Here is a 219,138-nt window from a genome sequence, read left to right as displayed (position 1 = left end):
GCAATGAAAGCCCTGGCACCCACCAAGTGCAGCCCCTCTGGGAGGGAATGGCCCCAGGGGCTCCCTTCACAAAGCAGGCAGAAGCCCTCCAAGCTCTTGTCAAGGAGAAACAAACATCATCAATCCTGCTGATTATAATCAATAGTATTATCTATAAAAGCACCAGAGATTCTGCCAGGATGGCGCTGGTTTTCCTGCAACTGGAGTGGGTGAGGGTGGCTCTGTTTTTCCTGCTCGACTCTTCCCGGATCCAGCCCCTCTGAGACCTCTCACAAATCTTCCCATTTTCGGACACCTGCAGGCGGCAATTTCCCTGTGGGCAACTCCCTCTGCCAACAGAGAGTCTCCTGCATGTCCAACAAGTTCAGGTTCGCAGTGCCAAGGCCCTGGGCAGTGTCTGCGATGAACAGAATCTTCATTGTGTCCCCAGTGAACACATGGAGGCCACAACAGCAGTGCTTCTTGTCTGCTCCCTGCCCAGCCAGGCCTTCCAGCCCAGGTGAAATGCCCAGCATGGCCTTCAAGTACAAAGGGATTGCAGAGCAAAAAGCATCTGTGTAGCCACCATGGTCTTCAGCGGCTGCTGCACTGAGGAGGCCACTGCTGCTCTTCTCAGAGCGCTGCTGTGCAGGGATATCCCTTGCCTTGCTGAGTCCCACATCTACCTGTCTTTTTTCTGTGGTCTGAGGTCAGGTGGATGCCATCTGCTCCCAAAAGACCCGGCTGCTCCACGGTAGATGCACAGACACGGAATCCAAAACACTGAGTATCCCCTGAGTAGCCAGGCATTCAGCTGTTCAGCTTGTGTTCTCCTTCCCAAGACCCTGACCCCTTTGCCTGCAAGATTAGTGGAGATTAGAGTGGTGGAGGGAGTACAGCATATTCTCCCTTAAGCTGTTCCCTTATGCATGAGCCCTTTCCACACAGATGCAGAACTTCCTCCCAGGCATCTGCCCTGCAGCGTCCAGCTTCCAGAAGGAATGTGTGCCCTGGCAGATGATTCAGGGGGATCAGTATGTGATACACAACATCCTCCCCACATGGACTCCAACCTTGGAAGGCACTGCCCACCCCAACGGCTTGTTCAGCAGAAGACAGAAAATGTTTGACAAGCTGAGTCCACTTACAAGCGTCAAGTTGTCCATCAGGTCAATTATCATGGCTCATCCTCTGTCCAAGTGGAGAACAGGCCACTTCATTTGCTTTTCTAAAAGCCTTCTGATCTTACTTTCAACATCAGAGTCTTCTTCATCTTCTTAGTTTGCATGATCACTGCCTTCCTTTCCAACATCGTCTTCTTCATTTGAAACAACTCTGCCACTTCCTTCTTCATTTCCAACATTGTTGTTTATTCCTCCACATTCACATCATACATTACTTCTTCACTTCCATTCTCATTGACTTATTTTCCTTCATTTCCAACATTGTTGTCTTCTTTGTTTGCATCAAAATTGCTACTGCCTTCATTTCCAGCAATGTTGTTTTCCTCTGCATCTGCATCATCACATTTCACTTCTTCCTTTGCAACAACATTGTCTTATTTCTTCCTCCTCCTCTTCCTCCTTCTCCTCCTCCTGGCCAAGTTGCTGCTGGAGCTCTCCTCCTGGTCACTGTTGCCTGTGGTGTGTTGGGTGCAAGAGGAACTGGCATGATCGAGATTTTGGAACCGTAGGGTGTTACGGAAGTATAAATTCCCTAAATGCAGTGTTAATATATGTAGCTACCTATATACAGTTAAATATAGATGCAGTTAATTTATATACAGTTCATATATACCATATATATAAAATACAGTATATACTGATATATACTGTTATCAATCAGCTCTGTGCCTTGGGATCCCTCCTGAGCCACCGTGGCAGGGGGGTTCAGGAGGTGCATCACAACCACATGTAAGGTCTAGAGTGGAAAAGCCTACACCCAGCAGGATGCAGGTGAGGACCTCCTGCATTTATGATGCCAGCTGTGCTGCTGGGCCCCCCCTTACACGTGTCCAAAGAACTCTGCCTCTGCCACAGCATTGTCTCAGGACACATTGTGCTCGGCATGTGTCAGAGACTGAAATGTTATATTTGATGACTTAAACTTCACTGGCCATTTGCTTCTGCATTACTTTCACTGTCATCCACTTTTTCTTCATTTTCTTGGACCTCTTCTTTAAGCGAAGCCTTCTCTGCTCTATTCCCATCTTGTGCCTTCTTGCCTCTGCTTCAGGTCTGCATGCTGCTGCTCTCTCCCTTATGGCTGCTCTTCTGCCCCAGAGCCACAGCCCCAAAGGCAGGAGCAGCAGCTCAGCAACAGCCCAGAAGGGGCTGCCCCAAGGCAGACGAGAGCTGAGCTCCCCAGCCAGGGTCAATCGGCTCATGGGTGCCCTGCTCCAGGTCCTCCACATGCTGCTGCCATACAACCTCATCCAACCTTTATATAACATTTTTGTCTAATATTGCAAAACTATATATATAACACAAAGATTTATGTATACATGTTAAAACTTTATATGTATAATGAAGCTGGTTAATTAATACAGGTAATTTATATACAGCTCATATGTACACTATCATCAGGCAGCTCAGCTGCCTTTAGACAGCCCTGTGCCTCAGCATCTCTTTCAAGGGCTGCAGAACAGGAGCCGCTTGAACCCATGTCACAGCCTGGTGTAATCACGGATGGCCTCAGTGTGGGCACCTTGATCATGCACCAGGTGCTGGAAAAGCCTTGGTGGTTCAACCATTCCAAAGTCTGGCCACAAGCCGATCTCCACAGAAAGCCTCTTGTTGCCTACAATGAAGTGGTCAAGGTCTCTCTTCTCCAGGGAGTGGTGCAGGTACTCCAAGATATCCAGCAGGAAATCCCTCCTGAGCCACCGTGGCAGGGGTGCTCAGCAGGTGCATCACAACAGCCATCTTTAAGGTCTAGAGTGGAAAAGCCTACACCCACCAGTATGTGGGTGAGGAGCTCCTGAATTTATGATGCCAGCTGTGCTGTTGGGCCCTCCCTTCCACATGCCCAAAGAACTCTGTCTCTGCCACAGCATTGTCTCAGGACACATTGTGCTCGGCATGTGTCAGAGGCTGAAATGTTATATTTCATGATTTAAAATTAACTTGCCATTTTCTTCTGTGTTACTTTCATTGTCCTCTGTATTTCCTTTAGCTCTTTGAATCCCTTCCTTAAGCAAAGCCTTCTCTGCTCGATTTCCATCTTGCGCCTTCTCACCTCTGCTTCAGGTCTGCATGTTGCTGCTCTCTCCCTTATGGCTGGTCTTCTGCGCCTGAACCACAGCCCTGCCACTGTGCCCACCAGAAGCCCGCTTGGCTTCGCCCGACCAGCTGGCACGGTTGACTGCGGGGGACACTCCCCTGTTCCTCGGGGAGGTGCGGGGAGCGGCTCGGGTTGACACCAACCCGGGGATGGAGGAGAAGCAGCGATGTCCGTGGAGGAAATAAAGGGTCGACTCTTGGCAGGGGTTAAAGTCCGAAGTTTATTACGGGGCTCCGGAGAGCTCCGTACTTCAGGGGAACCAACAGCGATGAGCCCTGAGCAGGGCTGCGCAACTGTATATAAAGCAGGGTGTAAACAGGGGGAAGGGATCACCCACCAACCAATGGGGAACTTGGGGGAGTGCAGGTGGCAAAACAGGCAGATATGCTGTCCAATGACCAAGGTTTAAGGGAGGCACCCCTGGCCCCACCCAACCACTCGACACCCCGGGTGGAAGATTCTAGATAGGTGGGATGGGGAATCGAGTGATGGACAAGGCACCAGGCAGGGCATAAGGGAATGATTCAGCACTTTTCAGGTGATTGACACCGGGGGGAGGAGGGGGTAACCTGGGGCAAAACCATTGCGGGAAGAAGGGGGGTAAAGGAATAAACCATTACAGAAGCAGTACAGAATCGGAACACAAAACCACAATACAACACAGCCCCAAAGGCAGGAGCAGCAGCTCAGCAACAGCCCAGAAGGGGCTGCCCCAAGGCAGACGAGAGCTGAGCTCCCCAGCCAAGGTCCATCGGCTCATGGGTGCCCTGCTCCAGGTCCTCCACATGCTGCTGCCATACAACCTCATCCAACCTTTAGGTAAGAGTTTTGCTTAATATTGCAAATCAATAGATATAACACAAAGTTTTACATATATACATTTCATATATACATATGAAAACTTTATATGTACAATGAAGCTGGTAAAAAATAGATACAGGTAATTTATATACAGCTCATCATCAGGCAGCTCAGCTGCCATCAGACAGCCCTGTGCCTCAGCATCTCTTTCAAGGGCTGCAGAACAGGAGTCGCTTGAACCCATGTCACAGCCTGGTGTAATCACGGATGGCCTCAGTGTGGGCACCTGGATCATGCACCAGGTGCTGGAAAAGCCTTGGTGGTTCAACCATTCCAAAGTCTGGCCACAAGCCGATCTCCACAGAAAGCCTCTTGTTGCCTACCACAAAGTGGTAAAGGTCTCTCTTCTCCAGGGAATGGTGCTGGTGCTCCAAGAGATCCAGCAGTGCCGTCGTGTCCACTCGGTGTCCACCTGAGTGACCCAGCTAGATGGCACGATGATGGCGGAGGGCACTCCCTTCGGTTCCTGCTGGTTTTCCAGGAGTGCCTCCGGAGGAGCGACCGAACAGCAAATCCACAAAATGAAGTGGCAGACTCTTATTGGGGTGAACGTCGAAAAGTTTATTAGAAGCTCTCAAGAGCCCTAACAACCTTCAACAAAACCAACCAACAAGTGCCCCAAGAGGGCCCTGACAACTCTTTATAAACGGGGAGTGGAACGGGCTAACAACCAATGGGGAAGAACTGGGGAGTGGCTCTTGGGATGGTGGATTGGGACAACAACATATCAGGGGAGGTTAGGAGAGGGGTCCCTGGTCCTAATTCAATCACTCGACACCCCTGGTGGAATCTTCTAGATGGTGGGGACAGGATGCCGAGTGATGGACAAGGCACCAGGGAGGGGACACAGGAGTGACTCAGCATTTATGCTGAGCCAAGGGGCTGGCATAGGGAGGAGTGACAGGGGCTGAACCATAAGGGTATGGGGGAGTTACAGGGACAAACCATCTACCAAACATGGGTAATAACATTGATATAAACAAACACAATACAACACAGCAGGAAATCCCTCCTGAGCCACCGTGGCAGGGGTGCTCAGCAGGTGCATCACAACCATCTTTAAGGTCTAGAGTGGAAAAGCCTACACCCAGCAGGATGCAGGTGAGGACCTCGTGAATTTATGATGCCAGCTGTGCTGCTGGGCCCTCCCTTCCACATGCCCAAAGAACTCTGTCTCTGCCACAGCATTGTCTCAGGACACATTGTGCTCGGCATGTGTCAGAGGCTGAAATGTTATATTTCATGATTTAAAATTAACTTGCCATTTTCTTCTGTGTTACTTTCATTGTCCTCTGTATTTCCTTTAGCTCTTTGAATCCCTTCCTTAAGCAAAGCCTTCTCTGCTCGATTTCCATCTTGCGCCTTCTCACCTCTGCTTCAGGTCTGCATGTTGCTGCTCTCTCCCTTATGGCTGGTCTTCTGCGCCTGAACCACAGCCCTGCCACTGTGCCCACCAGAAGCCCGCTTGGCTTCGCCCGACCAGCTGGCACGGTTGACTGCGGGGGACACTCCCCTGTTCCTCGGGGAGGTGCGGGGAGCGGCTCGGGTTGACACCAACCCGGGGATGGAGGAGAAGCAGCGATGTCCGTGGAGGAAATAAAGGGTCGACTCTTGGCAGGGGTTAAAGTCCGAAGTTTATTACGGGGCTCCGGAGAGCTCCGTACTTCAGGGGAACCAACAGCGATGAGCCCTGAGCAGGGCTGCGCAACTGTATATAAAGCAGGGTGTAAACAGGGGGAAGGGATCACCCACCAACCAATGGGGAACTTGGGGGAGTGCAGGTGGCAAAACAGGCAGATATGCTGTCCAATGACCAAGGTTTAAGGGAGGCAACCCTGGCCCTCAGCCAATCGCTCGACACCCAGGGTGGAAGATTCTAGATAGGTGGGATGGGGAATCGAGTGATGGACAAGGCACCAGGCAGGGCATAAGGGAATGATTCAGCACTTTTCAGGGTGATTGACACTGGGGGAGAAGGGGGTAACCTGGGGCAAAACCATTGCGGGAAGAAGGGGGGTAAAGGAATAAACCATTACAGAAGCAGTACAGAATCGGAACACAAAACCACAATACAACACAGCCCCAAAGGCAGGAGCAGCAGCTCAGCAACAGCCCAGAAGGGGCTGCCCCAAGGCAGCCGAGAGCTGAGCTCCCCAGCCAAGGTCCATCGGCTCATGGGTGCCCTGCTCCAGGTCCTCCACATGCTGCTGCCATACAACCTCATCCAACCTTTAGGTAAGAGTTTTGCTTAATATTGCAAATCTATAGATATAACACAAAGTTTTACATATATACATTTCATATACACATATGAAAACTTTATATGTACAATGAAGCTGGTAAAAAATAGATACAGGTAATTTATATACAGCTCATCATCAGGCAGCTCAGCTGCCTTTAGACAGCCCTGTGCTTCAGCATCTCCTTCAAGGGCTGCAGAACAGGAGCCGCTTGAACCCATGTCACAGCCTGGTGTAATCACGGATGGCCTCAGTGTGGGCACCTTGATCATGCACCAGGTGCTGGAAAAGCCTTGGTGGTTCAACCATTCCAAAGTCTGGCCACAAGCCGATCTCCACAGAAAGCCTCTTGTTGCCTACAACAAAGTGGTCAAGGTCTCTCTTCTCCAGGGAGTGGTGCTGGTACTCCAAGATATCCAGCAGGAAATCCCTCCTGAGCCACCGTGGCAGGGGTGCTCAGGAGGTGCATCACAACAGCCTTCTTTTCCACCTCCAAGTTGCTGCTGGACATCTCCACCTGGTCCCTGCTCTTTGCTTCACAGCTCCTTTTGCTGTGGCTACACTACAGCCCCAAGAGCAGGAGCAGTGCTTCAGCAGCTGCCCACAAGTGCCACTGTCACAAGTCAGCCCAGAGCAGGCCTCCCCATGCCCTGGCACTCTGCCCCAGGCTGTGCTGCACCAGCTCCTGAAGCAGCTGAGTCACCTCCACTCCAGGTAATCAAAGCGCTGCTCCGTGCACTGATATGTGACATCCATACCAACTACCCTCCACCAGCTGTGGGGACTGGATAAGGCTGAATAAAGTAAGAGAATTCTTGTGCCTATGTCCTCTGCATTCTCCAATCCCAGATTACCTTTTCTTCATCCTAACCCTTCCAAGAACTCTGTGGAACCCAGAGGAGAGAGGCCTGCTCTGCCATGATTCCCCCTGTGCCTTAAGTCCCTGTGTTCCGGTGGGCACAGAGAGGATGGGGACTCCTGCCTGCCCCACATCCTGTCTGTCTGTCAGGCCTGTCCAGGGCAGCCTGGCTGTGATTCCAGTCCCCTGTCCCCTCAGCCCTGCTGGCCCATAGTCCTGCTCCCTGGGCAGAGCCTTTATGCCTCTGGAGGAAAGTGGCCCTTGTTGCTCCTGGGCTCTTGGCAGAGGTGCTGGCTCCTGGCAGTGCACTCAGGCTCCAGGTGCCCTTTCCAGTCTGTAGAGCACCAGGAGCGCTGTTGCTGTTGTGTGCTTGCACAGAGAGCTCTTGGAGCCAATGGTGGCACTTGGGGCAGGATTCAGCTTTGCCACCCTGCCAGAGGCTGGAGAGCTCAGTGTGCCTCAGCTTTGTCCCTGGCAGCTGCCAGTCACAGCTGCAGTGGCAGTGGCTGTGAGGTGACCCAAAGCGGCGTCCCTGGCAGCACATGGCTCTGCTTTGCTTCCTGCTGGCACTGCAATGGAGGTTAGATGGGTTATGGGCAAGGAATTGTTGCTTGTGAGGGCTGTGAGGCCCTGGCACAGGCTGCACTGAAAAGCTGTGGCTGCCTCACCTCCTGGAAGTGTTCAAGGCCGTGTTAGGCAGGATTTGGAGCATCCTGGCCTGGTGGAAGGTGTTCCAGCCCAGAGCAGTGGGGTAAGAACTGGATAATCTTTGGGGTGCATTCCAACCCAAACCAGACAGTGATTCTGTCATTAGGTGGGCTATCAGGAACAGGTTCTTCCCCCAGAGGATGATCAGGCACTGAACAGGCTCCTGAGGGAATGGTCATGGCCCCAAGGCCAACAGATCTCAGTGAATGTTTGGTCAATGCTCTCAGGTACAGTGTGGGACTTTTTGCGTTTTCTTGTGCAGGGCCAGGAGTTGGGCTCGATGATCCCTGTGGATCCCTTGCATCTCAGGATATTCTGTGATTTTGTGTGAGGCTTCAATAGCTGCTCAGCAAATTCACATTTCTGTGGTGTTTGCTGAAGCCCTTGGTGAAAATCTTATAAATTTGGTGTTTAAATCATTAGTATGATTCACTAGTTGTGTCTGAGATGTGAAGGCTGCATCTGTTCTTTCATTCTGAAGAAAGCAATTATATTCTTAAATCTGTAATGGAATCCCTGAAAGTGCATTTTTCTCTGCTCTAGCAGCATCTAAAATTGTGAGCGGCATGGAAAAGGCCAAATAGTCACTCCAGCATCAGGAGAGCCTCACACCAAGACCCCGTTATGGACAAGCAGTGTGTGCCCAGCTCTGGCTGCTCCTATTTGTGCCTTGTGTGCTGGAGACCCCGCATGACTTCCAGAATTGCACTCCACTTCTACACAGAAGCACAGCGAGCACAACGACTTCTGATTCATCTCATGCTTCAGTTCCAGGGTTTAAACCTTCAGTCCTTGCCCTTTTTAAAGCACATTAAGAGCTGTGAAGCCGAACCCACCCCGTCCCGTGCCGCTTCCCCCAGAGCGAAATGGCGCCTGAGGGCGAGCCCGCGAGTTGCCATGGCAACGGGGAGGGGCGGGGCCTGGGCTGCACGGCAACGGGGAGGGGCGTGGTGCTGCGGCATCACGTGAAACCGCCTTTTCCCGCCCTCGGCGGCCTTGAACCTCCGCGCTGCCCGTAGGCGCGTGACGCCGCCCCGCCCGCCCCGGGGGAGCGCTGTTGGTTGGTCGGCGGGCGAGGGAGGGGGGCGGGGCTTGCGCCACGCAGGCGCGGTGAGGGAGGGGCTCAACCCGGTGAGGAGGAGGCGGCGGCGGCGGCGCGCGAGCGGCGGCGGTTGGTGCGCGCGCCAAGATGGTGAGGGGGGGAGCGCGCGCCGCTCCCTCAGGGGACACCCGGGGGGATCGTGAGGGCGGGGGGTCCGGCCGGGAGAGGGGCTGACCCCGCTGAGATGATGCATAGTTAGCTGATTCAGAAAGGTTCGATAGGGAAATGATAGAATAACCAACAGGAAAACGCGTGCTCTGACCTCTGAGGAGCTGATTATGTGTCTGTGAAACGACTGGTGGCTTGGTCGCACCTGGTTGTTGGTTGTCTTGTAATGCTTCCAGCTAATTCGCTGAAGGACGTCTGATTGCTGCTCATTGAACTCATTCACCCGAGTGGTGAATTTGAACTTGAGCTGTGATTGCTGGTTGGAACAGACCAAGAGAAACAAGGAGTGGTGGATGAATGCTGTGGGGAACTTTGCATTAATTTGGTTAATGGGTAAAGTAATGGTCGTGGAAAAAGGAAGAGTCATGCATGCTGCTTTTAGTAAAGGTTTGGAAAGGTGAATCTCCTCTGGAAGGAGCAGTTGCAAAGCAAATTTGATCAAATCTTGGGCTGTTTTGCTGTGTGTCTCTCTGGAGAGAGTCGTGCTTGAGGCACTTTGGGAAATTCATGTTTACTTGTCAGTCTGAGGGTGAGGGGAGTGGGTGTCCCGGGGGGGATGTGCACAGGAGGGTCCAGGGAGCAGCAGCACCCCTCGGTGGTGCTGGCAGGTGTGCCCCTGTCTGTGCAGCAATCCTGCCTTGGCTTTCTTCAGTTTTTGTTAAGCCAAGCGTTGGTGAGCCGGCTTAGCCCCGATAAACAGCCTGAATCTGATGTTACCAAGTGTTTTCCTTCAGTTCCCCTCGGGGATTTGTGTTTGTGTGGCTGCACAGGTGTGAGCAGGAGCATGGCTTGTCTGCTGGGAGAAGCTGGAGAGCCCAGAGGATTGGGAAAAAAGCTTCCTTCACAAAAGAGCATTTTATATAAAATATAACCTCAGTTTTGAAATGCAGCCCTGAGTCCTGTTGGGTTTTTTAATCGAGACCTCCTGGGTTAGCGAGAGTGGGTACAAGTGACATTTTATATGAAATACGACTTCAACTATGAAATGCAGCCCTGAATTCTGTTGCATTTTAAAGTATTTTTTAGGGTTTTTTTCCCCTCAGTGAGTGAGAGTGGATACTAGGGATATTTCACAGAATCCAGAATGAGTTAGGTTGGAAAAGACCTCTGAGATCATCGAGTTCAACCTGTTTGGGTCAGAGGGACCCACCCGCTGATCAGAGGGAGCCAAGATTTAGGGGAAACAGAAAAATCGGGGACACTGTACCGGCAGTGCCTGAGCTGTGCTGTCACAGCAGAGCCTGATTTCCTCTCCAGCTATCCAGAGGAAGCACAGGGATGAAACTTTGTGCCAGAATTTGATCAAGGTGGAAATCTTTTTAGGAGCAACAACAAACGTGGGGTATTGGAAGTAGGGAAGCAGAGCCACCCGTCTGCTTTTTGAGGGAATCTCACGATGTTGGACATGAGGAGACAGAACTGGGAGCTTAAATAGTGACATTCTGGTTTAAAAGCAGTGATTTATCTCAATGCAAGAGCTCTTTATGAGAACTTTTGATTGGTAATCTTGCACTTTTTTTTTTTTTTTTAATCTGAGGAATTTTTTTAAGGAAACCTTGAAAGACTGTTACTTTGGTACAAAGTTCTTGATGCCTTGGGAGTTGACAAATACATTTTAAGCTGCAGATTTTAAGTAACTTCTTTATCAAGCTGGCATGAACCCCTTGGTGATGGAGGTTGTGTGTATAAAATGTTGCTCAGGAAATGGCAGTGGTTGGCTTGGTGCAGTTCAGAAATTGCTTGTGTAAGGGAAGATAACCTGCCTGGCTGCTTGTGAAACAATAATTTCCTTCCTCATCTTCAGTGTGGTGACTAATATGGTACTTGAGCATCTCTGAGAGCTTGGTGTGCACAGGGGGAAATGGCTGCATGTTTTTGGGTTAAAATGTCTGAAACTCTTTCTGTGTGTGTGAATCTCAATATTTTTGTGGGTAAAAATAAACAAGGATAATGTTCTTAAATACTAATAGTAGCTCTTAACTATGTTAAATGCTTAAATTACTTGATCCCATTTGCTGTTGCTCAAAGGCACTCCCTTATTTCAGGGCTTGGAAAAAGAAGTGTAAAATTTACTTTTTAGGTGTAAAAGAGTAAAATCTACTGCTGAAGTGTAAAGTTTACTTCTAAGAGCTCTGAGAATAATCCCACTTCAGGAGTAGTTAATAAATACTCCCAGTTAACTGTGTGACTTTGAAGAGGGAAATTAAAATGGATAAATGTTCCGTTCATGTGGCTTTTTAAAAAAAAAAAACAATTTGCTTTCACCTACATTTTTTTCTGGTTTATGTGATGCTCTGAAGCTTTGGACAAGCTGCATGCAGCCCCTCTTCAGTATTTATGTGCAGATGTGGGTGATACAGGGATTTTTTTGTTTGTTTCACTTTGTGGAAGGATTTATCTCTCCCTCCCCTCTGCCGTTTCCTTTTCGCAGAGTGAATCTCTGGTGGTTTGCGATGTTGCCGAAGACCTGGTGGAGAAACTGAGAAAATTCCGATTTCGCAAAGAGACCAACAATGCTGCCATTATAAGTAAGTTCCAAATGTGCCTGACAAAAATTGTCAGAAAATCCTCTCTCCTCTTTTCTTCCCTGTCTAAGATTGCTGCTGTATCAGGTAAACATGAGCCAGGGGGGTGTTTGTTCTCTGAGCTGCAGCACTTTCAATTCTGCCTGTAATTTTAACAATAAAACAGTGCTGTTCTTAGGATTCAAGTCTCCATCTGCTCTTAGCAGAATATTTATATTTAATTATGGCTCAGAGTCTACCACTGTTTGTAAAATGATTTTGGGAAATCATGGGATACACTGTAGAAGAAAAACAGAATCACGAGGACTATAATTGTTGAGTGCTAAAAAGCTTCATGCATCCATTGTATAAATCGATTGAAAAAAAAACATTGATCTGTGTTTTATTTTGATTTATAGTGAAAATCGACAAGGATAAGCAGTTGGTGGTGCTGGATGAGGAGCATGAGGTTTGTTAAATGAATTGTAAATAAGAATATCTTCAGCCTGCAATGTATTGTTGTCTCTAAGGTACTGCCTTAGTTTCAAACTGTTATCAAACTCTTAATCTAATTTGGGTCATGAGCTTATTTAAATGCATGGTCACTCTGCATGTAAAGCACAGCACCATTAATAGTGAAACTGTGCAGAAGAAATTGAGTTGACTAATAAATTGCACCCAAAAAAAAGTTATTTTAAAGCTGTTTTAATGATGTAAAAAGCATCTTTGGCACCTGCTGGCTTTTTGAAGAGATTTCTGCTGTGTTTCCACGTAGATCTGCACATTTGTCTCTGAACTGGTCTGCCACCAATTAGAAGCAGGATTGCTAATCCCCTGCAGACTCTAAATTTGATGGGTGGCATAATAAGGTCAGCCCAGTGTGTGGTGTTTCTTAACGGTCCATAGGGCAAAATTAAATCCTTCCCAAGGATTTGAGCATTAACCATAGCTCTTGTTCCCTAGAATGTAGATGTTAATGTAACACTCAAATGTAATGGGGAATCTTTTTTGTTTGCTGAACGAGGAACGACTGAATTTTTCAAACTTTTGATTTATGTAGCTGATTTTAACTTACTTTATGGTGTGTGCTTACTTATTTCTGTTTAGCACTAGGGTTGGCAAAGCATGGTAACTGCCAGCATAGCCAACTAAAGCCAAAAATGTTTGCTCAACTTATGCCTAAAATAGGGATGATTATTCATGCTAACATTAATTCTGTGTTTAGTCATAGGAGTCTGTTGGCACACAAATATTCCTAAATTGCTGTAGTAATCTGGGAGGTCCTTATCAGTTCACCTGTAGATCAGCATCTGCCCTACAGGTGTTTCACTGTCCATTACCCTGCCTTAACCTTCCAGTGTGAGGTACTTGCTCAAATGCTGCTTGTGTTTAATGTCACCAGGGTATTTCTCCTGATGAGCTAAAGGATGAGCTGCCTGAGAGACAACCTCGATATCCTTCCTATGCTGCTGCCATTTGGACTTACTCACTCCTGGAAGCTGTTCAAAATGTTGGACTTCACCTTTTTAGGCCAATGATTGCTGTAGTGTGATCTTGCTGATCCTTTATTTGTGAAATAACCCACGGATCAGTTCTCAGGCTGCAATGAACTGTTGTACCACTTGCTGAAACAATGACTCATTTAAGTCTTTCCTGACATTTTATTTCCTTTTAGACTATATGATGTTTGGGGAAGTAAAGCAAAGCCATGCTGCTGGTAATGTAAAGAAGTGAGTAAAATGTACCAGTCAGTGGCTACTTCTAAATATAGGAATCTGCCTGTGTAACTCTGGATCTGTTTTGTTACTTTCTCAGGATGTGGCTGTTGTTGTTTTGCTGCAGTTACTGATTCTGGGATTGCTGTGGGCATGTGATCCAGGGAGGAATCCCTGTTTTGAAAAAAAAAAAGGAACAAAAGAGGGTCAAGTAAATTACTCTTAACTAGTGAAATAAAAGGGGTACTTAAGTTACATGTGAAAAAAATACCTGCCCTATTAGCCTCAAGAGCTGGCTGGCACCATTCCCTGTGCTGTTCTGAATCTTGCCTTTCATGCCTACAGTGCAGTGGGAGGCTGTAAAACAGAAGTACTGGCTAAAACTGCAGTTCAAATTGAGCAGAACACGTGAAACAACGAAGTTCTTGGTCAGCAAAGAAAGAATTTGGCTTTCATTAAGCCAAAACCACACCGGTGGGTGTGGGAAGTCTTTTTACAAAGTTGGAAGAGGAATATTTGTGATGAGAGGGTGATCTTTAGCTCAGATGTGAAATATTACTACAGAGACAGCCCTCACATTGAGGTGGGGCCAGTTCTGAAAGTCAGATGTGGAAGTGAAAACAAACCAGTGAGGTTATTATTGCCAAATTAAAACATCATCTAAAATGCAACACTGACTTCTGCCTGCATCAAGCTCTGATAACTGAGGGTTATATCCTACTAAAATAATTGATTTCTTAGTTTCTTTAACCTCAGAAAAAACATTTATTGTGTATAGTTACAAGTACCAGCATGAAGATGGAAGAGTTTCCTATCCATTGTGCTTTATCTTCTCCAGTCCAGTTGGTGAGTGAACTCTGTATCTACTGTGTGTTGTAAATTTGGGAATATTCTCTTCTAGGGAAGATAAAACTGAGTGCTCTCAAGGAGGTTTTCCTGCCTTTGAGGTTCACATTTAGGGCACTTCAGATGTATGATAGAGATTCTCTCTTTTCCACTTCTGAAGGCTGAACTAGAGTGTTGGTTTCCTGCTTAGCTGGCCAAAAGGTGTGTCTGCCTAAATGTGCCTGTTCTCAGTGTGCTCAGCAACCCTCCTCTGAAGGGCAGGGCCTGGAGCACTCTGCATCTACTCATGGAGGTTTAACCTAATCTAACCTGTTTCTCCTCAGATCTTGGGGAATCCTCAAAACATGACCCTGTAAGGCTCAGGAAGTGATTGGAGAGAGGGCTGGAAGACACTACTTGTGTTCCTGAGTGATTCTGCTCACCTGTCTTGCTATTCAGACATAAGTGGCTGGGAGGGAAGAAATTCCTCTCATCTCAGAAGGACATGGGAACCCATTTCTTTCTGAGGATCTTAGAATCATATTCCTTTCATTCTACCCATGAAAGGAACAGGACTTAAAGAGGGATAGGATGGGATTTGAGAGGAGTTTTCAGGGGGTCTGGATGTAATGGGCAGCAGTAGAGGATGCTGTGAGGGGATAGTCTAAAGGGCTGTCACAGCTGTGGAGGAGAAGGAGGAAAAGAGGCTCCCTAACCCAGATCTGAGCATGTGAAAGTGCTGGGGGATCGGGCTCTTCCAGGAGAAACAGACTGTAATCCTGGATCATCCCAGGTTTGTAGAGAGCAGTATAGAGTGTCCTCTGCTTGTGTCACAGCAACTGTCATCATCAACTTACCTGGACAGGGCACTGTGCCATTTTAATAGAAGCCAAATAACCTGGGTCTTGGTTTGGGCTTACAGAGCTGAATTACTCCTGGGCTTCCATCTGTGTTCTGAATTGTAGTAGTGTATCTTGCTGGTGTTACTGGATTATCCTTGTTATCCCCTGGAAGAAGATAAACTGATTGCATTGTTTTACCCTTTATTTCTCAGAGCTAGAGTAACTAGGTATGTAAAAGAGTTTAGCAACTACTGAGCATATTCTTCTTTAGTTACCTGAGACTCTTCCTGTGAATGTCTTTGGCTTTCAGTTTGAATTCTTAAAAAAACCCCAAACTTATTTTTGAATTGTTGCAGTCAAAGTAACTAAACAAACTCTTTTTTTCCCCCATAACTTCAGGATGTAAGCCTGAGCAGCAGATGATGTATGCTGGAAGCAAGAATAAGCTTGTACAGACAGCTGAACTCACTAAGGTATAACTGGCTTTTGAAATAACTCTCTCCCCCTTCACTGCAGGTTGTTGTTTTGTGTCTTGCTTGAACCAATGGCAAGAAGGGTTTTGTGAGAGTTTGTGATTACAGTGAACAGAGTCTGGTTTAGGAAGACTGAAGGAGGAGTATGTGTGGAGATTTCTGTACCCTAAAAAAGCAGGAGGAACAGTGTTCTCTAAAACAAAAATATCCCTCAGTAGGATGGACATCTTTGCGGTGGGGGAGGAATTTACTGATGGGAAGAATAGACTGAAGCTTCAGTGTGGTGTGGAACAGATCAGTTTAGCTGGTTCCTGGGTCTGAATGCTTGCAGAACAGCCTGCGGAGTAAGTAACATGTGCCAAGGGATGAACAATTTCTTCCTGTGTTGGTTCTTCCAGTACTGACACCAGAAGAACTCACTGCATTCACTAGGTCTGGCTGTGTGTATATTTTAGAAGAGAAATGTCACCCGTTTTTCATTTTGGAGATCTTTGAAATCTTTGCCTAATTGGCACCTACACTCCTTTTTGCCTTAAGCAGTAAAGCTTAATAGAGTCAGTAGCTGCTTCAGGTTTTTCATACCATGTGAAATGACTTCAGCTCTTCCCACATCACTGTTCCCTTTAGGTTTTCCTTATCATGCTGAGTCCTTTAACATCCCAGTGAAAATGTCTGTTGGGCCAGTAAGATAACTATGAATCATAGAATGGCTTGAGTTGGAAGGGACCTTAATGTTCATTTGTTCAAACACCTCTTGCCTAGACCAGGTTGCTCCAAGCTCTGTCCAACTTCTGCCTCTTCCAGCTGTACCTTGTAAGAAAAAACACCTCTGATTTAAATTAGACCTCAGGGTGACAGGAGTCAATAGGAAGGCAGCAGAAGATGGTGGAAGCAATCAGCACAGCCCCAAGAAATCTTTTTTTAGATCTGTTGAGATTGCATCTTGGAGGCCTGATAACTGTGATAGAAAGGAGAAAGACAGTTTTCAGTAAGCAAGAAGACAGAGTTGGTGAGAAGAAGGTGAAAGCCTGGGAGGTAGCTCACTTGGAGTTCCTGTCACTTCTGAAATGGGAGAAATTTAGCCTGAATGGCTTTTGAATGCAAGTCCAGGACTGGGTATAGAGGTTCATGATCATTCATCTTCCTCCTGAAGGCAGAGAACACAGGCTGTCTCCAGCTGGGATTGCCTGCTTGCTCTTCAAATGTACTTTATTCTTGCCACTTGCTGAGCTGTGTTTCATTTTAACTCCTGCTGTGACTTCCTCCTGGTGTGATTTTTTTCCTCATGATTCAGCTGAGTTCTCTTGTCAGTCTCCAGTGCCTTGCATATTAGCTTGGCTCTTGTTAAGCTGTTCTGTTCTTGTAACACTGATTTTCGGGGTTTCTCCATTTTGAAGGCTTGTGAATTTGTAAAATTACCTGACTTTTGTCTTTGGGCATCTCATGGACTGCAGTAATCAATGCATAATTAATGTAGTTTCTTTTCATGCTATTAAAAACAAAACCCAAACCCTAACCAGTTACTTGCCCACATGGAACGTAAATAGTATATTGGTGTTTTGGGCCTTGTTTTCTGCTTCAAGGCTTCATTAAAGACTTCACAAAGCTTTGGGTTAGTAATTTTAAGATTGTTTTGGGGGTTTTGCCCAGAGACGCTGTGGCTGCCCCATCTCTGGAAGTGTTCCAGGCCAGGCTGGATGGGGCTTGGAGCAGCCTGGGCTAGTGGAAGGTGCCCCTGCCCTTGGCACAGGGTTGGAACTGGATGTTCTTCAAGGTCCCTTGCAACCCAAACCATTTTATGCTTTTAGGATTTTGCTGGGGTTTTTTCCCAAGTTTTCTATTGTGAGATATTTTACAGGTAAAACAATATGCTACTGGCTACTATGAATTTATTTCAGTTTGAAGAAAAAATAACTGTGTGTTGGACTGAGTAAAATTGCTGAACTTCAGGCTTAAATCAACCCAGATACTAAATTATTTGTATTCTTCAAAATACCATCTTGCTGAGATAATGCATGTGAGATGGGGCCACTTCAGGGTTATTTTAAGATGTAATACATGTGCTTTTCTCATATTCTTAAGGGATAAGAGTAAAGCCTAGAAATAGCAATTACAAGATTCTTGTTCATGTTAGTGATGTTTTTTGCCACTTAGTCTTGTGTATTTTCCTCTGATCTTTCAGAGGAAAAGAAAGCACCTGAAAATTGTAGGTTGGTGAGTGGTTTATTGCAGCTCAGACAATGTCTGTGGAAAGGCGCTGCTTGCATTTTGTGCTTGTCCCGTTCCAGTCCCATCCCTCAGGAATTGATGCAATGCCATTTTGTTTAGGTATTCGAAATCAGAAATACAGAAGACCTAACTGAAGAATGGCTGCGTGAGAAGCTGGGCTTTTTCCACTAAGGAAAACCTCTGTTCTAAGTATTTATGTACCATCCTGGTGATACTGGAACCAGACATGAATACTTACATCCAAGCAATGCACTGTATTCACAGCTGTCTCCTGCAGTATCTCTCCTGTGCAGAGTTTGTGCAAAGAATAGCAGGTCTGTCTCCTTGAAGTAACAAATCTTTGCAGGTGTTTCCTTATTGGTACCTGCTAAAAGGGAATACTCCTCTGCAGGGACTCCTTTTGCACTCCTGTGACTAATATTTCTGTAACTAAAATAGTTCAGTTCTGGATTTATAATCGTGTACAAACATCATTTGGAAGCTGACACTAACTTTTTCTGAGCTACAAATGCATCCTTATGACACACATTAGCCATTTATGTGCAGAATTTATGTACTGTCAGTTACCAGATTTTTTGACTTAATGTCTTCTCAGTTTTGAAGCATTTGTTGGAAGCTCCCTGGAAGCATTTGTTTGGTATTAAAAAGTCAAAATCCTTGTACTGCAAATCCATCCATTTATCTTTACATCGAGTCCATGTGAACTGTCTCAAATTCTTGGAACTAATTTTTGTCATTCCAGTAATTCCTCAGTTGCCTGAGTCAATCTCTAAATTTCAGGGCAAAGCTTGGACTGTCCAGTCAGTTCTCATGCTGATACAGTCTCACAGGAACTAGCTGATAACTAAGGGCTGAACTACAACTCTGGTTCCTCTTGTACCAGATTTCTTCTTGCATCTCTGTTCTGACACTGTTGAGAAGTTTACCTCTGCTCATTTCCTGTTATCTGAACACCTGGTGATACTGTGTGCCTTTCATTTGTTAGCTTTAAAAGGACTTGAGAATTTTACACTGCCACTTCTTACAAATTTGGTAAAAACTTTGTTAAAGAATCCAAGTAATATTTGCTCCTAGTGCCTCGTGCTGCAGTTGACATCTGTTAAAACAAAAAGCCAACCTCATTTTCTTTGAAATTCCAATCATCTGCTCCATTTGTAGGAGTCAGGAGGTTAAAGCTTTTCATGATAATGAACGATTTATATCTCTTTTGTTATAAAAGTTGGCCACACGTAGCTTTTGAGTACTTTAATTACAACCTCTAACTTTCTAATGGCTTTTTGGTCAAAATTACATTCCAGATGAAGCTTTTGCATAAGTGATCATTTGATTTTCATCTACTTAACGGTTCATCTCTTTGAAACAGCAAATCTAATGTGAAAATAGTACTTAACTTTTATAAATGACCAGTCTTTTTACAGGTCTGTTTTATATTGAATAGAGTAGTTGTCTGATGTGGGACAGGTTCAGCACGTGCTGTGGCAGGAGGAGCACTCATGGGACACTCTCTCCCTATCTTGCTTGTGAGTGTTTGTTGTGCTACTGAACAAGTGTCTGCGTAAGAGCAGCTTCCTGTTGATAACATACCTTAAAATACAGCTGCCCCAACCAATCTGCTCGCTGGGAAGGAATGCAGTGTTAAATTTGGAGGCCAGTATTTCATGCTGTGAAACCTTTGCTGAAAGTGGGGTTAGTTTTTGTTTGTCAACATAGGTTATGTTAGTGTTAAAACACAAATTCCTGCAAGATCACAAGGAATTCATTTGCAAAGGTCTTCAGTGTTGGTAAATCTCTTCCTAGTTTGATGTTATTGCTCGTTTATTTATATATAAATCTGACTTGAGAGGAGCTTTTCCAAATACGTGTTGGAATGATCCAATTAAATCGATCTTTTGGTGCGGGAAAGAAGTGCTTGTAATTAAATTTCTGTGTTAACGTACTGAACTGGAAAAACAATTTCATTTCCCTGGATGGAAAAAATGTTGATTATGAAACTATTGCTTGATCATTCTGTACTGCAGATCAATAAAAACCATGTCTTTTGTGACAAACATTGTATAAATAAGACTTTGGCTTAAAGATAGTGCCATTCCAAGCATCAGTCTGGAAACAGCAAGAATCTCTTTTGAGGTTTTTTTGGGATTGTACTAAAGGTGAGGTGTGTCAAAGTACAGTGTGGGCGAGAGGGAAGCTGCTGCTTGGAATGTTCAGCTTGATTTGCAGTGGGGAAAAACTGGATTAATCATGTCTGTTGTACTTTGTACACTGGTGGGCTGCCAGCAGCCAACTGCTGCCTGCACAGGTCTGCACAAAAATAACTGTACAAGGGGCCTGTATCAGGAGGGAAGGGAGGAGCTGCTGCATGAAATGATGAAATTTGACCTTTCATCTCTGGATTGCTCCCCCTTCTGCCAAGAAAACATTACTCCTTACAGCTGAATCTTCAGCCGAGTTCTTCCACTTCACATGTTCTTGTGCCTCACTTAAGCACTTTCTGCCTTGGGTGCTGCCCCTCCAGCCTTGCAGGGAGCAGACAGACCCTCCTGAGAGTGTTAAAGCCCAGTTTCTCCTGAAAGGTGCTGTTGATGCTGCTCAGCCCACCAGTATTACTCTTCAGCCAGCCCTGCCTGGCAGCTGTTCCTCCCTCCCTGGCTGAGCTGTGGAAGCAGCTGCAGGTTCTGGGAGAATGTGTGTGTAGAGGGTGTTTGCTGTTCCAGCCTTGTTTGTGTTCTCTTTGGTCTTAATGCAGTGTTTTGACACAACTGGCTGCTGCTAATTGTCCTGGGCTCTTGAGATGCAGGTAGTGCTAACACTTGATTAAACAAAGACATCATTATGTCCAGGTCTTTCCTGCACAAATAATCCTTGTTTTCATAACATCTTTTCCCCACCTTATCTGTAGAACTGTGTGTTCTGTGCTGCTGCCCCCTTAGGCTCAGTGGGAGGCAGATGAGTCCATGTTCAGGCCAGTATGTTCCTGCTGGGCTTTGCTGGTGAGTTGCCCATCTGTAATCACACATTTCTCTTGAATTTTCAGACCTCTAAAGAGACATCTAAAGGACAACATAAATTAGCCTAGGGGAGCCTTTGTAGCTAAAGGTCTGAGAGTCAGCATTTTCCATTGGGAGCTCCTGTTTTTCAGGAGTTAGTAAGTTGGCCATAAAATCCTTGGTCTGGAGTTAAAGGTCTCTCCAATTCTGCCACAATTAATCAGGTTTGTTTTAAATATTGACTAGATGGCTGGGATACAGCTCTTGTAATCCCATTCACTGATGGTAAGCTGATTTAAAGTATGAATTTGCATGTCAGCCCATGAAATAGACTTGTAGTGTTTTGAATATTTTTAACAAAAAAATGTAAATGCTGGTATTTGATGGTTTAAGTGTATTTCTAGTATCATGAATACTGTTCTGATCTATTAAAGGAGGCAATAATGCAGGTGTTGACACCTTTTTCACTTCTCCAAAGGAGCATCTTTGCATTTGTACCAGGATTCCACTTTTGTATGTTTAACTGTAAAATAGCTGGTCCAGAAACGATGTTAAACTGATGACAGGGGTCTGACTCAAACAGGCAGAAGCAAGAGAATTCAACTCCTTACTTCAGTGCATTCCAAAAATAAACATCATGAACGTTTTTTTTATACATACATGTAGTGACTGTGAAGTGGAGCCGTGGTGGGACACGAGAAGGGGCTCAGTGAAACTCTTGTGTTTGTTCTGTGGTCCAGACTTGTCTTAAAAGGTGTGAGAGGTTCATGGCCAGATTTGAGAATTTGGCAGTTCCATGAAAATACCAGTAACCAGTACAACTTCCATACGCTGTTTAGTCTCTGCTACTTCACATTGCATGTTTACTTTAAACCAAATCCTTTTTTTTTTGCTAAGCATGGTGCTTGTATTGGTTTAAATAAAATGTTTCATTAAGAGGTTGTGTTGCCCTGTTTTAATTGCAAAGTGGTCCCTGTGTAACAGGGAAAATCTGGTGATGCTTGGTGTGACCTTCCTCCTTTTCTCAGCTTCCTGGAGTTTGTGTTGGACTTGTCACAGTCCAGTCTCAACTGCTCCCTCATTTGCTGTTGTACCTAAAATAATTCCTGTTTCCATCTGCTGTGATGGGGAGGAGAGGAGCTGTTGGAATACTGCAGGGAACTGCTGTGCTCTGCTGCTTTGCACCTTTGTCTCACAGACCTCCCACTGCCTCCAGATGAGGTGCGAGGCAGCGTGGGGCTTAGCCTGCAATGTCACATAAACTTCCCTGTTCCACCTCTCCCACAGGCTCCTGGCAGAGCCTGGAGCTGTGGGATACAATACAGAGTGCAGGTGCCCCCTGAACAGCGTCAGAGTGGGTGTCAAGGAAACCCCAAAGCTTAAAGGAGATGGAGAACTTAGGGGTTTTTTTACCTTCCCACAATCATGAGCTCATCTCTTTCCTGCCCAAGAGACCACTGCATTGATTTGATTTAAGACCTTCTTTTCTGCATCCTTGCTGTTTCATCCTGTCATGATCTTTGGAGACTTTGATTCCTCTATTGTTGAAAAAACTGCCAAGTATAATCCAAGGAATTCAGCTTCAGTACCTGACACAGATTGTTTCTGTGAACACCAAAGAACAGCATTAATAGGCCACAGATTAGACATGACAGAAATAAACCCCTTTGCTCCCAGGTGAGAGAACTCTATGAAGGAGAAAATGCACAGCTGCTTCAGCACATCTGGCTCCTGAATGGCATGTCAGTCACTGAAAGGCAAAATCTACTGCCAAAAGCTCGGGGAAAAAGAAGCTGCTACGGGAGATGAATGGTTTTCCAGAAAAGGAGAAAAAAAAAAAAAATAGCTCTCCTATGGGAGAAGATCACCTCTGCTGTCCTGTGGCATTCTCTGCTCGTCACTGAGTGTGCTTCACTCAGAAATGGGCAGTAGTTTGTTGGTACTGCCACATCACAGGCAGTAAAACCAGCAGCAGAATAAAGAGAATTGCCAGGAGATCACGGATATGAAGTGAAGAGCAGCTGCTTCTATTCAGGAAAGGTCATTGGCTTCTAATAGTTATGATGAAAAGGTCAGTTGAGTGGTGATTAAAGTCAAAGCAGAGAGGGAGTAGGAATCAAAATGGGGAACCTCTGCACAGCAGGACAAACCTGCAGTGTACCTGCAGCCTGAGCATCTCACAGTGGTGCTTTCCCTTCCAGGTGTGTATTGGCAGCTTGCCCAGAGCTGGGAGTTTGCTAAGGAGATCTGTGGCTTGGCAGGGTGTCTGGGAATAATATGGAGAAGAGGAGAAATGTAGTTTGTTCTGAGGAGCTGAAGGTAGATTGGTTTGGGTTGGAAGGGACCTTAAATACTACCCAGTTCCACCCCTGGGACACCTTCCACTATCCCAGGCTGCTCCAAGACGTGTCCAACGTGGCCTTGGACACTTCCAGGGATGGAAGCTGGGGCAGTTGCTGTCTGTGTGTGACAGTGTGTGAGTATGCCTGTGCCTACTGTTCCATGGGTTGTTGAATTGACTGGAATACAAGCTGGCTCTCCCAAGCTCCTCACAGGTGAAGTTCTTGCAATTTCCTGTTTAGGTACAGGTGAGGGTGGGAAGCCAAGCACAGGCAGGTGAGATTCTGACACAGTGCCATTGAGAGGCAGAACGGACATTGAGCAGCCTTGAGAGGGAGGGGAAGGACATGAGGTACTCTGTGGGTGTAAGAGTGGCTGGAATTTGATCAGCCGCACTCCTGTATGGCAGGGGTGAGGATTTAAGGTGGGCCTCACCCCTTGGAACAAAACTGAAGATGTGGCAGGTGGGTCCATCCCCTGCACTTGTTAGTTGGCACAGTTGTGTCAGCTGCAGCTTTGGTGATGTACTACAAGGTCTAAACAAATTAAGCTCAGCTTCTGGGAAAGCCTCCACAGAGGGGTTTATAAATGCTGGAGATGTTGGATTTGGCTTCTACATGTGTAACTCTAGTTTGGTTACATCGTCTGCAGGGCTTCCCTTATGGTGGGTAACTGCTTCTCTCTGTCAGCAAAGGGAGAGCTGTGGAGATGTCATTTCTTCCCACCTCTTCCAGAAGGGAATTGAGCCCAGGGAATTGGTCCTGTGTGCTGAGCTGGCCTTGAGGCTGGTCTGGGAACACAGTTTAAATGATAACTGCTGGGGAAGAGAGAGTTCTGGGATCTGAGAGGTAGCCCTGGTGTTCTTGAAGAGCAGCCTTGAACTGCCAGACATGCAGGCATATAAGTTCCTACAGTACAGCAGGGAAAAGGAGTTGTAGTTCTTAAAATATGTATCTGGGACCAACATCTTGGGGAATTGGCATCCTCTCTCTGGGCTGCAGAGTAAGGGAGTGCACTGGCTTGGTTTGTGCTGTGTTCAAGGCATTGGGAATGTCAATTCTAGCATTGTTTTAATAAATAGTTCTGAAGTGCAAGGACCCCTGGCTTTAGCTTTTAGCTTTTCAAATTAATACACATTTGTATCTGGCAGGTGTCTATATTGAAAGGTTGAGCATAAGGCTGAGCAACTGCACACCTCAAATTTTCTATTTTCATTTTGTGGGAAGCAGCAAAGAGTGAAATACTAAACAGTGAATATTCTCTGGTGGTGGTTAGGGCACTGCTGGCATGTCTTTGACCTGTTGGAGCGAGTCCACAGGAGGCCAAGTTGATCAGAGGGACAGAGCACCTCTGCTGTGAGGAAAGACTGAGAGAATTGGGATTGTTCAGCCTGGTGAAGAGAAGGCTTCCAGCACCTGAAGGGACCCTACAAGAAAGATAGAGAATATTTACAACAGCCTGGAGTACCAGGACAAGGGGGAATGGCTTCAAACTGGAAGAGATTTTGACTGTCAGGGTGGTGAGGCACTGACACAGATTATCCAGAGAAGCTGTGGCTGCCCTGGACCCCTGGAAGTGTTCCAGGCCAGGCTGGACAGGGCTTGGAGCATCCTGGGACAGTGGAAGGTATGCCTGCCTAGGGCAGGGGGATTGGAACCAGATGATCTTTAAGGTCCCTTCCAACCCAAACCATTCTGGGATTTCATGGTTCTAAGTTCACATCAATGTAAACTTGGGCACTGTTCCCCTCCCAGGTCCTGTAGGCTTTTTGCCATGTCTGCTGTTCCTTTGGGTGCTGTTGAGATGCTGTGATCCTGTGTGGATAACAGGCTATCTGATGCAGTCTGCATCCCGTGCAGCCTTGCTGTGCTCTGCCTAACCTCCCTGTCTTCTCTCTAGCCATGGAGCCAAGGGGATGATTTCGATGCCTTTGCATAGATGTGATTAATCAGAGTGGCCATTGTGTCCCAGCATGGGGGGATCGTCTCCTCTGGACTGTCCTGTCGAGTTTCATTCCTTCAGGGACTCCAAACTCGCTCTGGGTTAACCCTGTTCACCTCTGGAGCAAAGTGAGGTGTCTCCTACAGAACGTGATGGAGCTGGGCTGAAACTCCCCTGACAGCTCTCACAGCTCCTCAGCAGGGGACAGAGGGGAGACAGGAGCAATTATCATCCAGAGGGACTCTGAATGCAGAACAGATGTAAACACTGGGAGAACAGCACGTCTGTCTTTCACGGCAAATTTACTCCTGTGACAGGGAAGTCCTGTCCAGGCTGTTTGAAAGGCACACACTGTCACCCCCATTCCTGCTGCTCCATGCCATGAGACCCATGAATGCAGCTTCTCTTCCCTCTCCTGGAGCCCTTGGCTCAGCAATTAATATAATGCACCCTTGAAATCCCTCTGCCAAACAGCAGCTGGTGTTGTCACCTCATTTCTGTGGAAAAAGGGAAGACAGCAGAAGAAAATGGGGCAAAAAACATTCAGTTGAAAGGGAAAGGGACACCAGCCATCCTATACTTTCACTGAGCCTTAGAGGATGGAAGCAGAGCAAAAATCAGGGGTCATTGTCCCCGTAGAGCTGAAGAAGGAAAAAGAGAGAGCTAACATTTCTTTAAAAAAATGTCTAATTTTAAATATCCACTGTTGGAAAATGCTGCTGGATAATTGGAAGGAGAACGTGCCTGCCTTGCTCACAACTGCAGTCTGCCTGGCCATCTGCTCTGCCAGCAATAAATCCTGGATTGATCTGCGAGTGTGATTAATTCAGCAAGGACGACAGGATCAAGGGATCAGCCAGAGACAATATTTGTACCCTACCTCCAACTGTGAATGTGCAATTGTTTGGTTCAGGAGTACAAAACAAATTGTCTAGCTGTATTACTGGGAGAATAGAAAAATAGAAGCATCCACTCAAGAGCCCTTCTTTCCTTGGATGGCCCCATTCCAAGGTATGTAAGTACAGTTTAATACAAGCCAGTTCCCTGTCTGGGAGGTGAACAAAGCTGTTCTCATCTACAGAGAAGTTCTGCATATTCACTGCTTCTGCCTCATTCCTGTGGTTTAGTCCTAAAACCTTGGAGGTACTGGCTCTGTGCCCTGATGCACACGGGCTGTGGATGTGGAGTGTGAGTCAGCCACTCCACCCAGCTCCCTGTGCCTGAGGTTACTGGTGGGAGCCGCAGCCAGAGCGGAGCTGGACTTTAAATATCAAGAACAACCAGTGGGGTGGATTTCTAGCACTGGTACAGCTTTGAGCTGATTTGATAATACGGATGTAGCTGGAGAGATCAAAAGCAAGATTTGTGAAGGAATTTAGATGTGGATGGAGGCTTTTGAAATCCTATTTAGTGTGATTTAAGTGTGTAAATACACATTGGGCCTGAAGGTGCCATACTCAGGGCCACAAGGGATATCTGTGGGAGAACAGAAAGTCCAAAGTCAGAGCCCTCCACAGCTTATTTTTTTTCTGATACAAAGCTGAAGTTGTGTGTATCTTGCCTCCTTTTGGGCAGAAACAATAAGGATGTTAATCCCTGGAAGTGTTCCAGGCCAGGCTGGATGGGACTTGGAGCAACCTGGTCTACTGGAGGGTGTCCCTGTCTATGGACAATTTTAAGGTTCCTTCTAACCCAAGCCATTCTAGGATTGTAAGAGCTAAGGACTAAAGGTGACATTTTTGGAGCCACCACTGCTACAGCTAGGCTAATGCGGAATGTTTTGGAAAATCCCCTCCGTTGTTGATGAGCAGCCAAATCCTGAAATGCATTATAATTTTTTTTTTTCAAAATACAACTCTTGGTCCCTTTTCCTGTCCACACACTGTTATCATGCTCAGAATTATGTGGAAATCCATTAACAGGAGCTCTACCCAGCTTGAGAAAAACAAATCCTGTTATTATGAGGACAGGTTGAGTATTCAGTATTTAGCCTATTAAATGAAAACTGTTGCCATCTGACCATGAATGTTGGAGGGATTGAGGCCACGGGTGGATTCTGTAATGAGTCCTGGTGAGATGCCTGGCAGCACCCGTGTTCTGAAATTGGGTTTTAAATGAGATTGTTTCTCTTGAGACTGGCTTTCATGTGCAATGGAATTTATAATGTTAATTTGTTTATGTGATCACTACTAAATGGAAGAACCTAAGCAGGATTCTGGAGGTGAGTTAATTAGTGCAATAGGAAAGGGTATTTGCCAGTGTGGAAGGGGAGTTGGGGCACTGTCAAGTGCAGGGATCTGTTTATCCTGCTGATCAAAGACTGAACCAATGTCTGTTAGTGGATAAAGGAGGTAAGTGGGTGAGGAGTTCTGTGCTCTGGCTGCTGCTGATGTGTATTTACAGGTGTGCAGGAAGGTGACCTAGGCTGGACTCTGTTAGAGATACTCAGAGAGTCTCTGCTAAACTCACAGAATCACAGGATGCTTTGTGTTGGGAGGGACCTTAAAGCTCACCTCATTCCATGGCAGGGGCACCTTCCACTATCCCAGGCTGCTCCAAGCCCTGTCCAGCCTGGCCTGGAACACTTCCAAGGATCCAGGGGCAGCCACATCTCCTCTGTGCCAGAGCCTCACCACCCTCATAGGGAAGAATTTCTTACCAATATCCCATCTAACCCTGCCCTCTATCAATTTGAAGCCGTTCCTCCTTGTCCTGTCACTCCATGCCTGTATAAAAAGTCCCTCCCCCTCCTTTTTTGAGCTCCTTAAATTGTAGATATATACTCAGTTTTTCCTCTCCTGAAAACCCAGTAAGTCAAGTCTGTTAAACTCAGTGGGATTTTTATTACCAAGTTCAATAGTATTCGATTTCTCCTTGATATCTATAACTGAAATGACAATTTTTACTGTTGAAGGATGTGGTTAACCTGTGCATAATTCAGAGAAATTGCTCCATAATCTTTCCTCGCAGTTCTCTGCCAAAATCTTCCTCATGAACAGCCTGTAACACATTGAATTATGACTGATTATACGGCTGTTTTCCAATAAGGACAAGTACTTGAGAGGGATTTAAGATGAAGTGAACAGACACTGACATTTCCCCTGGGGATTCCAATCAGGATTAAACTCAGTGTGTCCAGACTAACGGGAAAGTGCATTAAGAGCTGTGGGCCATCTCCAGAGCTCCTCTGTGGCTTCCTGGCATTGTTTTCAGAGTTTAATCAGAGAAGATACTCACTCATTGTTTGATTTGAGATACCAAATGGATGTGAAATGGGAATTGATTAGACCCTTTTCTACAGAATTTACTTTTCATTTCCTTTTGTGTTATCTTTAAAAAAAAATAAAAATCTATGATACAAGAAATCCTTCAGTGCAGAAATCTTTGTTGTGCAAGATTACAGCTGCCTTCCGCTTTTCCTGACAGGATAATTGCAGTTGAATGGTATGCCAGCACCCGAGGGAATAAAACTCTGCATTCCTTGAGGCAGAACCAGGATTAATTGCAAATGTAGCTGACACACCTTTTTACTTCTGAGACTTTACATCCCTGTTGCACAACATTTTCATGTACAAAAAATCATCAAATACAGAAGTATCTACCTTGAATGGATCAAACTGCAATGGAAAACCTGCATTCCCCAGCCCCAAGGTATAACAGGATCTCTGCACACATCCTGTTTTTCTACCTCCCACAGCTCTTGTGAGGTAAACTGGCTTTGGATGGCTTTGGAAAAGCCTGCACCAGGGAGTTTTCCAGCACAGCCCAGTCCAGCATCTGTGGGAATAAGTGTGCCTGTGCAGCTCAAGGGTACTCCAAATAAGAAGTAAACAATTTGCAAATAAATAAGGCTAAAGAAGCATCAAGTGATATGAAGAAAGCTGTTTTTGCAAAGGGATTGCAGAAATTGTTGTTTCTGGCTCCTCAAGAGCGAGGGATGAGGAATGGTTGGAAGGTGGCTGTGATGCACAGCCAGGGCCTCTCTTCCTAACCCATCCTGTCACCCTGAGCTGGAAGGAAACCACAACAGGCTCAGCCCTTCCTGATGTTCTCGCTGCCTGATGGTCTTCTTGTCTATCCTTCTTGCAAGGTGATGGGAAGGCTCCTGGGAGAGAGTTGGGAATGGCTCAGAGCTGCTGCCTGGGCTGTAGTACCCACCCCACTCTCCTGGCCTTCTTATTAATCTCTGAGTCACAGAATCACAGACTGGTTTGGGTTGGAAGAGTCCTCAAACCCCATCTCATTCCAACCCACTGCCACGGGCAAGGACACCTTCCACTACAACAGGTTTTTCAGGACTCATCTTCACTAAAATTTATTTTTAAAATCTGTTTTCTGGGTTTCACATCAAAGTTTCATGGGTCATAATGATACCACAGCACTTTTATTGGGAGTAATTTGTGGATAAGATGAGTGATTTTATACTGAAACATCAGCTTTATCTTTGCAACAGCTGATTTCCTAAAGACAGCTCATTTGCTACAGTTTTTCCTGTATTTTGATGAAGGAAATAAAGTTTCTGCTCATCTCTCATTGTGACGCTCCATTAATTGTGTATAAAGCTTTCCAGCAGATAACACTGGAAAATATTATTTCATTTGGCAGCTGTTGGTTTTATGGAAATCATCCCTCACTCTGCTCCAGAGGAAATGATTGCAGCAATGTCACCCCAGCTTGCCTTTACTGCAAGGTGTTACTGCTTAAACTGAAACCACTTTTATATGACCTTTTGAAAGGAGAGTGGGGTGATCTCCTCAAACTGTTTTCTCATCTTGCTCTTTCCTTTGGGCAGGCTCTAATTTGTATTGATTTGGGATTGTATGACCAGCCCTCCCTTCCCCAGGGCTCACACAGCACAGCCTTCTCCAGCATTTCTTCCTAAATTTGCCATCTCCTGTTTCTCCAGATGTAGCTTGTGCTGAGCAGGGAGTTTTACCTGATCGAGTAGGGGTAGGACACGGGGGAATGGATGTAAACTACAAGAAGGAAGATTTAGATGAGCTATGAGGAAGAAATTCTTCCCTTTGAGGGTGGTGAGGCCCTGGCATGAGCTGCCCCATCCCTGGAAGTGTTCAAGGTTGGACTGGTCTAGTGGAAGGTGTACCTGCCATGGTAAAAATTGATGGTTTTTAAGTTCCCTTTCAACACAAACTCCTGGAAAAGCTGTCAGTCCATGGCTTGGACAGGTTTACCCTAGGCTGGGTTAAGAACTGGCTGGGCCCAAACAGTAGTAGGGAATGATGCTGCACACTAGTGGTGCCCCCAGGGATCAGTGTAGGGCCCAGTCGTGTTTAATGTCTTTACTGATGATCCGGCTGAGGGGGTTGAATCTACCATTAGCAAATTTGCAGACAATGCCAAGCTGGAGGGCAGAAAGGCCCTGGAGAAGGACCAGGACAGGCTGGATCAATGGACTGAGACCAACATTCCAAGGTTGAGTAAGACCTTGGGGCAGAGGGTCTGCAAAGTAGGAAAGGACCTGGGGGTGCTGTTTGACAGTGGCTGGACATGAGCCCAGGTTTGCCAGGTGGGCAAGAGGTCAGTGGCCCTTGGCCTGTGTCAGCAATAGTGTGGCAGCAGGACCAGGGCAGTGACTGTCCCCCTGTGCTGGGCACTGGTGAGGCCACCCCGTGCTGTGTCCAGCTCTGGGCTCCTCAATTCAGGAAGGACATGGAGGGGCTGGAGCGTGTCCGGAGAAGGGAACGGAGCTGGGGAAGGGACTGGAGCTCCAGGAGAGGCTGAGGGAGCTGGGAAGGGGCTGAGCCTGGAGAAAAGGAGGCTCAGGGGGGACCTTGTGGCTCTGCACAGCTCCTGACAGGAGGGGACAGCCAGGGGGGGTCGGGCTCTGCTCCAGGGAACAGGGACAGGACAAGGGCAAATGGCCTCAGAATGCCTCAGGGGAGGTTTTGATTGAGTATTATGGAAAATTTGTCCATGGAAACGGTGGTCAGTCATTGGGAAAAGGCTGCCCAAGGAGGTCTGGAGTCCCCATGCCTTGAGATGTTCAAGGAATGACTGGAAATGACACTCAGTGCTCTGGTGTGTTGACAGTCACAGGAGTCATTGAAGTCGATGATCTTGTAGCTCTTTTCTAAACTAGATTCTGTGATTCCATGATTCTACGCCAACCCTCTCTCACACAGCGCTCCGCAAAAGCGCGATCGCACTCCCTCCTCCCACACTTTAAGGCGAAAAACCCGGTTCTTGCTCCATCCCCTCACAACCCCCCCCTCACGAAATGGCGGCGGCGGGCGGGGCCGGCAGGGGGCGCTGCGGGCGCGGCCATGGCGGCTGCGCGGCGGCTGCTGAGGCGCCCGGCAGCCCCCGCGCGGCCCCGCCGCCATGGCCTTCACGTTCGCCGCCTTCTGCTACATGTTGGCGCTGCTGCTCACGGCCGCCCTCATCTTCTTCGCCATCTGGCATGTGAGTACGGGCACCGTGGAGGGAGGGCACCGCCCGGGGAACGGCCCCGGAGAGCCCCCAGGGCGTCCCCGGACAGCCGCCGATGGAGCGGGGAAACCGCATCCGGAACCGCCCTAGGAGCGGGAAGCGGCCTCTCCGCGGATAAAATGGGTTTCTGTACGGGCACAGGGTGGCAGGACAAGGGGCAGTGGCTTGGAACCGTTGACAGAAGGCAGGGTTAGATGGGATATTGGGAAGGAATTCTCTGTGAGGATGGTGAAGCCCTGGCATAGAATGTCCAGAGAAGCTGTGGCTGCCCCTGGATCCCTGGAAGTGCCCAAGGCCAGGCTGGATGGGGCTTGGAGCAGCCTGGGACAGTGGAAGGTGTCCCTGCCTGGTTTGGAATTGGATAATCTTCCAGGTCCTTTCCAACCGAAACCATTCCGTAATTCTGTGATTTGTTCCTCGAGCCTGGCACTGGGGGAGCAGCCAACAGGACCCTGCCTGAGATGAGGTGCTCTGAGGGAGGATGTGATGCTTGGCAGGACATCTGTGGTGTAAAAGTGCCTTTTGTACTTCATGCCGCATCTTTGTCTTTATTTTTAAGTCAAGAAAAAGACCGGTGTATTTTCTAAAAAAAAATTTTAATGGATCCACCTTTTGGAGGTATAACCTGCTCTGTGTGATCCTGCTTTGGCAGGGAGGTTGGACTGGATGGTCTCCAGAAGTCCCTTCCAGTTCTAAGAATTCTGGGATGTATGTGGGCTCAGCATTTACTTTGACAATGAGGAAAAATATCTGTTGGCTTTTAAGCTTGCTCTTGCTTTTTCTGGATTAAGGAACCCCATGCCAGATTCCTGTTGGTCACCAAGAGAATCCTGGGTGAGGCTGGGGTCTGCACAGCGAGTGGGCTTGAAAACTGATAAAGGGGATGTGGGAAATTCATTGCAGGTGGGAAGATAAAAAGTTGGAGAGTAGTCAGAGGCTTTTGAATGTCTGATGAAACTACTGCTTTCGTATTTGTAAAACCTGTTCCACATCTGTCTTACCTGTGAGTTGATGTAGGCAGAACTTAAGTGAAATGTTACTGAGAACAAAGGTAGCAGCTCTGTGCCAAAATGCTGCTTTTAATGGATAAAATGCACAATTGCTCCTGAGGAATCAAAACTCTTTCCTTTTTTTTTTCCCTCTAGATTATAGCATTTGATGAACTGAAGACTGATTACAAGAACCCCATAGACCAGTGTAATACACTCAATCCTGTAAGTAGCACACCAAACATTTTGTTTTGCTAAATAAATACTCGTAAAGTGCTTATTTTTGGTGTTATCTTGATGCAATCAGCCTGGGCAACAGAATTGCATCTGGGTTGAGAAGCCCTCGCTGTTGGTAGAAGTTCTAGGGAAATTCTTTGTCTGATTCTTTAGTTTCAAGTTGAATATTCTGACTGTTATTAATCTGATGGTGATCTTGTCAGCTGTCATACTAACATTCTTTCAATCTGCTTTCCACATTTTCGGCACAAAGACAGTTGAAAAGGTCAAAAAGATTAAAAGAGTCAAAATTGCATTAAAGGTGTGTACTGCTTTTCAGTTTCATGTTTTTGAACTTCCCTTTCATTTTGTTAGGAACATTTGTAATACTCTTTAGCTGTTTTGTTTAGTCTGCCTGTTCATCTGCTCGTTATTTGTTCGTTGGGGTTTATAACAACCTCATGAATTTCCATATTTTGTGCCAAACCAATTCTGCTTGCTTACCCAGCAACTTGGGGAAAACTGTTACATGCCTGTTAGGTGTCAGAAAATAACTTCAGGCAGAAATAAATTGTATTTTTCAAGTCAGATTTACTGAAATCAGATTAGAGGAGAATACTTTGGGGTTTTTTTTAAGCATTGGCCAAGTCAGTTCTGATCTTTTTTTTTTGAGGATCTGGGTGAGTGGAAGGTGATAGGTGCTATCCTTACTTCTCTGTTCTGTGTTCCAGGATCAGGGGTGTGTCCCAGTGTCCTCTCTCGGATGCAACTCAGACACTCCTTGGCTTAGGAAAAGAATTTGAGGCAAACTATTTGGCTGCATCTCTGACAGGCCAGCAGCATCAGGGAGGCTGTTAAAGAACACAGAGGTTGATCCTGCAGCATTTTGTGCCTTTCTTATGGCTTTTCCTTTGTGTGTGCCCAGGCTGAGGGAGGATGCAGGGGCAGCACAGCAGTGTGGCCTGAACTGTAGCTTTAGTGTGTTTGAAGTAAAATACGCAACAAAAAAATAAATTTGCTGTAATTGGGGGGCTGGGGGAGAGCATGTTACGGGTACAGCACACAAATGAAAGTGAATATTTCAGTGTGAGGAGGGGAGGAGGAGAGGAGGTTTGCTGCTAGGAGAGCTGTGCATCTAACAGTTTCCCTTGCTTGGTCTGTTCCAGTCATCTCTGCTGCAGTGTGGGACAGGCCAACTCTCATTACATTGATGCATTATGACCTTACTGCAACCTTTGTAGTGTAAAAATGTGCATGTTTAACTGAATATTAACCTTCTGCTGCCCCACGTGCATGGAGTGTCCTTTACATGGCAGCTTTGCAACTGAAAGTCTGAAATAACCTCGTATTTGCTGTTCCTGTGGAAGCAGGCTAGTCCCCAAAAGTGAAGTTCAGGCTCTTGAGGGGATCTGGTACATGATGCTGGACAAACACACGGGTGTGTTGTTTTCCCGTACAAAGAACCAAAGATCTTGGTAGGAATTGAGGCACCTCAGTGGAAAGATTAGCCTAAAATAGTAACTCCTTAGTACACTGCTGATTCCTTCTCTTCCCTGCTCCTGTTATAGTCTTGTCTCTTCTCAGCAACCAGATCCATCCTCCCTCACTTCTGTGATAAATATGGTAGGATCTGATGTAATTCATTTTTCTTTAGGACAGGCAGGGAGGATCAAATGAGGGAGATTGGAAAGAGGCAGGGATCTTGGTGTGGGAGTAGGGTATAATAAACAAGAGAAAAGAAAAGCATATTTTGAGATGTGTAGGTAAATAAATACAGATTTTTCAGGCCTGGTGAATCTGTCTGAGCAGGCTGCCAAATGCATCGTGTGTTGGACAGGGGGGGTTGTTCTGCTATAAATAATTGCCATGTGTAAATGGTAAGTATGCAAAGAAGGATCTGGATGAAAATATTTACTTGAAACATTTTGTGTACAACAGCTGAATTTTGGTGGTGTTGATGCAAGTTTGCAATATTCTTCATTTAGAGAATTAGAATTCCCTAGCAAAGTAGGCGGTGAGTGTGTTTGTTGGTAGCTTTTAGAATTCTAGGAAAATATTCTGGGGTTTTAAAAGAAGAAGAAAAAAAATGGAAACCACTGAAACTTTGATGTAATCATCCCATGCAATTTAATCATATTGCACAAAAAGAGGGCAGAGTGTGTTGTGTGTGTACATGCACACATGTAGGCAACTTAAACCTTTGGGTAAAAATGGGGTGTTTTCCATGAGGAGAAGTTTTACAGGGCCTGAGTTGAGAAGGCAGAAGTTTTACAGATCTTCTCTTCTGCTCTGGAGCCAGGCTGGGAGAGCTGGGGGTGCTCACCTGGAGAGGAGAAGCTCCAGGGAGAGCTCAGAGCCCCTTGCAGGGCCTGAAGGGGCTCCAGGAGAGCTGGAGAGGGACTGGGGACAAGGGATGGAGGGACAGGACACAGGGAATGGCTCCCAGTGCCAGAGGGCAGGGCTGGATGGGAGATTGGGAAGGAATTTTTCATAATGAGAGTGTTGAGGCCCTGGCACAGGGTGCCCAGAGAAGCTGTGGCTGTCCATGGATCCCTGGAAGTGTCCAAGGCCAGGTTGGACAGGGCTTGGAGCAACCTGGAGTAGTGGAAGGTGTGGAACTGGATGGGCTTTCAGGTCCCTCCCAACCCAAACCAGTCTGATTTGTGTGATTCCTTCTGAACCTGGTAATAAAGCAGTAAATAGCAACACTTTGGGGTGACTTGTGTGAAACTTAACTCATGTGTTGGGTGTGAGATTTCACAGCTCTTTGCATGTGTTTACTCTCTGTACCTCTCCATGTTGTTCCTATTAACAGCACTAATCTACGCAGCATTCCATGCTTCCTGTGATTCCATAGTACCTGGTACTGAGCTCTGTGGGCTTCTGCTGGAAGCATGATGCTGTAAAGCATGCACAGTGGGAACCTGTGAGGGAGAACTGCCCGATTCCCCCCAGACTGTCTGTGCAGAGCAGCTCCTCTGTGCAGACCTGTGTGTGCCACCGCGTCACTGCTGGTTTCGTTGGGTAAAGCTCTGCCTGGGGTGTTACATTTTGGGAATAATTTGACTTTGGAAAGTTCTGGATCTGTGTGACGGCCACAACAAAGCCATAAAACAGGAAAACACAAACATCTTTTTGCCTATAAACTGTTCTGCAGAGCACGTTTCCTACTGATATTTCTCTGTTGCATGAGCAGAAATATCTCGGTGACCTCTTCTGAGTGTCACGCATAAAGCGTGGAATCTGTTCATTTAATAGAAGCAATAAAAAAATACTGACCTGACCATTAAATCTTACAAATTTTTCTCCTTGGTTCATGAATAGCATGTGAAAACAGCAAGGCACATAGTGCTGGCTGCTGCTTTCACGTTCCACAGTCTTGTTCTTGTTAGTGTTGGTTTTCAATAATATTTTTAAGCAATAGTGTGCCTCCAAAGTAGCTGAAATGCCACGTTTTGCTCTGTGCAATTGAAACTTCTAACTCACCTTTTTCTTTTCCAGCTTGTACTTCCAGAGTACCTCATCCATGCATTCTTCTGTGTCATGTTTCTCTGTGCAGCAGAGTGGCTCACACTGGGTCTCAATATGCCCTTGTTGGCTTATCACATTTGGAGGTAATTTTGGCGAGTCTGTTATGCTCACTGGATTGTTACTCATTCTCCTGTTGCTGTCTTCCTGTCCAGTGTTCTGTGTCTTGGGACAACCAGATGCTTTCTGGGAAAGTTCAGGTCATGGCTGTACAATAAGAACCATCACCTGGCTTTCTTGGGGTTTTTTTTCATTCTCTTGTGCCGTGTGAGAATCAAGTTGTGTGTGTTAAAGTCGCTGACATGTCACAGGTGCACTGAGGCAATTCCCAGTGTGGAATGCCAATCGAAGCAGCAATTCCAATCTCCTCTCCCATTCCTTAAGCCATAGGAATTGAATTGCTTCTCTGTCAAGGGTGTTACTCCTTGTCTCAGTTGTGGCATTCCCTGGTTGGGTGGGGGCAGGACTCTGGTTTCCTGTGGCTGTCACCCCACACCTGCCTGTGCCTCGTTCCAGGTACATGAGCAGACCCGTGATGAGCGGCCCGGGGCTCTACGATCCTACGACCATCATGAATGCAGATATTTTAGCCTATTGCCAGAAAGAAGGATGGTGCAAATTAGCATTCTACCTTCTATCTTTTTTTTACTACCTATATGGGTAAGTTTTCCTCTTCAGTCTGAAACTTTGGCTCAGTGTAGAGAGAAATATGGTCCTTCTTGTGCTGGAAGAGAGCCTGTGGGAGCTGGACAGGGACTTTGGACAAGGGTGTGTAGTGATAGGACATGTGGGAATGGCTTGCCACTGCCAGAGGGCAGGATCAGATGGGATATTGGGAAGGAATTGTGCCCTGTGAGGGTGGGGAGGCCCTGGCACAGGGTGCCCAGAGAAGCCATGGCTGGCCCTGGATCCCTGGAAGTGTCCAAGGCCAGGTTGGACAGGGCTTGGAGCAGCCTGGCCTAGCCAAAAGTCTCCCAGCCTTTTGCAAGGGTTGGAGTGAGATGATCCATAAAGTCCTTCCAATTCAAAACATGCTGGGAATCTGTATGATCATCTACAGTGCCAGCTTTCCTGGAAAAGAATCCACATTCACCCCTGATTCTGCTGTAAAACACAAATCCTAATTTGGTCAGAATTACTATTTTGAATCTCTGTTCCATGACTGTAGACTGAAAAGCTCCAAACTTTTCTTCCATTAAGCATAATACAATAAGTCCCAGGGTATTTTAATTAAGAAGCTGAAACATTGTTTTCAGAGGAAAGTATTTGATGTAAATGTGGTTTTGTTGAAGTCAGAAGAAGAGTCATGTGTCAAATCTTCAGTCACAATCCACGTATCTCACATGGACTTGTTCCTTATAATAAACCCTGTTGTAATTAAATGTGTAACACTAATCAAAATGATGCATCTTAATATTTTTATTTTCTTCTGCAGCATGATTTATGTTCTGGTGAGCTCTTAAGAAGACATTCAGCAAGCTTTGTTCCAGTTAAGTGCATGCAACAGCCACAAAAAACATGGATTCTTTACAACAAGAACCTCTGACCAAGATAAAATCTGGAACCTGATGTTCACAATTGAGTTAGAAAACAATGACTCCCCTATTTTTAAAATATTTCCACATTTTATACTTGTGGAAAGACTGTTTTCTTATATTTTACTGGGACGCTGAAATTAATGAATTATGTGTAACTTAATATAAAGATGACTGGGGTTTGAAAAGTTTTGACTTTGCACTCCATAAGGAACAGCCATAACCATCAAGTAGGTGTTGGTTACTACTAGCCTTAGTACTCTAGGGATTTGCTGTAGGATGGGCTTTGTAGTGGCTCACTTGGACTTGTGTATCCCACTCTTTACTCTAAACCAGCCCTAGCTCCAAGTGCTTGGGAACAACTGGAATGCTGTATGTTTTGCCCATAGGTGACGTTGGTCTTAGGATATTAATTCATGGACACAAAAGCAAAAATAATTCTATTATGGTTTATTTTTTTTATTATCTGGTTAATCTTACCCTCTATGTGCATCCATAGGTCCAGAGCCTTCTGTATCTTCTCCAAACATTAACCCTGCTTTAATCTCGAGCCTGTGCCATTGTGGTAGGAGAAGCTGAATTGTCCATGAAGGAATGAATTTAAATTATGGGTTTTTTTTAATGTCTGTGCTGTCTGATTAACAAATGGACAAACCTCCAATGTTTATCAAGTCCAATGATGAAAACACTCTTGGGTTTAAGAGTAGTAAATACTACAAACTTTTTCAAAGCAGAAGGTGAGATTGTGAAACTGCCCTGCTGTTCCTTAGTGCAATAAATGATAATAAAAAACAAATCTCAAATTCAGCAACACTTCTTTTTATGTGGTGCCTTTTGTCTTGTTTATAAATTCAACGGATCCTCACTGTGTTCATCAGTTGTATTACAGTGGATTATTGCATTCCCTTTAAAAATAGAACACAGAATTGAATTACCTCTGGAAAAGGGAAGCTCTGATTTCCTGCTTTTTTCCCTGAAGTTAAATAGCAGATGGGGCAGGGGAAGATGTTTCAGATAAATACTGCATTGTAAATTGTGACTGTGAACAGCTGCTTAATTTACAAGTAATAATTAGGGATCTTTTTCATTTACCTGTGCTGGAGAACAATGCAGAGTTTCCCTGTTCCAGTAAAACTTTTTTTTGCATAAACTGTGTATTTGTTCACTTTGGGTCTCTTGGGTGTAAGGGGCAGTAAAAATCGTATGAATGGCTGCACTGGGTCCACCAGGAATCCAGATGTTCCAACACTGGTCTGTTGGGCAGTGGCAGTGGCTGAGAAAAGGAATATGAAACAGGGCAGGTGTTGAGTATCTGCATGAGGAGTCAGAAATTTGGAAATCTGTGTGTTACAGATGTCCTGAGTGGGCTTTGGCATTTTAAAAAGACCTGGCTTTTCTGCCATCAGTTCAGCTGCTTTTAGAGCAGTTTTGTAGCCTGGTCTGGAAGATCACAGAATCCCAGAGCAGTTTGTGTTGGAAGGGACATTAAATTAAAGCTCATTTCATTCCAACTCCTGCAGTGGCAGGGACACCTTCCTCTATCCCAGGTTGCTCCAAGCCCTGTCCAACCTGGCCTTGGGCACTGCAGGGTTGGAGCAGCCACAGCTGCTCTGGGCAATCCTGACAGTGAGTTCTGCAATGCAATTGCTGTGTGTAAAACCAGGTATCTCACAGTTCTGTCAGATTTCACTTAGTGACCCTACACTCTTATTTTTTAGGACATGGTGAAAATGTCCCCTTTTCCACTTTCTTTGTGCTGGGTGTGAATGAACAGACTTTACTCATGTCATCTGTCACAGGGGCTAAGTCTGTTTGGTCCCTTCTTGGAAGTCCTTCCACAGGTTTGGGACTGTCCTTTCTCCTCCACAACCCTCCCCTTTTCTAGGCTGTTATCACACAAAGTTTGGGTTCCCATGGGGATGGAGAGTGGTAGTTTCTAGTTTTTGTAAATATACTGAGGTAAGAGAATTCAGGCTGTGATAACTTCAAATTCTCTTTCCTAAGTAATAATAGTCCTGACAGCTTATTGCTTTGTACATAAAATTGTTTTTCTCATGTTTCCTTGCACTGACTGAGCATTTCCCATGCCCCTACTGCTCAAGCCTTCAGCATTCCATGATTGGTTTTTTCCTCGTGCAACCATAACTTTCAGCTTTTCACAGAAGAATTTTTGAAAGGCTTTTTTGGAAACTCTTGAATATTGTTCCTATTGGATCATTTTTATTTTTCTGCTGCTTGGCTCTTCCAAAGATGTAAGAGATGACTTCAGCCTGTGGAAGCAAAGCTCATTAAACCTTATGTTTGTATATTTATTAATCCATTATGGAAACAAGACTGGCTGCTTGTAGCCCCTGGCTCTCCTCAACCTTCTAAACAAATCTCTTGTTCCCTTGGCATTTGGACTGGTTTGAGCCAAATTCCACACTGGAATAAACAATGCAGGCCTGACTGAGCCCAACTGACAGCTGCTCCTGCAGCCCCTGCAGCTGCAAGGGCCCAGCAATATTTACCAAAGTGTTTGCACTGTCCTGCTGATGAGCAGCTTTAACTGGACGTGGGGTGCAGAGGAGCATTTCCAGCTGCCCAGGGTGTGGGTAACACCATCCATGTCCAGCAACGTCAGCCTCGTGTCCCAGGAGTGTTGGAGTAGCCCTTGTGTGATTCCCTGCTGGAGCACCAGGCCTTTGGAATTCAAAATGTGGACCTGATCATTGGTTTTGGAGTTCTAGGAGGCAAAAGATTATGGAGAAGATAAAGAACATTTCTCTTGCCCTCAGCAAGCTTCCTGCTGAGTCATGTGATAAATATTTAATATCTGAAAAACATTAGTTGCAAGGACTAAGTACTGAAGCACATTTGGGGCAGGGCATTTGCTGTAAATTCTGTGCTGTGGGAACTGGAAAAGTTCCTGTTGTTTGCTGTAAGAGAGGGGAAGAGAATGGCAATAAACACTAATTAATCTGCAGAAATCACCTTTGTGCTCCAAGTTCAAATATTAAAAGATAAATTCTGAAGTTCACAAAGCAGGCCCTTGCTCAACTCCAGCCCCCTGGTGCTGTGTGGAGTCTCATCCCAACTTTTGACTTGAGATGGTCCTGAACTTTATCAAAATCCTGAACTTCAGCAAAAGCCAGGAGCTGTTTCATCATAGTGAAACAGGAGGGCTGGGGACTGTCAGAGGACTGTTCCTGTGAGATGCTCCCAGCCCACAGCTGATTGTTTGTTTACTCTCAGTGGTGGCAGCAGGCAGAAGGGCTGTGCCAGCTCACCCACGCAGCTGCCACAGTCACCTAGAACCCCCCTGCTGGGGTTGTCACAGATTGGTGGTGTCACAACACCTCCTGCTTTTGGAGTGAGCAGACTCCTTCCCAAATACCCCTCAACACATCGAGCAGAACTGTGACATTTTAGAATGAGTTGTTACGAGCTCCTAAGGGGTGAGTGCTCCAGCTTGACTTGACTTTGCTTTACAGCAGAGCTGATGGTGTGAGGGTGTTTTTAAACAGCTCCAGAGATGGAATTTCCATCCTGGTCCCTTATCCCAGCAGAACAGCAATGGACACAAACACACTTGTACACGTATTTTTCAGGCAGTGAGTATTAAAGTCACCAAAGAGGTGACTTTGTTCCTATCCATGTTCTCTAGGAGTTCCTTCCCCATCCCAATACTTTACACATAGATTTGGAAGGCAGCACTGAGTCACACAGGCAGTACAGCACTGAGGAAAGGTCAGGAGAGAGGCGTCTTGTCCAGGAGTTTTCCACACAGGCACAGATGCCCACGGCAGGATCGGCTACCGCGATGCCGATCTCAGCACCGGGTCCTTTGTTGCCAGGTGTGCAGCCAGGTTCTCACGGAAGTCATGGAGGAAATTGTATTGCTGGAAATGCACAACCAGGTCTGCAGTGAGTGCTCTGTGCTTTAAGAAGAGGCACCACCTGTGTTAAAAAGCTGTTTGATACCCCTGGATGAAAACTGCACCCTCTGGTCCATTTGTTCTTTGTGTGCTTACTCCACACCTCTGGGATTTTTCACTGTCAGACACAGATTCCATGGATCTTGACTTGGATCCTGTGGTTCCCCATAATGGCCACAGGTGATGCATTACCTCAGGGTAATGCAAAACATGGTCCTCAGAGGTGGGAGTTGTCATGTGGGTATTCTCAGCTCAGTCAGAGAGAAAGAGAAAGGTTTTCTAACCAGGCAAGAGCCTGGGAAACAGTTGGGAAAGAATGTCAATAATTCTCTGATCTATCTTGTTGTTCACATTGTTTATAGGTATGTCCTGCTGCTGTGTGTCATTCACTGCACACCAATGGTGTGGGATGTTTTTACTCTAAGACCAATGAAATTAGTCTGCACGATGTTCTCTATATATAGAGCGGTGCATTTGAAATAAATCAGAGTTCATTTTCTTTGCCTTCTGATCTGGAGTTCTCTGTTCCCGTCCTGCTCAACAGCATCATTGTCAGAATTCAAAGTTGCTTTATTTTGAATCATGGAATCATTTAGGTTGGAAAATCTCTCTAAGATCTTTGAGTCCAACCATTCCCCCAGCACTCTCAGGCCAGCACTACCCCATGTCCCTAAGTGCATCCACATGGCTTTTAAATCTCTCCAGGGATGGGGACTCCACCAGTGCCATGGGCAGCTGTGCCAGGGCTGGACAACCCTTTCAGTGAAGAAATTTTCCCTATTATCCACTTAAACCTTTTCTGGCACAACTTGAGGCCTTTTCCTCTTGTCCAGTCGCCAGTTTCCTGGGAGAAGCTGTTTCTTGAAAGCAGGAAACAGCTCAAACCCCAGAGAGCAGCTATTGGAAGGACAGAGGTACCTCTGGGAAGTGAAGGAGGGGAATGGCTGAGCTCTCACTGGTGTTTGGACCTGTGTATTACCTGCTGCAGCCCCATTACCTTGATAGTCTGTATGGCCCCTGATCCTCTCAGGTTCCTGAGGCTCTCTATCACCTGCTGAGGTGCCAGGGTGTCTGAAAGCTGGAGCAGGAGACATGCAGCCACTGTAAGGGAAAGTGTTTATACCTGAATGTTGCTGAGCACCTCTGACTGCACACAGCCACTGAGTTGTCCCATGAAAACCACCTTGGCAAACCTATCTGGGTCCCAGAGCTCTTGGATCTCTTGTAGAATCCTATTTCTGGGCACTGGCCCATCTGCCTGCTGCTCCTGGCCTAAGCCTATGGGCTTTGGAAATGGGTGAAAACTCTCCCACTATTTTCCCCCTGCCTTCCCAGCAGCATCTGGGATGCAATTCTTAGGCTTTTCAGGAATGAGTGCCAGTACAACCAGTTAATTCTCCTTTGTGTCTTCTGGCCATATCACCACCTCATCCTTCTGGGAACACACCGTAACTAACACTGCTGAAAGCTTCAAGGGGCAACGCTGGGATGAAGCAGATGCAGAGGAATTGGTTCATGTCCTTTCTATTAACCAGGCTGCTCCTGGTAGTGGCAGTTTGGATGCATCCACAGTGAAGCTTCCAGCACAGTTTGGCTCTGTGGGTTTGTGGGATGGGTTAGTCAGGCATGGAGACAAATGCTTACCAAGACATGAGCGTCCGAGGCCCCCGTAACAGCTGGGAGAAAAGAAAACATCTGGTTGTAACGAGCTGTAGCAAACTGCAGCACCCAGGGACCCCCCCCAACACATGGACACAGTTCTTACCTTAATGTAATCAAGAGGAGCAGTGGTACAAAAAAGTCAGAATAAGAATTTCTACGTATTTTCTATATTCTATTTCTATACCTACAAGGATATATCCTCTTTATTCTCTAGATCTTCTGTATCTTTCCATGGAAACTTCAATTTTAAAGTTCCCCTTCATTCCTGCTAATAGTCCCAAAGGCACAGGAGGACAGGAAACAGTAGGAGGATGGACAATCTCAAATTTCTTTAAATCCTATTCCAGATTAAGGGTTTGAGGACAGTTGTGAGGAGAACAGCAGGTTCTGTGTCAGCAGGAAGACCAAGGACTCAGTGGATTTCTGTACAGGAAGCTGTCAGTGGGATCATTCAGGGAACATGGAATTTGGAAAGCTCTACCCCTCTCTCCTGAGCTCAGCTAAATAAATTCCTTTAAACCCATACATGGAAATTAGGAATGAATTTTGCACTCCTGGAAACCCACCGAGTCCCTGATAAATAGTCCAGGGAAGTGTTATAGAATCATAGAGTGGTTTGGGTTGGAAGGGACCTTAGAGTCACTTCCAAATTCCACCCTCTGCCATGGGCAGGGACACCTTCCACTGGATCAGGCTGTTCCAAGTCCCATCCCTGGCCTGGAACACTTCAAGGGATGGGGCAGTCACAAGCTCTGACAAAGAAGTGTTTTAGCTCCCAGCTCGTTCTGTACACTTGATATCCAGGTAGGCTGGGAGCAAGGAGCCCTGTGGTGCCACTCAAAACACACTTTAAAACTCTTGCTGGACAGAGCAAGGGGAAATGGGACATTCTAATCTTGAAACAGGACATTCTGATCTTCAGAAAGGAAGAATTCTCTGCAAATAGCTGCAGGAGGAGGAACAAGCAGAATTCACAGCATGAACTAGTCCTAAAGAGTGCAACTACCTTTTCACAGCATCCTATTTCCCCTGCTCATACATCTGGAGGGAAGCTGGCATCCTTTACAGGAACGTGGGGTGATGGGGAGGCAGCCAGAACCTACTGTATCACTGTCTTCTGCTTATTTTCCAGGCAGGTTCTGAGCTCCTCCAGGATCTTGCAGCAGGTGGCAATGTCAGGAGCATTCCCATCAGGAATGGGGTGGTGGTGCACACACATCCCGTGCTGTTGGTAGGTGTCGATCAGGTTTGGTACTCGGTATTTTGAGAGCTCTCCTCTGGTACAAAGCACAAAGATATCCTGGGTCCCACAGCTCTTTAGTTCTCCTGCCAACGGATTAAAACACTTGCAGATAAACAAAAGCCTATCAAGCTTAAGGCTAAAGAGATAAGCACCTTGGTCCTGAGTCTCTTGTTTAATCTTTGGGGCTAAGACAATAGGAGTGAGCAATTTTGGTTTGAGCACTCTCTTCCACTGAGTCTCTCCCACATTTCCCTTCAGGTAATCCAGGAGAGGAATTTTCTCAGTTCAGAGGGAATCCTGAGAGAAGTCTCACTGGAGAACACAGCAGCACTCAGGACAACCTGTTATCCACTTAAGTATGTTTCTGTTCCATCTGTAGTTAAAATCACAGAATCCCAGGGTGGTTTGGGTAGGAAGGGACCTTAAAGCCCATCTCATCCCATCTCAGGGACACCTTCCACTATCCCAGGCTGCTCCAATCCTGTCCAGTCTGGCCTTGGACACTGCCAGGGATCCAGGGGCAGCCACAGCTGCTCTGTGCCGGGACCTCCCCACCCTCAGAGCCAGGAGTTCCTTCCTAAGCTTGACTTACCCAAACACTGTGGGGATTTGCTATTAGTCTCTGCTCTTTAGTGCTTACAGCTGAATACTCAGCACAAATCTTTGCATAATTCCATCTTCTCTATCCCAATTTCACTTTTCTCTGGGAAAAAGGAAGATTACAAGTTTGTAATTCATCTTGATCCCAGCTGCTCTGAAGATGCCTCATGGGTACTGTGCAACTCCTGCCTGGAATATTCATGGCATTGCCCTTGACACAAAGAAGACTCACCTATATCTTTCTGAAGATTTCTTCTGACATCCTTAAACCTGCAACCTGAAACAAGATATGAACAACAATTACCACTGCAGGTAAGTGACATTTATGGGATGGCTGCTGCAGCAGAAGAACAGAGCCTCCTCCCAAAATCAAAGCAAGGACCAAAGCCACATCCTGAATAAAACATAGTTCTTGTTTTTGCAAGTAGATCCCTGGTGCATAAGACACTTTAAACACCATTATCTGCTTAATACTGTAATGTAATAGGATTAACAAAAGAAATCTGCCCAAGGTTTTCAGGCGCTTTGTGTTTTCCAGATGAAAAGTTTTGGGTATTTTAAATCAGGATAGAGCATAAAATCCCCCCACAAAACACAAAAAATCATCCAACAAATAAAAGGGGTGAATAATGATCACTTAAAAGTTGAGTGGAGATTCACCATGGCTGCAGTTTTGGTAGCTAAAAATGCAGTCAAAGTTTAAATGTTTACTTTTGTGACTTTACAAAATGTGATCTTGCATTAAGATCTTTTCTAGATTAGCTTTGGTGTTTCCAAAATGCTTATTCCAGGGGTAGATTACAAAAGGAGTCACCCACAACACAGAAATTTGGGGTACAAGGTATTACCTCCCTTCAGCTTTCAAATATGCCTGCAAATTTCAGTGAATGCTTCTTACCTGGAAGGGAACATAATCCCAGGAACTCTGAAGAGTAGAGAGGAGACAAAGACAACCTATTAGAAAATAAAAAGTAAGATAAATAAAAAACAGAAGGCAAGATTTTAATTATTTAAATATATAAATATCTTTAGAGGGGGGGTCAAGAGGGTGGGGCCAAACCTTTTCACCAGTGTCTGGTGGGACGATGAGGACCAACAGGCACAAAATGAAACATGGGAAGTGAATATGAGGAAAAATGTTACTTTGAGGGTGACAAAAGGTTTGGGTTGGAGGGGCCCTTAAGGATCATCTTCTTCTAATCCTCTGGCATGGGCAGGGACAATTTCCAGTAGCCCAGGTTGCTCCAAGCCCGGTCCAACCTGGCCTGGAACACTTCCAGGGATCCAGGGGCAGCCACAGCTGCTCTGGGCACCCTGTGCCAGGGCCTGCCCACCCTGTGAAGAACAGAGGCTGGAACGAGCTGCCCAGGGAGGTCGTGGAGTCTCCTTCCCTGGAAACATTTCAAACTCACCTGGATGTGATCCCTGGGCTCCTGCTGTGGGTGAGCCTGCTTGGCCAGGGCGGTTGGACTCGCCGGTCTCCAGAGGCCCCTTCCAACCCCCACCACATCCTCTGACACCTCCCCAGCACCACCGGGCCACCCCCAGCCTGGAAGGTCACCAGAGCCCGGCTCGGGTTTCCCTTGCGAAGAGAAAACCCTCTTGTTTCTCAGGATAGAGAAATTAATACAATTTCCTCAGAGAAATCATCCCGCGGGTGTCGCCTCACCAGGAGATGTGGAGCGGGCTCGGGTCCTCTTCGGCGGCCTCATCGTCTGAGGAGGCAAAGCCGTCGGCTGGCGTCGCAGCGGGCTGAGGGGAGAGCGGGGGGCTCATCGTGGGGCCGGGCCCCTCGGCAGTATCGGGATCGATATCGATATCCCGATCCCGATCCCGATCCCGATCCCGATCCCTCAGCGGTTTCACCATGGCGCCGCTCCCCGCCGCCGCCCGTTCAAATTGGCCACGCCCACCAGCCCATTGCCCAATGGGAAGCTGCGGCTCAGCGGGTGCGTGGAAAGTCCAGTAGGCCTTCCCCCCAGCTTCATGAGAGGAGCTCTCTGATTGGTCAGCAGCGAGGAGGGCGGGCTTTAATATGCAAATAGATGTGGTGATCTCTGCGCTGATTGGGTGAAGCCGCGAGGCGGGAAGGGGCGGTCTCGAGCGCTGGGGGCGGGGCTCCGTGAGGGCTCCGTGAGGGATGGAGGGAGGGGCGTGGGGGGATCCCCTTCCCCTAATTCCATTTTAAATCCCTCTTGGGGTGTGTTTATAACTATCGTGTTCCTGGTAGTCCCAGTGGTTCTTAAAAGTGATAGGGCAAGGGGGAATGAATTCACAAAGATATATGACAGAGTTAGGTGGGATATTGGCAAGAAAACTCTCCCTTGTAAGAGCAGTGAGGCCCTGGCACAGGTTGCCCAGAGAATCTGTGGCTGCTCCATTGCTGGCAATGTTCTAAGATCGGATCTAGTGGAGCTGATCTAGTGGAAGGTGCCTGCTGATGGCAGAGGGTGGAACTAGATGGGCTTTAAATTCCCTTTCAACCCAAAACATTCCGTGATTCCACGATAAAACACGGAGATGGATGTGAGCCTTCACTCACAGAATGTGCAAGAGCAGGGATGATCTTGAGCGGGTGCCTTGTGAAGGTTTTGGGTGGTCAATTCTATGTGCAGGGACCATAGGACTTTCTAACAGTAGAAAATTAACTATTTCTGCTCTTCTAAGCCATGAACTTGAAGTCAGATATTCTTGTCATGGTACTGCTTTCAATCGTGCTGTAAAAATAATTTTTTGAGGTTCTTGCATGGAGTTTTTATCTGAACATAAATAGCATGAAGGATTGCTCCAGGGAGGAAAAAATACTTTTGGCTCCTTCTTTTTAAGAGCTGGGCTGTTGCCTGTGCTTAGGGCGTTCTGGTAGATCTTTTTTTGCAGAATTTCTGGTTTATTCTGTGAGTAACTCTGGCCATTAATCAAGAAGTACATAAATTAACATTGTGGGATTTTGTTTTTTAAAATTGTATTAAGGCACTTCTACAGCCTGTGTTTAGACACGCACAGCGCTATGCTGTGAGGGATCCAGGCACAAACAGGGAATTTTGGCATCAATTTGGAAAGTAACGCAATAGAGATTTCCAAAGGTGTTCCAAGTCAAAGGAATGGCTGGGCACAAGTGGTTTGAGCTTGGCAGGATTCCCAGCAGGACCAATGCAAGATCTCCAGGTGTGGAGATTTTAAATTTTAGTCCTACATTAGTAACAATTCCACAGCTGGAAGTTTTATTGAAATCTGCCTGAGAAGGATTGTAGGAGCAAATTGCTTGAAATGGCAGGGTTTAGGATGGGTTCAGGGAATGAAGAAACAGATGATGAGAGGATCAAGGAGAAGACGAGTTTATTAAAACTCAGAATATGATAGCAGAGGTACAAAAATTACATTACTGAGCATAATGGGGAATTAAAACAATCCAGATGTTGCAGACTATGATGAACTATGGGAAGAAATACATCCTAAGGATTGAGGCAACGTGAGGACAGCCAGCCACTGTAGCTGCAAACATGATTTTAATAACTCAGGAAAGGCACAAAGGAGCAGGTATGTTGTTTGCTTTTGTTTTTACCTCTGGTCCCATTAGATATTAGGTGCAACACTTGTACTCTGATCAAAATGTGAAATTTGCTGTATTTCCCCCCCCCCCTTTTATTGATTTTTGCCTATTCAGGAGAAAGTTATTGCAGACTTGAACTCTGGGGGTTGTAGCTTTATGGAAGCAGCAGCATGAGGCTGATAAATAAATATAAAAACAGCAGCAATGGTAATGCTCCTGGTCATTCTTTGAAAAGATCAAAAGAATTCTCAGGAATTTGGGTGCCTTCATGTAGTGGAAATCCTAATCGGGATCTAAAATGCTGATAATGGCTGTGGCAGAAATAAATAGGGATAGTATGTGTGAAATTTAAACTAGATCTAGGAAAAAGGTTGGGAAAAAATCCAGACTTGGGGAAGTCCTGTGAGTTTCCTTAGTATTTTTTCCTTGGCATCTTTCAGAATTAAATGACAAATATTGTGTTTATTGTGTGATTACCTACCAGGGTGGTCTGTTTATTTCTTAAATTGAGCTGTTGCCCAGCACATCAAATTGTTCGTTGTGTGTTTTGTAGGAAAGATTAGTTTTCTGCCAAAAAGCATCCTTTCGACATATAAAAAGGAGAGCATCAGAATCAAAGCTTTACATTCTGGAAGTCTTTGTCGGTTTCTGGACTGGGGACCTGTGAAGTGGATAAAAATAGTTTCAGATATAGGTTGAAATATGCAATTTGGAAGATTTAGTTAGTGAAAGGTATGATTTGATCAGAATTTTAATTGGGCTTTTAGATAATTGGCTGGAGCTGTGATCAGATGTTCCTCTGGGTACACCTGGCTCTTGTGTCTGCCTGCACCAGCCAAAGTGAACAGCTTTAAATCCCAAGTTCATAACTTCTCATACCAGTAAATTGTCAACATTCCAGACAAGTACAGCTGAGCCTAACCTGGTTTTGCTGTCCCTGGGTCATGGGAAGAGCCCTCATCTCGGGGGACAGTGGAGTGCTGCACACATGTGGCATCTTCTATCTGCCATTCAGCACTCAGGTTTCATGGACTAAATAAATAATTGATTTACATCAGGTAAAAGCTTGGAATGAATGTGAATGTGTGGCAGAGACAGCCAGGGAAGTGGTGTGAAACAAGGCGTGGAGGAGATTGAAGGTACATCCTCTTAGGTAAAGATAAACCTTGAATAAATAAGCTCTATAGATGTGATCTTTCCCTGCAAGGAGATATAAAATCAACTCTGAAGTGCCCAAATCATCAAAATAATTTGAAGAACATTGATAACTGATAACTCCAGACAATCATCTGTGATGCCAAAGAAATGTCACTTCCCATTTCATATCTCAATTTCTGGAAGTATTAGTAAGCCTAATTAATTTAGGTGGTGCTCCAGGTCTCTTTGGGAGCCCTCCACCAGTCATATCACCACAACATCCCACAAGGAATCATTTTACTTTTCCAGGTTGTTGTTTATGGAGGGTAAAAAACAACAGGTGGAACAGATCCCTGGAAGTGGCCACGGCCAGGCTGGACAGGGCTTGGAGCAACCTGGGGTAGTGGAAGGTGTCCCTGCCGTGGCAGGAGCTGGAATGTGATGGGCTTTAAGCTCCAGCCCAAACCAGTTTCTGCCATCCTCACTCGGTTTCCTCTCTCCTAAACAGTAGAGGGCGATCTTGTATTAAAAATTTAGGTTTTACCCCCATCGAAGCCTTTCCCTTACGAATTGTTGTCAGAAGAATGAAGGTTTTTATCTCTAGAAACATACGGGATCAGATGTCTGTATTATTCTGTGTAAATGTTATCTCTGTTAGAGATACTCGCAGTAACTATCAGGTTTTACACCACACAGCAACGTTGCTCTATAGTAAGTGAGAATCACTGAAGTAAAGCCATTATGATAACTAATGGAGCAAATAATGGAACTCACTGTGCAAGAGCACTGTAAAGTCTGGTGTGTTGAGTAATATTCAAGGAGTCTTTTGAAATTATTTTTTTTTCGATTGAAAAACAGTTATCTGGTTTAGTATGTTACATGAAGGTTGAGGAAACAACATGCCAAATGTATTTTGTGTTTATTCCAGTCTGGGAAGTGTCTGCCCTTCATCTGTGCACACGGAGATGCCTGCCTGCAAATGGAGGTGCTGACCCAGTCTCCAGTGCTCAGGTGGGGAGCCCTGTTTGCACAGACTGTTCTGATGAGTGTGGACAGTCTGCCTGAGCTAAAGCTCAAAGATTGCCTCAGTTACTCAAACACAAAAGATACGAAGCACGTGACTGGGTAGAGAATTGATATTGCATTCTTTGGTGGTAGAGTTTAAAAAGAGTTTTTTAACACTTTTATTTTGTGTAACAGTTTGTATTCCTGACATGTCACCTGGAGTGCTAAAGCATTTGGTCCCCGTGAAGGGAGAATCACTGAACTATTGCAGATGGCCTGGCTTGATAAACTTCTTTGTCAATTAATCTGTTGCAAATGCCCTCGGTCTTCTGAATGGGTTTTCCTCTCGCAGCCCTGTGATAGTTCCCTATGGCTCCAGGATGGAACAATCCTGGGCAGTAAAGAGATTGAGATAATGACAGTCCATGGTGACAGCAGGGCTGGCAGAGCCAGCCTGGGGGAAGAAAGACACATACTTGCCAATAGAAATACCTCCATCCTTTGGGAATTGTAGCTTGGGAATCAAAGCTGACCTCATAGACAAGAATGATGGAGAACAAGCTTTTGATTTATGACTGGATGAAGCTCAAAGTCTGCCCTTCTGATCCTTCTTTACAACACACCTTTTGTATTTTATATGAGCTCTTTCACTTTATTCTCAGAATGTTATCTCCTGGGGTATCGTTTTTAAGTCTTTCAGTGTTGTAATAGTTCACTCATCTCCTTCATAGTAGTTAGTTTTTGTTTTTAATGAAGCTAAAATCCCCTTTTAGTATCACAAGTAAACTGTCGTTTATATTTAACATGACTGATCACCTGCTTTGCTTTATTTATTTTTTTTTTCTGAGTTTCATGTAAGCTAAACTCATATTTACCTTCTAGACCACAGCTAGGGAATTTCATTTGCACTCACTAGTGCCTTGGTTGCCTCAAGTACCTATCTGCACTTGAATATTAAAAAAAAAAAGCATTTTTGATACTGGAATTTATGGGTCAGATCCTTGGTAAATGTTGAGCTCTGCTGACTTTAATGAAGCTGTGCTGCTTTTCACCACCCATCTCTAATTAAGGCATCCACTCTAGTGATTGTAACACTATGTCCCTCTCCTGGGAATTCTGCTCTCTGCTACCTGCTCACTTTGCCTTAGAGGCTTTAAGCAAAATTATGAATTCTTTGAAAGTTTTAAAAATATGAATCTGGGTCTAAATCTTCTGAGCTTGCTCTTGTGCAAGTCATCCATTGTTCCTATTTTCCAAATCATTGCTGTGCCCTCTGTGACAAGCCATAGAGAGGGCATAAAAAGCATTTACATGCCTTTTATAGATGGGAAGGACTGTGACAGCACAAGATCAAGTGCAGCTCTCTGCAAAGGAGCGTTCTGTGCATCAGCTCTGTGGTATCTGTGTTTGGGGTGTTTGTATTTCCATATATCTGTCAGTCTGTCTGTCATCTGCCTCCCTGTCCCCCTGACTTATGTGGCTGTTGATAAATACCCTCCTTGGTGATTAAAAGGAAGTGACCTCATCAGTTTGTCTTTGCAACCACAAAGGTTTGGTTGTAACGTGACATTCCATCCTATTACTCTGGTTTACACCAAATTCAACAGCTTGTGGCCTGCAGATACTCAGGATAAAGAGCAGAAAGAGACTGACCTTGACAACCTCATTTCTCATTCCTTTCTTGTTATAGGTAATATAGCTGAAAATGTGGTTTTAATTATAGTACTAATGAAAACTGAAAATCCAGACAGACACTTGACAAACTCTGGTACGCTTTATATTACATTTGTGCTAACTACAAAGTATCCAGCTGGGTGTAACATTATATCTCTTTTCCTTGAGCATCCGCCTGACTTAAGCTGTATAATTAATGTGTACTTTGGCTGCAGGTCAGCTTACAGTTGGTTTTTTAGAATTTTTACATTTTTTAAGATGTTGTAATGAAACGAATATGTTTATTACCTCTGTGCCTGCATTCCCCAGAGGGATTTAATACCTGTGGAGGAGCACTGGCTGGGAGAACTTGAATAAAATGCCTCTGCCAGCTGAGTCTGATGCATCAGAAGCCTGCTTTCAAAAGTGGGTGTAAGAAACAGAATCTAAGAATGTCATGTCCACAGATGTGTTTAACTTTGATTCACCTCCTTTGTATGGTTTGTTGATTTTAAGTTACGACACCAATACACAATTGCCCAAAGTAGAATTTGTGAAGGGATTTATTTCTTTTCTTTTTTCTTTGGAAAGAATTTTGTTTTCAGAACTCACCAATGAGAAACTGATGTTCTCAGCTAGAGCCAGAAACACTAAAAGCAGGTTCCCTGCCAAGCTCCACCAGTGCACCTTCATCCTGACCTGTCTTAACTCTGCTATTCCAGGCAGGCATCTGACTGCACCAGCATGTGCATGTAATCGTGTTAAATAAAATCCCCGTTTTCATGATATGGACAAATGCTCTCTTGGGACTGGACTGAAATTAGCTTTGAAGGAATTTTATTCTGATGTAAGGCAAAGCTGAAATTGGGTTACAAATGATAAAAAACTGAATACTTCCATTATGCTGCTGTTCTCAAGGACCTGCTGTGGAACCTGAAATTTTTCTTAACAAAAGTATTAGTGTGTTTCTCTTGCCAAACTTCCAAAAAGCATTTCTGACATAAAAGGAAATAGTTGCAGCACAACCACACTCACAGCAGGGACCACAAGGTGTTACTTGTAGAAATGAATGCATAATGATTTTCAAATGAACTTCTCTGGCATGTTCCTGTGGCCAGTAATGTGGTTTGATGTTTGTGCGAGTGCACAAAGCTCATATCTCCAAAACCTATCTGCAGCTGTGCTCTAAATTTGTTTGGGGATACAGATCATCTGAGGCAAGTTTGATTTTTCTCTAACAGCCTCAAATTGTTTCTGCTTTCTGCCAAACATGGATGTGAAAAAAAAAAGCTTCTTATGAAAAATTATTCATGTACTTCATGTACAGCTTTGCTAATGTTTAACTGAGTTTTGAAAGGCAAACTGAGTCCAACTGGTCAAAAGGTCTCCCCAAAAAACTGTAGCAACAGGTGATTGTTTTTAAAAACTGCCTTTCAGAAAAGGATTGCTGGGTAGAGTCCCTCAAAGGCTGTAACTTGTTCTGGAAGAAATCTTGGAAGACATAATGCTAAAGAGATACACTTCCTTTGTTCAGAGGAGGGTAGGCATTTTGGAATTAGCCATCTTCTCCTATATTTCTGTTTCAAAAACACTGAGAAGCTTTGCATGGGCTCAAGCTCTGTCAGACTAAGAGCACAGTCAGACACAACTTCTGTTCCAAGGCCCTGTGGTCTGCAGAGGCACCATGGGCCAACCCCAGCCCCAACTTCTCCCACAACTCCACTGGTTTTCACAGGGTCTGCTGAGTGCCCATTTGGCACGAGGGAGATACACTGGCAGCAATTAAAGGCATTTCCCATCTCAAAGAGGAAATAACACCTGGTCTCCAGTTAGCAAACAGCTAAAAAATGAATTAAGCCAGATGTGCTGAGCTCTTGGTATTGACACACATGGCAGTGCAGCCTTTAAAGTGTCCCTCCTGTGGCCTCTAGTTATACTGAGCTCTTATTTCCCTCCTATAAACATCATGGAGAATGATTAAGCAACAGTGCCCCATTTATATCCCACGTTATGCCAAGAAAAGTTCATGGCTGTGTTGTTTGTGGAGTGACAGTGTAATGGGTGGGTAATGTTATAACACTTATTTGTTATTCCATTAACTGTTCTAAACAGACTTATAGGACAGAAGTACCTGGAAGAGTTTTATGTTTAATATTGTGCATTATTATTATTTGGCTTATTTTCTCCCTGTGTTAATTTGGAGTCTATTTCTCCTTCACCTACTGATTAGTCCCATTAACCCCAGTGGAATTTCCATGAGTAATGCTCTGCTAGGTAACACTGGCTAGGGTTGGAGGTACTGCTTTCTTAGCCTTTCCCCCAAGAAGTCAGTGCCTATAAGTGATAAATCCTCATCAGTGGGTGTGTTAAGTGGTTCTGGTGTGGAAAGAAGAAGGAACTGAATTTCCTGGATGGAAATATTGTCCATTGCTCCAATGAAGTCTTCAATCACAAGTGTTCTGCATTTGTGTATTATCATCCAGATATTGTGTATTCATCAAGATAAAGCTCTTCTGGAAACATGGGAAAAAGTATTAAATTTTCTGATTTGCCCACTCATACATAACAGTATTTTGGTATTATGCTTGTCCCATACTATATGTGGTTTGGATTAATTGTGGTTTTTTAAAAGGTGCAAATAGAAGAAGGAGGGTCAGCATGACAGCACCTTTCAGTTTCAATGTTAGTTTGTTGACATTGATGAGGTGTTTGTGCATGGAATCTACCGGGGCAGTTTCTCAGATGGAGCAGTGTTTACCATTTAACATTTCCAAGGAAGGGTTGCAGGAAAGCTGAGAGAGTTTTCTATGATGGGAACAATATCAGAAAACAGTTAGATGTGTCTGGAGTAAAACCAAAAATCTACATTCTGTACCTGTGCCATAGTTGTCTAGGAAATGAGGTGTACCTGTCATGTTCCTGGGTGTTTTGTATTTAGATCTCTGACTTATTTGAGCTTGCAGAGCTGTGTAAGTAGATTTTTAAATCTGCTGCTGTTGGTTTGTTGTTTGATGGGTTTCCTGTCTGTATGGGGCACTGTCTGTTTGCATGCACTGTCATGGGCCTGTCTACACGTGTGTGTGCTCAGCTGAGGTGGGGATGGTGGGGCTGCTGACTGGCAGATGCACTCAGTTGCTCCATCCCCTGACAGCAACTTCACTCTCAAATAACACCCTGCAAAGCTTCATCTGCACATATCATCAGCTACTCACGAATGGACTCACAGAGTGGAGGCTGGATGCAGTTCCAGTTAAATTGGAAAGCACAGTTTGGGCAGCGGGACAGCTCCTTTTGACCACACAACTGAAGGGGATTAAAAATTGGAATTACCCCAGAACTGGAATTACCCCAAAGTTCCTAGCACTGGCTGCATATTCCACTGTACAGAGAAAAACATTAGAGGGAAAATTCCTAAGGAGTTTACAGGGTGGATTACTAAGTGTAGTATTTTATATCAAATGCCATATTAGCTTGAGCCTAGAATTTTCTCTTGATCCAATTTGTGCAGATTGTTCTCTCTTAATTTACAATAATTAATAATCATACAATACTTGAGGGAGGATCACGTGAAGAAGGGCACTGAGCACACTCAGTTCTAGAGCAGTAACTTCAGAGGACAGAAACATAATGTTCCTTAAACAGAATCCTGGTCAAGAAAACATATATATACATACATTATATATGTGTGTACACATACACACACATATGTACTTTGTTTCTGAAGTGGCCCTTTTATGTTTCGGAGCTGGAAGATAACAAAGTTCTCAAAACAGTAATGCTGGAAGTATAGTCATGAATAATGGATCTAAGGATAGGATTTGGCACTAAACACTAACCATGGTTCTAATCAGTTTATAGAAAGCTTTAGAACCAATTCAATCTTTTGAAAATTAGGGAAAAGAGGCACTATAAAGTAATAATCTTCTCTCTGTGAGACCTAGATGACATAAATGGTGAGATCCATTCCTCCACCTGTGAAGTGCAATGTACATCCAGCATGACAGCAATATATTTCTGATGGATTTCTGGAATTCTGCTACATGTGGTGGTCCTGAGTTGTGTGTGGAATAGTTGTGATAGAGCCCATGGGCTGGTTTGTACCTTGGATGCAGAGTTTTTATGATGGCCAATACTCTGAAACTCGTTCAGGCAATAAATTTACTTGCCTTTGAGTTTACAAGGCAATAAACAGTTGAGGCCTTTGACCTCAACATTTACCAAATACATTTGCAGCAGTTGTGTTTATTGACAACTATTTATAGGGAAGTATTTTATATGGAATTTCACATGTGAAAGAGAACAGTTTAATTTTGCAGCTTTTATTCTTTCTGATTTCCATCTTCACTTCCTGTCTCCTTAACTTACTTTAATAGCTGAAGTTGCAGGTTAATGCTGCAAAATACTCAGCTATTGACAAAACAGTTAATTCAAATCTTTGTGACAGATTTTTAGATTTTCCTCTATTTGGATGACTGAGACGAAGGTATATGTGTGTGCTATATTTTGCAAGGCATTATGTAAATTTATTTTAAATTCTCTCAATTATCTCACTAGTTATTTACTAGCTTGAAAACATTTCCCACGGTTAAATGGGAGACTGTTAGGCCTGAAATAATTGGAAAGCAGAAAGGTAACAGCACTTTCATCCCTCCCTGAGACTGTCAGCTGAGCTCAGACCAGATACACCTGAGTAACTGCTCCCAAAACAATCCTGGCTTTTGGAGTTGTCACTTTTAAAATTTCATGGTTGCTGGCCCAAATCCTTGAGTTAATGTTTAATTTCAGGCCCAAAGCATGAGACTTCAGTGTGACTGCTCACAAGCTTAAAGATAAGGACATGCTCAAGTTCCTTGCTGGAAAACAGCCAGCATGCTTTTCATCTCACAGCATCATGCCTATAAGATACTCATTTCAATCTGGTGAACCCTGATTGCTTGAGTTCTTCCAGAAAAAGAATTTCAGATCCTGTGGAATTACAGCCATTCATATCTAAATAGCTCACCAGATTCCTGCCCCTTGTAAGTTGCTTTATGCCAATTTACAGTAGTTCAGGATTTGCTGCAGAGTTGTGATCAGGAATTCTTTGTGCCTTTGTGTAATTGGGCTTTTTTCCTTACTGCTGAGGTTTTTAACATTAGTATCTGCAGGCCAAGCACAGCAACATTTTGAAATCTATTAGAAAAATCTTATTTAACCAGATGGTCAGACTCTCAGGTGGGTTACACAAAATATGTTTAGAAAGTAGTGTCTTAAGCTTCAATAAATCACCATAAATGGGTCCACAGTAGATTGTCATCCAATGTTGATTTTCATTCATATGACAAAAAAAAATGGGCTGATTCTCTGGAGTGGGTCTGTCCACACAGGAAGAAGTTAATAAACAAGATATTTTATGTATTTGGTGTGTTGAGCGTTTAACAGGGTAAGAAATACAATTTATCAGTGCAGCCTCAGCTTGCTTTGTGAATTATGTTTACAGCCCATATCCCAGATTCACACCCTGGAGATCTGTGGAAATAATAGGAAATGTCACTGGCTCACATTGAGGCGGTGACAAGTTGGAGTTCTAGGGTAAGACAGCACTTTCTTGGCACCTCTGTGTCAGCTTGATGAGGTGGCAGTGACACTGGGCTGGAGCTGAAGTGCTCTGAGGGGACAGTGTGGGGGAAAGCCCATTGCTCTGTTGGGCTGGGTTTTGGATGAGCCCCAGAACCCTCTCAAGGAAATCCCTTGAGGGGATGCCTGGGAAGCTGCCGCAGCGTGGAGGTTTGGCTGAGCTTGCTGTGAATGCAGAGGAGGAATAGGGGCCCTCAGTCTGTAGGGATGGAGGTGTGGAGCTTTGTTAAATATGAGTCAAAGAAATCAAATGACGTGGAGGGGACAAGGGGGCACGAGCAGCCTGACTGTGACAGTGTGAAGGGCAGCTCCAGACCTGGCAGCACAACTGTGTGAGGAACAAGCCAAGAGCCTGGATGTTGTTCTTGCTGCTCAAAGACTCCTTTCCACAGATCACTGCTGGGGCCTTCAATGTAACCCCTGCCCCACATGTGGCCAGGGGTGACCTTTTTCCTGCCTAGAGCAGTGAATGTGAAGAAAAGGAGGAATCTTGTGCTTAATTATAAATTAAAACCAAATTAATGTCAGTCAATTTAAAAGTGGGGAGGCACTTTGTACAACTTAATGGTTTACATGTTTAGGTAGCAGAATCTGCCTTCACTGTCTGCATGTGTCTCAGCCATCATCTTCCACAAAAATGCTCATTTGTAAAAAGCTAATTTCTATTTTATTTATAAGAAATAAATATATTAATTTTAAAAGACATTGTACACTTCTCATTAGCTTAACCTAAAATCACTCCTTTATCTGCTTTGTCTTCCTTTGCATTTAAAACAGATTTCCTTTTTTCCTTTGCACATATCTGTCCTAAAGCATTAGACCTTCATATCCTGGGTGGAGGAGTCATACTTGAGAAGAGCCTTGGGAGGCCAGTGAAAAGAAATCCCCACAAATAAAACCACAGAGCCTGAAGGAATTACAGCATCATTCCTAGATCCCATTGGCTGCCCTCTGGGATCATTCCATATTTCTGTGAAAGAAGTCACAAAGGTGCTGTTCTTTGTGGCCCACAAGGATTTACTCAGAAAAACAACAATAAGGAAACTTAAAATGCATCAGAGTATTTGTGATCATAATTTGCTGTTGACTCTTTTCTAATGAAACATGTAGATTTCTGGGTTTTATGTTGAAAATATCTACGTCTGTGAAAATTTTTGACTGAATCACGAAAGATGTTTTATGCTGAATTTTTTTTTTATATTCTTAGGATTTTATTGGTTGAAGTTCATTAGTTTCTACTGGAAATTTGTCAGAAATATCTACCCTTTCTTGACATTTTCAGCAAGGGGAAAAGCACTATTTGGTAATTTTTAATATACTTTTAATATTTTCCAGCTATTCAGTATATTTTGGCTTTTATGTTTTCATTGTGACCCAAAATTTGGGGGATAAGGAAAGAGCTAGGTACTCAAATAGCTGGAAGAGAACAGAAAAAAAGGCACTACTGAGATTTCCTTTGGGAATCTTCCCTTGCTGACAGGAGTTGAACCCCAGCTGCCAGGAATGTCATTGGTGCTCCAGAGAAACTGCATCCCTGGAAAGGTGCCCAGAGGGAAAACCTTTCTGGGCAGTGTCTGCAGCTCACAGATCCTGCCAGCCTGCAAACAGCACCCTTGTGCCATGGGTTTGACACTGATATTCCCTTTCTTTTCCAGGACAACTGGCCACCAGGAGTCACTTCAAGGTCTAACATACCTTTGCCTACTAATCTGTATTACTTATCCTTAAAATCAAGGAACCTTATTCCTAATTTTTAAAATTTTAACTCTCAGTTGGCATCCCCAGAACTGAGATGCTTTGAGTGCATATTGCACTGATCTCTATTACAACTTGTTAACTGTTTTTGATTAGCAACCCTCCTCTTACTCTACTAGAAATGCTTTAATAAAAAGACACTGTGTAAATCAAACAAACAAATAACCCATAAGCAAACCAAAGGTTTGTCCATTCTCATTGTGAGCCCAAGCAGGCTTTGGTCAAACACCTGAAATCTGGCATGAAATTTGTTCTGATATCAAATTGAGATCTTTTGACATCCCTATAAAATTTTTCTCAAATCTGGCCAAGCTCTATGCCTCTCAAAAGATTTTAGTTCACAGATGTTTAGTAGAGGATTTTTAGGTTTTGGCAGCCAAATTCTCTGAAGTTTTCATCTCAAAATGTTTTTTCTTTGCTTCTAGTGCTGTCTCTCAAGTACATAGTCAGGATAAATAATAGGAAGAAGCACTTGAGGAGAATTCCAATGGAGAAAATGGGAGGGAAGTAGAGGTATCAGGAAACGACAAATGATCCGAGTGGAAGATGTTAATTCTGTTCTCCCATATCTGTTGTGAATGCAAGCTTTTTATCCAGTGTGATGTACTTGGACGTTTTGCCAAAAGAGCCCTAGGAATGCCTATGAGGAAATGGATAATTCCATAGGAAATGTGGAGTTTAAGACCATGTACAGGATAAAACCTGGGGCTCAATGTAGAATGGAAGAATAGAAAGAAGTTGAATAACTGCTTGATTTTGAAACCAGTGAGCATCTCTACAGACAGCTCTCTCCTGGACAGCTGTAATTCTTTCCTCACAATGAGTCAAGTGGTGGGTTGGTGGAAAAGAATTGTGCATGATCGCATAATGGACACCTGAATCAAAAAAGGGCTGAATGAAGTTTGTGGCATTTCTTAACTTTTGGATTCTTGGCATTGCATTGTCACTGTTGTTTTTATTTTAAGGCAGTGTTTGGATGTCATAAGTGAAAGCCATGCCTTCAAAGCCTGTATTCTATCCTTAGCCCCAGAGAAGCATTCCTAATCATTGCCTGAATTAGCCTAGAGGGGCTTGTTTGTCAGACTTTCAGTCAGTGACAAATTGTTCACAGCAGCATTTTAGAAAACAAACCTCATGCCAAGTTTACAAATGATCCTCCAAGAGCTTGGGACAGTCACTTCCACACTCAGAAGACATTTGCATGCAGAACTCAGGAGGTGAGATGTACAGTAATGTAGCTGGGATGTCCGTGTGGATTTGAGTGGCTTTCTTCTGGAAACTGCATTTGGATTTAATGCTTGAAATCTTCTGAAAGACCACATCCCATTTCCCTTGTAGTAAAAAGGGCCCAGTCCCTTTGTCAGTGTAGTGGAGCGCTAATGAGGGTCCTGGCTCAGGGCTGCCATCTGTAAAAGAGTTAAGCATATTCTGATCGTTGTTATATCATTAAGGGCATACTTAACCCCACCGACTTAATGAGGAACATGCAGCCTTAAAGGTAATCACATACATAAGTGCTCTGCTGAAAAGGGATTGATTTAAACCTGATACAACTCTGTAACTCATCCTGTTCACCAAGCACCCCTTCAAATTCCTTGCTTAACTACAGGGCGGGTGTACACCTTGTGGACACGGCTTTGAGCAGAAGCAATGTGGAACTGAACTGCTTCTCCCAGAGCTGTAGTAGCAAAATATGGCTGAAAAACACCTGCAGAGGTTCTTGATCACAAGGGTGCTCAGCTGTGATGCACAGACTGCAGTAGTGCTCACCCAGAGAATTAAAGAAGCAGTTTGCAACCTGCTTCTTCTTTCCAGGTAGCAACTCGGGAGCACAGAAAGCGTGCAGTGTTGGCTTCCAGAGTTGTTTGGATAGTGCAAACCCAAGATCAGGACTCCTGTTTTCCTTGTGGGGTTCCTGGACTTGCATTCCATGAGGTGTATGCTGCCAGATGTGAGCTCCAGGGAAGAATATCAGCAAGGTGCAGGTACCATCTCTGGGGCAGTTCCTCTGGCTTGCAGTCTGCATCTTCCCAACTCTCCCTCCAAAAACAAGGCAACAACTGGGGACAACCTCATCAAACAGATCCAGCACACATTTGTGAGTTTTTTTCTCCCCCAAGGGAATGCTGTGATCCTTAGAGGCTTTTCTGCATGCATGGAAAACTGAGAGACTCCAGGAAGTACCATTCCTGCTATTTGTGCACCCTGAATCTTATAGGGGAAGGTCAGGAAAAATGATCCATCCAGCCAGAAAGTCTGAGTACTGTTCACCTAGCTTACTTCCTTGCCATGACGACACTGGCTTTACCTACTTTTTCCTGTCAGTTTTGTGTTTATAGAAGCTTTTTGTATCATTTAGAAATAATTATTGCTCTTTTTAAAATAGTGTCTCAGAACAAAGGTATGAAATTTTCCTCCTCTCTGTTAATCCAAAGGGCAGCAAGCATAGTGTTAGTCTGTGTGTTGTATCACAAGGCAGAGACACATTTGGCCAGCAGACTGTGAATCCTCACGGGAAGTGGCACAAGGGTTTTCCAAACCTCAGAATTTTATGTTGAAAATAATTGTCTGGAAGGTAATAGTCCCCCAGAATGGACTAATAGCCTGTCAGGTTTCACGTTTCCTTGAGTCACTTTTGAATTCATAAAACATTCTGAAATACTCTGATCCAAATTTGGTGCTCAAAAATGTCAGCCTCATGTGGGATGAAGCTTTTCACTGCAGGCTTTTTATCTGAGGAGGATTCCTGTTTACCTTTCTCCCTTGGATTGCTGGAGACAACCAGGTGAGTCACTTTGTGTTTATTGTCAGTACAAACTCTGTGAAAGCCCTAATGAGGCTGTTGGTGCTGTAAGTGTCCAGCTGCTAAAATACAGATGTTGTCCAACTAAACTGGATTGATCCAGATCCAGAATGGTATTTCCCTGGCAAGGTTTAGCATTCTTAATGCAAAGTGAACCCTCATAGCAGGGCCTCTTATACTGTAGGGTTTGTATTTTAATGAGGTAGATATTTAATCAATTTTAGGGTATACTGGTATCTGCCTTTTGCACATGTTTCAAATAACAATGAAATTTATCCGCACATGAAGTAATTGAGGCATAGCCTGATTTCAGAAGGGTGCACAGCCCTTTCTGCAGTGTAATTCTAAGAGATTGGGGATCAATCAAAATGTTTTAAAATTAAGAGTTTTCTGCAGCTGGGACACTCCCAAGTTGAGCTACTTTGGTTTCAGTTTATAGCTCAACTTTTTTTTTCCCCAAGTCAAATGGTTTATTGTACCCAGGATTTTTTAACTGTCACATCTGAAAATGAAAAGTATCTTTAAAAACCCTGATATCCTGTAGAGATCTAAACCCATATTGAGCTGTGTGACCCAAACATACCCTGAACTTTAATGGCAAGAAGTTTAAAATTGAAATCCAGGTCCGTATTTCACATGAGTTCCTATCCTTGTATGTCAGAATTTGAACACCATATTCAGCTAAAATACCTTGGAATTTGCCTTTGCTTAACTGCTCTCACTTGAGTTACAGCTCTGGCAATTGTTTATTGCCTCTAAGCATGATTTTGTTGATTATTTAGAAAATAACCCTTATCCTTGTGGTGGTTCATACCACACCATTTGGTTTATATCTTATCTATAAAGGTTGAAGTATTTGAAATCCAGATATGGATTGTTGGGCCACAACCATGGCCAGATTTTCACAGGGTTGCTTTACAAATCTTATTTTTGTAATGCATTTTCAGACTTTCTCTGTATTACTACGTTTTCCTCTGAGGTCCTGTTTCTGATACATTTTCTTGTGCTAACACCACATTTTTGGACTGGGAACTGTTCATTCTGGGAATAAAACAGGACAACTTTGGCCATCAAGGTCTCATCCAAGACCCATGGAGTACAGTGGAGGTATCTCATTGCTTAGCAGGGCTTTATATATGGTTGAAGAACAGGATAATCAAGTCATCAAGAGTAAAGACGAAGACAAATTGCATTTGACTGTAGTTAAACAGTTCATTTAACTGTGTCTCACAATGATGTAGGTGGTTTCTGTGCTGGATTCTGAACTTTATAGTTGACAATTTATTTGGAATCTTTCTGCTAACAAAGAGTCTCATCTGACTGAATGTTGAGTCTTAAATGCATTGCTCAAATATTCCTAGATGGATTTCATGAGAAAATTCCAGGGGGATTATTACAGGATTGGGTCCTGTAGTATGGATCCTATAACAGCACATACAAATGAAACTATATTGAAAGAACTACATGGAACAGGAAAGCATAGTTTAGTTTTAATGCTATTTTCAATGATTTGGAACAAAACACTTAAAATGTTTCAGTAGTTTTTTGCAAGTTTTTACATGGTTTTGTATTAAAATTTTCTTTCCCATTTGAAAGAATTTACCTGGCATCCTTCTTATTAATTCAAACTGCTCTGAAACTGTGTTTCAGTAGGAATATCTTGACATAAGCCATATTTTTCAGAATTCCATCTCTTTCAGAGCACATTGCTGAGTTGGAGTCATTAGGTGTAGAATACATATTTTCAAAAGTCCTCCAAAAAGTTGTTTGTTTGAGGATGATGTGTGCGATTCAGAGATAAATTATAAATTACACCTTTAGATCTTGATTAGCAGTAAGCATAAATATCAGTTTCTGTAATGGGACATAGCAGCTGGCAGCTAGCATGACACTCAGTGCTTATCACTATTTCTTTCTCTCCCTGGAGTTATTATTTATTTAGTTTTTCTCCCTCACCTGCCTCTTACTCAGCTCACAATGTCCCACACAGGTTACACCACGGAGCAGGTGGGAGCCAGGCTGCCCTGGGGGCTTGGATTCCCTCCCTCTCCCCCTGGTGCTCCTGCACCCTCTCCTGCCTGCTCAGAACAGGATTACTTTTTTGAGCCCTTCTGTGCTGCTAAGGTAGTAAAGAGATGAAATTGGGGTCACTCCTGTCTGGATACATTCACCAAACCTTCCAGTTCCTGATGCACTGGTGGCTGTAGTTTAGAAGGACTTTCCATGAGCAAAATTCTCTCATAGAATGTTATTTGCAGGGTAAATTACGGTGTAGTTAAGTGGAGAAAAACTCCAAGCAAACCACAGCAAATTATTTAGCAAAATAAATATTTGGAAAAGTGACCTCAATTGTTCCCTTTTGTGCAGCATTAATGGAAGGTGAAAACACATTGTCAGATCTCTTCAACTTTAAAAAGGAAGAGGAGAAGTTTTAAAGAGAAGTTTTCCTCATGTGAAATATCTGATTGCAGCTGCTGATCCCCTACACGGGGAACACACGGGTTGGAGATGCAGCATTTCAGAACAGAAGATTCTCTGTGTTTTGTCTTCTCTATCAATAAATGAAAATAGAAGCTTGTGGTTAGAATATGGCTTTAAGTGCATAGATAAGAGCCCAAGTAAATACTAGCACTCCTCCATTCCTGAGGGAAGTTGGTGGCCTGCCCATATAATTTGCTGATAAAGTCCCATCTGTTAAAACAAAGTCCTGCAGCACAAGTAATAAATTTCAGGCAAAGACCATGAGAGGTTATATTTGCATGACAGTCTTTGCTGAGCTTTATTTTAAACCAGAAAAAGCATGTGAAAGTGAAATAAAGATTATAATATTGGCTTTAAATTAACTTTACACTTTTGGAGGGCAAATCAGAAATCCTGTTCCACTTTATTTCCCTGGTAAACAGTGTGGCATGATAAACTGTGAAGAGAATAATGTCATAAGGAAAACTCTGCTTCACAAATGACATACGTAGAAAAACAGCAGATGTCTGATGAAGTAAAGACCCAACTTATTGCCAAGTCTTTGGAAAACAAAATTAATTTCCTTTCGTCTTTGATAATGATGATGTAATGTAGTTAATAGGAAGAGCCTGCCATGCTCATGGAGTTATTAAAGAAGAAATGTTAGACATGCAGAAGGTCAGAAATATGGGTTTACTTACCAGGGCCTTTTCCATGAGAGCATTTATAGATGTAGAGAGGAAAAAAAGATTATAGTGATGTAGAATGTTTCTTTATGTCTTACTTGAAGCATAAGATACATGTAATGAAACAAAACTTGTGAATGTCCTCTTAAGAAGTTCAGAATTCTAGTGATCAATGCAAAGAAGAAAATTATTGTTGTTAGGCAGCTTTTCTTGTTGAGATATTACTGCAAGGAAATATATTTTTCTAGAGTGAAGTTAAAAAATAAATTATTTACCCTCTGATTTTCCCTGATAAGAGTTAAACCAAGTAAAGATGGTGGGTGAGTGGACATGGTGTTGGCTAATTTAATATGTTGAAAATATCTCATCAGCCACAGCAACAAAATAGATTTGATTTTAACAAACCAGTGCAGGAAGTAGATGTGATTGTTTCTTTGCAATATCCTATTTTAGTCGCTAGATGTCCCTGCCTGCTGGGAGGAACCAGGGATGAGGTACCTGGGAAACGAAACAGGTGAAGCTTACGGGTATGGGATCATGGATCCTTTAGGCTGGAAAAGCCCTCTAAAATCGTCGAGTCCAGCTATTAACCCAGCATGTCCAAGGTCCCCACTAACCCATGTCCCTCGGTGCCATTTAGGGAGCTGTCCTGTTTAGGGATATTTTTGATCTTTGTGTGCACTTAAATGGTAGGAGGGGTAGTGCTGGAATGTATTTTTACTGGAGACACAGGATGAAAATTAGATTTGTTCATGAAAACTTTTGAGGAGCTACTTACTGGAATGGTTGAAGCAATCAAGCTTGGTTTGGCACAGCTTTGGTGACTCAATCTCCTCCCCAGTGATTAAAAAAATACAAAGTGTTTTTTACTGTAACCATAAAGGTGCTATTTAAAATTGGAGTTTAATTGCTAAGACATGAGAATAACTACAATGCACATGCATATATATATATATACAGGCATGTGTGTGTATGTGTATATATCTGAGAGATATAAGCATACACCCTGCCATGTTGGGGCTGATGTTTCTTTTAACACTGTCCATGACAACAATCTCAACAATAAATTTTTATATCATACAGCAGATTTTACACTGTGTGACATGACTACGAGTAGCCCCTAATTAACCGGAAAGCTAATGTTGAAGAAGATTTGCATCTATTTCTAATAATTCTCCCTTTCAGTAAAAAAGGCACACTTTGATGGATCTGACTGCTAAACTCCACGCTGGTGTGAACAGACGCGATGCTGGAGGCTCGTTCTCATGCAGGTTGTAGAATTGGCTTTTGTCTTTCCAGTAACAAGCCGTTTGCTACAGATGGAAGCCAGGACTCACTTTGTGGAAGGTCAGCTCCGAGGAGAGCTGGGACAGATGTTGTTCCCTTGTCAGGACAGCTTTGGCCTTTAAATATTTGACAGTTGAGTGCAGATCACAAGTACAGAAAGCAGAGCAAAACACTGCAGAAGTGATTGTGATTTCCAATTAACAAGTGAAAAATAGTGCCAGAGTTGAGTGTAAAATACCAAACATAACTCTCCAGAGAAAAAGCACATGTGACTGAAACAGTTCCCTTCAGCTGAAACGTGGGCATGGGGACTGCTAAATGGCTTTTATTGCAGAATTTTATTTTTTGCATATATGGCTAAAAGTTTATGGGCATATACTTTAGCTTTAGTCTGCCCTATTCCCAATTTGACTTGCCACAGGTTGTTGTAAAAATAAAATTATTTTGGGTTTTTTGAATACCTACAAAATTGTTACGGTTATTAAAACACACAAGCTGATAGACTGCATGTTTATTAAGCTTGGATACTTGTCCCTTTGGAGCCCACCTGCCAGTGAATATTTTGCTCCAAAAGAGTCAGTTAAAGTTCAACAAGTTAATTTTGTAGTGGGTAAGTCATGCAGAGATGAGACCTGCTAAAATACCATCAAAATGTTGAGAGCAATCATAATTTGCTTCACTAAGCTGAGTTTCAGCAGTGAATTTTATTGATGTTGCAGACTCAAGGAAGCATCTTGTCCTGGAAAGCTGCTTTCCTGGCCATGGAATTCCCAATCCTTTTAGCAAATGAAAAGCTGAAGATTCTTTGTCACGTACCTGATGAATTCAAGCCACTCTCTGTCCACCCACCTCTCCTCCCACAAATACGTTGTGGTAAAAGAATTCCAAAGAATAATTCCTATTGTGCTGTTTTTGTTTAGATTAGGGGACCCAGGGTTACCCAGCTGAACAAGGGCTCTTAAAATAAAATGGATCCTTTGAAATTCTTGCATTTAATACATATTTGGTCTAATTTCAGCTAGATAACTAATTTTTTTTATTGTGCTAATGGGCTGTTATGCATATGTGGAAGCCATTTACTGTATGCCCTAGGTGGAAACAGACTCATATTTCATCTCTGAATATTTAACACTTAATAAGGTAACCACCTGCTTTTAAACTTATTCCAACATATTTGAATGGCCTTTACTGCTCATTGTGAACACCAAGATTGTTTTTGATCTCCTGTAATGAAACAAATAACCAAACCAATTAAAGCACTAAATAAAAAAAAAAATCTAGCCCCTCTATTTTTCACTAATTCAAAACACTTTATAATATTCTAAATCACTTAGAAGGAGTTCTGAAACTTTAAAAGCCAAGGCTGCATATAGTGAAAGTTTGTCCTTCTCACCATGACACAGTGAAACCACAGAGTGTGGAGTGGGGTGAGGGCAGGTGCTGAGCTCTGCCTGTTCCCTTCAACCCTCACCAAAGCTGTCTGGAGCATTCCTGTTGAAACCTCAAACCAGGAGAAACAATTCCCTGCATCTGTTCCACTTTGCCCCCAAATTTTGTCATGGCTCATGAACCTGCATCTGGGGAGGATGAAATTGGCAGGGAGGCATTGCAAATGTGGCTGGAAGCCATGTACTTACTCCTCACTTTGGAGCTGGCTGCTCAGGACTTAAACAGCTTGAGAAGTCCCATGTACTGGGACTGGCATGGCTGAGGAACAGGATTCGGTCGGAGTGGTGGTTTGTGTGGGGGAAATGTTACCTTAATTCAGCATTTCCTGCTCCTCTTGGTTTTGCTGTTTGATTTTGATGATGAACTATACAGGACGAGAACATGATTAATACCACATTATCAAGCTCTAAAGTGCCAACTTTCTTTAGGCAGTGTCAGCAAGGCTGGGGATTACTGAGCTAAATTTTCCTTTTGGGAATAGTCATCCTCTTGCCATTCCCTAGTACAGTCAGCTGCCAGGTTAACACTCTGTAGGCTGCTTCAGTGCTTCACTTCTGGTGATTATTTGCAAAAACCCTGTACTTCTTTCCAGTTTCAAAGCATGGCAGTGCATGGATTGTGTACCTGTGGGTAGAAAAAGGAGGGAGGACTATCTTTGGTTTGCTGCTTATTGGATAGGTTGAGCAGTGCATTTTTCCTATGGAAGGGAAGGTTTAAGATTTCCTATCCTATCCTGGGCTTGGATAGGAAGGTGAAAGTGCTTGTGGCTGGCTTGGGTACAGCAGAAAATGTTCTACTGCCTGGCAGCTCTATTTCCAGGGCAGTAATCCTCATTGTAACATCAGCTGTGGCAGTATCCTTGAAATGGGAACTATGGAAGTGGCAGTAGGCTTCTGGACCAGTTTTCTTTAGGCCATTTGGTTCCTTGAAAATAAGGATGAGAACTTCCTTCCAGTCCAGAACTCCCTTTATACCCTTCCAAAACATAAAGAATACTTATGAAAGAGCTGGAGAGGGACTTTGAACAAGGGCCTGGAGTGACAGAACAAGGGGGGAATGGCTTCCTCTTGAAAGAAGGCAGGGTTAGATGAGATACTGGGGAGGAATTATTGGCTGTGAGGGTGCTGAGGCCCTGGCACAGGTTGCACAGGGAAGCTGTGGCTGTTCCTGGATCCCTGGAAGTGTCCAAAGCCAGGCTGGATGGGGCTTGGAGCAACCTGGGCTAGTGAAAAGTGTCCCTGCCCATGACAGAAGTTGGGAACAAGATGGTATTTAAGGTCTCTTCCAACCCAGACCAGTCTGTGATTCCATGAAATTAAGACAGTATTTTGTGGATAGCTAGTGTGATAGCAAAGAAGCAGCCTGCCACAACTGCTGTGGGAAAGAAGTTGTGCTACAGCCCTTGGTACCATCTGGAGGTTCTTTGTTGCCAAGGCTCCAAGTCCAAATGAGCTACAATGCCATAGCCAGCTGGGAAGTGAGGAGAGCATTTATCTCTGAGGCTGGGTCATCACATGGATGTAACACAGCCTTCTGGCTCATCAGAGATGGTAGAAAGTGCTGCTCACAGATGTTGCTGTAAGACAGCTCAGTATCAGTAAGGAGAAAGAAACCTTCCAGAACACGGATTCTCCTGATAATCCATGAGCATGTGTCCTCGCTCTGAAGGAACTGCAACACTCCTTGGAGCCTTTCCCTCTACCCACAAGCCTAACCTCTGTCCTGCTGAGCCTTAGCCCTGGCCAGCTCCTGCTCTTCCACGTGCTAATCTTGGCGAGACACTGGGACAGCGGAGTGTCTGTTGTGTTATCCTGGGCTGTAAACAATAGGCAGAGCCACGTGTCATCTCCAGGCTCTCTAATCCAAACAGTGGCGTGAGCACTGTGCACTGTTGGGAGCAGTTTTGTGGAGTGCTCGGTATGCGAGAGGACAAAGGGTGCTCGGCCTGCCAAATATCCCGAGCACAGACGAGGCTCAGACACGTGTGTTGGACAAAAGCAGAGCAATAGTGGCAGAAGGATCAGTAGAGCAGCTTGAGTAGTTACAGCCACTGGTTTTCCTTCTTTTGATGCAGAGAATAGAGAATAATGTTTTTAGGAGAATGGTTCCCTGTTGGGGGAGCTGGTGGATGTCAGAAAAGGGTGATAGCAGGAAGGGATGGTCAGAGTCATTGATGATGTTAGCAGAAAAAGACTGTTCTTTTGTTCAAACTTCCTCTCTTTGTGTAGAACTCGGGATTTTTGTGAAGAATATAATTTCTGTGATCTCAGAGTTTGCTCTCCACTTCGGGACTTAACCAGGGCTTTTGTGAAGCAGATGAGTTATTTCAACTCCTGGGTCATATTGAGCCTTTTTACCCTTAAAATGAAAAAGATTAAAATCTGGTTTTTGTACAGCAGAGGTTACTAAAACAAGGAGAAAACTCGGTTCTTTTCCTGGGTTTTGAAAGAAATCTGATCTGTAATATTGAGGAATTTATTTCACCGCTGTGCCTTTCTTTAACCATCTGTAAAATGGGAGTGATACTGGCTCTGTTATGTCAGGTGTCTCAGGAAGTGTAGGACAAACGAACCAGGGAACAAGCCAGATGCCAGTTGTATTGGAGGATCTTTCAAAGCCCTGAATCTGACAAATCCTAACAGCACATGGATCTGTCATTTTCCTTCGCTCCCAGTGTCAACCCTGTGCAGAATAATTTGAAGAAGTTCTGGGCTGTGAGGGAGCTGAGACCCTGGCACAGGTTGCCCAGAGAAGCTGTGACATCCCCATCCCTGGAAGTGTTAAAGGCCATGTTGGATGCAGCCTGGTCTAGTGAAAGGTGACCCTGCCCATGGCAGGAGGTTGGAATGTAATGAGCTTTAAAGTTCTGTCCAATGCAAATCATTCTGGGATTCTATGAATCTGAAATTCTGCTTTCATAAGAAATATGTACTTCATTGTAAACTTCCAGTGATGGGCTAAACACAGCTTCACCACTAAGAAGTTTTTTTCTTGGAAGGGGGAAGAATACACAGACTTTGTAACTTTAGCTGCCACTTATTTTAAAGAATTCATCCCTGTCTATAACAGGGAACAAATTATTTTGAGCAGTATGACACTTTGCATATTTTAAGTATATTCATCTTCCCAGAGAAGACAGAGCTAGAACTTTTAAAGCAAAAGCATTCAAAGTGTAGTTGTACTCTTTAACAGTCCTCTTGTGCCCTGGTTTCATGCCCAGTTATCATCTCTCTCTTTCTTTTGTGGGTCACAAAGAAAGCTCAAAGCAATCCTCATGCTGGGCACTGGCAGTGTGTGGGATCAGCATGCAGTGACTTGCTCTGCTGTGGTTACAGCATGGAGCAAAACAGGTGAATTGGTATCTGCTACTTGCCTTTGCTGGGGGGCAGGATTCCTCACAAAACCTATATTCAGCAGGAGTTAACTAGATTCTCTATCGAGTTAGATGTGATGCATCCCAAGACATAGATCACATATTGTCCTTTTCTGCTTCCTCTGCTGTGTCTTCCCCTGCATCCTGTGACTGCTGGAGGAGAGAGTCTTTAGTGATGTGCTGCTAATGCTGTGTGTGTGTTACACAGGCTCTTGGTGCAGGAATGCTGACACAAACAAAAAGGAGATAACTTGGAAATTCTATTGCTCCATTTATGTTATTATTGTAGTTAATGGTCTGTCAGCATTTCCATTATAAATCCCTATTTTCAGGGTTTTATAACTCAGCCGTAAAAATTCTCTCCAGGCTGAATTTGGCATGTGTGTTTTCAGACTGAGAGCACATGTGTTGTTTTTTTTTTTAACAAGTTTTTTTTTTTAAAAAAATAGAACTGCATTCACAATTTTTAAGATATAGAATTGCCAGGAAAAAAAAAAAAAAAAACACCAACAAAAAATAGGTGATTGGTTGCAGATGCTTTCTTTGCACTCATATAACTCAAAAATTGCTGAGTTATTTCAGCTGTAATTGTGGGTATGTGTAAGGTTAAAATGGTGGATTTAGTACTATTCCTTTCTTTATGGTGTTGGTATTTGACAAGCAAATAGAAAACAGACCCCGATACTGTATACACCACGTCTGAACTGACCCGGGTGTAAACTGACCTCCCAAACCTGCCCCACGCTCCCCTCGCCGAGGCCACGTTGTTCCAGTGTCAGCCAGGATGGGGATGCTGCAGGAGGAGAGTGGGGACCCCAGTTCAGATTTTGCTGGGTTTCTTTGCCTTTGCTTCATCACTTCCAATAGGTATGTGCCAGTCTGTGGCTTCAGAATCCAGAATCCCTGTCAGCCAGGTGGTGTTAGGAATAAAGAGCTACAATAGACACGTGTTCCTCACTCTGAGGCCCAGCTTTGTCCACCTTGTTTACAGAGGGCCTGCCCTGTGTCTGAAATCACCCCAGAGAAGTTTACACAAAGATGAGTGTAAACCACATGTTTTACACCAAAGCATCTGAAAAGAAAAGAAACAAGGGGAAAGACCAAAAGATTATGTCTGAATTCTTTGCCGTCTGCAGACACAGATTTTCCTTCTGTTCTCTCCACAGTACCTGTGGCTCTTCACTTGTGTTCATTCACCATGGCTGGAACAGAAAAGGGTGGCCAGCCTTCATAGACATTTAATTTTAGAATCTCCAGTTTTTCCAATTACCCAAATGAATTGATTACTTCAAGAACTGACTCCAAGAGGAGGCTGCAGTAGAGTCCATAGATTTTTAATTTCTCTTGCATGTAGGTTGCTTTCTGCATAATATTTTACTGTGCATAAACCATCTCATATCTTCCCAAGAATGAACAGTTCCTTTCATGCTAAGAAGAAAGAGTGCAATAATTGTAGCAATTCCATGCCATAGTGATTCCTGCCATTACTGTACTTGGCACTGTAAAACCAGTAGTGTCTATAAAAGTGTGTCAAATAATGATTATGGAAATTAATAATCTGATTTTCTTTTTTTTTTTTTATCATATCAGATAAATCTTTTTGTAAGTGTTCAATTCTTTACATTTTTGCTATCCATATTGAATTTTCTCTGTGATGTTTTTAACATCCTGTGATATATAACATCCCATCATATCTTAAACATTCCTTTACATCAGTATGAAAGGTCATGTACTTGGACTGTTTTTCATTTCACGAACATCTGGGCTTATGAGATTAACAGAACAGTATAGCATTGCCTTCTTTTTGGTCTCTTTTATTAATAACTTGTGAATAACACTTGTCTTCTACCATGTGGATTATACTTCTGTTGGGGTAATTTCCTCACTATAGTAATGGCTGCTAGTTAACCCCTTACTCCCAACTGCTGCTGCTACCAGCTCAAATGTATTTCTTTTATGTTCAGATGTATAGTCCTGTGTGTTTCCATTGGGTGGGAACAGGTCATTTCCCTAAACACAGGCATCTCACACCATTTCCACATAAGGAATCCCACCTGGCCTCCAGCTGTCACTCTGGAGAAGGCCTGGGGCTCCTGTAGGTCCTCTGGTGTATCCCCCAGCCCTGTACAGATGTCCCTGAGGCTGAAGGTGTGTTCAGCGGCACTGGGTGCCTGTGTTTATGTCAGAAAGTTATTTTTATATCTGTGGTATTCACAGTCAGGAATTGGGGTCCTCCAACAGTGCAATGGGATGGCCACAAGATGTAATGGTGAGAGGGTTTAGACAAGGGCCTGGAGTGATAGGACAAGAGGGGAATGGCTTCCTAGAGACAGAAGGCAGGATTAGATGAGATATTGGGAAGGAATTCCTGGCTGTGAGGGTGGTGAGGCCCTGGCACAGGTGCCCAGAGGAGCTGTGGCTGCTCCTGGATCCCTGGAAGTGTTCCAGGCCAGTCTGGATGGGTCTTGGAGGAACCTCGAGTAGTGGAAGGTGTCCCTGCCCATGGCAGGGAGTGGAACTGGATGATCTTTAAGGTTGTTTCCTACCCAAACCAGTCTGTGATCCTGTAATTTCTCATTAACAAAACCATGAAACAGGAATGAGAGTAATTAAAATGGGCGACAGTAAAGGCTTTACCTGATTGTGTGGTGATTTCATATTCTACAAAGAACACACAGCCAGTCATTGGGACATGACAGGTGATCTGAAATCATCTAAAAGACCATAAGTAGCTTTTCTATGCATAGAATCACAATATGGTTTTGGTTGGAAGGGGCCATAAATATAATCTCGTCAATTACATCTTAATTACATCTTTTACTGGAGTTTAATTGTCAGAAGTGTGGAGGAATTGGTTCTGCACCTGCAAACAGAAAAACATTTAACAGAGGACTACAGACTTGGAGACCAGAAGTCTCCATAGTGTGTCACCAGTCTTTTAATCCCTTATTTCTTTTTTGTCTGTGTATTTATTGTGCGTTTTGTGGCTATTTTGTATCTCCCGCAGCAATTCCATGAGGTTTGGCCACAAGATGGCATCTGATTTCATAACCTTCTTTTAAAACATCACTTTTTTTTTTTTTTTTCTGCCTTGATGGAGTAATGCCCAGTTTTCCTGCAGCAAATTATAACCTACTTTCCTTCTGCCTTAGGGAATGCCTTCAGGGGAAAATGCAGTAGGATTTTCCATGGCATTCTTGGTTGGAACCACCAGCAGAGATGATGGGTGACAGTTGCTGTGAATCTTCTGCTCAGTAACCCCAATCCTCCACCCTTCCAGGGTGTAACTGCTGCCTCTGTCATGATTGTTGCATGGTAAATGACAACTGACACAAAAACCTCAGCTCATTTCATTTGTGAAATGATCCAGAGTCCCTCAAAGCTGTTGAACAAACTCTCACTGACATAGAGGAAACTTTGCCTGAGCCTCTGCTTACAGAAAAGTATCTTACAGTTTTTTAAATTCTAACTAAGCTGCCCAAAGTTAGGAGTTATGTGTTTCTTGTTTTCTGCTTCAGAACATCTCCCATGTCCTGCATTTGGGGAATGAGGAACAAACAGATTTGAAGGATGAACAGACAATCCAGTCAACTCTTCTAAGCAGACTGGGAATTCTGCTTCTGCAACGGCAGGTAAATGGGTAATTGGGATTTATCAGGGGATCAGACCTGCAGCAAATTTCAAGAGTTGGTTCCTGGAATGGGAGTTGGATTAAGCAGTGTCTTAATTTGCAAAGGGAGATGTAAATTATTCAAAAATTATTCAAACGGGTTTAGCTTAACTGTGAAAGCCAGTGATTCAAGGCAGCTAAGCACTATTTAGATAACATTCTGTTTGGAAACTACTGGATGATGTGAAAGAGGCCATTTTACCTTTTTCTAAGGAACTTCAGCAAATAACAAAATTGTGATTGCTCTGGAATATTTTATCACAGCTGACCTTCCAACGACTTAGAGAAGGCAAAAAGTGAGAACCATAAAGTTCTTGGTGGCTTTTGCAAGTGTTTATTTGTTGCAAACCTGGCTCAGAAGCTCTGCACCCCTTTGATTGCTGGAAGCTGGTGAGGTTCAGACTGAGCTATGCTATATTTGGCCTGTGTCCTGCATTCACAGAATCCCAGAATGGCTGGAAGGGACCTTAAACCCCATCTCACTCCAGCCCCTGCGCAGACAGGGACACCTTCCACCAAGACCAAGTAATTCAGAGTAATTCAGAGCCCCATTCAGCCTAATCTTGAACACTTCAGGGATGGGGAGTCCATCACCTCTCTGAGCACATTCTTCCTCCAGTATCTGCTACTCTCTCCCCTCTTCCCTCCCAGGGACAAGAATGAACTCAGTAGATTTTGGATATGACAAAGTGGGCAGTTTTTGTGTTCTTCCTTGAGCTGCTTTGGCCTGAATCCTAATTGATGTCTGTGATGCTGTTTTGGAGTTTGGAAAGGTGTGTGTACAAAGACTTCCTTTCAGAGCCACAGAGTCCATATCCTCTCCACTGGACAGCCACAGAAACCATTTCCTCTCTGTTTTGCAACAGATTATTGAAATAGGAACTGTAGTACCTGTGTCCTTGGCTGATCAAACAAAGCAATGCTAGAAGTGCCCAATGCACTTTAATTTTTTATAATAACAACTCAGTAGGATTGTTCCAATCCAGCTGGAGAAAGAAGCTTCAGGAGCCTTGCAGAACTAAGTGTCCTCTACAGCTCACCAGGAAGGACTGTAAGGACTCTTCTCAAGTTACAGACTACAAGGTAAGAACCTCTGTGCTGGCCTGGGAGAGCATGCAGGAATTTCAGAGATGGATGGAACTACCCAGGGAATGGGAACTGTAGGTAATGGTTTGTCCTCATGGCTGCTGCTGAACTGATAAATCAAGAAAAAGGGGAGATTTATCTATGCAGTCTGGTAACCCTGTATGAAATGCAGAAGAAAAGGTAAATGAATCATAGAATCATGGAATTGTTAAGGTTGGAAAAGACCATTAAGGTTATCAAGTCCGACCTTTAAGTTTATCAAGTCCAACCTTCCACTCAGCACCGCCACCATGTTCACCACTAAACCATTTCCTCAAAGTGTTCACAAAAGAGAGGTGAGCACCAGGCAAAGTGATAATGCCTGAAGCAGTGAAAAGGATCTTTAAACAAGAGGTTTGGCAAAGAGTGGAACAATCAATCATGGTCCCTGTATTGCTGTGTGCCATTGAATTTTCTGAATGAAGCTTTTCTGTGTTTGGGGCAAAGCTAAAGCCTCTTTGTCCTGTGGATTCCTGGTGCCTGGTGAGGGCTCAGCTTGTCCCACAGGTTTTTGTCAGTGGTGGGACATTGCCAAGCTCTCGCAGAAGAGGTACCTTCTTTTAAAACATTGAATGTCTTTAATTTCTCTGAAACCTCTTCCTCTCAGTCCAGGCACTAATGACTGAAATGTGCAAGTGAGGATGTTTGTGGAGAGGATAGACCCTGTATGATCAGAAAGCTGAGCTAAACCCTCTTTTTAAAAATGACATTTTAATACAAGCTCTGTTAACTTCATTAAATGTCTCTGCTGATACTTACCCTGCTATCTTAGAGACTTTTCTTTATTTCTATTGCATTCCACAGAAGCAAGGAAGGGTTGATGTCTTATTTTTCACTGGGATGACTGGAACAGAGAAATTTTAACTGAGATGACAAAGCTATTTAAGTGTATCATTCTGAGCAGTAACTTAAGGTTCTGAAGGATCTGGATCCAAACAATTTGCTCAAGATCACGTTGAAATTGTCTATCAGAGTGTGAGGTCTGACTTCCCTGCATCTGGACGCCCATTTCTTGCTGAAGACAGGTACTGCCCTGCACAGCAGGTGGGGTGGGAAGGATGTTGGAGCCAACCTGCTGCAGCTGCTCTCCTGCCCTTCTGCCCTGTCACAGCCACCCCAGCTGTCCCAACAAGGTGCTTGTGGGCGTCCCATGCCAGGCTAACAGAGCAGGGCTATTTTAAAGGGTGTAAATAGCAGACCTTTGCTAATTCTGCCTGCTATCCAGTGCTTCCATGAGCAATTTTCCTAGGAAGCTGACAGGACTGAAGGCTGTCCCATTTTCCACAGGTATTGCTGGATCCAGGAGAGGATGTTTGCAGAGTCTGTAACTTTGCACATTTCCATTCTGCCTGAGCCTCCCTTCAGCTCTCTGCGGTTGAGAAGTCAAGAAAAAAGCTGCTGTTGGCAGAATTTGCTCTTGTGCTGAGAATTGGCCTGAGGAGCTCAAGGGTGTGTTTTGGTGAGGTTTGCTTCAGGTAATTATTTGCCTCTTGGTGCACTTGGTGGTACCAAAGCACTATGTGAATGTGAAAGAGTGTATTTTCAAAGAGTTTACAGCTAGTCTAGAGAATATTCCAGCTAACAATTTATTTTTAAAAGAACTGACTCTCTTAGTGAGAGGGGCTGTCTTTGTTTGGCATGGAGGAGTTTCAAACTCTTCCACTCCAGGTCTTAAGGAAAGAGATGACTGCAACACTGAGGAGCTAAGGACAGCTATCCACTGACACCTCCATTTTCAGCTTTCCACATCTGGTTAAGTGCATTATGGCATTTTTGCTTTTACATATGAATCATTAGCTCTTGGCTGCGGCCTGTAGGAAAAAGAGACAGCAATTTTCATGTGCCTGTCCATATTCTTATATAGAAAGGGGATAATATTTTTCTAAAATACACTGTGTGAATGGTGCTGTTACTTCTCTCACCTAAGTATCTCCAAGTTCTCTGCAAATTGTAATCAAACCAGCTGTATGATGAGACAATTCAAAGAATAAGGAGAAATATCAGATCAGCTTCCATTTCTTTTATGAATCCAGGAAGAAACACAAGAAACACATATTCCTTTCCTGCTAAGCAATGGGAAGTTCCTGTTTTATTCGGATGCACTTGAAATGTGAAGTGGGACTATTGTTTATCCATACTCTTGTTTTTCTGCTAATGTGCTCAAACTGGGGTTTACTTAGAAAATGTGCTTTCTTCAGCAGAACTGGAGTCTTCGTCTAAACAGCCTTTCTCAATCTAAGCAGGATAGTAAGTGGAAACGGAGGTTATTCCTCTATTAATCTCCCGTGTGGCTCAGTAAAAGCTCTGGCAACTTCTTGTGTGACTTTCCTGTGTCAAATGGGAAAAATTTTTATACTTTCTAGTCCTCACTTCTGTACTTCAGTCCCAAGCCCAAATTTCCTTTGCTGACAGCTGCCACCTTTGTTCCCTTTGAAGCACCATCATGAAACCTGGGGAGATTTGAGCTGCATTTTTGTGCTTTGTTGTCTCACCTGCTCCAGTTCCGACAGCTTGGAACTGGTGAGCAAGGCAGAGCAGCAGCCTTCTGGAGAAAGGCTCAGACTTGGGAAATCTCTGGTAGCTCCTTGGCAAAGCCACATATCCCCAGTGTCTGAGTGACTTCCAGGCACTCCTAAGGTTCTCTGATCCTGGCTGGCTGCTCAACAGGCTCGCTGTGACAGAGACACTTTCTGCCATCTCTCCTTGATCCACAAAACCACCCCAAAACAGCTGCTGCAGAAAACTGTTGCTTTTTTTTTTCTGTAGCTTTTGTGAAGACAGAGCAACTCTTACCCCTTTATAAGGAAAAGAGGCTTTTTGGGTGTCAGAGAGCAGTTTAAAACCTGGGATAAAACTGTGTCTCAGTTATGAGTCTATTCAAGGGATGGGAATACTGGCTCTATTTCTAGAAGGAGCATTTTCCACTGAACCTGTGATTCCATAGCAGTTTAAGCCAAAATAAATCGGTGTGCTGTGGTCTAGTGCTACCCCTAACCTCAGCTTGCACATTCTCACTCCCATCTCCTTCCCTCTCTGTTCTGTGCCTGCAGCTGTGGATGGGGCAGGGCTGCTCCCTGCATGCTGGTGTTTTGCAGGGTGGCAGGAGGGCAGGGCAGAGGTGCTGTGTTTCTGTAACACCCAAAAGCTAATTCACCACCTGGCCAAAAATTCTGGGAACTTGTGGCCTGCCTTAATCAAATCCACATGTCCAAACAGGAAGCCACTCAGTGCTGTTCTGCAGTTCCATGGGCAGCCTGGGATGGAGAGTGGGGAAGATACTGTGGAGTATTTTTCCTAGTTCTCCCACTAATTTATGCTCTTTCTGACCTTTGGCAAAACAATTTAATTTGCAGATGTCCAAACTGTACAATGGGGCTATCAATACATTTCACCCCATAGGAAACTTGCTCAGTAACACTCTGAGAGCCAAGACATCTGAGATCCCTGGACAGAAAGTGCTTCTGTATAATTGCTATAATTATGATTTTGTTTGTTATTGAATGTTTGTAAACATGGGGCAAGAAGTCTGAGAAAATACCATAAATCAAGGAAAAATGTCCAAAATATATCCTTTGGACATTACTTTTACTCTGGAGTTTGTAAATATTAGAGTACATATTAGAAAAATTGTTTTTCTGCATTCTGTTGTTACTGAAACTGCTGGAAAAACAGAGTGACATCTTGTCCCCATGTAAAAATATTGAGATCAAAATAAAAATGGCTTATAAATAAAAATAAAATGTAAACATTATAAAAATTATAAAAATATAAAAAATATAAAAATATTTTTAAAAAGTAAAAATATTGAGATCAAAATAAAAAATGGTTTATAATTATTTCCACCTTAATTCTTTTCTTCAGAGGAAAAAAAAAGAGTGTTACAGGGAATCCAGAGCATTACCCTATCTGGGCTGTGCTGCACAGGGCTGATTCAAAACTGAATCACACAATCATGGAATGTTTTGGATTGGAAGGGACATTAAAGATCATCTTCTTCTAACCCAAGGTCCTCAAGATCAAGCAGAGAAGAATGAAGTAAGGGGAGCTCAGCCAAGCATCTCTGCTGGTCCCAACTCTTGGAGTTTCTCAGAGTCTAGACTCAAGTCTGGGCTTTGTGACCCTCATGAGAAAGGTAGAACAGGTTACCAATAATGGAAAAATGGTTTTGCTTCCTGTTTAAATGTTTCTGCTCTTGCACATGTGCAGCCAGGGTGTTTCCATGGGCAGCACTGCTGGAAGTCTGCTTCCTCCTCCTGCATCTGGGCTGACAGTCAGGAGTGAATGCGGGAGACCAGGTTGACAAAGAGCTGAGTATTATCCTGAGGATAAATGAGTTAACCCATCGCTGCAAACACTGTGCTGGCGGATTTTAGTGCAATTAGCTCCACAAATACCAAGACATGCAGTCTGCAACCAGACTAAAAGGTCTCCTAAACAATTAGGGGACCACGGCCCCATGGACCCCTGTCATGCACATTAATGTCACCGGCCCTAGCAAGGGGGGAGTGTGTGCTTTGATGCCAGGGGAATCCAGGGTTTGACGGCCCCATAAACTTCATCCCATTTTTGGTCCCACGACTCAGTGGCATTTTATTTACTGCACCTAATAACATTTAGTCAATAAACACGTACAGGTTGGAGAGAAGGTCTAGTGTGAGCTTAATTACCTCAACTCTCTGCCTTCTCTTTTGTTATGTACATCATGGATACTTGACAGCATTAACATTCCTGGAATTGTATCTGCCATCCTTTGTAAAAGGATTGAATACTATGCATTAGTTTGGGCTCGTGGGGCATTTGTGTCTCCAACAACAGCTTAATTATGGACATTGTTTACTAATCAGTATTAAATTGACAGACTATGAGGGCTAATCTGGAGATTAACACAATAGCTTGTTTTCATTTTGTTCTTCTAGCAGTTTATTGAATGCAAGATTTAAAACAAGACCCTTTTGTGAGCTTTACCTTCCCCATCACTGCTGTGTGAGTGGAAAGATCTGTGTATTTCCTTTCTGTAACTTTAGAGTTTGGGTACAAACATTTTGCTCAATATCTAAGAACAACCATAAAAATGTATTTGTTGTATTGGGTGTAAAAGCAATACAGGTGTCCTTTTCTAGGATCAGCAGCTCACAAATCTTTAGGCTCATTTTAAGCCTCCTGTTTGTTCTGTTTCATGAACTACACAGAGTATCATCACTCAAACAAATGCCAACAGACCCCAGGCCCCAAGGAGTAATTTGTGTAGTGAGGAGATCTGATGTCACTGTGTGCAAAGTCATTCAGTGAAAGCTGTGGGCACCTCTGGGCCATCTGTTTTGCCCGTACAAATAATGGAATTCCCTCATAGTTCTGATTTCCCTGTGAAAATTTTCCATTGTTGGCCATGAAGCTGCCCAGAGTTGAGTTTGCTCTGCACAGGCAGGTGCCTGTTTGATCATGAGGAATAAGAGGGTTTCTTTAGGGAAGGACACACATGTGAGAGTGTCTTACACACGTTGTGTGTCTGCTCTTGTCTGACTGCAGCACTGGTGATTTACAGCCATGACACTGATCTGACATGTCAAATTTCCAAAATATTCACATCTGCATCCCACTTGGATTTTCCAAACTGCTGAAGAGACCTCAGGTTTTTTAGTCTGGGAAACTTTGCTTCCAGCAGGATTACTTATCTGATTGAGTATAAATGAATGAAAACTCAGTAATAATGAGATAATATTTTTCTAGATTCTTACTTTCTCCAAGAACAATGTAGAGTGGAAGAAAGTGATGCCACACTGAACTTCACAACACCAGTGGTGGTGGTAGAGTGGATAAAATCCAGGAAAAAGAGGAAAAAGGCTGTTAATTCCCTTTGTCCCACACATGGCAATTCCCCATGGCAAGGTTTATTGACAATGTGGCACTCCAAATTACCTTATGGAGCAACAGTCATTTAATACATGGCAAAAAATATGACAAATACAAGAAAATATCTGACAAATATTTCTGAATTGCCCAGCAGAGTGTCTCCAAAGTCAGAGCTCTTCTTGTCCATGCACTCCTCATGCTGGAAATAATTAGTATAAAAACCCTAATCTTTTTTTTGCATCCGAGCCACGCGGTATAATCCAGCCTTTCAGAAGGATAAGTCAGTATTTCTGAGCTCACTTGGATTTAATGTAAACAATAAAGGGCTAATTCAATAAAATGGCTTTGACCCATCAAAATCTTCTTTCAGGAGCTGTACTGTGGGCTGGGAGCCCACATGGGGTGTTGTGCATGCAGGAGTCTTCAAACCTGCCTCGTTGGAGAATAGCTCAGGGTGCAGATGGACCAGCCCTAAGGAGAGATACCTGTTAGAGATTTTGCATCTCGATTTTTGGATCATTCTTAAAGAATTTGCTTGCCAGATACAATATGAAACTTTTCTGATTTATTCACAGGTCTTTGGAAAAACAAAGGAAGAAAAAAGTGACTGCTTTTTCCCTAATTTTTAAAGTTTTTGATTTTAAGCTTTTTCAGAGGACTTTAGTTTTCAGGAAACTTGGAAGATTTTTACTGTCTGTCTCCTAAAAAAAAAAAAAAAATCACAAGAATGATGCTAAAATTAAGGCGTTTAAGCATTCTTTGGTTTCTGAAAATTGAAGCTAGAGGTCTCCAAACATTTCAGCTCACAGACTCTGACAAGTCTCTCAAAAGAAGTGTAGGCTCCTGCACAGTGAGCTTAAGACCATGGCAAATAAGGCATTTTATGGTTGTGCTGCTGACTCCTTGAAAGTCTGTTAATCATAGGCTGTAAGTGGTGTAAATGATTGGTTATTGTAGCACAGGCAAGTTTTATTTACATTTTACTTTTGCTCTTTGCTGCTTAACTCAAGGTGTTGAGAGGTGTCCCTGCCCATGGCAGGGGACTGGAACTAGATGGATTTTAAAGCCCCTTCCAATCCAAACCATTCTGGGATTATATGGTTGTGTGGTTGTTCTTTTACAGAGGAGCAGCAGGGTTTTACAAACTTATTCATATTGTCTTCATAGCTGTGAATATAAATACATAAGCCATTTTATCTATTGGGATAATGCATTTTATCCCAATAAAATAGGGATTTTATTTATCTATAATAAATAAAAGGCATTTTTATCTATTATGCACACGGATTAACCACTCTGCTCTCTGGATCCACCTTTTTTGCTGTTGCTTATAGTCAGTCCTTTTAAGCAACAGTTTTGAAAGGGTGGGCACTCAAATGTTTTCCTGGGACTCTTGGGAAGCTGATAAAGTTTGCCAGTTAATCCAATAAAGCTAAGTCTGTTGCATCAGACCACATCAGTCAGATCACTTTACATTCTGTCTTTTAAAGCAGGTCTTTGTTTATTTTCTTAAAGAAGTACCTGCTACCTGTACATGTGCTGTCTGGGCAGGAGGGACCACCCCACTGATCATCTGTTTCCAAGCCCTGTTTCTGTAGGCCATGGAATGTTTTTTGGGAGCTGGATTGAAGTGTTGAATTACAACAGTATCTGGTCTTTCTTAAAGGCTAAGTAGAACAAAGACAAATTCTGTACTAATGTGTTCCAATATTTAGTAATGGTTATTACGAAGAAATTATTTTCTGTTTTATTCACCTGTCTTCATGCAGCCACTGGATTTTGTTACACTTCCATTAGATCAAGAAGTTCCTGGCTCTCAGGCCACTTCTCCATGCATTAAGCTCAACAGACTGAACTTCTTAAAACTCTTACTATAAGCTTTCCTTTCTAACATCTGAATATTTTTTGGAGCCTTTTAAATACTTGAGGAATATTCCAACCTCTTTCAAAGCATGAGCATCAGGACAAAGCAGCTGCTCTAAGAGATGTCTAATAGATGTGTACAGAGGCAGTGTTGTATTTGTTTTTATTTCATAGATGTCTTATGATCAAATAAACTGTTGTTTTTTGCCACAGCATCTCAGAGGTTTGTGTCTGTCCATTTCCCCTTGAAGCCTTACTGCTTTCCAAGTCTCTCTCCCATCTGCTGGCAAAACCTACATGTTATATTTCAATATATATTAAAATATATGGTCAAGTCACCCATCCCATGCCACCCATTACCCATGGTAATACAATCTTTCTTTCTATCCACTGCAGACAGAGGCTTGAAAGCAGCTTTTCTCACACCCTGATGACAACTGGATGCACCTTACTCTCCCTTAGACCTTTAGAAGTATTCAGGCTTGTGTGTTTCTGTACAATCTCTTACAACCTAACAGGTAAGTGTCTGCAAAAACCCAAATACTCTCTGGCTCCTCCTTTCCTTGCTGAAGGAGATGTAACCACTGGTTAAGTGACTTATCTCCGAGTTTCAACTGTATAATCCTTTCTTCTTCAGGGAGTGAAGGAAAGAAAAGGAGGTTTCTGACATCTCCTTTTTACTACTTCTGCTATTACAACATAGAGGTTTTTAAATGTAGTCTCTCTCAAACCACAACATCTTAAAATGCCTTTAGACATTGTCTTCTAGGCCTTGCTGTGCCAGCTGAAGATATTACCTCAGGTATTCTTTACCACTGGCATGTAAAGATTCCTTCTTGCCAGCTCACCAAAAAGGAGCCAGATTAAATCAGACTGTGTGCCCATGTAGTTTTAGCTTCTCTAAAGCATAACAGCCTCAGCAACACACTCACCTCTGCTTCTCCTTCTCCTGTCTTCCCACAGACTTCAGTTGCCATCAGATTGTGCAGTGAGGCAGCTTGGAGAAGGCAAACCCATCAATAATTACTCACTTTTTGTTAGGGTTAAGCTACAACTACATTTGGTTTCTTTTATAATGCAGGGAGAAATCTCTAGAGAGTAATCCAGACCACCTAAATTCTAATTTTCTTCCTCTCCTTTTAGGAAAGCCGAGGGTGAAGTTATATGATACAGTTGAGCTGACCTAACATCTTGCCCTGCTGTTGAAAGAGGCAGTTCTGCTCCTCCCCACTTCTCACTCCACAGTATCATGATTATCCCATTCTCAACCTCCATTTACTCAGTTTGGTAAGAGGTTCCCAGCCCATCTTGCAGGAGGTTGTTAACCCTCAGTGTGAGACTAAAAACCCTGTTCACTGTAAAAGTTGTTGCACTGTGCAGCAAAACGAGTTTTCCCCTCCTTCACGGCCTCCTTAATGAGCTAAACTTTCACTTACTGTTCTTGGCCTTGCTGGGGAAGTTTTCTGAGAGCTTCTACTCAAAGAAGTATAGCTGGACTTGGTGATGTTAGAGGTCTTTTCCAACCTCAATGATTTTGGAATGTTATAGTCCTTCCTGAACTTGGAATCTTCCATATTCATTGTAATAATATGTTGCCTTCATTTCTGGAAAACTACTGATTTTCTTTTTTTTCTGTCTTCTGTCTCTTGCAGATCATCCTAATCAGTCTCCTTTATGGGATTCTCAGGCAGGACTGAGAAATTTAGGGTTATGTCTGACCCCTGAAGTCTGTCTGGTTTGAGCCAGTGACAATTTTCAAGCAGTTCCCCCAGCTCATTCTTGCAAGACAATCTCTTCATATGTCTGCAGTGTCAGGTACAATTAAATACACTCAAGGATAAAGATATTGGGCTTCTTCCTTGCTCTGACATGTCTTCAGTCATCTTTTGTTTCCTTGCCTATGCTTTTTATGTGATTCCTCTGGGAGAGAGTGCAGGAGGCCCTGTGCAGTGATTTGGACCTATCAGTTGTGGAAAGATTCTTCTCTCAGCCTCAAATTTTCTCCTCCACCTGAGCTATTACTTTGTACTTCATAAAGGCAAACCCATATCTCTTTTGAAGGAGAAATCAAAATTTGGACATCCAATGTAGTAGCATAAGTTGATGACCCTCTGTCCATCTGTGTTGCTGATGGGAAACTCTGCAAAGCAAAGACTTGAGCTTAGCTCTGGGGATATTCTGGGAATCTCAGAAGTTCCATGTCCAGCCACTTGCCTTTCACACTCTGTACTCCCTCAGCACCATCCCCTGGAAAAGGGTTGCAAATAAGCTTAAGAAATCACAGTTGGAACCTCCAGCACATCCTTGTTCCTGATGCCAGCTACTCAAGAATCCTAAAATCAATCACACAAACCCCAAAAGACCCTGAGGGTGAGCTTTGCACACTCTCCAAAGGTGATGCTGCTGCAGGGGCATCATGGAACTGCCAAGTCACACCAGGACCCCTCAGCTGTGACTGTCTGCTTGTATCACTCACTGTTCACCTTGAGGAACCAGGGGTTGATAACTTTGTTTCAGGCCAATGTTCCTTTGTTTCCTGCTTTTCTCAAAGCTCTGTCTGTGCCCAGATGAAGCCAAACCTGTTAAAATTACTGCCAGTCATAGAGATGCAAATGTCCCTTGGGCTTTTTGTTGGATTTTCCCATCTATAACTCCACCTTTTCCTTGAGCAAAGGAAGCAGTGAGGGAGGAAAGGAGCTGCCCTACGTTAATTAGAGACTCTGCTTTTCCCAGTGACAGACTATCACTAATTACAACGCATCAGTGACCCCCCACTTGACTCAATGCTGCTGCTTGGTGAGCTAATGAGGGGGAGAGGAGGAGCTGGAGCAAGAGGCTGTCCTGAGTGGTTTGAAGTGGTGTAGGGAGTGTTTAACGTCGCTCTAAAATGGAGTTTGGGCTATAAGATTGGGGTTTGCAACAACAATACTGATATGTTCTCATGATTTGATACTAAAGATGCTACTAATGCTTCAATTAATGACTAAACTTTGCAGCACATGCTTGTCTTTGCCTCTGAGTGGAAGGAGGTCTGTCACCATTCCTTGTTTGTGTGCAGATGACCTGCTCCACCTCATTAGCTCTGCAGTGCTGGTTGGTGTGCTGGGAAGGATGATCCTGAAAGATCCACCCATCTGAAAGGGATGAAGAGCGGCAGCCCGGACAAAGCTGCCGTCCCTGCTTCCCCCACGGGAATTGATTCCATGAGGGCACAGGAACAGGGATGCAAAGGAGCAAAAAGCTCCCATTTCCCTTGTGAAATGAATGAGAATGTTCCTGCTCTGATTTTTTAAATCCTGCACATGCATTTAATATTAAACCATATTTTATAATCAACAGTCCAGATCCTGATTTGAGTTAAATAGTCCTCAGCTGGGGAGCTGACCTTCCCATTCCTGTGGCATTTGAAACTGCCAGCTGCTGAGTTATTTTAGGTGTTTTTTCAAGAACACAATGCACAGCTAGATCCGATGATCAGCCCCTGAAGGAAGTGCTGTCCCCTTTAGTTTTGTACAATTATAAATTTAAAAGACTTTTCATCCTTAAAAAAGCACCTCTGTAGCTGGATGAAAAATACACCTTTCCTCCTGAAAGATAATATTAACAGCAAACTAAGCAGTCAACTGTAGATTTACATTTTTCAGAATTCTCTAATTCACATCAGCTCTCAAAACCTGATATTTAAAAAAGATGTTACTACAATTCAAAGCAATTCAGCAAATTTTGCCAGATGATGTGGTTTAAACAATATACCTTATCTCTTCTGACACCAGTGAGATTTGACTATTTACTCATAGGCACTACAATATTTTGCTGAACAGGGATATAATAAAATATGTCATTAAATTAAAATTATTCTTAAGAACCTAAATTAGTTAAATGACAGTATCTGCTAGACTCAGTACCATTAAAAGGGAGAAACACATTTAGGAGGGATCCAGAGAATCAAGTTCAGGATGAAATGAACGTTTCTTGTCTGTAAAGCAGTTGTTGAAATCTCAGGAAGAGAGATTTGTACTGGGAATGTTGTTGGCATAGTGATAACCATCAAACTGAATGGACTCTTGGAAAGAACAACACTTGATAACAGCTGTGTTTGCATTAAACATTTTTAGAGTTCAGTTCAGAGCAGTTTTGCACCATATATGTAGAATTTTTATGCAGAATTTGCATACAGAAAGCATGGAATGCTCTTTACTGGGTAAATTATTTGCTTCTGCTATTTATTACACTCCCCCTCAGGCCCCCCCATCCCCTGGGCACACGTGGCTGCAAGGATTTGAGTTAGTAGAGAAAACAGGTGTGCCTGGTCAGAAGAGCAAAAAAGCAAGTATTCAAGGGAAAAGTAGGATTTTTGTTTGGAAAGAGATGTATAAAGCAGCCCTCCCTCTGGGTCCAGCTAAAGTGACCCTTTGGCAAGAGTGAATCAAGGCACAGATACCACGGGCTGTATTTACCTCAGCTAATGCAGATGCTTTAATTCTCTCCTTATTTGGCCAAGCATTAAAGGACAATCTTAAGTCAGGAATATTGCTGTACCAGGCTTACTGTCTCCTCTCAGGGAAAAAAGTTTCTTCTAGATGCTTCTTCAGGCCATCAATGCAATGGGCCACATTCTCTCACTTTAGATAAACCTCAGAGAATTTGCCTGATAAAACTGAAAGAGTCCAACACCTCATTTCAGGTGACAGGGGCATTCTCACTCCTCTTCCTTGCCCTTCCTCCCAACAATGTGGATCGATTTCCTCTGTTGCAGCTGCTCCCCTACTTGTCTGACTGAGTGCATAGTAAAAGCTGAATCAACTCACAAATCTGTAAGAAAATAATCTTTTTTCTTTGGTCAGGTGTAGCAAAAACATTCCTGCAGGCTGAGGGAATCTCATCTGAGGTCAGGGGAGTGCCAGGGAACACATAAGGAATACTGCAATGTGATGGATTCTTTCCTTCCAGCAGAACTGGCCTCAGAAAATTGTCTCCTGTTTTCCAGAAAGCCAAGGATAAAGTAAACCCAAAAATCTGGCTTCTGCTACCCAAAAGGCCAAGCATCAAGTAATCTGGTCTAGTGGAAGGTGCCCCTGCTTGTGGCAGTGGGATTAGAACTAGATTATCCATAAGGTCCCTTCCAACCCCAACCATTGTGTGATTCTGTGATCACAACCCAATGCTCCACTGCCCACAGGCTTCACCTCATGTTATGCCTGGGTTTGAATTCAGAAGTGGAGATACAGCTTCTTTGGAGATTCAGCTTCTTTGGAGTTACTTCTGGCAGCAGTGTTTTTCCATGAGCCCCAAAACAACTGAAGGTGAAGCTCCAGAGTGGTGCAGGTCCCACCTGACCCCTGCTCCCAGGACAGCATGGCCTGAATGTGTTGGAATTTGGCTGAAACGCTAAAAGTCCTCTTTTTCCCCTGAAATGTATCTTCTGATTTTAATGACCCAAAGTGTTAAGTACCTGAATGCTATTTATCATGTGTAAAATATCATCTCTGTCAGCTACTGCCCTTAACCCTATTTTGGGTCATCTCCTCTTTGGAGGCTGCTGCCTGAGACACTGAGCTGCACCACCTGACCTGCACAGCTCATGACATCTCAAATGTCCTGTGATGCACTGATTTCACCTGTGTCTGAGATAACCAGACCATTTTTCTTTCCTTCTGAGGGAGAGGTCCAATGAGTAATAGCAGGCATCATCAATTCTTTTGGTATTTTTGCTTTTCTAATCATTAAATTAGTGGAAACCATCAGAAACTGGAGGAACGTGCTCCAGTTCAGAGCTCCTTGTGCTCTTAAATTGGAGATTCAGCCCAACTTATTTCTTTAGTCTTCCTTCAGTGCCATGTAGAGGTGGAGGTGACAGTAGATGCCACTTGGGGTCTAATGTCCCCAGAGCTGAGACATTCCCTGTCCCAAAGGGCTGAACACTGGTACATAATCAGATTTCCTTGTGGAACAAGAATAAACTTATCTTCCATGTTCCTCCTCTGTGTGCAATCTGTACAAGGCTTTATTATAAGGATTCTGGGCTAAGGGAGAGCTGTGCACTTTTGGAAACATCTTTTTTTTTTTTTTTTTTTTTTTTTTTTTATTCAGGCTGAGAACAGACTTCATCTCGTAAGGCTGCATTTCATGTGGAGGGAGGCAGGCAGCTGTATTCCCATGGTTTGAAAGGGATGGAGTGTCTATGGGGTAGGACCTCCCCACTCTCAGTGTCCCCTTGTGCTTTCCAAGTGCTTAGAATTCCTTACAAATTACAGTCTTTTGTGGTACAGAAAACTGTGCTATTTTAACCGATTGGAGGAGTGATGATGCTGGAGGGAATATAATAGGCTGAGAAGTATTTTCTTACTGTGCTTGATGGTTTGTTTAGGCTTCTGTCCTGCACCAGGGTCTGAAGGAAGGAACCCTTCTAGGCCCAGTGGGACTCCCTGTCCTCTATCACATCCTGAACTGTGGCTTCACATGTAAAATCCACAATCAGCTGCAGCAGCTCCATGTACTTAAACTGATCAAACAGAATAAAGAAAAGGAGTTACCAGATATAAATCCCAGATAGTTCCTGAGCACTGGGCAGGTGCCAGTGCTCATTTCAGGTGGTAGAATGATTATTAAATCCCAGATCACTTGAATCCAATAGCAACTATGAAAAAAAAAACAACCAACCAAAAAAACCCTAAACCCCACACATGAGGAAATAGTTTCCAAGATGAAAAACATTTAAGTTTACACTAGAGAGACAATAAGCAAATTATTGACTGCAAGAATCCCATTTTCAGGAGGCTGTGAAAAGTGTCAGGAGAAGGGTCCAGAGATCAAAAGAAGCCAAAAATGTTAACAGATCTTCCTGAGAACAAGAATGTGGCAGCAGGAGACTTGTCAGAGCCACCAGGGTGACAGCATGGAGAGCAGAGAGACCTACATACTCTGTGGGGTAATTTAAAGAATTTGGCCCTCCCTGCTGAAAGCCAAAAGAGCTGAGAGCTGGCAGTGAGCACTAGTAAGCCCCGGGGAACTGCTAAGCAGCTGTATTGCATCTATTGTTTTCAGGATTTGTTTTCTCAGAATAGTTTGGTTATAAGACCTGACCAGAGTCTGCAGATCTGGAGTTTTCCCACTGAGAGTGGACAAAAACAAGTAGCATCCTCAAAGCAAAGTATTTTTAGTTAGAGCCTGACTCTGTGTATCATCTGTGAATCAAATGTTTTTCTATCTTAAAAAAAATCTTCACCATCCAGTTTTTCATAATTACAGTGAATTCTCACAGCTTTGCCCATAATTCATGTATCCATCCATCTCTTCATCCACACAAATCCAGCCTAAATCATTAATTCATGCATAAATCCAGGTGAGTGCCATTTGTGTAACACCTTTTGAGTTAAGGTGCAATAGGAGGGCAGTACATGGACTGATGTCAGGAATCTGTCAGGAATAAATATTATTGGTAATAAATCCTGAATATGCACCCAGTATATATTCATAGGAAACAGCATTGCCTTTGTTTCTGCTCTCCTATTATTTCCTTCATTTTCATTCATACTTTGTCCTAACAGATATTGGATTTATTCTGAAAAAATCCCTACAGTGTTCTGTCCTTTAGAGGAAGAGCAAGCTCCTTGGACTGAGGGTAAGAATGTATTAGAGGCAGGAGAAAGTTACTGGAGGAGAAGTAGGTGTTTCCCAAAGGTATGCTGCTAGGGGAGTTGAAAGAGGAAAAGAATTTGCTGCAGTCTTGTGAGAAACAAACACCCCTTGGGATAATCCAAACTAATAAACCCTCTCTTTTACACTAGTAAGAAATTTCTTCCTACATTCTTAATGTACCACATTTCCTGGTGCTAATGATGTGGGTACTTCTTTCCTCAAATGTGTCATTCCCATTACACTTCTACTCCATGAAATCTCATTTCTTCCCTTAAGATACAAAGGAACACAAGCAACAGGAAACAATTCTGTATTTTGGAAGATGTCAAACTCCATTACTGTGTCCTAATTAATAAAATAATAAAGTTTTTCCTCTGGCTTTTGACATGTTTCTTAGTGAAAAATGTCCAATTAGCAACTGTGTTACCAAGATGAATTCAAAACATCCACATGCTCTGTGTTATATCCCAAAATGCAGTGATAAGTAACTTTCTAGTCATGATTCTGCATTATTCTTACTAATCTCCAGGTGTGAAGAGCAAAAGCTCACACAAACAGAGAACAGAACAGCTGCTTTCTTTAAAGATGTGCCCCACAACTGAAAACCCCAGCTGTAATTCTGATATGCAGAGGAGGAAGGTGACAGGGAACAGGAGGAACCAATGGATCCTGCCAACAGGATCCCACCTCATGAAGGTACTGCATTTGAGGAGGTTCTGCTTCCCTGAAGAGCTGTGCAGGTGGGGAAGGATTTCTTTCTTTGCCCTGGACACCTATAGGACACAGCCTATTACTCAGATGGTTGCAAGAAAACATTCTCTTCAAGATCACTTCTGTTGAACCTGACAGGAATTGTGTCACTGCCTTCAGTGGGGCCTGGATCAGGCCCTAATCTGTTAAAGAAATACCAGGGACATGCTTGTTTTCCCTCCTGGGCCCACTTTGGGTTCTTCTGCCCACTCCACTGTTTATACTTCCTCAGGCTGGGCTGCTTTGATTGCAGCAGCACAGACAGGATCCCTCTGACCCAGCACTGTGCTGCAGGTTTTTGCTCAGCCAGCTCCTCCAATTATTAAGGGAATAGCCTCAAAGAATCTAAGGAATCACAGATATTCTGGGGGAAAAAGTCTGCTGGCTGCAAGTGAGTGTGTAGAGAAGGAAAAGAATGATCTAACATCTTGATTCAACATGTCTGTTATATCAATCATTTGCTCTGAGTGGGTAGCAAAGATATGATCTAATAGGTGCAGGATTCCTTATTTCCTGTGACAATCTGAGCATGCCTTTTGGGTGAGATCAGAATGTTTTTATTTTGGTTTATTCACCAAAATTTTTATCAGCTGACTTCAATGGTAATATGGGAAAATGCATAGAAGTCATTATGTTTCAAACCATATAAATCTCTTTAAGATCTTACAGCTCTCTTACAAAGCTTTATGGTATATATTCTCTAAAATTTTCTAGTGATGTGCTAATTTTCTCCCTGTGTTGCCCAAGCTCAGGTTCATCTTTAGATATAAAAGTTATTGTTAGGAAAATGCAACTAATAGTAGTGCAGTCATCCTCTGAGTTTGCTTCTCTCACATTCAAGAAAAGCAGATGAATTAGAATGAAATGGCAATTGCCATCATCTGCTCTGGAAATCAGCAGTGTATTTACAGCGATTAGCAGCTGGATTGACATCCACAATCATATTTAGGCATCTCACTATGCATGGATTTCCCTGGGAATTCAGACACTTAATTAGGATTTGGTTTGATTATCTCTGTGCACCTGGCTCTCTGCCTGGTATGAAGTGTTAGCAGGATCAGCCCCCTCAGCTCATATGCTCATGATCCTTCTGTAGGCAAGGCCATGTGCTCCCCAGTGACTCCAGTGGAGTCAGGAGAGCCTGGAGGCTGCTTCTGTGCAGCTCATTTTGGAATCTGAGTCTAAGTTTTATTACTAATGAGGAGCTTTCCATCTTTTTTTTTTTTTTCCCTTTTATGCCTTTGTGGTAATTTCTTTGCCTTTAAGGTATCACAGAAGCAGAAGGGTAATAGGAGTAGGTTAGCAAAATACAAGATACAGCAAGGAATTCTTCTGGTAATCAACTTTAAAGGACTGGGACACCGAGCTTCCTTCAAGGCTGGTTCCTTTCCCTCCCTGGATAACCATTAGTGCTTTCTATGGGCAGCACAGACAGGGATGGCCAATGCAAACATTTCCACTGGGAAAGGTTTGGAGTGACTTGAAGGCAAGTGCCCAGAAGGCAAAGTTGTAGCTGATATATCCCACGCAGGAACCAAAGAGCTCCCAATGCCAACCAGTCCTGCACTGCCCTTGCCAAGCCATATCCTTGCAGCTGACTGTATTAAAAATGTGTAAATAGACAAAAGAGCTTCAACCACCAAGTAATCCACATCAAATTCATGGACTGACAAACCCTTACTGTTATTCTTTCCTTCACTCAGCTTTGTGCCATCTGCAATCTTTAGTAGCAGCAATGCTGCCTCTTCCTCTGAACTGTGGAGTGTGATTGAATGGCTCTGTCCACAGTGAGATCCCTGTGCTATTACCTGTGCACCCCTGGAAGTTCCCAGACTCTGTTCTTTGCACCTTTGGATTTGGTTTTCTGTATGGATTATTTTTTCTTGACTATGTTCATGCCATTAATTGGGTGTTGAATCAAGTTTTATAAAGTACTATTTGAAAACTGACATTGTGTGAAGTGTGCCTTGCAGATTTTTTTGATTTATTCTCTCAGCTCCACTACTTTTAACCAAAAGAAATATTTACAAACATAGAATTCCAGAATGGTTTGGACTAAAAGGAACCTTAAAACTTATCTAATTCCAGCCCCCTGTCATGAGCAGGGACACCTTCCACTAGACCCAGTTGCTCCAAGACCTGTCCAACCCATTCTGGAACACTTCTAGGGATGGGGCAGCCACAGCTTCTCTGGTTATGAAATAATAAAATAATTTTAAGAATTTAAGACTTGTATTCCATTTCATCAAGAGGATTAATATTATCTAGGTTATGAATTTTTGGCTTTAGAACTGAGTGCATCTCCTCACAACCTTATAATAATCTTACCTGGAATTGATGCCATGTTGATCCTTCTGTAGTTACCCACAATCCCCAAGTTTTATGGAAACATTGGTACATAAATTAATTTCTGCACATTCCTTGCTTTTGCAACAATTCTTAAATAAAAACTGTACTAACTCAGAGTTCCTTGAGCAGCTCTTCAAACTCTTAAGGGTAAAGTATCTCATATCTGAATCCAGGTAACCTTGTGGTAAGTGCAGCATCAGAAAACTGAGGTGAGGATCAGGGAACTGCCTCTGTATGGAACAACCCTGTGTAATCTGCTGCTTTCTGCTTCACATCCAGGACCCAAAATGGCTCCAGCAAAAGATGTAGCCTTGACCAGCTTCTACCAGGCTTCCCTCCTTGTGCCACAGCTTGGAAAGGACTGTGTGTGACTGGTGACATCTACACCAAAAGGGAGCTTCCTTTCCATGTCTTGGAAATCAAAAAATTGCCATAAGGTAAGAGATAGATAGATGGATAGATAGATGGATAGATAGATAGATAGATAGATAGATAGATAGATAGATAGATAGATAATGAGAGAATTCTTTCCTATATTTTCTTCTCCTTTGACATTGTTTACCAGCTCATCTTTGCATTTTGAGACTTCAAAGTTCAACCTTCAAAGGTTAACAATTTCTGCAGACAGTAAGAAATCAAACTGCAACTTCATCTCCAAACAGTTAATGCACATTTCCAGAGGAGACGGCTGAGAGAAAGGTGCATTATCTTTATAAATAAAAAAATGGAGAAGCCCACTCAACAATTACTTTTCAAGACAAACATTTAGGCAATTTGCCAGAAAAACATAAAATGCTGCTCCTCATCTGCAATGTGCATCTTGCTCTTGCAGCTTGTCCCAATGACTGCTTTTAGGCCTTTGAATAGAACCTAGAAAAAGTTGTATTTCAAGGAATAGCCCTGGAAAGCTTTGATTCATTGCTTGTGTTCAGGATTTGTGAGATGAACTGTAATTGCATATGTTATTACTCTTGCAATATTTTGTATTACGTTACTGCACATTTATAGACCAAAACTTTACAGACAGATAGAAAGCAGCCTGAGAAGGAGGGAGACATAAATCAAAGTATAAAACTGCCCTGAATAATATTTTATGTTTTGCTATATTGACCTGGAATTACAGGATAAAGACATTTTCCACTGGTGCTCTGTTCTTTTCTTGCTTTCCCTGTGTGTGTTTCAGGTTTGTTGGAGTTCTCCATTAAATCCAGAATCTGTATCAAATGAGCTGCAGTGTGCTGCAGCACAGGAAGGTTTCAAAGCAACAATTACTCTATTATTTCAGAAGAGATTACCTGTTTGAAAGGAAACCCACACTGAATCCTTTCTGACCTGGTCCTTATTGTGATACTGATAACAAGCCACACTTTCCAGTCTTTATCTTACCTCCTACAGGGTAATCTTTTCTTCTGGAGCTTAATTCTGCTAATAGCACCCTTGACTGGTTGCCAGACAACAAACACAAGCAGGTGAAAACTGAATGGCTCCAGTCTGACCGCTGATAACTTGTAGAGACTTTTTATTCTCAGAATTCCCTCCAAAATATCCAACTTGACCAGTGGATAATCAATTGCATTCCTTGTATGCATCTGCCTCCTTCAGAATGATTATTCTTTGAAAGAAATTGTGATGATCTTTTCTACAGTTTCAGATTCTTTTTTTCCCCCTTCTTCCAAACAACAGTAAATAGTAATTCCAGATGGTAGAAATTACTTTTAAATTAAAGCAGTTAATACAGGGAACGTATGCTTATCTAATTCCCCTGTTTTAGGTGGTAACAATATGATGGAAATGGGAAAAACTGATGTGCACTTAAGGTATGCAAAATAGCTTGAGATTGTAAAATGCTTTTTTCCTCCCCTTTTCTGATTTACTGTCCATGAAAAAGAATTATAGACTCGTGAAGAAAACAGAAGTTTTTATTTGCTGAACTCAATAGGCAGCTTTCTGGGGACTTGAACTCTGCAAAGTGCTGAAAAAAAGATTACTGCATTCCACGGACAATTTCTCTGTTTGAACCAAATGGGAGGGATGACAGGGTGCTGTGCTCTGCCTTTCTGCTTCCCGAGGAAAACCTCAGACTGTTCATTGTGTGTAAAAGCACATCCTTAAAAACTTTGCTGAATTATTTATTTGAGCCTGGGTTTAGCTTTGGTTGTGGATGCCCTATCCCTGGAAGTGTTCAAGGCCAGGGTGGATGGGGCAACCTGATCTAGTGAGTGGTATCCCTACCCGTGGTAGGGGGTTGGAACTGGATGATTTTTAAGGTCCTGTCCAGCCTGAACAATTCCATGATTCTATGCTTGTATAATTTAACCAGTTCCTTTTAAAAGCAATGAGTGTAGAAGATGCTCAGCACCTCGTAGTTTTTCAGACCATGAACCAAAACCATTATCACAAGGAGAATGGTGTCAATGGACCTGAAATCACTGAATGTGCTGTAACTTACACCAGCTGAAGGTTTGGTGGGCATTCAGTTGCTTTTTCCAAAGTGATTTTGTTTTTACTATTTGTGTATATGATTATAAGGTAACTAGCTAGTGCTAAGGGGGAATATGGTTCGCTTCACTGGAAAATATAAAAGTATCCACTGTTCCTTCAGGGAAATAATTTTAATAGATAACAGCATGTTGTACAATGTTTCATCAGTGATATTTAGATCTAAATTAGGAGCAGTTGTGAGATGGGTTGCCGATTTTCTTGTGATAAAAGGGAAATAGTTCAAGAAATATAGACCAGATGTTATCTTAATCCAATCCTCATGTACAAGAGCACACTATGAGACAGTAATAATAGTCCCTTCTACCTGTTTCTAATTTTCCAGCTCTGAAACACCCCCTGTGAAAAATAGATTAAACCAACACATCATTTATGAATCGGCACTAGCGGGTTGGAGCTTGGATGGAATGCAGCATGCGTGGCACCGACCGGAGGGTGCAGCCACCAGATTTTGATCCATGCTTAAAAATGCTCCTTTGACAGTAATGTTTAAGACAGCAGCTCTCAGTGATTTAAAAGGAGAGTAGCCAGTTTGGGTTTGAATCAGGTTTTCGGTTCAGCGTATCCCTACACAGTTTCAAATTTGTCATCAGTGTTTCTGGGCAGTATATGTTATACAATCCTCAGCAGGCCAAAAAACCAGGGGGTTGATCCTCAGCTGCTGTAAATCAACACTGATCCACTGATTTAGATGGAACTACACTGATTTGTACCATCTCATGGTCTGGACAAAGTGTATTAACTTTCCCCATGAAAATCCTCCCCAACAAAAAGCTCCATTCACAGTCCTACTGCATAAGCAGAAACTAATGTGTCTCTGTTCTCGTAATAATGTTTAATACCTGCATCATTTCCTACTTGCTGGGGCAGCCGAAACATTACTCTTTGCATTGACGTAAGAGGCCGAGTGCTGCGCATTTGTAATATTTGGGACAGCTTTTTCCATAGCTCCCTGCCTGAGCTTGAGCATTTTGCTGGAATATTCATGTCTCTTGGCATTTTCATGCCAAGGAGGCTTCTGGGCAGCTCTCTAGCAACTCAGGACACAGGACTTTTATTTTCATTTGAGGAATGCAGTAATATAAAAATAATTATTCCTCAATATTCAGAACTGTCAGAACTATTGGAGGGCGGTTTGTTCACTGGAAATAGCAATAGCTGCAAGGATACCAACAACACTGTTAATTAGACTGCTTTATCTAGGCCAGACACCCTCACATTTTAGAATATTCCAAGCTGTTTAGCAAGCAGAGTAAAATCCTGTTTTCCAGATCGGATATTTTCATATTTCTATGAAGAGAGGAAACCAGGGCAGGCAATGAGACAATTAATCTTCAGAGACAGCCCACACAGCTGGCTGGCTGCTGCAAGGATTCTGCAAGGACAGAACTAAAGTTTTCCTTCTGAAGTGAACTCCTTTGCTACTCTTTTATTTTTAAAAGAATGTATATGTACAAGAAAGCTGGAGAGGGACTTGGGACACGGGATGGAAGGACAGGACAAGAGTGAATGGTTTTCCACTGCCAAGGGGAAGGGTTAGATGGGATATTGGGAAGGAATTGTTCCCTGTGAAGGTGGTGAGGCCCTGGCACAGGGTGCCCAGAGAAGCTGTGGCTGCCCCTGCATCCCTGGAAGTGTTCCAGGCCAGGCTGGACAGGGTTTGGAGCAACCTGGGATAGTGGAAAGTTGGAACTAGATGATCTTTAAACCCCTTTCAGCCCTAACCATTCTGGGATTCTTCTGGTCCTTCAGAGCACATTCTTTCTGGCCCAATTATCTTTAAAGATGTTGAAAAAAGAAACCCCACATCCAAAACACACCAGAGGGGTGAATTCCTTTGCAATGCTATACCATGGAATCCCAGAAGGGTTTGGGTTGGGAGGGACATTAGAGCTCATCTCATTCCAAAATCCTGCCACGGGCAGGGACACCTTCCACTATCCCAGGCTGCTCCAAGCCCTGTCCAATCTGGCCTTGGACATTTCCAGGGATCCAGGGGCAGCCACATCCCTTCCAGGGATCTCTGGCACCCTGTGCCAGGTCCTCACCACCCTCACAGCCAGAAATTCCTTCCCAATATCCCATCTAACCTTGCCCTCTGGCAGTGGGAAGCGACTCCCTATTGTCCTGTCACTACATCTGTTATCCAAAGTCCCTCTCCAGCTCTCCTGGAGCCCCTTTAGGCCCTGCAAGGGGCTCTGAGCTCTCCCTGGTGCCTTCTCCAGGTGAACACCCCCAGTTCTCCCAGCCTGGCTCCAGAGCAGAGGGGCTCCAGAGGTTGTATGCCCTCACTGAAGAGCTGGAATCACCTGGATTCCCCTCCAAGATTCATAATCCAGCTGTGCATCTATAAAGACCCATGGGTGATGTATGAACACATTCGGGATAAAGTGTCCTTATTTCTGTAGGAGAGTATTTTTATTGTATTTTAACCATTAATCCAACAGCTGTCAGTTTATTTATAGTGTCTGTACTTCAAGGCCCTGCTTGGCCTACTTATCTTTTGAGGGGCCAGATTTGTTTGGTTCCATGCAAATCCATTCAGGAAAATTGTCGTGGATCAGCCAGTGTAGTAAGATGAGGCAGGTGGATCAACAGGAACAGGATGTGATGGGATCATAAAGGAACAGGACCAGAAGATGCAAAAATAGAGTCCAAGTTGCCACATGCCCTGAACTGCTCACATCAGTGAGAAAGCTGTAATTTGGGGTAAGAGTGCTTCAGAAGTACAGATGGAAACTTGATGGATTAAAGTAGTTAACAAGAGAATAAGATGAGAAGAAGAAAAATGTGGAGTGGCTGAAAATAGTTATAGGGAAGAAAATCCACCTGTGGATCGGGAAAGTTTGAGAGGCTGCAGCAGCAGAGCTGAATACCCACAAGTGATTAAAAGGCAAAGTGCAGTTTAGAGATCTTGGTGCTAAAAAGCACGGGTGGTGGTGCTGGTAGTGGGGTATGTAGGTTAATACTGAAAGTGTGTTATTAGTAATGACCAAAGACCTTTAGCCTCCTGTCCAAAATCCTTTTTTACTGTATAGAACGGGAAAGTAAACTCGATCATGTTGGGCTATTTAGTAAGCTATTAGTGCATTCATCTTTTCATCATTTGACAGGTGGAAGTAGTAGTCCAGCTTTTAGTTTTAATTATAAGGGATTCCAGATGTAGAATAGGACATAAATTAAAACCAGATCTACTCATATGTCTTTTCAAAGTAAGCCAACTTCAAGGTATCTGCTTTTCATTTCAAAATGTTATTAAAGCTATTACTAAGAAATTCATAGTCTTAGCATGCTCCAATAATTGACACCTTTAAAGTGACTAAACAGATTTAGAGTGTGCAGAAAAGTAAATTTGTCTTAGAGAATGACTCTAATCATCCATTTACATAGAGCGGACAAATCAGTGTTTGTGTTGGGAATGGCTGGGCGAGCAGCCGGTCCCGATGGCTCTTGCTGCCTCCTCCTCCTCCGCCTGGCCTGGCTGCTGGGTGTTAGCTTGTTTCCATGATTCTGCTACTAGGCAAAGGAAGATAAAGAATTAAGGGTTGATCCAAAGCCAGTGAAAGTCAACGGGAGTCTTTTGATGAGCTTTCCGTCATAGTCTCCTCCTCTCATGTTGAGCTATGTTACTTTATGTTGGAAGTAGCATTTTTTTTTTAAAGAAAATTAAATCCAGAACCACATTTTTTGTCACAGTGATAGTGTTCTTAAATCCCTAACTCTGTAAGGAAACCTGCAGATCCTTTTCTAAAATGCCTTGCTTTCCCCAAGACCTATTTATCTGGTGATATGTTACAACCATGCAAATAACGCTGTACATCTGACTTCATAAAAAGTCTGAGGTTTCCAATAATTAGAATGATAGCTGGCAAGTCTGATAAATTAGAGAAATAACTTGTTTGGTGTAAACTGAGCCTGTTTCTGAGGCAGAAATGTTAGGCTTTTATCCTCTGGAGTGTGATTGAAAGGGTGAGAAGTTAATTTGGCAGCTTCGCTTCTATGGTTTCATAATGTTTCTCCTCCCCCCTCCCCTCAGCTTCAGGGAAGGACTGTGATTTCAGTACTTTGCGCCTGCCCTCATACAAGGCAAGAGCATGACCCGAAACGAAACCCCTCTCCCCAGGGCACATCCTGAGCAGTAACAGCTTGGCTCAAGTGTTTCTTATGAACAGCCGTCCAGAGCACTTGATCTAAATCATGCCATTTCCTTCACAGTATGGCACAGTTAACAAGTCAGTGCATCAACACAATCTGCAGATGGCAGTTCAAAAGGTGCACGTTCCCCAGCAAGATAAAGGGCAATGAGTTCCATGGGTTAGCTCATTACTTGGATTCAGGCAGGGGCTCCGTAGGGGTGTGAGGGAGGAAAAGGGGGCAGGCAAACCTTGAGAATGCATGTCTACACAAATAAAGGCAGCGTTGCAAGAAGCATGTTATTGAAGTAAAGTGCAAACAGCTTGCAGAGCATGGCTTCCTTCAGAGGTGGCTTGTTTTGCCTCCGAAAAACAAGAGGAAAAGGGGAGTGAAACCAGTGGCGGCATGCAGCCTTCATTTATCCACAAGGCCTGGCAAATAGGACACCATTCCCTAAGCAAAGCCTCAAAATTCACAAGAGGCCAGCGAGTATCAGCCTCGTGGGGCTCATGGTTGCTCTGCAACGTCAAGGACTCAGGGCTGTGAGCAACCTGGTCCAGTGAAAGTTGCCCTGCCCATGGCAGAGCGGATGGAACTCAATCATCCTTAAGGTCTCCTCCAAACCAAACCATTCTGGGATTCTACGATTCCATCCTGCTGGGGAAGGAACCTGTTTTCTGGAGCATGGCAGAAGGGCTTCTAGAGAGCAGTGTGCACCCCTGCACAAATTACATTAGAGCTAAACATCCAGTGAAGAATCTCTGAGACATATTAGTTCTTTAGACTTCAAAACAAGCTTAAATTGGAACCATATTGCTGGAATACTTCTTAGCTAACATTTATATTACTTCAGTTACCAAATCCAGACTAAGTCCCAGGACTCGGCAGGGGAGAACATAATATATTAGGAAGTAAGATGGGGGTGTGCACTTCTGGCCTCCTATTTTATATAAATGTACAAAAAGTTTCCTCACACTAGCAAGGAAATGACTACAAGGCCCTAAAATGCCGATTTCCAGCGGCAAACGAGGGAAGTCCGCTGCCCCTCCTCCCCTCTCTCCCCTGACCAGTCTGTGTGTGCCATGCCTTGGGGATAGTTTGGATTACTTGGAGTAAGAGTATTGCATAGGAGCTCAGGTATCAGAGCAGATAATTATACACATATAGCGAGATACAGCAAAGGTCTCAGTGAATTGTCAGAGGATGAGATACATCTCGGGAGACCAAACAAGCCTCCCCTATACTGATCTTTGTAAATGAATCTCTTTGGGAACTATCAAGATGGTGCTTTACCACGATTTTCACTGCTGAGGAAAAAGGAACTCTTCCAAGCTGTTTGTTTTCCAGGTTGTATCAAAAGTGGTGAGGGAAGATTTTTTTTTTTCCTTTCTGTGCTTATGTTGGTTTGAATGCCCTGAAAGGCGCTAACGTATGTGCTGAGCTGGGAGTTCCTGCAGCAGGGAAGCTCAGGGCAGGTTTGCCAGGAGAGGAGCTGCAACCCCCTCCTTTCCCCTCCCCATAACTCCAAATCTACAAAGGCTGACTTTCCGGTGAACTCCCTGGTCTCCATCGCAATTCTTTTGGAGAAACAGTGCTAAAACTGGGAAGGGCAAACCCTGAGTGGCTGCTGGCAGAGGTGTGTTGAACTAAGGTCATTCCTTGTGTAATTTGATTGATTTAGTAGAGTTATGCCAGAGAGAAATTTGGCTTTGGGCTTTTGGGTGATATGTCATGTTTTTTTATGTAACTTATCGAACAGGTGCTTAGCAACAGCATCTTCTGCTGGTTTATCCAGAAATCTTCACTTTTCTTTCATTTTCCCTTCTTTAATATCCTTCCAAGCTGTGCTGAGTTAAAAACTGAGCTGAGACTTCAGGCTGTGCCTCGCTGGGACATGTAGGGATGTAGCACATTGCACCAGGCCCTGTAGCCATTTCTTCCTTGCCACGATGCCTGGTCATTGCTGTTTTTCTCCACTCAGTGAGATAAACAAAGGATAAAGAGCTGTGAGTCTCAGAGATTTTTCTGGATTTGGTAAATTCAACCTTAAGGTAAAGGAGCTGAACTTTAGGAATGTTACAGCTGCTTCTGAGACTGGCAGAAAACAAATTATCTTTGTTATTTCAACATGGTGCTGCATAATGCTGTGCTGAGCACTGTGTGTCCCAGGGTTGTAAGAAATGCTGTATTTTCTATCTCTTTTCCAGTTTCTCTTGGGAAGGCATGAAGAAGGAAAGATGAGCAATCCTTGTGCTCAGCCTTTTCTGTGTATAAGCACAAAGCCAGGTGCCCTCTGTGCTCTGTGCTGTTTCTGGTGTGGAGCACAACTGGTGCTGATGGCAGAGGGCCTCATTCATGAGATCCATGGCATCCAAACCCTGCCTAATCTCATCTTTGTGGCTGTACCCTTCACAAGCACTTCTTGCTGCCTTGTAAAATACACCTGTTTGTTTGTCAGGTGTGACTTATGGAGAGGATTATATGACAGTTGTTTGTAACAGCAGGAAGCAGAACATGGTGAATTAAGTTCCTTCCATCCTCATGTTTCTGTGATTTCCCTCTAATGATGGATGTCAGAGAAGAATATGGGTTATTCTGGTAGTTCTTACTGATTGGTGTGCTCATATTTCTTACAATTGCAGTGGAAATCTCTGGTGTTGTGTTGAAACAGAATATCAGACCCTCACAGTGCCTTTGTCCTCCAGAAAACATTTTGCATCTTTATAATGAAATATTTGGGTTATGATAGCACAGAGAAGCCTCAGAAATGAGGGACTCTGGTGTACATGGAGCCATATACTAAGATATGAAATAAGGACATTGATCTCCTGCAGGCAGCCAGCAGCAGGGCACACAGACCTGGCTCTCCTGCCTCCCAGTCCATGCTTTCATCGTGAAATCACTCAGTTCTTTCAGCTGGATCTCCAGGCTCTGTTCTTAGCACTGTAGTTTCTCTGTCCCTCATGGAAACCCCAGGGCTGGGCTTCACAGACTCTCTGCAACTCTATCCCTTTGGACTGTAATTGATTTGGAGTCAGGTGGTGGTGTAACATAACCCGTATGGAATCTGCTGGTGAAGTTTATGGCCATTCAGCTAAAAAAAAAAAAAAAAAGAAAAAAAAAAAAAAAAGAGAGAGGAATATAGAGGGGGAGTAGGAAGTGAATTGAGTTTGAGTTCTGGGATGTGAAGCTGTGCTGTTTCCCAGCCCAAAGAGAAAAGCTCATAGAGGCTTTGGGTGTGGAGGAATCTATGACCAGTTCATGCACCACAGTCCTGCTCAGCTTGTTTATCTATAGAAGAACCTGCAGAGAAATCCCTGTCCCCAGCTGTGGTCAGCCCTTGGACCAGTGTGGAAAAGCAGAGAATTGCAGAGGGAATGCATAGAATACTTAAAGAAATTTTAAAAATTAAAGAATATTTTTTCAATTGTTGGCTCGTACACTGCCTGACTGTGTGGCTGTAGTACATTTCTTGATATCTGTGTCCCCTTACCTAAGTTTCCAGGGCTTTTGTGTAGTGAAGGATATTCCTGTGTGACTCCTAGGTGTCTTAAGGCACTGCAGGCAGCCTCATGTTATCTGCAGTTTTGAACAACAGATTCTAGATTGACAGTCTTGAACTGAACTCGCACAATCTCCATTGACAGCGCTGGATTTTCTGATTTGGCTAATTCATCTAGGATGAGAGATGACAAAGCCAAAAATATTGTTCTTTCTGTGACAAAATAACTCTTATCACAGGGTTTTGTAGAGGTTTCAAGGCATTATTCCAGGTGCAAAAATTCTAGAAAAGATTTGTTACCCAGCTGGGGGACTCCCCCTCTGAGCTACACTGAAAATACCAATAGTCTTACGTGATAAGCATTATGTGACAACATTATGTGGTGAGTATGTGATAAAACAAGGCTGTAAGTTTGTCCAGGTATTCCTGCATTGCTGAAATCACAATAAATAGAGTGAAAAAGGCAGCTGTGAGAGCTCAGATCATGACTGTACATAAAATACTGTGAGACAAATACTCGTAGCTTTGCTGCAGCCGTGGTGATTTACTGATACATGGGAAGCAAAGGCTGTGTTGAGCACTAATATTTGTCAACAGGCCCATTTGTACAGCCACAAAAAAATCCAGGCAGGGCTTTGAACACACAGGCAAGGTATTATTCTTGCTGCTGTCATTGCTGTAATCTAGGATCTTGCTTTCCAGGAGGAAAGGAGGAAGAGGAAAAAGGAACTCTTTCTCACCCCAGGCTGTAGCAGAGTTCCTTTCCCTGGGCTATTGGATCAGTTCTCATCTTGTACAAAATGCTCCCTTACAGGGTGGCCAAGCAGTGACATCCTGCTGCTGCCACAAGTCACGTTGTCACTCTTGTACACAAGTGAGGTGTGAAGGATAGAAAATAGAAGTGGAGGAGAGAGAGGGTTTGCCTTTAAGCACTTTAAACCCTGAGTAATGAGTGGTATCAAAGTTGCATCAGCCACCCAGACATCCCAGGAGACCTTAAGACCTCCTTGATTACTCTCCTGTGGCACATTTTTCTTCCTTTGCCCCTCCTTTCCTCCAGCAGATCCTAACAAGAGGAGGTTTCCTGAGGAAGGGGTAAGATAGTGGCAGATAAGGGGGAATGGCTTCAAACTGATGGAGGACTGGATTAGGTGGGATATAGGGAAGAAATCCTGCCCTGTCAGGGTGGTGAGACCCTGGCCCAGGGTGTCTGGAGAAGCTGTGGCTGCCCCATCCCTGAAGGCCAGGTTGGATGGGGCTTGGAGCAGCCTGGGATAGTGGAAGGTGTCCCTGCCATGGCAGGGGGTTGGAATGAGATGAGCTTTAATGTCCCTCCCAACCCAAACAATCCTATGAATCTGTGCTTCTGTGATGTTTCAGTCCCTCTGCTATAAGCCTGTGCAACCTGTGCTGTGAGTCCAGTGCCCTCCATATGCTTAGTGTCCTGCTGATCCTTTTCCAGGGGCTCTCCTGGTCCCTCTTGTCAGCCCCACTCTGTGGAGTCACTGTCACACATACTGCACACACCAGATCCCTCTGTCCCCTTGGTGTGTGCCCCAAAGCACTCCTGGGCTGCAAGCTCTGTTCTGTGCTCTTACCCCGTTCTACCTCAATGGAACATGAGATGTAACAAGGCTGAACCCAGTCAATCTGTAATGAAAAATAACCTCCTAAAGAAAGGTACAAATCAGTAAATGAAAACTGTAATAGGGACTTCTGAATTACTCTATGACTTTCTTAACAGAGGTTATCATTTCCCATTGCATTTTGTTGGACACTTCTCACATCTGTAGCATGCTGCTCCTTTGCCATTAAGCTCTACCAGATTCTTCCATAGGGGTGATATTTTTTTTAATAGAAAATACTGAAGCCCCATGTGAAAACAGGAAACTCCATGAATTTTTTATAGTGAAATTTTTCCACTAGGGAAACATCCGTATTTTACAGTTTGCAAAATGTGTGGGACCATAAACTGTAAAACCTCATGGAGAACCACAACTCCTTTGTACTTTAAAAATAGACATAAAAGTAATTTCTCCAGAAAGAAGGAGCATATTTTTAAAGGTGAATATTTGTAGGGCTTATAAAAGCTATTGGTCTGTTCTTGGAAACGGAATGATGATGTTTAAAAAAGGAAAAGTCACAGATTGTGGTGAGTTTACTGTGATTGAATCATCCCTGCAGTATGTGCTGAACTGGACCAGCCATAGCACAGCTGCACGAGGACGTGCAAGGTTCCCACCCAGCATGGGAGCCTCTGGTTCCCCACTTCCCCCAGAGATGAGGGGCAGGAGTGATGGTGCAGAGATGAGCAGGGAAGTGATGAAGAGGGTCAGGGAGAAACTCTAGGTATTTCATTTCTCTCACAGTGTGCCAGCCAGTGGAGTTGAGCTGGAATGAAGGAAAAGCAAGATGTTCTGGCCACAGGATTGCCATAGTTCCCCCCACTCTGCAACACGTGGTGAGCAGGGAAGGGGTGATACTTGATTCTCCCAGTTCCTTGGGGGTGGTGCAGGAATGATCACACTGAAGGCTTTGAGCCAAAGCTCAATCTCACCCTGTGGCTGTGTCATTTGCTGTAAATGAGACTGACCCTTCTCTTTGCCTGTTTGGGTCAGCTGGGCTGTAGCCAGGCCTGGGCAGGACCTGACAGGGTTGGTCTTTGGAGCTGCCCAGATGGGACATGGTGCACACATAGCAGAATGGTGGATTTTAGCAGATGCTCTGTGCCCTGCAACAGCACAGGGATGTCATCATGGGATAGCAAGAGACATTTCAGACACCCTGTGTGGGAGTGGGCAAATGGAGAGATGGGGATTCCCCAGCATCTAGTGCTGCCTCTGGTTCTGTGCGTGAGAAGAAACACCAAGGGCAGGATGTGTTCCTTGGCAGACTCCTACATCTGGTCTGGATATTGAATTGGACCACGGGTGTAGTTCTAGGCAAAGCAGTTTTGGAACTGACAGACTCCTGGCCCTGACGCCTGCTCGGTGCATGCCAGACCTCGGGAGAGCCATCTCTTCCACTACTACTTTGATGGAGAAGTTGGGGTGCTTGGAGGAGATGGCCTTTCCCAGCAGCAACAGCAGCTGCTCTTCTGTCCTCTCCTTCTCCCCAGCAGCAGGAGCAGCAAACCTTACTCTTCACAGCTCTTCACCTTTCCCTTCCTCCCCGACTTTCAGCTCCCCCAGTGTGTCCAGGCAAGAAGGGCCAGTTTCGGGCATCACCTCCTCTGTGGGTGACAACATTCACTCTCGTCGTTGTGGCAGAGGACACTTTATCTGACCCATAATTTGATAATGATGTCCTGTTTATCAAAGTTTATCCTGCCATTTCAGATGGATAGGAATGTACTTTTCCATGCACTGCTCAGTCCTAGTGCTATTGAATAGTGTAACATTCTGGTCTGCTGTTTGTTTACAGCTGCCTTTCATCTTCAATTATCCACTATATTTTAGCAGTGGATAACTGACTGATTCCTGTATTCAGGCCAAATCCCACTTGTTTGGTTCATGTGAGTAATCTAAGGAAGTCTGACACTTTGTTCCCTGATCTGTCTGGGAATGCTTGCTCGACAAGGGGTCTGCAGGCATGGGACCCGTGAGCAGGAGTGCAGTCCTGAGGCTGAGACCCATCTTCCCTTCATTCTGTAGGCACTTGGCAAATGCACCAGTCCCTGAGTGTGGCTTTAGCTCTTGAAACTCCTCCTGTTCCTGGCCTGCTGGATACCATAAATTTTTACAGGCAGTTGGTACAGTGTGGGATATACCAGCTGCCTTTTCATTTCCAGGGAGGGGTGAGACAAGGCCTTGGGCCATTCCCGTTGGACAGCACTCCTGAAAAGGGCAACTAGATGGGTTGGAAACATGCAAAATTACAAACATTCCCAGTTCTGTGCAGCTGTCATCGTTAGCACAAACAGGCTGGTGCTGCCAGAGCTGCTGGGCTTACCCACTGCTGAGGCTCCTTTTACACAAAATCACTGCCCTGCTCTGCTGGCAAATGGAATTTTCTTTGGATGCCTTCCTTTAGCTGAGCTGCAGAGTACTGATAGTGCTTTATCTCAGGATGGGGCTGCAACCACTCCATTTTTTCTGCCTTATTTGCTTAAAAAGGTCTGTGATGTGAGCACTACAGAGGTCTGAACATGGACCAGGGCCATGTGTATTTAGAGCTATGTGTATTTAGAACAATTAATTTCTTTTTGTTGCATGCCACCACACTTCCACAGTGGGATCACCACGTGAGAGAGGAGGGCTGGTCCATCATTACAGCATTTCCTGTGGACCTGGGAGATGTGGGTTCAGTTTTCTGCTGTGACAGATTGTCTCTGTGAGCCTCAGTAACTTAGATTCTCTCTGATTAAGTGTCATGTGTAAAATAGTGGGTATAGTCTGACCCTTCATCACTATTGCACATAAAAGAAAGTGAATTAATGTTGAGAGTCAGCCATTAAAATGTTGGGAGCCCAAGGGAAGGAAGTCTCTACCCTGAGGAGATGAACTAATTGGGAAGGACTAAAGTAAATGGATGAGGTAGTTGAGGTTTGGGGTGAAAGGGGTAAAGGTATGGACAAGGTGAGGCAGGGAGATGTGGTTGCTGGAAACATTTGGCAGAAGTGGAAGGAACACGTGGATGTCGGAACTGGAGTCACAAGGAGGGGAATGAATGGGAGAACAGGAAGTTTGAAAAACTCTAGAAGAAACCCCTGGGGTAGGAAATGAAGGACAGGAGTATGTTGGGGGATCAGTCCCTGCCCTCTCTGTGCACTTTGAGGTGGCTGCAGGAAGATTCCCTGCCCTGTTCACCAGGATCACTTGGGTTTGATAACTGAGACCACACTGCCAGTGTCCCAAGCTGAAATGTTTATCCCCAGGGTCTATCTTTGTCTTGTTTATTTGTTGGCTTACTTGCATTTTTATTGAACAAAGCCCTCATTGTCTGCTTTTACAAAAACTAAATAATTTGGAGTGTAAACTGGCAGTGTATGGGTAGAGCAGTGAGTTTAAGGTTTTGGATGTTTACTTTCAAATTTTCCATGCAGAGGGCAAAAGCAAACATGGCAATCAAGATCTCTTGTGCCTGAACTGAGCAGTTTGGCTGAGCTCTGACCATTTCTTTGTGCTGTAAAGACAAGATGTTCTCTGAACAGCTGCTCCGTGGCTCACTTGTGTGAGCCTTATAGCTTCCAGCTTTCCCAGTCTTTTCCAACACTGAGAGGGTCAAATGTAAGACCAGTTTTTCAAAAGACTTTAGCCAGGATTCAGGGAACTCCAGAAGTACAATGCAGGTGTTTGTATGGAGAAATTAGTAAAATGTAATGGATACATGCATAAATATGACTCTCTGGGGAAGAGTCAACATGGCAGGAAAGAGTCAACATGGCACCTGTGAAGGGAAGTCCTACCTTAAAAAGTCTTGGAGCTCTTTGAAAGGATCAATGAGCAAGTGAATAGACTGATCTGATAGATAAAATCCACTTGAGAATTCCAAAAGACTGTACACAAAAATCTCCACAAAATGCTTTTAATGAAACTCAGCATCCATGGGAGAGGAGAGAAGCTCCTTGCATGCGTTAGTAATCAAATAACTCAGTTCTTGCAGCAAGGGAAGTTCACCAGTGGAGCCCTGAGCTGGAGCCTGTGCTGTTCAATGCACTCATAAGTGGTCAGGAGAGGAGAGGAAACAGTGAGAACATCTGGTGATGAGGCAGGATTTAGTCAGGGGAATAAGTTGTTGATGGATAGTGAAAGAATGTGAAAAAGCTTGTCAGGAATGAGTGATTGATAAACAAAATAGAGGGTGAAATTCAGCAGACCTACCTCCAAATGAATGCACACTGGGAGACAGGATCTGGGTTTCACTATAAAGTGAGGAGCTTTAAGCTGACCACTGCCACTTTAAACTGGCCACTACTACTCAGGATAAAAGATGCAATGATCAACAGGATTCTTTGTATTTCTGTGGAAATTCAATGCTTAATAGCAGCCAAAAAGCCCAAATAATATATTAGGAATTATGAGGAAGGGAGTGGAGATTAAAAGAGAAGCTCATTGCACTGTTCTATAAATCAATTTGTTGCCTACTCATTCAGTGTGGTGTGGAGTCCTGGACCCTCATCTTAAAATCCCAGAATAATGGAATAGCCTGAGTTGGAAGGGACTCACAAGGATCATTGGGTCCAACTCCTGGCCCTGCACAGATCCCCCAACAACCCCATCCTGGGCATCCCTGGCAGTGCTGTCCAAGCACTCCTGGAGCTCTGGCAGCCTCGGGGCTGTGCCCATTCCCTGGGGAGCCTGGGCAGTGCCAGCACCCTCTGGGGGAAGAACTTTTCCCTGATATCCAGCCTAAACCTCCCCTGGCACAGCTCCAGCTGATCCCACAGGAACCTTCAGGGAATAATAGGGCTGATAAATGTCTGGGATGGTGGTTGGGATTTGTCAGCCTGGAAAAGCTGTCAAGATTGACTGATGCAGAGAGTATCCATAGAGATAAGCTGTTCATACATCAGTACAAGAGCTGGAGGGCAATGAGAGCTAATTCAGTAAATGGGAGTCTTGTTCAAACCAGACAGAGGAGATGGGTGGTTCATCCCTGCAGCTCCTCATCAGAGGATGTGCAGACGGATGCAAAAATAGTTTCAAGGGAGTCTGTACAAGCAGTTGTAAGAGAAATCTGTGGAGAGTTTCTAAACAGAAGAACCATGAAATCCAGCAGGCTGAGCACAGCTGGAGCTGAACAGTATTCAGACAAGTATCAGGAGTGATTGTCTTGTCCTTGCTCCTTCCTTAGGATCATTACTGGAAAAAAGATCTTGATGCTTGCTCTGCCCCAGTGTGGCAATTCTCCTACTCTCACTTAAATGTGCTGTACAGGCAAACATCCACTGGATTTTCAGATTCACACACAGTTTTGTATTGGAGGAGAGCAAGGTCTAATCTCTGGGGTGAGAAGGCAGCTTAAATTCAATTATACCTTAAGAGATTGTGCTGGTTTGAATTTGAATTCCGATTAGAATTTGAGTTTTCCAACTTTCTAGGGCAGAAGATCACCTAATAGTGATCACCCCATAAAGAAGTTCAAAGCATGTGGTCCCTGAGAAACTACACAATATGGTCAATAATCTTAAAAAAAAGTTTCTAGATGCACCTGTATTTACAGTTAGAGGTAACAGAAAGTTTAACCTTTGTTTCAGGACTAAACTTTAAGCTGAATGTATTCTGGCCTCTTTTAACAAGGAAGGCTGGAAACCTCTCCCTGTAGAGACTGGAAATGCTATCCACATTCCCTCCAGTTCCTCCTAATTCAGGAAGCTGGCACAAGAACGAGCTAAGAAGATTTGGAGAATCTTTGTCAGCCAAAATAATATTGGTTTTCTGACCTGAAAAAAGCGATGATCCATTTAATGCTGGTTCTTTTCACAGAGGATGTGATATCACTTTGTATCCCCATCTGCACTGTTGGCATTCCACAGTTTATCCAGGAAGTTGCTAATTTTGTTGGGGCAAAGTGAGTCTGCTGTTGAAGGGCATAAAACCTCCTCCTCAGCTGGAAAGTTTAGAACAGCATATCTTGAAGATAAAGAAATGAAATTTTCTACCCAGGCCTGTTGTTGTGTGGTGATTTCATCTAAAAGGCAAATTCAAATAGTTTGAGAATACCTGCTGAAATTGTAATGAGCCTTTGGAGAATTGAGGAATGCTCAGTGTTTTCACACCCCTGTTAAAAAGGTCAATAAAAGGCTTCAAGAGGACTTATTTACCTGCAAAGGAATTGTTCTTTTCCAAGCTTTTCTTGAATTTTGACTATGCTCAGGAGACCTTTTTTTTTACTTATCACCCTTCCATTGTTCTTTTTAAATTGTCCAGTAATTCTGATTTCTTTTAAGCAATAGAAGAGAAGAGCAGAGGGAAAACCACTAATGGTAGATCAATTTCATCTTCTTTTTTGTTTCCCAAGGAAGACATTTTTAAAAGATTTTTCCTGAATTCCTGTCCAACAGAGTAACAGGTTTTCACCTTAAGGATTCAAGTAGTAACTACATCAATTATTTTTGGTGGAATTCTGAAACATCAGGGATAGGAGTAAGTTTAATAAGCTATATATATAGAGAGATAAAGTAGACACCATTACTTTAATTAATTGGGTTATGCAGTTTAGATCCTGTTCCTGTGGCCAATTGGAAAATAGGAGATCAAACTTTTTCAGTACTGAGAGTATTGATTTTAGCTTCCATATATCTCTAGGGTTGATGTTACCTGTCAGTCTTCCAAGGAGAATTGCTTCTTGTTTCACCAGGAGGACTTAGGCCATCTGGGGAAAAAAACTCTGGGAGAAAATTCCAATTGTCAATTTTAATACATTCATATGTGTCCTATCATTGTTGAAGCATCCAAGCTGCAACAGACTTGAGAAGAGTATTTTACATCCATTGTAACACTTGTGATGTGCAGAGGGATTTATCTGGGATTGTTAATTTCTGGGAAAAGAAGAAAACAGTTCCTGGCTTGGACAGAAGCTCTTAGAAATGTACTAGACACAATCTCTCCTTAGCTTGCTCCCACATCTCACCACTAAGATCTAAGTTCTACTGTAACTTAGATCCAGAGGAGAGAGCATTTACAATCAGGAGACATTTTTTAATTCCTGCTATATTTTCACCCATAAAAATAAAGATTTACCATCCCCTCCTGGGTTTTGAATATCTCAACAACTTTGCATAGCTTTTCAACACTCCTCCCTAATACCTCATTACAGAGCTGGTGGCAAGATACTGTCTTTCATCTGCTCGTTCATTCACTTTACAGAAAGTACCTGGAGTTATCCTTAAGGATATCTCTGTAGGATTCAAGTATGGATTTTTCTCTTTGACCTTTTCACAGCCCTGAGGCATTCAACAAGTATTCTGTGGTCATGGTAGCTCTTCTGAAGACACAAATCCAGCCATAAAGATGTTTCCATAGGCACTGCTATCCTAAAGACCTCAACTGCCTGTATGGATACATGAGAAGCAAAATTAGAATCCATGTGGACAACACATCTTGAACTATAATTACCATATGGTAAATAGTCATTCTTTATTGTATTGTCAACAGGCAAGGAACATGCTCTGATGTGGAGGCTTGGGGTACTGCTGACAGAGTTAATGGATGAATCCTGGGGGAATACTCTTTTTCCCACTTGACACTCAAGTCACTTTTCTTAATTGTAAAAACATCTGTAAGAAGAACAAAATGAGTTGTAGGCCTTGACAGCTGATCTTCCCATGACTCATCCCACAAGGACAAACTTGTCTTATGCTTGTCCTTTATCTTCATCTGAAGCATTTGCCAAGAGGAGTGTCTGCATTTTGATTAAATTATAATATTCAGTTTCAGATTTTCCATCTGAAGCCTTTGCTCCAGACAGAAGGATGAGAAGGGAAGGTTGATATTGTGGCAGTAATAAGGCTTTAAGAGTTATTTTGGGTAGAGACAGAGTATTTAGGAATGCACTTTGGGCTTTTCTACCTTTTGTATAAGTTAAAGTGGAAAAAAGCTGTTACTCAGTTTCAGGTTGGTATGAATTAGGTTGGTATGAATTGACACAATTTTTACTAGGATGTGAATGGTGACAATGGGCCACATAAAGATGTTAACACAAGTTGTCTACAACTCAGCTACTTGTCTAACTCCCAAAATACTGCCTGAAGAGAATTAAGGTGTATCAGTCTCCCAGACATAATGGCCTAAACCAACTCAGGTTATATGTTCTCTAAATTTTCTATTTCATTTGTTTTCTTGAAAAGCTCAGGGATAGATATCTCCAACGTAGGTATCTTTAATAACCTTTCTCCATTATGGAATTTGGCAGATTTTGTTCCTCAGAGCCTTTTCACTTTCACTGCTGGCAGGTAGCTCTGAGTTTTTCCCAGCAGGTATAAATTAAGCAAGGGCTTCCTAATTTCAATTAGATTATCTTGTCAAAATAAGATTGATAGTAAATTATCTCAGAGTACAAATACCTTCACAGATATAAAATACTTACAGTATTTTTTTTAATTTATTGGAGAAATGCCATTGGAGAAATTTACTGGAGAAACCTGCTAGCCAGAAGCTACATATATTTGAACTGAAAATGAGACCTTTTCTCATGAAAGGGGTATTTAGTAATTAAAGAACCCAAGGATTGTAGCAAAAGGCTCAATAGATTCTCCATCTTTTGATGTCATTTTATCAAGACCGGCCGCCCTTGTGAAAGGCTCGTGTCAGCTACGAGCGACACTCGGTCAAACACAAATTATTGGGTTCAGCACAGGGGTAACCCAGTGAAAGTTAATGACCTGTGATATATAGGAAATCACACTGGATGATCTAATGGTTTCTTCTGGCCTCACACTCTATGAATCCATGAATATGTATCCTCTGAGGTTGCCTGCTGGTTGTGTTCCTAACCAGGGGAACAGACAGAGGCTGCTGTGAAACAAAAATTTATATTTATTTACTGGCATCTGTAGTTCTTTAGCTACATATTCAGATGTACAGGTTCACACCCAGAGTTTTAAGAAAAAATTCCTCAGTGAGAGGATCTGGAGCATTTGGGAAAGCGTGGTTGCTGGTGGCCTCCCCAGTGAGAATTTGGTGCTGTGAGAAGTGATTCACACAGTTCCCAAAAAGCGCTGCCTTCCAGCATGTTACCACATCTTGGCAGCATTTGAAGGGCACCCTGCAAGCATGAAAGGCAGGAGTGGTGACTCAGAGAGACACAGTGAGGGGTAAGAAACCCTTTCTGGTGGAATATGAAAACACAAAAATACATACCCTTGTGTTCAGGGCTATTCAAGGGTGGTACAGCCTCCATAATTGGGCTCATGTGTCTGTCTAGAAATGGCTGTTTTGGCCGCCTCTTTAGGAAAGAAAGGCTTTTCCCCACATTTATTTTCTGGAAAGACAGTGGGAATCCAGAGAACTCTTAGAATCCATGAGCCATCCTTGTGCCATGCTGTGGCTGCCCATGTGTACTTACAACAGCAGCTTCCTGTGGCCCGTTTTGTTTTGTTTTCCAGTTGGGCAGACAAGAAAATGAAAACAACTGACTTAAAATCTCTTTCAAAATAATAATCAAGGAAACAAGGATGTTCTCAGGAGGGAGGGAATAGTGACTGATGAAGAGGTGAGCAATCTGAGGGAAAGAAGTTGCAAGATTTGGGGAATGCTGCGGGGAGAAGATCTCGGGAATGCTGTGGGGGAAGTCGTGTCTGTTTACAGGCTCTGTTTATGCACACCTGTGGGTTAGAAATGCTGTCATCTGAGGAGTGGCCCCATATTACAAGAAGGTCAAGCACCAAGCAGACCTAATTAAAAGCTCATTACAAGAGACAATCTCCATTAGCATGCCAAGTTTCATGCAAATCCATTAGCACCAGGGCTCTCTTCGGAAGCTTTAAATTCCAGTCCTGTGCCCCAGGGACTGGAAACTGTGGCCGGTTAATTTGCCATTCTCAGTCTGTGAACATTAGGCACAGTCCTCTTACTTTCTGGATTATTTCACATTCCAGCAAATTAGTTTTATCCGTTCTGAGAACATTTTAACAAAGAAAGTTCTTTTGGCATCACATGGATAAAATAACAAGGGATAAAAGAATGAGCAGTTCCCCCAATCAGGAACAAATAACTTTAAATCTCTCCTGAAAATGCAGCCTTTCCTGTTATTCCCACCCCCCCTTCCTTTCATTTATCTTTCGGCAGTCGGATTTTTTAATTACGTCTCTGCAGCCAGATTCCCCTCCCTCTCTCTTTATGATGGTTTTCTCAAGAGCCATGTTTTTTCTTTATGCCATTGTAGCAGAACTTGACTAAAGATCTTCAAACTTGTTAAGTATAAAAGTTGGTAAATGATACTATTGTTTGAGTTAAGGTGGGGGGAGAAGGGGGAAGGCAGTTTATCTGTGGTGGCTGTGGGGAGGGGAAAGGTTTAAAAAAAAAAAAAGGGAAAGAAAAAAGGCTCAAATGAACTGAAATGGATCAAAGTAAACAGAGACATCTAAAAGCTTTTGTAAGTTAAAAGTGGCTATCTGTTGCAAGTCCTGCCTCATTAACTACTGATAGAAGCACTGTCTTGGCCTTCCCAGATATCTAACGCTGACCGCCTCTAACGAGATGAACTCCGGGTTATTCCCTCTCGCCGTTCCCTGCACCGCTGCTTAACCTCCGCCTCTCCACAAAGGTTTATCCTCTCCCTAGCACGGGAGATCCCGTCCCTAAACCTCAGTCCTCTCTCTAAGGAAGAAACAAGTTCAGAGAGGAGGAAGGAAGTGGGAGAAAGAGGGAAGCATCCCCAAAAATCAGTGTCTTGCCTGAGTTTCTACACACCTTCTTGGGAGGGTGAATAGTGAGAGACAGGGTTCCGTCTCCACGTTCTGGGTTCCAGTATCCCCCATGGCGTGCCCATTCCGAGGGGGAAGCAGGCTGAAAGGCAGAGGCTTGCCCAGGGAAGCAGGGAGAGTGAGGAGGGCTGGGAGGGGGGAACACGATGGCTCTTTGACTAGGACCAGATAGGTCTCTGTGTAGAGTAATATTACAGCTCGCTCTCTCATAAACAAGCTGCATGCCGGCTTCTAAAGAGCCCATCTGGCATAGCTTTGAGAATGGCAATAATTACAAGCTGATGATGGACATGGAAGAAAAGCCCTGCTGAGCTAACTCATAAGGAAGTACAGGCCAGGACTGTAGGGAAATTACAGGCTAAAACCCTTTCTAGTTTAGGCCTTTTGGTGTTCTTAATCACAGACTTTAAATGTTGTAATAAACACTGTTGCATTTTATTGACCAACTCCCATGACAGGCAAATCTTTTTTATTTTATTTTATTTTTACTATTTGTTAGTTCAGAAAGCAGTTCGAGAACAATCGTTTCTTGAAGACTGGGTCTGTAGATTTACTTCATGAAAAGTGATCCAAACAGCACGAGTCCCTTTTGTTACTTTGCAATTAAAAAAAGAAGGAGGGGAAAAAACGGAAAATAAATATTTTAGAGGTCCACTTGCCCCTATGCAGGACTAGGTCATTGATAATGCCCGCTTTGTTTTGAGATTATCATGGAGGAATAAAAGCTCTAGAATGAGTTATTATGTTTTTAGGTGAAACTCCTGCTGATTTCACTGGCGGTAGGATTTCCCAGGAAATAAAGCATTTTTAGGTATGAGAGGTATGGCCTGATCTTGTGCCCAGTGAAGCTCATGACATTCTCGCTGACTCCAGTGGTCTAAACCGCTGTCGGTGGAAGCCCAGAGGCCTCATCTGTGTCTGGCTTTAAATCCACTCTTACTGTTGTGACCCAGAATCTAAACATAAGGGGAAATTCCAGGTTACTGGGGCTCTGTTCCAGAGTCCCTTACAGCTACCAAACATAATTTTCACAGTGAAAAACATGAAACACATTTTCACAGTGGAACATGGGAAACATGAAACACGGCAATGTTGATGCCCAGTTTAGGGCACCTGCCAGGGCTGTGATTGCCAGGGGAAGGTCTCTCTGGCACCAGGATGCCAAGTCTGGAGTGAAAAACCACTAAATGTTAAGAATGCTGCCACCTCTGTGTCTCTACATGTCTGAGTTTTGTGTGTATGAATTTATTTATCATGTGGTTTTATAGGCATGTGCATGTGGCAGTGCCATCTCTATGGACTAGGGATAGATGTGGACTCTCTCTGTGGATTTAGGAGTGGAGTGCAAGGGACTTGTGTCAGTTAACACCACCTGAAGTTCCGCTTCAGAGAGCCTACCTGTTTTCCCAGACTAATTTCACTCTCCTTTTCCTTCTGTGGAGTCTAGAAGATCAAGAGTTAAACAGCTTTGTGAGTTTTATTTGACTCGAGTGCAATAAATCTCCCAGGGTGACTGATAGACTGATAACTCTCAAAATCCATTCAGTACTTTGTGTGTCAAGGCAGCCGTGAGTATGGAGTGCTGTCAGTTGTTTTAAATAACCCTGTTTTGACAGTATGTTGTTTATTACAATTCAACACGTGTGATTTGTTTTCTTGGAGAAAATCTGCCTTTATTTTACACTGGGCTTTATTTTAGTTTAGGTACATCGGCCACATATTAGAAATGCTGCATAATGCAGCGGGCTGGGTTTACTGATCCAGTTAAATCTTGGAAAAGTATCTGTGTTTTTACAGGACACATTCTCCTATGAGATTCTAAATAGCAGAACATTCTGTTCCTTTAGATAAATGTTTGCCTGCAGGTATAGCTTTGTGTTTCTAAATTGTTCCATGTTGCTCCTATTTCTGCTGCAGTTCTTTCACAGACTTCTCAAAGTTTCTGGTTTACTTGTGGCTGTTTGTATCCCAGCATTTCATAACACAGATGCTCATTTAGGTTTCCCGATTACCATTTGACTATTTGTCCAGGCATCAGATTTTTTCCCCCCTTTTTGTTGCAAAGTTGAAGGAATGTGAGGTCAGCGAATGGAAATTTACCTATCCGAATGCAGCTCTCTTTTCTTTCATAAACTTCCTCTGGCTTCTTAATCTGAAACTTGCTTGTCAATGTGAAATGATTTCTTTATATTTAACTGTCTCTTTCCAATACAGACTGGAATTGTTCCTAACAAAAGAAGCATGAATTGGTGGAAACTATATATTAAATGCAGGACTATTTGTCTAGTTTTCATTAGGTTGCTGAGTGAGAAGCCCAAACTCCTGTCTTTTCCCAAGGTACTCGGATATCCACCAAGTGCCTTCATCCCATAGCCTTGTTTCCTCTCCCAGTAAACCAGCTTTCCAAAAGAATGCTACACTCTCTGCTCTTTATACTGTCAGCAGTGACAGCAACCAGCCACGCTGACATTTCTTATTGTTTACAAAGGATGAGCGCCAACAAGGCATCTCTGATCATTTGATAAACTCTCCTAACCCTCTCCCCCCGCCCAGCCCTCTGCTCCACTGACCAAACTAACCTTTTCACGGTACACTGCCTGTAATTACCAGTGAAAGACGCTAACCAGAAAGGATCAGAACTCCAGCTAAACACAAACAAACCAGCAAAACAGCTCTGAAGATAAACTGCTCACAACTTACGTGGCTCAGCAAACAGGGCAAGCCAGGAGAAACGGAGTAGCTGCAGGCAGGGGGTGGGGAAGGAAGAAATCTAACCCTAAATTCCTTATGTGCATGTATTTTTCATATGAATTTTAAAATTGCTTGAAAAAGCATACTAGAATAGCATTAAAATAACCTTATTGTTTATTATCATAATCCTGTATATTTAATATCCTTTCCCCCCTTCAATTCCCCCACTCCTGCAGAAACTCCCGCCAACACAGTGGTCAAACTGAGTTCACAGTTCCTCATAATGAGCCCAGGAGTAATGCCTATACCAAAAAGAATTTCTTTTCAGTAATGACATGAATTTGGCTCTTACCCACCCCCTCCTCAATTCCTAGTGTGACAAGCAGATTCTTTCCATGCTGTTTTCCTGGAGGTGAGAAGCACCAGCATATGAAGTGTCTTTGCTCATCCTTCTCCAAGAGCCAGTTGGTGAGGAAGGTAGTATTGATGGCCTTTGTTTGCCAGGAATGCTGAGGTGGTGGATGATTATTTAAAGTAGTTTAAATTCCATTAAAAAAAAAATTGCATCTGCTGTTACAGACTCTACCTGAATTAGCTGGATGATGGGCTTGCTCCGTAAGCAGAACTTTTCCACTGAGTTTTTCAGTGTGAAAGAGCCAGACCCAGCTTTCAGGAGGGTGTGCTTTTCTTCCCAGAGGCTAAGCTGCATTGGTTCACTCTTTTCTTTTCCATGTAGGAAAAGAACATACATGAAAAACAAGAACAAGTTTAGATCTCCAGCAGAAATCTAAATATTTAAACTGAAGTTTTATTTTAGGCAAAATAATCTAAAAGATCTTCTGGCTCTGCAAAATTCCTTCCTATTCTTGTAGAAGCCTTTTCTGCTGGGAGCTCAGTCATGCCATGTTATCCCAGCACGGAATTAGTCTTTTCAGCAATAAAATAATTTTCACTTACTTGTGTTACTTCTGCAGATGCCATTGATTAAAACCTCCTAAGGAGCAACCACAAGAGTAGCAGGGCCACTCCTATGACCTTTGGACAGGCTTTGTCATCAGCTCCACACTGAACACCTAAGGGACTTCTCTTCACCTTTCTTCCTTTCAGCGAATTGCTGTTGTGTTGGGATGGATAAAATGGTTTTCACCTTAGCCCTAAACCCCTAATCCTTGGCTGGAAGCTTTAGCTGCAAGTTCAGCACAATCAGTAACCTGTTGCTAAATGGAAAGTGGTTGTGATCTGTCCTTGTCTGACTTTGCAGAGCTTCCATCCTCAGGCAGGATCTCCTGCATGCTGGTCATGTCAACATAATTGGTCAAGGTAGTACGTGGTTGATTTCCTATAATTTCTTTTAGTGTCAATTTTCATGGTTCTCTCTTGAGTTTTTATCTGTTCAGAGGGGATTTTTCAACATTGCCAAACTAGTCAGATATGAAAAGCTGAGCCTATGAAAGCAGATTTGAAAGCCTTGATTTAAGGAGCATGAAAACCTCCTTTAGAAGTACCTTTCATTTACTCTTACTGGCTTTCCTGCCTTCTCTGTCAGTCTGACTTTTTAAAAATCTGCACAAAAGTGGTGATTCATGCAGTTATGACACAAAAAATAAAAAATATCCATAGGTCTGAGATGTCATTATTTTTCTCAGAAGAACTGGGCATATCCCTGTGCATGTGATGTGCAGGAATGCCTTTTGTTTCCTTCCAGATCTTCTTGTCACAGTGGGTATATTCCAGGGAATCGGTTTGCTCCTGTTGTCTGGCAAGAACAAAGCCAAATATTGCATAGCAAATGCACTTTAATGTATTGACAAATAGGAACAGAATTTAAAATTAAATATACTGAAAGAACCCCATAAATATAAGGAATATTTGAAATTTTAGGCCAAACCGTTTATGAGAGAGAAAATACAAACGCTGTTCAAAATGGCACTTCTATTTACCTTTTTACAGATCCATAGGTAGGAAATGCCTTATGCCAGTATTCATTTTGCACAAAGTTCTCACTGGCCAGTTGAATGTGGATGTAAATTTTTTTAAGGAACTTTAAAAAAAAACCAATTTAATGTATTTGGTATGGGGAGACTGCAAATAAGGCTTATCAGAAAAAGACTTCACTGCTGAAAAACTGCTTCGTCCCCATAAATGCAGAGAGAATTCAAAGATCATAGGCTAAAAGGGAAATCAGGGGCTGTGCTGTTCCTAAGATGTTGGCCAATATTGAGTATTTCTGAAATTAGAGACAGAGGAACCTATAGTTTGAGCCATGGCAGGCAGTCCAGGACTCTAATCCACAGTTGGCATTGGACAGAGATGGAACACAGAACACGTGCTCATCTGTGAGTTACACAGTCACTGCAAACCACTTGGGTTTCTTTTTCCTGCTGCTGCTGTAATTAGAGTTCCTGTATTTCCCACTACTGTCCTTTTATCTTACTTCTCTTTCATGTTCCCAAGGCTCACTATCACCTTCATGCTAATGAGACACTCCCTGGCCAGTTAAATGCTTGTGGTTACCTTCCTACAGGTAAGTGAGCACTTTGGGTTTGCAAGTCTTGCCTGTTCTGCATCAATGTGATGTTTAATTTCTGTTTTTTGTGTTAGTGACTTGCTGTATGTTCCCAAAGCTCAGGGTTGAAGGGGATAGAGAAAGGCACTAAAATAAAAACATTTTAAAAACCCCACTTTCCTCTACTCTCATATGCTTGTATTGTATCAATCCCAAGAAGTCCCGTGAATTAAGATGAGGATTTTCACCTCATCCAGCAATCCCTTGCCCTTTTATGTCCACTCCAATGAAGTCATGTCTTGCTGTTTAACTTTCGTGATACAATTAAGATTTTTACTTCCTCATGTGATTCACTGCAGGGGAAGTGGATTCAGAAAAATTTCAAGGGCCAAAAGACACAAGTCAGAGGAGAAAGTAGGCGGAAAAGGAGGTCTTTTTCCAAGTTACTTATTTCCAAGTCAGATTAAAAAGAGCTGTAATAGCAAGTCTTGCTTCCATCAGCATTCAGTGGTTGGGAACAAGAAGGTATTTGAACCAAAATCTCCCTAAGCCAGGAGAAGATGCCAGTTGACTTCGAGGAGGATGTGTATGAGACAAATAAAGGTCAAGCACTTAAAAGCCAATGGGCTAATTGTTGTTTGAGCCCGCAGATTTCTGTCTGGATTTTGGATCCAGTGTTCAAAAATGTGATCTCTAAATTAATGTCATTAATGCACAGAACTATTTTACAGTGAGAACTAAGAGTGTAATGATCATATTTAAGGTCTTTTGTCAGGGAACTGCACATAGATTCTCTATCTAGGATGAAAATGTCTTTGCTAGACAAAGCCACTGAACCCTGAGCTCTGGATGAAGCAGCTTTTCTGCTTTGTAGATTTTTGCTCTATTGCATTTGCAGGTGCCTCATATTTAGTCACAGACAGCAAATAATCAGAATTTATCTGAATAAATTTTCCTGAGTCTTCTGACTGAATGTTCCCACTGTCAGTTCCCAGCCAAACTGCCTTTCCAGTTCTTTCCCCTGCATTTCTGCATAGTTCATTGCCCTCATTCCACCACTGGAGCCTGGCAGTTTTATTTGATGTCTCTCTCTTGTCTGTGCACATCTGTTTGGGCCAGTGGCTTTATCTGTGGTGCAGGATGCAGGAAAAGGAGGTTGCCACAGTTTGCCTCTATAGAATTCCATGGGATGTCACCCGGAAAAACACAGTTATTGTCATCAAGTTCAGATTTGCTAGTACATGGCCTGTACTTCCATGTGAAAGCTTCAATGGACTGGAAATCCACAAAGCATTGCTGCAAGTTGTGTTGTGGAGGAGGAGGAGGAGCATGTCCATGCTGCACAGCTCCTGCCTCATGGACGTGTCCTAGAAGAGCTGCTCTGGGGCACACACGCTCTCTTCCTAAGTAGTACTCTCTCCTGAGCTGGCTGATCTGCATTTTTTCATTTAGAAATTACCAAGGTGGGAGGTTTGCTGCTGTACTAATGGAGCATCTATCCCAGTGGATGTTGTGGGGCACTGGATTTTGGCTATTATACTCTTGGTGGTCCAGGTGAAACAGAAACACCCAGCTAAGCATTTCTATCAGGGAATATCAGCATTAAAACCATGAAAACCAAAAATCCTTTTCAAGCAACCAGCATTTCTTTCTGGGGAAACACTCCAGGAAAGCTTAGCAAGAAATGGGGGGAAAAAAGTCTTTTAAAACAGTGCTCTGGGGAAGTTTGCTCCCAACTTGCTGATCTTGTTGGTATAAGTAAGTGAGAAATGAGGTTAACTGTATTTATATATATTTGTATTTATTGTGGAACAGGATTTTCCTCAGTTAAGAGCTACATTTTAGGGATGACAATAAGTTCTGCCATGGAGCTTGGTGGAAATGGTCCATCCAGTGCTGGCCTGATGTTTTCTATACACCATTGAGGTGACTGGATGCTGGAACAGGCCCAGAGACCCAGTGGAGTCTTCTCCATGGGAGACATTCCAAACCCACCTGGACACTATCCTGAGTGACACACACGAGGGGACGCTGCTTGGGCAGAGAGGTTGGACTCAGTGACCTCCAGTGGTCCCTTCCAACCTTATCCATTCTGGATTCTGTGATTCATTCCACTAGGCCCAGTTCCCTCCCACACTGTGCTCAGGCCTGTGAATTCTCCATTTCTCCACCTCTGTCCTTAGGAAACAGCAGGGGTAGCTCCTTCTCTGAGGCATCAAAATGAACCAGTTACGCCTGTACTTGTGATGTTTGGAACTGCTGTGATTTTAAAGGCTGCTTAATGCTGACTTTACTGGAGCTGTATAAATCTTTGCTTTAAATCCACTGTAAATATGTTACAGAATCTGCCAAACATGCATTAAAATATTTTGCTCCAGATATGCCTATGTCTAACCTTCTGGTTCCTAAGAGCTTTAATCAGTAATCTTCAAGTAGGAAGTTATTCATCTTTATTGCCAGGCACTTCTCAGTGGCGGTCGTGGCAACAATCTTTTCATTGCTTCTGTGTTTAGTTGTTCTTTGACATGATAGAAGTCAGCTGCAGTTCAATGAGCTCACTATTTGTGCAACTTAATTGCTTGCTTCCTTTAATATGTACTCAGTTTTTCCTTTTATGAGCAGGGTTGTTGGAAAAATTAAGCTTAAGGATATGGCTATCCACTGTTAATTAACCTCCTTCCCAAACACATTAGTAAAATAGGTCAAATGGCTGTTGAGTGTTAAGTGTACCATTACTAAAGTATTTCTCAGCTGGAAAATGAACCCTGTATTGGATAAGATGAGTTTCCAAATGAGCTTCAAGGACTTAGGTGAGCATATCACACCGAAATTCAATTAGATCCGAGTGCCTAATTCCCTTAAGCTGTATTTTACAAAAGCTCTCAGGAGCGTATGTTAAGGAGTTTGGGTTTGATGCATGTTGTGCATGTTTAAAAATAGCCTCAGACTGCTTCCTTTTGCTCTTCAGTTGGGTTTAGTGGAATCTTTGGATGCTTGATCCATGCAGGCATCCGGGAATGTGCACAAGAGCAGTCAAAAAAAAAAAAAAAAAGGAATCAGATTCTTCCTTGGGATTTGTATGTTGCACTATTGAGGATACTGCATGTGTTTGTTCTTTCAAGAATGACTAATATTATTATTCAGATTTGAAATTCCTAGAATAGCTCTGTTATGTGAGGATGTATAAATAGCTTTGATGAGTATAAAATACGCTCAGTGAGGGAACTGATCTATCAAAACAGCTTTATACAGTGATAGTGTAATTTCTTTCCATGTCAGAGATATATTCAGATGGAAAAATCACTTTAATTGCAGTGGTGATAGCTTGATGGCAATTCTGCCCATTTGTCACCAAAATTGTACATGAATTTTAAAATCATATTTAAAAATGTGAGTTCAGTTGGGAAGTTGTTAATTTTTTAATATATGTATTTTACAAAGGGGTGGATAAGGTTTAAGAAAAAATGGAATTTGGAAAGTTTCCCACTGGGAGATAAAGGCTGTGTTTTGTTATGATAACATCTCTCAATTGCAGTTCCCAGGCTAAGTTGGGAGACTTCTTCTAGAATGGACTTCCCACATGTGTAAACTCTCCTCATCCAAATATTATCATGTGCTACAGCAGTAGCCAGCCAAGATATTAGAAATATTAGATATTAGGAAAAGGCTCTTCCCCCAGAGGCTGCTGGCACTGCCCAGGCTCCCCAGGGAATGGGCACGGCCCGAGGCTGCCAGAGCTTCAGGAGAGTTTGGACACCACTCCCAGGGATGCCCAGGGTGGGATTGTTGGGGGATCTGTGCAGGGCCAGGAGCTGCACTGGCTGATCCCTGTGGGCCCCTTCCAGCTCAGGGAATTCTGTGATTCAGAGACTCAGTGAAGATCAGAGTTCACTGTGCCAGGCATGGTCCATGTGTGTAGGAGGCAGCCCTTGTCTTGGAGAACTTCTGGGCTGAAGAATCAAATGGAGAAGAAAGAAGGATTCCTGTCTGGTTTAGAGGGCAGGGATAAAATTCCCAAGGTCACATGGTGTTTCTGTGGCCTCCTTGCAACAGCACCAGAAAGAATGTTATTCCTTCTGCAATACCCCTTGGTACTGAGTCTCAAACAGGAGTTTTGCAGACTCCAGAGCAAAGAAAAGTGCATCATCTTCAAGCAGGCCTTTTCCAGGCAGGGATTCCCAGCACCAATCCCCAGGCCTCTTCCAGGTGCTGTAGCTACATATCCCGCACACAGAGAGTGAGCTCCGTCCTTTCCAGCACAAGTCCTGCTTTTGCTCTGGTTTTTTCCCTGTTTTTCTAATATAACATTATAAAGGGCTTGATAGATGCAAGAAGGGGGAAAATAAGTATTAGAGGGGGCTTGGCTCTTCCTTGGAATTGTCCTCCCATCTTGCCAAAGCCAGGGTGAGTGGAAAACTTCTGGCTTCCAGGATGCAAGCTGGAGCTGTGCAATACACTGTCCCTCTTTTATACCAGACCAGGATGCTGTAAAATGGACATAAGACGGGCATAAATGACATTTCTGCCAAAATTAAGGCCCCTTTAGGCACTGCTAGCAGTGTAATGGGGCCTGTAATAAATGAGCATTAAGTGCTCCTTTAGAGAGATGCACTGGAATTGCTGAAATGCTGCCAGTGTGATACAAGCATCAGGAAATCCCATTTGTTCCATGTGGCCAAAACCCACAGAGAAGCTCCATGAAGCACTTCATTTTTTAGTATGGCTGTAAATAATGTAGAGGATAAATACTGAAGTCCAGAGAACAACTTTACAGACATGCTCCTGAAAATAGGTTTTCACCCTCCCATGGCTGATGGTGCTGCACTTCAGGGTATGGATCTGAGGTTCTCCTGGATGGAAATGCACCTGTCAATGGGCAGAAGGTGCAAAGTAGCTGTGGAGCATCTGCCAGCCAGGTGAGAGCCATAAGCATTGGAAATGAATGTAGAGTTGCTGCTGTTTGCAGAGTGGCTGCTCCTTTCAGTACACAGGGAACTGATACTGGAGCATCGTTTGCACACAGATACTTGGAGTAAGAGAAGCAGCCAATTTTGAGATCCTGGGACACAAGGGCCAAAAATGTAAAGAAGATAGAGAGTGATTTTAACATGAACATGTAGTGATAGAACAAGAGGAAATGGCTTTAAGCTAAAAAAGGGGAGATTTAGATGAGGTATTAGGAAAAAAAAATCTTCTCTGTGAGGGTGGTGAGCCCCTGGCACAGGTTGCCCAAAAAAGCTGTGGCTGCCACATCCCTGGAAGTGTCCAAGGCCAGGATTGATGGGGCTTGGAGCAACCTGGTCTAGTGGGAGGTGTCCCTGCCCACAGAGATGTTGGAACTGGATGATCTTTAAGGTCCCTTCCAACCCAAACCACCCTGGAATTCTATGAAAATAGTGCAGGGAATCATCAGTTGCTCCTTTACTTATTCATCTTCCTATGGGGGAAAACAGTGTGAGGATTCCCAAGCTGGTGCACCAGGAGCTGGAGGGAAGAGTGGCATGTGGTGATGGTGCAGGGACAAGTTGCTGATGTCACACTGAAAGGACCCGAGTGCTCCCAGCTCTTCCATCCAGCGAACTGGATCAGCAGAGTTGGTGCTCCTTGGAGACCACCTTCCAGTGGGATTTGGATCGTGGCCATGCGAGCTGTGCCCCCAGAGGGGCCGGGTGGCTTGTCCAGCCTGTCTGCAGCAGGACCTGGCTGGTGGCTGGGATTCGTGTCGCACGCCAGAAGGTGGCACTGCCGATACTGCGTTGGAGAGGTCCCATCGGCTCTGGCCAGAGCAGGGAATTTGGGGGAAATGCTGCAGAAACGAGGCACTGTCAAACGGGATTCATGGAAGCGTAGCAGGGTCTGAGAGAGCCTAAAGCCATCAGCTTGGATGCGAGTGGTGTGAGGCTACGGGAACGTCCTGGTGCTTCATCTTCCACCGGCAAGCTTGTAATCTTATTAATCACAGAATCAGACTGTGCAAAATTGTGGAAACTTGCAGATTATTGCAAACCCCCAAAGCGAATGAGCCTGGCAGGAGGTTTAAAAGTGAGCATTGCAGAGGAGTGCTTGGCTTTGGCTGGGCAGTATGGAAAGCTGGGTTGTTTTCTGCTGAAAATGGGCAAAACTTTGCCTTCCCAGCCCTTCTCTATCTGCCTTGGCAGTGCTGGGTGGGGAGAACTGCTCGTACCTCTTGCATTTCTCTCTGACGGTGAGTAAACACCCTTTTGTCAGTGAATGCTCAGTAATGAGGGAGAAACTGATGGGCTGTGGTTCGGCTAAAAACAGGAGATTGATATTGGAAGGAAGGAGCAGGTGAGCAGCTGTCTGTGAGGTCTTTGCTAACACAGGAGATATATATATATATATATATATATATATATAGACACACACACACACTCTGAGGTTATACACCCAGCTTCTTCACCCTGAGACTGTGTGTATGAGAAGAGGATTTTATGCCCTGCTCCGAGGGAAGCCTCCTAAAGACAATTTGATTGGAAATTACTGTGGAAGGCCAGTGGGCGATTCATCATCCAAATGACTTATCCCTCCCCCAAAGTTTCTCTAAAGTTTCCTGTCACAGCTCATGTGCCCTGAGGAAAAGTGCTTTTTCTTTCTTCATTCCTTCACTCCTCACTAGCTACTTGTGTGGGTGTCCTGGGGTCTCAGAGAAAGTGATGCTGTGCCTGGATTTGTCTCAGCTTAACTCCGCTCTGATTCCAACCCGACCAGTGTGAACCTGGAGTCACTTATTAAAGTCAAAGGTGTCCACTCGTGGAAAGGCTTACTGGGCACATCAGGTGGGAGCTTTACCTTCTCCAGAGCATCTCCCAGCTGCTCCCCCTCCACAGTCATATGGAAATACTTAAACAGGTGACAGGAGAATGAGGATCTCCAGGTCCTAAAGCTGTGAACCCTTGTGAACGGTCACCCTGGCCAGGGTTTGTGCCTGGGTACAGTGCCTGGCTCAGGAGAAGAGCAGAGCCTACAGAGCTTGCAGCCCTGTGGGGACCAGCTGGATTAAATCACAAAGGGTGACAGGTTTTCCTTCTGCTGTCCTCCTGTGCAAAGGGACAGTAATGAGCAGTTGGACAGAAGAGACCTGTGAACTGGGAAGATGCACAAGAGCTGAGAAAAGACATCAAGATCAGTGTTTTGTCCTAGGAGCACCAGCCCTTTACCTGGAAGAGAGCATGAGGGGGTAATAACTTGGTCTCTGTGCTCTGCTCTTCATTTGAACACGTAAGAAATGGCTTCACCACAGAGGGCCAAGCTCCCAGACAGATGCGAGAGGCTTGTGCAGGGGAGGTAAGTCCTGCTGCATCCTACCCTACTCCCTCTTCCCCTCTGTGGGCAGACAGGGTGGCTCGCAGTGTGACCAAGCGTAAATGATGCGGCTCTTGGAATTGGCAGGGAGGGAATTTGATTTTTTTTTTGGTCAGGATTGCACTTGCAGTTTACAGCAGGCTGGTTTCTGCTGAGAGGCAGATGTGACTTTGCTGTGCTGCAGAGCCAGCCCCCATCCCTCCTCTGTGAGCCCTGGTGGAGTCCTGAGGCGGAAAAGCCGAGTGCAGCTCCGAAGGGCACACGTTTCCTGTCTCTTCCTCCTGGCAGGTTTTGTCTGCAGACACTGGCTTGAGTACCCCATAATTACATTTTCACGTTTTTTAATATAGTAACACATGGCTGGGCTTGTGGTAGGGAGCCAAGTGATGTCTTTGGGCTGTGAGGACTATAAATAACCAAAGGGATCATTTTATTTGGTTATGGAAGGAAGAAGGTCTTTCTTCAGCATTTGCTGTACAAACACAACTTTGGAGCAAATAAAGAAGGGTTCTTTTTTTTTTTATATGTTAGGGAGATATCCATGGATTCAGCAGATTGCCTCAAAAGTGAAAAATCCTTTGAGTTACATTTCTTTACACAAGGCCTTTACACTGACAAGCTGCCCAAATTATAGCTTTGTTTTCATTTTAGTTGTGGCAATTATTGTGCTTTTGTTAAAAATACCATTCTGTGTCTATTCTAAGCTCTCAGTAGCAAGGACTGTCTTAAAATAAATGTTTGTGCAGTGCCAGGCACAATAGATCTCATCTGTGCCCAAGACTTTGGGGCACAACTGCCATATATACAGCAAACAGCTGGTTTGTGTGACAAGATGCAACTTTTCAGGTCTAGAGCTTGGCACCATGAATCTTGAAATCCACGATTCCTCATTTTTTCTCCACATTGTGCTGCTTGGCATTCCTGTGTAGGCTGTATCTGATTGCACGCTGCTGTCAAACAACCTTGTCACTTCATCCCCAGCACATCTTTCCCTCACTGTGGTGATGCCCCCTGGATGTGTACCCTGATTCCCACATCCAGGCAGCCCTTGGATCTGTACCCTGCCTTCCACACCCAGGCAGTCCCTGGATCTGTGTGTTGCTTTGACCAGAAGTGCTGAGCAGCAGACAGGAACAAGGCTGTGGTGCTACCCTGCCTTCAAGGGAATTCCTGACAGCAGCAGCCTGGATCTTCAGCATTTCTTCACTGGGTGGGTGGCCTTGTGTCACGCAATGCTGGGACGCACCCTGCTCTGAGGCCTCGGCCCAGGAGCACCACGTCATGCCAGGAGCAGCCATCCACCCCCACCACGTGGCTCGTGGATAATTTAATGTGGAATCCCAGAATGGTTTGGGTTGGAAAGGACCTTAAAGCCCATCTCATTCCAACCTCCCCTGCCATGGGCAGGGACACCTCCCACTGTCCCAGGCTGCTCCAAGCCCCATCCAACCTGGCCTTGGGCACTTCCAGGGATCCAGGGGCAGCCACAGCTGCTCTGGGCACCCTGTGCCAGGGCCTCTCCACCCTCACAGGGAAGAATTCCTTCCCAATATCCCATCTAACCCCACCCTCTGACAGTGTGAAACTATTCCCTCTTTTCCTGTCACTCCAGGCCATTGTCCAAAGTCTCTCTCCAGCTCTCTTGGAGCCCTGTTGGGTACTGGACACAACTGGGACACAACAGACATTGAGATTCCTCTAACTTGTAGAGTTTGCTTTAATATGAACGACTACACACGAGGCTTGAGGCAGGAACATTTCAGCCTGCTGTGTATAGCTTTAGGTCTGCACTGGAATAAGGTTCCCATGTCCCAGTGTCTGTGCCAAGTGCTGGATCTGCCATAAACAGTTTGCAGAACTTGAAAACAAGAGCTTGAACACAAGCATCTCCTAACAGAAGAGAGAGTCTTGGGTGAGTTACAAACATGTCTTGTGCATCCTCAAAGGTCACACAACAGAGAGACCTTTCTGTGCACCACAGGCCAGGATGCCTGATAGCATCTACATATTTGTTAATATGTGTGACAAAAACATAGCCAGATGGAATGGGGACATTTCTACCTCCTTTTTGTAGATACAAAATGTGACCAAAAGCATACTCCAACACCCCAAAGGGGCGAAGAGTATTGACCACAGCCTTTCTCATTTTCTTCTGGGGAAACACACACAATCCTGAACACCACCCAACTCTGAGCACCCACAAGAGCCAGACCAGGAGGTCACATTCCTGGTTGTGTGTGAGCTGCTACATTTCTGTAGGGAAGGTGCTGTTCCTACAATTGCGTCGCTACAAAGGAGCCACAGTTCCATGATTGCCCTCAATTAGTGGTGCTGCCAGATCATTCCTAATATTTTGTTTTCAATGGGCACAGCAGTGCAATGGATCTGACTGTGTGAATGTTTGGATGGGGTGCATTGACAGCAGTGGTGTCTATCAAGGGGAACAACAGCTCCAGATTAAATAGCAGGGCACTCTCTCTGTCACGATGGGGCAGTTTCAGGGAAAAAGCTCCCATTGTTTCCTTGGCCATATCGAGGGGCTGACACAAGGCCCTCTTGATTAAACGAACTGGCAGCAGAACAGCAAGTTCTTGTTAACCATACATGCCAAAAGGCCCTAACACAAACAATCCCCATTATAAATTAGGCCTTTTACAAACAATATTTCAAGAAACTACTTGTCCGTTTTCCATGCCATTATGCATTTTTAGGATGATTACATGTTTCTGCTGGATAATGGCCTTTTGCCAAGGGCAAAATGGAGTTTCAATAGGATTCATTATGAAGTGAAAAGTTTTTCTATTCCCTACCTCCTGGAAGGAAAAAGCCACTCACAGATAAAGCTCATGATATAATTACATTGCTTTAGATAACCAGCGATGTTGCTTCCAAAATGATAAGTACTTGTTTTTATCCTTCCTTAATCTCACTGGCCCCTTGTAGTCTTTTAATAGGAAGTGGTGGCAGCTGTGAAGGCCACTTGATCATTTGGGTCTGAGCAGAGTGCGAGGCTGCCTGGCTGATAAAAGCCAAGACAGCTCCAGCTATCAGGACAGCTATTAGAGGAGGAAGTGCTGTCTGCGAGGACAGGCCATGCCAGGCAGCTCTTCAGTGCACTGCTAAATAATTATGTTCCATTACAAACCTTTCCCTTCCCCCTGTTCGTTATACAGAGCCTGATCTCTCCTGGAATTCAGACATGTTGTTAATATCTGCAAGGGAACGTGAACTGCTCAGCTGTGGGGATGGGGATGTCAGGGTTTGATCCTGCAAAGGGCTGAATGACACAGTAGGAGCCAAACCCTTGGATCCTGGTGCTGTGCACAGGAGTTCAGCAGTGCTCAGTGTAACAGAGGAGTTACACAACAGCTTTGTGACTGGGATCCTGACAAAGGCAGAGGTTGCCTTGGGGATTGGAAAAAAAAATAGGGAGGGGGTCTTGTAGTTCAAGCCCTGATTGGGGTCTCAGGAAACCTGGCTCAGTTTCTAGCCCTCTTTCAGAGTCCTTGGTTTTGATCAATCTCTCACTGCCCTCATTTCTTATTTGTTACATTTGAATGGAAATGATTTCTCCTTTCGGCCAACTGTTAGGATTATAGGATCTGAAGATAAAGACTCTGTCATCTGTACAGAATATCAAGACCAACAGGCTTTTGCCTGTCTTAGCAGAGCTTTTGAGATGTTACTCTACCAGATCCCATTTCTCTGATTTATGTCTCATGCAACCACTTTTGTTTATAAAGATGCCCATCATTCCCCACTACATGCTTCCCTTGTCATGGCTGCAGGAATTTAACCAGGAGGGCAAACAAGTAATTTGGTGACTGTGAGAACAAAAGCCCCAATTAATGAAAATTCATTTTGAGGTGGCAAAAGCTATTTATTTTACCCATGTAGAAATTATTATCAAGTTAGTGGTTCCAGGATTTCATTACTATTATTAGAAAGACAAGCCATTTAGGCTGTTATAGTCCGAGGTCTTTAGGAACACTAATTAGGGCTTTTCAGCCCTGGAAGGAAGGAGGATCAGCTCATGTTCACTGGAAAGGGAGTTGGGAGTTGAGTCTCTTGCCTGTGTGACAGTGAGGAGTCTGTGATGACATCTGAGGAGTTAGATGAGGTGAAGGTGAGCTAAGGCCACCTCACCCTAATTCTGCTTCCCCAGCTCTGAGGAGCCAGGAGAGCTGAGAGGAGGAGTAACCTGGGGGAAGGAATGTACTATCCAAACTGAGGGAAGGTGTGGGAGTTTGAATGAGACATGGAGGAGCAGGAAAAAAAAAAAAAAAAAGGTGATCCTGGGATTTAGACACTGAGCTGTGCCTTTCATGCTGCCACAGTGGTCTTGTATGAAGTGAGATGCTTTTATTGTCCTTATGTTTTTCTTTTTCTGGGTACTGAGCTTCATCTGATTGCAAGTGACCTTAATATTCCAATGTGTGTACATGAAAAAATATGTAAAACACAAGTACTTTGCAATATCATGCTCTGGACATGCAATATTTTTGATCTGTAGAGATATACTCCTCTCCTTTCCCTGCTCAAGAGGGGAATAATTCTATCTGATACCACAGAGGAGACAGAGCAACAAAAATTAATGTGGAATTAGGGTGATGGGTCAGGGAGCAAGGAGATTATGAGAGTTTGACAGATGACTGTATTGTGGGTATATAAGTAAATACACAACCCAAGCAATTCCCATGCTTTGTGTATTTCACTATAAAATAGAACAGGTGGTTAGGAACTGTTCACACAGACTGGGGATTTGAAATGCACTTGTGGGAAGTTAGTTTTTAGGGGCTCTTTTACAATATAAGTGTGTCTTATATAATATGTATGTTACATTAAAAAAAACCAAAAACAAAACCAAAAATGAGAGGGATTTTTATACTGGCAAAATCCAATATATAATAGTGACAGGACAAGAGGCAATTATTTTAAACTGAAAGACAGGGGTTTAAATCAGATATCAGGAAGGAATTCTTCCCTGTGAGGGTGGGAGGCCCTGGCACAGGGTGCCCAGAGAAGCTGTGGCTGCCCCTGGATCCCTGGAAGTGGCCAAGGCCAGGCTGGACAGGGTTTGGAGCACCCTGGGATAGTGGGAGATGTCTCTGTCCATGGCAGGTGGTAGAACTGGATGCTCTTTGAGGTCCAAACCATTCTATGATTCTGTACAAATGTGTCTATATTAACAGCATATGTTTTTATTTTGGAAAATAAAAGAGATAAAAACATATATATGTATAAAGTAACACATGCCTGGTGAGCTGGGCCTCTTGGACTATGAAATTTAGTTCTCTCATGCTGCAGGCAGACAGAGTGAGTGCAAACAGGCATTGCCAGCTCCTGCTACCTCTTGTAGGCAAGACTGAAGCACCAAGTGACAGCAGGTGAGGGACCTACAAGCTGCCAATGAGTGCCAGGAGAGACTAACTCAGTGAGGATGTCTCCTGTGTAAGTGTTACCACAGCCTCGTGCAGCCAAATCACAGAATCCTGCTCCTGGATTTATCAAACTCCACCTGGAAGTGCCAGAGTGATGGGACAAGGAGTCTGCAGGCCTGACACTGCTGTCCTGACAGGTCACACCCTGGTAAAAGCAGCTGTGTACTCCCCAAAAGGCTGTTAAATGCATTAGTCATTAGGTATTTAATTATCTCTTTTCACCTGGACTCAGCTGACCTCTAATGACCAATTTTTGTTCTCAAAACAGCAGGGATGAGTTGAAACAGGCCCTGAGAAAGTCTAAGAACAAGTGACTTCTTGGCTAAGGTCATGCAGGAAGGCTGTGGCAGAAACCCCAGCCATAAACCCAAAGTCATTCCTGGCGGCTGGAGTCACACTGCAGTAGCTGCTCAGAGTACCAGGCTGCATTCACGGGGACAAGTGAAAGGGAGGAAATCCTTTTACAAGCCTGGGAACTGGGAGCTCCATTCCCTGCCCCTGGAGATGGTGGAAAGACTCATTGTCTTCTGTGAACTTGGCTTGGAGCCGCTGCGAGGCTCTCCTGTGGAGCACGTGGGGAAAGTGCAGGCTGGAAAACATCCTGAGGTAATGGGAAAAAGGAGAGGGGAGAAGTGCTGCTGCCTGGGTGGAGAAGAGCCCTTTCTGATCATCTGACATCTGCCTCTGGGCCATCACAGCTACACCCTTGATACAGAACAAAGTGATCCACATGGAAACCCCAACGCAGAACTTGCGTGTGGAGATCCTTTCAGCGTGGGAAAAATGAAGAATGTCCAAGAGGACATTCCAGAAATTTAAGTGTATAGCTACCACTCTGAAAAGACTAGGTTTCTCTCTCCCAATTAGTTGCTTGAGCCAGATGGCAGAAAGAAGGATATTATTAAGAAAAATAAGCTTTATTAGGGAAGGGGCAAGGAAACCTGAATAGAAAACAGATTGCTTCAAGGCACTTGAATTCTCTGCCCATTTTGCTATCAAAATCGCCCAAAGTATATTGACAAACTAAGAAAAGCTTAGAAAACCAAACAAATAATAAACCCTGATAATCAGCAAGCTCTCCAAAGACCCCGTGTGCCTCAGCAAGGGAAATTCCAGTGAAAATCACTGCATTTCCAAACTGGTGGTTTCAGTGTTAATCTTCTGGAGCTGTTTTTAAACAAGGTCTGCAGCAGCTTATGTAGCCAGCTGAGCAGATGATGTGAATAAAAGAAATGAGCCACAGATCAAAAAAAAGTCTACAGGGTTTGGCTTTTAATTTTACCTCACCGTCTTTCACCCAGATGTGGTTGTGGGTAGGTATTGGCCAAGAAATTGCAGGTGGCATGGTTATCTTGCTATTTACTGAGTGATGATGCTGCTACCAGCTATTCAATAATAGGAAATGACTAATGATGTGGTGGAAATTATGAACCAGGATTAATAAAACTTGAAAAGGAACAGTCTGGTCTGTTTGATCCTCTGAAGAGGAAGTCTGTCTGTGTACAAGTCTTTTCCCTGAGGTGGTGTTCTTATTAGTCTGATCTGAGTATGGAGCAAAGGGAACTGAGCTTGGAAGTGGCTTAAAAAGAAGACAGTAAAAGAGGACATTAAGTATTGTCGAAAAACATCCCTGGGTGACAGGCTCCTTCCTAATGCTGCCTTGCAGGAGGGTGGGTGTAAGTCACAGGAAGGCAACTCCAGTCTGCGCCTTGCTCGCAAATGAAAAGGAATTTCTTGGAGAGCTGCATTTGTCTCAGGTCTGATTTTGCTGTTCTTTCTCCTGCCAAATCCTCCTTGAGTCATTTTGCTTGATGAGGGACTACAGTCCTAAGCTAATTCCAGTGCTATGAGCAGCCTGGTGAACAGGAGGTGCCACTTCCTGAGTGGCGTGGCAGTGCTGTGAGTAATTTCTTGGTGGAGAGCTGAAGGCCTTTCAGAGGGCTGGTGCAGATGCTGTGATTTGAAAGCAAAAAGGTGCCCTTAAAAATCAGGCCCAAGAAAGAGAAGTGGAGGGCCTAAACGGAGTAGACTCCTGAACGGATCCTAATGGAAGAGGTTTCAGGATATATATCCTAAAGTGAGTGCATAGGTGTTGGAGAACTGGAGTTTTCCTGGGTAAAATCACAACCAGCTGAGATGGCACCAAGATGAAAATACCTTTGACGTGGCAAGACTGACGTCTAGGACACGTGGTGGGTTCCAGGTTGTTACCACAGGAATGGGGAAACTGGCTTCCCCTAAGTTCCCTTCCATTTCTGAGAGAAGAGACCTGGGGTTTCTTGTTTTCAAGGCAGATTATCTATTTATTAGGTTCCTTGTATAAAATTCCCATGAGTGCTTTGGTGAGCCACTGATCTCTTCTGCTCTTCTTGAGGCAGGTCAAAGTTGTAGCTGCAGTGAAGTTCATTCAGTAGGGAACTAAGTAATGATACTGAGTGGCCTGTAATGTTGGATGATGTTTGAAGGAAATGTTGTCCTAGAATAGAAGATTCTGTGTCATTGGCAGGGATTGCAGAGATGTGAATTCAGTGTGGTTCTGTCTGGTCTAATATTTCTACCAAAAATGCTGCTGGAATTTGACAATCTTGAATATTTGTGCCCAGCACTAGTCCCTTGCTTTAGGCCTTCTTGGCTTTGGCACTGTTTGAACCTCTCATGCTCTCAGGCACATGGTGGGAATCTTTGGCTGTCCTGTGCAGGCCCAGTGTGGAGTTGGGCTCCATGATCCTTGTGGGTCCCTACAGCTCAGCATATTCTGTGCTTCTATGATAATCTTCAAGTTCACCAAATTTATTAAGTTTATGTCAATCTGTTGGATCCACTCTAGTTGCAGTTAAAGCTTCAGGGTGTCTGGCACCAGCCTCATCTGGTCCATCAATCCTGATGGAGCTGTCAGCACGTGGTGTTTGCAGCTAGGGCCTTACAGAGGAACAAACATTTGGTTTGATTTCAGTCAGTGAGGACGAGTCACCCCTCAGACTTTGGTGTTCAGAGTTTGCTGCTCAGACCAATGGACAGTCAGTAACTGGTGTTGAGGTGGAGCTCCAGAGGTGGTACTGGGGTAGTTTGTGAGAGGCTCTACCCTCCTCCTCTCCCATCTCTTCTGTTGCCTCTGGTTCTTTCCTCTTTGCCAGCTTTCTTTTTCTCACTCCTCCTCTGGCTTCCTCTTAGTCTTTCAAATAATTTATGTTTTAAAGTGAAACTCAGCTATGCAACTGGTTTTATATTTATAAATTGTATTGGGCTGACCCTCTCCTTACCTCAGAGCTGGTATTTTTAAAAGCCCCGTTATTTCCCACTGTTTCAGAAGGTTAAAAGTCCAATCTCATTACAAATGCCATGCATATGTTGTTGTTTAGTGTTATATCAGTGCATTACCTCAAGCTGCACAGCCAATCATAACCCTGGTGGACTGTGTCTCACGTCATCACACGGGTGGGATGGGGGCACTGATGGTCTTTAAAGACATTAAATCCTGCTCCCTGCTTTGTAATATCTCAGGATCTTCCTTTTGTCCTTTTGGTATCATCCAGCATTTTCCCTCTCTGCTTGGGCAATACAAAGAAACACTCAGGACTTGAAATCCCATAATCAGCTTTGATCATGCTGCTTTTGGGAAAGCAAGGACAGATGACTTTGTCTTGGTGGAATGTTCCTCCCTGCAAATGCTTTTGAAGTCCTTTTTCTTATTATTTCCCTCTTGATTTAAAACCAACCTACTAGATTTTTGTTACAGTTGTCTTACTCTTAAGCTGTGGCTCGTTTTCTTTGTTCTTTTTGCCTAAGAATTTACTTGACACCAAATTTTTTATCTACTATGGTGAACAGAAACCTGCCTAATACTTGATCAAATTAAATTTGCAGTGTCACCTGAACCTATTCTAATTTTAGAGTTCTCAATACTAAACCTTTAGTATCAAAAGTCTTTGCTTGTATTTGGAAAGTACACGGTCTTGTCATGGTTAAGTAACAATTGTATTTAGGCCAGCATATTCAGAATATCCTGTAGCTGGCCCCAGAAAGGAAATAAATTATCATCCTTGATTGTGGGGAACATATTGTGACTTAGTTCAAGCCAGGAGGAATGAATGCAATGCCCTGACCCATTGCTGTTGATATTTGGCTACAGGAGATTCAAGCCCAAAATGTCCACATTGGGTGAATATTACCCCAAAACGTAATGATGAAGGTGAAGCTCTCACATACACCTTTGGCACCAATTTTGTTTCTGTGGTAGTAGTAGTAGTAGTAATAATAATAATAATAATAATAACAATAACAAATACAATAACAATAACAATAATATCATCTTGGTGTTACTGCTTTACCCACAAAAGCAACCTCAACTCAGCACTGGCTCCCTCTCTTTATTCCCTCAGAAAGTGCCCACTCTCTGCAGAAATTGATGCTCAAGTGATTTGTTTTTCTTCTTTTTGCTCTAAGCTAGATGACTATAATGTCCTCTGGAGTTGTAAAAGACTGTTTTTGTATCTCACAGTCACGTTTCAGTATCAGCAAATATTTTAGATATGAGTCAAGAGAGGTACCCCACTGACAGAAGAAGGCTGGCGGAGCTTGTAGTATCACATCGTAAATTCCCTCTTCTGCTATGAAAATGTAATAAAACATGTGGCATGGCAGATTTACAATGACAATGTTGCTGCTGTGTTAAGGCAACTATTTTATCCCTTTGTTTTAAACCGCAGTTTTTACTGTACTGCACACAATGAGTCTTTCCTCTGTGCAACAATGCCTACAAGCCCCACATTAAATAAAATATGAGCTCATGGCAACTCTTCATCAACTCGTTACACCATTATCTCTCTGCTGCTAATAAATTTTAGGATGGAAAATTTATATGCAAATGTTTTATTTCAGCTGTGGTTATACTTGGCTTATCATGAGCCTGGTAGTGCCCCCACCCACTGACATCATGCTTGGAAAAGTTCTGTTCAATAGGTCTTTTACAGTTTTAGTGCAAAGTTACATTCCCAAGCCTGACGACACGCATGTGATGGGCTTCCCAGCTACCTATAGCCTGACCCTGCAGGTGAAGCAGGTGGGCAGGGTCCTGCTGGCCAGGGCAGCTGCAGGAACTCAGGTGGGGTTTTGCTTCTCACTGCCTTTCCTGGTTTTTGGGTTCTGGCCTCAAAATGGTCAGTTGTGATTGCAACCTTTTATTAATCAAACTTGAGGCTTCTTCCATCCCCCACTGCTAGGCTGTCACTGAGATGAATGAAAGTTAACTTTCTTTAAAAATTTCCGACTCTTGTTAAGATAATAAAATGCATTTCCTTTTAAGGAAATTCCCTAACTACTAAGGAGATAACACACAATTGTTATATTTTACTTTAATCTTTTTATATGTGTTGATGTGAATGCCTCAGTACAATGGCAAGGATAAAATTTAGGAGGTTTATGCCTCCCTGCTTCCCAAAGACACAGGGGAATAAGCTGATCTTGTGGCTTTTGCTTTTACTGTTGTCTCCAGGTATTTTTGCTTCATTGTCCAAACTGTGCTTATGAAATTGTACAACTGTTTCCTCTCCGTGTTTGCAGCTGTACTGGGAACATTTAGATAATTCCCAAAGACTAGAAGATTGCTAAAGCAAAGCCAACCCTATCTTATTGCTTTTCTACTCTGTCACTGGGCAGGCTGCTGGCTGAAAGAACAGGAAAGGAGTTTGTAGGTACTCACCTCAAAGGCTGTGATCATTGTAATCCAAAAATAAAGAATATCCTGAATATTCATGGGAAGAGAACAAGGGAGGAAGCAGCAACTGGAAGAGTGAATAAAAATTAGCTACACAGATTGGCATTTTCAAAAATTCTTATCAGATTAAAAATATGTGTCCCAGACTTGTGATTGTTTGTCATTCATACCTACTTGGGAACCTCACCACAAGGGCTGAAGGGGATCAGCTTGGATAGGTGGAAGAAGAACATAAAACCTGACATTCACTTGCCTGGTAAGGAGAGCTTTCCACCCAGGAGCACAGACATCCCTCAGTGGTTGCAGGATTTGCTGTGTCACTGAATCCATCTGCTGCACAACTGTCAGGATTGTGGCACTTCAAACACACAGGGGCAGAAATGCCATTCCTTTGACAAGCCCTTACTCAGCAGATTAAAAGTCACAAAACCAAAAGGCATCAAGGACCAGGAGCCCTGGGTCTGGAGTACACAACAGCATTGCAACTACAAGTGCTTCTAAATCTTGGCTGGTTTCTCCCTAACACTGAGAGACCAGTGGAAAGAAGCAGCTACGTGTCCAAAGGTCAGGAAAAGCCTACCTCTATGTTTGAAGTAATTCATAGAAGAACAGCAATGAAAATCAAAGGAAGAAATGAAATGGCTTCCACTGGTACTCCAGGTCACCAGGAGAGGCTCAACCAAGCAGTGATTTAACATTAACATGCATCAGCACATATGGACAATTCCAGTCAAACCAAGAACTGTTTTTTCTGTGGCCGTGAGGAAACTTAACTATTGTACCCCAAGTCATCTGGCTTTTTTTTTTCCAAGGAGCAGAATTTCCTTTCTTCTTCTGGAGAAGTTTTCATTTTGTGAGGGAGTGTGTTTACGATACATTCCCACATCAGAAATGGTGACATCAGTGATTCCTTTTGCAATTTCCCATCAGTACCCTGGGGACAGGGCTGGCCTTCCTTTGTCAGTGTGTGCCGAAATCTGGGGACAGCAGGTGCAGTAACACACCAAGTGCAAGTGCTCTCACCAGGCTTTAAAGCCAGGGAAAGTACAGGAGTTACCTCAGTGCACAACCTGTTCCAGGGTCTGCTTCCTCTTAATTGCATGAAGCTCAGTGACAATGTTGTAGTCTAGCAGTGACTCTGTTCCAATAGCCATTGTAATAGAAGAAACCTTGATGTTCAAACCCAAACTAAGCAGGAATTGAGGTATTTTAAAATGTGCAGCCTGCAAGTCATTCCTGTGGATTCACTAGTTGGGTGCAAATTATCTCATCTCCCATTCCTTGCTGCTCCTTCTTTCTTTTCAGGTTCTGGGGCTGCCAGATTAACTCTTTCCCAGACTTTGGGCTCTGCAGTTCTAGCAGGTCTAATCCTCTTCCTTCTCTCCCTTGAGGCAGGAGATGGAAAGAATCCATGTTCCAAGATCTCCATGTGTTTGCCATGCTCTGTGTAACTCCCTGTGCTGGTGAACCTGCCACAGGTGGTCTGGGTGTGTGGGCTGTCTGCAGTTTTATTTCTAAGGGCATGAGCTGTCTGGCAAGTGAAAAATTGGCTTTTCACTGAGTTACACTAAATATGACTCTTATCTTCTTTTTCTTTCCTGGATGTGTGGGGGATGTCCCTGTCAGGATAAGACACACTTCACATGATGCCTGGAGATTTAAAAACACTGTGAAAAGAGATTGGGCTTGCTTAGGATTTAATGAACAACTTGTTGAGCTCATTTGGCTCTCCATGATTTAGCAAACTGATAAGTGATTAAGGACAATTTTCCAGTTAGCTTGCTGCACTCTTTAAAGTGTCTGATGAACATCAGCAGCTGAGCTGATTGATAACTAATCATCTAGTTTGGCACTGCTAATTGCTTGTTTAGCCATCAAGCTCCCTGTTTGTTAGATTTTCAGGTGGTCATCAGAAACAGTCTTCTGATCACTCAGTCATGACTTAGATGTCATGAGATCAATCAGCTGTTAATGAATTTTCAAACCCAATCTGTAGAAAGTAATTTACATTCCCAAGCAAGGACTAGAATCCCAATGAATTTTAGGCTATTACATGGCTTTCCCATGGAGACACCCCTCACCAGAGGGGCTTTAAAGGTTTGTTACCAAGATGGTTGGAGCTAATCCTGCTGAGGTGGAGGGTGGGAAGCCTGTGTGTGTATTTCTGTATCCCCACATACCATATGTTTCTCTTCTGTGCAGTCAGGAAGCAGATTTGTCCTCCTGCCATGTATATTCATCAGGTGTTATCTGACCTCGGGTCCTACTTAAGGAAACATCTCACTGAGGTTGATGGAAGACTTGCCCAAGTAATGACATCATTAACAGGACTTGTGATAAAAGTGGAGTGTCACCCACAGTGATTGCATGGAGCATTGCATGATAGCTGGGATGTCTGTAAAATCTGTACAAAATTAACCACAGCTGTACAATAGGTGATTAAACTAGTTTTCTCATGCTGTAACTCTGCCCTCTTTAATACTCATTTAAGAATTCTTTCTTTTATAGGATTGTAATATGCATGAGCCCATTCCTTTCCACCCTCCCTATTACTCTAAAGCAATGCCTTATTTAATACCCTGCTCTTATTTTTATTGCTTCTAGCAGTCAATCTCCTCTCCTCAGCCTCTGTCCTGGGTAGCTTAGCCAAGAAATGGGGAACTTCTTGATGGGAAAAGTAATGGAAAAGGAACAAAACCACTCCAGACTTGTTGAACTAGTCCCACAGCAGGAGTAGCTTTCCCAGAGAAAGATTGGCACAGGCAGGTTCCCTTCCGTATGATTTTTCTTTGCACCTCTGAACCTGCTTATGTGGAGCCCTTGTAGAATAGGATTATGTCACTTCTTCAGTCTCCTCAGGTGCTTTTGTGGGATAAGAGGAAATTTTTACCAAGGCTTTGTGATGCTGGTCTGTAACTTCTGTAAAACCTGGGAAATCTGAGAGATGTGGTTTTCTTGCATATGCCCTTTGATCTGGTAATCTCTTCAGGAGCTCTTCCTGAAGGAGAGGAGAAATTGTTAGATCTGCTTTAGGTAAAATCCTGAGATAGTTCATCTCAAGGGAACTGACCATGCTGGCTGAGAGCTCAGGATCTGTTTCCTATAGAGTGAGAAATGTCCTGTAAAAAGGGGCCATAAACAAAACAAGTTTTCAAAAAATTGGATGCAGTGCATCCACATTGCCAGCGTATAACATTGGAAGCTCGTGAATTTGTCACCACAAGCACAAAACCAGAGCATTTGGGGTTCTTTTCCCATCAGTGAATAGTCTGAGGTCCCCGGGAGTGGTTCTCAATTTTGATCTGAGAAATACAAGAATTCCACCGTGTGATTCCTGAGTTGAAGTCAAAACTGCCTAAAAGAGAACCATTTCACTCAAGATGTTATTCCATCTTGAATTAAACACTTTAAATTAGAAAGATCTTAACATATCCCAAAGGTGCATTGGTTGACTGTAGGCAGGTACTGAAAGGTAAATCTACCTTTGGCTTTTTAAACTTTGGGATTAATATTGTAAGATTTTCTTCACTACTGTAAGGATTAGAGACCTCTTTTAATTTTTAATGAGCTTGAAATTTTTATATAGTAACAAATTGTTTGGACATGGGACTTTGAACAACATATTTAATTAAAAAATAAGACAGCAGTAAAATGGTTGGAAGGACGGATATGGCCGGGTTACTTCATCTTTCCAGTTGCAGAAGGTAATAAGTGAGTTACATTGTTTTTACTAGCATGGAAAATAAATTCAGCCTCATCAAAGAGACTCCTATCTAGTGAAATGAAACAGATTTAAAGCAGATTTATCCATTAAAACATTGAGCTAAGCTTCCCTTGGTCCCTACTGAGCAGAAGACGCCTGTCCCATCCACCTCTAATCTGAGAAGCTCATCGTGTCTCCCAGACCTATTTGCAGAGAGACACTTGTGGCAGATGAAACCTTGGCATGGGAGGTTGCTTGTCTCCGAGGGCTGTTGGAAGGGGAGCAGGATTCCTTGTCTGCCTCGATCCACCCACGCAAACAGGAAGGAGGCTGGGCCAGATGATAAGTCCAACTTACCATCCAGGGTAAGTAGATGCCAGAGAGGATTGTTTTCGTTTCCACGGGATTTCTAATTAAGGGACATGCTTTAACTGTGTTTTCAATGGCTGGACATCCAAATGACAGTTTGATATGAGCAATTTGTCTGGCAGGATAGATAAATTCATACCAAAGCTAAAGGATTTTCCATTTAAAATGGGTACACATCCTTAGCTGTGAATCGGATCAAACATTCCTGTAACTAAAGAATCCCCTTTATGTAACAACTGCTTTTTAACCTTCATTCTTTGCACTTTTAATGATCAAAGTCTCTCCTGATTTGTCCCCAGTCATTGACTCTTCCAAGTTCTTGTTTTTTTTTCAGAACTCTCAATCTTGTTCCAGTTTGATGAATGAAGGGAAATGTCTATTCCCATTTCTCCTGTCCCACCCACCCCTAATGAGCAGTAGCATTGTCTGACTGAGTCCTGGGGGAATTTGCCACCTGCACAGTGTCTGGGCTGGGCTATTGCAGCTGGATTTCTTCCGATTTTTGTTTTCTAGAGATGTGATCCAGTGTCCTGAGAGCAGGTAGAGAGGAAAGGTGCTGGTGTCTCTCTGTCCTGGGAAGATCAGTGCAGCACAATTAGGCCACTGGTTGCCAGGTGTTTCATAGAAATATAGAATCCCAGACTGGTTTGGGTTGGAAGAAACATTAAAGAGCATCCAGTTCCACCTCCTGCCATGGGCAGGGACACCTCCCACTATCCCAGGCTGCTCCAAGCCCTGTCCAGCCTGGCCTGGAACACTTCCAGGGATCCAGGGACAGCCACAGCTTCTCTGGGCATCCTGTGCCAGGGCCTCTCCATACTCACAGCCAAGAATTTCTTCCTAACATCTTATCTAAACCTACTCTTTGACAGTTTGAAGCCATTTCCCCTTGGCCTGTCACTCCATGCTCTTGTAAATAGTTTCCGTAGTAGGTTCTGGAATACTGGAAGTCCATCCAATTGAGAAAGGTGTTGCTTTTGTTGGGGACACGTTGCCTTTTATCATGTTCACAGAAATAGATCAAAGACACATTCACGATACCCGTGGCCAGCAGAGGTGATGTGGGCAAATATTAAGTGGATTTGTTCCTGTAGGAGTCCCAGTTTGAAACTCTCTTGATAACTTTGCCAGGTTCAGCTAGAAAGGCTCTGACATTTAGTGCTGGTTAATGAGAACTGTGGGCTTTGAAGGTTACAGAATTGCATGTTCTCCCTTCCCCCCATCATCACATGGCACCATTCAAAATATGTCTGAGCAGAGAATACAGTTATTTTTGGTACTGGCCCAGAAACTTATCAGGTGAAGTGCAATTAATGAATCAAGTGCCTTAAAATATCTGCCCAGAAGCAGCAGGTACTCTTTTGGTGACTGAGGACAGGAATTCCATTCAGAAGAACAGTAGAAAGCTTTTCTTACATCATTTCTTCACAGTGTATTTGTCCTGCTGCTTCCAAGGATGTTGTACTTTTCCTACACCAATACAAATCTGCCTTACCTTGGCAAATCATGAGACTGGAAGATCTCAGTCTGTGTGTGCTCAGTGGGGATTCACTGAAATCCTGGCAGGGTTTGCCTGCCCCAAACATAACTGCAGGCCAGAGTGCTGGGAGGGGGGATGCACACAATCATGGAATATCCTGAGCTGGAAGGGGACCCACAAGGTCCAACCAGTCCAACTCCTGGCCCTGCACAGGACACCCCAACAATCCCATCCTGTGCCTGAGAGTGATGTCCAAACACTCCTGGAGCTCTGGCAGTGTCAGGGCTCTGCCCATTCCCTGGGGAGCCTGGGGAGTGCCCAGCACCCTCTGGGGAAAAACCTTTCTTAACATCCAACCTAAACCTCTCCTGGCACAGCTCCAGCTGTTCCCTGAGGTTCTGTCAGTGTCACAGAGAGCAGAGATTGGAGCTCCCCCTCCACTGTCCCTTGTGAGGAAGCTGCACAAGCTGAGGCCTCCCCTCAGATGTAGCTTGGCTTTAGAACTTGCTCCTTCTGTGCTCTTCTTTCCTGGGTCATCAAATGCCAGAAAATGTAGAGGAGGAATCTATGAATTAAATTCAGAGGAGACCAGGACTAGCACAAAGACTGGGGAAAGGGAAATGGGAGCAAGGAGTTTTCCAAGGTTATGCCTGAAGAAACAGCATGGGGAAACTGCACAGGACTTACAGAGGGATTGAGAATAATGAGTCAAGGGAAACTCAGAGTGGGTATAAAAATGGGATAGAGCCAGCTGTCTGGGAAAGGACAGAGCTTGAGACAGAAAATTGGGTGGGGTTAATAAAATCAGGAATGTATGGGACAGAAACAATCACATGTGGTGGTAGAGAAGAGGAGGAGGAAGCAGGGACAGTGAAACATTCTTTGTGGAGAAGGACATTTTTAGGACAAGGAGTGGGGACTCGCTGGCCAGGCAAAAGGAAACAGAGTTATAAAGAGAAATGTGGGTGTGAAAATGGGAACTCGAGTGAGTTGACTCTGAGAGAAGACCAGCACTGGCATGAAAGCTACAGGTGGTTCTCAAACAAGATGGAATGGAGTCAGACTTTGGGACAACCCAGGGCAGATCCATGGCCATTTGTCCCCATGCTGGAATGAGACCTGGAGTCAGGGGCACACCAACCCCCCTGAATCTGAGTTCCCTCCACCTCTGCTGTCCATAAAGAGCATGTCTAATGCCAGTGGAGAAAAAATATGGACTGAGCATAGAAAGAAGGTGTGTTCATCATGGCCTGTGCTCTGGGGGCTCAAGGCAGGGGCAGCTTGACCTGTGCATTTTCTGATAGTGTGGAATGATTGAATTTACAACTGTACTAACATCCTCTGAATGCAGTCTCAGGGAATAACACAGAGCAGTGGGTTAAGGAGACAGGGAAGGGTTATGCTGTGCAGAAGGGAACAGCTTTAGCAGATAAATAATTAGAGATAACAAAGCTGGAGAGCACAGGGCTGATAGGCCATGGCTGAAATACCCACATCTATTAGTAAAGCCAAGAGGCAAGGACTGTCTCTGTGCTCTTATTTTCTATAGTACAGATGTTTGATAATCCCAAAAGAGGTCAGTGCTCCAGGGCTGGGCACTCAGCACTGTTAGAGGAAGATGGTATTTGCATTAAGGAGCCTACAGTTCAAATCGAGGAGGCAGACAGAGTGGGAGAGGAGCAGGAGCACTGAGAGGTAAAGCAGGTGGCCACAGTTAGCAGCAGAACTGACTCCTGAACTTCTGAATCCCAGTGCACTGGTGTGTCTGTTAATTTGTGCTGCTGTTTGTGTTCTTACCGAAGCCAAAAGGATGTCTGAGTAAATGCTCAAGGCTAAAAGCACTATGGGATTTCTGCCCTAGAAACCAGAATCCAAAATGGGCTGATTTTACTTTTTAAAGCAAAAAGCAAATGGGTCAGTTCCTGTTCTGAATGGTCCTGCTGCCACACCAGCACACAGTGAATGCTCTGTATGGGAAGAGAAATCCCACTAAAATGGGACTAGAACCCTCTGTCCTGGTGGGAGATGCAAATGCACTGAAATCTGTTTATATTGGCTAGGAAGTACACTGGTTTCAGCATGTCCACAGCACCCAGAAATGTCCTCAACACTTTGCACAACAAATAAATTAAATTGTTACTCACTTGTTCTGAGGATTTATGCAATGAAGTGTTAGTCCTACAGAAGGAAAGTCAGGGCAGTAAGAACAGAACCATGGAATCACTGAGTTTTTTGGGTTAGAAGGGACCTTAAAGTCCATCTCTTTCCAACCCCCTGCCATGGGCAGGAACACCTTCCACTAGACCAGGCAGAAGCTTTTATTGGAGAGCCCATGAAGGCAGCAACACCACAGAACACACCAGCAGTCAAATTTCACACCAGGTTTAGCAAGAATGCATAGAAATCTCAATTCCTCTTCTCTTCCATCAAAAATAGCTGGAAGATATACATTTCAAGATTTGATTCTAGGATTATGCTGGCCATTTAAAAATAATGAAAGTTTAAAAATTAATTTAAGTGCTTTGTTGCCTTCCCAGACAGTGATGTTTGACTGACAGCAATAAAACCATCAGAAGAAGCAAATCTGGGTAGTTTTCTCATAACTGAATGAATATGACAATATATGTATATAGTTGAGTTTATTTAGGACATCCTGCTTGCTAAGATCAGTCCACAAAACAGTCAAATTTCATGAAGATAACATCTATTGATACTCAATTATACATTTATTTAAGATTTCCTCTCAGTTTACTGATGTAAATGTATTGTTAATTTTTCACATACCAAGCACTGTTGTTTGGTCTCAGGGGAATTCTTGTTACGAATTTAACAACTGTGACATATTAAAAAGCACATTTAAGGAAGAAATTAAGCATTGAGAGGATGTGACCAAATCTTTCCATGGTGTTTTGCCAAAATGTCACTTAAATGCCAGGACAATTTTCATCAGAGTTGCTCTTTCAGAACTCATCTTGCCCACCAAAACAGTAAAACAAATCTTGTCCACATCAGTAGCAGGCAGGCCTTCAATGCACTTGCCAGAAAATAATTTCCAAAGTTTTATTTTAATTTTGGAAGCTCCTTTCAGCTCCCTGAATGGTGATGCACAAGCTCTGTGTGTTGCACAGCTGATGGATGAGGAGGAAGTCGATGGCTCAGAGTGTGTAAGCAAAAATGTCCAAATGAAATGCCTCATGTAGGCACCTGCATCTCTAATTAACAACTGGCCCATAATGTAAGGAACTGATTTTCAGGAAGTTCTTTGTTCTTTGAAAGTCAGGCCCCAAAGTGGGCAATGAAAAATTGAAACCTGAAACATGGATGATTACTTCAGGGAAACTCAAGCCTGATGTCAAAGCAAACTGTGAATGTGCGTGTGCAAGTCTGGGGAATGCTGTCTGTGCTGGTTTTTCTATAATTCTTACTGCTTTTGTGAAGTTACTGAAGTGAGATTGGTGTAAGAAGCTGTTTCTCAGTAATTATTTTCTATGAAGTTTTTTGGGAAAAGCTGAAGTAGTGATAGAATTCATTCCTGGGAGATATATCCCCCAAATTTAGTCTGTGTTTAAAGTTGGGTGTTTTAATACAGAATAAGTATTTTAGATCTCTTTTTCTACCTGTGTGGAAAACATCACAGTCTAAAAGCTCCATATGTGATTTTCTCCTCCCTGAGCTCTGGTGCTCCATGGAGGGGGGTGAGCTGGGTCTCCACCTGAGCACCATCTTCTCATCACCTTCCTCCAGCTGCCTGCTCCAGGGGTAACGCTTGCTCCGATGCTCAGGCATGAGCAACATCGCAGGCTGTTTTCTGGTTAGGATGGCTTGAACCTGCAGGCTTAGCTCAGGCTGGGACTGATGGCCTTGGGCTGAGCTCCTGGGCAGGGGGTGTGGAAGGAAACCCAGTGGGGGCCGCGAGTGCCCTCAGGGCCCTGACACAGAGTCATGATGCTGATGCAGAACTAGGGAGCAATTTGGGAAACAAAGTGATGCTGTGGACCTTACACAGGTGACTCACTCTGAGATGGTTCAGATAGTGAAGTGCAAACCAGCAGCGCTAAGGGAGCTGAGCTCGGTGACTTTTTCCTCTCCCACAGGCAGGACTGGGTGCTCTTCCTTCTACAGCAGATTTTGTTCATTTAATTATCCCACAAGGCTGTGATCTATATGTCCAAGAAAATCTAATTTCTTTCCTTTTTGTCTTGAAGCCATTAATTGCTTCAGTTGTAATTAAAAACCAAAAGTGTAAGAAGCACATTCCTGAGAATTACTACTGCCAGAGTCTCTCCGTTTTTTTTGTTTTCCCCTGAGAAGAGCCTGGTCCTGCCACTTGCTGGAATGTGTTTATCAAACACTGGATTCATATGGATCAGTTGTGCAGAGGACTGGGATGCCTGAGGGAAGGACAGCAGCTCCTTGGGGCAGCTCAAGGGCACTCCTGTGATTTGGATGCACTTATTTAGCTGTAGCTCATTCTGGGGACATTACCTCCCTTGCCTGGGCAGCAGCTGTACATTAAAATGTATAGGATGTTACCAAAGGAAGTGCTTGGCAAAACCTTTTTTTCAGCTTCCCCTGACAAACAACAAATTCTCTCAACAATGGTTGGTTCTGGCTGTGAGTCACTAATGTCTTTAGAAGGATGTGCTCTCCCTGCACGGGGCAGACCACAACTGGCTAAATTAAACCAAGACAGGGCAACCTTTGTGGTTGAGGGGCACCGTGGGGAATTCCCAGATGGTTTCCTGAAATCTGGATATTATACATTACTGCTGGTCTGTGTGAGAGCTCTGCAGGAGTTCCCTGAACCTGGGCAGGACAGATTCTCCAGTGCTACAATTTCTGTGGCTCTTTGGTATCTGTACAGATAATCTGATTTATGCCAGTTGAAAGCTCCTCTTTAGAAGTAGGCCCTGGTTTCAAATGTTAATGAAAAGGTGATTTGGATGGGGTCCTGAGCAATTATGATCAAGTGAGTGGCATCCCTGCCCATGGCAGGGGTTTGGAACTAGATGATCTTTAATGTTCCTTCCAACCCAAACCAGTCTATGGTGATTCTATGATTTAGTAATTTCTAGTAATTCTAGTAGTTTAAGTAAGGTATCTGTGGAATTCAAATGGGACTGTGAACATCCTGTGGTTATCTGGAGAGAAAATGTAATCTTTGTATCTGATAAGCCTTTTATGAAACTTTGATTTCCACTTTTGAACTAACCTAGTGCTCAGGAGCTTTTATATATGGCCCAAGCTGTAGAATAAGTTCTTTATGCTACTTCCAAAGAGAAAGTATGGTGAGGATGAGGAATCATGATGGGTTCAGAACAATCCACAGAAAAGTTCTGCATCTTGGAGAAGTGAACCTTCATTCCTGGGTGATGCAGTAACAGCTTAGCCTGTACAGCTGATTTCACAAAAATATTTATTTCAGTGAAATTAATTCCAGGTCACTTTTAGTTCCTTCTTTTAGTATTTTTCCTCATTCCTTCATTTGGCTGGTGATGAGGTGAGAGCTGCAGCGACGGCATGTAGAAACTCCTTTTTGCAATAACATCACTCTAACAGTGCTGTAATGAGGAGCTCCATAAGGCTCTGTGCAGCCATAGGCACTGACCCACCAGCACTGGGATGTCGAAATCCAACTGGGAACGGCTTCACATCTGCCTGGTAAGGTAACAAAGCAATATTAACATTTTCATAAAATGTTCTGAAGTCAGTTTGGCTTGGCTGGCCGAGCAGATACTCAAGCCAAGGAGACTGTCCTGAGCGTGGTGTCAGCAGAGAAGCAATGCAGAGTAGTAAGTGAAGTTGCAGGATCTTCAGAGACATTTTAGTAAAGCAGTTAAAGTGACAGAGCTTTGAAAAATCCCTTGTTTTTCTGCCTGTGCCTACATGAAAAAGGTGTGAGAAAACCCTGCACACACCACTATACATTCTGATGTCTTCATCCTGATGCCCCATAGAAATTCATAGGAAGTTCGACCTTTATTTGATATTTTTCCTGAAGTTCACCTCAACTCTCCAATGTTTAGAGAAAGGTGCTGGTTGAGTACTGTGAGATGGTCACTGTGAGTGTTGAAAGAGGAGGTGAAGAGTGTACTTGACTGCAAAAAGGTACCAGTGCTGATTTGTAATCTAGCAGTGAAAGAAATAACATGAACTGATAGGTGGGAACATGACTAGGATCATTTCTGAACAGGAAAATGTAAGCAAATAGCAACAGTGAATAATTAAGCATTGCTGCATTTTACTAAGGGATGCCTTGAATGCTTCATCCCTGAAAGCCTAAAGAGCTGTGCAGGGAGGATACTGTAATTCAGCCACAGTTTAGCGGGGTCAGTGCAGGAATTAAGAGGTTGAAATTCTGTTGCCATTGGGACAGAAGTTTAATTAGCGTGGCTATAACCACCCTGCTACGCTGATACTTTTTACTCCACCTGGGCTTGCCAGACTGCGGCTGTCAGTGTCCTTGATAACTCTCTGTTTATGTCTGGACAGATTTTTATTTGCATGCTAGTTTGGGAATTGGTTGTTCTTTGTATCTGTACTTGCATTTACATGTGAACAAGTATATTTGTTCTTCATCAGCCTTTGTTCTCCTATTTTTAAAAGGCTTACTCATCCCCTCAAAGATTAGCATCAGTACCATCTGATTTAGGTGACAGTTCTCACCCCATGAGCAGCAAGAAATTGAAATGAACTGTTTCTGGAATGAGCCATTGTTGATCCAAGCTGTCCAACAAGTACTTGAATAACAAATATCTCTTACCAAACCAGTGTTGGTTCATGAACAGAGAAACAGAATGAAATTCACTGCATTGCTTGTTTGCAAAACACAGTTCAGCCCTTTCTTTGCCAAAGCTGAGCTGTCAGGAACTAGATCCTTAACTGCTGTAAACCAGCTTAAGTCAATGACTTGGGTGCCCGTGACAATTTACATTAAGTGATCATCCAGCCTCAAAGTGCAGCAGGAGAACAGTGTGAAAGAAAACAAATGATGGAGAATGGCAGCAAAACATTTCAGAATAGCCAGAGACATTTCTGGGATAAATTGCAAGTTTGGTCTGTTTTTTTTTTTTTTTTTTTTTGTTTTTTTTTGTTTTTTTTTTTTTTTTTTTGCAAAGATAAGGTTTGGGAGCGGGATGGGGGTGGTGTAGGGTGGTGTTGTTGTCTCTTATCACCTGTTTCTCTTAGTGCTTGCAAAGGTCAAATCTGAAGCCAAATTTGTAAGAAGGAATAATATTAGCACAAGTGATGCAGGTGTGCAGGTGGAGGGATGGACAACCTTCAGAACAGAAGCTCTTCCTCTTGACAAGGTTCTTCCCCCAGAGGATGGTGGGGCGCTGAACAGGCTCCCCAGGGAATGGTCACAGCACCAAACCTGCCAGCTCTGGGAGCATTTGGACAATGCCTCAGACACATGGTGGGATTCTTGGGGATGGTCCTGTGCAGGGCCAGGGGTTGGGCTGGACGATCCCTGTGTGTCCCTTCCAGCTGAGGGTATTCTGTGATTAATTTTTGCTCTTCTTTGTACCAATTAGTTCAACAAAGATTAGCACTTGCAGCTAGAAAAATTGCTGTGCTCATGTTGCTGGGTCATCACTGTTACAGGAACACTGCCTGACCAAGCACATCATATTTTCCACTGCAGTTGAGTTTATGGGCTCAGCTGGGCAACTGGCTCGAGTATAAAAACCCCAGAGATTTCAAATGTTAGAAATTGAATCATTTGCTTGATCTTCTCTTCTATGGTTTGTTCATGAGACAGTTTTACAAGGAGGCATCATGCCCAGGATGCAGGAACACTGAGATGCTAAATTTTATCAGACCAAGGGAGCACTGTGTAGTATTCTGCACCTGCAATGTTTGTCATGTTTCTCTTTGGATAAACTTTATGAGAAAATTTTGCCACCTCGAACTCAAAACAGATCTGGAATGAGCCAAGCTGGGGTTGGCTGCTGTATGCACTGATGGGTGTTGAAGTGCAAAATCAAACAACTGTGTAAGGAGGATTCAGTAATCCAAAACATAGAATCACAGAATCATTTAGGTTGGAAAAGACCTGTAAGATAATCAAGTCCAATCATAAACAAAAGAATCTTAGGAGTAAAACAACTCAAATTTTCTGAATTTAAAGTGAAAATGGATCTCTGGGTGTGTAGAGGTGTGAGGGTCTAAAAACTGAATGGGTCATCTGTGGATTCAGTTGGACTGGAGAGGAATCTTAATGGAGGAGTTCCCCTCCTGCCAAAAGGGCTAAAAACAGCCTTCAGCACTAAGCAACTTTCCATTAACATTTTTAAAGCTAATTTGCTATCATTTAGCACATTCATTTAGCTACATTCATGACACTTGGAAACAGGAATTAAATAAGGCCCATAATTAAGGGTTATTAGCATTATTTACTGCCGGTGTTGTAGTGTTTAGAGGCTCTTCTCAGGCTGCTCTTTGCTCTAACTTCTACAAATACATCAGAAGAGGCAGTTCTCCAAAATATTTCCATTTAGGAACTGGTAGCATTAACAGAAATACCCCCAAAAGTAAAGCAAAGTCTCCTTTTTAATGCACAGATGACATCAGCTATGCCAGCGACTTCACTTTTTGCTCACTTACTACTCTCATTTCATGGATGAAAAAAATTTAAGTATGGGATTTTTAGATTACTTGTGCAGCAGATGATGCCAGTGGGAATGTTTTGAAAGAATTAATCTGTAAAATCATGTAAGTGCCAGGGCAGATGATGCCTACTTTAATCTTTAGTGCCTTGGTGAATCCTGTGGCTGTTATCTCATCCCACATGCAGGAGGCATGTCTAATAAACTTCTGTGGAAAACAGGAAAAACCTGGAAACTGGCTGTAGAGTTTTAAGCCATCTGAAAGCCAGAATATTAGTGAATAGCTTCTCTGGCATGCTGTTAGACTTCAGGAGTCCTTCAACGTCTGTAATTGGGAATAACCTGCCTCACTCCAACCAAGCCACAGCAGTTGAAGATTTGGCCCACGAGATGCATCCAAAATACTGCGAATTCCTACAAAAAGGAATTCTTTGTCTCCATTAGCATTTCAACACACACTCACTACGGAGATCTCACTGGGGGTAAAGCATTAAAACCCTTTCAGAAGTGGTTTAGTTGGCTAATTAGACAATAAGCATAAACCTGATGCATCCAGCTGTACAAATAAAACGTGACTTTAAAGTTTAATGTCCTGAGCACAGAGTAGTCGTGAACTTGGAGCCAAGAGGGGCTGAGAGGAAGGTGGCTGGCTTACAGCTCGGTAGTGGTGTGTCTGAAGGCTGAAACCTTTGGAGAACTCAAAGAGAGTTTATTTTAAGTGTAACTAAAAGGAACTAAGTACCAGTTACCACAAATAGGGTGATCTTTATCTTCCTTTGTTGGCTTGTGCCGAGGGAAAAAGAATCTTAAAAGACTTCTGGCAGCCGCAGGCTTCCCGAAGAGGAGATCACCCTCACATTGCTGACATGTCTCTCATTTTTTGGGTGCTACCTTAGCGCTGAAGGAAATGAAGAGGTCATTTTAATGCCCCCTTACGCCCTTGGCTCCTGGGTAGGTGTGATCAAGTAGCTAAACACATAACTGACATTTCTCCCCTCCGTCCAGGAACTGTGGAAGGAAAATCAGGCTGCTCTTGTGCAGTTTTCCACTGTGGCTATCTGGGAGCGGCACCTGTAAGCGCTCACTTTGAGGGATGGTTAATGTGCTAATTACCCAGGACCCAAAAATGCAAGCTGTAAACAAATGAGGACTGTATTTATAATCAATCAATTTTATGACCTTCTGATGGTGATGATATCAGTGGAGTTTACATTGAGAGCCCTTTTACTCCTCCAGGGCAGCTGTGCCCTTGTGTTTTAGTTACAGCTCGAAGAAGATTTTGGTAATTTACTTTATGGTAGGCGTACTTAAGAAAAATATTACCTTCCCTAAACAGCTGAGCCCGTTACCAAGTCTCATTTTTAAATAATGAAAACACATGGACTGTCAGTACCTTCAGGGTGTATTGTCAGGTGACGAGCTGTTTTCCAAACATCCACGGCAGAAAGTAATGACTTCAGAGCAAAATATTGTTCTCATTGGTATAAGTTGCTGTGAGACAAATCCCACACCCTCTGATGTCAATGGAAAGGCTCCATTTGACTTCAAAGAAGGCTGGATCAGGACCTAAAAGAAATGTTGCCATCATAAAACACCCAAAATGCTTTATGGTTTTTATACATTTTAAAAATGCTCTGCTCGCTGGTGATCTTCCGTGCAGTTTACCTGGCTATGTGTAACGTGTAATTTCTGTGTTTGCTTTGCAGAGGATTTATGAGAGAAGAATGTCCATAAAGCCTGATTTGTGAAGTGTTAAAATGATGTCCTGGAAAGCCACACAATGCCAAGGTATACAAGATGCCCTGTAATACCTCAGCCCCAGGAAGGCTCTCCAACTTTTCTGATGTTACTAAGTTCTCACAAAGAAAAACAATGTTGTTTAACTGTAGACAGATGTGTTAAAAATAGTTGATTTTGTGCCCCTGTTCTTTTATTGGAATTGCTAGCTTTTTAGTAAAAATTCAGGTCAGATTTCAAGGACAGAACTACTTCCTGTATTTCCCACAGCTTTACTGGGGTGGTTGCTGGTTTGAGCAACTTATAAAAAAGGGGCAGGATGGGGGTACATTGTGTCCCCTTGAGCTGGAAGCACAGAGATAAACTCCAAACCAGTACCAGATGCAAGTTATTCTCTGTAATTCCTTTCTCTCAACATTGTAACCTTATTTAAGCATGGGTTATAAAAGATTTGTTCCTTAGGGTCGTGAAAGAAGGATGTGGCTCTGCAGAAAGGGTGGGAGTCCCATTTTTTTCCTGTGTCACAGCTCCTGTGATCAGATGCATGAGAGGACCATGCTGGACCATGGATGAAATCAGTCATCCAGAAGTTTATAGAACCATAGAATCATTAAGGTTGGAAAAGCCCTCTAAGATCATGGAGTCCAACTGCTAACCCAGCACTGCCAAGCCCACCACAAACCCATGTCCCCAAGTCCCACATCCACACGTCTTTTGAACATTTCCAGGGATTGTGACTCCACCACTTCCCTGAGCAGCCTGTTCCACATCAGCTCTTGCTACGGAGCTGGTGAACAGCTCTGGCTCCCTGAGATCTCTGCTGATCTGTTCCTGCCCATGGGCTGGCATTGACAGGGATGGGACACAGCGGCCCCTGGGGACATCCCAATTCCCTGGGCTGCAGGGAAGGAGCAGAGGGCAAGTGGCAGTGCCAGGCAGAGGGTGCAGGAGCCCCTGGGAGAGGGCTGCCCTCACCTGCCAAAGCTGAGCTCTTGCGGCCCTGCACGCAGGGCAGGCATCTGGCCAGACAGCTGGATTGCCATGGCAGAGACAGTGTCTGGCCTTTTAAAAAGAGAAACTTGCTGGATTTATGTGAGGGAATGGACATGGTACTCCTGGAGCTGACATGGTCTAATGAATGAGATGGGGAGTAAAATACTTTATACTAGCTATCAGGGGTTAACGACTCCTGCCCTCTCGGTTTTCCCCTGCTCATGTTTTCCCTCTCTCCCCCTCCTCCATGCCCAGGCCCCCGCTGTGTCTGTATTTTCCAAGCAGTGGCACCACCTGGTTTGTTTTCTGTGTCAGGTATATTACAGACTGTCTGTCAGAGGTTAACTGCCCCAGCCAGCTCGGCCTCTTCTCTTCTTGGACCTGGTCTAAACTCCCTCCCTGCCTGCGTGCCTCTGGTTAGGCTTCCCAGAATGTAATGGCACCTGGGGAAATAAGATTTTTTGATCATTTATAGTTTCTCAGTGGTTAAACAGTCTGGTAAGAATGGTGGCTCTGCCTGCCTGTGGTTTTGGGAACCCACTCGGGGTGCCCCCACAGCTCTCCCTGTGTGTGAGAGGCCTGAAGTTACACATCACAGACTATTTTTGCCTGTTCTGCTTTCTAAAAAACCTCTGATGTGAATTTTCCTCTGTTCATGCCGACTCTGGCTGTGTCCCCAGTCCATATCAAAGAGGTCAATAACCCTCCCCAGCTGTCTACATGGAAGGGGAACTTCAGCCTGTGGCTCAGATGGAGCCCTGGGGTGGTTGTACAGGTGCTTGGCCTTAACCCTGAAAGAAGCAGGGCCCCCTGTTCTGGGCCAAGAGCGTATCTGGGCCCCAGAGAAAGGACAGAAATCCTGGCTTCTTTCAGGACTGAGGCCAAGTAAAGAGGAAATTTAATACAACTGTTTGAAGTTCAGCTGCAAAGATGATGGGATCAAACTCTTCTTGATGGTGGCAGGTGACACTGTAAGGGGGCAAAGGCCACGGATTGCAGTGTGGGAGCTTCACGTTGGACATTAGGGAAACCTTTCTTCCTGGCAAGTGCAAGACTGAAACAAGCTGCTAGTGGAGGTGGAAAAGAGGGAAATCTTTATCCCTGGAAGTTTTTAAGACTCAGCTAGAAATAAATCATCTCACACATGGCTTTTCCTCAATGGGCACAGGTAGAAGCCCAGGTACAGAGCTGCTCAGCAGTCTCAGGACTGTGTCTGTCTCAACAGGCTCAAACTATACACAAATTCATCCCCTTGGAAAACTGAACACGTTTTACTGCAAATCTGAAGGGCCAGCCCAAAACTTTCATTGTACCAGCTCTCCAGACTGTGAAGGAAGTATCAGCATCAAGCTGCCCTTGATGCAGCTCCCCTGGGATAGAGACCTTTCATTTTGTCTCCACAAACTATTTTTCCCTCGGACCACTGTCTTTTTTATAAATGGGAGAAATGTCTGGATGAACAATTTTCGTTCTCCTACTAATGTGGTTGTTGTCTCCAAGATTCCTTTCTCTACTGGTGCAGCAACTGGAAATTGTGTGATGATTGACCAACTGGATGGTCCCAAAATCAAGGTGTTGTCATGCTGGCCTGGGAAAATAGGGCTTGTGTGTCCCTAGGTGGGACCATCCATCCCTTAACTGGATATTTCCTAGGGGTCACTGTTTGCTGCTCACCTTCTACTGTTCACCTTCTGACTTAAAAGCCTACAAATTTGATATGAATTGCATGGGACCACCAGCAGCCATGTTACTCAAAAAGACCAGGATGCTGGATGCATAAAGTAGTATTTTATGCTAAGTACCATGAATAATCATGTCCAAGGCATAGCAAACTGGCCTCTGGAAATTAATGAGCACTTTTGACCTCCTTTCTGTGCCTCAGCTCCTTGCCTATAAAATGGGAAATGTACCACTTCCCCATTTTGCAGGGTGAATGGCAATTGATTACTATTGGGCAAGCTCTCATCTATTCCATTGAAATGCTCTTCAGGAAAACCTATGGAGAAATTATTAATCCTGCCTTCAGATCAGGGTTGGGGTTGCAAAAGAAGTTGTACAGACATAGTGTGTAATGAGAGTGGAGCAAAATACTGAGTAGCTGCTCATTGATTCAGGACTGTTCACTCTGTGAATTAAGAAAAAATGGTCTGAAATGATGCTTTAATTGAAGAACCCATCATGAAACATAAGCACAAGAGAGCTGTAGTGAGATACCTGCTTTCCTTAATTAGCTGGGCTTGATTTTAAAGCCTAAATGCAGATTTTTTGAAAACTTCATTTTAAATATGGCTTTTAAATTTTTTTTAAATTTAAATTTTTTAAATATGGTTTTTAAATTTCCTCAAGACAGAAAGCTTATGTTTGAATAAAGGTTTTTAACTTTATTAGACAGGAATCAAATTCCTTTTCACTTCTCAGTGTTTTAAGTGAATGAATTCATAGAATCATAGAATGTCCTGAGTTGGAAGGGATCACTAGCATCAGTTTTAGAAGACAGTGCCCAAGAATGAGGTGCTTAAAACACATATCCTAATGTGACTTCAGAGAAGGAATCAAACTGTAGTTTTGGAAAGAGCCTTCTATTCATATAGCTTCAGTCACTGAATCAAAACCAGCAACCACATCAGGTGTCTCAGAGTTCACAGTAAATACAAATATTTGGATTAACAGACACAGGAATCAACTCAAATCAAACATATAATTTAGTGTACTTATGCAATACTCTATGAAATGTCATTAAACACCAAAATCTGAGTGCAAGGTATTAAAGTTGAGTAGAGAAGGTATCAAGATGAGTAGAGAATCCCACATACTATGGGTTGAATGTGAAATTCTAAAGTTTCCTCACTGGAGCATAGGCAGAAGGATGGAGGTTTGTGATGCAGAACAGATGAAATGTGAATCAGAACCAGTTCTCAGCTCAAAAGTACCAGCTGGACTATAGCTGTAATGAACAATGCTTTTGTTGACAGGTATTTAACAAAGGTTAGGGTTGATCTTCATGGCCAGAAATATTTTATCTTGGCCTTGAATTTGCTGCATTTTTTCCAAGTATTTCACATTGCCTGTGGAACACCAGAGCATCTCCAGCATCACTGAGTGTCCCTTTGCCAAGTTCCAGGAATAGAAGAACAGCTACCAAGAAAGGTCTTTGCTGGTATTCCAGCTTGCACATTGAAATGCAAAGCATTTGAGAAATAAGTCTGGGAACTTGGCTGGTGCTCCTTGGAATTACCCACCCATTCCCCATTCCCTGTTTCACAGACCAAATGGCAGGACTGAAATGAGAAGGTTTCCTGAGAAGAATTAAGTTCCCTGGCTGGTTTCATACTTCTCTGTGGAAGAGTAGGACCTCCCTGAAATGTTCATGGTACCAGATTATCTCCTGCCATCCCTGTCCCAGGCATCTGGCTGACAGATCCTCCCTTCCACACACGGTCAGGGAGCTGTTTCCCATCTCGTGGGGTTGTGGTGCTGTCAGTCCCCAAAGCACAAAGCAAGGCACTGCTGAGCAAGGCTCCTGAGCTGCTGCTGCCTCAGCCACCTGGGATGCTGAAGGACATAACATGAGACCATCTTTCAGATCTAATTAATACCTAGAGATCAAGAAGTGCAGGCTATATTTGCTGGTATTTGGTAGGTTTAGCAGCAGTTTCTGGAATGGAATATTTTTGCCCTGCATTTCACTGTAACTTAGAGTGGGAAGAGTTGTACCTACCCCTTACAGTAGGTTCAGATCTCTTCTGCCTTTCTTTTGAGGGTTTGGCAGGCTGGGAGCTTCAAATTTGTCTTGACAACTGAGTTTATAAATTTTACTTCCAACAAATTTTATCACCGTGAGCTAAACCGGATGCCAGCCTGGGCAAAGATGTGAACCTGGGGGTGGGTGAGCTCTGGCTGTTTTTCTCTGCTCTGCTTAGACTCCTGTGGATGGACCAAGGTTATTCCTTGGGTCACAGGTTATGCAGAAATGCCTCCAGCCTGGATGGGAAGACAGCATGTGCTATAAAGGGGGAAAACAAACTGATGAGCTGCAGGCAGTCTGTTCAAAGCACTGCTCTCTGTGTTCCTGGAGGAGTATCTCTGAGGCATTCAGTATGCACAGCATTGGCAGGAAAAATCCCTTTTCCATACTTTTTCTTGCTAACTTCTTCCAGAGTCCTTGCAGGGAAAGACTCTTACTTATCTCAGTGGTTCTGCTGCCCTTTCAATTTGAATAACAACAGAGGCTTTTCTGGCCACCCCTAAATAACAAAAAAAGTGACCCATGGACTGAACTAATAAACATGCCCAGCCCTGTCTGAAGGATCAGACCTCAAGTCTCGGCTTCACCATCACTTTTGGTTACTCCCGGCACTTAGAAACAGGGTCCTAAATTTTTCTCCCTTACTGTTATTTCTCTGCTACATTTAACCAGCCTCTCATTACTCTTCATTTAGATATTAATTTTTCATGGGAGTTGATTTTTTTGACCCACAGAAGCAATTAATGGTTATTCTTAGAGCTTGAGTGTAATGTCTTGCATGCAGCTGCCTTTGATTACCAGGTTTCTGAGGCCCCCCTGTTATTTTACCTCCTCAGTAAAGCCATAAAGGATGCTATAGTCACTGATAGCACAGCAAAAACTTTGAAAGTCTGGAAAAACAGAGTAGAAATAATTGTTGGGAGTTGGAGATTTCATTCCTGAGGTATGGTCAGGGGTTCAGTGACAATGAAGTGCTGAGGTTCTGCTGATAAATCTGAAGTCCTGGTCCCCACCACCACCGTTGCTCCTGAGCGTAAATCATTCAGGTTTTCCTTTTTGCACATTTACCAGATGGCTGGGGAGGATTGTGGGTCTAACACATCAAACCAAGTGGCTGGAGAAGGGCATAGCTCACCTGGATTTGTTTGATACCTGTGAGATCAGGCCATTATTTTGGAGCAATTATTTGGACTTCCTTCTGCAGAAGTCTGGAGGAGCCTTGCTGTCTTGCAAGGCTGCCATGAAATGAATTTGCTTGAATTCTTCTCTTTCAGTTTGCTCATTAGCTTTTCCTTAAAGCTCCTCATCTTTAGTAAACCCTTTTATCCAACAAGGAGTAACTGGGACTTTGCTCAACCCTGAGGTGATGGTCTTAAATTGTCCTAAACTCCTTTTTCCTAAGTGAAGAGACAGAAATAAATAGGAGAATGACCCTGCATTATTTGGGGGTTGAATGAAGGAGCAGCAAACACTGCTGGGGGCAATGTCTGGCTCAGGTCAAGTGGTGCAGAGCTACAGATCCTGTGCAGTAATCCCACAGCTGCTTCTTTTGCTATATGAAACAACTTCCTGAGAAGTTAAACAAAGTCCATTTCATTACTAAAGCAAGGTTTTGAAGTTTTCTTTGGATGAGTTACATATAGTTTTTAAACTATAACATTTCTGACTGAATTCTGCAGAGAAGGTTGCCTTGGTGGGTTGCATTAAAATAAGCAAGTACTCCAATCTTCACGGAGGTGGTGCTCTGTGAAGAGCTGGGTGGATAATTTACTCCTGAAACTATTCTCAAATGGTCCAATGGCTCCCAAAACCCAACAAAATCAGTTGAAGGAAAGATATTTTTTAATTTTAAAACAAAAAGTAGGAAAATGTTAAGGTAAAGAATTTTTATTTTTTAATTTGCCTCTGACTTTTTCATGGGAAGCAATTTCCTGAGTAGTTCCAGCTTTAAAAGTGTCTTGTTTGATGAGTCAAGAATACAGCAACCAAAGGATTTTGGTTTGGTTGGGTTTTTTTCAAGCAGCCCCATGTTGACAGAGATTAACATTGGATAGAGATGACCAGAGATTCTGTAGTCCATGCACAGATTTAGCAGATAAAAGCAGGAGAGTTGGAACTAGGTGGTCTTTAAGGTCCCTCCCAACCCAAACCATCCTGTGATTCCTTATGACTTTCCCAAAGAGCTTAAAACTCCCAAGGAGTTTTGTCAACTATAGAAAGCCAGATGTATTTTTTAAACCCCAGATATTTTAAGTGTCTATAAGCCAGCACACAGCTGTTGATTTTAACTTCAAGGGTGTATCCTAGTGTTTAAAATGGTCATGTTTCAGTCCCCAGCCTAGGAGCAGTTGCACGCAGGAGTAGCTTTGCCTGGTGCAGGCTCTTCGTAGTACCCACTTAAAGCAGAATCCAAGGTTGTTTGGTTCCTGCTCTCCACTCACGTGGCTGCACACATGGGACACATCCCAGAGGGAGCAGAAGGGTCATCTGCAATGTGTCCCTCCCAGCTGAGCTTTCTGCAAATACTTGCATGTTTTGAGTCACCCTGCCCAGGGACTTGAATGTTTTTATTCCGCCTATAGCATATTTTCTGTGTTTCAGAGCAGGGGCAGTTTCTTGCTCTGCAGCAGGCAGGCTCAGCACCACAGATTTTAGCAGGGCCTCTAGGTGCTACCAAACTGCAGATATTAAGAACAGTTTGCAGGCCTGGGCAGCAAAAGTTTGTTACAACACTTATTTATTACCACTCTCATATAACTCATTCATGGTAAACAATGCAGGTTTTATTATGTGTAAGTAACAGGAGACCTTTGCTTTTTCCACTAACAAACATGCCATGGGTAATTATTCCTGTATTAAAACTACATGTGGACATATTTGTGACATGCAACAGTTCCATGGCTTTGAAGAGAAGTATTATTCCAAACAAGGTTAGCCACCATTTATTTTGAGGGGCTCTTGCATTTCTGTGTTGGAAGTGCTTTGTGGCTTTCCTTGTCTATTTGATAATCATTAACATGTTCTGTCGTTAACCTTCAAGCAGCTTTGCTTGAAACTTTATATGCAGCTTCTCAAACATTTGCCTTGCATTGCAGACTGTGGTTTGCTGGGGCTGTTTTTATGATCGCTCGTGGTAAAATCAGGAAGATGAAAAATGGGTGTGTATTTGAAGAGCAGCATATCCAGCTTTCTAGGTCTTAAATTAGAGTGATGAGCATAAACACTGCAAACAGATCTTTTTCAACTCAATTGCAATTATATTTGAAATTACCTACAATTACCAGTAACCATCTCAAAGCTAGGAATTAACTTTGTAGGCTTTGCTCAGCTGTTAAACGTGCTGTCCCGTGCAGCTGAACGGAGGGGAGGAAAGAGGGTGAGGAAGCGTTGGAATGGCAACTGTGCTGTCTTCCAGCTGCAGCAGAGCTTTTCCCTTTGAAAGAAACCTTTGTGCCACTTCTTGAGACATGGTTTGGGAAGCTGTGGCTTTGCTGACCCTTTGCTTGGGTCTAGCAGAGAGTCTTCCCTTCCTACATGGAGCGTGGTGGGCTGTGCTGGTGGAGAGCAGGCTCTCCATGTCTCCTTCCCTCAGTCAAGCCATGAGCAAAAGGTTTATGGCAGCTCCACTTACTGCCTGACCAACTAGAAAATAGTATTTTCTAATTCTTTCTCTGCCTGATGGTTTCCTGCTGTTATTTCTTCAACTGATCTCTTCATAACTCCTTTGGATAACTCCATTCCAGTTTCTTCCACAGCCGCTGTGGCCGGAGAAGTTCAGATTCTTTTTCCCTCTTCTTCCAGAATCATGGCACAAGGATGTTGCCATGGCTCTGTAGCCACAGCCAACCTCACTGATTTTCAGCTGGTGGAGCTGAGGGAGGTATTTTGCCCAAAGCATCTCAGAAATGCTTGTGATTTCAGTTTCCAACATGACTCTGAGCAGGGGAATGAGAACGTGCCAGGACTGTCAGTGACAGCTTTAGAAATGGATTGTTTGCATAAACTTGAAAACAGTACAAGCATAAATGTATTTCCTTTGTTTAACTTTTCACTCTTGTTTACTCATCCCTGCTTCTAAAAGGCTTTGCAAGTAAACTCTGCAAATCTTTAAGTTCTGCAGCATTAATGGGGGCTGGGAGTTCTGGGATGGCTCCTTGGCCCTGGGAGCTGAGGTGCAGAGCAGGGACATAAAGCTCTGATCCAGGAGCCATCAGAACCAGCAGGGTGATTCTTCCTTCCTTTGCCTCTGTGCTGGGTAATGATGTCTGGAAAGCTCAGGGACTCTCCATGTGCTTCAGGGATGTGTGGGCAATGCAGAAAGTGACCTGGAAAATCAGGCAGGGTCAGGATTGCCTCAGTACAGCTGAAGAAAATAGAGGCTCCTATGGACTGAAATGTTCCTTGCTACAGAAAAACTACTTAGGATGTGAGAATTTGAGGGAAACAAGTGGGTTTTAGTCCTGTGTTTTTTAGTACCACTGCAGTGGAGTCCTGGTCTACAAGCATTGGAGAGAGGGGAGAGGAGCTTCAACTATACAGCAATGAATATCCAGGTCTCTTATTGCTGTTAATGATAAAATTGCTCCTCCCTTGTATTTATCTAATTTAATCTTTTTAAAGCCATGCATGTAGCTTTGTACTCTCCTTGTGAATTTAATTTGGATGTCCAGAGAAGGAAACGGAGCTGGGAAGGGTCTGGAGCCCCAGGAGGGGCTGAGGGAGCTGAGAAAGGGGCTCAGCCCAGAGAAAAGGAGGCTCAGGGGGGACCTTGTGGCTCTGCACAACTCCTGACAGGAGGTTGCAGTCAGGTGGTTATTAGGAAAAAATTCATCACTAAAAGGGTGATCTGGCATTGGAACAGGCTGCTCAGGGCAGTGGTGGAGTTCCCCTCTCTGGAGGGATTTAAAAGCTGTGTGGATGTGGCACTTGGGGACAGGGGTCAGTGGTGGCTTTGGGAATGCTGAGGAATGGTTGGACTCAGTGGTCCTAGAGGGCTGTTCCAACCTTCCTCCTTCTGTGGATGCAGGTGTTGGTGGATGACATTTTACTGCCCACTGGAAGCACCAGCTTTCTCCTTGACTCCTGCAACAGCTGTAGAACAATACAAACTCTTTGTCCTTCCACAGGGAAAGGGAGGAGCAGGACAGCACACAAAATTCTCACTTTGGAGCTCCCAGGAGAGGGCTGACATCCCCTCCCAGTTACACACATCACTGGTCCTGTGTTTATCTGCTGTGATTGGTGCTCAGCTGTGGGAGGAAGGCTCAAAGCTCAGGCAGAGTGTGGGGTACTTTGAGCAGCCTCCATGTCTTGCAGGGCTTTCAAAGCCAGGGCAGACCCAAGGCAGCTGTAAATGGGCTCTGGAGCAGAGAACGCTGCTTTATAGCTGGGGACTTGCAGACTGCTCCTGAGGGGTCTCTAAAAGTTAACAGGGAAAATGGTCAGAAGGCTGAGATGGGCTCCACAGGGGTCCAGGCTGGTGCTGGAATGTGCACAGGATTTCTGCAGGTCTGGCATGCTGGCTCTGGCTCGCTCAGAAAAAAAAAAAATCTGCTCTTGCAGTGCAGGCTCTGAACCTATTTGTGGACATAAAGAGCTGGTTTTTGCTGCAGGTGAATGGAGCCTGGTGTGAACTTTGGCATGACCAAGTCCTCCAAGGTACAACCACGTGTCTGATATGTCACAGAGTCCTGTGTTAAATGAGCAAGAAGCTGCACTGTGACAATGTGAGGTTGTTGTTTTTAGTCTTATTTCCTAAAGGGAGAGAAAGATTAATGCAGCCATGCTCTGTGTGACTGTTTGGGTATGTGGATCCCTGTCCCTGATTTTTGCCCCTATCACTCTCTATCCATAGCCCAGTTTCAGTCACATCTGAGAGAATCTCAAAAATAGTCAGTTTTAACAATTTTTATACAAATAGATGGCCAGGCTTTAGAGAGCGTTCTAACTCCTCCTCCCAGCACAGGGAAAGCTAAGCTCAACTCTAACTAGACTAAAGATGGCAGAGAGCAGGAAAGCAGGAAAAGCTTATAACATGCTGTAATCTAAGTGGATACCAGAGAATCCACCCTTCAATTAGAGATAATTTGATGTGGCTTCTCTAGTGTTCAGCACTGTGGGTGATAATTTATCAAAATAATCCCTGCCCTCTTCTGACAGGCACATTTTGATACCACACTCCTTATAAAATAACAAATATAGTTTTTACTTTTCCTTTCTCTTTTAAATATGGCAGAGGTGCCAACAGTCCATTTTCCAGACAGAAACCTAGGAGTAGGAAATTAACCCAGTGCCCTCAACAAGGCAAGAAGGATTTTACACACCTGTTATGGCTGTGGTCATCCTGGATCTTTTCCTTGTCTCCTAAACTATGGAGCTGGAGTACATGGCACAGACAATATGTAGACTTTGGTGGGCCTCTAACCTTGTCAGATATGTATTAGCACCCTCAGGTGCATAAAATTATTTGGTGTAACAGTGTGGTTGTTGTAGCTTTGCCTAATTCTGCATCCTTCTCATTCCTGTATGTCACTACCACCACCTGCTCCAAAAGCTGCACACTGGGTGAAGCCTTTCCAGGGCTCCATGCTGGATCACCCAGTGGTCATATGGGACATCCTAAGAAGTCAGGAAAACTCTTCTTGCTCCCCAGGGTTGCTTTGTTCCCAATGAGATTCCACTGCAAAGGGAAGAGCTGCTTCTGAGCTTGGATTGTGCCTATCATGGTAAAAAGCTGGGCTGCTCTCACTGCTCATGCAGGATGACTGATGTGAAAGTGCTTTTCTTGAGCTGCCTGGTGGGTCCACATTTCAGCTTTGTTCAGTAAAGCACTTAAGCATGTGCTTAAAATTAAGTGTGCTGCTGACTGGAGGGCTTGGACAATAAATATGCTACTGGAAAAGTCTCTGGACCATACATTTATTAGTCTGTCTAAAAGCCCTGTTATTTCTTCTTCACTTCTAAAGTAAATCACGTCTTTCAAAAGCCACAGTTGTGGGTAAGTGTCTGATTTTGATAGGCATTGCATATTGCAGCTATTGCTGATTTTAAATAAACTTATAGATGCTCAGTGCATCCACAAATGAGACCCAGCTTGGCTCCTTTCAGTGGTTTGGTGTTTTTTGAGAAATCTGTCTTTGAACTACCCATCTGCAGGCTTTTTCTTTTTACTGTCTGTGTGGCCATCCTGCAATTACCTGTGGGTTTATGATCCTTCTCTAGAGAACAAGTTGGTTGAACGATAAAGATGGGGGTGATAAACTGGGGCAGGGTATGATATCAGTTACAAGTGTCACGTGACTGTCCCTCCAGATTTACACTGCTGCAGCTTTGCTCTGGATTGGGCTCCAAGATTTGCCAAAAATGGCCTTTTCAACAATTTTGGAGTTATGGCTATTGAATAAAAATGTGCCATCGAGGCTTGAGGGCTTTTGTGACTGCTGTGAAGACAGACTGGAGTGAGCAAGTCATTGGCAAAGTCAGTGTAAGGTAAATCTGTGGGAGTGGGAGGAAGAAACTAAACCATGTTTTTAAAGGGTTTATGGCTGGCAATTTATTTCCTTAACCTCTTGTTCAGAGCTGGGCAACAGTAAACAGTGAAATTTAGTCTCATAGCTGCCTCTGAAATGAACTGACCATGCAAAGAAAGGCTGTAACTCCCCAAGGAAGCAACAGATTTTGGGAACCTGCTTGAAATGCTCTGAAATGGTTGGGGAAGTTGAGGCGTGTGCTTAAGCCTTTTTGGAAAACGGGATTTCTATGAGGCGGAAGAAGAAAAGATCTCCAAATCATTGTTTGCTTATTCATAAATCCCATCTCTGATTATTCCCATATGGGATCACTTGTTCAGTTCTGTGAAACCCCTGGAAAATAAACAAGTGGAGATGAATTCAGGAGCTGAAGTGAGCACAGGCAAGTCCATGGTGCTGCTCAAATCTAAAGTCAGTGCAGAGCAGGGCCTTAAATCAGCTATTTTTAGCAGTCAGCAGTGCAAGAGCACAATCAGTCTATATTTACATCAGATAATATTTGTGTTTACTATGTAATTACATCGACCCTTTTTGCACATATAATTAACAGTTTGCCATTGCATCCCGCTGGGTTGACATCTGTAGGATTCAAAAAGGGTTCAGGATCTCCAAAGAGTGTTTTTGTTTCAGGTTAGACGTGGTCTGATTGTCTAAATTAAAGACATGTCAAACCACATGAAAAGTTCAGGACAGAAGGTAACCACACAGGACGTGGCATGTGGGCCAGGTAATCATAGTGGTGGAAAGAACGGCCACACTTGTGAGGAGCCTCTCCTCTACGGGCTTTGGAAAAAAAAAAAAAAAAAAAAAAAGCTCCTTTTTTGTTTTTAGTAGGAAATAAAAATTAGTAAATTCAACCCCTGGCTGCAAGAAAGCCCAAATAAAGCAAACCAGATGTTCATTAGCTAATCACTTGCAATTTTTTCCCCCTCTTGTTCTTCATGGAGGAAAAGAAAATTGAGCATGTGGGAACTTGCCTGTTGAGAAAACATTTGGATCTTCAGTCATTTATCTGTTTCACCTCTGACTCGGTTCAGGCCCCCGTTAAAAGGCAGGCAGGGTGCTATCAGAGAGAAAGGTCAGCGAGGATCACTGCAGATGCTTTTCAGCTGGGGCGACCCTCGAGGCGATCCCAGCTTTCGCGGGCACGGAGAGTCGGCTCAAAACAAAACAGCAAACCAAACACGAGCCCAGCGAGTGCGGTGGGGCTTTGAACTCCATCACTCGTGTTTGTCTTATTCCTAAATTGCAGTGTCATTTCTGTACAGTGCTCGTTATAATCACAGCCGTCCATCAGGAAGTGTATTTATTACACCGAATACCAACGAATGCTGAATGGCGAGCTGCTTATTTCCCAGTGTTATCAGAGGAAGGCAACATAACCTTTATTCCCTTTGGATTGATGTAGTTCTAAAATCTTTCCCTTTGGATTGATGTAATTTTATTTTCCCTGCCTAAAATGAGACAGAAATAGGCACAAGTTTGTAGTGCAGTTGGTGGATTTTATCAATAATAGACTACTAATACATAAAGCCATCTATGTGCATAGAAATCATAGAATCATTAGGGTTTAAAAAGCCCTCTAAGATCACCAGTCCCAACTCAACCCAGCACCACCACCACGTTCACCACTAAATCACGTCCCCTGGCCTCTCTGGAGCAGTGTTATTCCATTAGGAAAGATTACAGTAACTCAGTACTTGCTTCACACTTTACCAACATTAATTTAACATTGTTAATTGTAATGCACAATGGTCTAACAGCTTTTAGGAACCTGACACTGCTCAGCAAGTTGGGCAGGTGTAAGACCTCACCTACCAGAATGCAGAGCCATCCTCATTGTGTCGTGGTTGTCATATGACAACTTGCTCACTACAGAATCCTAGAATGGTTTGGCTTTCACCTTCCACTAGACCAGGTTGCTCTGAGCCCCTTTGAGCTTGGAAGAGTTGGTCTGGGAGAGTTCCAACAATCTTTCTCTGCAAGAGTGAGGCTTTATTTGGATGAAGAACCTTTTCCTAATGGTTTGGTGTTGTGCTGTTTACATGATTAACACATAAACTGGAGATTGAGCAAGTATTGCTCAGATGAACTGACTGAGTGACAACAAGTAGCATGGGAAAGTTTCTGGCTGGGTACGAGTGGAGCTCTCCAAGGATTTTTCTTGCGGATGGATCTTATTTAATATTTTCATGAATGACCTTGGCACAAAACATAGCATGCTGCTGAAGTCTGCTGATGACACAGACTTGAGAGACGTACCATGCAGAGAGAACTGGATGACCTTGAAGACTGGAATAATAGCAAAGAGATGAAATCCAGTACAGAAAAATGCTAAGTCACAACTTTAGCGAGAAATAAGAATTTCCACTATAGAGACTCACCATCTGTAGACGACAAAGGAGAAAAACGTGTGGGTAATTCATGGGACAGGCTCTCAAAAAGGTATGCACACCTTCATAAATCCCAGGAGGAGTTTCTTTCAGGAGAAGGTAAATATGCCAGGAGCTGTGGCATCCTATGGATCATTCTGGTTCCCAGGTTCCTGAGGTGTGAGTTTGACCTGGGCTGCTTACAGAAAAAGATGGTGGAGATGTTGGAAGGGAAGAGCTTGTATTTTGGGTGAGGAATCAAAGAGAGAAAATTTTAACCTAGAAAATGAAAGCTGAGAAGAAGGGTGGTGGTGGTACTTCAAACATCAGGATGGTAAACTCAGAGAAGAAAATAAGGCATGTAAGGTAAAGAACATGAGGCTAAATGGGTGAATTTTAGATTGGATGTCAGGAAAATCTTCTTCACAGAAAGGGTGATCAGACACTGGCACAGGCTGCCCAGGGCAGTGGTGGAGTCCCCATCCCTGGAGGGATTTGACAGCCATGTGGACGTGGCACTTGGGGCACGGGTTAGTATTGGCCTTTGCAGTGCTGGGGAAATGGTTGGGCTTGATGAATTTGGAAGGCTTTTCCAACCCAGCTGATTCTATTCTATGATTTTCTGATTGCATTGGTCTGAGTACACTGGGTTCAAATCAGAGAAAGGTTTATGACTTAAGGGAAGCTTATAAGAATAAGCCTGACATGTTTGTGGAAAGGATTATAACACTTGGGCTTTGAGAATATGGACTTTGGAGGTGGTTTCCTGGGGAGTGGTCATATCAGAAGTCTTTTTGTGGCTAATGATTTCCTTACCTGGACCTTGTTTCCAAGGGGGGCTTAACAGCATATGTGGTAGGGGCAGGAGGCCAGTCATGCCTCTGGGTACTTTAGTATTTACTCGGGTTTGTATAGTTAGAGGTTGGTGGGAATCAGATGTTTTATGTTTGGCCTCCCTTAGTGTGTATGTGATTAATCTGGTTCAGTTAATGGACACTGCACTCCATCCTGTGGTTTCTGTGTGTTGATTCTGAGTGTGGTGTGTATCTTCTGGGTGTTTGAGTTAGTTTATATTCCTGGGTGTCTACATGACCTGATTAATACTCCCAGGTTAATGCAAATGCAAACAGAGACCACAAAGGGAGGCCAGGCCAAAAACTGCATATTGAACAGTGTATGACTGGCTATCAGTTCATCAGATATATAGGACATTGAATATATTAACCCACTGCTGTTATCCTTGTCACTGGTGGTTAAAAATTTAGGTCTGGAGTAGCAGTAATGGATAAATAACAGCACTGTTATTCTCAGCCGCTTGGCAAAACCAGCTCCTTGTCTTTGTTGTATCCCTTGTTGTACCCCCAAAACGAGCTTTCCACAGGGCTCAGAGGGACCTTCCATCCTTGCTTTACATGTAGCCGTTTCTAGTCCAGAACTGAGAAACTCCACCTTAAACAAACCCATCTATCCTCAAAACTGAGTTTCTCAAGACAGGTCAAAAACCCCCAGGTGCTGTTCCAAAAACAAACTGAAAGAGAAGCAGAGAGAGATGTCAGTGAAATCCAGACTCTGGAGGAGCCAGCAGGAATGTCTCCAACCACTCCTACAGAATTTCACAGGTGGTTTTGAAGAGTTGGCTGTTGACTTCAAAAGAGAGGAAAATAAACGTGAAGTTAGAAATGGTTTTGGAATAGGAGATTTCTGTCCCTGCAGGCAGCCTGATGCACTGACCCCACACAGCCTGAGCAGGTGCTGGAGACAGAAACCTCTGCCTGGCAAGGGGGGCTCATTTCTCTGCTGTGACCACACAAACCTGTCTTGAATGCCTGTGAGACACGAGGGTGCTGATGTTTCTTTCCATTGATTCCAGTGGCTCCTTCAGGGTTAAAGTTAAGCATGTGCTTAAGGGCATTGCTGGATCAGAGCCAGCCTAATCTGCCTTGCTAGATGCTGGCCCAAAGCAATTCCCAAAAACTCTTTTCTTCCCATCAGCCAACCCCTTGATTTGCAAACTCTCGGCTCCCCGGAGCTGCTTAGGTTGTATATTATTTTCTGGTACCTGCAATGCTGTGATTGGGAATTTGTGTAAATTCTGTTCCAATACTTCACTTTTGGAGTCTTCCCCTGTGAAGATTTCTCTAGCATGGCCCAGCACATCTGGCCACTTTTAATAACCCTTGGGAGGGCATGTCAGTTTAACACTCAAGTCTCTCTTCCTTTGCTTTGCTAACCGAAGTGCTCAGCGCTACAAAAAAAAAAAAAAAAAAAAAAAAAAAAAAAGGATCTGAAGGGATGGTTGATGTAAAAAGCAAAATTTGCTAAATGGGAAGTAAGGAAGAAGCCAAAGAAAAGATAAAAAAAGCCTTTTTTAGCCTGCAGCTTTCCTCTAGCTTGATCTGACCTAAAGGACAATGACTATTTAGCATCGCTGGAGGGTGGCAAGCACTTTCTTCTGTCCGTGACAATTGCCACGATTTAAGGGGCACTCTACACCGTGTAGCTGACATTTAACAACAAACCTGGATTTCCCACTCTTCTGGAATCACCTTCCTTGCACGGAAGTGAAACCAACCGGCCTGTGAGTGGAGAGTAATACTTTTTCAACCCTTCCCTTGCAATCTTGCACGAGTGAGGAAGCACCCACATCATCTCTAGGTGCTCCAGAAGCTGCTATTTAAAACATGGTGCTAATTAAGGAGATGACTGTGGGTCCCTGCTGAGGGAGAGCTCACAAAGACCAGGTGACTCCACAGGACCTGCTCCTTATTAAGATGTGGCAGATTTAGTCTGTAAAGACCCTCTCTACTGTTGAGACGTCACCACTTCCCTCCAAGAGATTCAGCAGAGGGAAAGCTGTGGTGCTGTGATTCCCTGGCTGAAAAAAGGATGTTTTCTAGCCTTTCTGTGAGGCTTTTGCTGTGCTAAAGAGACCAGAATTTACTAGGCAGCAGAGAGGGGCAGTGTATCTCCTGCTCCGTTTGCCGAGGGCATATTGGCTTTTCATACAGGTTTTGATTGCACCCTTCATTAAAAGAGCCATTTCTCCCTCCAAATTAGGTGGAATCCAGCACTGAAAGAATCCAGCCCAAGTCCCAGTTTATTTCTCCATAAAACATCTGTATTGTTCTTCCAGGATGGCTCTGCCAAATGAGTCCTCAATAAACCCAAAACCTGGCAATAGACAAAACGCTAAAAAGCGCCTTTTTAATATGGAAAAGTATCCTGCAGTGTTGCAATCTTCCAGTGGAGACCACCCCCTGCCCCTGAGAAATGCAGAATAGCACCAGGCCCACAATTTGCCTGGGGTAAAGCAACAGAGCTGGGTCTGTGCTGATTTACTCCAGTCAGAGGATCTGCCCTATATATGTTTCTTGGAGTTTTTTCCCTTTCGTTTTTTTTCCTAAAGTTCCTTAACTTCTTTTTCCTCCCTTTTTTTTTTTTTTTTTCACTGTTTTTTTCTTGTGGATAGAAGCTTTGCAAGTTCCTTCTTTTATTGTTAACTCATTTGGCAGGAGCAGCCAAGCAACAAAGTGTTTTATTTGGAAATAGTTGAGGGGGGAAGTCGACAATGTCCGAGCTCTGTTCTGATTGCATGAGCTCTGGGAGGTTTTCACCTCTGCTTCCAGGCTGCACCAGGCTGGGATTATCTCATTTGATTTCATTGGATCTGTGTGCCGTTAAGAAGTGGGGAAAATTAAAGGTTAGTGAAGTTTGCCTTTGTGTCACGCTAGAAGCTTTTAGTTATTTAAGTGCAAAGTGTTCGCTCTCTCCTCCTTCTCTGTGGACTGAAATATCACACAATGTTCTACTTTGCTGATTTGAAAGTGAAATGTGACTTCTACAGCTTATATATCCCATTGCAGATGAGATCCTGAGGAAGAAGCACAGGGGAGATGCATTTATTGGCTAAAGTGTGAAAACTGTAGTGTGTGAAAGGCACTGAGAGCTGCACCTCCTCCATCTGAACATTACACTCAGAAATGCTCTCTCTTTTATGGCCAGCTAAAATACCTGCTATGATTTTGATCTGTGATGTTGTCCATTGATTTCTTTCCAAAACTTCCCCTCCACAAAAATTGCACTCTGCAGAGATTAAAGGCTGCACTCAGGAAAAAAAACTCAAACCAAATGAGGAACTGTGCATGAATGTGGGCAGATCTTTCCTCCTTTCTTCCATGCTTGAGGCTCCTGTGGATCGGTTGGGATCTGCCCCCTCTTGTGCAGCACTAAATGCACATGAGAGCTGAGGTGTGTCAGTCTCTGTGCTCTGCAGGGCCAATCCAAAATAGCTCAGGGCCAGATTTCTAAGAATTCACCACCCACAGTCAGGGCCAAGTTGGGAAGTCAAGAGTGATCTGAATGCCACGAGTAGGACACGTCTTGTGGCGTGGGGAGGAGCTGTGTAGCTGTGTATGTTTATGTGGGTGTGAAGTGATTCACCCAAGTCCAAGAGGTCCTCAGTGTCAGCATGAAGAGCAGCCTTTTGTGGCCTGGGAGCAGATTTTCAGCCCCTCATTTTCCACCAGGACAGTGGTGATGAGATTGTGGTGCACACGGGCACGCTGAGCTCTTCGGAAATGCTGGCTGCTTTTTGTGGTGTGTCAGTGGGAATGGGGTTGCTGGGGAAGCTCATCCTCTGCTGAAGTGCTGAGCTGTTAAAAAGCCAGCCCTGACCCCGATAGCCTCCCTGGGCTGGGGCTGGGATTTGGAGCCTCTCTGCACCTTCACAGCTTCCCCAGCCTGGGAAAACATTTCCTACTTCGCTGGTGAGTTAAAGTTAATTAACTGATGCTTCTAAGACAATGTGATGATAGAAAATGCTGTTTGCCAGATAAATATTACTAGTGCCCTGTGGGTGTTTGCAGCTCCAGTGTGCTATTCCCTGCAGGGACTGACTCATGTCGTCCCCACAGAGCTGATTAGGGAGCTGTCACACACCTTCCACCACCACCAACCAATACCTGTTATCAGACAGTGCACTTGTCCAATCAGTTGTTGGGTTCTCTACAACCTGTGGCTCCCCAGATCACAGGTCTGGCCCTCAGAACTGCAAAAACCTTTTAAAAATCATGAGATGGTTTTATTCTGTGAATGCTACTTTTAGCCTTTAGCATGTGTTCGGGCCACCTCCTGGAAAGTGTTTTCTTTAAGACCAGAAAGACCACAGAATTTTTTTTTTTCCTTAAAGTGGAAGTGCTGGATGGAGTGGCACATCAGGAGCTCGGGTTTCACATAACATCAGGGAAGATTTGCAGTAAAATCACAAGAGCTGGCAACAGAGGGGTTTTTTCTCTGAAAAGGCCGGCACAGCTTGGTGGCTGGTGCAGCTCCAGCTCTACAGATGCCAGGGGAAGGATGCAAATTGATGGTTACTGAGGACCTGCCACCCTTGGGCTCGGTGCTGGTCAGTGTTTTAAGGCCCACAGAGAAGCACCAGTTGATGTGGTGCCTTGCTGAAGACAATGCCAGCAAGGGAGAACAGCATCGCTGGAGGGCTGCGTGATGGAGAGTAGGGAAAGCTGAGCCCTTTCTTCCTGCTCGTCACTTTGGGGATGGCTGGTGCACAAAGTCCCATGGTTTCTGTTCAACACCACGCTGCAAAAAGGGAGGGAAAGATTCTAGCATGGAAAGCTGTGCCTTTGCACGAGCTTTTGCCTTCAAACAAGGACAGCCTGTTCCTGCTCTGTGGAGTCAGGCTTTCAGGGCATCTGGAAAAGAAGGCTGGATTTGGAGGAAAGATATCAAGGCTTGCTTTTAGGAGGGGACCTTGAGAGCCTGGGCTTGGGGGATTCTCTCTATATTTTGGGACAGGATGGTTGCTGTGCTGCAGAGCTGCCTCCTGTCCTTTCCCTTCTGAAATCCCCCATCCCATCGGGGTCGGCCTGCCAGCGTCCATCCTGCCGGCACACACAAAGTGCAGCTCTTGGAAAAGCGAATATAATTTTAAAGTTGGCCTGAGAAGCCTCCATCTAGTTTTCAGGGTTCCAGAATGTTGTTTTATTAGGATTACAGTCTTGTTCTTCTTAGGTTTCAGCAGGCGTTTATGACTGTTACAACAGGAATGAAAAGCTGGGGCTGGAATCGGCATCGCGTTCTCCTGCCAGGCGCAGGGTTCACGGTGGAGGCCAGACATATGTCTTTCTCCCACAGATGCTACTTTTTTTTCTGGATGGGGAGGTGAGCTCTCTTCTCTCCCTGGAAGAGAGGGCTGGCAGCAGCTCTGAGCACAGACACGGTGGGGGCTGCACGGGGGGCCCATCTGCTGAAGGTAATTGCCCTGTTGCTTCACATCGTTCCTCCCTGCCCTTTGTGATGAGGAGAGAGCAGGCCCTGGGTCTGCAGGGAGAGTCATGTTTGTGTAGGATGCTGTGTTCTTCCCATCCCCATTCTCTCATGCCCCATGGACACATTTCCTTGGAGGCTCTGAGGTAAGCAGAGGGGATTGGTGGGGGAGAGAGCACTGTAGGGTCAAAACCATCTGTGGCTACAGATATTTCTCTCTCCTCTTTTTTCCCAGCCTGCTTTCTCCAGGCCCAATACCATTCATCCATCTGTATTTCTCTCTGTGTGGGTCAAAATATCTCCTCAAGGACTCCTGAGGCAGAGGGGAGCTCCCTGTCTCCGCAGAGCCCACATTGTCTACATGTGAGAGGCAGGAGCAAAAGGTGAGGGTAAAGGCAGCCCTCAACATCCATCACCAGTGCCCTGCTATCACAGAATCCCAGACTGGTTTGGATTGGAAGGGACCTTAAAGCTCATCAATTTCCCACCCCCTGCCATGGGCAGAGACAACTTCCACTATTCCAGGTTGCTCCAAGTCCAACCTGGTCTTGAACATTTCCAGGGATGCAGGGGCAGCCACAGCTTCTCTGGACACCCTGTGCCAGGGCCTCCCACCCTCACAGGGAAATTCTTCTTCCCAATATCTAATCTAAATGTAGCCTTTTAGGTCTTGTGGCTGTGTTGATTTGGACAGCCAAATCCCACATATTATACCCAGAAATGAGGGAGTTCAGTGTGTCCAAACAGTCCAGCCTGGGGGAAGAACTCAGGCCTCTTCTTGGGTAATTTCTGGCTACAGGATGGTCGGTCCCTCTGTACTGTAATAATTAGCAGGCAGATCCTGCTGACTTGGGAAACTCATCTGAGGTTTTGTTTGTGTGTTTGTTGTTTTTATGAGAAGGTCCATATGCCTTTCAGATTTTGTTATTTTCAGAGAGTTGATGATCTGAGGAACAGAATGAAGAGTTGACATCGCAGGTTGTTTTCTTGGCCTGCTGTAAGGAGCAGATGTAGGTTGGTAGAAGGGCTACAGCTCGTTACCTTATACTGGGGGAATTTGATGAGTTTTATTGCAAAGGCATTAGGGCAGCTCATGACAGCCCTCAACCTGGGGAGAAAAGAGAAGGCTTTGTACCTGGCAGGTACTGATCATCCACAGCACCCCTTCATGAGCTGGAGCATATCCAAGAGGCAATATGGGAATTTCTGTATGCAGTTAAAGTTTATGAGACTGCCTGCCTGAATGCATATGTGTGTGTGTGTGTGTGTCTGTGTGGAGTGGAAAGAGGATCTCCAGCACAATACTTAGTAAAAATCCAGTTTCACCAGTGGGATAAGAGAGATCAGGCACCAACTGAATCTGATCTTCAGGGTCTGCCCCTACGGCTCAGCCGTTGTGTTTATGGCAGGCACAGTAACTGCTCACACACCTGGTTTATGATTTACCCTGCAACCCTCAGTCTGACCTGGATTTTCCGAATCAGAACATTGTTTTAAATCTAAAGATAATAATGCCTAGTAATTCAGGTGATTGCTGGTCTCTGAGGCACTTCTAGTGCAGTGCCAGCTTCTTTCTAGGGGATGGAAATCCTGTCTAACAAGCAGTGCCTTTTGCATCTGATGGTTCCTCTGAACTGTGTGCTCACTCAGGGTGTTTAGGAAATAGGAATAGAGCTTGAGCCACAACTTTTATCAGCAGAGAACACACTACTCAGCTCTAAGTGCTTGCTAAGTTCATCCTGTCTTTCAGCACTTTCCTCCTCCTGCTGAATAATCCATATTTAGTGTTGTTTTTATCAGGTTTTTGAGATTAAGTCTCTCTCCCCTTTGAGAACTGAGCTTCCCTTAAGTGAGAGCAAACAGCCTCATGTTATGTCTGTATTTAACCTAATGAGGCTGCAGCTTCAGACTTTTGTGACTCCTCTTGGGATCCTATTTATGAACCCCAATGTTATGATCCTTAAAAATCTTCCCCTTCTTATTCCTGGCCACACTTGCCAGTGCTGACCTTCCGTTTACTCCATCCCTCTACTGTCACGATGTCTCCTGGATCTTGACCAGCCTTTGCACCTGTTTTCCACACTTATCCCACTTTGAACTAATCTGTTTCAAACACAACTGAGCAGAGGATTCATCAGAAAGAATCACGAGTGCCCTACGCAGTATCAATGACTGTAGTAGATGTTAGTATTGGTCCCTGAGTCATCTTGTGGTTTGTAGGTCATGTCCTCAGGTATGATATTCTGATCTTCCTGGTACTGATGATGTCTTTTAACTCTGTGCCTCAGGCAATTTGGATAGAAATGATTCCATGTTTAGCAGCAGCATGGTAGAGGCAGTGTTAACTGCAGTCATCCCACAGCTGATATTGAGAATTCCTCCAGTAACCTCCCTTCACTTCACTTGTTCCATCAGTACAACGTGCTCTCGTCTCCACTTTAGACAATTTATTATCCTCCTTACAACACTTGTCTCATCCCTCTGCTCTCCAGTTTCACCAGAAATGTTGTGTGGCAACATATCAAGGGTTTGCCTAGTATTTGGATAGAGCAGCCTGGTACAAGAGCCTGACACTTCCATCCAGACTGAAGTTTGTCCCCTGTGTCACACTTTGCCACAGCTGTCTATACTTTACCCAGTGGTTCTTCAGAACGTTTGTATAATATTGATAATGCTGTTATGAGCCTATGAGTGCTCAAGTTGTTTTTTCTCATTAAATAAAGCCACTACATTTTGCTTTTCTCTAAGGTATCAGTTTCAGTGTAATAAATCTTATCAGCAGATTTGCAGTTCCATGGGCTACTTCTTTCAGCATTCAGAGCTGGACTGACATTTCTCTTTCCCTGCTCCAGCTGGGAAATTCACTATTTCAGTTTAACTTGGGTTGGTGAAATGAATATTTCTCCTTGAGGGACCACTGCAAACTCTGTGTTCTGGGTGTTGGTCTCTTTGTTTAGGGAGCAAGGGACAGGACAGGAGGAAACAGCCTCAGGTTACACCAGGGGAGGTTTAATTGGATATTAGGGAAAATTTCTCCATGGAAAGGTTTGTCCAGCCCTGGTACAACTGCCCAGGGCAGTGGTGGGGTCACCATCCCTGGAGGGATTTAAAAGCTGGGTGGATGTGGCACTTGGGGACATGGGACAGTGGTGGCCTTGGCAGTGCTGGGGGAATGGTTGGACTCGATGACCTTAGAGGGGTTTTCCAACCTTAATGATTCTGTGACTCTCTGTACTAAACACATCTAAAAAGATGAAATTTTACCTTTTTACTCACTCTGTATCCAAGTTCTATCTTGACCATAGAGACCTGCCTTAGATTTCTGCAGTCAGGAGCATCTCTGCAGCACATCTGCTGTCACTGAACTGGTGTGGGGAGTTTTTCCTGGAACAGGCTCAGCTACACACACAATGGGCTTTGAATTCTAGAATGGTTTGACCTCGAAGGGACCATAAAAACCATCCAATCCCACACCCTGCCACAGGCAGGGACACCTTCCACTATCCCAGGTTGCTCCAAACCTTGTCCAACCTGTCCTTAGACAATTCCAGGGATCCAGGAGCAGCCACAGCTTCTCTGGGCATCCTGTGCCAGGGCCTCCCCACCCTCACAGGGAAGAATTTCTTCCTTATATCTAACCTGAATTTTACCTGGTGTTGGTTTAGTTCTTCCCAGCAGAGGAAAGCTCAAGGAGCTGTATCTGAAGGAGGTAACCTTCCCAGCTGAAGGTGGGAGGACTTTCTAGAAAGGATGAAAAACATTTAAACTTTTGCCAGGTTAGTAGCATTTTCCAAGCTTAATTTCACATGGCAGTGTCAGGCTCAGAGCATGTCACAGGCATCAGGACTGGAGTCTTAAAAATGCTTCAGGATACTGGCACCACACAGACCCTGCACCTCTGCCAACAAACCCAGTGTGTCCTCAAATTTTGGGGGTCCCTTCTGTGAGGATGGGATTTTCCTCACTGTCATTTCTTTCCCAAACAATACTAAAAAAAGGGGAATTCTCTAAGTGTGGGAGACAGCTTCAAACTGGAAGTGAAATCCAAATGTCTTTCTCCATTCAAACAGCAATTTACAAACATTCAGAATTTGGTTGCATTTGAGGACAGTTTCATATGACCAGTGAAAAATCTGTTCTTTATCCAGAGATTCCCTTGCTAGGAATTTTTAAGCCCTACCTACAAAGAATTAGGACACCAGAACGTTTCAAAGCTCAGGGATTGTTTGAGAAACCCCTGGAGCAGTGTTTGTTCCCCTCTGAAACAGGTGAGTCATTCTGCTTGATATTAAAAATATATTAAAAAATCCTCCCCACACACAAACCAACCCTGAGGCCCACGATTAACATGAGGTATTTCACCCATGTGGCTGGAGTGAGGCAACATTTTAAGCAAATAAAACCATATTCTTGCAATAGGAAGTATTTAATTACCTTTGTAATGGACAGTAGTGTTAGTTCTACCTTTAACAAAGGGTTTGTTCTGCAAAAGCTTTTTCCCAGGCTTTGTTCTGAGAATATATATAAATGTTGGCAGCACCAGTGACCCATGGAGCTGTACTGCTATAAAACAGGGGAGAGAAATCCAAAGTTTTATCCTGGCAGCCTTAGTGGAGGTGAAATCAGGGAGTCTGAGAGTGGGAGCTATGGGGATTTTGTAGGGAAAAAAATCCCTACTTGTAATTTTCCCATTAGGAAATATGCTGTAAAAATGTAATTTTTAAAAGATCTGGAGGAAACCAGTACTTTTGCCCAATTTATTAAGGTTTTCCCTGCTTCATTTGAAAAGAGAAAAATGAGTTATTTCATGTATTTCTTTTAAATGTTTTTTTTCCCTGGAAAACATTTACAATATAGAGTATTACTTGTGTTACTTTCTTATGGAGAGGGTTAAAAAGTGAAAGGTTTGCATTTAAATGTGGAAAGCAAAACTTTTAAAAGCAAGATTGAAGCAATTTAAAAAATATAAGGCTTTTAAAAAGCAAAGTACTCTCTCATATATGTAGTTTTTAAACATCACTCACTCTTGGGGAGAAGTCACTTCTTTAAAAAGAGAAAAAGAACAATTTCTAGGAAATCTTATACTTAGATGCTTAAAAATTGTAGTGTTTTTGTTTTAAGCCTTTAATTTTGAATTTAAAATCTTTGTAGCTGAAAAAAATTATTTTCAGATAAAACTTGCCTTTGATAAACCCCAGATTTTCAATTAAATAACTTCAAAGTTCACTTAATTTAACTATCCATGGTATAAAATACAGAGTAGTGAAATTGAGGGTGGCAAATTTGACCTCAAAATTTTGCTAGGATCTCTGGACTTTTCCTTCCAGGCTATTTAAATACATTTAAAATACAAAAGCAGTAGGGTTTTTTCTCAGAGAAATGTGAGTGAAATGTGAATGGTGACAGGGAGTGATGTTGTAGAAGGTGCTGAACCTGCTTAATCACCTTTGGTTCAGATTTTAACAGGTTTCATGAGGTTTGATGTAATGTTTTTGCCTGTTGTTTCAAAAGCAAACTGATGAGACTGAGATGGAGGTGGCCTAAATCAGGAGGATTGGTTTATCAAAGAGATGATTTTGCAGTGCTGTGTCTCTGCTATCTCTCCATCACCACAAGGTCGGGGGCTGCACCTCTGAGTCTCAAGGAAAAGGTGAGTGCCCACTTTGCACATCCTATTTTGTGCTAAATGCTATCTTAAACACAACCACGGTGGCAATTAAAATAATGAGATATATAAAAGACACCTGCTTTAAATGAATACAGTAATCTGCCCAAAGCTCCCTGAGTGGGCTGGTATTCAGCAAGAACCTGCAACAAACCCACCCTTAACAACATAATCATTAAAGAGCAGAAACCTTCCCTTCTAATCCCCCTCATACAGGACAACATGTGGATGTTAGCATATTTGGACTGCTTTGCATTCCTTCTTGCCTGCTTTTGAGAACATACTACATTTTAAAACTTGTTGGGTTCTTTCATGTTTTATTTGACCCTATGTAATTGCATTCCTGAAGGAATAACAGGCTCCCACAGTGATTTATACCCTGTATTAAATGTCAGTTTTGAAGAGACACAGTTAGCAGTTTGGTTTAACCTCCTGCCTTCCTATGGAAGTTCAAAACTGAAGTGGAGCTCAGGATCCAAGGGGAAAAGTTAAAAAAAAAAAAAAAAAAAAGGAAAAAAAAAAAAAAAAAAAGATGAAAATGGGCTTAGAGGCAGCGTGGAATGAGATGCATGTTCCTGGCCCCACACCTTTGGAAGCCACCGGAATGAGATTCCATAAAGCCATCTCTATTTTTAACTGTAATTTGTGTACTCCATGGCTGCCCTTGACCACTGGGGAAGGCTGTAAATTAGCCCTGTGAAAGGCTCTGCTCTCTCAAGGCAGGAGCTGCAGCCTCTCCAACAACGAGCCAGGACATTTTCCCTGCAAAGTCAACCACCAAACCAACCCCCAGTGGGTTTGGCTTGTGTCCTAAAAAGAAGGTCAGCAAAATAAATTGTCCTTGTAATTAAGAGTTGCTCCTTTGTTTTTATGTGTTTAACTGTGCATAAATAGCAAAGCAGGATAGGTATGTTATTGCTGTTTTAAATATTTCATTCCCTTTGTAGACTTCCTTACGACACAGTTAACAACTGCTTCATCATACCATATGACCTAATTAGGGGGGGATTCAGTTAAATAAATCTTGATGTAATCCTATATTCTTGATGTAATGGTGCTCTGATGGCTGCATTTATGTGCATGTGGGCATTTAAATGTAAAAGGAAATGCAGCCTATGTAGAATCTGACACAGGACTTTAATGATCATCATCTTTAGAATCACTGGTGAAACAAGTCACAAGGAGACTTATTTAATTGAGAATACACTACATAAACCCCTATTTCCTATTCCCAGGAACTGAATGTCCTGGCGAGCACTGTCCTTGGCAAAGGTATTTAAATTTTGTAGGATCAGGCCAGGGTAGTTGTTCTGACACAGGCCAACAACTGTAGTTTTCAGCTGAAGTAATTCAGGGCATTTCCATTGCCTTCTCCAGAGCCTCACTTGCCCATCAGATGAACGCTGAGTCCAGCTCTGATCTGCTGTTTGCCAGGTGGGAAGGCTGACAGCGCTCTTTTATTTTGAAGTGAAAAAAAAAATGTAGGTGATGATGTTTTCTTAGGATTGGATTTATCTTGCCAAAGACAGGTGTCTTGAAGTCATGGAATAAGTTGCCCTCTGGAAATGCATCTCTCTGCTGGGTGTTCAGGGAGCTAAAATGACTGGCTCAGACCTGAGGCTGCCTCTCAGGTGGATAGAGTTAGGTAAGATGAATCCTGCCACGTGAAGGTATTGTGTATCAGCTCCCCCACTCCTAGATGTGCAACCAGATCACTGTAAATGTTTGTGCCGTGCTGGGAGAGACCTGGGATAGGTTCTTCACCATCTAACTCCAGCTGGAAGACAAGAATTTTGTGTTAATCTGAGGGAACAAGCCCTTGGGGTGCAGTTAACACATGGAGTATAGGATGAGATGTGCCTTTTGTGGCTTTAGATGGCAGAATGAGAGGTATGTGTTCCTGCACTTGGAATCCCAGACTGGTTTGGGTTGGAAGGAACCTCAGAGACCATCCCATTCCACCCCCTGCCATGGCAGGGACACCTTCCACTATCCCAGGTTGCTCCAAGCCTCACCCAACCTGGCCTGGAACATTTCCAGGGATCCTGGGGCACTTGTCACATTTTGGCATCAATAGAAGGAAGCAGCTCTGTCTAATGGGATTATTCCTGATGATTTTGTCATTCCAAAGTCAAAGGATCAAGTCTCACAGGTAGACACCTGTGCTTCATGGTTTGTGACTTGGGTGGTGATGATGTGGGGTTTTACCCTGGTGTAAATCTGCCACCCTCCCTGGTGGGTTGCTTCAAGCAGGAGGTTACCCAATATCAGAAAAAAAGAGAAGAATTTAAAATCAGTGTGAGTAGAGAAAATAAATTCCTCATCGGGATCAATATATCAATATGACTTTACTCAATGGCATCCAGCCCTACAGACAATACTTGGTCTCAGCAGCAATAATTAGGAGTTAGAGAACTTACTGATGACTATCTCCTGAATTTCTCGAATCTTTTGAAAAATATTACTCTTTTTTCAGACATTTGAGACTATAAAAGCTGAAACACCAGCAGATGGAGACAAACCCTGTTATCAAACCAGCCCAGTTGAGCAGGACCTGTAGGATTTGCAGCTTTTCTCCAGGAAGCTGAGGTGGAAATCTGAAGGAAGAACACCTTTTATGAAATGTTGAGTGCTATTGTTGTCTGCACATGTTTAATAACATGAACTTAGGGAGAAAAGAAGTTCTCTTAAAAAAAAAATCTCTTGGTACTAAATGCTTTTTTGGCCTGAAATAAAATGTTCCATTTATTTTTGGTGGGTTACATATACATGGGAATGTGTGCATGCATAAACCACTTCAGAAATGCAATTATGCTAACAGTTCCAAAAATTCATTTCAGATGAACAATCAGAACTTTAAAAAAAAAGTTCATACAAGTATTCTTGCCTTTTTCTGATTCTGGGTTTTTTTTCTTTTTGTGGAAGGTAAATTGCAGCTGGGCTTGACACAATAAACCTTTAGGCTTGCCCGAACTTAAACTGTGTTTTCTGGTGACTGGGATGGCTATTTAAAACTTTTAAATCAGATTGAATTATAATGGTTGTCCTCAAGTATGGTGGCAACCCAGACCTCCACAGGTAAGGTAATTTATTGCCATTTGAAAAGAAATTAAAATAATGAAGACACTGCATCATAAAAACTTCATTAAATATAAATGGCAGAAGATATTGTGCCTCACGTTGACTCATTTTGCTTTGCAGGTGAAACATGAAAAAAGTCATAAGTGGATCCAGAACCATTTTGCTTCCATGAAATGCCAAAAGAAGAAGTTTCCTTGCTGTCCATATCATCTCTTCTTTGCTGGCCAGGGAGGTTGGTTTTTTAGTCCATTGTCTTTTGCATTGGAGGTGAACTGCAGGGGTTGACACAACTGGTACGAGCAGAGCTGAGATTCAAAATCCAAACCCAACCCATGCTGTGGGGCTGTGAGGTTGTTGTCTTACCCGGAGAAAAGGTTTTGAACAGAGTGCAGACACATCATTTTAGAGCATGAACCACAACAGAAAACATGTGCAGGGGCATAGGGCTGTAAAAATCGTCCTTTCTTTAATTGACTGAATAGAAATGAATTTGTATGCCTTCAAATGCACTGCAACTGCAGATAAAACCAGCCATAAAAATCTTAGAGAGGGCTGAAGAAAGATTTTCCTTTCTTTGGAACAAATGTACTTTTGATCATTTTGACTGGTGCAAATATAGACCAGTAGGAAAAGGGGCAGAGAGGACCTTGAGAGATGATCTATCCCTCTACCCCAAGGCAAGATTTGCCAGCTCTGAGCCACTCCTGGTGACAGAAGAGTCTGTAGCTCCTTGACTAATTTATTCCAGTTCTCACCTGTCCTTCCTCTTAGGAAACGTGTCTAATGCTTGACCTATATCCTCCTTGCTGCAATTTAAACCCATTATTTCTTGTCTTATACCCAGTGGACATGGAGAACAATTTATTACCTTCCTATCTGCAACAACCTTTTACATAGTTGAAGGCTGTTATCATGTCTCCCCCTCAGTCTTTTCTTCTCTAGACTAAACAAACCCAATTCTTTCAATCTTTCCTCATAGGTCATGTTTTCTAGACCCCTGATCATTTTTGTTATGGAAATAAACATCCTTTAAATCAAGTTCTGTGAATCAATCTTGTGTGGAAAGGAAGGGAAACAGAGGGGTTAGAGTTAGTATTGGGAACAGGAATCTGGTGGTGAAAGAAGTGAATTTTCTGAGGTCTACAGAGAGTACAGCCTTCCATTCTTCTTTGGGTTTAGGAAGTGTATTGAACAAAAATTTCTTTCCTCAGCTTTCTTGGGAAACACTTTTACCTATTTGCTACCAGAAGGAAGACAGTATTTTATTTCCACAGGCTGTGAGGACAGTGGTCTCTGGAAAAGCACAGAGCAGAGTACCAGAGAGTAATTTGAAATGGTATGGTATGTTCTTCATGCAGACTTTCTAAAATCAGCTTGCCTGGAACAATATCAACCCTTGCACTCCAACAAGTAATGTAGGTCATCCCCAGAAAGTAATTTAAGAGTGGATCATAACTCCAGGACATTTAATGCAATCAGAGACTCAGCACAGAAGATGCTGATGAGTTTTTGGTTGTAAATTCTCCTTTATTACGTGAGCTGCTCAGAGAACATTGGAAATACCAGGTCAAGTGTTTCAGCTGCAAAAACCACCCAAGGCATTATCATTAGATGAGCATCCTGGTCCTTTTTGCTTTGCATCTACTGTTTTGAGGCTGAGAGAAGGTGGATCTGATGCCTCCTACAAAAGTTCCATCTATTCTGTACAATCACTATAAGCTGGATCTTGAGCACTGAAGAATCAGGGAGTTTAGCAGATCACCAACTTAAAAACTGGGGCTGCAGAAGGATCTAGGAGAAGCTCCCTGTGTTTATCCTCCTTTCCATCCTGAAAGCATCAAGGGCTAAGCAGAGGTTATTTTGAGTGTTTAACTAGACCTGGGACTCGGGAGGACTGTGCTGCTGGTGCTTCTAGGCAAGCACAGCCTGCAGCAGCTTTTTGCTTGTGGTGGTTCTGATGGTTGATGCACTGACTCACAACTTCCCTGTTCCTCAGAGGTAAGTGTGAAGCTGTGGTAAATCTAGTTTCAGATCAAAGACATGGCAGCCATGTGATGTAAAGCACTGAAACAATCACTTTTCTTTCAAAAAAACTGTTCTTCTGAAGGCTTTATGCTGGGTTCAGATATCACCTGTCTTCCCAGAGGCTGTATAAATAAGAAAGCCAGCAGGAGCACCAGGCTGCGTGCTTTGGCACTTGAGAGAAATGTTGTGTGCTCACATGTGATCCAGATTCCTCACTAATGGACACGGCCCCATTGTTCAGCTTGCAGAACAATGAATCTATAAACAGGGGACATCGTAAAATTTTAGAGAGAGCTGAAAGTCCAAGAGCATCTGAAGCTGAGTGCACTGATGCACCTCGAAAAAGAGTTCAGGAAGATATAAGAGACAGAGTACAAGAGCCACAGAAAGGCAAGTTTCAGTCTTGTGGAGGACATGCTGACAAGGTGACAGGTTTCCTGCTAGCTAGCATGTGCTTTGTGAAGAAACTTCCCCAGTGTTCTCTCACTGGGAACAACACTGATTTGGCCTGCCAGACATGTTACATTTCAGGCCTTGTCTGATCAAGATAGCTGAGAGTTCTAACACTTCAGCAGAGGTCCAAAATAAACATGGTGCAGTGAGGAAAAATGCCTTTTGCTCTGTTTACTCTCCCAGTTTACTGGGAAAGTTCTTCCATTTGCTGCCTGACCCAAAGGTAAAGGTTGGCTTGCCCTCCAGAGCCAGACTCATCCTCTGAGCAAAGTGAGGGATGTCAGGGACAAAACTTTGGCTGAAGTGAGACAGGTTTGGTCCTGAGATGCCAGTAAGCACATCCATTCCAAAAAGGAGTTTTAGTTTGATTAGACTGATCATCCTGATGGAATGGTATTGTAGTATTAGCCAAGGAAAGGTTTTAGATATTCTTATTTTTACAAATGTCTGAGAAACTCTTCCCTCAATTAGCTGTAAATGGTGTTGTAACAGAATCAGTCTGAAAGCCACTACAGACAGGCTTCCAGCATCAGATACAATACTAAAAGTTGCACTTTTGAGATGGTCTCCATGTAATTTCTCCCATATGGGCCCTAAAACCCCAGATGCTCTAAGAAGTGTTTAGGGCCCTGTAAGACACAAGGCCGTCACTAATTAGCAAAGACCCCAAGCACGTGTTTAACTTTAAGCATGTGCTTTTCTTTCCCAGGAGTCCATAGAATTAAGGACTTTAAGTGAGTGGGTTTAGGGATATGCTTAAAGCTAAGCACGTGTTTAGTTGCTTTCTTGTGCTCTGGCTTTATTTGTTTTTACAGGAATAAGAGAAATGAAAGATCTTATTACAGATCAAACACAAATAAATGTCCAAGACACAGCAGGGAGGCTTTAGGTCTTGGTTTGGAGCCCAGTGAAGTCAATGGAAAAACACCCCAACACCTCAGCGGACTTTGGAGCAGAGTCCTCAGAGGATCGATGAAGAACCCACTGCAGAAACCTGTTGAATGCCTCATGTTTCCCTGCAAGGTTCCCTTATCTTGTATCCAGATGTTGCTAACAAGGGTTTTTATTAGCTGCTGAGAAGTACAAGGGCAGCAGTTTTTCAAGTCCTAAAATCATGCACATATAGATGAAATAGAAACAGTTTGTGCTGCACTAGCAATTGTGGTCTGTGGAGCTGTGAGTGTATTTCAAAAGTTCTCCAGTTCTTATTATAGAATCCTAGAATGGTTTGGGTAGGAAGGGACATTAAAGACCATCTTGTTCTACCCCCTGCCATGGACAGGGACACTTTCCACTATCCCAGGTTGCTTCAAGCTCTGTCCAGCCTGGCCTGGAACACTTCCAGGGATGGGGCAGCCACAGCTTCTCTGGGCCTCCCCACCCTCACAGGGAAGAATTTCTTACTAATCTCTTATCTGACCCTGCCTTCTGTCAGTTTAAAGCCATTCCCCCTTGTCCTGTCACTCCATGTCCTTGAAAAAAAAAAACATGTCTTGGTCCCACTGATCTCAAAGTGTTTGCTCTGTCTTTCATGCAGTGCAGTGAGGCAAGTGTTGTCACACAGTTCCTAGGGAAAATGTTGCATCTTTGTAGAGGGAGAGGTTTACACAACAGGAAGAGCAGGTTCCTTTGAATAGCATTTCTCTTTGCTGCCTTTAGATCTCTGCAGTGTGCACAGCAACACCTGACTTACTCATTTGGATTCTCCTTTTAGGCATGCAGGGAAAGAGCCCTGCTTGAGAACAGTCTCATCTATTTTTGATGTTCATTTCAGGATGATGCTGAAGACGTCTCTGTTTGATCAGTTGAATTTCCACCCATACAGCTGGATTTTTGTCCTTTGGTTGAGGCTGGAGCTTTGCTTACTTCTTCAGAGACTGCCCTAACCAAGGTCAGCAGAACTGCCTGAGCCACCAGCCATCACCCAGCAGGAAAAATGATCATGTGCTGTCTTGCCAGGCTTGTTATGAGGGCAGGTGTCATTAGAAGGTGTTTCTGCCTCCTCCTTCTCCTCCTCAGAAGTCATTTGGGTCACAGCAGCAGAGCCATGGGACAAGCTTTGTCCAGGCTGGGGAGCAGAGTGCCCACCTCGAGTCTCTGCAGAACGGGTAAGCAGTTAACCCTTGCTGAGCTGCTGTTGCTTCCTCTGCTGTTATTACCTGTGTTTACCAGGTCAGACTGACACTGGCGTGCAGGGATGTGCCATGGCCACATCAGAGCACCCAGCCAGAGTCTCAGGAGGGTGGTTTGGCTGCCAGGATGTGCTGATGTCACTGCAGTGCCTGTTTTTGCCTGTCTTTGCTGGGTCAAAGTGACACTGATCCACCACGATGAGTTATGGTCACACCTTCACTTAGCTCTGTCACCACAGGCCTTGCTGTCCCATCAACAAAAAACTTCTGGTGGCACCCACTGGGAGAAGCTCTGAGAATTGGTGTGCTGGGAAAGGGTCTTGTACCAACTGCTTGCACAAGGGAGTTGTACTGTTCAAAGTTTCATGGAGTAAAGGAGAATAAAGTGATATTTGCAGTTTGGATGCCCACTGGGTGAGCCCCACAAAATCCTTTTGATGTTATATTCATGTTTGGTATCTTGACCTTTAACTGAGATCTCGTTTTAAGAAAAACTGCCAATATTCACCAAATTCTGGTGCAAAAATGCAACAACAAAATGTTGGACCTGCTCTTTCTCCTCCTCAAGGCTCAGAGATTGCAGTGAATAGAATTTGAAGCATTTTTTTCCAGTAACACTAAAAAATAGTATGGCTATTAAATATGCATTTCTGTTGAGTGCCAAGAGCTGTCCTTTTCTTTCCAGCCATTTCACAGAACTGGAAGACACAAATCAATAGGTAAATGTTCAGTACTAGTAGTCTAATTATTATTTCTACTTTTCTCATGGTTATAATGATAGGAAACATTTTGTACTTGCTCCCTGGAAGAATTATTTCTTCTACCTAGTCCCTGTCTTCAATATTTGTAGCCCCCTGAACAGAATCTGCACTCTTTAGTAGCGTTAAAAAAAACCCAAACCACCCATTGTCTTGAAAGGAAAATGTGAACTTCTTCAACGAGGGCAAAAATACTTCTGTTGCTTAAACGTAGGTAATTAGACTGAGGACTTTCTCCAAAGTAAACCCTGACAATCTAACAATAATCTTTGGCTTTTGCACTGCATAGAGTTTCTCTTACATTGTTAAATGCATTCCATGTTTCAGTAAATGACACCAGGCTCACCAGCAGTGAGTGAGTGATTAGTTTATCATCCTCTTAGTGCAGCCATCTAGATCTTTAACTCTTTAAGCAGTGACATTTAAGTCTTGAGAACACCCAGGATCATGCCTGAGGCTTTAGGCATTTTCAATTCAAGCAAATCTTGGATATCTTGTGAAAATGAAGAGAAGAAAGTAGGTGCTTGCATTCTGATAACACTTTAAACAAGCCAGGTAAGGTAAATTGCAAATAAACATCTTTTTTTCACCTTTTAAAAAAATTCTTATTTTTATTTCTTTTATCTAGAGGATGCCAATTCCTCTCTCCTGGGACCACTTAGGTCATTAGGTGAGCAGCATAAAATTACAGGGAGAAAATCTTAACAGCGTACAAAGAGACTGAAAGGTGACAAATCTACATTTCCTAAGATCCAGGGATGTGAGGTAGTTTTTTGCTTTGGTTGTTTTTTTTTTTTTTTTTGTTTTTTTTTTTTTTTTTTTTTTTTTTTTTTTTTTTTTTTTGTTTTTTTTGGCTGGATTTACAATTCATCTCTCATGGGGCAGTAGAATGAACAGTTTTACAGAAGATTTTATTATAACAAAAAAAAATTATGAGCTGTAACATACTGTACCAATTCTCTTGTGCTGAAATCTTGCTCTAGCAGGGACATGTAAGTACACAAAGCTTGGTAGCAACAAAAGCCTTTGGAGAATGGAGGGCTTCTACTTTGGAAAAGAAAGGTGCAGGAGGATTTTCAGACAGAAGGGAAGGACTTTGACCTGTGAGCTGCTGTTCAGCATCATGGATCTTCATCTATCATCTGATCCTGCTCAGTAACGCGAGCCAGATCACTGTGTGTGCCCTCTGCCATGGGAGACATGGAGCTGCTCACCCCACAGACACAAAGAGCTTTGGGAGCTCTGTTGCTGGGAAGAGTTTGAAATGTACGAACAGAGCATTTACGTGCCTCAAGCAACAGAACAGAGCCCAGCCTTTAGTTAGTTTTTGTTTTAAAAATGCCTTTTGTACTCTCCAACCATTTTGGGTTTGAGAATTTTTTTTTTTTTTTCCAGACTGGACTTTGAGTTTTGCTGGTTTGGGTGAAAGGATTTTTTGCCCAGCAGGGCAAGGGTGATCCTGTGTGGAAAGGGAAGGGATGATGCTGGGTGAGGTAAATTCCCTGCATTCTGGAAAGGGTTGAGAGCAGATTGGGAGTTACTCTGAGACACTGGAGCTGTGCACCTCCTGCAAGCATAGGTAACTGCTTAGGTCTCCAAAGTTCTGGTGACTCTTGCTCAGCCTTCAGGTTGTAGCCATTCTCAAGCCCATAGATTCATTCAGGAATCTGCTTCCAGTCCCTCTCCTTCATCAGAAAACACGATGGAAGTGATCCAGTTGTGCCATCCATGTCAAGGCACCTCCTGCAGTGGGCTCATCCTGGGCTCCTGGTGGCTTATCAGTTGGAGAACCTGTGAAAAAGGAATGGTGGCTGTTCTGGGGGCAGCCAGTGGTCCCAAGAGAGGGAAACAAATCGCACAACAGATTTGCAAGTCCAAGCTGTCCTTGTGGCACCACTCTGAGAGAGATTCTGTCAATCCCACCTTGCTATTTTGTGCTTTGGGTCTATGGTTTGTCTCCACAATTCCTGACTCAAGTCAATACTCATGGACTCTAAGTCCTCTTTGACCTTCTCATTTTATCCTCTGCTCTTCAAACATCTGCCTTAACCCACTTCATTTTCATCCTGCAATCCCTGAAGCCCCAGCACCACTGAGCATCCCCTCAGCCTGGGCTGGGGGGGATGGGCATCGGGATTCCTGCCCCACTTTGCACCTAGAGCTATGTAGGGAAACAGTGATGGGAGATAAAATGATTTGCTGAGGCCTCTGGAGACAGGACAGGTGACTTTTTGGCAGCCATGGAGTAACCTCAGTGTTGGGTCTTTGTGAGGAACGTTTGTGAGCTGATGCCAGTTTTACAAATGACGTTTCACATTTGCTTTTTGCAATATTTCTTCGAACTGGGGTGTGGTGCTGCATACAATACAATTCTGAGGCTTGCTGCTCTATCAGGTATGTGTACAGAGGGTGGGAAAAGGCAGCAGAGTCAGCAGGACAGAGGTGGAACAAGCAGGAATGCAGGGTGAAACCAGGGGAACGAACAGGTCCTCAGGGAATCTGTTCTAACTTAGTTCTGCTTTCCCTGACTCAAAGAGTAACTCCAGTGTGCCCAGAGGGCTGGTACAGGGAGATACCAGCCTTATGCTAACTCCAGATCCTGCACAAGTAGAAACTGCTGGGCCAGACCTCCATCCTGAGACTTAGGCTCAAAAATCTACTTTTAAGCCTATTTCTCTTCATGTCTGGGTGATGCTGTGCTCCTGGAAGGTGCATCATTCTGGGTTGTCACTGTAGACCAGTGCAGGTCTGTCATAACACCTTGGTGCCTCTGGCTCCAGTCCTGTTTTCTAGAATTGCACTTGGCCTTGCCTTGGCCCTTTGCCCAGACTGAATCTGCCTTCTTGGTTTTCACTTCTTTCCCATATCGGTTTTCTCTCCTATTCTGTCTTCCTGCTGATCCTCTGGGTCTGTAAACCCTCAGCCCAGGTGGGCCTCTGTGCAGGTGAGCACCCCCTCACTTCCAAGGCCCCTTCATAAGCAAGAAAGAGATACGAGATTCCTCCAGACTCTTTCCTTTTTTGCCATTTCTCTTTTCCCCCTCTTCAAACTGACTTTTAGATATTCCTTTTCTAAAAGTCCCAAAGTCCCTCTTCTCTCTTTTTTTCTTTTTTTTTTTTTTTTTTTTTTTTTTTTGAGTCAGTTCCTCAGCTTTATCCCTCTGTAAGCTATTTGGTGGCTGATATTTTAGGAAATAGAAAGGCTGGTTTGCCTGTGGGATCGCACACGCACGGAACGCACGTACGACGCTGGTTTGCCCACATCGTTTGGATAAGGTATCAGAGAGGACAGACTGTCTTTGCATTGAAACCTGCAGGTCAAGAAATTGGCCTCCCTTCAGTTCACAGCCCTCGTGGCTGCCAGCCAGTAATGTAAAGCCCTGATGAGTATTTCTGGAAAACACTGGAAACCCACCTCTGACTACAATGTGTTTAATCTCTCATTTCCAGGCATAGTCGGTTTTGCTTCTTCCCTTCTTCCTCCTATTCTTCTCCTTCTTCTTTTTCTTCTCATCCTTCTTCTCCTTCTTCTTCTTCCTCCTCTTCTTGTGCCATGGGTGACAGGTGAATCACCCGGTGTCTCTCCAGTGATGGACAGGGCAGCAGCACTTTTGTTCCATGTGCTGTAAATCAGAGATCATACAGGGTCTCCATGTCCTGTTATTCCTCCAGTATTTTCCCAGGGTTTGGAGTCCCACTGAAAGGGTTTGAAAGACTTTTGTGTGTTGGGTTGGAATTTGAGGACCTATTCAGAAGAAATGTTTTTTTTGGTTTTTTTTTTAATTTATCTCTGACAATGGCGCAAAATGCTCTTGTTCGTCCAGAAAGGAGGCTCTGACCTGCTTTTAATTCTAATTGCCTCCTTTCCCCATGTTTTTTAATTACTCTTCTCTGTTTAATATACTCTTAACCACTTGGATAAAATAGATTCCTGATGATTCAGTCACTGCCACAGAAGCACAAAGCTGAACCTAGACCTTCTGAAGTCCAAATCAGGTCCTACATCACTAGGACAACCTTCCTTTAGGCATCCCAGTACTTGCAGCTCTGCACCTAATCTGTGGCCTTTGAAATTCCCAGGTTGCTAAAGGCATCCTTCGGGCTGCTGAGTCAGTGTCTGTACATGATGGAAGCAGGGAAGAGGAGAACAGATACTTGCTTGTGCAGAAAAGAGCCAAAAATGAAATCAGGTTTCAGTGCTCTTGACACAAGCTGTGCCCCCACTCAAGTATTTTTTGGTCGTGGCTGTTTGGGAGAGAAAGTGAGCTTTGTTTCTGCTTACAAGTGGTTTTTTTGCTGCCCCACAAAGAAGCAGAGCAGGTAAAACTACGCAAGAATGTCTCTAATTGAAAATAAACCCAGCTAACACCTCACTCCTTAGCTTGCTTGATCAATAATGGAACAGAGAGCCTTGCCGTGCTAGGCTGGAGTAGGTCCTGCTGAAAGGTTTGTCAGGAAGGACTGCAGCTGTGTCAGATTTAGGTTGGATTTCAGGAAAGGCTCTTCCCCCAGAGGGTGCTGGCACTGCCCATGCTCCCCAGGGAATGGGCACGGCCCCGAGGCTGCCAGAGCTCCAGGAGTGTTTGGACAATGCTCTCAGGCACAGGGTGGGATTGTTGGGGTGTCTGTGCAAGGCCAGGAGTTGGACCCAATGATCCTTGTGAGTCCCTTCCAGCTCAGGATATTCCATGACAGAATGAGCAGGAGCCTTTCTGTCAGAAACCATCTTTTCAGTGTCACGTGACTGTGGGAGCTCGTGCTCTGCTCACACACACCCTGTGTAAGTTTATTCAGTGAGCACTTTCTAAGAATGATGATTAATTGTGAGTATGAACCTTGTCACCAGGCAACTGGCACAAACGAGCCCCACCAGTTTGTTATTGCTGGAGATGGAGGCCACAGGGCATAGCCATGTTTCCCAAGAGGGAATCCTAGGCAGGATCCTCTCTCTCTGCTTTCAAGTGAGGATGTTCACATGAATGAACTCAAAATTCATCCATGTGCTGACATTTCCCAGAACTTGCTATAGCACCTACCAGTAAAGTCCTTTGCTGTTGCTAAAAATCCAGTAGAGCTCATGTGAATTATTTCTGCAGCAGTTGTCCTGCTCTGCTTATTTACACCTTGTAGTAGTGATTGAGGTCATTAAAGCTTCTGCTGGCAGCAGATCTCAAGCTGCAATTAAAGGACAAAGACAAATGTCGGCACCCGGGAGGTGCGACGTGGTTGTGTGGAATTGCAGATTTTGGCAGCAAGGGAGAGTGAAATATCAGTAACAGCAGAACTCAGACAAAGCCACATCTCAGGGCTAGAGACACGTGGAGTGGTTTGTAAGGTCAGGGAGCTGCCAGCCCTGTGCCATTCTCCAAAAGCTTTCATCAGATCCAAAAGGAATCTGCTGATCTCCGGTAGCCATGTGGTTGGACAGTGCTTGTTAGGAGACTGATGGTCTTTGTTAGTACCAGCCACAACTGCAGAGCAGGAGGAATGAACTCTTCATCTTCTGGAGGTCCTCTTTGCTTCTCAGGGATGAGGTGAGAGCTTTGATGGAGTGGGGAGCAACAAAGTGCAGAAGCAAATGTGGGCTAAAGGCAGCGATTCTTTCCAAAAGCTGGATGAGATCAGTGCATGTTCTTCTTGTAACATCCCTCGAGGAAACCCATTGATGTGGAGATGATTTTACAACAGATGTGTTTCTAACACAGCTCAGGGGAATTTTAACAACAGGCCATTAAAATGGCTCTCCCTTTATTTTATGAGTCGTGTTGTTGAAGCACTTCCCTAATCATGGAATCATAGAAATGTTAAGGTTGGAAAAAACCTCCAAGGTCGTTGGGTCCAACCTTTGGCCATTCACCACCTTCCCAAGCAGACCAGAGCACTGAGCTGTTTTTTGAACACCTCCAGGGATGTTGATTTCATTCCCTCCCTGGGCAGCCCATTCTGTGAAGAAATTCTTCCTGCTGTCCAGCCTGAAAGACCCAGACCTCTGAGTTTTGAGGCCCAGCATCTCTAAATGAACAATATTTAGCGGCAGAGACCTCACACTCTCACAGCAGAAGGCAGAGAGTATGAACAGCAAGGGGTAACTTTTCTAGCCTTGCTCACTCTTGGGCATCTGAAAAGTGACAAAGGGAATGAGTCAAGTAACAGCAACTTAAGATTCACCCTGCGTGGGACAGCCAACCTTTTAATAGCATTTTCAAAACAATAAAAATCATCCTTCAAGACTTAAAAATAGAAAAGAGCAGACAATCCTACTGTTTCGACTGCCTTGTGTCTGATTACCAAAGACTGCCTTTTTAGAACTGCATTATTTCAATGTTCCCACACAATGTTTTTGTAGGGATTTGTAAAAAAAAAAAAAAAAAAAAACAAAAAAAACCAAAAAAAAACCCTGTTTGAAATAAAAGAGCAGTGCTGAAACTGATTCTCCTCTTAGCTCAGGAGTGGTTCTAGACGTGGTCCTGACACCTCAGCAGAGACACTTTAATGTAAAGAAGAAATAAATTCCAAGTTGGGCCAAGTTCTGTGTTATAGGAGAAGTATGAATTCATTTATTCAGGAGGAGGCAGAATATTCTGGTAGAACAGGCCAGCTCTGAAGCACTCAGAGAAATCATGAAAATCTCAGAGTGGTTGTAAAAAATGTTCCTTTTGCCATTCAAGCAGCTGCACTTGTTTTTACCGGTCGGCTCTTTAGTGAAGAGCTACTTTTGAAAATGTAATCCCTTGGAGTTGTTTGCTCAGTTCCCTTTGTTTTAATTGACAAGCTTAGGCAGTTGAAAGGAAAGGGTAGGAGGGAATTGATTTTAGCACACTTATGGGCATCTCCTCCTGTAACTCATGTCATTAAAATGTCTCTTACATAGACATTTATTTATTTATTTATGGTTTTAGGCTTCTTTCTGCTCAAGCAAAAATCTGGTGAGGCAAGTTATTTTTGTTGTTGTTGTTGTTGTTTTTCTTTCTTTTTTGTTTTTCCCAAGGCAGGTTGTTTGCAGACTTTAGAGCCCAAAAAGGTGCAGCTGCTCTAAAAATAACACAGGATCCAAGAACTGGTTTGGGAAGGTCTGAGTCCAGAGGCATCTCCTGAAATGCTGCCATTAGAGGAGAAGTTTCCCTTGTAAACAGAGCTGGCCTAATTTCTAGAGGTGCTGAACATCGACCTGCAGTGCTTGCTGGTAGGTCCTGAGCACACAAAACCTGGAAATGGGTCAGATGTGAGTGGCTGGGATTTTATCACAAGCATGTCTGGGCAAACCCACAATTATCGGGTTGAAACAAAACTGAGCAAATAATTGCCCCTCAGCTCCTGACCCCTGTGAGCAGAGCTGGGCTCTGGGGCTCCAGGACACCTGCCAGCTCCTGGGCTTCTCGCTGCCACCAGCAGTCTGCTGTCACAGCCAAGGTCTGCACGTGATGGATCACCCCTTGGTCTGGCCAGCCTTTGCAGGGTGATGTCCCCAACGCCCCAAAGCTTTGCTTCCAGAAGAGACCAATGGTTTTGCCACCCAGGTGCAGAGATTCCCAGAAGGTTTTTCACAGAAGACAGAGAGGAAAAAACCTGGCAGCAGATCCCTTAGTCAGACTGGGACTGGGTCACAGGCAAGACCACCATCGATTCCCCCATCACCCATGTGAGGTGTGATTAGGGGAGCTGAGCCTTGCGTTGAGTGGAGACACAATATTCTCTGCTTTTGATGTGCTGGATCTTTAATGTTGCATCTACCGCTGAATTAAGCAGTGTTTGCTTTTCAAACCTTCCACATTTGTATTTTTAGCTCCGTTTTGGCATCACTTTTTTGGTTGGAATATATAACACACTGGGTTGTTTAGTGTGCCTGGACCGAGTTCAGCCGATGTGTAACTCCACGGGCTGGAGCAGAAGCTCTGTTCAAGGTGAATTACGCTCTATGGGGCCAAGGAAATACAGCTTCTGTAGAAAGGCAGCCCAGCTCCTTCAGTAAACGCTACACTATTTCCATCCATGGTTATTCCTTTGTGGTTTGGGTTATGTATTTACATTTTACGGAATAAATACTACAGCTTTCCCCATGACTAACACTTAGTAACCAGGGAGCTACTCAAATACGCTCTTGCCTCCTACGAGACCCCAAACCACACTGCTCTGCCCTGGCTCTCTGGCCCCAGCTGGCCACCTCCTCGCACAGGGGCACGGTTAACCAGCGTTACATAAGCAATTTTTGGGATCTCAGCTTAACGGGATGGCTGAGGAGGGCAGGCACTGGACGCCATGCGACCGAATTCCACCAGGACAAACATTTCCAGCGCGGCCATTCTCTGATCCTTACAAAACCCGAGTGAGGTCTTCAGACAAAGAGAGGAACATATCCCACAAAGAGGGAGCTGGTTGCTTTTCCCAGTCCAGAGGTCTGTTTTAGGAACAGCACTATACAGGCCCTCATGTAAACTTTGTTTATAGACTGGAGTATTTTCAATGAAAATGTTATTTAACTTAAAAAAAGTTGCACAGCAGCTACTCCCAAAATTGTTTTTCCTTGTTAAGAATAACACACAGTGTGATACATTTGAAATGGTGATAGCAATATTTCACAAATTTTGATGGATTCATAGTCCAAATACCTTGCTAACAGATGTTTCTTTTAAACCCGGAGTGGTATAGGAATAACTCAGAGATATTACAGTGTCAGCACTGCCTTTTATCTGTGCGTGTCCTTTCGGTGACATCCCTGGGCTTTTCTAATGCATGGGTCAGGTCTGAGCTTAAAAAAAAAAAAAAAAGTGAAATATGAAAAGAAGGCGTCTGTGATGGTGTGTGAGCTCTGGGGCAGCGCTGGGAGGACACCAAGGCACTGGTGTGGGTTTGCTGCACTCAGGCACAGCAGCCCCGTGGTTTGTGGCCACAGTCATCGTTTCTGAGCTGGTTTTTGGTTGTGGTTAATTGATGAGCTTAGGAGTTCCCATGGCCACTCCATGACCACATCTTTTGGTCTCATAAATTAACTGTGTTCTCACTGTGGGTGACAGTTTGCCCAACACAAAGGGATACTCCAGCAGGGCAAAGGGACAGATTTTAATGCCCTGGTGGAGCTGGCTTAATTTACCATGGGGTTGCTCAGTCTACTTCATGTCTCTAAAGGATGGTGCATCTGTCACACTTCCTTCAGAGGGTTTTCCCCCAGAGTTGCTTTCTCCACACTGTGTTTATACATCACCCCCAGTAGGTCAGAGAATCACAGAATAGCCTGAGCTGGAAGGGATCCAAAAGGATCACCAAGTCCAAATCCTGGCCCTGCACAGGACAGCCCCAAGAATCTCACCCTCAGTTGCCTGAATGAGTTGTGTCCAGTTAATGTGTGCCAATGGTAAACCAGTTTGTCCCAAACACCCTCCTGGGAGCAGCCTCAAGCCTTGGAAAGTCTGGTTCTTATTCTCAGCCCAAAGCTGGTCCAGAGCAATTCTGGGTTTGAACTGCGGGGCAGGGAGCATCCTTCCTCCCGGAGACCCCTGTCCGTATGTCTCTGGGGCCGCCAGCTGTGGCCGTCCACAGCCCGTGCGGGCCCGGGAAGGCGCCTGCTGCACACCTCGGTGGGGGTCCGGGAACCCGGCCTGGAGGGGAGAGGGCTATTCAGGCAGCCAGGGAGAAGGATGAGAAAATCTGGAGCATGAGAGGGAATCCAGGGCAGGCACTGGGGATAACCCCCGGTGCTGGCAACGAGCTCCCAACCGCCGGGACGGGACCCTCGGGGCTGGCGGGTGGTGGGAGCACAGGAGAAACCCGCGCTCTGCCGCCGTGCCTCTCCCCGCGCAGCTACTTCTGGTTCCCAAGCTCTCCCTCCCTCCTCGTCGGGGAACAGCCGACCAGAGTTTCCCGAGTTTCCCGTCCCGAATCTCCCTTCCCAGCCCCGTCCCTCGGGAAGCACCGCAGATCCCGCTCCCCGCGGTGCCCCGACCTCCCCGGGGACCCCGCCCCGGCCGTGCGGGGACAGGGCGGGGCGGGAGGGTCCCCCGGGGATGCACCTGAGCGGCGCGGGGGATCCCGGGGGCACCGCTCCGACCCCGTCCCGCGCCCCGAGGGTCCGAGCGCGGCCGCTCCGCCGGGGGTCCCCGCGCTCCCCCCGCTCCCCGGGCGCTGGCGCGGGCGGCGGAGCGGCCAGGGCCGTCCCCCGCGGGGCCGGGCCGGGCCGGGGGCGGGCCGGGGGCGGCGGGCCGGGCCGGGCCGGGCCGGGCTGGCGGCGAGCGCGGCTCCACGTGACTGCGGGGCCGGCAGAAAACCGGGGCCGGCGGCGGCGGCGGCCGCACTGCGCCGGGCGGCGATCGCGGGAGGCGCTCGGCAGCCGCTGCCCCGGGGCTTTCGGCGCGCTGGGTCCGGGCTGGCTCTCCAGAATCATGGACTGTGCTGATATGCCTTGCTTGCTGTCAGTGAGTACAGCCCTCTTCTTCCTCCGCCTCGCTCCTCGCTTTTTGTTTTCATCGCAGGGCTTTATTTTTTTTTTTTATTTTTTTTAAATTTATTTTTTTAAGACAAACTTTTTGTTGTTCTTATACCGGCGTCCCCTCCCGGGCTCCGGCGGCGGGATTCGAACCGGAGGCTGCAGAGCGCGCCGAGCCGCGCGCCCCTTCCTTCCCCGCCGGGCGCCGCCGCCGCTGCTCCCGCTCCCGTCCCGTCCCGTCCCGGCGGGGCAGCGCGGCCGGGATGCGCCGGGAACCCGCCTGCCCGAGGGGGCTGCGGGGCTGCGGACAGCCCGGGCACGGCGGGCCGGTCCCTGCCGGCCGGGGCGCGCCGGCTGCCGCTGGAATGGGGGCTGCTCCCCGTGTCCTTTTGCCATTTATTATTACTATTATTACTACTATTATTATTATTTTTAAGTTTATTCGGAAGAGGAGGGGGGTTTCGCTTCTCATCCTGACTTTCCTTCTTGTTTGTTGTCGTATTTTTTACACCCCAGAGACACCATGATTCCTGGTAACCGAATGCTGATGGTCATCCTACTATGCCAAGTCCTTCTAGGAGGTACTAACCATGCTAGCCTAATCCCTGAGACCGGCAGGAAGAAAGTGGCAGAGCTTCAGGGACAAGCCGGATCCGGACGCCGCTCTGCCCAAAGCCATGAACTCTTGCGGGGTTTCGAAACAACTCTGCTGCAGATGTTTGGGCTCCGAAGGCGGCCTCAGCCCAGCAAGTCAGCCGTCATTCCTAGTTACATGCTGGATCTCTATCGACTCCAGTCCGGAGAAGAGGAGGAAAGCCTCCAGGAAATTAGCCTGCAGTACCCTGAGCGATCGACCAGCCGGGCAAACACCGTGAGGAGCTTCCACCATGAAGGTCAGTGATGGGAGGCGGTAATTTCCCAGCCCCGGTAGCGATCGGGATTTCCTTGCGTTTGGAAGCTCACAAATGCCTTTAGAAGCAGGACGTGCCCGGCCCTAAATTTATGGGAGGAAAACCACCCCCCCCAGCCTGCCGTGTGTGGGTGACAGGCGTGCTGCTCGCTATTTTTTCCTGCATCCTGTGCTTAACCCGAGCTTGACCATATTTTGAAGTGCTTTTGCTTCTGTTGACAACAGTGAGTTTCCTTCGGTGCCTCTGCCTCGGGGTCACTGCCTGGGCTCGCGTGGATTTAATGGCTCTGGATCGGATGCGGGAGTAAAGCGAGGGCGGGATCTCGCCCCTGGAGTGTTTCTTTTGAACTATCAAAGCAATTGCTGACTGCTTTTACTCTTAAGGAAAAAAAAAAAAAGAAAAAGAAAAAAAAATCCCCCCAAACCCCGACTCGAATTTAATACTTACAGCTGTGTGTTTATAAGGTTTATTCAATAGACCCTTGTAATCTGATCCAAATGTTTCCTAGCGGATGTTTCTTTTCCAAAGTAAATCTGAATTATTAATCCAGCCGCATCATTACTGCGTTGGAATTTGCTTCTCTTTCTCCCCCTGCCCCCCGTAACAAGGCACCTCTGTGCTCCGTGGCGCCGCATCTCGCCGGGGAGATGATTTTGGAGAGACTGAGGGAGGAAAAGCTAAAGGGAAAAAGTCTCCCTGAACGGGGAGGCGAGATGGGAAGGGGTGGAGTGCTCGAGGCGCGGGTGAGCCAGCGGTGCCGGGGCAGGAGCCGCTCCCGGCGCGGCCGGGAGGGATGCGTGGGGGAGCGGAGAGGAGCCGGTGGCTGCCGGGCAGGTGAAGCGTGGGTGTGAGCTGTGGCTGTGCCGGGGCCGTGTGCCCCGAGGCTGGCGTGCTCTTGTTTGCTTGTCTTACCTCTTCCCCCCCATCCCGGCTCTCCTCCAGAGCACCTGGAGACCGTCCCGGGTCCCAGCGAGGCGCCCCGGATCCGCTTCGTCTTCAACCTCAGCAGCGTGCCGGAAAACGAGGTGATCTCCTCGGCGGAGCTGCGGCTGTACCGGGAGCAGGTGGAGGAGCCGAGCGCGGCGTGGGAGAGGGGCTTCCACCGGATAAACATTTACGAAGTGATGAAGCCGCTGTCGGAGCGCGCCCAGGCCATTACGCGCCTGCTGGACACGCGGCTGGTGCACCACAACGTGACGCGCTGGGAGACCTTTGATGTGAGCCCGGCCGTGATCCGGTGGACCAAGGACAAGCAGCCGAACCACGGGCTGGTGATCGAGGTCACCCACCTCCACCACGCACAGACTCATCAGGGCAAACACGTCAGGATTAGCCGATCTTTACCTCAAGGGCGTGGGGACTGGGCGCAGCTCAGGCCGCTCCTGGTCACTTTTGGGCACGACGGGCGAGGCCACGCGCTGACCCGCAGAGCCCGCCGGAGCCCCAAGCACCAGCGTTCCCGCAAGAACAAAAAAAACTGCCGCCGCCATGCCCTCTATGTGGATTTCAGCGACGTGGGCTGGAACGACTGGATCGTGGCGCCCCCGGGGTACCAGGCGTTTTACTGCCACGGGGACTGCCCCTTCCCTCTGGCCGACCACCTCAACTCCACGAACCACGCCATCGTGCAGACGCTGGTGAACTCCGTGAACTCCAGCATTCCCAAGGCCTGCTGCGTGCCCACGGAGCTCAGCGCCATCTCCATGCTCTACCTGGATGAGTATGACAAGGTGGTCCTGAAAAACTACCAGGAGATGGTGGTGGAGGGGTGCGGGTGCCGCTGACCCCCTTCCCCGCCGCCCTCTCCTCCCCTTCTCTCTCCCTCCCGTCCCACCCCAGAACTGCTTGCTATAGCTGGACTCTTCTCTAAACTAAACGTTCACCTTGACCTTATTTATGACTTTATGTGCAAATGTTTTTGACAATAATGATCATATATTTTGACAAAATATATTTATAACTACATATTAAAAGAAAAAAATAAAATGAGTCATTATTTTAAAGGTAAATGCATTTTGTGTCTCGCCTCTCAGGGTGCTGCTGAGGCTGTGCTGGCTGGGAGTGCAGCTGGGAGTTTATTTTGTCTCCTTATCTTTTTACCCCCCTCCCTCCTTCTCCACTCCTTTCCCCCCCACCCTCTTTTCACTTAAAGGCTTTGCACATTTTAGTCTTTCTATTTCTCGCCGAGGTACCGCGGATCTCCTGGTGCTGGGGCTGTGCCACGTGGGAGATGAGGGTCCCTGGAGATTTAAGAGCTGCTGGGAATAGAGCCGACCTTGCTAACCTGGCCCAAGCCTTTCCAAAGCAACCCACCAAAAATGCATTTGAAAAGAAGGTGAAGATTTACCTGAGGGCTTTATGCTAAACCCGCTGGGTTTTATACCCTTCCTCTGACTTCAGGATTCCCCAGGTTTTAAAACTATTAACATTTTCCCCCCCTCCTCCCCTCCCCACTGGAGATTGGGAAGCTTCAAAGGTTTCCACAGGTCCTTTGAAGATCAAATCACTCCATTACAATGCCAAAAAAAGAAAAAAAAATATCTGGAGCAGTTAAATATGTGTTAGCTAATAGCTACCTGTGCTGTGTCCTTTCTAAATTGCTTCCGAGCAGGAAGGTGATTGGAGGCGAGCAGGTACAGTTGGAGGTATCCAAAGCCTTGAAAACCCTGCCTCAAATGCATTGGAGGGGCTGTGATTGCCTTGGAAAATAGGGGGCTGTGCCTGGGATGGGTGGTGTGGGACCATCGTGGGAGTGGGGAAGGGACAGCTGGGTAAAGGGTGCGTGATGCTTTCTTTTCCTTTTTAAAAATTTTTTTCTTTCTTCTTTTCCTTTAATGATTGAAGCTTTCCAACCCTCCGAAAGGGGCAGCTTAGTTGAAACCAATAAAAACCGGAGCGGAAAGCTTGCCAAAAGCTTTGGCTCCCTGAAGAGTGCAGGTGGAGAGAGGAGATGGGAGCTGCAGGGGGGGAGGAGAGCGTGGATCTCTTGGAAAGAAAAATCCCCAGCCCTCGACCTCCTCCGTGCCACTGAGGTGTTCCCACCCCTCCATCCCAGCGGTGTTCAGGCCACAGGGTCCCATCTGCTGCCCGAGAGCCCTCGGGTGTCTCCGGGTGCTGGGGGGCCCTCCCAGGCTCCCAGCACCCCATGGAGGAGCGATGGGTGTTGGGTCTCCGGGGCCCCCTCGGCCCCGAGCTGACACTCTCATTCCTGCCTTTAGAAGGGAAATGTGTGGCCTGGGGCATCGGCGACCTGCTGCCTCCCCTTTGATGCCTGCATATCAGACATAGCCATGCCAAAGAAAGAATTTCATTTTGAAGTGGCATCAGCTAAAGGCGAGCGCCTTTCAGCTGCCTGACAGGGCAATTACACACATCTCCCTCGATAACCCCGGCTGCTGCGGGGTCGGGTGGGAAAAGGGGTCTCCGGGCCCCCAGGCAGCCCTGGATGTGGGGCAGCCACTGTGGGAGGGTACATTGGGGGGTAAAAAAAAAATTAAAGGCAATCACTGTGACTGTACAAAAAGAAAGAGGCTTCTCCCAGGTTCGCTCCCGTGGTGGTCGGTGCGTCCCGGAGGCTGTCAGGGTGTTGTGGAGCTGGGCAGCATCTGCACAAATGCCTCTTGGATTTAGGTCATTCTTGCTGGAGGAGCCTCCAACTGCTTTGCTGCGTTCCTGCTGCTTTATGGAGCTGTTTATTTTGGTGCTTCTTTTTGCATTGCGTTTCAATGATGAAATCAAAGCTTTGACCCTGTGGAGGCACAGGCACTTGCTTTTCTGTAGGTGCTCTTGTCCTGAGGCCTTTGGGAGATTTTCCTTTGCCTGGGCTGCTGAGATCCTACATGGGGTGTTCTGCTCAGAAAGTGTAGGAAAAAAGTCAACTGTTTAAAAAAAATACATTTTAATTATGTAAAATTTATAGGAATCTAAACTGTGTGGCTATAAACCTGCTGACAGTAAATGTGGTCTCGGGGACAAAATACTCATGGATGCATTAAGGAATTTATTCATCACTGCTGAACTTGTGCATTTTACACAGAACACAGGGGCTGAGGGTTCACCTCCTCGTGTGTGTCCTTGTCCCACATGGGTGTCAAACTGCTGCACAACCTTGTGTGATTGGAGAGGCACTCAGCAAAATGCTCAAACTGCTAAGTCATTTAAAAATAGGAAAACACACCAAAACTGAAGTGAAGCCAGAATTAGTCCCTTTCTAGTTTCCATCTGATAGCCAGTGGTGTTTTTTTCCCCACCACTTCAATTTGTGCTGCGTTTCAATGCTGTTGACCTGAGCTCTCCTCACCATCCTGGCAAGGAGGAGCGGGGTTGCTTTTGGGAAGCTGGAAGTGAAGCATCAGTGTGGAGGGATCCTGGAATTCCTCACAGTGTTTCTGGCCATTGTTTTGTGCATTTCTTGCAGCAGTTACGGGGTTTAATCCCGTGCTGGAATTAAGGTGGTCACTGATCCTCTCTGTTTGACAAATGCTCTGTGCCATAGAGGTGCTGGTTTGGTTTGAACAGGGCAGACCTGGAGTGAGGCTTAGTCTCAGGCAACCAGTGCTTATCTTTGCTTAAAAATATGAGAAATGTATCTTGCCATCATCCCTCTGACCGTGGAACTTACTCTTTGCAAATGTGACTTACTTCAGAGCGAGAGCTGTGTTTGTGTTGGCCCGTTCAGGGATCCCTGGGAGGTCTGAGATAAGGCATATCAGTTTAATCCCCCCTTGTTCAGTCCAAGCTGTGAACGAAAGGGGAGCAGGTTGAAGGTGGGTGTGCAGCCACTTCCCACCATCTGGTGTCCTTCTGGCAGCTGTGCCCGTGGACCAGCATTCCCAGAAGTGTGAGCTGGATGGGAGGTGATCTGCAGCTCACCACGATGAGACTTCTCTGGGCCTTTCCCAGGAAGGCTGTGGCTCTGGATACCTAAAAAGTACTCTCTGCGTGGCTTATGGATATAAGAAATGAGAAGATCTCAGTGGGGTTTGCCAGCTTCCCGTGCTCCAGTGGTTACTGTGGTGGTGGTGAGCCACTGGATGCTCTGGAATGATGTTTTTGCTGAGCACAGGTGAGAGGGTGGGGTCAGGTGTGCTGGAAAACGGGGTCTCAGGCTCTGCCATGTGTCAGGAGCTCCCCCCAGAGACCTGTGGTTACACTGATCCCATCTCCAGCCCTTTCCCTGTTGGCTTTAGGATCCTAAGAGTCTTCAGGCAGGACTTTATTCTCCCAGCTGTAAATCCAGCCCCAGTCCAAGTTTACAGCATCACACTGAGCAAAGCTGAGATGGCGTGGCTGAGGAGGCCGCACAGACAGCCAGGCTTTGCTTGTAGCCACAGGGGCAGAGGCTTTGCAAATTATTTTCTAAAAATGCAGATGGGTTTGGAAGAGAAGCACCGAGGTTTGCACGTTGCTATTCTGGGAGGAGCGCAGAGGCTTTGCTGAAGAGCCAGCAAAGGAAGACTGGGCCCTTCCCTGCTGCAGTGCTTGGACACCTCTGGAAAACTTCTCACCCATCACAAAATGATGAGCACAGTCAGGCTGGGATGGCTTGGAAATCTTGGCATCAACAGAGGCTTTGTTCTCTTTATCCTGGGGTTTCATGGCATGAAAGCAGGTCTGAAGATCCTCTGCTGTGGAGTCTGTATCTGAAATCACAGGACTGACACAGGTAAGAGGAGATATCACTGACCCCCTGTAGATAAAGGTTTTGAGCACACAGAGATGAAGAGACTTCGGCAGAGTCATGTGTGAAGAGCAGGCAGAGCCAGAAGAGGTATCTGACACCTCAGTCCCTGTCCTGTGGTATGGCACAAAACTCTTCTCTGGTCTAGAGTCTGGCCTCCTGCAGATCCATCACTTCACCTCAAACCAGAGGTGGATTCCTGTATAATATAATGGAGAGGAAGCTACAAAGTCTGTGTTGTTTTCTAGGCAGAAGTGATAATGGCAAGGAGCATTAGAAATGGCCCAGACAATGCTCATCCACTTCAATGATCTGCATTAAAGTCTGAAAGTGTAAAATAGGACTTTCAATACCTTATTTTCACCTGGCTTCCTAAGGAAGTGCCTCAAACTTGCTCCTTAGTGGACTGCAGAGTATTCACTAAGGCACAATCAGTGAAGGAAAAATTCCATCACTTGCACCTTAGCAGAGCTCAAGGAGGTCTGAAGGTTCCATGGGGAACTCTGGCTCTGCTGGACCAGCTGTGAGTAATTTATTCCACCCAGCAGATGAAAAAAAAAATGTGCTGGGACTTTGGTTCTGAGTGGTCCATCCAGAACTTGCCCCAGCTTGGAGCGCTGTGCTGTTTTCCACACAGTCGGCGTTTTTCATCCAATGCCTCCTGCTCATGCCTTGATTCCATGTTTTACACAAGAACAGCAGGATCCCACTGATCCCTTGTGGGAACTGATCAGTTCTCCCAGAACTCTGGTTTGGCCTTGTGGAGGGCTGCTCTGAACCCATTTCCTGAGCAATGATGGTGGAGTTAATGGGATCCACGTCCATGAGAGGCATCGTAGAATCACAGAATTCTTCGGAATGCAAGGGACCTTTAAAGGGCCTGTAGTCCAACCCCCCGGCAATAAGCACGAACATAAAACCTCAGAATGGTTTGGGTTGGAAGGGACTGTAAAACTCATCTCATTCCAGCCCCCTGCCATGGGCAGGAACACCTTTCTCTATCCCAGGTTGTTCCAAACCCTGTCCAGCCTGGCCTGGAACACTTCCAGGGATGGGGAATCACTCCCAGCCCCAGAGCTATGTTACAGACCACGAGGGCTGCCTGGACTTTTTGCTCATCACCAGTAGGATTTCATCCTAGGAAGGACCTGTGATGAGCTGCCCACTACATAACATCAGCTTGCCAAGGAAATCCTAATCCAAACCCAGCCCTGTGCTTTGGACCTGTCCGTGTGCTCCAGGTGTGGCTGCATCTCGAGGTGCTTTACACCATCAGCATTTCTTCCAGTCTTCATTCAGGTACTTATGGATGCAGATTTTCCTCACCACTTTTGGTCTGATTCTCCCTTTTCCTGGGGATCACAGATGTGCAGATCCAGGGAGACCACATGGCTCCCAGAGGAGATGCTGGCTTCCAGTTCTAGCAGACTATGGATGGAAAATGTTGAAGTTATTCTATATTCACAATGATGAAAAGGGAAAAAGTCTGTGCTAATTCTCTCCAAAAGTCCACCAAGTGCTGTGGGAGAAGGCAGGAACACAGCAGGCCTGTGACAAAGTTTTTCTGCAGCACCCATCAGTCTCCAGCTATTTACAGGTCAGAGCTTCCAGATCCAGAATCAGGGTCACTGGATTTAATAGGCCACTGTGAACCTTACTTACAGTAATTTATAGAATTACTTTATAAGTTTTATATTTTTTTTTCTCAGTGTAATCCTGTGCCAGAGATTCCCACACTTCGTTTATCCATTCCTTTTGAACTGTTGCCTTTTGCTGGTTTTGAAACCATCACCTAGAAGTTCATCTTCATGCCCCACAGTTCTTACATTTTTGGACACAGTGGAGTCCCAGAGGCAAAGAGCAAGTGGTTTTCCAAGTAATCCACCCGTCCCTCACCTTTTCCTTCAGTAATATGAGATTATATGTTACACAATGATCTCCTGATGCAGACTGTGCTGTTTTATGTATCAGATTTGAGGGAAGATGGTGACAATCTGCATTGCTGTTCTTGGCTTTGTGGGTTTTGTCTGGGCTGTAATGCACACCTGCTATTTAGTACTGGAATCAGTGAAATCCTTCATGCCAAGATTAGCTCAGAAATGCCAAACTGATTTTACACCTCACCGGGGGAGCCCTGGACAGGATGTGCAGGTTGAAGGATGTTTAATAGGGAATTAAATAAATAGAAGCAAACACTCTGCTTCAATGCCACACTAAGTGGTTGTCTCTAAAGGAGGAGGACTGGGGAGCTCAGTGAGGACCCACCAGGTCCTTTTTAACCTGATTTTTGGGGCAGCCTGGTCTAGTGGAAGGTGTCCCTGCACATGGCAGGGGGTAGAATGAGATAAGCTTTAAGGTCCCTTCCAACCCAAACCAGTCTGTGATCCTCTGAAATTGCTTCTCTGGGCCGATAGAAGCTGTTTGGGGGGCAGGGAGTAAAGGGATGAAGTTGTGGGTTGGGGCTGGTGGAAGCAGCACAGCCCCACCATTGCTCCACTGGCTGCTCATGGCTGGGCCCCAGGGGCTGAGCTGTGCATCTGCTCTGGGCTGGTCCTGGGGGAGTTTCTTGCTGTTGTTCTACATCAAAGAGGAGAACCAGGGCATTATTCCATCACTGTCTCCTGCTTGGATGTCTGAGGAGAAGGGCTCCAACCTCATATGGCACCTCCTGTTCGTCACCACAGGAACCCTCATCCAAGGGTTTTCACATCATGAAGGTCCCTGGCAGTGGCACCAAGCCAGACACCCTGTGGAACATCCTGATCCTTCCCACTTCTGGGCTCAGAGCACCAGAAGCAGGTATTTCTAGTAGTGTCACTTGAAGAGATTTAATACATACAGCTTGAGGAGTCGCTGTTTGTTTTGGTGTTTAAAAGGATTAAAAATAATCACGGCAGTGTTCCTTGAAAGACAGTTTGTGGAGTTGGACAGTTTCCCAGTAAGAGGCAGTCCCCAAGGATCATTTGCAAAGATAATATTTTTAATTTGATTAACCAATGGTAGCACTGAGCAGGACTCACGTGTGCCTCAGTAGTGGGATGGAATCTGGGAGCAAAATTTGGTGGTACAAGCAATGAATGTAGTGAGAAGGGTTCCACAGAAAGCTGAGCAGCTCTCTTGGATATGGCAGAAAACAAAGACCTGGGGGCTTTGCTGGTCAGAACACAACTCAAGAGAGCCCAAATTACACTTGGGATGAAGTAAGGACTTTCCCCTAGAGCTGCCAAGGGCAGGGGTAAATGCTGGCCGGTTTTCTGATCCCTGCATTCATGGGGAGTTGTTTCAGACCTTACTGGACTGGTATCAGGATCAAACAACCTTAGGGAACAGCATGGTCAGGATCTGCCAGGAAAATGGAAGGCTGGAGGGGAATTTTGTGTGTGTCTTGGGGTAAATACCAGTGAGGGGGAAGGGCTGCTCATTTCCGAGTAGGAACATTTGGGGAACTGGAAAGAAAAATCCAGTTATCAGAAATGAGATCCCGGATGGGCCAATTCAACAGGGTCAAAAATCTGCCCTTGTTTGGAGGTGACTCCTCTTTACCAATGGGGAAGCAAAATGTTGTTCTCAGGAGAGCAGAGAGCAGCTCTGCCCTGCTGGGGGTCTCTGCAGCTTTGGGCACAGGATGTCAGGTGAGCACCTTGACCCAAAGTCACGCAGGGACCACCTGCAGTCCCGGCTTTCACTGTGGATCTCGCCAGCCACGGTCAGAAGAGAAGCAATGCAGACAAAACTATTTCTCATCATCAGAACGGGGTCAAAATGCCCTTTCCTGGTTTGATGGCTAGTGGGGGGGGACATGGAAAGGGGCATTTGCCATCCCCAGCCAGTCAGAGATTTGGAAGTGGCTTATGGAGGGAAAAAGAGGGTGGGGTGCCCTGCTGTGACCCCCTCAGATTCCCCTTCCTGTGGGGTTGAATAGCTGGCTCATTATGGCAACGTGGCTTCTGTGCCCTTGGGGCAGCACAGACTCAGGATGGGAGAGAGAAGGGCTGGATTTTCTTCCCACCTCCATCTGTGTGGTCCAGGGTGGGTCAGTGAATGGCCTCGTGCCTCAGTTTCCCCCCCTCACAAGCCAGCAATGCACTCATCCTGCTGACAGTCCCGGCCATAAATATTATCTCACAAGCAGCTGCTCTTGAAAAAAAAAAAAACAACCCCAAAACTTTTATTGCTTCCCGTTAAGCTGATGACTGTTAATGAGGAGAATTAAATTCACTGCCCTGTTGCCATTAGACAAATATGTGCTCCATCTCCATCTGAAAACCCCATTGTAAATAGCTGTGGAGGAGTGGGATAAACATCATCCTTCCCAGGGCAGGGCCCAGCAGCAGCAATGAGCAAACACAGGTGTGGAAGATTTGTAAGCTTTAAGGGAGATTGGGGATATTTGGGAATCAAATCTGGTTTTGGTTAGGAGCATCTTCTGTGGAAAAAGTCCCAAACCACCAGAGACAGACCCCAGGGCCGATGACGGCTGTCTGCAGCTGCAGGCTGGACGTGGCGCCTGGGAACGGGGTGGTGGCAGCATCCCAGCATCCTGGGGACAACCAGGGGACAGTGATCCTGACACTGCTCCCACATCCCATCAGTTTGCCGCGTGGCATCCCCAGATCCCTGCTTGATCCAAAGCCCCGTGTGGAGAAACCCTTCTGCAGCAGGTCAGCTCCTCTTGGACTGGTGGTGTTCAGTTTGTAACTGGGGCTAAGCTGGTGCTTTCCGTGGCTTTCCTTCCCGTCTCTCCCCTTTCCTTTTGAAGGTGAAGGTTTTTATGTGGCTGGAAGGTGTTAATGCTCCCAGAAAAGCAAGTGAAATGCAAGTGGACGTTTTGGTTTTGGGGGCAGATGTGATTGGTTTGGGTGGGCCCGATCCAGAGGCCACACGAGTGATGATTGAGAGTGTTTTCTGTTGGAATGTGCCATTTGTGGAGCAAAATGTGACATCTAGGAGAGCCACGTGAGCTTTGGGGGCCAGGTCCTTCCCTCCCTTCTCTCAGCCCCGCTCTGACACTGTAGCAGGGGGTTTGTCTCTACTGCAGTTAATTTTTCCTGAAGGATCCTTGACACCAAGCTCAGCCCAGCCAGCAATTAAGGCCACCCAAATGAGATTGCAGGATGGAGAGTTCTTCCATCCTAGAGGAGGTCCCTGATGCAGAGATGGGACAGTTCGCCCTGCATCCACCCCGATGAGCCGTGTTTGTCCCTGGCACTTTGCAAAGCAGAGGACAACAGGATGTTTTGCACAGAGCCCATGGCATCCTGCACACATCCGCTGCTCTCCGTTTATCTTGTTCTGGACAGCTCATTTCAGACTCAGCAAAACCAGGAGCAGGGATGGACTAAGCATTTCCTGACCTTGTTCTTGTGTGAGGACACGGGGCTCTTCCCTTTTCTCCTGGAAGAGGCACAGCCAGGCCAAGCAAGTGCAAGAATCTGCCACAAAAATGCTGCTGGATTTTCTTCCATCCCTGCCTTGGAGGAACCAGCACTTGGTGGAGAAATTTGCCATGAAAAGCTGGTGGGACTCCATCATTCCAATGTTCCCTGAGGCTTGTGGATGACAGGATCCTTCTCCCATCTGCTGGGAACTCAGGGTGAGGAGCATCTCCAGATGCTGGGGCTCCTGCCCTGCTTTGGAGTTCTCCATCTCTGGCAGGCACAGAAGAGGGGGGCCAAGGAGAGGATGTCCCACAGAGATGGGCCTGTCTCCAGGACTGTGTGTCTGAAATCTGTCCATCAATGTTCCAACCTCCAAACTCTCTGCTCTCCTGGCAGGAAAGGACTTGCCTTGTGAGCAAGAAGAAAGTGGATGGCCTTGTGTCACCTCAGTGCCACAAAACTCCAGTGATGCCCGAGGCTCCAAGCCCTGTTTGCAGCCTGGAGCTGAACCTCTCCAAAATTATTGGCAGCGTCTCCACCCACAGCTCCTGCACCTGCAGGTGAAAAGCTGTGTCACCTCAGGGCTGCAACAGCTTCGAAAATCCCCACTGCTGCTTCTGGGATCACGCCACGCTTTGGCACAGGTGTCCCACGGAGATTGTGGCTGGCTGGGAGGAGATGTGGAATCTCCTGGATCAGTGGTGGGGCTGCTCTCCATGGTGAACACCTGCATGTCTTGGCAAAACGGGCCCTGCGGCCTGGCACAACTTTCTGCTGAATATTTTGGCTGGATCCATGAACTTGTGCGGCTTTTGTGGCATGGAAACTGCCTATAATTTATGCTGAATACAGCCCCATATATTAAGCTGACAGTTCCAGAGCATTATAACATCATTTAGTCCTTTGAAAACAATTTCAAGCCACAGGGTAATTGTTTAATGATCAGTAGAAGAATCCCACATTAAGCCCACAAGTAAGGAAAAAAAAAAATCTAAAAGATACCCCCAGCCTCCAGCAACTTGAAACCCAAGACCTGTCACACCTGTGGCACACCAGTGGCTTGGAATTGCAAAGGAAGTGCTGGCTCCTGGGGAAACTGCAGCGTGAGCTCCCAGCATCCCAGCCCAGGGATGAGGCTGCGTGCAAGCTGAGGAAGATGCATTTAGAGATGAGACTGAGGAGTGAACAGCCTGGATGGCTTTAGCTGTCTCATTCTCTCCATTCACCTTGTGCTGTGAGGAATCAAATGTCATTCACCCTGCCCCAGTGCCCAAAAGTGCTCTTCAGCTTCCACAAATCCAGAGAAAATATTGTTAGTGCAGCAGCCTAAGGATACCCCAAGAAGCCAACAGAGATCCAGGCTTTTTCTCTTGAATACATCAGGGGAGATGGCATTTTTTCCCAGGGGAAGATCCTAAGTTTCCTGAGGCAGTTTCCTATGCATCCAAGCAAGGAGAAGACTCGGGTGCATGGATAACCTGTAGGGACTTGCTGGATATCCATCTATTTGGTGTGGGTATCTTTCTGCTGCTTTGGATCTCCTTGCAAGATCTGGGGTCAATTTTGGGCTTCTCATGACAACGTGGAGTGGCTGGAGTGTGCCCAGATGAGGGAACGGAGCTGGGGAAGAGCCTGGAGCACCAGGAGGGAGCTGGGAAGGGGCTCAGCCTGGAGAAAAGGAGGCTCAGGGGCGACCTTGTGGCTCTGCACAGCTCCTGACAGGAGGGGACAGCCGGGGGGGTCGGGCTCTGCTCCAGGGAACAGGGACAGGAGGAGAGGAAATGGCCACCAGTTGTGCCAAGGGAAGTTTAGATTGGATATTAAGGAAAATATCTTCACTGAAAGGGTGATCAGGCATTGGCACAGGCTGCTCAGGGCAGTGGTGGAGTCCCCTTCCCTGGTGGGATTTAAAAGCCATGTGGATGTGGCACTTGGGGACATGGGCTAGTGGTGGCACTGGCAGTGCTGGGGGAATGGTTGGACTTGATCTTAGGGGTCTTTTCCAGCCAGAATGATTCTGAGTTCTCCCCAGAGGACTGAGCTGTGCCCACGCTCTGAGACTCCCGAGGGTGTCACCTCCCATGCCACGGCTCAGTCCCTCCCTCCTGCGCTTTGCTTTCCTGCCCTTTCCCAGAGCCGGCTGCAGGTTGTGCTTCCCCTGCTCTGTTTTTATCTGTGCTGGTAGCAGCCATCCCCACCAGGCAGGATTTATTTACATTGAAGGGTAAGTGGGAGGCTGTAATTGGGATGGGATTTGAAGAGGTCAGGAGGAGCCTGTGCGGGAAAAGTGCAAATGAGGGAGGGCTGGGAGTTTGCTCAGTCGTTATGCACAGATCATTCCAGCTTCCACTCAGTGCCATTAGCTGGGGGTAAACGTGCTGTCCAGGGACATGTGTATATACATTAATGGGGTTTTTTAAACAGACCATCAGTAATGAGCTGTTAATGTTTTCCAAGTGGTCTTTCAATCCCATGCTCTGATTTCCTTCGGCTGCGCGCACGGCGCAGCTCGGGAATTTCGAATCTCTCGGTCCCTGTGCAGGAGTGCAGATCCCTTTCCATGCTCCAGGTCCCTGCTCAGCCTCGGCCTCCCCAGGCTCTGTCCCTGCCCCTCTCAGGTCCCTCCAGCGCTGCCACAAGCCCCAGCTCAGTCCCACACACACAGGTTGGCCACGCAGTGGGTTGGTGTGACCGGTGTGAGCTCAGCCAGGAGGAAGGTGTAGGATGAAAATCCAGGGAATTGCCTTTCCAGGAAACCTGGTTAAATCACAAGCTGAAAGCTCGTGGCTTGTGGCCTCAGGCGCACTCAGGAAAACAAGAGCTAAGTTACTACACCCCCTTTCCTCCCACCCCCGGCTCATCTCTGGGGCACCCTTGGGAGGCCACTTGAAGAATTGCACCAGTGATAGAATCAGTAATTGAGGAAACCGATGCAAACGTGATGTCCCAAAAGGTTGTGTGGGAAGCAGATTTGGGAGGGATGCTCAGATAAGTGGAATTTTTGTGCCTTTCTCGAGCAACATCACCAGACCTAAGGGTTTCCTGTTTATTTATTCAGCGCTCACTGCTGTATTACACACTTAGGAAATCACAAAACCCATTGTTGTGAGGACAGGTGAGGTGGAAATAAAGGCTGCTATTTAGGCTGGGGCATTTTGGCTGGTGCTGAGCATCTTGTCTTGTGACTGTTCTCATGCATCAGCGAAGTGAGCACAAACACACCCTGCAAACATCTGGAAGGAAGATGCCTCAGCTGTGCTGAACAGGACCAACAACAAAAACAACACGGAGCAGCCCCAAAGCTGCTCTGCTCCGGGACAGGTAGCAGAGAGACCCCGACAGTGGGCTCTGGGATGATCTGTGGCAGAAGGCAGATGTAGAAATAGCTTTGCACCACCCTTGGTCTGTGTTTGGCCCGTGTGGAATGGCTGTAGTAAAGCTGGGGAGCTGGAGTGGACGGTGCTGTAGCAAACCCAGCCGGATTCCAGCGTGTCATCCGCATCTGTTCCCCCCAGGGACGTTTGCATCCAAGTGTTCTCCCAAACCAGCCCACCACACAGCCTCCTCTCGCTGCAAAAATGTGCTCAGATGACTTAACTTGATGACTTTGCTGAGTTGAACGGTGTCCAGTAGCGCAGTCATGTGTTTGGAGAGGGAAGAGCTTTCCAGAGGGAGCTGTTTGCCCATCAAACCCAAACAACTTTCCACTGCTGATGGGGGTACAGGAAAGCCTGAGTGCCCCGGGCAAGGTACCCATGGCTTCATCCCTATAGAGCTTGGCAAGGGAAGCAAAATCCAGGAATTCAGCTCTTTCCCACATTTTCCAGCTACTGGACAACCAGCAGTGGGAAGCTGTGGCAAGTCAAGAAGGACTTGCAGGAAGTCTTTGCAGAGCCTGCGCTTGGCTGTCACCCAGTGATGCCAACAGGGCTGGCTCAGAACTTCTGGGAATTCTTCCCTTCCTCAGCAGTGACGGGGTTCCTCTGTCTCTGCCTGGTGGATCACAACTGGTGATGCTTGGCAGGACAAGGGGTAATGCTTTTAAAGTGAAAATACACAGATTCAGACTAGATACAAGGAAGAAATTATTTGGGATGAGGGCAGTGAGGCCCTGGCACAGGGTGCCCAGAGAAGCTGCCCCTGGATCCCTGGAAGTGCCCAAGGCCAGGCTGGACAGGGCTTGGAGCAGCCTGGACAGTGGAAGGTGTCCCTGCCATGGCAGGGGGTCCCTGCCATGTGCCAGGAGAGGCTTTTAAAGGTCCCTTCCGACCCAAACCATCCTATGAGTCTGTTGTTTGTCTGGGGAAATAAGGAGTAGATGGGCTGGCTCAGTGTCCTGGGACTGGGAAGGATGAAATCCATTAGGATCTGAAAATATGTAACTACAAATGCTACATCTTCCCCTTCCAGCTTCACGAAATTGCTGCGAG

At 44.5% G+C, this 219,138-nt stretch overlaps 4 protein-coding genes and 2 long non-coding RNA genes across 13 annotated transcripts; 5 read left to right on the top strand and 1 right to left on the bottom strand.

Annotated features, from left to right (window-relative positions):
- Positions 1–9,046: 9,046 nt before the first annotated feature.
- Positions 9,047–29,588, top strand: GMFB (glia maturation factor beta). 2 transcript variants are annotated; one of them, XM_053944720.1, is made up of 7 exons: positions 9,047–9,121; positions 11,631–11,727; positions 12,123–12,172; positions 13,106–13,157; positions 14,184–14,264; positions 15,485–15,558; positions 28,482–29,588. In XM_053944720.1, exons 1-7 carry the CDS (start codon positions 9,119–9,121, stop codon positions 28,494–28,496), a joined length of 372 nt encoding a protein of 123 aa, XP_053800695.1. In that variant the 5' UTR covers positions 9,047–9,118; the 3' UTR covers positions 28,497–29,588. The 2 variants fall into 2 exon arrangements, with proteins under 2 accessions (XP_053800695.1, XP_053800694.1); XM_053944719.1 differs by lacking the exon at positions 28,482–29,588 and adding an exon at positions 17,887–21,712.
- Positions 29,589–31,350: 1,762 nt separating this feature from the next.
- CNIH1 (cornichon family AMPA receptor auxiliary protein 1) lies at positions 31,351–38,586 on the top strand. 2 transcript variants are annotated; one of them, XM_053944717.1, is made up of 6 exons: positions 31,351–31,478; positions 32,651–32,719; positions 32,985–33,032; positions 36,212–36,324; positions 36,755–36,898; positions 37,674–38,586. In XM_053944717.1, the coding sequence occupies exons 1-6, from the start codon at positions 31,398–31,400 to the stop codon at positions 37,699–37,701; spliced, it is 483 nt and encodes a 160-aa protein (XP_053800692.1). In that variant the 5' UTR covers positions 31,351–31,397; the 3' UTR covers positions 37,702–38,586. The 2 variants fall into 2 exon arrangements, with proteins under 2 accessions (XP_053800692.1, XP_053800693.1); XM_053944718.1 differs by lacking the exon at positions 32,985–33,032 and having other exon boundaries at positions 31,353–31,478.
- A 2,767-nt stretch (positions 38,587–41,353) lies between these two features.
- Positions 41,354–47,127, bottom strand: CDKN3 (cyclin dependent kinase inhibitor 3). Its single transcript, XM_053944716.1, has 7 exons — positions 46,865–47,127; positions 46,094–46,149; positions 45,428–45,472; positions 44,456–44,678; positions 43,335–43,366; positions 42,688–42,791; positions 41,354–41,654 (listed from the first exon to the last, which is right to left on the bottom strand). Exons 1-7 carry the CDS (start codon positions 47,062–47,064, stop codon positions 41,568–41,570), a joined length of 747 nt encoding a protein of 248 aa, XP_053800691.1. The 5' UTR covers positions 47,065–47,127; the 3' UTR covers positions 41,354–41,567.
- Positions 47,128–47,408: 281 nt separating this feature from the next.
- On the top strand, positions 47,409–157,339 carry LOC128789912 (uncharacterized). 2 transcript variants are annotated; one of them, XR_008431575.1, is made up of 14 exons: positions 47,409–48,732; positions 50,811–50,893; positions 75,488–75,601; positions 76,291–76,412; positions 76,506–76,722; positions 77,569–77,789; positions 78,052–78,239; positions 84,874–84,995; positions 85,621–85,764; positions 86,130–86,292; positions 92,025–92,098; positions 92,645–92,811; positions 95,494–95,651; positions 157,258–157,339. It is a non-coding gene; the product is annotated as an uncharacterized LOC128789912 (long non-coding RNA). The 2 variants fall into 2 exon arrangements; XR_008431576.1 differs by lacking the exon at positions 77,569–77,789.
- Positions 157,340–185,421: 28,082 nt separating this feature from the next.
- On the top strand, positions 185,422–191,331 carry LOC128789913 (uncharacterized). The gene is made up of 4 exons (XR_008431577.1): positions 185,422–185,519; positions 186,351–186,498; positions 187,076–187,187; positions 191,208–191,331. It is a non-coding gene; the product is annotated as an uncharacterized LOC128789913 (long non-coding RNA).
- A 57-nt stretch (positions 191,332–191,388) lies between these two features.
- Positions 191,389–205,653, top strand: BMP4 (bone morphogenetic protein 4). 5 transcript variants are annotated; one of them, XM_053946218.1, is made up of 4 exons: positions 191,389–191,541; positions 199,315–199,505; positions 203,256–203,632; positions 204,593–205,653. In XM_053946218.1, the coding sequence occupies exons 3-4, from the start codon at positions 203,263–203,265 to the stop codon at positions 205,432–205,434; spliced, it is 1,212 nt and encodes a 403-aa protein (XP_053802193.1). In that variant the 5' UTR covers positions 191,389–191,541; positions 199,315–199,505; positions 203,256–203,262; the 3' UTR covers positions 205,435–205,653. The 5 variants fall into 5 exon arrangements, with proteins under 5 accessions (XP_053802193.1, XP_053802191.1, XP_053802192.1 ...); XM_053946216.1 differs by having other exon boundaries at positions 199,311–199,505; XM_053946217.1 differs by lacking the exon at positions 191,389–191,541 and having other exon boundaries at positions 199,062–199,505.
- The last annotated feature ends 13,485 nt before the right edge of the window (positions 205,654–219,138 follow it).

This window comes from Vidua chalybeata, chromosome 6 (genome assembly GCF_026979565.1).
Source record: "Vidua chalybeata isolate OUT-0048 chromosome 6, bVidCha1 merged haplotype, whole genome shotgun sequence".
In the NCBI taxonomy this organism is placed as follows: domain Eukaryota; kingdom Metazoa; phylum Chordata; class Aves; order Passeriformes; family Viduidae; genus Vidua; species Vidua chalybeata.
Note: the sequence above shows the minus strand (reverse complement) of the source record. Positions and strands in the feature narration are given on the sequence as shown.

What these genes read in the sequence shown, in the direction of transcription:
- GMFB (XM_053944719.1), top strand. An exon ending in TGCTGGATGAGGAGCATGAG is followed by an intron (nt 12,173 to 13,105) that starts GTTTGTTAAATG and finishes TAATGTCACCAG; the next exon opens with GGTATTTCTCCTGATGAGCT. An exon ending in TATCTTCTCCAGTCCAGTTG is followed by an intron (nt 14,265 to 15,484) that starts GTGAGTGAACTC and finishes CCATAACTTCAG; the next exon opens with GATGTAAGCCTGAGCAGCAG.
- BMP4 (XM_053946214.1), top strand. Translation starts at nt 202,696, where the DNA reads ATGGACTGTGCTGATATGCCTTGCTTGCT. An exon ending in GCTGATATGCCTTGCTTGCT is followed by an intron (nt 202,725 to 203,255) that starts GTCAGTGAGTAC and finishes TTTACACCCCAG; the next exon opens with AGACACCATGATTCCTGGTA. An exon ending in GAGGAGCTTCCACCATGAAG is followed by an intron (nt 203,633 to 204,592) that starts GTCAGTGATGGG and finishes GCTCTCCTCCAG; the next exon opens with AGCACCTGGAGACCGTCCCG.
- CNIH1 (XM_053944717.1), top strand. Translation starts at nt 31,398, where the DNA reads ATGGCCTTCACGTTCGCCGCCTTCTGCTACATGTTGGCGCTGCTGCTC. An exon ending in TCTTCTTCGCCATCTGGCAT is followed by an intron (nt 31,479 to 32,650) that starts GTGAGTACGGGC and finishes TTTTCCCTCTAG; the next exon opens with ATTATAGCATTTGATGAACT. An exon ending in TTTTTTTACTACCTATATGG is followed by an intron (nt 36,899 to 37,673) that starts GTAAGTTTTCCT and finishes TTTCTTCTGCAG; the next exon opens with CATGATTTATGTTCTGGTGA.
- CDKN3 (XM_053944716.1), bottom strand. Translation starts at nt 47,064, where the DNA reads ATGGTGAAACCGCTGAGGGATCGGGATCGGGATCGGGATCGGGATCGG. An exon ending in AAGCAGAAGACAGTGATACA is followed by an intron (nt 43,367 to 44,455) that starts GTAGGTTCTGGC and finishes CTTTTCTCCCAG; the next exon opens with CTGTTACGGGGGCCTCGGAC. An exon ending in CCTCGGACGCTCATGTCTTG is followed by an intron (nt 42,792 to 43,334) that starts GTAAGCATTTGT and finishes TTTCCCTTACAG; the next exon opens with TGGCTGCATGTCTCCTGCTC.